The 236771-nt window shown below is 39.6% G+C and overlaps 26 protein-coding genes across 80 annotated transcripts; 15 read left to right on the top strand and 11 right to left on the bottom strand.

Annotated features, from left to right (window-relative positions):
• Window positions 1–11466: 11466 nt before the first annotated feature.
• LOC114876086 (ubiquitin-60S ribosomal protein L40) lies at window positions 11467–12547 on the top strand. Of its 2 annotated transcripts, none has more exons than XM_029187145.1 (3): window positions 11467–11576; window positions 11985–12184; window positions 12263–12547. In XM_029187145.1, the coding sequence occupies exons 2-3, from the start codon at window positions 11995–11997 to the stop codon at window positions 12457–12459; spliced, it is 387 nt and encodes a 128-aa protein (XP_029042978.1). In that variant the 5' UTR covers window positions 11467–11576; window positions 11985–11994; the 3' UTR covers window positions 12460–12547. The 2 variants fall into 2 exon arrangements, with proteins under 2 accessions (XP_029042978.1, XP_029042979.1); XM_029187146.2 differs by lacking the exon at window positions 11467–11576 and adding an exon at window positions 11604–11747.
• Window positions 12545–17477, bottom strand: LOC114876073 (polyphosphoinositide phosphatase). Of its 4 annotated transcripts, XM_029187111.2 has the most exons (14): window positions 17291–17477; window positions 17002–17227; window positions 16496–16660; window positions 15603–15975; window positions 15283–15529; window positions 15010–15205; window positions 14742–14940; window positions 14080–14649; window positions 13905–14017; window positions 13575–13815; window positions 13271–13486; window positions 13016–13198; window positions 12756–12924; window positions 12545–12687 (listed from the first exon to the last, which is right to left on the bottom strand). In XM_029187111.2, the coding sequence occupies exons 1-14, from the start codon at window positions 17372–17374 to the stop codon at window positions 12592–12594; spliced, it is 3078 nt and encodes a 1025-aa protein (XP_029042944.2). In that variant the 5' UTR covers window positions 17375–17477; the 3' UTR covers window positions 12545–12591. The 4 variants fall into 4 exon arrangements, with proteins under 4 accessions (XP_029042944.2, XP_029042945.2, XP_029042946.1 ...); XM_029187112.2 differs by lacking the exon at window positions 16496–16660; XM_029187113.2 differs by lacking the exon at window positions 14080–14649.
• Window positions 17478–17621: 144 nt separating this feature from the next.
• On the top strand, window positions 17622–19262 carry LOC114876081 (5'-AMP-activated protein kinase subunit beta-1). Of its 4 annotated transcripts, none has more exons than XM_029187132.2 (5): window positions 17622–17754; window positions 17948–18163; window positions 18246–18524; window positions 18602–18832; window positions 18897–19262. In XM_029187132.2, the coding sequence occupies exons 2-5, from the start codon at window positions 17969–17971 to the stop codon at window positions 19041–19043; spliced, it is 852 nt and encodes a 283-aa protein (XP_029042965.1). In that variant the 5' UTR covers window positions 17622–17754; window positions 17948–17968; the 3' UTR covers window positions 19044–19262. The 4 variants fall into 4 exon arrangements, with proteins under 4 accessions (XP_029042965.1, XP_029042964.1, XP_029042967.1 ...); XM_029187131.2 differs by having other exon boundaries at window positions 17624–17754; window positions 17938–18163; XM_029187134.2 differs by lacking the exon at window positions 17622–17754 and adding an exon at window positions 17787–17889.
• LOC114876080 (pancreatic triacylglycerol lipase-like) lies at window positions 19213–21331 on the bottom strand. 4 transcript variants are annotated; one of them, XM_046285184.1, is made up of 6 exons: window positions 21243–21331; window positions 20462–20624; window positions 20230–20378; window positions 19973–20149; window positions 19623–19898; window positions 19213–19535 (listed from the first exon to the last, which is right to left on the bottom strand). In XM_046285184.1, the coding sequence occupies exons 2-6, from the start codon at window positions 20566–20568 to the stop codon at window positions 19297–19299; spliced, it is 948 nt and encodes a 315-aa protein (XP_046141140.1). In that variant the 5' UTR covers window positions 20569–20624; window positions 21243–21331; the 3' UTR covers window positions 19213–19296. The 4 variants fall into 4 exon arrangements, with proteins under 4 accessions (XP_046141140.1, XP_046141139.1, XP_046141138.1 ...); XM_046285183.1 differs by having other exon boundaries at window positions 20462–20742; window positions 21243–21321; XM_046285182.1 differs by lacking the exon at window positions 21243–21331 and adding an exon at window positions 20830–20916 and having other exon boundaries at window positions 20462–20742.
• LOC114876079 (F-box only protein 22-like) lies at window positions 20656–26817 on the bottom strand. Of its 3 annotated transcripts, none has more exons than XM_029187125.2 (5): window positions 26566–26817; window positions 22484–22671; window positions 22052–22397; window positions 21559–21944; window positions 20656–21479 (listed from the first exon to the last, which is right to left on the bottom strand). In XM_029187125.2, exons 1-5 carry the CDS (start codon window positions 26592–26594, stop codon window positions 21403–21405), a joined length of 1026 nt encoding a protein of 341 aa, XP_029042958.1. In that variant the 5' UTR covers window positions 26595–26817; the 3' UTR covers window positions 20656–21402. The 3 variants fall into 3 exon arrangements, with proteins under 3 accessions (XP_029042958.1, XP_029042956.1, XP_029042957.1); XM_029187123.2 differs by lacking the exon at window positions 26566–26817 and adding an exon at window positions 22744–23300; XM_029187124.2 differs by lacking the exon at window positions 26566–26817 and adding an exon at window positions 22819–23192.
• LOC114876076 (zinc finger protein 271-like) lies at window positions 23361–26272 on the top strand. Of its 2 annotated transcripts, none has more exons than XM_029187118.2 (3): window positions 23361–23674; window positions 23742–23909; window positions 23988–26272. In XM_029187118.2, the coding sequence occupies exons 1-3, from the start codon at window positions 23498–23500 to the stop codon at window positions 26190–26192; spliced, it is 2550 nt and encodes an 849-aa protein (XP_029042951.1). In that variant the 5' UTR covers window positions 23361–23497; the 3' UTR covers window positions 26193–26272. The 2 variants fall into 2 exon arrangements, with proteins under 2 accessions (XP_029042951.1, XP_029042952.1); XM_029187119.2 differs by having other exon boundaries at window positions 23506–23609.
• Window positions 26818–27058: 241 nt separating the features above from the next.
• On the top strand, window positions 27059–27997 carry LOC114876085 (protein cornichon). 2 transcript variants are annotated; one of them, XM_029187143.1, is made up of 4 exons: window positions 27059–27163; window positions 27309–27377; window positions 27448–27704; window positions 27824–27997. In XM_029187143.1, the coding sequence occupies exons 1-4, from the start codon at window positions 27083–27085 to the stop codon at window positions 27846–27848; spliced, it is 432 nt and encodes a 143-aa protein (XP_029042976.1). In that variant the 5' UTR covers window positions 27059–27082; the 3' UTR covers window positions 27849–27997. The 2 variants fall into 2 exon arrangements, with proteins under 2 accessions (XP_029042976.1, XP_029042977.1); XM_029187144.2 differs by having other exon boundaries at window positions 27140–27231.
• A 334-nt stretch (window positions 27998–28331) lies between these two features.
• Window positions 28332–31526, top strand: LOC114876078 (phenylalanine--tRNA ligase beta subunit). Of its 2 annotated transcripts, XM_029187121.2 has the most exons (11): window positions 28332–28568; window positions 28720–28775; window positions 28878–29032; window positions 29255–29324; window positions 29421–29687; window positions 29761–29940; window positions 30025–30405; window positions 30495–30575; window positions 30655–30747; window positions 30826–31105; window positions 31229–31526. In XM_029187121.2, the coding sequence occupies exons 1-11, from the start codon at window positions 28511–28513 to the stop codon at window positions 31378–31380; spliced, it is 1773 nt and encodes a 590-aa protein (XP_029042954.1). In that variant the 5' UTR covers window positions 28332–28510; the 3' UTR covers window positions 31381–31526. The 2 variants fall into 2 exon arrangements, with proteins under 2 accessions (XP_029042954.1, XP_029042955.1); XM_029187122.2 differs by lacking the exon at window positions 28720–28775.
• Window positions 31527–32009: 483 nt separating this feature from the next.
• On the top strand, window positions 32010–50457 carry LOC114876070 (ankyrin repeat and KH domain-containing protein 1). Of its 5 annotated transcripts, XM_029187101.2 has the most exons (29): window positions 32010–32405; window positions 35217–35367; window positions 35452–35660; window positions 36117–36264; window positions 36428–36708; window positions 36790–37075; window positions 37185–37486; window positions 37594–37809; window positions 37889–38545; window positions 38612–38768; window positions 38870–39501; window positions 39623–39841; window positions 39921–40131; window positions 40208–40654; window positions 40741–41076; window positions 41238–41429; window positions 41523–41888; window positions 41991–42145; window positions 42335–42510; window positions 42623–42755; window positions 42859–43601; window positions 43685–43999; window positions 44258–44452; window positions 44559–44706; window positions 44849–45056; window positions 45151–46100; window positions 46211–47476; window positions 47608–47796; window positions 48067–50457. In XM_029187101.2, the coding sequence occupies exons 1-29, from the start codon at window positions 32202–32204 to the stop codon at window positions 48088–48090; spliced, it is 9516 nt and encodes a 3171-aa protein (XP_029042934.2). In that variant the 5' UTR covers window positions 32010–32201; the 3' UTR covers window positions 48091–50457. The 5 variants fall into 5 exon arrangements, with proteins under 5 accessions (XP_029042934.2, XP_029042933.2, XP_029042936.2 ...); XM_029187100.2 differs by having other exon boundaries at window positions 32011–32405; window positions 35217–35660; XM_029187102.2 differs by lacking the exon at window positions 32010–32405 and adding an exon at window positions 33531–34459 and having other exon boundaries at window positions 35217–35660.
• Window positions 50458–52848: 2391 nt separating this feature from the next.
• LOC114876075 (NAD-dependent protein deacetylase sirtuin-1) lies at window positions 52849–58528 on the bottom strand. The gene is made up of 9 exons (XM_029187116.2): window positions 58379–58528; window positions 57531–57663; window positions 57178–57412; window positions 56861–57076; window positions 56567–56774; window positions 56298–56456; window positions 55906–56182; window positions 54944–55791; window positions 52849–54839 (listed from the first exon to the last, which is right to left on the bottom strand). The coding sequence occupies exons 1-9, from the start codon at window positions 58524–58526 to the stop codon at window positions 54244–54246; spliced, it is 2820 nt and encodes a 939-aa protein (XP_029042949.2). The 5' UTR covers window positions 58527–58528; the 3' UTR covers window positions 52849–54243.
• Window positions 58529–59170: 642 nt separating this feature from the next.
• LOC114876084 (mitochondrial import inner membrane translocase subunit Tim23) lies at window positions 59171–64320 on the top strand. 4 transcript variants are annotated; one of them, XM_029187139.2, is made up of 6 exons: window positions 59171–59258; window positions 59651–59913; window positions 60526–60775; window positions 60868–61037; window positions 61117–61244; window positions 62483–64320. In XM_029187139.2, exons 2-5 carry the CDS (start codon window positions 59850–59852, stop codon window positions 61236–61238), a joined length of 606 nt encoding a protein of 201 aa, XP_029042972.1. In that variant the 5' UTR covers window positions 59171–59258; window positions 59651–59849; the 3' UTR covers window positions 61239–61244; window positions 62483–64320. The 4 variants fall into 4 exon arrangements, with proteins under 4 accessions (XP_029042972.1, XP_029042974.1, XP_029042973.1 ...); XM_029187141.2 differs by lacking the exon at window positions 62483–64320 and adding an exon at window positions 61480–61898; XM_029187140.2 differs by lacking the exon at window positions 62483–64320 and adding an exon at window positions 61509–61898.
• On the top strand, window positions 62954–66306 carry LOC114876082. Of its 3 annotated transcripts, none has more exons than XM_029187136.2 (4): window positions 62954–63040; window positions 64299–64663; window positions 64958–65168; window positions 65268–66306. In XM_029187136.2, the coding sequence occupies exons 2-4, from the start codon at window positions 64332–64334 to the stop codon at window positions 65490–65492; spliced, it is 768 nt and encodes a 255-aa protein (XP_029042969.1). In that variant the 5' UTR covers window positions 62954–63040; window positions 64299–64331; the 3' UTR covers window positions 65493–66306. The 3 variants fall into 3 exon arrangements, with proteins under 3 accessions (XP_029042969.1, XP_029042970.1, XP_029042968.1); XM_029187137.2 differs by having other exon boundaries at window positions 62980–63066; XM_029187135.2 differs by lacking the exon at window positions 62954–63040 and adding an exon at window positions 63355–63441.
• On the bottom strand, window positions 66132–79755 carry LOC114876072 (serine/threonine-protein kinase ppk30). 8 transcript variants are annotated; one of them, XR_003789334.2, is made up of 15 exons: window positions 79243–79754; window positions 78855–78970; window positions 78631–78764; window positions 78390–78501; window positions 78102–78305; window positions 77902–78005; window positions 77681–77813; window positions 76895–77525; window positions 76461–76812; window positions 76243–76381; window positions 75696–75948; window positions 75570–75614; window positions 67507–71011; window positions 67382–67430; window positions 66132–67296 (listed from the first exon to the last, which is right to left on the bottom strand). XR_003789334.2 is itself a non-coding variant. In XM_029187108.2 (13 exons), exons 1-13 carry the CDS (start codon window positions 79355–79357, stop codon window positions 68544–68546), a joined length of 4797 nt encoding a protein of 1598 aa, XP_029042941.2. In that variant the 5' UTR covers window positions 79358–79755; the 3' UTR covers window positions 66132–68543. The 8 variants fall into 8 exon arrangements, 5 of the variants coding, with proteins under 5 accessions (XP_029042941.2, XP_029042939.2, XP_029042942.2 ...); XR_003789332.2 differs by having other exon boundaries at window positions 66132–67430; XR_003789333.2 differs by having other exon boundaries at window positions 67382–71011.
• LOC114876071 (serine-rich adhesin for platelets-like) lies at window positions 68198–98082 on the top strand. Of its 7 annotated transcripts, none has more exons than XM_046285161.1 (9): window positions 68198–68276; window positions 90445–90615; window positions 90707–90840; window positions 90909–91053; window positions 91129–91329; window positions 91432–91646; window positions 91726–97693; window positions 97795–97853; window positions 97939–98082. In XM_046285161.1, the coding sequence occupies exons 1-9, from the start codon at window positions 68198–68200 to the stop codon at window positions 98029–98031; spliced, it is 7065 nt and encodes a 2354-aa protein (XP_046141117.1). In that variant the 3' UTR covers window positions 98032–98082. The 7 variants fall into 7 exon arrangements, with proteins under 7 accessions (XP_046141117.1, XP_046141120.1, XP_046141119.1 ...); XM_046285164.1 differs by lacking the exon at window positions 68198–68276 and adding an exon at window positions 80221–80656; XM_046285160.1 differs by lacking the exon at window positions 68198–68276 and adding an exon at window positions 88769–88813.
• LOC114876074 lies at window positions 80667–83689 on the top strand. The gene has a single exon (XM_029187115.2). The coding sequence runs from the start codon at window positions 80925–80927 to the stop codon at window positions 83682–83684; it is 2760 nt and encodes a 919-aa protein (XP_029042948.2). The 5' UTR covers window positions 80667–80924; the 3' UTR covers window positions 83685–83689.
• LOC114876077 (lipase maturation factor 2-like) lies at window positions 84281–88608 on the bottom strand. The gene is made up of 10 exons (XM_029187120.2): window positions 88255–88608; window positions 87743–87926; window positions 87540–87641; window positions 87200–87393; window positions 86937–87115; window positions 86598–86847; window positions 86323–86528; window positions 85874–86114; window positions 85543–85759; window positions 84281–85436 (listed from the first exon to the last, which is right to left on the bottom strand). Exons 1-10 carry the CDS (start codon window positions 88346–88348, stop codon window positions 85157–85159), a joined length of 1947 nt encoding a protein of 648 aa, XP_029042953.2. The 5' UTR covers window positions 88349–88608; the 3' UTR covers window positions 84281–85156.
• Window positions 98083–98349: 267 nt separating the features above from the next.
• LOC114876087 (activated RNA polymerase II transcriptional coactivator p15) lies at window positions 98350–99607 on the bottom strand. Of its 5 annotated transcripts, none has more exons than XM_029187152.2 (4): window positions 99470–99607; window positions 99021–99116; window positions 98658–98877; window positions 98350–98581 (listed from the first exon to the last, which is right to left on the bottom strand). In XM_029187152.2, exons 2-4 carry the CDS (start codon window positions 99069–99071, stop codon window positions 98499–98501), a joined length of 354 nt encoding a protein of 117 aa, XP_029042985.1. In that variant the 5' UTR covers window positions 99072–99116; window positions 99470–99607; the 3' UTR covers window positions 98350–98498. The 5 variants fall into 5 exon arrangements, with proteins under 5 accessions (XP_029042985.1, XP_029042981.1, XP_029042983.1 ...); XM_029187148.2 differs by having other exon boundaries at window positions 99021–99090; window positions 99470–99606; XM_029187150.2 differs by lacking the exon at window positions 99470–99607 and adding an exon at window positions 99287–99442.
• A 353-nt stretch (window positions 99608–99960) lies between these two features.
• LOC114876056 (transmembrane protein 181) lies at window positions 99961–103802 on the bottom strand. The gene is made up of 13 exons (XM_029187072.2): window positions 103710–103802; window positions 103177–103338; window positions 102973–103076; window positions 102755–102904; window positions 102567–102669; window positions 102275–102428; window positions 102098–102178; window positions 101882–101981; window positions 101642–101769; window positions 101419–101568; window positions 101225–101327; window positions 100920–101150; window positions 99961–100806 (listed from the first exon to the last, which is right to left on the bottom strand). Exons 1-13 carry the CDS (start codon window positions 103715–103717, stop codon window positions 100649–100651), a joined length of 1632 nt encoding a protein of 543 aa, XP_029042905.1. The 5' UTR covers window positions 103718–103802; the 3' UTR covers window positions 99961–100648.
• On the bottom strand, window positions 103373–107028 carry LOC114876054 (pre-mRNA-processing factor 17). Its single transcript, XM_029187070.2, has 8 exons — window positions 106582–107028; window positions 106268–106484; window positions 105867–106193; window positions 105579–105793; window positions 105223–105486; window positions 105016–105149; window positions 104666–104887; window positions 103373–104557 (listed from the first exon to the last, which is right to left on the bottom strand). The coding sequence occupies exons 1-8, from the start codon at window positions 106774–106776 to the stop codon at window positions 104380–104382; spliced, it is 1752 nt and encodes a 583-aa protein (XP_029042903.1). The 5' UTR covers window positions 106777–107028; the 3' UTR covers window positions 103373–104379.
• Window positions 107029–107758: 730 nt separating this feature from the next.
• Window positions 107759–109566, top strand: LOC114876060 (gametocyte surface protein P230-like). Its single transcript, XM_029187083.2, has one exon. It carries the CDS (start codon window positions 108072–108074, stop codon window positions 109113–109115), a length of 1044 nt encoding a protein of 347 aa, XP_029042916.1. The 5' UTR covers window positions 107759–108071; the 3' UTR covers window positions 109116–109566.
• LOC114876051 (mediator of RNA polymerase II transcription subunit 4-like) lies at window positions 109189–119528 on the bottom strand. Of its 10 annotated transcripts, none has more exons than XM_029187061.2 (11): window positions 115235–115688; window positions 112847–112923; window positions 112488–112777; window positions 112152–112362; window positions 111767–112071; window positions 111547–111670; window positions 111226–111449; window positions 110946–111132; window positions 110660–110872; window positions 110356–110574; window positions 109189–110261 (listed from the first exon to the last, which is right to left on the bottom strand). In XM_029187061.2, the coding sequence occupies exons 1-11, from the start codon at window positions 115315–115317 to the stop codon at window positions 109897–109899; spliced, it is 2298 nt and encodes a 765-aa protein (XP_029042894.1). In that variant the 5' UTR covers window positions 115318–115688; the 3' UTR covers window positions 109189–109896. The 10 variants fall into 10 exon arrangements, 8 of the variants coding, with proteins under 8 accessions (XP_029042894.1, XP_029042898.1, XP_029042899.1 ...); XM_029187065.2 differs by lacking the exon at window positions 115235–115688 and adding an exon at window positions 114990–115078; XM_029187066.2 differs by lacking the exon at window positions 115235–115688 and adding an exon at window positions 114306–114979.
• LOC114876058 (SAC3 domain-containing protein 1) lies at window positions 115752–118039 on the top strand. Of its 2 annotated transcripts, XM_029187074.2 has the most exons (7): window positions 115760–116012; window positions 116591–116782; window positions 116865–117029; window positions 117088–117333; window positions 117405–117548; window positions 117672–117861; window positions 117947–118039. In XM_029187074.2, exons 1-7 carry the CDS (start codon window positions 115954–115956, stop codon window positions 118019–118021), a joined length of 1071 nt encoding a protein of 356 aa, XP_029042907.1. In that variant the 5' UTR covers window positions 115760–115953; the 3' UTR covers window positions 118022–118039. The 2 variants fall into 2 exon arrangements, with proteins under 2 accessions (XP_029042910.1, XP_029042907.1); XM_029187077.2 differs by lacking the exon at window positions 116591–116782 and having other exon boundaries at window positions 115752–116012.
• Window positions 119529–119737: 209 nt separating the features above from the next.
• On the top strand, window positions 119738–136402 carry LOC114876061 (protein FAM151B). 3 transcript variants are annotated; one of them, XM_029187086.2, is made up of 5 exons: window positions 119738–119878; window positions 132186–132311; window positions 134047–134285; window positions 134550–134689; window positions 134780–136402. In XM_029187086.2, the coding sequence occupies exons 2-5, from the start codon at window positions 132194–132196 to the stop codon at window positions 135177–135179; spliced, it is 897 nt and encodes a 298-aa protein (XP_029042919.1). In that variant the 5' UTR covers window positions 119738–119878; window positions 132186–132193; the 3' UTR covers window positions 135180–136402. The 3 variants fall into 3 exon arrangements, with proteins under 3 accessions (XP_029042919.1, XP_029042917.1, XP_029042920.1); XM_029187084.2 differs by lacking the exon at window positions 119738–119878 and adding an exon at window positions 124919–125246; XM_029187087.2 differs by lacking the exon at window positions 119738–119878 and adding an exon at window positions 129308–129468.
• Window positions 136403–139134: 2732 nt separating this feature from the next.
• LOC114876050 (myb-like protein X) lies at window positions 139135–189749 on the top strand. 2 transcript variants are annotated; one of them, XR_006829294.1, is made up of 7 exons: window positions 139135–141439; window positions 162455–162758; window positions 164822–165054; window positions 186550–186734; window positions 186805–186936; window positions 187177–188901; window positions 189077–189749. XR_006829294.1 is itself a non-coding variant. In XM_029187060.2 (6 exons), exons 1-6 carry the CDS (start codon window positions 139973–139975, stop codon window positions 187319–187321), a joined length of 2466 nt encoding a protein of 821 aa, XP_029042893.2. In that variant the 5' UTR covers window positions 139135–139972; the 3' UTR covers window positions 187322–189051. The 2 variants fall into 2 exon arrangements, 1 of the variants encoding a protein (XP_029042893.2); XM_029187060.2 differs by lacking the exon at window positions 189077–189749 and having other exon boundaries at window positions 187177–189051.
• Window positions 189532–190686, top strand: LOC114876067 (COMM domain-containing protein 8-like). The gene is made up of 4 exons (XM_029187096.2): window positions 189532–189900; window positions 189972–190133; window positions 190197–190349; window positions 190412–190686. Exons 1-4 carry the CDS (start codon window positions 189835–189837, stop codon window positions 190568–190570), a joined length of 540 nt encoding a protein of 179 aa, XP_029042929.1. The 5' UTR covers window positions 189532–189834; the 3' UTR covers window positions 190571–190686.
• LOC114876069 (A-kinase anchor protein 200-like) lies at window positions 190685–226748 on the bottom strand. Its single transcript, XM_046285188.1, has 8 exons — window positions 226408–226748; window positions 220406–220762; window positions 215076–215228; window positions 214552–214668; window positions 195469–197691; window positions 193459–193635; window positions 193067–193132; window positions 190685–192926 (listed from the first exon to the last, which is right to left on the bottom strand). The coding sequence occupies exons 2-8, from the start codon at window positions 220661–220663 to the stop codon at window positions 192882–192884; spliced, it is 3039 nt and encodes a 1012-aa protein (XP_046141144.1). The 5' UTR covers window positions 220664–220762; window positions 226408–226748; the 3' UTR covers window positions 190685–192881.
• Between the last annotated feature and the right edge of the window lie 10023 nt (window positions 226749–236771).

Here is a 236771-nt window from a genome sequence, read left to right on the forward strand (position 1 = left end):
CCACTCGTTTCATTTACCTATATAAAACTGGATTTTTAACAATTTCATCAGTTTTACGTGCATGGTTTTTAATAAAGAGAAAATACGGGTGCAATCTATACGTATGATCCGGTTGAATGGATCGCGCTGCAAATTCACGAAACCAGGCCGTCATTCGAGCAAAATTAACTGTCCTGTCGAGCTTGGCCACGATTCAAATTGAATTGACTATCGTTATGCATTGAAAGGGCTCTGGACATCGCATCGGTGAGGGACCAGCAGTAGATTTCCGGCTCGATTGGCTTCCACGACCAAAGGCGTGACTTTGAAAAAAAATGTTCTACGACTGATAATAATTACAGCTCCGATTCTACAACTACCGGGCCATATAGGTATTTATGTACCTATAAAAATATCCAAAATATCCAACAATTTACGAATACTCAAATCGAAGCGTTCCGAAAGAAATACGGTAACGAATTGTTATTTTCATCACTTTGTAATCCTCAGTCGAAACATCTGAAGACGTTAAAGGGATTCAAAGAGAAAACATAAGCAGCGGCAAATTGAAAATTGGAAAATTGGAAAATTGGAAAATTGGAAAATGAAATCAGAAACTTAAGTTATATACATTGTGAGCTAGATGACGTTGCATCGTGCTAGTTATGAAAGCAATTTACCAGCTGTAACAAACAACAAAGTTTAGTTATCGCGGCTTCCGCGGCGTGAAACGTTCTCTTTGTTCCTTCTGTCTGTTTCTAATCACTTAACGCGTACCCACGACAAACTTACTTATTTAGCATTCCATTTTGTTCATTCGTTTAATTCGTAGCTGTTCCCAGTAGCGGTTCATCTCCTTAATTAAGTCGACTTAATTAAACGTCGACGGGCTTGAAAGTCGAAAGGTGAGAAACCAAGGGAGAAATCGGAAAACGAAATACGGAATTCTAATCTGTCAGCCTAATACTGCAGGATGTTCGACAGAACAGATGGCATTTAGAAGTTTGCCGCAACTGTAGATACTCACGCGTTCGCAGCCGCGGATCGCCGTTTCGACATCGAAGGTAAACTAGAAACTAGATTACGAATCCCACGGATAGTTGGATAGAGTAATAGCCAGACGCCTCGAATTATCCATCCTCAGAGTGGCTATGCATTGTGCCCAATAATATTGAGGAATATCTAATTAAAAACCACACATCTACAGCTTTCTTCCTGACGTACTGTGACGTACTTTGACGTACTGTGACGTACTGTGACGTACTGTGATGTAGAAGATGATGGTCGGAACGAAGACTTGTGTAATGCGTCAAGCGCATCGTACACGAAACAGATAATTGAAATTTTAAGTTTTTACATATATACACCCATGGAAACGAATCGAAGCGGTTTTCGAAGCGAAAGCATAGCGATCGTAAAGCGAAATGAAAACATTGGGAGTATGTATTCAATCATATCGAGGCGTGCCTTTTATTTGAGATAAGCTATCGAATTGGCCCGGTTTTGCAGATTTAAAAAAAAAGAAGAACAAAACTTTATGGAGGTGACCCGCGAAAAAATGTGTTGCATCGACCGAGCAATAATGACGTACGTGACCCTCCCCCAGCATATCTCTGCAACCAGATGCACAACGTTCGCGGCGTTATTGTTGTTACGCAAACAGTGGAAATCCGGCGGCTACGGATGTGTTTATCATCGGATTAATGATTCCATTGCCGAAAGCTTTCTGCTTGCCAGCACAATGATCGAAAATGCTTACCGTACTAAACCGCTTTTCTTGCGACCCGTTATACACTTGATTCGAAAACCGACATAATCGAGCTCGCAAATGTCTCTTTCAACCGTTATTTTTCTATCAGCAAACAATATGAAACAACTCTGGTGAAACGAACGAGAATATATTGTACAGCTTTACGTAGAACGTAGCAAGTTTGAATAGATTTGCTTAGGCCTAGACGATGCCACAGAGTTAACTATTCTCTTATTGTTAGTAAGAGCTTTCAACTGGCCGCGTATTATTTATAAGGAAGATAGAGAAACAACGCAACGTATACGTAGCACACTTCAAAGAAGCAAAGAAAAGAAACAGCATTCGAGACAAGGTCTGCTTTAACAATCCGGGAACACGTGCTTCTGAACAATCCTACCTCTTCTAATATATTACGAGTCCATAAGATTATGGAAAGTACCTGTGTGTCTGTTTGGAAAAGACATAAACGTTTATCGATCTTTCATAGCTGGCTACAAGCTTCACCTGGAGGTACATACTCGGCAGCTTCTACCGAGATGTCGTCCCAAGTCGTTTTCACTTGCGTAACGTAATAACTCGAGAGAGTCGAGAAACTCCAAGTTCATCCGGACCCTGCATCCTTTGAAGACACAGAACGCGCGCATACCTCGGAGAAATGAGAAGGTGGAACGTAGAAATCCCCTTGAGAGAGACTAGCCAGGAGCGAAGCAACGCTGGCCAGAGATTGCTGGCCGGGGTAATGCAATTTAGTAGTTGTACAGCTGTAACGAGGAGACCATAGCCGTGTTACGCGCGCTTCATACGCTGCTTCTATCTCCACTATAGCGGTCGTTATACGAGTATAGACGGTCGTACGGTCGTACGGTCGTACGGCCGTATGGTCGTTCGGTTGTTCGGTCCACGTGTCGTATTTGTACTACAAATCCCTCGTTTGCAACGCGTACCAAGCCCCTAATCATCCCTATACTGACGTAGCCGCCTCCTCTTTCTTCTTTCCCTTTATGGTACACCTCTTTTGGTGCACAAGTACCTAAACTTCCCATATACATAGATTGCTTTATAGAATTATAAAGACACCTACAGATTTCCAGCAATCGATTTAAACAAGTAAATCATCCTATCATGCAGTTGTAATAGCCGTAATAGTGGTAACCGTAATAGCAGCCGTAAATAGCAGCCCTTCTGATCTTGTATAGAATTGCACCGAATATCCTATCTCGATTGTCACCCTTGAGAGTACAAGACAGTAAAATGATCGATGGGAACAATACGAAAACTGTCCAACTACTTATGTACTTGTTCGCCTGCGGTAAGGGTCATCGATGCTGACGTTTACAATCATAGCGTACGTTGGAAGAATATCTCTAACGATAAAATAAAAATGGCAATGCAACGTGAAAACTATGCGACGGGATAGTGTAGGGCTTCTGTCATCATTCACGTGTCAGGTATTTTCGGTCGTGAATTTGATTTCTCTGTAATCAAGCGATACAATACTGGGCACTGGTATACAATATTGGCATTAACAAGAGAATAAATTATCCTATTCGGCACGAACCCTTCATAACTCACTAGAAAATTAGCATAAGATCAATATTGCTTTTTCACCGCACCACTGACGGACCATCGTCCTTTGATTCCACGTACCCTGCTCTTACCGACACGTTCACCAGCTAAATAGAAAATTTAACGTTCTTTGGAAAATTACAAAGTGTAACAGAAATCGTTATCGTTGGTTCACTCACAATCAGTTTAAGCTAACGGTATCTCATTCCTGGATACCTCATTCCTTAACGCGCTCTCTATCACTTTTCTATAAGCAATTCCCATAAATGGTAGAATATTTTTTGTGAAAATATTTTCCTTATTATTTATCGCTTATTGCCACTTATCAGGCGAAAAATAAAAAAATCGTCCTAACAATATCGTTGCAGAAGAGTGTCAATCCTTTACAGCGGTTCGGGAAGCCAACGATAAAACCTTTATCCGATTTTACGTAACTCGAGGAAATCGACGAAATCGACGAAATCGACGAAATCGACGAAATCGACGAAATAAAAATACACCCTATCGATAGCATGATAGTTTACGAACGGTTTGCTTCACCGATCGCGACGCTAGGCGTGGGCTGATATCCGTTTTGCAAACGGAGGTGGCAGAGTGAAGAAAGGAGAAGAAGATTCACGTAAGTGGCTAGGTAAGCATGGTTTGCTCGCATGGAAGCCGCGTCGTACGTTCTCGTACGTTCGCGTTACTACCATGAAGAGAATGGTCAAGAGAAGAAAAGGGAAGAAGGAAGCGATAGAGTGAAAGAGAGAGAGAGAGAGTACGTATTTTGTAGTAGACTGTGGTACACGTGACCGGTTGTGCTCTCAGAGTGGAACGCCGAGGTCAATGCTTTCCGTCCAAGGCCAAAGGACCGGCAGAGCCAAGACTCGAGTGGGTACTCTCGGATACGAAGAGTACACAGCATCCAACGTTGAAGGAGAAACCACCGCGACCGCGACCGCGACCGCACCGATGCCATCCCAGCCCTCCCCCTTTACCTTTTACAACCTGCTTTTTCTCTCCTGCACGGCACAGCCAGCTTCTCTCGAGGTTAAACCAGGTTCTCGCTCTCCTCACGAGAATCTACGTCCCGCCATTCCAATCGATATCGAATTCGATATCGAACACGGCTAAACATCGGACAACAACCAGTGGAGAAAACGAAAAGTCCGTCCGTCCATTCCACCGAACCTTCCTTCCGTTCTAATTCTAACTAACTAAAACTAATTGTAAGACATATTCTATCGTCCTCCAGCAAAAGACCAAAGTTTGATAATTATTTGGACAGCTGCTGCACGTACAGCCTTCTTCGGACGAAATTCCATAAATTCTGAAACAGGCTGGCTGATTAAATATCCGATCAGCGGGTACAAGTGGCGCAGATAGGAATGTATGTTGGAAACTCGTTTAATGCTAGCCTTCGGGAGTGCACTCGGTTTCGAGTCACGCAAACTCGCGCCAACCGATCCGCCAATCTATCCGCTCGTACCGTTACACTTAACTCAGTTTACAGTTTATAATTGAGTCTGAAGAACGAATCGAGAGTTTGCAATCCTGCCTCATTGCCTAGACCATCGTCTAGACTCTAGACAAATCTTTTGTTAATTCGCTATCAACTACCTTCAACTTTCAGCTGTATCGTTGAGACAATGAAAACTTTGCGAGAGAAGATGTTTACCGTGTTGTCACAACTATAATACGTGCTGATGTAACGGAAATTATGCGCGGCAAATGGCTATGCAGATAATATGTAACTCATCGTCAGGAAAGCAAATAACGATCGAGAATCGTTTAATCGTTTTCAGTAGGTACCTACTTTTTACCCTCTTACCACTTTATTGAACATCTGTAACTTTACCGATATCCTAGTTTAGAAAAGCTTAAAAGCTTAAAAGCTTAAAAGCTTAAAAGCTATCCGGCAACGAATGATACAGAGAATCGTGTTTAATTACTTTCAGAAAAGTAATTTCCGTGAAACAGAGGTTGGATGAAATTATTTGACAAGATGAATCTTGACCTCCGCCTCTCACAAACAATACAACCTTAATCTCTGTTGGACTAAACTTACACAAGGTTGTGAAACAGTCTCTAACGGAATTTTTAAGTATTTTTCATGAAGAACATCTTCAGTTTTGACGCGTTAATTAAGAGAAATGTTAAAGAATAAGAACACTCTTAAACTTTCTAAATGTTTCCATTATTTCGTTCAGCCCCTCTGTGTATTACCGTCGGAGAAGAGAGGTGATCATTTCCCTAGAAAGTTACAAGCTCGTTGCGAGCGTTTTCCAAGCGAAGCCAACGAGATATATTATAGTTTCTGGGTTGGTCGCAAAAACAGGTAGGTACACATGGTAGAGTGAGTTGTATCGATAGTAGAACAATGCGCGTGCAGATCGATTTTTCTGCATCAAAACGCCTATACACGCGTTCCATTACGTCAACTGACCCAATTTGGGGTGAGCCGATTCGAAGGCAAACACAATGTTCGCGTTGACCGGGGCGCGGTCATACCTAATAAGGTATGAAGAGGCGTACATATTTCCAAAGACACGCTCGCAAGTGCAAACATCTCGACTACAGTTGTCCTTTGCCGAGAAAGCACAAGGGCTGCTTACAATCTTCGACGACAAGGAAGAGCTCGACTATTTCGCCGGATCCGTTATCGAGGGAAACCTGCGAAACGGAGATGTCTCAACTCGCGTCGCGTCGCGTCGAAAGAAGCAGAGATAAAGAAAGGGAAGGTAGGAACAGCGCTATGATTTGCAGCCTCGTGACGCAAAGAATTATTGAATTTAAACCAGACAAGTGAGAGTTTCCAAAATTTCTTTCTCAAAAGATGTGAACAAGATATAGGTACATAAGAGATGTAACCCTATTTGAGAAACATAATATATTATTACTACTTTAGCAATGAATGGGGCACCTTGCAACGTAAAACCTATGCAGATATTGGAAGAAATGCAATAATACAGGGACCTGGGTCAATTGCTGTTCAAATACTGCTGCTATTGCGGAACTAGATTGGGGTGAAGGTAACGCGGATACTTCGATAAAGTGAGACATAGAAAAGTGCAATCCTGAATCCTTTTTTTCTTTTAACACCCTCTATTAAAAAATGCAAGCTTGCTCTCCGCGCCGATTCGTTACAATGACTATGTATCAGGATCAATCTGAAAGCAGTCCCACGAATGCAGTACCACTATTCACCGTGTGAAAGATGAAATAACGCAGGAGTCAGGTAGGAGCGCGGTTTTGAAGCGGAAGCGGCTGCGCAACCGCTCACTTCCGGCCCGGTTTTACGAATCAAAGGAAGAAGGGAGCCGTTTTATCCATTCCGGACCGGTTTCGAATGGCACTGCTTCTATTCACTGTCGTCGACCGTCGTAATTAGACGCCAGTGTAACGCTCCTGCACGATGTTTATTAAATTTATTAAAATTACGAGACAGATTAAATGTTTTATCTCGTAAATACGATGGACAGACAAGTTTACGCATCGAAATCGAAATCGAAATCGAAATCGAAATCGAAATCCAGCGAATTTGTAGTCTGTGATACGAAAACAAGCGAGATAAAGATTCATTCCATTCTGTTCACCACCCTCTCCACGTTATTCGCGAAACTTTCTTATTCAACGAGGTAGCTCCTTTAAACTCCGGCGCTAAATAAAGTCGAGGGACGTTTAATTTACATACATTTTCTCTCCCCCCCCCCCCCCCCCCCCCCCCTCTCGTTTTCTTTCTCCCTTCCGTGCATGTAAGAGGCACGATGTCCTTCTCTCGGTGCGGTCTGATACACGATATCTCGCGGCAACCCTCCTCTACACCCACCACCACCACCACGATGACGACAACCTCTAACCCTGGTCTGGACCAGCAACCCTCTGGTTACGCGTTCATTTTTCTCCCCCCTTCTCTCTCCCCTCTCCTTCCTATTCTATCAATTCCTCTTTCTCTTTCTCATTTACTTCTCTTCCCCTTTCAAACCACCCTGCCTGGCTGCTCGACTACCACTTCTTCTCCCTCTTTCTTCCCTTCACCGATAGGACGCGACGCGACTCTCTTCCCTTTCCAATGTCTGTCTCTCCGTCTAACCCGAAAACTCGCTGACCTAATTTCCATGAAACTGCATTGCGTGTCCTACCTGCACGGTTGCACCTACTGCATTCGAAACTCCACATCCCTCTTGCCTCTCGATATCCTCTACGTACACTCATCCATCACGTGTATGTACATACGCGTGTATTCGTATAACGCGTATCATCGCCCCTCTTCCTTCTCCCACATCCTCTTTTCGATGTCTTCTTCCTACATAGGTATGTACAATATTATGTAGGGAATACAAATTCTGCCATTCGGTGACATCGCGTTTCGTTCTCGCAAACGATGATACACGATACTTGTAGCAAGTAATCAATATTTACGAAGATTGCCTTTGAAAACTTCATCCGTATTACAAGCTTTCTTTTCGATCCTAGAAATACATGTAATAAGAGAAATAAAAAATAACTAGCATGGCTGGTTACGTCGAGCAGATCGAGAATAAAATTTAGACCGATTTAGACCGATTTGGACGGGTCATGGAATCGGCTGACCGAACAAAATACGAATAGCGGTATCGAAGAACGAAGCAGAAGGGCGAAGAGGGTGAACAGTAGGGGGTTTTGATGGAAAAGTTTTATCTTGGATCGCAATAGCATTTCATACTCATTTTGTGGTTCTTTTATCGTAGCCCCGTCGATGTACGGGAACGCTTTAGTTATTACCTACATTTTGCTTCTGTAAGTAAGCAAATATAAATTTCGCGGAAGCGTCGATAAAATTCTGAGAGTTCGTCAGTTTCTTATCGGACAAGTTTAGCTTGTAAATTTTACGATACGTGGTGAATTTGCGTTATCTTAGAAGCACCTGTGCAGATACTACGAGATCTGGCTACTAAATAACACCACTAATAAACAAGAATTTCCTCCAAGTGAAAAGTGTGAATGTTGATGCGGTCAAGGGACGAACGCGGAATGATCAATTTTCGAGATAAAAGAAAAAACGGTTTCTTTCGTTCGTTCGTCAATGACGGACTAATTACGGGCTAAGAAGCACAACCACGGTTAAACCTCGTTTCAGGCTAGCTTGGTAACAATTTTTAATTGCACTTCTCCGATTCTCTGTCCCGTAAGAAGAGGCTAACGATAAGTAAAAGAGTTAAAAGGGATGAAATTAGGCTCTGCTGGTCGCTGGTAATCGATAATTCGACTTTCGATCAGAGAAATCAGCTTCGCTTCGATTCGAAGCGTGTACATACATACATACATACCTACAAGTCGAGGTCAAAGTGTGTCATGAAAGGTTAACCGCAGTTAAACGAGTTCGCTTTAGAGTTGGACTTTAATTTCAACCCCTGTACATCGCAGCCCGTGCAGTTTAATGATCTTACTAACTCGCGCCGGCTTTTCCATTATTAGTTTGCCCAGGGGTAAACCCACCTGGCTACGTGGCCGGGATAAAGAGACCGATCAACGGTCTCATTGATCTGATGGATATCCCATGCCAGCCACGATACGCTCAAATTACGAAGGCGAGAGACAGATTACTAACCCCTGATCACGCTATTCGATATTCAATTCAAACGTCTATGAAATTATATACAAGCGTCATACAATTATTATTACTACCATTCGTTTTTCCGTTATTAAACTTGTCCAAGATAATTGGAACAATGATTAAAGAACAAGTTTTGAACAAAGGTACTTATCGTTAGGTATGTATTTAAAATTAATTATAACGGAAATACGATTAACGTCTACGTTAGCGCAGCTCGCTTAAGTACCGCGTTTCATTCACCCTTTCCACAAATCGAAATTTCCACAAATCGAAATTTCCACAAATAGTAGATGATTCTAAGGATAAGAGTATGGCGGGGCGTGCGTAAATGAGGAAATCGTGGCCGAACATGGAACACAGATATCCGCTAATGGACAAGCGGCCAAGTGTCATAGCAGCAATTGCAGTAACAACAATTGCGCTCAGAAGCAAAACTGGACCCGATAGTTCCGGTAAATAAAGGCCATTCGCGAATGTCAGGGACACGATGCGTGCTTGGATTCGAGCTTTCCTGCGAATTTATTAATGTTTCCATGTCTGCTGTGTATCGTTTCGTCTACTTCCCAATATAGTCCAACTACAAAACAATGTAACGATGCACATATTATGTATGTATGTATGTATGTATGTATATACATATATATTTAGATACGTTGATTATTTTGTTCCGCTGTTGTGCATGGCCGAGCGAACGAAATATGAAACCCAATAACGCTGTAACTTCATTTCTCGCCTCTCGTGCGATTAAAATCAATTTTTCGTAAACGATTGCACTGATTCAGTTGCATCAACCTCGATCAGTTGCAACGGTACGGTACGTCAGCAATTCTGCTCTCGTATATTCGTATTATTAACATTTATTCTAATTATCGGCCATAACCAGCCCATCTATAACCAAATCGAGTTAACGTTCAATTTCCACAATAACCCCGCGACTCCGCCTAACTTTATCAGAGCTCAACAACTCGAAACAACTTCTTGCAGCGCGGTTCTTGATCGATTCGACTCAACGAATTCAGATATGTTCGCGAACGTCCAGAAAACGATCAGCTGATTTATAACGAGGCAACTTTTTCTTCGCGATATTATATGAAAATCGACGAAGCTACTCGAGGTAACAAACCTAGGAACGACTTACAAAAGCAGCTTTCTTGTTTCATTGATCGCAGTCAAACAGTTACGCATTCGTAACGAGTATAAAGAACGAGTATAACAAAACAGCTACATCAAATCGTCATTGCCGATTAAAAGATTGATAGCTTTCTATTTCTAAATAAAAGTGTTGCTCGCTGATGCGTTACAAATATACTATAAATACGTAGATCAAGCTGCGTCAGTGGTTTCAAAGCCTGTCCGCTAAAACCGCGAAATTTATGATACGTTTTACGCATTTTCTTCACCCCTCTCTTCCTGTATTTCTTCTTATCTACCGGCTTACAGCGTAACGCGCCGTCTCGCGACGACTTTGGTGATATAAAGGGATTCTCGTTCAACGAATGCAAAGGTATTCAAGGCGGCAGAGTATCATAAAACTTCCTATACCTCTTCAAAGTATGTATCGCGAAACTCATTCGAGTTTATGGAACGCATTCAGGGGGCGTATACCCGCGAGAAATCGCCAAGATGCGGCTATATCTGAGGAAAATTCGACGAATTATTCGTGCTACTGCAGAGATAAGTTAATAAAAACGATTGTTTCCTCAACAATTCTGCAATTTATAGTCAACGTTTCTTTGCAAATCTATAAAAATAGAATAAAGAACTTGTATTCGATTAAAATTTACAAAAATTTTACAATGTATCTTTTTTCTTTTTTATTAACAGAGTCCTTGTTTAAAATGCATAATTTAATTCAGATTAACCGATAAATCCGTGCGTGCATCGAGTGCAAGTCTATTTCAACAGGAAGCTGTAAAACACGTTTAATTGCGAGGCCTTTAGGCAGGTAAGCATCTAGGTCAGAGTGTAAAGTTTAAGGGTTACTGCTGAAATTTGCATACACCCGAGTCCCGAGGCATAATATCACTGTGTGAATCGAGAAAGCTCTATGTGCGCATCGATATAAACAGATACGTGCGGTACAGAATTATCAACCTAGCTCAACTATAACATCAAATGTTTATCAACGTTTAGATAGCAGACAACTGGTACGTTCATAAGAACATAAGATTCTCGTATCTATACTTGTCTACCGCAATCATTCATATCGGATCAAGTATTCAGCAATAACTTTTGAAATTGATCATTTGTCTTAACCATTCTCGTAACATCGATATAACAAAGTGTAAGCATGTGTATTTGTATATCTGGCCTTTGCCATAAGCCGCCCCTTTCCCGGGCTTCCATCCATCCCTGCAGGCAGTCCGGCGGAAATTGACGATACATAGCAAGGGGCCCCTTATATATTATATGTGGCCGCCCACCACTTACGTATAAACGTGTACGCGGGAAAATTTGAATTAACATTTACTTTGTTATTCGTACGTTCCAGTTATATACTAAATTTTCTAATATTTAACAATCTGTAATGTTATATAATAGATTATCATTTTTATACGCGTATGTATTTTTATTTGAAATAGTTTCAACTATTCACCACCAGAGAGCTGGTGTTTCCATTTGCGGATACGAACGGAAGTTATGGTGCTGCCACCATACAACCTCTTTAGGTTGGATTTCTGTGGTGAACACGTTTCATAAACGGTAAGAGTTTAATATTTTTTAGAATTTGCATAATTTAAAACATGTTTCCAGCATTAATGCTATCAGGATATCATTTTTGCTGGCTTAAGCGTAATTATATAATTTTTCTTGCTGGAAATCTTATCTAATTGAAAAATTAAACAAAAGGGTTTCAAAAACAATTGCAGCACGGTACGTTGCTAGAAAACACGTCTCTAAACGAAATGTTTGCTTTGAAATTTTCTAGTTACCTTTACATATTTGATTAAAAATAGTAAAATTCAAGGAAATTATTAACACAAAAAATTATTAAGTGAATCGATATTGTCAAGTAAATATCGTAGTATTAGAACAGATGTTCGAATTATAGATACACACACATATATATATATATATATATATTTTTTTTTTTTTTCTATCATAAATTAGGCACGCCACGATGCAGATATTTGTGAAAACTTTGACGGGTAAGACCATTACCCTCGAGGTAGAAGCGTCCGATACTATTGAAAATGTGAAAGCAAAAATTCAGGACAAAGAAGGAATCCCACCTGATCAACAACGTCTTATTTTCGCTGGAAAACAATTAGAAGACGGACGTACTCTTTCTGATTATAATATTCAAAAAGGTAAGGTATAATTGTATAGAAACGTACTTCGATATGTAATATATTTTGTACAATGACAATGCTTTATTACTTTGACAGAATCTACTTTGCATCTTGTACTTCGACTTCGTGGTGGTGTTATTGAACCCACTCTTCGTATTCTTGCACAAAAATACAATTGTGACAAGATGATCTGCAGAAAGTGTTATGCCCGTCTTCATCCACGCGCAACTAATTGTCGTAAAAAGAAATGTGGTCATACGAATAACATTCGACCCAAAAAGAAGCTAAAGTAAACTATACGTTCCAATTTTCTTTGCTTATTTTGCAAATGTATGTGTATACCTTACAATTGATTTTAATAAAACATACATGAAAAAGTAATTCTGCAAATTTCTTTACCGTTTTATTTTACATTAATTATACAATTAATATGAACATATCGATTTCTTAAGTAATCGATGCTGTTTGGTATAAGTTTCATATAAATTAATATCATTGGCATTTGGTATGGAACCACCGGTCTAAATAACAGAATTACAACATATTAAGAAAAGTTTTTATATTCTTTATATGTATAATATAGACTTACCTTGGCTCTTTCAACATATTCCTCGTATATATTTATACTAGATTTTTTTACTACCGGTAACGTAACTACAGCAGTTGTAGTTTCTGGAAATGATGCTTGTTGAATTAATTTTGATCGAAGTTTCATGTAATCCGAAGGGTATGTTGCATTGCGTCCAATTAATACAAATCTGTAAAAAAATAAAACGAACCCAAGTATTTTACGTAAAAACCGTGTCTCATAAAATTTGTATATAAAAGTAAATATCCAATTATCTTTACTTTTTATACAATATGACATCATTTCTCTTAGGATATTCAGGTTGAGTTCCATACACTTCTTTCATAGATGGAAACAAAGTTTCAAAAGATGTGAATTCCGAGCTTTCTTTGGAAGTTGTCAAGTGGCAATCGTTGATATGCTGATGACTTTCATCGTCATCTGAACTTGAGTCGTCGCTAGAACTATGAATGATGACAATCTATGAAATTAACTTTCAAACGATTGTATCCATTTTAATTGAAATCCAACACTACCTTGCACTCGATGTTGTGCTGCTGGTGCTACTTTGCCCAGTCATAGAAGGATTTTTCATATTTAAATTTTTATTTCCAGTTTCTTCCCTTCTTCTACCTGGTCGTACTCGTACTGCAAATGGACTAAAACTCGTTGTGAAATGTGGCATAAAATCTCTTACCGAATGGCTAATTTGATATGCATAAACTTCAGAAAGTAGAGATAATTCGTATGGTCTACGGAAAACAATTTTCAAATATGAATTAAGTCATTTCTTTTTTTATTAACTATGCGTACAGTTGCTTTTTTTTATACGAGTGGTACCTATGATAATCGTAGTAAACATCGATCATTTCTTCCATCGAATTTTGTACTTGTATCATTTCCAAACAAGATTTTGTTACTTCGTTCAATGCATAAGGAAGACATTTTAATACATTCGTGTCCCACCATTGAGTTAGGAGTTTTGTTCTCCGATAATATTGACAAGCGGGTTTGTGATGAAGATAATAATCTGTTAAAAGTTCCCAAATAGGTGGTTTCCCTTCCTCGGGTATAAATAAACCTGTGAAAAGTAGTTTTAGTTATAGATTTGATTAAAAGCTTACTTTTACTTACTTCGTACTTACTTCGTTTGGTTACTAATTTGCTTACCTAAGAATAAATTAATTGTATGTTGTTTTTCTTGATCGCTAAAGGTGTTACTATAATATCTGCTCAGGGTCTGCATAATGTCATTACCTTGACTAGTCCATGGTGCAGTTTTTCTAAATCATAAATGAAATATCTTTTCACTGTTGTTATAAATATATTGTTATTACAACTTTACCTGTAAGTTTTTATTCTGTGCACTAATTGAGAACCACCGTATTGTAATGCTAATGTATCACCATGATCTTCGTATAACTCCTCTAACATTCTTACACAATCCGAATCAAATTCTAATTTAGGAGATTCCAGTACCCCTAAAGCACATAACTGGAATCCCAAGGCACATTTTCCTATCGCAAATTGAGCTGTATTCGTACGATCTAAACAATCTACACAGTTTGTTCTAATAATTCCAGTCTGTAATGTACCTCTTTTACCAAAGCATTGTCTTACTTTATTTTCAATACAATTTAATTCGTTATACTTATTTTCTGTAGAAAGTTTAGAACCAATATTATATTTGTCAGATAAATTTTCATTTATTACATTTCTCGAACTTTGAATATTACATGCACTATTTGATAATATAGAATTTAGATTTGTTCTGTGAGGTTTTTTAATATAATTAGATTGAGAAAGAAACAGATTTCTCTGACTGTAATATGGATTTTGTGACTGAAAAATACTCGTTTTCAAAACGGCATTATATGCTATATTACCTAATCGTGCCATAACATTGACTTTCTTCCTATATAAATAAAATATAATGTTATACCGTTATACAATTTCTTTCTGTTCCCTCATATTTTCAAGTTAATTACAATATAATTATAGTCGTACCTTTTATTCATTCGAGCCATATCAAAACTTATATACTGAATATGATGTTCCGGTGGTAGAAATTGATTTAAATATTTAACAGCCATGCTTAGTTCTTCGCTTAGCGTGCTCTCATGTTTTTTCTTCTCACGTTTTTTAACAAGATTAAGAATTATAATTGGAGAACCATACCTCTTTAGTAACTGATTAAAATGTGCACCTGAGATTTTTAAATATATATTTTGATAACAAATATGAAGACTATTTGATCATTTTTTAAGCTCTTCACCTGCTGTTTCTACATAGGGATCAGCCAAATCACAAGTAATAGTAGGTTTAGGAACCATTTTACTAACATCTTGACTCCAATGTCCAGGGACTGATCCACGCATTTGAACAAAAGTACTAAACCGACCTTTGCTTAAAGAACTTACTCCAGAATCGTGTACAATTTGCTCCGTTTCTACTTCATTAGCTACATCTCCCTGGATTCATAAAACTTTATCTTAATGTTAAATGATTGTTAAAGTGGAAGTCGAAAATGATTGATGTACTTACTTACATCAAAATTTGCGCCACGTTTCAAAAATCTGGTACCTGCATATTTATTACTTCTTCTGGCAATAATAGTTACATACATCGATCGTCCAAAAATACTAACATTTGATTGACCAATAAAACCATGTATAACGTATAAAACCCAGTCACGATATAAATCTTTCTCTACTGGTTTCAACAGATGAGAATTCCACACAAATCGACGATGCGGATTACTTCGTAAACCATAATCAACATGTTTTTCTGTATTACTAAAAAATCATTAAATGTAATACTGAACTAAATAACAAACTTTATTTTAGTTTAATTATCAAAACGACAAACCTGTTGGTCTGATAATTCTTTTTAAATTCCCACATATTGAAAAAGTCTTCTGCATCTTCGGTCTCATTATTTAAATTCTTGTTATCAGTAGTAAAAATATCAGATTTAATATGTTTCGGCGGAGTCATATTACTTTGTAATGTATGCGTTAAGTCATACGAATAACTAAAGTAAAAGTTACTACTAAGATCTATACTTTGAAACATTTTTACGTATCTTTGTTCGTCCGGATGAAAAACACGAACATTGTCGTTTGGAATATAAATCATTGAAGTATCTTCTATTTTATATATTGTATGATGACCAATTACAGCTACTTTACGGCGTTTCGTGACTAATATTATATAATATCCTTCCAAAAAACGTACAAACCCTAGCAAAAAGGATATTTAACTATTATATTAAGATACTTTCATCAAAATCAGTAAACCCAGTCATAATATATTTTAACATGTACTTAATATGCTTGAAACTTATATAATGAAATATTTTCATTAACATTTAATGAATCGTGAAAATATGTAACATGCTTATCTCTATAATTAGGTAAAATGACATGCAAATATGATGAAAATTACATCATGCTAAAAACATACGCATCCTGTAATGTTTTACGCATGGTATGTTTATATCTGATGTAATATCTAACACTGAATCCTATTCGATATGGTATTTCCAATTTAATAACTTAGCACAGAGATGTCACAGAGAATGACCAATGACATATTCAAGCCATATTACTATTACATTTACTATGTTAATCTTGTTTAATCTTTAATAATATAGTATTATTTAATTATAGTTACTATTACAAGTTGAAAAATCCTTATTAAATTGTTTTAATTGCAAATATAGAATATTTAATTTTGAATATTAAACTCGATGGTCCTTACCAAGAAGACCAAAAGCTGGTACTAGTCGAGGAAAAGTATCTCTCTGCCACATCGTTTTCCAGGTGAATTTAGTTTGAGTTGGTTTGTGCAATGGTTTTTGATATTTTTGGTGTTCAGATGCTTCTGATACACCACTGTCAGATGTAGGTTCTTTGTAAGTGTTGCCTTTGTTAGCAAGCAAATATAAGGATACTAAGTTTTGTATAAGGTTTAGCAATAAAATTTTGTGCTTAGTATTGTAAACATGCAATTAGAAAGTAAAAAAACATGCAGAACTGATAAAATTCAATTATACCTCTAACAGCACTATATGATAATAAAAAAAAAAAAAAAATATATATATATATATAACGTATCATAACAGTATGCGTACAATTATACATATATACGTATTCGTGATTATACAAAAATTTGAATATGTCATATATTATTATAGAGAAACATCTACATGCATTTATAGTTTATAATATTAAAAATTTTAAGAAACGTACATTAACATTACTTACCAACAATACCAAAAGCTGAAACAATTCTTGCAACTCCACCAACATTGTTTCTTTGTCCAGCTCGGGTACGGTTGCCCATGTCTATCATATTTACAAGATCTTTTATCTCATCCTGTGTATATTCTCGTTTATCATCTACAACAACTAATTCTTTCGGTTCCATGCGATCAATTTTTAACACTCGGAACCGTGTTAAAGTATTGTTTGAACCCATCAAATAAAATTTCTGCAACAGAATTGTTTTCAAAACTATGTCTTTTACCGCTTCGTTAATTCATTATGATCTTACAGATTTCGTTTCATAAAGTGCGATTTTTTGAATTGAAGAAATAATTGGATGAAAAACCACAGTTGGAACTATATTTTCATCCATTTTGAAATAATACAATTATATAGAAATACTACTTGTATATTTTATTTGTATGTATATTTTTACAACTGACAATTACGTCGGGAGTTGTCACTTGTCATCACCATCCTATATAGATAGATCCATCCACCTATTTATATATACGTATAGATCGTTGAGCGCGCACGAAAACGCTAGCAAAAAGAAAGTTTCAAGCTACGTCGGTATTTCAGAACATGAAACATGGTCACATCTATTCTAAATACATAATACCTTGTCTGTGGTTTTGTCATACTGTCCTCCGACGTTTTAATTTTTTGTCGTGTACTTTGAATTAAAAAAATATAAATTATACAGAGGTAGTCAACGATAGTATTAGCTTCAACTTTCATCAATTCGATCAGGTGAGAATCAGCATTTTTTTCGAATTTTTTAAATCATCGTAAACAAAATAAGTGATTTAAAATTTAAAGAGTCTGGCATGACGGGGTAGTGGGGGTGGTGTACGATTGCACTTGTCTGCATATTATTACTTATAAGTAAGTTATGCCCAAAGTAGTAAATATAATTTCGATCGTAATCTTTAGTTGTCATTAGGATAAAAATTACGAGCTGATAATGGGTAATGCGGGAAGTAATCAACCGGTTGGACATCATCATAGTAGCAGCACTAGCAGAGAACATCGTCATATCAAAGAACATCCTCCACCTTCACCAGGAAAAGAAGGCCAAGCTTTTGTCTTTGATAAAAAACCAAGCCAAAAATTAGTTTTTCAATCCTCTCATGAGGAAGAAGAACCCTATTTTGCAAAGGTACTTTCTGTGGACTGAATTGAATGAAAATTTTCAAGAAAATATTTCTACTTGAAAAACGTATCGTGTTTGTTATCTACAGACAGCTGCTCAGCATGACGGAGAAGATTTTGGTTCTCAACGTCCACGTTCCAATACTGTATCGGAAGGGACCAAAGTAGCAGATAGCAAAGTATTACCGACAGTTTTCAAATGGGAAGGGGGTGGTAAACAGGTATATATCAGTGGAACATTTACCGGATGGAAAACATTGCCAATGGTTAAAAGCCATGGTGATTTTGTAACAATCATTGACTTACCAGAGGGAGAACATCAATACAAGTTTTTTGTTGATGGTGAATGGAGACACGATCCAGATATAGTAAGTTTTTTCAATTATAACCAGTATAAAAATGTTGTAGGATCGTTATATGTTTTTTCAACATTTCCTTTTTATAGAAAATTGTTGATAACGGTATGGGTTCTAAGAATAATTTAGTATCTGTAAGAAAATCTGACTTTGAAGTTTTCCAAGCACTAGCAAAAGATAGCGAAGGTGTTATTAGTAGTGCTCAAACAGAATATGGTCAAGAAATTCCTCCTCACAAGCCTTGGGAGAAAGTAGCAGGTCCTCCGATATTACCACCACACTTACTACAAGTTATCCTTAATAAGGATACCCCTTTATCCGTAAGTAGACGAATAAAAAATATGAGTAAAGTTCTTGATTCATTAAAAAATTACACAATTACAGTGTGAACCGACGCTTCTACCAGAACCAAATCACGTTATGTTAAATCATTTATATGCCTTAAGTATTAAAGATAGCGTTATGGTTTTGTCTGCGACGCATCGTTATCGTAAAAAGTACGTTACCACTTTACTGTATAAACCAATTTGAAGCTCCTAAGTCATTCCCGATATTATCGGTAATCGTTAGTTACATCGAATTAAAGCATATATACATATATTGTAGGTAAGGTGAAGTATTGACGTTTAAAAAAAAAAAAAAAATAACATTTGGAAATTGGCAGTTGTTGTAAACAATTTGTTGTATTTGAAATGTAAAATACTGTAATTATTATTTATTAAAATGAAATATTTTGCATTAGATATCTGACATATATTGAGTCACTTTTATTATACATATATATTTAAACCATGTTATTTGTTATTTCTGTTAATTTGGCATATGGCGGTTCGGATCGTGTTCTAAGAAAGTATGTTCCAGTAGCCGTTTGTCTAACATGCTCTCCCATTAACACAGTTTTAGTCTGGTCACAACTGCCTTGCATAAATTGATCCCAAGTATCGCATTTATGTGCCGTAAATCCTACTTTAGAGCCAATACTTTCACTGAAATACACATAGGCTCGACCATGACTACACGATTCTGTATAGAAAAAAAAAAAAAAAGAAAAGAAAAGAAAAAAGTCGTGTATCAGTACTTGTTGAAATATCATACCAATTACAATATTACCTATTACTTCCGGTAAACAACAACAACCAGGTTGAACTGCTGTTCCTGCGTTTGGATAGAAATCCACGCTACCTAAAGGTTGCAAAAACCCTAACACTCCACCACAGGAATGAATAATATCGACAAACGCCGCGTCTGTAGAATCTAATCGAGTTTTATCGGATGTAAGTAAATGAAATCCAGGTAAAGCAGGATCCAAACCGGTTATTCTTCCTAACTTACCGGAAGTTATCGAACTTCCGGCATTTCCAGCTACGTGGGCTCCAAGTGAATGACCTTAATAATATACAATAACAGTTACGATATAACGTTTAATCATATCTTCAACTAATTATAGCATTAATCCGTACCAAGAAAATGAATATCTTTGGTTTTGACACCAGTTTCAACGACTAAAAAGTCAATAAATTCAGCGGCCGTTTTTCCTACTCTTTCTGTATTACGCATTGGTCCCAGATAAAACGTGCTCGCAGCCAGAGGTTGCCAGTCAACCAAAATGACATTATAATCATTGTATTTTAAATATTCTATGTCATTGTAACAGGCATTAAAATCTGTTGTTTGTTTAACATAGAATTTCTAAGAAATTATAACAAAGTTTCAATACCTTCTTTCATGTTGAGAAGGCCAGTGCTCATTGCGCTCGACTTCCACCCGTGTGTTATCAATTTTGTTTTTCGAGAGGGATTGAAATCAGATTTCGATAATCCCATAGTATCGTTCGTATGCAATTGAGTACCATTTTCTGGACCAGATCTTCAAGCACATTGATAATTTTAAGAAATTCCACAACATATTCTTTTTTCAAGTATATGTATAATTATAAAATGATTGATTACCGAGTGTAAAGGATATAAGAGATTTGCGATTCGTCAAAAATTCCTCGTATATCTTCTTCGGTTTCTTTTAATACTGCTACTTGTGGTTGATCGTTTCCATCAGGCATAAAAATCCAGTCTTCTCCATATCCATCGTATCTTTCTTGTAAACCGCTATTCCACGCTTGACAGTAATTACATAAAACAATAAATAGTACTGTACAAATTTCCAATGAGTTTATTACAGACATTTTTCCGTTTGTAAAGGCCACAAACAAGCGTTACAGTATTTAAAAAGAATGCTAAAAAATAATTACAAAATTATTTAGACACGTGAATTAAATCGTCAATTTCTCTTAATTGGATGACGAAAACTGCAAGGCCCGAACCTTCTTATAAACCCTGACAATATCGTAACGAACATTGCTGGAGACTCACGCGACGGCCCAGTTTACGCTATTTTATCTTTAACACAGGTATCGTGTTTGCGGAAATACTATCAAGTGGTTACCCGACAGTGCTTTAAATATTATAATTATATTCAAAGAGGTGCAGGTTTTTGCCCAATTAACTGTCGGCGGATATGCTATGTATTTTCGTATCACGTAAAAGTAAATAGTAACACATATACATATAATATATATATATATATATTATAAAACAAGACTATTACTTTTTGCGCTGATAACAAGACAAGAAAACTCTTTGCATAAAGAAGACAACGAAAACAGCAAATCGAATAGACATGATAAAATAATTTGTTATATCAACATAAAATATATTATCACACATTCTTACATACTTTTTCTTTATGTAAATTATAACTGCCGACTTCTTTTTCCATGTTACAACTAACTTAATTTAATATTTACTGTATACATTAAAATTTAGGATTATTTTAATATCACTTGTATATACAGTCGTCATAATTTTATCATAAACTTAAACTAACTTTCTGAAGTTCAATCATCGTACGTGATTATCAAAAATACGGTAGACATTTCATTATACCATCTTGTTCTCTTATTATTAGAAGGTTCTGAAAAAGTCGTGTAACAAGTGATATAATTTTATTACCACAATAACATTGCATTAAGCCCAACGTAAAAGTAACTCACCGTTAGGTATCCTATTTGTTCCGAATTCACCATCGCCGAAACAACCTGCTAATGGTACTTTTGGAAATAATTTTTTAAATATAGATGATTCCACGTTACATTCCTGAAACATGTTTTCACCACGCGCACAACACGCAAACATCAATCCTATGGAATGTTTCTTTAAACAAATACGATTTCTAAATAATTTCAATCGCTGCTCAACTTTCTCTTTAGTATTATGATTTCTATCAACAATTAAAGACCACGTGTCGATTGGCCCAACCAAAGCAACAGCAGTGCAGAATGCAAATTGTGTACACTGATCGTTAGGTGTCTCTTTTGAATTGCATACAAATCCACACCTGACTACTCCTCCCCATACTGAAAGTTCATCTTCTTTATAACTATATGAAAAAAAAAAAAAAAAAAAAAAAGGAAAAATGCATATCTCATTTATTATGTACTTAAGATATGACTACAACATCAAATGCTATTGCATATAAAATTTTACCATTTTTTTAGAGAATTTGCAATTTCTATTGCCGAACTACGTCCTTGCGATCTATCACAAAATAGTAGTAAACATTTAGATGTATTAGTATCCTTTCCAGCTGTGTCAAGAACACTTTTTATTTCTTCAATATATTTTTTCTTAGATTCTGATATACCATTTATTTTAAATAATATATTATCTATAAATGTAACTGTTTTAACCGTTACATTCGGTAAATCGGGTAAAAATACACCTAAAATATTTTCTACATTTTCCTGCATTTCCTTATCATTGATAACAATACCATATGTAGTTGTCAATGTTACAGTGTGACAATTTGATGGAAGGATGTTGCAATGACAATCTTAACAAAAACAAAATGTATACGTTAGAAGCCAGGATATTACATACAATTTTAACATATTTAAGAAATAAAAAAACAAGAGATACCTTTCTTTCTGAAACGAGATAATGGAGGTGTAAAAAACAATCCTAATGCTGGTTTTATTCTCAATTTTTTAAATATTTCGACTTTGACATATTCCTCGTCCACTTCTTCATTGGATGATGTACAACTTTTTATCAAACATATAGGACCCCTAGTTCGTTTTTCACTATTTGCTGCCTCAAGCCAGGATCTGTAATATAAACCCCTACATACTAGCAGATTTTACGAAGCTTCTACGAAAACGGGCCAGAAAATCTCTTACGAGAGGTTAATAAAAACATGAGCTTTACTCTCATTTAATATACCAAAACAATGAAAACAGTTAATGAGTTCGCACCTGCAAACCATCGAAGCACTCGCTAATTCTTCTGCATTTAAATATTCAAATATAATTCTTAAAATGTCATAGGTTAAGTACTGGTGACAACATTTGTTGTTAACTTTTTCATTTTCTTCAACATTCGATTTATTGTCATTATTTCCAGAAATTTTCTTCCGCGGACAATCCTCCATTTTTACGACTGTCCAAATTCAACAAGGATAACAGGTTGTCTTTTATGATATTTTATCGCAAGAAACAATTCCAATTGCTACCTTTTATATTTATCTTGTCCAGTTTGCTTATGTCATGAACCAGGGTAAGAAATAGATTACTACTGCGTGTAATCTTTTTTTTCCCCTCTTTTAACTTTTCTTTAATTTTCTTTTGTATATAATCACTAACAACAACAATTAAAGATCATTGTCTTGAAAAATGAATTATTAGAAAACCGAAATTTCAAAATTCATAGAAACTCTATCAAGAGGTAGCTGCACTGTTAAACTTCGTAGGAAAAAAAAAAATAATGTGCATGCGTGGTAAATGCAGCAGTTGCAGCATATCTAAGCATATCCAAGCGATGACATATAACAATACATATGTATATTACGGATTGTAAAGAATTCGAATGGAAATATATCTACATTATATATATATGTATTTTTATTAATTAAAAGTTCGATTTTATAGAAATCTAATGGAGATTGATAATTGTAAAGGAATACTTGTATCAGAAAACAATAGCAATGTTTGCCGCGTTTGTCTTGCAACAAATCAAAATAACCAACGCATTTTCGACATTAAACAAAGTAATTCAAATAATATAAAGATAATTAATTTGTTAGAGAAACTTCGTTTGTGCAGTGGTGTGGAGGTCAGTCTAACTTTAATCTTTCCCTTATGTATTGTCGTTTGTTTAACTGATATGATTTTGTGATCAGATATTGGAAAACGATGGTTTACCTAATACTGTTTGCATGAAATGTATAATAAAAATTAATGATGCTCATGAATTAAGAAAACAATGTCAGCAATCTGATACTCAATTACGAGAATTATATGGAAAATTTAAAAAAGAATATGATATCGATAGATGTAAGATTACTAAAGTAAGTATTTGTATTTATACATATACAAAAAATGAATACATAAATACAAAGTTATAACAATTTTATTTTATTTACTAGGATAAGTGGTGCCAAACAGATTATTCTATTGCTTTTGATTTTGTTAAAGATGAAAGTTGTACATCTGCGATAGATCATGATTCTTCGTCAACTTTAAATCTGAGTTCAAATGTCAAACCTACCGAAGAAAATAAAATAAATAACGAATCGAACCGTGTAAAACAGGATGAATTTAATAATTGCTTAAATAAACAAAGTACTTGTGTTAAATCAAAAGCAGAATCTGAAAAACATGTCACCGGGAGGGATGCTTACCGAACAAGGAGAATGACAATGTTTAAAAGAGTGACATCTATAGAAAATTTAAAAAATCATAAGGAAAGACAAAGGCAATACATAAAAAAGAACGCAAACTTAAAATGGGATACTTCAGAAAATGATCATCCAACGAATGCTATAGATGCAAGTTCGCTAAAGTTATATGTTTGTACTAAATGCGGTAGACATTATTCTAGTAAAAAATCGTTAGATAGACACTTAATAACTCATCATGAGAAAACATTCACATGTAATAAATGTAACAAACACTTTTTTCATTTAGACAAATTAGTAGAACATAGCAAATTGCATGAGATAAAAGAGAAACCTAAACCAGTATTATGTAGGATATGTAATAAAAACTTTAGAAAAACTGATACTATGGTAAGACATTTAAATGTTCATAAAAGAGCTAATCCAAAAGAAGTTCTTTCTATTCTAAAAGAGATCAGAGACAGAAGAAAATTAGAGAGTATCAGTGAATCCGAGAAAACAGTTATTCAAGTTAAAAATAATGATGATAAAAAGGAAACAGACGAAAAGTCCGTGTTTAGGTATAATAGTATGATTTCAGACAAACGAGAAACTTTCACATCACAGACTGATTGTAAAAGTCCTACTTCTGCCTTATTATTTTTAGATGTAAATGCTAGTGAAAATGATTCTTTTGATAATAATATGGTTTATAAATGTAAGTACTGTACTAAACGTTATACAACCGAGAAATCACTTCAAAGACATTTACTCGTTCATGCCGACAAAAAATTTGTTTGTAACGTATGTAATATGAAATTTTATCGTGAAGATAGATTACAAAGTCATAAAAATCGATATGGTCATGATGAAAATAAAATATCTCCTGAAGTACAAAAACCGTCTGATGAGAAATCGACTATTAAATTAATAAACAGCTGGATACGAGAAGAGCTCGACTCGGACAATGAAGAAAAAGGCTTTCCTTGTAAAATTTGTGGAAAATCGTATGACACAAAAAAGTCATTATCAAAACATCAACTAAGTACACACAATTCAGAAGAAGAAGGTTGTGCATCCTGTGGTGAAATGTGTAATTGCGATGAAAAAGGTAAAGAACAGAAAGCAAATGAGGGATTAAAACCATATAAATGCAGTGAATGTAATAAATCCTTCGACAAGGAAGATAAACTGCAAAAGCATATAATGAATCACGAACGCCCTAAAGAGCAGCAAGACGTGGATTTCAAACGATTTTTATGTCATATATGTAGTAAGACCTTTAGACAAAATACAGGTCTTATGTTTCATATGAGAACGCATACCGGCTATAAACCTCACGTTTGTAAGTACTGCGGAAGAGGTTTTGCATCGAATTCAAATCGGATCAATCACGAAAGAACTCATACAGGTGACAGACCATTTGTCTGTCATTTTTGCAGTGCTGCTTTTGCTAAATCCTGTACTCTTAAAGCACATATTACAACTCATACTGGAGAAGCAAATTATCATTGCAAAACTTGTGGGAAGTCATTTAGGCGATTAAAATACTTGAAGGAGCATAGATTTACTCATACAGGAGAAAAACCATATGCGTGTAAGATCTGCGGAACGGCGTATAGTCATTCTGGAAGTTTATTCGTACATGAGAAAAAATGTAAAGCACAGTTTAATAGCTACCAGTCTAATTCCGCTCAAAATACGGAATCTTATTGTCACTCTGAAACATCTTCGCCAAGTGTAACTCCTATCATTACAATTTTACCTGAAGTTCATTTGAATGTTTCTGATGAGCTGAACACAGAACATAGCAAAACTTACATAGATAATAATCAGATGATAACTTCTCAGAATATCAACAATTTAAATACTGATAATCCATCTGATCTGCATGATCATTCAAATTCGGATAGTCCTGATGTTTCTTTAACTATTAAAAGTTTCGCCTTGATCAGGCAAATGTTTCAATCGTAAATCGGCTTGAACCAATGATTAAATTTCAAATTAAAATGTTTCTGTGATAAATTTTAATAAAAATAAAATGACAAAAAATATGTAGAATATTTTTTTACTTGATTCTACAATTAAATCGCAACTGAAAAGACACAATTCTGACTCCCTTTGATTCTATTTTTTAGAAATCAACGCAAGACCGAAAAATGATCAAAGTAATTGTTTGATGTACTTGTATTTTTAAAAAAACCGCCAAAAATGAAGTATTTTTAAAAATACAAGTTTGTCAAACAACAAATTTTCACTGACTTCTAAAAAATCAAAGAGAGTCAAAATTGTGTTTATTCAGTTGTGAGTGCAAAGTGTTGGAGAAAAGTAGAATATCTGATTTTACCTGGAAATTTCCGAGGCCCCCAAAATCATGATCCCTCGTGAACAAAGGTATGTCCACTCTTTTTAAATCTATACTCACTGTTAATTTATGAACAATTTATGTGACGATTGGTCGATTTTCTATTCATAATGATCTATTCTATACAGAACATTAACATATCATTTATGACATCATTAGTTAATGAAATGTTAATGATTTCAGTGTAAAGGAACCATAACACGTAATCATTAGTTCGTCTTGAATATGGCGAGTTTTCATAAGCAGTGACTGTATAGGTATTTATAATATATATACGTATGTATATATATATACGTATAGGAATCATGGTTGAAAAATTGTATCTCTTCAATGAACCCCTTCCCTGCCTCATGATAATAAAAAAAATAATAAAAATATGAAACAATAATAATTTCTTAGTTAACACGTGTACTGAAAATGATATTCCCAAGTTGTAAATCACTGCAGTTCGAATTCATTAAATCATTCGGTATTGTACCTGCAAACAGTTATATTTACAATGGCGTTCAGTTTGGTGGTTTTTTCATACGTCGTGGCTTTAATTGTAGATGCTTTTTTAATATTCTTTGCAATATTTCATGTACGTGTCATTCACAAATGATGACTATTTTTGACACAAAATATTAACTAAAAACGTCAATATGAATGGTCATTGCAAATTATTTCGAACCATAGCGTTTTTAATTTATATAGTAGTTCGTAATTAACGACGTTAAATTTTTCAGGTTGTTGCGTTCGATGAATTAAAGACTGGCTATAAAAATCCCATCGAACAATGTAACAGTTTAAATCAGGTGAGACTACAAATGTTTCTATAACCTTACTTATTTAAAATTCATAATGACATTTATATTAATATTTCAGCTGGTTATTCCAGAATATGGATTGCATATTTTAAGTAACATATTATTTTTAATAAGCGGACAGTGGTTTTCATTACTTTTAAATGTTCCATTAATAGCGTATCATTTATGGCAATATTTTCATAGACCTGTTATGTCTAAAGCAGGTCTTTATGATCCTACAAGTATAATGAATGCTCAGGTTCTAATGATTCGCCAAAGAGAAGGATGGATAAAACTTGCATTTTACCTTTTATCATTTTTTTATTATTTATACGGGTAAGTTTTAAAAAATTTATGTATCTTGATATATTTTTATATTAAATTTCACATTAAAAGTAATGTTCATAATTACTAATGTTTCAAAACAAATTTTATGAATTTTTGTTTTGTTTCAGTATGATCAGTTCATTAATTCATTGAAAAAGGTATTCCTTATTGTGCTTTCAATAACTTTCTGCATTTTTTTTTTTAATATGTATAAAGTCAGTGTCTATGAATAAGTGGAAGGATAATTTAATATGTTAAAATGTTAAGATTTTTAAAAATAAAGCTTAATGTTTGGATACCAATCTTTTCTATTTTATTGTAAGTTATTACAACATAACTATTTATAATAGTTAATTATACATATGCCTATATGTATATATATATACAGACACACACATGTACTTACATACACCCACAGATATGTACATATATATATTTTTTAATAAAAATTGTATTACTAAGATTTAATTTAAACTCATTCAACAAATAGCGTTTAATTTCTATAATCATTTTTCTTCACATCAAATTATCTGACGTCAAACTTGAAGCAAAAGTGGATTAGACGAGTAGTGGGAAGCTCCTTCCCCTAATTTTCCCCTTACCGAGAAAATTCGTCCCTGTATGCGGTTGTACTTACTATACATATGTATATATACTATAATGTATACGTGTCATGTTGAATCGATTTTAACCTCAATTCTTATTGCCAATAAATACAGTGTTTTTTGAAAACACGTAAAGTACTTTTTTATGAAGCAATTTGCATTTATATAGAATATTGTTGTGTTAAAGGCGATAATATTTATTACGTAAAAATGCCAACTATTAGTATTAAACGTGATTTATTATTCATAGTCTTGAATAAAACGTATTGTAAGTTAAGATTATTCAATGAAAATTTTAATTGCTTTATAATTAAACATGTTTAAATAACATTAATTCAGTTTTTTAATTAATTCCAATTAGTAGATAGTTTTTTCAAGTTCCAGGTTTTTTTTTTTAATCTGTTGTAATATAATTTTAGCGGATGAGGAGTTCCAAGATTTGTGTTTCAAATTTGGTCTAGAATTGGATGAAGTGGTATGATATTATGAGTTAATGTTATGCAACATAAATCATTAATATAAATTATTTTATTATTTAGTTTTATATGTATAAATAATGTTAAATCTTAATGTTTAGACAACAGAGAAGCAAACAATAATAAAGGAACAAGGTTTAGTTGAAAATACAGAGATGTCGGAGGAAGTTATCTATAAAATTGATATCCCAGCAAATAGATATGATTTATTATGTTTAGAGGGTTTAAGTATTGGACTTCTTATATTCTTAAATAAGTATGTATATATTAATTATGTCATATATGCATTTATATAAATCCATGTTTATAAATAATTATTATAAGTTTTTTTTAAAATAGCTGTTAATTATATATTCAGTAAGTTATTAATCTTCAACTGATTCTTGATAATACAATAACAGGGCATAGTACAGTGATTGATTAAATTCAACTTTAATTTGTATAATATATATATATATTTTAATATTTTTTAACATAGGCTAGATATACCAAAATACACAGCAATATCACCAAGTACTGGCCCACAAAAAATCATTATGTCAGAACAGGTATATAATTTAAATAAGTACTAAAATTAAAGTTGATTATGATAGTAAAAGAAGTTAAAATATATAACATTCGGAAACAATATGTTTGTATTTCAGTGTTTAAAAATAAGAGGACATATTGTTGCAGCTGTTTTACGCGATATTACATTTACAAAAGATTCCTATAATAGCTTCATTGATCTGCAAGACAAATTACATCAAAATATAGGTAGAAAGCGAAGTTTAGTATCCATTGGTACTCACGATCTGGATACCGTTAAGGGACCATTTTTATATGATGCAAAATCACCAAGCGATATTTCTTTCAAACCTCTGAATCAAGACAAGGAGTACACAGGAGAAGCAATTATGAATTTGTATGCTGTAGGTGTTTTTCGATTCTAATATACTTTATATTTATTTAAAACGAAATTTTATATTAACAATTATTTTACAGAATCATGCACAGTTAAAACAATATTTACACATCATAAAAAACAGCCCAGTTTATCCCGTAATAGAGGATAGCAATGGGATTATTTTATCTCTCCCACCAATTATTAACGGAGATCATTCAAAAATTACACTCGATACTAAAAATGTATTGATCGAATGTACTGCTACAGATCTTACAAAGGTACGTGTAACAGCAGTTTATTTACTAGATAAGAAAAGAAAAAAAAGAAAAAATAAGTAAAACTGAAATTTAAAAAATTGACAGGCAAAGATAGTACTGGATACTATAGTTTGTGCTTTTAGTCGATATTGTAAAATAAAATACACGGTAGAGACAGTAGAAATTGTATATCCTAACAAGAAAATATACCATTATCCGGATTTTAACTATCGTATCGAGGAAATTGATTGTAAAAAAGCAATAGAATATATCGGTATAAAACAAACACCAGAAGAAATAGCGGAATTACTTTCTCGAATGTCGTTGAAAACATTTGTTAAAAGAAATAATAAATTAGACGTTGAAGTGCCTCCTACTAGACACGATGTGATACATGCATGTGATATTTACGAAGATATTGCTATAGCGTATGGATATAATAACATTAAAAAAACTATTCCATATTTATCTACAATTGCAGAAGAGGTAAGAACAAATATCACCGATTGTTTAAATTTTAAAAATTTTAAATAAAAATTTGTTTATATTATTTTTATCTTGTATTTTAAACTTAGTTTCCACTAAACAAATTATCTGATCAGCTGCGTATAGAATTAGCTTGTGCTGGATTTACGGAAGCCTTAACTTTCTCATTGGTATGTAAAAGTATTGACAATATAATTTTGTTGATTGCGTGAAGTAATCAATAACTAAATCGATTTATTTATTTCGTAGTGTTCGTGCGAAGATATATCGGATAAATTAGGTCATAAACTGGAAAATGTACCCGCAGTGTACATATCAAATCCAAAAACATTAGAATTTCAGGTATACATATATATATACATATATGTATATATTTTATTCGAGGAACAATATCAGTATCTTTTTTGAATGATTTTACAGGTTGCACGTACTACTTTGTTACCAGGTTTATTAAAAACATTAGCTGCAAATAAAAAAATGCCGCTTCCTCTTAAATTGTTTGAAGTATCCGATGTAATATTAAAGGATAATATTGTAGAAGTTGGAGCACGAAATAATCGACGTTTGTGTGCGGTGTACTGCAATAAATCGGATGGTTTTGAAACAATACATGGTTTACTGGATAGGATATTACAAGTACTAGAATTACCATGGAATTCTAACAAAAGTGATAATGGATATTACCTTCGTGATGCCGACGGTAAAGTATCCTGTGATTTTGTGATTTTATTAGAAACATTATACGTCAACACAGAAGAATACGAACTGTTTAGTTACTTAAAATATAATAGTATCCTTTCTTTATTCTGTATCATTTTTTCAGATCCGATTTTCTTTCCTCGTCGTTGTGCGGAAATATTATGTTACAGCAAGGTGATAGGAAAAATGGGTGTTTTGCATCCAGATGTGTTATCAAAATTTGATCTAAATACACCCTGTTCTGTATTAGAAATTGATATTGAACCATTTTTATAAAATATACACGATAAAGTACTTTCTATTTATCTCATTAATTTTATGTAATAGGATTAATAAAAATATAAACAGCTTTTACAATACAATGTATACATATAAAAAGTACAAAGATCATGTTAAACACGATAAAATTATATTTCATTTCATTTTGCTTAATTGAATTATCCTAAACCCTATTTATATATACAAAAATATATTTTAAAAAAAATATAAATTAAGATATTTCCGAAATGTTTTAAAAATGATATTACGTTGTGTTTAAGTAGTTTTCGTTGCCGTCTCTTTGGGACTTTTTTTCCATATTTAATAGCGTTAAATTTTCAAAGGTATACTTTGATAATTTCTTTATTTAAATGTTTTTACGTATGTAATACGTGATAATAATTTTATTTATCAATCAGTAGCATATTTTGTATTGTTGTTTTTAAAAATTAATGTACCTATAAGTATGTGTATGTATGTATGTATGTATATTACCAGATGATTAAAAAAAGGAATGAACGAGTAGAAACGAAAGAAAGATGAATTACATTGTATGTATACCTTAGCTAGGAATGGAAAACGCATAACTGTACAAGAATAAATTGAAAGTACCCGCCACGGAAAACGAAAGATGGCACATCGAATCGTATGAAATCATATAGATGGTTGAAGAGGCATCCGGGAGTCTTACCGTCAGCCATAGTAGAAATGGCGGGTGTTAGCTTACGTGAATGACGGCGATCGTGCTCGAGATTATTATCGAAAAGCAAGTGTTCTGTGTGTGTTTTACGACACGGAAACGATACTTTAGTATCATATGATTCATCTGGAAGGTAAAGATGCAGAATGTAGCACAAGGAACGACCTCGGATAGTCAGAAGCACGAGAAATCAGCAAACATTCACCACGACATTGGAAAGACGTCGTCAACTCCCCAGTCTTCGAACTCCAGTCCAACGAAGTCAGAGACCGAGACCTTCTCTGAACTGCAGCCACGCTTTATGGCAGACTCGTCGGAGAGCGAAGAAGACAGTGTTTCAGAGGTAAACGAAATGAAAAAAAAGAAACATGCCACGTTGTGAATAAGATATTGGTGCGATGAGAAGTTGAGCGCACGCATGTACGCACGCATATGCACCATGCACGCACACGCATGAACTCGTCGCCGCTTCTGTCGTTCGTCCAGTCACCGTCCCCCTTCCAACTTCTTGTTCTTCTTTCTTACATATTGGCTCACTTTTATTTGTCTCCTCTCGTGTATATATTTGTATATATGTATGAATACGTCATGGTGGTGCGTGCGCGTACGCACACGTCACCTTTTCACGAAATCTATTCGAATCGATGTTAATCTTATTTGACATTTTCTAATTTCATTGCATATTTGTTTAATGTAATTTTATTGCAAAATAGATACGGTGACAGTATCTAAATTAAAGTAGTTTTGTTTTCCTGTTAATTTATACAGTTTCTTATAAACGACAGAGAAATTGTTTTTCGATACAAATGATAATGACATTATAATGGAATGTGTGTTCGGTGATGAGTAAACAATAATTATAATACAAAAAAAAAAGAAAGAAAAAAGAAAACTTATTCAATGTAAGCAAAACTGATATACAAGATACAAGCTAAAAAAGATTCGTTTGTCTTTTTAAGAAGTTCAAATTCGACTTCGAACATAAGATGTTGATAACAACCAACCAATCGTCTACATATTTAATCGCTACGAAATGAAACGAATTTTACACGGATACCTTACAAGAAACAAAGGGAATAAGAACGAAAAGGGAATTCGTCAGGAACGTTATATAATTGGAATATATGAGTTTAACAGTTGATAAAATACTAGTATATTGTTTGCTGCGCGTGATCCAGCTATACAAAATAACCTCATACTTTTTATTGAACGTACTTTCCTCGATTCTTCAATCACACTAATCTTATTAGGATTTGATTTGAATCATTTAAAAAAATCATCGATCGATTGATGTTTTGGTTATCAAATAAATTCAAGGTATTCAAGGTAGAAGATACCTTTAAAGAAAGAAAGAAAGGAAAGCAGGGAGGAAGGAAGGAAGGAAGGAAGGAAGAAAACGATTGATGTAGGATTTGTTGTATTTCATAGTTTTACGGTGGTACATACATACATACATCCATACGTACGTACGTCTACGTAGAAAATGTTGGTTAAAGTACTTGGGTTAGCTGCACTGCATAATCAAGCGCGTGCGCACGCACGTGTACGTTTGTGTATATATTTATACAAGTAGGCGTTATATATATATATTATATATATACACACATGCATACACGCCGTATACGTACGTATACTTTTCTCAGTGCACTAGTAAACTGGCATGCAGCACATTCGTCCGCGCGAGCTCTCGCGTGTTGCCTCTTCCTATATAATACATTTGTGTATATGTGTGTGGCTATTTTACGTCCGCTTGCACTACGTTGTGCGCCACCCAGCGGAGTTCTCTTCGGCCGCGTTTCTCGTGTATTCGTGCGAGTTCGTGATCCTGCCTTCTTCTCTGCTCGATCGTCTTTATCTTCTTTTCTATACGTCCATAGGTGTATTTCTACCTTTACTGTAACAGCTAACTCATTCTGTGCTACTGTCAACGAGATTTCTGCTTTATCCTTGCCTCTGTTTCTGCCGGTTGGCTTGGCTCTCCTGTGTCGCTCGTGGTCGTGGCGTGGAAATTGTGGAGAGCAGAGCCACCATATTATTCTATATTCTACTAACAACGGTTACACGGAGTTCTTTTTTTTGTGATTTTTTTTTGGTACAGACAATTACATCGGTTGGTGCGACGTGATCACACGATCGGTGAATACGCGACGAATTTTCTTTCGCGTTGTAGATTCGATAAAACAAACGGAACGCGTAGGTACGCACACAGAGTATACCAAGGAAGTGTCAGTTTCATCCTCCTTGGAATGGCTGCACATTGTTCTTATGTCTGTGTTCACTGGCAGGCGGTTTTAATCGCTTAGGAAAGATAGGATACTTTCACCTCTCTTCTGATTTACGTTTATGTCTCATCGGTTTCCACTCATCGCGCAAGAGGATATGACCTCTACGCGAGATGTACGTACGATGATTTAGATTAAGTAAAAATCTTAACTTGCTTTTACAAACAGTTAAAAGTCTGTAATTGTAAATTTAGAACATACTATAAAGACATCCTTCACCCTATTTTTTTTCACTTTGCTACTCATACAGTTTTAATTTACCTATTTTTAATTCTTTTCACGATTTTAACTAATATTTTATTAACAATAAGTATTTAACACAGTTTTTTCTTTTTATCTTTATTTCCTTTCGCTTGAACATTATACAATAACCTTAATTAGCAAAATCTGTGTCTTTTCTTTTCCTTTGTGAAACTTTTAATGTAAATCTATATTGATCGAGTACAAGGTTATCTTATTCTATTCAAACGTTTATATCATTAAATAAAAACAATTCAACATCTTTTTTTAGATGAAGTTTACGATATTTCTATATATTTTCCACAAAGATAAAAGGAAAAGTTATATTTTATTTCTGTGCGTGTTACTTTCAATGTATAGGATCGACAAAATGTAAAATGTAATATATAAAATATAAAAAGTTTTAAATCCTGTATCTATTGAGATTTATACATGTAAAATTAGAGGCACATACTCGTGTGTTGTATCAACATATGTTGCGTATGGAAACAAATTAGCTGAACCAATTATTTTATTGTATATTATATATACTTTGTCAAATAAAAAAATACGTTTATTAGAGCGTAGAGTATTATATATAAATCATTCATTTAAGATGTAATTTTAGTAGAAGAAATGTTATTCTGTTATAGGTGGAGTGTTTTGCGATTGATCAGGTCGAATTAGACGAAGGTCATCATTTAGAGTCATCTAAGTTTCTATTAACTTCTGAAGATCCTGAAAGATCTGTGGATCCTGAAACTCAGGCACGATTAGAAGCTTTATTGGAAGCAGCTGGTATTGGCAAGTTGTCATCAGGCGATGGGAAGCACTTGGCTGATCACGAAGTGCTCCGTCGCTTAACATCCAGTGTTTCTTGTGCATTAGATGAAGCAGCAGCTGCATTAACTCGTATGCGCAGCGACAATCCACGCACACAAAACGAAAAGCGCTCTCTTGTAGAGGCTTGCAGTGACGGCGACGTTGGTACTGTTAAGAAATTATTAACCGAAGGACGGAGTGTTAACGAAACTACTGAGGAGGGAGAGAGTTTACTCTCTCTCGCTTGCTCTGCTGGTTATTACGAACTTGCTCAGGTGTGAATCTTATTCGACACTTTTGTATGCTCTTAACATTTATAAATAGGGGAAAAAAAGAATAAGAATAAGAAAAAGAAACAGAAAAAGAAAAAGAAAAAGAAAAAAAGTGTGCACACATTATTCTTGTATTCATATTTTTTAAATGTAAAACAAAATGTTATATATTTTCATCGTCATTATTAAAGGGGAAAAAAGATAAGAAAAAAATACAATTAGTATATGCGGAAAGGTATAGGAAATTATTTTATCACCATGGGACAATAAACAATATTCAAAGTAATTAAAATGTAAATAAGACATTGTTTTCTTTATTTATACTTCATTTATTATATTCTTTCGTTTTGTAAAAGTAAAATAAAGTATATAATTGTCCTCTGCTGTCAAATATAATTTTTAACAATTTAACAGAGTAAAAATTGTTTCGCTTTGTAATTATCTTGTTTTATGAATTAGGTACTTTTAGCAATGAATGCTAACGTAGAAGATCGAGGCATCAAAGGGGATTGTACCCCTTTAATGGAAGCTGCCAGCGCGGGACACGTAGATGTTGTGAGCTTGCTTATTGCTCATGGAGCTGATGTTAATGCTCAATCGACTTCAGGTATGAAATGTAATTAAATTCCTTTAAAATGCAAGTAGAATATGTTACATCATCACTGATAATATGTTTGACAATCTCGGTAGCGTGTATGGTATTTAAATGAAATGTGTGAACTGTGAATCGTAGAAGTGTAACGGATAAATCAAGCTTTACGTGTGTTTAGGTAACACGCCCCTTATATATGGTTGTGCGGGTGGTCACGAAGAGGTAGTGCGAGTATTGTTAGAAGCAGGCGCGAACATAGAAGATCACAACGAGAATGGTCATACACCTTTAATGGAAGCAGCTAGTGCTGGTCATGTTCCGGTAGCTAAAATTTTACTAGAACATGGCGCTGGAATTAATACTCATTCCAATGAATTTAAAGAATCTGCGTTAACATTAGCCTGTTACAAAGGACATTTGGAAATGGTTCGATTCTTATTAGAAGCTGGTGCAGATCAGGTAACTTATAGTGCTACGCTTACCTTTATCCTTCAGCTGTTTTATTGAAAGATAAATGTAAGGTAACTTTTGATTTGGTAGGAGCACAAAACCGACGAAATGCACACTGCCCTGATGGAAGCATCGATGGACGGCCATGTGGAAGTAGCTCGTTTGTTGTTAGATTCGGGTGCCCAAGTAAATATGCCAACAGATAGTTTTGAATCTCCATTAACTTTAGCCGCTTGTGGGGGTCATGTTGATCTTGCCATGCTTTTGATCGAGCGAGGCGCTAATATTGAAGAGGTAAATGACGAAGGTTATACACCATTGATGGAAGCGGCACGCGAGGGTCACGAGGAAATGGTTGCTTTACTTTTAAGTCAAGGTACAAACATCGATATTACTTATTTATTTCTGTATGTCGTGTTTATTAAAATGTAATTATTCAAATAGTTGGGATAATAATGTATACATATTTATGCATTTTGATGTAGGAGCGAACATCAATGCCCAAACAGAGGAAACGCAAGAAACAGCACTTACCTTAGCCTGTTGCGGTGGCTTTTTGGAAGTTGCTGATTTTTTGATTAAAGCGGGAGCCGATATTGAATTGGGTGCATCTACTCCTTTGATGGAAGCCGCTCAAGAGGGTCATTTAGATCTCGTCCGTTATTTACTTGAATCTGCGGCAGATGTTCACGCTCAAACGCAAACAGGAGATACTGCGTTAACGTATGCTTGTGAAAATGGTCATACCGATGTTGTGGATCTCCTGCTTCAATTTGGTGCCGATTTGGTACGCCTTTTATCGATAAAAATGATAGTTTAACTACTACCTTGAGTTAGTACACTACTCTTTATACGTGTGTGTTTATGTATTTTTCTTTCTTTTATTCTATATAGGAGCACGAATCGGAAGGAGGAAGAACACCATTAATGAAGGCATGTAGGGCCGGACATCTCTGTACAGTTCAGTTTCTTATATCAAAACGTGCAGATGTTAATAGACAAACAACAAACAACGATCATACACCTCTTTCACTGGCTTGCGCTGGTGGTCATCTCACAGTTGTAGAGCTTTTGCTCGCACAGTCTGCAAATCCATTTCATAAACTGAAGGTGTGTTGCACGAAATTTTCGTTTTAACGATTCTTTCGTTGAATTTTTTCACCTTACTACTGTTCAATTCTTGTTACAGGATAATTCTACTATGCTGATAGAAGCTGCTAAAGGTGGACATACCAGTGTAGTTCAACTTCTGCTAGATTATCCTCACAGTATTATGATGAGTACACCACATAACACAGCCCCTACGCCTATGTTGCTTCCTCAACAACAACAACAACAACAACAACAGCAGCAGCAGCAGCAGCAGCAATCGCATCAACAGCAGCAGCAACAACAACAACAACAGCAGCAGCAGCAGCAACCGCAGCAATCACAACAGCAGCAGCAGCAGCAGCATGTAACTCATCAACAGCATGTGCCGCCCCATCAACAACATACCCCTACACAACCCCAGTCGCATCAACAACAACAACATGCTGCAGAACAACCACAAGTGCAGAATCTGCAACCCAAACATAATACGCAAAAATCATTGTTAAGAAAAAATCGATCCGTAACCGTGATGCCCGATATGAGCCTTACTTCTGCCGAGGCGCAACAAGTTCGTTCTCAACCCGCAGGAGAATCTGTTGTAACAACTAAGGACGATACTAATATTTTGGACAAAGGTAGTGGAGGATTTACCAACCTTTCAGAACCTAATATAAGTCTTAGCCCTGCTCCAGCCCCAACACCAGGGTTAAATATCTCCGAAAGTCGAAAGAAAAGGATTCTTGAGGACATTCAAGTAAGTGCTTATTGGTTAATTCAAATCAAAGAGTTCTGCCAATTTATTGAGTTACAAATGTTGCAGAGGGTAGAAAGAGAGCTTCAAATGAACGGTCCGGAGGATTATTTCTCCGGTCTAAGAAATTCTGTTGTGACTCAACGACAACAACAGCAACAACAACAACAACAACAACAACAACAACAGCCAGAAGATTCTAGCGAAACAGAAACGTTATCACCAGGTATTGCATAATGATTATTTTTTAAATTTTCGGTCTTTTTGACTTTTGGTAATAATGTTGTTGCATTGAATGTTTCTAATGATAATATTTTCAATCGAAAGGTTTAGTTTGCAGTACGAGTGGTATGTCTGGGAATTCATTGACTCATCAAGGCACCAGTCAAGCAATATCACTGTATAATGCATTTCTCAGAGGGAAACGAATTGCACAAGAAGCTCAGTTATCTTTAGTTCCGTCTATATCGGAAACTTTTCCGACAACAAACACTTTTCCTACTTCTCCTTCTCTTTCTGTTGCAACGATACCTGTCACGTCGTCTATTCCGCTTGTCACCTCAAACGTGTCTTCGACAACCACGCCGAGTCCACCAAGCATATCCACACCTCCTGCTGTTATGGCTATTTCTCAGCCTATTACTGCGAGTAGCGATGTTAGCCAAAATACCGCTATAAGTGATCGTCCGAAAGCGAAACCTGTTTCCAAGAAGGAGGGTAAAAATATTCGAAAAGCTTCGTCCGGTGTAATAGGCGGAAAGTTGCAGCAACAACAACAGCAGCAGCAACAGCAGCAACAACAACAACAGCAACAGCAGCAGCAGCAACAGGCAACCTTGATGGCTGGTCTTCAACAGCAGTATCAGCAGAAACAACGACAACATACTTACCAAGTTCAACAGGTACATCAGCTGCAACAACTCAATCAACAATTACAATTACAATTGGATCAAGTACAGGTTTGTTCTTAATAAATAAATACATGTAGAGTTTTATACCTTTTATTGTTATTACTTGTGATAACTAACCCACGCACACACACAACATATATACGTAACACGTTCCTAATAATGTAACTAGGTACAGCAGCAACAGCAACAACAATCGCAAACTCAACAACAACAACAACAGCAGCAGCAGCAGCAGTCGCAACAATTACAACTGCAGCAATCACAGTCACAACAACAACAGCAGCAACAACAACCTGGAGTAGTAACTGCTAATGGAAATAATATACTCATGCCTACTCAATTAATGTCGCATCTCCATCCTACACATGCTCATCACCTTCACGACCAAGTAATTATTGCACTTGAAAAGCATTATATACAAACATCAATTACGTACATATAAATTAAATATATATGTATATGTGCAGCAAGCGACTCAACAAAATCTTACTGAGCAAACAGATCCTGAATTAGCAAGATTACACCGAGATGGAGCTTGTCCTTTTGTTGCTGCTGCTCAAAAAGCAAAGGCGCTTTGTACTAGTGAAAGCGTCATCAAATTGGAAGATGGCACACATATTCCTTTAGACGATGCTTTTGAAATATTTCGATCAATTAGTTTCGACGATACCGTCGATGGTAAATATTTAAATAATATTTTCTCGTTTGTTGATTATTCATTAATTTTATTGTCTAATATTATTTGATTAAATAGCGACAGAAGATCAAGAGAAACTTGAATTGAAAAGATTAGAAGTGTCGGCTGGTAAGGATCCTCAGCAATTGCAACAACAACAACAACAACAGCAGCAGCAGCAGCAGCAGCAGCAACAGCAACAGCAGCAGCAAGTGCAGCAACTACAAAATTTGCAAACCACTCAAATAGTTCAACAGGCAGCCAGTCCTTATACTTCTCAAGAATATTTTACTAATCCGGTGTCATCGGTACCGTCTGTTTCGTTACCAACTTTGCCTTCTCTTCAAGTAACTAGTGCTGGTGTTCAAATACAAGCAGACATATCAGCGGGTTTACAGTTAACCGGTACACAACCCTTACAAAATCAACCGTTTAAAGATGCATTAACAGTCTATCAAGAAGGATATCTTCAGGGTCTTCGATGTCATTTTCAGCCACAATTATTACTCCAATCTTCGGAAATAAGTAAGTTTTACGATTGCAAAGATTCAAATTAATTAACAAGATGGTACACAGTTTTTATTGAAATTAACACCTTCCTTTGCTATCAGCATTTCCCACGCAAGCTTTACCTACTGTAACCGAAGCGACAGGAATAATAGATAATATACCTCATCAACCGAATGGTTACGGTCAATCGACAACATGTAGCACCAATCAAGTTCAAGTTGCTACTCAAACTCAAGCACCAGCAACAACAACCGCGGCAACCATTGTTGCTTCGGATAAGAAGCAAGTTTATACAGCTCCAACTACCGGTAAAGGAAAAAAAGGAAGATATCCTCTTTTACCGCAACAACCATCGTGTCAGCAACAACAAACTGCCAATACACAACAGCAAACTCCTAATTTTCCCACTCAAAATTATCAATTGGATCCAACAACAGGTGAGGGATTTCTGGTGCAATTCGAGTGTGTTTATGCGTCGTTCTTTTCCAGAAATTCGCAGTAGGCGATAGAGAAAAAGATCTAATTTTTGAAAATTAATAATTTCTAGTAATCCAACAATTTTTATTCAACAATTGTACAACTAAGTTTCATTATTTAGTTGCCGGTCAATACACTACAGGTGTCCCAACTGTTGGTGGTTATACAACTAGTCAAGTACCACCTGCACCATTTTCTTGCATGGATGTGGATTCCGAAACGGATAGTAATCACGACACAGCTCTAACATTGGCATGCGCTGGTGGACACGAAGAACTTGTTGAACTTTTATTAAGTCGTGGCGCAGATATAGGTACGATATATAAACTTAACTACATCTAAGCGTACATTTCATTTTCAGACTTTAAATTATTAATATTAACTGGTCGGTTAATTTTCTTTTCAGAGCATAGGGATAAAAAGGGGTTTACTCCACTTATTTTAGCAGCAACGGCGGGTCATCACAAAGTGGTAGAAATTCTTCTGAATCATGGAGCCGATATAGAGGCTCAATCCGAACGTACTAAGGATACACCATTGTCTCTTGCCTGTAGCGGTGGTAGATACGAAGTGGTAGATCTTCTGCTTAATCGGGGTGCTAACAAAGAACATCGCAATGTTTCCGATTACACACCTTTAAGCCTTGCTGCGTCCGGTGGATACGTTAATATAATAAAGCTTCTTCTTAGTCATGGTGCTGAAATTAATTCTCGAACTGGTTCGAAATTAGGTATTTCTCCTCTCATGCTTGCCGCTATGAATGGTCATGTTGGTACGTTTATCATAAATCTCTTATTTTTCAATAAACTGTATTTAAAAATATTATAACATTTTTTAAATGATATTCGAAATTTTAATTAAATTTTAATTATAGCTGCGGTGAAATTATTGTTGGATATGGGTAGTGACATAAACGCTCAAATAGAAACTAATCGTAATACCGCGTTAACGTTGGCGTGTTTTCAAGGCAGACACGAGGTTGTTAGTCTTCTTCTCGATCGTAAAGCTAATGTAGAACATCGAGCAAAGGTACGTGTTTTTTTCCTTTCCATTATAAGTCTATTTTCATGAATTGTTTAATATTTAATATTTAATATTTAATGCTTGATATACGATAAAAAGGTATCGACGAATAGCTGTCCGTTTAAGAATTTTTTCACGTTTCAACTTGTTAATAAAATACGATGAAAATATAAAACGAGTAAATATTATCCACAGACTGGCTTAACACCATTAATGGAAGCAGCTAGTGGAGGATACGTAGAAGTTGGACGTGTCTTACTTACTAAGGGAGCAGATGTTAATGCTACTCCTGTTCCATCGTCTCGCGATACTGCCCTTACCATTGCTGCTGATAAAGGACACTGTCGTTTCGTAGAACTATTGTTGTCAAGGTAAAGATGGTTCATTTCACGTTTCGTTTTTTCTCTCTCCTTGTTTCTTGACCACCCTTCTTCTCTTCGCATCGTCTAGTAACATTCTAAAGCATATTTATAAATTTTATAGGGGAACTCAAGTCGAAGTGAAGAATAAAAAGGGAAATAGTCCATTGTGGTTAGCAGCAAACGGTGGACATTTGAATGTTGTTGATTTGTTGTATCATGCTGGTGCGGACATAGATTCACAGGATAATCGCAAGGTATACATTTATAGAAACATTATAAAGTTAGATTAACGAAAGTCGATCAACTTTATTACATTTTGTTATATTATGGGGTGTTTCCCGGCGCATTACGTTACAGGTTTCCTGTTTAATGGCTGCTTTTCGTAAAGGACATATAAAAGTAGTTAAATGGATGGTAAATCATGTTACTCAGTTTCCAAGTGATCAGGAAATGACAAGGTATATAGCTACCGTAAGCGATAAAGAATTGTTAGAGAAATGTCAGGAGTGTGTAAAAGTGATTCGAGCAGCAAAAGAGACTCAAGCGGCGAAAGCGAATAAAAACGCGACAATATTGCTGGAGGAACTCGATATGGAAAAGACAAGGGAAGAATCGAAAAAAGCGGCGGCCGCTCGTAGGCGGGAGCGAAAAAAGAAAAAGAAACTAGAGAAAAAAGAAGAGAAACGTAAATTGCACGAAGAATACAAAAAGAATGAAACAAATTACGAGGACAAAGAGGAAAGTGGAAAGAAATCCGGAGACGAGGAGTGCGATAGAGTGGATGATAGCGAACATGAAACTGGCGACGGTTGCGAAAGAATGGACAGTATGCCGTCACCGGTTAACAGAAGTCCGGAAGATCCTGACAGAGAGGAAGGTGATAGCGGTATCGATGCGAACAGCCAAGGCAGTTGTAGCAGCAACGATGTTAAAGCTAGAGAGAAAAAGAAAGATAAAAAGAAAAAGAAGACCAACAGTCCTGCTACTAACGAGAAAGATACTTCTCCGCAAAGATCTCCAAAGTCCGTTATCACACAAACTGCTACTTTGTCCCAAAATTCCATCACGCCGACAAAGTCTCAAAATAATACATCCGACAAGTAAGTTTAAATATTGATACGTGTAGCGCGCCCGTGTACTTGAGAACATTGTTTAGTTTCTTCGATGATTATACATTTTTCAGAAGAAGTATGATTAACAGTACGGGCCCAGTGTCTGTGTCCATAGCGTCCACTACGACAACTACCAGATCCTCGACCGTGAACTGTACTGAACGTAAATTAAAAGGTCAGCTGGTATTCGAATCGTCGCGACATCCTGCCGATAGAGAAGATTTTGAGGCGACTGGAAATGAAACGTATATGCCTGGTAAGGGCAAAAAGGCTTATAGTAATCAGTACGACGGAGACGCATTGAATACTTCCACGAAGTCAAACAATACGACTAGTCCTAAGCAAGGAGGCAAGCGTGAGGAAGGTTGGAAAGAAGTTGTACGAAAGTAAGAAACATCATTTTATCTTCTTTCATTTTCATTTCTTTTTCTTCCTTACAAAATTAGTAGCATTTAATCGTGAAAATGAAAATGAAAATGAATATGACATATCGAAATAAGTAAGAAACAGAAAAGAAATCAAATCAAAAAGAAAAAAGCAAACGTAGAGGCACACACAAAAACATACATACATAGATAGATAGATAGATAGATAGATACATACATAGGTACGTACGTACGTACATAATTACATTTATGAAACAGGGGACAGTCTGACGATTCGGGGAGATTCATGAATTCACCATTCCGTTCGAAAAAAGTTTCCGTTCCACCAAATGCTATCAGTCGAGTTATTGGAAGAGGTGGGAGCAATATAAATGCCATTAGAGGTGCAACAGGAGCACACATTGAAGTCGAAAAGCAAAGCAAATGTCAAGGCGAACGAATTATTACAATAAAGTACGTATGCTTGCACCTTAAGTATCGTTGTTATTTTCATTAAACGTTAAAAAGTTAAAAAAAGAAAAAAAAGAACGAAACGAACGAAATATGTGACTATTTTCAGAGGGTCATCGGATGCAACAAAGCAGGCCCATACATTAATAGCCGCACTGATCAAGGATCCGGACGTTGACATATTGCAGATGCTTCCAAAATCAAAGCTTACAGTTGTTACAACTTCCTCTTGGGATAAAACCGTCTCTACCGTAGCTGTAAGATCACACATTATTTCACTTGTTATCCTTATTACGTACGGTGTAATAATACGAGTAGTAATAATTTAATACATTCGCTAATTGACTGACTGACTGACTGACTAACTAACTAACTAACGCTAACGTGTTTCAATTTTAGTCGAGTAAAGCAAAACTGGGTGCTGTAAGTAAACCATCTAGTCTAATGTCCAGTTCCAATAGTACGCAAATCAATAAATCTAGTTATACACCGGGAGTTTCGACGGTGAATCAGTTGATTCCACTCCGGTCATCGTCCGCCATAAAACTCGCTGGAGCATTTCCAACACCCCTGCCACGTGCAACAGCACCAAGGCTCGTAGCCGCAGGTAACGTATTATTATTTTTATTACGCGATCGTGGAATATCGTGTAGAAAAAGTATCTCGACTGAACGAAATTCGATTTTTTTCTACGGATACAGCTGAGAAACGAGCCCAAGCTGTAGCTGCTCAGATGGCTTCTTCATCGTCGAACACGAAAACAACAATGTCGTATACGAGTGCAATTATGACCGCTGGTCGAGCAACGAAAATCGTGACGACAAGTACCACCCAAACATTTGCGGCGAAATTATCCGAAATCACTGCCTCGACGCATACATCTACCACCGTAATGCAGTCCACTCATACAACGGTAAACAAGCAAAAATCATTGCAAGCGAATACTGTCACTGTCATGTCAGCTACGGCTGCAGCAATGGCTCAGACTTCGTCTCAACAGTCTATAGTCAGTACATCGCCGAAACACTGCCGACCACTGCCTACTTTGTCTGCCCCGCCAACTATGGTCTCTCATTATTCTGGAAAGTCTACTTATTCCCCTGGATCTAATAATACCGCTGTATCGTCAACAACGAGCACCGGAGTAGCAGCATATTGCCCGGAAAATTCTATTACCTCGACTTGTTCGAACGCGACAGTTCGTGTCAGCCCGTCACCACCGGTAGTATCGCAGTGTCAACAGTTACAGCAGCAACAGCACCAGCAGCACCAGCATCAACAACAACAGCAGCAGCACCAGCAACAACAATCGCAGCAGCAGCAAGTTCGTAGCACGACACCTATCGCTCCAACAATTCAAGAACATCAGCAACAACAACAGCAACAGCAACAACAACAGCAGCAGCAACAGCAGCAGCAACAACAACAACAACAGCAGCAGCAGCAGCAGCAGCAACAAACAAATAATACACCTCTGGAATATTCATTGTTTAACGATACCTTTACAAAAGTCACCCAGCAATCAATGTGGGGTGGTCGAGAAAATGAGTCTCAAAAGGGTATGAATTTTGCTACTGTAGCTGGTGGCGGAGTATCCGTAAATACATCTGGCTCATCCTCGTCCAAATTCATCGACAGCGTTCCCCCTCAGGCTAGTATCGAATTTACTATTTTATTTATATTGTTTCTACAGACGCGAAAGAATCACGAAGATTAGGTTAATGATTTAAAGTTGTTGTAAATGAGAATTTTATCGTGCAGGTGGATGCTTCGAAAGCTCCTGGATATCGAGGAACAACAATGTGCTCTCCTGTCTCGAGTAAATCAAACAACAATACGACGAACGCAAACGCGTCTAACATAGGAAGTGGCGGCTCCTCGAATACTGGCCACAATCCCATTCAACCGCCACAGTTTCAATCTTCTGGAAATTACAACGAACATCCTTTGTCGAACAAGCCACCCGGTAGTTTGGCGGTCGCTCGACCAGTGATTCCGCAACAAAGTATCGAAATGAGCGCAGCTATGGGAACACAGTACAACAGGCCAGTATTTCAAGGGGAGTTAACATCTCGTAACGCGAGCACCCATCAAGCGCACGTGATTGCAGCGTCGAGCTCGCAAGCAACGTTGGACGTAGGTTTGTTCAAAGGGAATAACGTTGCTTACGAGCACCCGAACGTAAACTCAAGCTTATTGAAGATGGTACCGAACGAAGCGGCACAGGCTCATCCTCTTCTACCTTTCCATCCTCATATGCAGAACTTCACCCAAACAATAGCAGCGCCATCTGCTTCGGTGAATACCACTGTCAGTATGTCTAGATTAAATCCGAGGGCGCCCGATTTCTCTAGTTCTTTACACTTGAACAGTAAACCTCAAGTAACAATGTTCAACGCGGGTTCGGCTGCGGGAATACATCCGAATATGTTTGCCACGGTACCACCACCTCCTCCATCCGCGATCCAGTCCAATAATTTAGCGATGCTCGGAAACTTTCCTCTAGGAAAGTATCAACCACCATCCCGCGCCACTCCCAATACCGGAATCTCGACGAACGGGCAAACTCGTTGGCCATTCGCTCCGCCGCACAATAATTATCCGCCGCCTCATCAAGACCCCATGATCGGTCAAATTGGCTTCTCGAATCATTTGGCGAACATGACCGCACAACCTGGTAGCATCGACTTGATCACCAGTTTAGAGAATGGTGGTTCGCCGGCTATATCGCCCTCTTCGCCGGCACAGGTGGCTCAAGAAATGAATCCATTAAAGATAGAGGATCGAAAAGTACCACGACCGATCGGTACAGAAAGAGCATGGAAAAATTACGCGACAGCAGGAATGGGACCTGGCGGCGACGCCGATTCCATTAATTGGATGTTGAATAACGAAAAACTTGTTGGATCTTGGGCAAATTTGGCTCCGGGAATAGATAGGCATCAGATGTTTCGATCCAACCCAGCTTACAATCGTATATCCAATGTTGATGCCGAACTTCATCAAATGATGGAATCATCCTTTCAGGTATATCAATCTTTAATGACCATTCATTTTTTACTGTTTCTTTTCTTTCTTTTCTTTCTTTTCTTTCTCTTCTTTCGGTACAACAAAGTATTGTCGCTTAATAATAAAGTGTATTATATTTACATACATAGGGTCATGTGGATACTCAACAACCGTTCCCAAATGGTAGCGCTGCAGCCCTCTCACTGATGCCTGGATTAACTTTATTACCTGGTCAATTTGGAACTCCTGCTCTAACAGAAATTCCTCCTAACGAAGCAAACAAAATGGATGCACCAGCATGGGGAATACCAGATGCCGTACAAGATAAACAACACGCGGTATGCAATGTATTGATTAATCGATAAAATAGAAAAAGACGGGAAACGGAAAAAGATAAGAGTATAATAATTTTCAGGATGTTCAATGTGTATTTAAGAGTAGTCAGTCTTCAGAGTGTCGTTCTTTCGCCGTTTTCCTCTCTTTTATCTCTATTGCAATAATTCATTTATATTTTTATATATGTATTTACTCGTAACGTGTACCCCGTTTATTCGTTCTATTTATGTTTTATATTTACGATGTTCTGTATACGAACAATCTGATTGCAGGCATGGAATAAATGGGCTCATTAGAAAGAGAGAAATTTTTGTGAAGACAACTTCGTTTTCTTTCTCGGATGATGCAAAATAGGACCTGGAACTTGAATTAGTAAATAGATGATGGAACGGGAGGACGAAGCATTGTTTTTAGGCACTTAAATTACATTACTATCCTAATTATATCCATTACAAACACAGATTCGATTTGTCATGCTAGATGATAAGACGATAAATCCTTACTACAACTTAATACTATTATCTAGTATAATTATGCAATACAAATAATCACCGGATACGACACGAAACAATTTAAGAAGAAGAAGAAGAAGAGAAGAAGAAGGAAAAGGAGAAGAAGGAAAAAGCAAAATAGGAAGAACGCCGGTGGCGGTAACAGCGAAACGGAACAAAGGATTTTTATCGTTTGTGTTCTCTCATCGTCTTCGATCTATCTTCGGCCATGCTACTTGTATACTCCAGGATCGTTTTCGATCGATTCGATACGCGAAATGCCGACGGCAGTTTTCGAAACTTCTTCCCCTTTTTTTTATTTTCATTTTTGCCGGATCGACTTGCCCAATTTATACGGGACTTGAGTCTTATACGATCGTTGCGATAAATTCACGTACCAATTATTATTACGTCTGCTTTGGCTTTCACATACCCTTTAATAGTACATCTGAAATTAGAATGCTATTGTCATATTTTTTTTTTTTTTTTCGTTCCTTCAATTTCGTGTACCGAATTTAAAAAAAGAGCTTTGTTTCTCAATCGTCTCTATGCGCGTGTCGGAAGTATGCGTTGCGAAGAAAACAAAGGCTTAGATTTGCCACGCGGACAACCGAATGAAATACATCATATTATGTTAACTAAATGATAATAATAACAATAATAATATTATTATTGTCGTATCAAAGAGCGTTATTTCTGTGTTTGGGGATCAAATATTAAAGGAAATTATAAACGTATAAAGGAACAAAATTAGGAAATTGCTTCCAGCTTACCAAAAGAAACAAACCATACAACTATTGTTCCCTTTCTCCCCGTTTTCCTACTTTTACTACAGTTCTTTCGGAGTCGAACTTTTCCTTTTCCTTTTTCATCGCGTTATGTCGTTTTAAAAATAGGTCATGTTTTCGTTAGAGAACCAATTTTGCAAATTGTTCATCTTTTTTGTACATTTTTATTAAGACACAATGGAGAAGAGGAAAAAACGGTACATAGTAGCTATGAATATTGATTACGTGCAACTACTCTACGTACGAGATTTCCTTGTGCTTTTTTTAAGTTTATCATGTGTATATATGTACATATGTTATTCCTCTCTTGGTTCCTGCTTACTAATTCGAAGCACTGAACGCATCAATGATAAAAACATTAACATAAATAACAAGCGTTCAACGAAAAAAAATGTAAGGAACGAAAATGTTTGCGTTAGAATCTGAAGAGGAGCAACGGTAAAAGACGGACGAGAAAAGAACAGAGCAAGGGGAGAGAGGGGAAGAATGCAATGGAGATCATACATCGAATCCTATTCAGATCAATGAATTGTATGTATTCGTCGTTGATAAACACAAGTAATGGATGGCCGTTACTCGAATGAACATAATGCGTCCCTAGGAATATGTAGTCCTATACCATTATCGAAGATGATCGAAGAGGAACAGACAGTGTTCATTCACGTGGTTTAGCTTGCGCTCGGTAAGGTGCTGCTCCAAGTAGCCAACTCATACAAAAAGTAGGAATCTGCCCTGTTTGCTTCTATTTTAGCATGTACAAGAACCCATCAACTTTCAGGTTTCATTTTAGCTGTGCTAAAAGATTAAGTACGCGCGAAATAAGATAGACTCGAATTAATCCGACTGAACCCGATCTAATGAGTATTCTAAAAAATATATATATAAATAAATGAAAAAATGAATAAATATTTAATAAATGTTCAAATTTTCATACAGAAAATGCTGCTATGAAACAGTATGTAAATGTTTTCCATAAAAGAAATAATAAACAATTGTCGTATCATAGAAAAATGTTTAATTTAGGAGATAAGCTTATACATTAATAATACCACGGAAACAAAACTTATAACGTCTGAAATAGAGAACATTTTCATAACATTCATTATATTAAATAACAAATTATAAAAAAAAAAATTCAGAGTTTCTGTATCTTATTTCTTCGTATTGGCTGAACAATGAAAAATTACCAAGGAAACTATGAGATATTTTAACCATTGATACCCCGTAAATAAAGAATAGAAAAAAATGTTTCATTTATTGTTTACTGTTCATTCTTCAGCCGAAACGATCGAAACTCTACGACTCATTATATTGTAAAAATAATAATAAATATTTACACGTGACACATTTATACAAAAAGTCAGTACGTGGAAAAAAAAATGAGTAGCATGATTGTCCAATCTTTGCAAGTTAATGTTTCTCTCTGGAATCGACTATGATGTGTAACATATTGATTTAACATTATACAACAGGAACGCACGTAATGATGCTAACAGTTGAATTATTCTTCCCTCTTTAAGTAGCTGGAAAAATAGTAAATGCTAAAGTAGAATAGAGTACTGGAATCGACAACTAATTGAATGGTACGAATAGTATTCATTTATCCATTTACCAGGCGGGAACAAAACAATTTGTTTTTACACGTTTAGTCGATTAACAGAGAGAAGGATAAAGTTTTGAAAAGGTAGTATGATTAAACCAATATTTTACGTGTATATCAACACTCATATATGCATACAGTTTGTACACGGGAAAATGATTGTTGCATATCCAAAGTACATACACATACATATGCATATACACGTGTAATATACGACACTGATTTCTCTATAGTACGTGCATCTTATTACCTTTTTTTTTACTCGTATGTTTGTCTGTCTGTCTGTTCGTCCATCTATCTATTTACCTACCTACTTACTTATCTACCTATTTACCTATTTAATGTATCTATCTACCTATTTATCTATCTATCTATCTATCTATCTATCTATCTATCTATCTGTCTATCTATTTATGTAGATTTCAAATAAATAGACAAAATAGAGGCTTTAAATGATAGTACGTAATTCATGCCTCTTGCAAAACAATGATAAATAAAGCTATTTGTACATAGCGGAAGATAAATCTTTTAAATGTCATAAAAACTGACTGTACTCCTGAGAAACTAAATTACTGTTTCTTCTCCAAGTCATTAAATAAGTTTATCCTATTCGTTTCTGCCTAATCCCCCAGGACATTTCAACAGAGCTTTATTTCCAAATCGCTTCTCTAAATTTTTTTTATGCGACCTACTAATTCAGAAAATAAAGCTTCGTGCCACGTGTTGGAAGTATATTTAACAAATCTTTAGTTATTTTTGGTGATCTAATAATCTCATTTACTTAGCGAGAATACGTATACAGGGCGTTCAACTAGAAGTAGGCATCCTTTGAGAGGGTAGTAGCTAGGGTGATTCTAAACAATTTTGTCCTTTATCGAAATGTTCGTTAAGGCTTAGTTTTTGAATTATTAACGAAAAAGATGAACCAATGAAAGCACGCATAGCGCGCAGGTTCAGCCGCGGGAGTGTCGGTTATAAACCGACTCGCTGCCGGGTAGTTTGTTCGCGGTCACGCTAGCCAATACTCCCACGGTTGAGGCCGGGCGTTATGCGCGCTTTGATAGGTTGACGTTTTTCATTTTGGTGAAGAAAACAGTTGTTCGGAATCATCCCAGCTACCATCTATTCAAAGGATGTCCTACCGAAGCCCAACATCTTGTATATATACGTACGTATGTATATGTGTGTGTTCTCGCGCGTCTCTATACTATGCATATACGTATGTATAACGTGCGTATTTCATTTACTTTTTCACGCATCGAGTTCAGTAACCCATCATCTGGTTAATAATTATAATAGATGTTTGCACAACCGTTTCGTTCTTTAGAAATATTTGCAATGAATAAATGTTGAGAGCGAATCGCCGTCTCCCGTGACAACAACGATTCACTTTCATTATTCGTTTTTCCAAGATCATCGTGTCATACTGTTACACTGCGCTTTTCTTTCGTCGTTTAATTCTGTACGTTTACTACTCTATCTTCCCTCATTCATATAAAAATAACACGCAATGCCAAGCTATCCAACATTGCTTTGTACATTCGCCCGTGCTCCAATAAAAATAAATTGAAACCTAACGAATCTAAAAACATCCAGTGCGAAATCATTGCGACTAATTTTCCATTTTGCTATTGAAAGCTATTTCTAAAACTTAAAACTACACCTAACACTGTCCTTGGATTTGTCATCGTCGTCGTCATAGTCGTAGTAGCAGTAGTTGTAGTCGTAGTTGTCATTGTTGTTTACCATACCTCACATAAATCTCGCACATGCTCCATCACGCACGCGCACAAAGGTATACGGAGCACCCTTTAAACATTGTCTAAATGCGATTATACAATTAAATAAAATTACAATACCATGCGATATGATACGATACGATACTATACCATAAAATTACGATGCGATACGGTGCGATACGATACGATACGATACGATACGATACGATATACGATACGATACGATATACGATACGATACGATACGATACGATACGATACGATACGATACGATACGATACGACGCGACACGAAAGGATACGATACGATACCGATACGATAAGATACGGATACGATACGATACGATACTATACTATACTATAAGATACTATACGATACGATGCGATGCGATACGATACGATACGATGCGATACATTACGATTACGATACAACATACGTATTGTATGCAAATATTCATTCGTTCAATTTTGCTCTGAAGGCATTAACATATTTTTAACAAGTCTTGTGACAGAATTAATACTTTTTTTCGTGTTTTCTCGCACGATATTAAAAAATGCTGTATTTAAAAAATTCAGCATTTTCTATTTGATACTCTTCCGAACTTTAACTTATAAGTGTATAATAATTTACAAAACGTAAATAATTACTAATGGTAGCTAATTACGTAGCAGTAGATACAACAGCGTGACACAACGATATTCTGTTATAATAATATCAACTATAAAAATGACAGCGGTAAGGTGGCATTAGTATTAAATTGAATACTAATCTATCTTGAAATTCCTTTGCTTATATTGGCTCCCGTTTACGAGAAAAGTTTTTCTATTTACCATTTATCGTGTACTTTCTCTTAGGACGACTTGTTTAATAGCTTTTACAAAAATTAACTTTAAATATGTGTATATGCTACATGTACACGTAAACGTACATATTTAGATTTATAAAAGATTCAAACCGAAGAAAATTCACTTTTTATAATTACATCGATTTCTCTGAAAAGCGTGAAATGTTACCTGCTTTTCCTTCTTCGAATACACTGTAATACATTGTTAGATACTTTATCTTTCTATCATTGCACAATACTCTTAACATTTAACCTATCTGTTTTGGCAGAATATTTACAAGTTACAACCAAATAGAAATCTTTTCCCTAATGTTACTTCTTTGTTACAGAAGATTTACTTTTTTGTAACATTAGCAAGTAATAAAGAAAACGATGATAATAAAAATAACGTGCGCAACAATACGGTAAGAAAAAACAAGAATTTATCGTATTTATTATGAACAAATAGTCGTGGATTTTTTTCTTTTATATTTTAGCTGTTATTCTTTGGAAAAAAGTTTAAAATTTTTAGTCTTATTAAAAAGTCGATTAAATATTTTACGGGAGCGTTAGTTATACGTATCCGTAACATTTGTACATTTGGAAAGATCGCTTTACATAGAGGATTAATAGAGATAAAACAAATTGAATCAGTTATACTGTTTTCTCTACTGCTTCGTTAACAAAATTTTGTCAAAATAGATTTAAATTGCATTTACAAACGCTCATTACCTTTCAGCGGGCATGTATGCATACGTGTAATGTACATTAGTGAAAATTGCACTCTTTTCCAACTGTTTATTCTTTGTCTTGGCGAACGTTAAAGTTCAACGAGAGTAACAAGAATCAAATTGCCACTCTTTAAATGCTACTTATCCTTAATCATGTTCACCATTGAGATTTGTTCATTTCACACAATTCTACACTTTTATAACTGTCATTTACTTCGATGTGTATATTTATTGAATATTTGTCACCCCAGTCCGAGTTGACTTTCATCATTTAGCGATCATGTCGGATGTTTTAATTTTTCTGAAAAGCGTTTTCGCTTTTGAAACTTACTCGTCTTTTGCATTTTATTTTCATTTTTCATTCCTCTTCGTTCTTTTTTCCCCTCTCCTTTCACCTCCTGTTTTTCTTCTTGTTCTTCCATTGCATCTTTCTTCATCTCCCTTTCATTCACCGTTTGTACACCACCACCACCACCATCACCACCATCATCATTATCATTATCATCATCATCATCATCAACATTATCGTCGTCAACGTCGTCATCATCACCACCACCATCACCATCACCACCACCACCATTCGCTTCTCCTTCTTCTCTTCCCTTCACATTATCATTATCGTTATCATCATCTTCTTCCTCCTCCTCCTCCTCCTCCTCCTCCTCCTCCTCCTCCTCCTCCTCCTCTTCCTCTTCCTCTTCCTCTTCTTCCTCGTCGTCGTCATCTTCTTCTTCCATAGATGAGGAATCACTGTCGCTATCTGAACTTTCGGAATTTATGGAAAAAGAACAGTGATCATAATCTTCGGGATCCAAATATACTTCCGCTCCAGGAAATATGTATTTTCCAGGTGCTAACTGATAATACGAATTTTCTGTAAACAAAATAATTATAACGTATTTTGACAAATATTACATAATGCCTTTACACTCTACAAAAATATATATAAAAAAATATTAGTTTCCAGAAATTGTGTACCTGGTAATCTTACAGCAAGGCTTTTCTGAACTTTGGGCTGCCAATAATTTCGACTTAATCCTCCTCCACCGCTTAATTCCTCTTTATCATTTTTTCCATCGCGGCTGTCAACGCTATTGCAGCTATCACCTATTCCAGAGTCCAAAGCAGAATCGATAGATGCCTGTCTGGGTTTAAAATTAATTTTTTCCACTTCAACGGTGCTTGCTGCTATGCGATCGTCGTTTATGTTCAATAACCCCGTATCTTCTATACAATTATCTGATTTTAATTTAGAATCGAACGTCGTATTCTCCGAACAACTCTCTGCTGTTACTCTTGGAAATACTTGACATTCTTCCAAATTATAAACTTTCCCGTTATCTTTTGACAAAGATTCCATTGAGACGACATGAAGTTTATAATCAATCGAACCATTAGGAATTTCTGACCCCGATGTGGACGAGTTGAAATTTAATGTCGTACTACTACCAAAATTCATTCTCTTTGGACTGCTTTCTACACTCGATTCACCCAATCTTCTTTTTGGACTCTCCCCCAGTAGAGTAAACTTGTTTTCTGTACCCTCCGTGCCATTTGCGTGGCTGTTAGAAAAAGGCGAGACGCGCGAGATCTCTACGTGTTCTACGGCACTATCGTGCGTTACATGGTTACTTTCACTTTCGATAGAGCAGGAATCGTTTGCTTTAAAATCAGTCTCCATACTATCCCGCGATAACACGGTATTCGATGTTGTGTCTTGACTTTGCTCCCACGCATCATCCGATAAGTAACACGCCGGTAAAAGTTGTGTCGCTTCCTTAAGAACTGTATCGTTCCAACAAATTTCCTTGTAACAATCCTCCATCCTATAAAATCGATCAACAACAATCGGTGAATGTACGAGACCAACAATTTGAAAGAAACGTAACACAAACTTTACGCTAGATACATGCATCACCTTACAAACAATTATTACTTACAAGTGACACAATTGATTAATAATAACGTCACCGTCTCCTAACAATTCGACGTCGAACTTTAGGTGTGGCAATGATTCACGATTAATCAAAATTTGTGGAACGTGAGACGGAATAGAGGAAGGAATTAACGCTACCGGCCGAACTTTCAACGATGATCCTATTACGATTAAAAGATCACATTCGTCTTTGTCTTTGGCCATTGCATCGTGAAAAGCATCCGGAAGTCCTTCGCCAAAGAAAACAATGTCTGGTTTCATTATGCCTTGTGTCACTAAATCTGCAAATTGTACAAATTTTTCATGAAAATCAATTTCTTGTTTTTTCTTCTTCTCTCTATCAATTATGGCAAGTCATACTTTTTTTATAGTATTGTATTACATATTTATAATTACCTTTATAACTTTCGTTGCAATTAATCTCTGATATCGACGGCAAAGTGTTAACTCTGCATTTCGGACACAAAGGTATTCTCTGGGCAAAAATGTCTTCTCTAATATCGTCTGCTCTTACTTGATATTTACATCTGGTACAGGATGCAGTCGCAAATGATCCTTAAATGCGAAACGTATTACGTGGCAGATATTTAGGTTTATATAGGGTAAAAAGCAATTAATAACATTTCATTAGGAAATCTTTTACACAATATACATATTATGCTTACCGTGACATTCGATTACATTTTCAATACCTGCCACTTGTTCCAGCGTATCAATATTTTGAGAGTAATTTCTCAGAAGTTTCTTTTGCTTGTCAAGCATTTTTATAAACCTATGACAAGGACTTGGCTTGAACTGTCCGGGATAAATTTCCCGCGCAAATTTATAGAATGGTCTCGGATCTTGACCAAAGTAGTTAATATCAAACATAGCCTGTCAAGATGGCGAACAAATCACATCATAAAGGAAGACTTTAACAACAATTAACAATTGTAGTTGACAAATTTTCAGTCATTTACCTGTGGATCAGGCAAATCCGGAAAATCTTGTGCTAATCTGGAATAAATACCGTCTCTACTTCTGAAATCAGGAATACCACAACTAACGCTTACGCCTGCTCCGGTTAAGACAATGATTTTATTACTCTGGCATATTAACCTAACCACATCTGCTAAAGTATTTATATGTCTTAACTTTTGTCGACGCGGTGGTTCGGACATCACGTTTATTATAATCTGAAGAAAAAAAGAAAAGGAAAAGGAAAAGGAAAACATAAAAACAGAATAACAATGATGCTGAAATATTACAAAGAAATTAATATTATCTTGTATGATACCTTCCAAAGAGTCAGATCATCGACCTGCTCTGGAATTTGAGTAGCATCCATCAAAAGATGATGTAGAAGATCCCGGGGATCGGCACCTGTCAACATTTGTTTCTGAACCCAAGAAGATGCATTTTTCCACTGATGATTGGCATCTCCTTCTCCAGAAAAATCAGACAGACCGGATAATTCGGACAAATTTGAAACTGTTGACGATACTTCGTCTTTCTCATCTGCAGTGTCAATTCTGAAACAGAAAATTGTATTTTACACATTCCAAAATATATCTCGATGATACAATATAAACAAATTTAGTAAATATTAATAAAGATCATGAAAAATATTAATGAAAAAGCAGAACTTACTGGCATCCGGTATCATCGCTAGTCGAATCGATTCGGGATGGAGTTGTCATCAAATTTGTAATATCTGGAGAAATAGAAACCGATTTTGATTCGTCGCTCAACTCATTGAATCCACTATCTCCTCCATATGTCTCTGTAATAATGTTTCATCTTTACTCCAACTTCTTGTTACGCAGGCAATAACACGTTAAAATTAAAATTTGAAATAAATGTTTCTCTCTTCATTTATGAACCAATTAAATCATATCGAGATAATATACGTTATATTTATTAAATAGTATTGTAAACGATAATAATATTGTAACTATTTTAAAGCGAACCACCTTATCTCGAGACTTAAGAAATCAATTTAAAAAAGTTCAAAAGTGGCGGGATATCGATGAAGAACAGGAAAAATAAATATACTGCTCGGTCGCTTAGGCAAAATGAAAATCGTGCCATCTGTGAACATTCGTCGGATATACATACGTACTGTATGTATACCGATATACCGATATTATAGTACTAGTTTTTCTAGTTTCACCAGTTTTCGATAATTATTCTTAACAAACGGCAGAAAAAGAGAATAAATAGAAAAAGGAATGTAAAATATATCGATTAAGGTACAACTTTATTACATAAAATCAGTAAAAATTCAATAACAGTGCAATTCTATAATCGGTAAGATTAAAAATAAATTATAATGCGACGTTTGCGACAGGCATAGGAACTGTCATGGCGGCTTTGATCTTCTATCAACTACGAACAAATGATGGTCGTCACGCAAGACGAGTGGACGCCTTTTTAACCGCCATCTTGCAATGTTGCAAATTTCACTAATAAATTGACCATATTTTTTATGAAAATACCTTCGATATCTTCATGTGGAGTGGCTTGCGATGTATCGTAACCTTGGAAATCAAGTTTTGCACCGCTGGCACCGACGTAACCGATGCTGTCGACTTTTCGTCGTTTTTCTGGAGACGAATATTCTGGCAGCTCCGAGCCTGACGCCATTTTCGACAGCAATGCACTACATAGTTCGATGCGCAGCCGTTACCACAATAGAGGTCGCCTTTGTTCTAAATGCACTTCCCCTTCACCACTTTGTCTATTTGCCGACATAGCCGATACGAAACTTTCAGAAATAAGAAAGATCGATGTCCATTTCACGTAGACGTATAGTCAAAATGACCAAACATGGTTCATTACCATCGAGCAAATATTCATACGCATACATACACGTGTCACGAAGACCGTATACCGCATCCAAATATAATATACATATACATATGTTTGTACATATGTATTAGTACATACACAGTTAAGTACATAAGTACCTATTTTATAGTTGTTTTACTAATTCAATTAACGAATCACACGATCAGTCTACATTTTATATATGTATTTAATATACGTTTAAGTTTTGCACACGAGTTTTGAATACTTATTTGTCAATATTATTAACAGCTTTGGTTGAATTTGATACATAATTAAACGTGTATGTACATATGTATGTACATACATACGTATCAGTAGAATTTTCGGAATATATCGTATGAATGGTCGAGAATTGAAATTGGAGACAATAATCATAGTTAGAAATATTAGGTATATTTATAAATGTTTGTACATATGTACAATTGAAGCTTATTTTAAGCCTTCTGTACGAACAATCTAAATACAGAATAAAATAATCACTGAGTAACGATCATGCACACGCGAATCATGTGGGAACGTTAACAAAAGGTATGTATCGTACATTCACAAAGATAATATTAAAATTACTGTAAATCTGACGTTATTACTAAAATATACCTTTAACATGCCATTATTAGTACAATATACTAGAAAGAATAAAAAGAATTGAACAGAATTTTGTTCCTTTACGCTTTTAGGCTTTCACGCTTTTCGTCATTACGCCTTTACGTTTCTGCAACTTTGCGTCTATAGAGTATAGAGTTCTCTCTCTCTGCATTTGTAACTCGCGTTATCGTAACACTGAAATCGATTATCGATTATACCCAGAAATGAACTTTGAATATTTTTGATGATTATATAAAATTAATGCAATACTTTCAATTTGTGGCATCATTAGTCGATTCTATTGAATTATTGTATTTGTGGTTACTGAATTACAGGTGTTCAATTTCATATAGTAAAAATTTCAAGTGAAAAAGAAAAAAAAATTATTCTCGACATATTCAGGGTATTGAACCTAAATCGATTTTTGGAAGCGTGCACTGATGCAAACTTGTGCAAATCCGATATCTGTGTGTCTACGAATGTTTGGTATAAAATAATTAAAGAAAGTAAAATTTGACCAGTTAGATTATAAAAATGATAGACCTTCGCAATGAGAGTGCAACAAATAATGCAAAATATGGTAATTTAAACATACCAGGTAAGTGGACATAGAGTGATTTATTCCATCGCTAAACACGTTATAATTTATAATTTAACAAATAATTTAAGAATCATTATATTGCAATAACGTTACGCTTTGTAAATTAGAATGACTTTATAACATTAAACATTGTAATTGATGTAACATGGCAATTATACATGCAATGAATCCATTGTAAATATATAACCTTATTTCATGTTCATATAGAGTAATGTGAAGATAGTATTTATCTAATAATAATGTTTTAAATACTCTCCTACTAAATGTGCTTTCAATTAGGAAACTTTTAATTTTATTGATAACATTTTGATAATATATTTTCTGTTAATAATAATGATATAAAGACAAACAGTTGCAATACTTTGGGTATATTAAGTTCATTTATTGAGAACAATGCGATGATTTGTATTCTAACCATTGCAAAGTAGTTTAACAAAATGATAGATTGACATTAATGGTATTGTTTATTTATTATTTTCAAAAACAATTAAAATATTTGATAGGAATAATAGTATAACGAGTATACAAAGGTAGTAACAGGAAAAACGAATACATGGGTGTTTTGGTTAAAATTAAAGTTTATGTAACATTGTACATTATATTTTCTAGTTACGTCTCAACAAGGGTTAGCACCGCTTAGTCCTTATTTAAACTTTGATCCGGCGTACCTTCCTCCTAGCCAGCCAGAATACATATTTCCAGAAGGTGCTGCAAAGCAAAGAGGTCGTTTTGAGTTGGCTTTCAGTCAAATTGGTGCAGCATGCATAATAGGAGCTGGTATCGGTGGTGCAACTGGTTTATATAGAGGCATTAAAGCAACAGCTTTAGCTGGTCAAACTGGCAAACTTAGAAGAACTCAGTACGTAGTTGGAATTATTTTTAATGTAATTGTAACAAAAGTTGCAATCATATATCGGATGAATATCAGAATGTGCGATTCTTCTTTGACAGATTAATTAATCATGTTATGAAAAGTGGCTCTTCATTAGCAAATACGTTCGGAATAGTATCCGTAATGTATAGCGGGTTTGGCGTACTTTTATCTTGGGCCAGAGGGACGGATGATTCCGTGAATACTCTAGTAGCAGCAACAGGAACGGGCATGTTATTTAAATCTACAAGTATGTTTCGTTTCAATAATATGGGTGTACGATCACGCGTTTTAAAAAAATACAGAATATAATTGTTTAATGTTTTCAGCTGGTTTAAAAAAGTGTGCATTAGGTGGTTGCATAGGACTAGGAATAGCATCATTGTATTGTTTATGGAATAATCGGGAAGCCTTATTCGAATTGAGACGTCGTAATATTAACCCAGCATAGGAATATGTATGTACATAAAAAAAGTGTTGTATTATTCTAGATATTAGTGTATATTTCTATTTTAATTGTTAAAATTTTAGCGCAACCAAAGATTTTGAGACTAAGAGGTATTAAAGTGTCTAAAAATCGTTTATCCTTTTCTTTTCTATTTTTGTTCCTATTTTTATTTTTATGTTTTTATGTTTTCTACATAACAATAATGGAACGATCTCAACGATATCAATTAATCCTTTCACTGCAGAAGAGTTTAACAGAAAATGCATGTTGTAGAGAGAAAATTTGGAAGGAAACGGGGTACCTATACTACAGGGCGAGTGAATCTCTCGAGTGCCTATACGATGTCAATAGCAGCGAAAGGGTTAAACGAGAACCATTAATTTAGTTATTCATTATTTAATACTTTTGAATTTCAGTAACGATATCTTTCTTGTATTTTGTTTTATTATTTTGCTTGTATGAAAGTGGAAGTAATGTTTTGGCAAACGAGTAGTAACTGATTCCTATGATAGTATACCTAGTAATGACGGATAATTCTACCGTTTCATTGTTTTTTTTTTCTTTTATAATTTTGAATTGTCGTTGTCAGTAGTAATCAGAGCTGGGTAAAATTTTTAAAAGGTATATATAGCAATGAAATAATATTTTAAATTTTATGAAAAGAATATAATTATTTGTATAGTCTGAAGCACAAAATAAAAATATTTTATTTTGTTTCGAAGGGTAGTGAATCATGATGAAAAAAGAAAAGAAAAGAAAAGAAAGATTGTAAAAATTTGGCAAAATAAATTTATCTATAATTTGAACAGTACTGTACGCATTTGTTGTACTGTAGTACAATATAACGTAGTTTTATTGTTGTATTTAAGTATGTTTGTATCTGATAATACTCTGATTTGTTGAATGAATATTATATAAATATTGTGGAAATTATAATAGCGCAGTGTAAAAGTTCTTATAATGTAGTACATATAAGCGTATATCGTTGTATTCGACGAGAGGAATATTTCGGACGCCGCTTGTCAGATATATATTTGTTATAATCACGTTATAGAAACTTGATGCAACTAACGTACTATTCCATTTTCATATTTGTTTGAATTTTTACTCCAGTTTTACACTAAAATACATTGTCTACTATCTGTTACTAATATAATACATAGAGATTTTATCCAGCTCTGGATACATACGTAATATGTGCAAGCATCTTCGTGTATCTTGACATACTTTTCTTTGCTTATTTACAGATGAAAGTGATGAAATCAATAGGAGATTTCAAGGTATTAGAAACTTACAACGAGCTCGATTTGTTTATGTTATATAGAAAATCTCGTTGGAAAATTCTCTAGAATAAAGGAAAAAAGAATGAAATGAAAAATTTATCAAAATGAGGAGAATCAGTCTGCAATATAAATAAAACTAATTGTACAATATTATTGTTACGTGTGTTTCCTCTGGGGATTAAGTTAGGAATTATTTCATGTTGATTGTTAGTTTAACGTTTCAAGGTACAGTGAAGAAGAGTAAAAACAGCATGTACAGTTTGTAACACCTGGATTATTATTGTGCCAGTAACGGGGGCGATAATCTTATCAAAGTTTATCTTTCTGCTGTTGATTACACTTGCCTTTTACGTTGATCGGGCAAGTTTTGATCCGTTATATTGCGGACAAAAGGGCGGACAAACAAAATGAAAGAAAAAGTGGGGAAAAAAGAAAACACAAAAAAAGGGGTTGCGAGTGTTAAAGTACTTTGTGTAACTAGCGAATAAAGTCAAAAGTGGGTGTCATCATAGTGACCACAGCGTAGGTTCAAAATATACATAATATGTGTATGTACATATGTATGTATAATATAATATAACATATAAGTATATGTGCGTGCGTGTTTGTAGTTGTAAAAATGGAAAAGTGTAACGGGATAAAATCGCATCGAGTAAATATTTATTCTTTGCTGTATAGAAGATTTTTGGCGTTCATAGATATTGCATCGACGAGCATCAACAAAAATCCACGGCTTATTTGAACAAGAAACACGCAGTATTCACACAGACGCGCAAACGTTCTTACGTGCCAAGGTTCCAGGAGTTAGTAGGAAAGTAACATTTCGACAAAAAATATATTTAGAAGAGTTTTCGAAACGAGTTGTCGGTTAAAAAAGCTGTTGTGCGTAAACTAAGACATCTTAAAATAATATTATCGAACTGGTAAGGGATATTTATTTATCATTTGACGATTTTCTTCGAGGCAAGTAGATGCGAAGCGATGCGAAGCGATGCGATGCGATGCGATGCGATGCGATGCGAAAATTGATGGCTTGATTTATCCTATAAAAGACGGAACATTACATATCGATCGTTTAGATTGAATAATTTTCTTAAGCAAAAGATTGCACGTACGAAAGCAGAAAATCGAAAAGTATTTTGTTTTTTATAATCGATTAGGCATTCCTTTTCCTCACTTGTTGATTTAATTTATACGGTGCTAAAGTGGATACGTTGGATAACTAATTCTCGTAATAAAAATTGGACAATTTGTCGAGGAATTAATAAACTACAAAAATAGTAGCTTGTGCATACATACATAGAAGGAGATAGATAGATAGATAGATAGATGGAGGTAAAGAGTGTAGGTAGGTACGTACGAAGAATGTTTATCGAAACTGCGCGGCGCGGTGTGGCGCGGCCGTTCGAACTAACGAACATATACATACGCAACGCTTTGTACATCTTATTTTTCGGAATATTGAAATATTCGTGACCGTTGCCTTCTGTTAACGCGAACGTTTGTTTCTTTCTCTTTCTTTCTCTTTCTTTCTCTTTCTTTCTCTGTTGCAATTTGTCTCTGTCTTCGTATACTTGCTTTTCTTAGCCGTTTGCTAAGTAGGCGCGTACGCGGGTTACTCCTCCGTAAAGGGTTGTATCAGATTCCTGTTTGTTCGCTTACGAGTGTAAAAGTTGTAAAAGTGTATGTAGCTTAGATAGGAATAGGATAAATTCGAAAATTGATTTGATCGGGTAGAAGAGCGTAAGCTGGAGTAACTGGTATTTCTTCTTATTGTTAGGTACAATAGTTTTGGTGGAAAAGAAAAAAGACAATGAAAGAAAGACAAGCAGAGTGCGTACTCAGCGTACTGTACACGTCGTCTGCGATCTTTTCTGTAACGGGTTTGATCTGTTTGGCGACCATTTGGCAATACTGGGCATGGATATTGAACGTTTGTATCAGCATCGATTGCGGTTGTATATTGTACGGGATCAATACCTTTCGAACATTCATGGGAGGTGACGCAAAACTTTGCCACTTTGGAGTGTACGGTTTGATTCCTACGCTTTTAATCGGTCTCTGCCTTGGCGGATATCACGGATATCGATGCTGCATTGATAAAAGTATCGAGGAACCCGTACAAATGTACGATGATGCCGCCAGGTAGCTACATACTTACACAAGTGCTTACTTACATACGAATATGGTCTGATTCGAGACTCGATCTATTTCAACTGTTTGCGGCCCAACTCTACCATTTATTCGTGATAGAAGATGAAGTTATGGTTAAAAAAATGGATTTAGTAGAGGTAGAAGTATGTAAACGGACCGTAATCGAGACGAACGCGAACTTGTAATATTGTTATTGTTATTATTACTATTACATTTTGTATAAATCAAGCAGTATACATATGTACATACATAATAATACACCAAATTATGAGTATTTTTGCACAGAAACTTGAACAAAAGCGAAGCAACGGTAGTAGTGAGAGTCAAAAGAAGAACTCCGTACGAACAGTGGATACCAGCTGTGTTTCTTGCAGTTTTGCTCTGCTGTTTATCGTTGGTTCACGCAGTTCTAACGACTGATGGTTACTATAAAACTTGCAACAATTACAGAAGAAGGTTGATACAAATTTTAGATTCGAGAGGCCGCGAAGCCGAGGTAGGCTAGTCTTTTTAACAACAAATTTTACAATTTTTTCCTTTTCTTTTTCTTTTTCTTTTTCTTTTTCTTTTTCTTTTTCTTTTTCTTTTTCTATAGGTGATACATAACAGACTCTCGTGCGGAGCAATTTTTGACTTTATGGATTATTTACAATCGGACGTAGTGGTCGATCAGAATACAAACTGGGAACGAGGCAAAGAAACCGACACTGGTTTTGTTCTACGATTAACCATTATTTCTACCTGGTTGAACTTTATCGCCTGGATGTTCATAGTCTTATTCAATATCGTAATCGCACGTAAAAAGTTTCGTTGCTGTTAAATATCATTTTGACAGATATAAATGTTTATTTCGTTATTTTCTTAAATGAAATTTTTTATTATTTTAACGAGCAGTCGTGCTATTTTATATGCACGTTAAATGTACAATTACAGGAGGTACGTAATGTAAGGCTTTCTTTGGCTACGAGGGGGTCAGACAGACAAACTTTCAACTTTCGAAGAATTTTGGAAAAATATAACGTAGACACTCCTATCGTCGTACATAAAGAAGAAACATAAATAAAGATGTTTAGCTGTTTATTTTTCACTTGACTTTAACCGAGAAAAGCTTAGATTGTACAGAACTGTAAATACGGATACGAACATTCACGAGTACGCTAAGCATCGCTGATTGTTACGATTTTTGTACACGAGGAATTCTCTGCTCTTGTATCATTCGACTAGCTGCTTAGTAATTGACGGAATCAACGTTGCATAGGATACAATAGCGATACGTTATTTTTATTTCCAAGTTATTTATTACCTGTTACTAACAAGTTTCAAGAATTTGTCAAATAATCAAAGTTTTAATCGCCTAACGTTTGTATAAACTTTGTTTCCTTTGTTGTTGATAATCCGAGCGCGGTAGAACACCCATAAGGAAGGTATAATTGTATAATACTTATCGCTATTCGTCACATAAATGACATATATGTATTTTATTTCACTTCCATGAACATGTTACAAACGGAGCAATGTTTTTTTTTTAAGGATACAATATACAAGTGTAAGAACAGTTTTGTTTGCGTTGATAAACAAACTTTAGTGAAATTACAGGAGAAAAGAAACAAATAAAATGGTATGTTTTGTAGTTATTTTTTGAAGAAAACGGTACAATGAACCGCGTACGAGCGTTACATATGTATGTATACATATAAGTACGTGCGCAACAATCTTGTTGGTAGATATTGGCTAAAAGTTGTACATACACAAGTAATAGTCGAGGCAGAAAAACTGTAAGAATTGAAAATTCAGTTGTCTTCTAAATAGGAAATTCAGAACGATGCAAATCGATGCACATTTTACTCATGTACATACTTATACGCTTTTATCTCGAACAGTTTGAAGAAGTCGAAGAGGCAACGTACTCTTTTGTTTCTCTGCATTAATTTTTCAAGCAGACAAGTGTTTTTCTGTCAAGTGTTGAAAGAAGGAAAGAATTTATGCATACTTCCTAAGAAAGGGAACGTGTCTAGTATCGAGGGCAGTGATAACGTTTAAGTAAGATTTAAAAGCAGTTTATGATGACGATGACGATGACGATGACGATGACGACGACTATAATGAGAATACGTATAAAATAAGTAATTAGTACGGAATGTGCACTACCCATGACAAATATCGCTTAATGCATTTTTCATGAAAGGATAAAACGTTATCTTTTCCGTAATTCAGAAATAAAATTTGCTAAAGCAGCGGCTGTTTTTTCTCCTAAAATTACTGGAAACATTTCATCGCAATCGGACATTTTATTTATTGTAATCAGTTAAATGATTTTTTCTACGTAAACTGCCGTGAGAAGATCGCATTACGTTCATTGTTAGTTGCTAAAAAAGAATTGCCCGTTCCGTTGACTGCGTTTTCTTTTTTCTTCGTCTTTTTCATCCTTTTGTTTTCACTTGTTTTATTCGCATTTCCGTTTGTCTCTTTTAATATCCCGTTCAATACAGTTTACAAGATCGTGACTTATTCTTGAGTTTAGCTTTTACAGCTACGTATAGGAACTGAATCAAATAAAATCTTGACCGCTTCTCTTCTAATACCATTGTTTGTACTTACATTGAACGATAAGAAAGAGTATAAGCCTGAAATACATTCTACTTAACAAAAGAAGGCACCTAAATATGTACGTATTGGCTAATATCTACATTTTCCATAAACGTTACCTACATGAACGCGCCCACCGATCTTCGCAATGCGCACTCGTACAAAGAAATACCTGAATTTGTACGTGTATCAGAATATATTAATGCGAATATATTAATTATATAGATATTTATATAATATTGTCTTACTCTTTTCTTTTTTTCTTTATCTGCTCTTTCTATGTTTACAAGAGCGATACAGTGCTGGTGAAGCTTAAAAGTGAAAAGGAGAAGAAAAAGCACAGATCGATAAAAGATCCGTTTCCAGGGAATAATTGTAATTTCTGTTACAAAGTTTGAATTACACGTGGATTAGGAATAAAAGCTACTGAAGAGCAATATCCCTGGCAAACATTTCTACTTCTCAACACTGTTTCTCCGAGAAATTCAGCACGTTATTCGCAACTCGTATACAGCGCAAAGTGTACAATAGACGATACACGCACAACGCTGGACAGAGAAACGGAGCTTTTATTAAGCGGATGTCACTTGACTGCGAACATGTGTGAGTTTTATGTGAGAGATACCTGATATCTGTTTCTTTAGAAAAAAATATCTCATGTACAATAATCGATGAATCATAGTAATACTTGGTAGAAATACGTGGTGAAAATGCTTATAGCTGCAAAAATAGATGCACCAGTTTTTCCTCTTTTCCTTGTATCTCCTCTCTCCGCTCTCTTCGCTTTCCTTAATTTTACGATTCCGATTAATCGTGTTTCATTTCTTTCTCTCATCTGCTTCTCTTCGCTTTTCTTTTTTTTCTTATTTAATACTTGATGTTGTAGGTAAACAGGGTGATCGGTGAAACGACTATCGGCTATCAGCTATCAGCTATCGAATGCTTATCCGACCAACGAGTTTACCCGCATCTTTTACGCAATGGATAGCAGCGACTCGAAGCATCGTGTTTCAGAGACGTAAGTAAAGAAAGAAATGAGAAAATGAAAAAAAGAGACAATTTTTCTTACACTGAATTTAAGAGCTTTAACAGAATGATAAAAGGCAAGAGAATAAACGAGAGTGAAAAATAAAGGCAACTGGAGGGAGGGTTGTCGCGTTATCGCGAAGACAGGAACAAATAAAGTATCAAGTATTAAGTATAAAAGATAAAGAATAAAACATAAGGATATGCGGCGGTGCATAGCTATACCTATACCTATACCTTGTAGCAGGTTGTATTATTCTCAAGTGAACGGATTGCTCCTTCTTTTCAACGATCCGAATCGTTTTTCCGACTCTCTGATCACTTCGAACGGCGCGACTCTGGTATTTCTAACTTGTTTCTCCTCATTTTCGTCGCTCGGGAAATCTTCGAAACTCATATTACTGAAACCTGCCGCGGTAACCGCTGAACACTTTTTTGTTCTCGGGCTTCGTTTGTAACAAGTGGATTTCACTTTGTGAGACGGCTTTGAGGAGAGTAGAGCAGCATCGAGGACAAGCTCGCCACCGGCCGAGCTCTCGTCGATCAAACGATATTTCGATTTGTCCGATTTAAATTTGTCTTTCTTGTATTTTGGCGCATCATCCGTGACCAAAGGCTCCGGCGACATGGGCGAAACAATCTCCGATACAATGTCTATGTTTGATACGCTGTTAACTGTTTCAGCGGCAATTCGCGTGGGATGTCGAATCGGTTCTATCGAATAGGCCGTTTGCGAGCCGAACATTGATTGGACGGTATTCGGTGAATGCGCTTTATCCGAGGAGATTGCGCGTTCGCTATCCTCAAGGAAATTTGCCGAGGATCGGGAATAAAAGGGTACAGAGGTCGGCCTTTTTTGTTCGTTCGATCGAAAAGAGCGAAATTCATCAAACGGAACGGAACCGAACAAATCCTTGGAACTTTGCGCGCTTTCTATACGCTCGACGATACTTCCCTCCGTAGCTGACAAACTTTCGCTACGATCCAGTCTCGTACCAAGAAACTTTGAATTCGACATTGTCACCCCTATCGAGGCGTCAGCATCTTTCGACCGCGTTACCTCCATAAATCGTAAACACGGAACCATGCAATTAACAGAAGCTTCGGAGCAGTCCTTGTCGCGCAATACTTTTCGATTTATAAATACAGTTGTTGACGTCGTCGTCGTCGTCGTCGTCGTCGTCGTCGTCGTCGTCATTGTCGTCGTAGTCGTAGTCGTTGTTGCCGTTGTAATTGCTGTCGTTCCGGTTGTCGTCCATCGATTTGGAACGGTATTAAAAGGATTTACAAAACTGTTTAGACTAAACGGAGAAGAGCCAAACAAATCCTTTTCTTTATTCTCTTTTCCCTTTTCTACTTCTATTTCTCCTCCACCACCTCCTCCTTCGTTTTCTTCCTCTTCCTCTTCCTCTTCTCCTTTTTCTTCCTTTCTCTCATTTTTTTTTTTTATTATTTTTTCTTCCATACTCTGGCTATTTTTCCTACCAATAACTGGATAAACGTTCGAGATCAGTTTAGCAGAAAATCGTTTAGATTCCTTATCCCCGATATTTCCAGTTTTGCCGGTAAACGATTTTCGTGAACCGTCCGTGTTTAACACGGCGACATTGGAGATTGTGGATAAAGTGTAAGCGGGAATAAGCGATGACATCGTATTTCTAAAAGTCGTTCGTTGTCCAACAGCTTTCCTCGAATGGGCTGATTTAGGAAACGGAGCCAGAGCAAACACATCCTCTTCTACTTGCCAACGCGCAGATACGCCAACTTTTGTCCTTCCGTTACCATTTGAAGAGATATTGTCGTTTAACGATAGGGAACTCGAATCATAGCGATGACCGACGAACGGATCGACGCTCGATCGTTCGATTTTCGATTCCAGGTCCAGTTCGTCATCCAGTAACAGAGGTTTCTCCCCATACTGGTGTCCAACGACAGGATCCGTATTAATTCGAGTCATTAATTTGTGTGTTTGATAATGTTTCTTTGACCTTTTTGTTCTATTATGTTCATGCGTGGCAATAAAATCACAGGCTCCTCGTATTTTTACCGGCGCACTTTTATTCAACTGTTTGCGCGTTACATCCTCACGATCATCGTCATCGTCATCGTCATCGTCACCGTCCTCGTTATCATCGTCGTCGTCGTCGTCGTCGTCGTCGTCGCCATGACTATGATAGTCGTTTGTCTGCTCATCCTCGTTAACGGTAATACCGTTCATTCGAATCACGCCATGCTCCTGATCATTATCGGTATCGGTATCGGTATCGGTATCGGTATCGGTATCGGTATCGGTATCAGTATTGGTATCGTGATCGCTATCGATATCGATATCATTGCACTCGGTGTCGTTCAGCGTTCTCAAATCACTGGCAGAACCTATTGAATCGTCCGATTCGTTGTTTTTGATTGTACAATTTGTCGCATCTTGCATTTTCTTCTTCCTACGCAATGCGTTCTTGTTCTTGTTCTTCATCCTTCTCCTCTTCTGTTCGATTAGTTTTTCCGTACGATTAGGTACCTCCTTGTCACTGTCGCTCGAATCAACCTCGCCAACGTCGAACAACAATTTTTCGTATTTCGAGCGATCTTCTACGGGAGCTCGAACAAAGTGCGGAGAAACGGAAGCGTTCCTTGCCGGAAGGATTTCCGCCTCGTCCGCTTCGACATGTTCGATACTCGAATTCCACTGCTTCGAAGTCATTCTCAATCTACCGTTTACAGACTTGCCTGAAAAAATGTAACAACATTATTAGCGAGAAAGCACTTTTCCTTTCATTTTTAGGTACATCGTTAAGGTATATCGTGTATAGAGGTATATAGATATTTCGACAATCCGAATAAACGAATGAATGACAGCAACACGTTGTTATAATTTCTCCTATTCAACGCAGAAAATACGCACCTTTTCACGCCACCATTGTAATTTCGAGGTACCAGCATCGGTGCTCTTAAAATTGCTTAAAATGTCGATTCACATATCTATGTATGAGTATAATACAATGTATACGCGTCTATCCGTTGAATTAAAAGAGATAAAGACGCGATAACAGAATCGTAGAAATATTTCTTGTTCCTCAACCGTCTTTTACCTTCTCGCGTGTATCTACGAGTATTTGGAAATTTTTTGCAAGAAAACTTATCGTTTCATTTTTAATCGTACGCATCGTTTTTTTAATTACGCTTAAACATATTGTACTTACCCAAATAATATACAATACCCGACAGAGAGTGGTATGTATCAATTTCCTAACGATACAGATATCGTGTTTCCTGAACTTCGTGATTGTAAGCGCGATCGTCGAATACTCGACACATATCACGTTTTTTTCCTCTACATCTAACTAATTGTAAGTACTTAGGTAAACCATTTTTTAACCAACTATAGAAAATTGCTAGTTGCTTATTTGTTTATCTACGAAGAAAGCGCTCGCGTATTTCGAATGATTTCTCTGTAGAAGAGAAATTAGGAGAAAAAGGAAACGTCTGATTAGGTCTGTTTCAGCCGATGCACCTTCTACTACACGTTACGAAAGGTTGTGCCATTGCAATTACCCTAATTATTTACGGGTTTTTACACGTTTTCTTTCAAATATTTAGCCAGATAACATTACTTTTCTCTTCTCTCTTCTCTTTTATCCGTTCTTCCTTCCTTTCCTTCCTTTCTTTCCTTTTCTCTTCACCTCACCCCACCCTCCCTTTTTCCACCTATGTTTTTTCACTTTTTGTTTATTCTATGAAATAATATTAGTTAGTACCACCACCGTTATACACCGTCACCACACATGGTCTGGAACAGTCCTAATCAGATTTAGGGAGTTAAGGATGATGTACGGAAAAACGCAGTAATGATCTTTGTGTCGAAGCAACACGATTCAATCGTATTTACGCGATACAATAATGTAACTATTTTTATCTGTGCGCGACTGTGTATGTGTGTTTAAGAAAAAAAAAGAAAAGAAAAAAGATCGCGAAACGTTTCATCAAACAAAGAATTGCTGCGTTTTCGGTTAATTTGATAGAATATAAAAAAACAATACCCCATATATATCATAAAGTAATGTACACGTTTATTGCTGTAACATTATTATTTAAATACAGCGAATACGTCCAAGATTGTCAGCCTCCTATGATGCTCTCTCGATTCGCACGATTAGTTCAGTGTTCGCGAATCAAATGCCATCGTTGTCGCGTTTGCGTTTGCGTTTGCGTTTGCGTTTGCGTTTGCCTTTACCGTCCCGTATTGTATCGTATCGTATCGTATCGTATCGTATCGTATCGTATCGTATCGTATCGTTATAGTTGTACAAGAGTTGATTGTTACACGAAACAGAGGCACAATGGGAGGCGAACGATGCGGGACAACTTTGAGAACTTGTTTCGTTGCGTCGCGTCGGCTCGAACAAATTTAAGAGCTTTTACCGAATAAAGGAAAATTAATCGCCTGCGCCTCCCAAACTCATTAGGGTGTTCCAGACAGTGAAGACGAATAAATACAAAAGTTTTGAAAAATCTTACCAATGATTAGCAGAGAAGAATACGAAAGCGAAGGAAATGTTCGTTGCCTTGTTCGGTTACCGGTACACGAGGATTATAAATTACAGATAGATACACGACGTAAACTCGCGAAAACGTAATTTCTTATGAAATTATAGAATTACGGAAATACCTGTTACAACTCACGTTTAATAATTAATAATCACGGAAAACAATGAAATTTGTTTGCTCTTTCACCCTTGACTCGTTCGTGCGTTAACGCGCCAATATTAGAAACATCAAAGGGGGAGAGGGAATTCGTTCTGCTATAAACATTTAACCTGAGATTCGCTCTCATTCGATGATGCCCAATTCCTTACAAATTGTACGCGTTAAAAATTCAACTTCTGATCCTGATTCGTGGCTTATATTCGCTTCTCGATACGAATTATGCGTTTGCTAATTTTCACCCCCGCCCCCTTCATCATCTTCGTTATACTCCTCGCCCTCCCAACACCACCAACACCACCACCACCACCACCACCACCACCACCACCACCACCAATTTCTCATTCGTCATTAGATTTAACCGAATATTAACTCGCGATAATGAAAATGCATTTTTACGTGTAATCAGTTAACCCGTAACTACCATGGCTTAGAAATATAACATCCGACACAAGACATGTACTTTATATTGCTTTTTAATGTACATAAGTAGCAGTGTCTGATCAAGCATTTCTTATGTTACAGTTACAGTTATAGTTACAGAATAATAAACGGTCGTTCGAATAATGTTTACCTGCTTTTCATTAGGAAAACTATACATTTCACATTGACAGGGTCAAATCTGACCCTACCATGGTACCTAAGGGTTAAGTAAAATTATACCTTACTTATAAAGTATGTATCACTATTGCCAGCGCAACGCATTACATTATTACATTACCCAAACCGTGTATCGTATATACTACTTGTGCGCATCAAAACGCATAATGCAACGACGATACACTTTTTCCTTGTCCCTCGACTTTGATACAATATTTTCATCAAAGAAGGAAGGCAACATTTCTTACTTTCTTTCTTCGATACAACGAAAGAAATACAAGGAAACGGCTCCAAGTACCAGAGGGTACCATACGTATCCGTTCAATTTCGTTCGAAATTACAAGCTAAGCATAATAAAAATTTTACGTATAGTTTGCGTCAACAATGTTACGTACGATGTATCGTTCGTGGAACTTTAACGCGAAAATAACACCCTACTTACTGTATCAACGGGATTTGGAAACAACGATTAATTGAAAAATTCTTTCTAACGCGTGGAAGAATATCTTAATATCGACATACATAGTACCATTACCACGATCTACCAAATTTTCTTCTTTGTTTTTTTTTTCCTTTTTCTTTTTCTTTTTTTGTATAGATTTGTTTTTTCCCCTTTTTTCAACTCATCATTTATCTACAAATGTATGTACAATAGACACAAGAAACTGTTACATACATTTCAACTATACCATTGAATAAGCATACGCACAATGTGTAAAGAATTGATCGGATATTTGTCCTATTGATAACGATCGAATTACTCTCGTAAAACTGCTCAACTTTCTATTTACCGTTGAAAAATTTTTTTCTCCTTAACGTGACTTACTGAAAATATTTGATTGACATAATTTGTCAACCCGGCCGGCTCTACGACCCCGACCTTATGCGATCCGTCCACGAATACTAGTACTTCTTTGCCTCTTAACGCTCGAGTCACTCTTGTCTACGGTACTAAACTTTTCTCGTCCGTCAACTGCGATATCGTTCTTCTGCACTTTTAACCGTGTAAACGTAAATATTCTACATACAAACTACATTAAACGAAACGTATACGTGTGTATATATATATATATATGTTTATCTTTGGTAACTGACATTATTCAAAACACAAATTGAAGAAATAAATAATAATAACAATAATAATAAAAACAAGTTCGTAACATTGTTGAAAATTATTCATCCTTTTATCGGTATGAAGCGAATCAGAATTTTTTAAGTAAAAATTACTACCCCGTCACGCTATTACCATTTTTCCGTGCTCCATATCTTTCTCTTTCTATAAATTAAATAATTTTTACTTCGTGCATGGAATAAACAAACAACTAAAAAAAATAATCGTACGCAACAGCATTAACGTAAACGTTATCTATAACGGCTAACGAGCTTCGAACTACTTCTCGCATCCGCACGCGTTACGATGAACAACTTAGTAACGTGTTATTATTAGTTTACGTTAAACTAACTCGGCAACACGATTCATCGTAACTTCGTGTATACTTAATTAACCCTATATGTATTCTTAACATCCAAGGAACGCAGAGTTCCTTAATCCTTAATATTTCCGACTTCTTATGAAGTTCTCTCATTTTTCTTTCCGTTTTCTTTTTTTCGATGTATCGATACATCATTTTACAAATCACATATTTATATCACATTCGGCAACACTTGAGTAAATATAAACGTAAAACAAAAACAAATATAAACTAACAAGTAGAAAATTATACAGCCCTGAGAATTTCTTAGCTACGAATTGATTATTTGGTAGAAAATTAACAAGATAAAATAATATCAATTATGCGTATGCTTACGTGGTTATTTGTAAAAAACCATGTACATAAACTCGTGAAGGAGATAAAAATAAAAATGAAAATAAGAAGGAAGCGAGCGAGCGAGCAAGCGAGAGAAAGTAAAAGAGAAAGAAAAAGAGAAAGAAAAAGAGAAAGAAAATGGAATAAGACAGTATGCGAAGCAATCTATGCATTACCTCCAGCAAGTGCTGCCGTCTTTGATCCAATTTTGTTCTTCTTCCCTATTAAACATATTAATCGAACGATTAGTCGCGACGAGTTCGCACTCGCATTCAATGAAACCTGATGCTGATGACACTTACTTGGCAAACTGAAAGGTGCAGACTCGAACGGATCTTCTGGTAACTCTGTAGTACATGTCATAACAAGACTTTCGCGGCTCTTTACGCCGCTTGTACTAGCATTGCTTCCCCTTCTAATTTTATCAAATTCCGCACCGAAAATATGATCTTCGGTTAACTGATTAAAAGGTTGAACATCTTCGAACGGATTCCAAGCAGCAACATCCGCGCTTAACGATCTCCCTTCGGTCGCGGTTACACTCGACAGTTCGCCCTATTTCAAAGTGTCGTTATCTTTTTATTATTCAAAGTTGTAATCAGGGTCAGTTCACACATATTTTTAACCATAGATTATTGCGAAGCGAAAACAAAAGCAAGATAATTCTGCGCATAACGATGATGATGATGATGATGATGATGATGATGCGACTTCAAGTGTACAATTAAACAATCTTAATGTAAAAATGTTGCATACACAGATACATTGCAGGATAAAAAAAGGTGTGTGTTGTGTAAAATTAAAATGAAGAAAAATCAAAAGATAAATCTGTGCGCATTATGTACTTACAATACGTACATGTGAAGCGCTAGATCCTAGACAAGGTCTTATATCGGTTACAACTTCGGGAGACGTAACATCTTCCGATCGTGATTTAACCGAAGCTTCGTACGGTGCTAAAAACTGAGTCGTTTCGCTTGCAAACGCTCTGTACAGAGAAATCATTTATACATATAAAGAGAAATATTCGTACAAAACAATTTGTGACAGATACTGATTTAACCTACTTGTTGAAAGCGCTCGTATCGCTCACATTTCTTCGATGTCGTGCAGACATTAATGTTGGGCTATCCGGCGGTGATGTACTCGAACTGATATTCTGACTCAAACTTTCCGTTTTATTCACCGGTTTCGGTAAAGTTGGCGGTGTTATACAACTCGCCCCCTTGCTACCTCCCGTTGTGGCATTTAATTTCAATGTTAACGAAGTAACCGCTGTCAACTTTGGAGCTGGGCAATTAACAGAAATATTCGACGCCTTCGGTACAATTTTACACGGTTTTGGAGCTACAGGAGGTGGTATTTTAGCCGGTGGCGGCATGGCTCGGTTATCCTCTTCTTTAAACGGATCTGGATAACCTGCAACAATGTACCAATATCGATCAACACCATTCATCCATTCAAATGGATTTTCACTAACTATAATCTAGTATCTCTTTACCGGAAGGTGGAAACAATGCTTCCAAATTTTCTTCCTCCACCTTCTTGTTGCCCGACTTTGACTCAAAGTAATAGGAATTCTTTTTATCCTGAACAGTCACGGGAGATTGCTGATTTCCTCCGATCACCGAACTCTGTGACTGCTGTACTGGACTGTACTGCGCTTGCTGAGTTTGAGCTTGTACGAATGAAACGGTTTGACTGTTCGTACAAATTTGGGACGTAACTTGAACGAGAGACGATGGTGTGGCTTGTATGTTCGTTCCTACTGCCGGCTGAACATTTTGTTGCATACTCTGACCTGCGATATACGACTGAGATGGTACGTTCAATGAACCAACTTGTTGACCCATTTGAACGAACGCGATCGTCGAATTTCCTGCTGAACTTTGCGACTGCAAACACTGACTACCCTGACCAGATATTTGACTCACTATCTGGCCGCTTAAACTTATAGGACCGGCGCTTACAGCTTGTCCTTTTGGTCGTTGTCTCGGCGTAACCGATGTACCCTCCACGGTTGTTACCGGAGTCGTACTCGGTTTCGGTGTTTTCACCAATGATGATCTTTTTACATTTTCCGATTCCATAGGTGGACAAGCTAAAGATTCCAATACAGGCGTTGGCGTTTTCTAAAAAAAGAAAAAAAAAAGTGATCAAATCTTATTCGACATACATATGTGTACACATTGTACACGTTTACTCGTCGTATATTACATATCGCCTCCAAATCGGAGGAAACACGAAAGATTAAATATTTCACATTTACACATGCGTGCATACATACGTGTAAATTCTGTACAGGGCATTCTTTGCCCTGTATTTGAAATGCGATCACAGCAACTTGGTAAATGTCGGGACGACTATCAGGATCCGGCTCGAGCATATAACGAATCAAACAATGAAGATTTCTACTATACCTAATTCAAAATTTCATATTACCGAAATGTGTACTTTTCTTCTATTACTTTCATTATATAACCTATCGATCAATGTACAAGTACAAACCTCGAATTATCCGGTATCGTGAAGTTTCCTGACTGAATAGCGAGTGTACTTTCTCCGAATGGCAATGTGAAAAAGCAAAGTTTGTACAATAAACAGCCTAATGCCTAAAAATCACCAAAAATTACAATCGAGCTATTTCATAAATTATTTTTATCCATTAAACATATTTCATGATTGAAATTTTAAATTTCAAATCGTACCCATATATCTGCTTTTGTTGTTATTGCTTTGCCACAGTACATATCCACCATTTCGGGTGCTCTGTAACTAAGGGTCGTATATTTCTTAATTTCTTCTTCAACTATCGCCACACCGTGCACACTAGGGTTCAAAATTTTTGCTGTCGCCGAACCAAAATCGCACAAAACGTAATGACCAGTATCCGAATACAATATATTTTCAACCTGAAAAATATTTCGTACCAACCGATAGTAACCATTAACTACTGCTTTCCTTATAAAATTAACTGACAACGATGCTCAACAAACTTTTAGATCTCTATGTATTATCGGTGTCTGGCAATGATGTAATCTGGATACAGCTTCGCAAACGTCGCAAAATATTTGTAAAATTTCGGATTCGCTAAAACCGGTTTGCAACCTAAAACCATTCAAATTTGTTTGAATTATTTTTTTTTTAATTTCTCATCATTTCAAATACTTTATCATTTCCTGTTTCCATAGTTTCATTAATATTTTCAGTTTCACTTGGAATACAATAACGCTTAACCTGTTATTCATCATCTGAAGAACTTGGGACTTGCAATAAGGCATCAAAAGCAAAAGTTCGTGTACTCCTCCTCCTATGTGAGCGATACTACTGTCCACGTATCCTATTATATTCTTATGACCGTTTAAGTTACTCTAGAAACAGAAACATTGCTGCAAACGAATATGCAAAAGCAACTGTAACGGAACAATTAATTTCTACTTAACAAAAAAAAAAAAACTTACCGCAATTTGTATCTCTCTCTTACATACATTGAGGTCATGTTCGTTATTAACGTACATGCGTTTAAGTGCATACCGTCCGCTCGAAGATTTAACCAGGAATACAATAGCGAATCCTCCTACAAGCGCATTATCAAAACATCATTACAAATATAAATGCCACGCACCGACCAAAAATCATTACGATCCTAGATCGTTTCTACATACGCCGAACGTCTTGCAATCAACGATTGTTCATCGAGTATAGTTAATCTATCGGCTTTGTTCTTGTTATCGTATAATTAGTTTCTTAATTGTGTATGAAAAGCGAAAAAACTGACCGAGCATTCGAGTTAAACATTTATGTAGGTAGGAGGGGTGATGAATATTCAAGGTTGAAGATAACACGCACCTTCGGCTAAAACTTCTTCGACAGTGACAGTGCAACGTCCTACTACAAAAACCTTTCCTATATAACTGTTGAGTTCCTTCGACGTGTTTTCGATTTTTGAAAATAGCTTCTTCATATTGGCACACGTCGTCGGCCCTCCCAATACTGAACTGACTTGACATAAGGCCTCCTTTATTTAATCTTTTAACGTACAATATGGCGAGTTCAGTTTCTTCAGTCAACTACATTCATCTTATCCGTACCTTCAGACTTTTCAATTACAATCTTTTTTACGATAACTTAACGACGATAAACTTAACCAAAAGAAATCGTTTTGCTCATGATAACAGTTAACGTATTTTATCCAGCCGACATATTCAGACTGTACAAACTGCGCATGTACTACTTTGCAGGAGCTACGTCGGAAACATATGTGCACAACTTCCGCTCCAATGTCAAAACTTTCTTTACAATTTCTTTATTTTTTTTTTCTTCATTAAATCAAAACCGCTGTATTTCTGTTACTTCTATCTCTCTCTCTCTCTCTCTCTCTATATATATATATATATATATATATATATATATATGTACATGCATGTATGTTTATTTTACAAGTTCTTCTAAACAAGAAGAAAATGTGTGAACTATGATTAAATGTTATCTCTACTTTTTATGTTGTACCTATGCTTACTCTCGAAAAAATCTTTAAATCGATCGACATTGTTGCGTTTGGATCGCTCTTTGTTGTGTATGCACGTGTGTAAGTACATACGTGCATACATTATAAACATACAGTGAAAAATTAAAAGATAGAAAAGAAAAGAAAAGAAAATGTAACTGGTAAAAATATGGCAGAAATAGGTAAGTATGTATGTACTACATACATATACAGTGAAAAAGCACTAAAGGGGAAGGTGCCCCTACTACCGGGTTACGCGCGAGTGCGCAACCATTATACCACATTCACACGAGAAATACCTTTGTACATATTTCAGGAGAAAAGAAATTTTTTCAAATAAATGCTTAGTCAGAAAAGTAAGGCGGTTCATTCCTCAACGAGTAAAATATATAACCAGAATTAGAAACTCGATTGTCGAAATAATTAATCGCGTCGAGTCTCGAACGCCAAAAGTGGCTCCCTCTGCCCAATAGGATAGTGTATAATGTATAAAACTGCGAACGCATACCGAACCGGAAGCTGCATAAGAGCCTCTCTCTCGCACTGTTGAGGAATGAATCGCCTTACTTCTCCGAATAAGCATTTATTTGAAAAAAGTTCTTTTCTCCTGAAATACATATATTTCTCATGCGAATGAGGCATAATGGCTGCGCGCTCGCGTGTGACCCGGTGGTAGGGGCACCTTCCCCTTTAGTGCTTTTTCACTAGACGAACTGACACTATGATTGATTTACATCACCACTTTTTCAGAATTGGGTATGTACTGACTAGTATATAGGTGTTCATTGATTTCTTCAGTTGTGTATGTAAAACGTATTTTGTTTCATCATATATGTATGTTTTCTAATTGTTACGTTTGGTGATACTCGTCGTGTATGTATGTATATGTATATATCTATCAGTACTTACCTGTATATATACAATAATGTATATGTATATACGTATTTACGCATGTTGATCGACATGAAAAGCATATAATCAACCGAAACTAAAAGCTAAAAGATTTGTTTTTTATTCGTTAATCATGAACACGTTAACGAGTGACAATGATTTATTCAAAACATTGGTGTTAGAAAATATCTCGCCTCAATGTCGTAACGAAAGTAATTTTAAAACTGCTTACGAAATAAATCAATTCGAAAAAAGTAATATCATGGAAGCATCTATCAATGATTGTTCATTGCAAGAAATATATCAAACTAAAAGCGACATTATGGAATGCAATGTCGAAGATTGTAATAGTGTGTTGAACGTTAATGAGCAAATAATTTCCTCTTTGTTAGATTTAAAAAGACACATAACCTCTGCTCTTCAGAAATGTGAAAAAAAATTGATAGTGATAGAAACAAGTTTACAGAAACATTCAGGTGGAGATGCAAAGATTTTAATTTGTAACGCTGGTATACCATACTTCAAAGATAGAAATTACTTTTTTCCACCTAAAAACGAAGATGAAATACTAAAAGAAAATTGGAAAGAACTGCAGCTGAGAAACCTTCCCAAAGTCTGTTCATGGACAATTAAGGAAAGAAATGTACTTCTAAAAGCGATAAAAGAAGAAGCTATAGCTGATGTACTACGTTCTCAAAAGACAGATTGTACGACGGTTGATGGGCTGACAGTTAAATCTATTATTAAGGTTGAAGAGGAGAGGAAAGAGGACAAAACGTTCCCACCTACAGATTTCTCAGAAATTGTTGGCCCGTTAGAAAAAAAAGAATTTGATTGGTTCAAAATATCGTCTATTCATTTTGACGATATACATTCTCCGCTTGATTGTCGTGTTATGTGGAACGTTTTCCTTCATCCTGATATCAACAAAAACGTTTGGCCAAAATCGGAAGACGTTAAATTGAAAGAAATTGTAAAGAAACATAAATTTCAAAACTGGGACAAAATTGCTAAAGATTTGAGTACAAATCGCACTGCGTATCAATGTTTTATTAGATACAACACGACTAAAAAGTTGCCTAAAGTTCAAAATTACACATGGAAATCTGAAGAAGACGAGAGACTTTTAAAACTGGTCGATATATTTAAAATCGGTGATTTTATTCCCTGGGGTGAAGTGGCCAATTGGATAAAAAATAGAACTAAACAACAAGTTTACTTCAGGTGGACGTACAGCTTGTCGCCTTATTTAATCAAAGGTAGATTCACTAAAGCCGAAGATAAACTTTTAAAAGATGCTGTTATTAAGTATGGTACAAATTTTCGTAAAATATCAGCTGCATTAATGCCTAATAGATCGACCGTTCAACTTCATGATCGTTATGAAATATTAATCTCCAATCAAATTGAAAAAAGGAAAGTATGGACGTTTGCAGAAGATTCAAAATTGCTTGATCTGTTTGCACGTTTTGGTCCAAATTGGTCGAGAATAGCTAAAGCATTTTCAAGCAAAACTAGAACTCAGCTGAGACATCGGCACACAGCTCTACAGAAGTACATTAAAAGAGGCATTTCTCTGCCTGAACTACATAGAAATCAGTTCCCTACTATCAACAAAACCAGAAATAAACAGAGGGAAGAGATATCTTACAAGGATACACTTGATCAAATTATGAATCCATCGAACGAACACAATGACAATAATATAGATACAGAATTAATCAAGTATTTTTATACAAAACAAAAAGCAACGCTCGTTCATAAGAATAAGCTTTATACTACCGAACAGTTATCACACGATACAAAAAAGTTGTACAGTATTTTACAACAATTACATGCTAAACTTCGCATACCCGATAACATCGCTAATATAAAATTAACCGATAAAGATCAACAACTTTTATATTCATTGAAAGAATATGCAAAGCTGAAGAGCGATACGGAAAAACGCTTTCAAGTTATAGATGAATGCAGTTTACGCATGTTTGGAACAAATCATGATAAACGAGAAGATTCTCACTTTATACCGCCACCTCCTTCTGATTCGCAAATAAAATTGAAATCAAGTAAATCGGTCGAAAGTAAATGCATTGATTACAATTTAAATACAAACGATAAGTTTTTAGTTGACAAACCGGCAGAAATGAGTACTCCAGATTTTGTCATTTCTCACATTGGTGGTCACGAGCAACAGTTGCAGTTTCAAAAGTTAAATCGGTTATTTCAAGTTACCGATGTCGCCGATAAACAGTCTTACTTACGAAATGCTTCTATACGTCCAACCAAAATATTCTTGTTACAGCAAAATAATAATAACTTGACCGATAGAAGGGATTCAAGTGGCAACGATAAATTAACAGAAATCGGAACAATGGTTCGTTCTGAATGCAATGATACTGCTATATCCTTCGAAAGAAAAAGTGTCGATGCTCGTAGGCACGTAAAGTTACAAAGCGATTATCACAGGAAATCGCGCATGGAAACCGTTAAAAAAAATTACGCGTTATTTACTATGCCCGAAGAGATTCGGTATTCATCGTCTACTTCCGAAACAGAGATAACTACGGAAAAGGATGTATCCGTGATAGAAGCAACCTATGCAACCATGTTGAGTTTCAAAAATTTAATACATTTGAAACGATTTAATGAGAGTTATATCGGATCGAATCAATTTTTGACGCAACAATCGTATAGGTTTCAGGAAGCGATCAAATTATTGGAAACTCGTTTAGAACAACTATTTCGTTATCCGATAGGTTTGTCAAAAACTGCATTGCCAGAAGTTTATGTAATAGATACCACGGAGAACACAAATTCGAATGGAAAATCTTCCAATGTATCGAAAATAAAAAAGTTACAAACATTCGATAAAAGTAATAAAGATGTAAGCTGATAAAATATGGTAAATTGATTTATTAATAGTTTTTCGTTCATCAGTAATCGAACGGAATAATATTATACTCGAAAATCGCAGTATCCCCCTCCTTCATTATGTGTAGTAATAAACGTGTTTTCGATGTCCCAGAATCCTTTATATGAAAAAACTTTCTCTTATAAAACTCTTTTTTTATTTGATAATATCTCCCCCCTTTTTTTTCTGATCCAGGTTTTTTTAAATTTTCATCGGATATCACACACAAACACCCCACCCGCCTACTGCCCAATTTCGAAACATATTTTATATATCCGCCATTTTATTTTAGAAATCCCCGTTTTTTCTCGTCTCATGTAAAAAACCCACCCCCGCGTTCTCCTTCGCGCAAGAACTCGTCCCAGTTGGATTGACGTGGAAGGTCCACGCCCTACACCCTTACGTTCTATGTTCTTAGATCTTCTATATATAGCGACAAGGCCCGTGATAGAGCGCTTGCGAGAAAGGAGGTAGTACTTGCGCGACACCTTCAGGCCATCACGGGAAAGATGGGCCCAGGTGCCGGGGCGTCATGCTCCCACTTATAGCCCCCACAATAATTTCGTTTCTTTAAACGGTTGAATTATTAGTTTCGCTTTTTGTATTTCGTATGTAAACAGTACAGTATTACGGAGTACGAGTCTTTTTATTTAATGAAACGACGATGAACCGTTTAACATTTTCTTGTCGGCCAATTTATGTTACGCCACCATTGATTATTATGTACGGTTACGGCTAGTTGGTTTTTAGAAAAATATTCTATTCATTCCGCTTCTATTGCATTTCTGTGTTATTGGCAGAAAAAAGAAACAATTTTACAAATCATAATAATATAAATGTTGGAACAAGAATATGAAAAATTCCATGACTTTTAGACAAACTGTTAAAACACATTAAACGATGAATGCAAATTATATATAATTCCAAGTATTAAAGTAAATTTAAATACAAATTACATGTAAATTTGACTTAAACACATTTTGTACATACAATGAATAATAAAAATAAACCCTGTGGTTTTTTTTTATTAGATCGAATGCTTATTTAACATTATTCGCTAAGGTGATTGTTACAATGGGTCGCGATTACTTCGTGAATATTTTTCATTTTGTATTGTTCGATTAAACCTCTCGAAAGAGAGATGAAGTACGTACTAATGATTATAAACCTATATAAGAAAAAACTCGATGGAATATCGACGTAATACGATTGTAAAAGTAGTCTGTCGTTAAAATTAACATATTCTGAACATTGAAACAACAGATATATGTATATGTAAAAGAAAAACAGAGAGTCAAACTTTCGAGTTACGAAAGTATCTCAACCCTGATAACCGTATGACCGTATCGTATCGTATATCGTATCGTATCGTATAGTTTCCACTGCGTATACGTAAATTTCATTATAAATTTAATCAACTGTGAATTATTATTTTCACAGACCAATCGGGTCAACTACTTCTTCTTTAAAACTGAATTATTGTAGCTAGTCATAATGATTGCACAACCTGCCGTAAAAACTCCCCACAGGAGAAGACTAGCTTCTACTTTATGAACCAAAGATCTCAGGCTATCAAGGAAAAGTTTCAATGGTTCGTTTGTTACTTTGAAAGCTGGCTTATCCTGAATGATTTTCATCTTTGACAAATACTCGATAAGCGGTGGGTGATCGTGACTAAATATTGGCAAATATTCCTCGATCTTTTCTCTTGTCCACCAGGCTTGCTTACTCCACCTACATAATTATAGACAATAAAATTAACGTGCAACAAGTATATGACGATACCAGTTAATTATCTGTTTAATTACAAGCAACGTTGTTCAATCAAGTAAGTACTTACGATTGACTCCATGGGGTGTAATGGTAACGATAAAGACTAGCTTTAATGTATTTTGGTGGTTTTTCACGGAACGGACTCTCCACGTTGTTCATTAAATTCAATACCTCAGACTGACCACTTAAAAGACGATACGCTAATGACATTAACCATGGATTTTGATGATAAGTACCCAACGCAGCAAACCACATTTGCCAGTCGAGTCGCGGTTGATGAGGAGCTGAAAACGACAAACATCGAAAAAATGTGTTACGATCGAAACGATCAGGCACGTTCAATCTCATCGAAGATTTGCTTCAGCTTCTCTAAATTTTCAAAAACAAAATTCACTTACCAACAAACGGCAACGAATTGTTAACATTTCCTGGCTTATATAAAAATTCGTATTCTTTCCACGGTCCATCGATACTATCGCTTCCTTCGATGATCACTTCCGGTCTACCCTCCACACCAGTCATGCGTCTAAATAATCCATAACTGTTTACCAAACGAAGATGTTCGACTTTTCTTTGTACCTGTCTTAGTTGAGTCGGTATCGTCGAATTATGAGTATGATGTAGCGTGGCGTAGGGTACCTATAGAAGAAGACAGACGGAGAAGAAATCATTTTTGCTTTCGTTACAACAGACCATTCGATGGTTCACTTTATCGTATACGATATACAGGGTGTCCGACAACAGGTGGGAGATTTTTTAACGGGTGATTTTAGGGATCAAAATAAGACGAAAATCTCCCACTTGTTGTCGAACACCCAGTATGTACATAGTCATAGCATTTACTTACAATACTTATAGCAAAGATCAAACAAACCGCTACTGTATACAAAATCGTAACAAAGGTCGTAAAAATTTTGTTTCTCATTCCTTTTACCGTTAATAAAGAAGCAACAATCGCATTTGCAGCTGTAATACCAAGGGATATTACACCAATATAGATAGAAATAGGAATTATTCGTGACAAAACATAATCAAACTGTTCCTGCGTGAATGCTAAAAAACGAATCATCACGGTTATAACAAGGAAAATGATAATTTACAATTTACAAATGGCATACGTACCGATATCGCTTTGAATGGTCCAGTTATCTGACACTCGAAGATTATAATACACGTACGTTCCATAAAATATTCCTGCATAAACTAATATACACAATATCGTAGAAAGATATTTCGTACGACTGTAGGAATTGTTTTTAGATTTTCTTTTATAAAAAAATTGATCATCTAGCAGAGAAATGCACAAACAAATAGTTAAGAAATTAAAAAAGTTATAATTCCCTGTCGCTATAATATGTACTTGTAGAAACACCTATAATCAAAATAAAAAGCAATCACCTTAAATCGTTATATATCAAATTCTATCTAAATATATCGATATATCGATACACTTATATTTACCTGCATATAAAATGCTGTTATTCTCACTTTTCTGTTCGGGAAAAAGAATAAAAATGGGACGACAAGTTCAAAAATATTTACAATCACTGTAGTGAAACGTAAAAACCATATTGGCAAATGATGCGCGTACCACGCCAAGGGGGTAGGTATACACTGTGATTCAAAATGAACATTTAGACCTAAAACAAATGATATATATATATATAATGATATATGTATATATATATATATATAAACACTCTTGTTAAATTCTGATACTATACCATCCAATTTCCACCATACAGGGCAACCAGAAGTAAGTTTTACTACTCCGCTGGAAAACATTAAGCGAAAAAGTAACCAACGTACGGTCCAAAAAGTTACAGCATCGCTCGGCGTACTTATTTTTCCATGCTGAGAATACCAAAATGGTGCTACAAGTATGCATAAAAATCCTGCTTCTAATAAAAGTACATCCCTGTAAAAATATACGCGACATAGAAAATACAACTGATAAACAATTTTTACTTTTTATACAGAAAATCTTAATTATTTCATAGCAGTCCAATTGTATCATTTTACAATTCTTCATTCTGCTTATAATTATAAGCATTGAATACTTACCATTGAAACCACATGAATATCTGACCAATTTGATACAAAGAGTAATATAATGCCCAAAGTAATGCAAATACCAATGCGATGCAAAACTTTTGTGAAACAAATCTATAAAGAAAATTCATTCGTTATTATTACTTGTATATCGTTCAAATGAACAAAGACAAAAAAAAGAAAGAAAAAAAGAGAGATAATACATAAATTTTTACCCTGCAAAGGAAAGAAGAATTCCGATAAGTGATACCACATCCAACATGTATTCCACATTTAATCCCAAGTAAGGAGCAAACCATAATAACGTTGGTTTCTGCTTCAACTTATCAATCAAAGGTGCCCGACCTTTTAAATCCAATTGAGTTCTAGCTGGTAGTATTCCATTATCGCCGTATAATCCTTTTTCATGAGGAAGTTGTTATCAGAAAGATGTAATAAAAAATATATCATAAAAATTCTATTTACATACATTATTACGCATTGTAAAGTAATAACTACAAAAATGGACAATCTTTATTTTCTTACCATCCTAACTTAACAAGTTTATTTAATAATTATAAATAACTTTTAACTCGTATAAAAAAATCATTAATTAAAATATAAAAATACGCATGTGTGCTATGAAGGAAAAGGAAAAGAAAAAGAAAAAGAAAAAGAAAAAGAAAAAGAAAAAGAAAGCTGAAAATATAACAAGGAACATTAGAATATAAATGTATGAAATATTTACCTGGAATTTGTATGTAAAAGCTAAGAAACGCGAAAATGTATATTATACACATTCCCCGTAAGAATAAATTCCGAGTATATCGTACTTGTGCCATTATGTAGCTATGGTGATTGTTCTTACTTTATTTAATTTATCTTAAAAGACTAATATATGTATATTCAAACACAACAAAGAATAAAAATCAAAAATCCGCGACAAAACGGCGTATCTATAGATACTTTGCGTACTACACCCAATTTGTTAAAATTCTATAATCAACAGCTGCAGATATTTTCAGTCACGCCGCTCTTGCCGGGTACCATACGAAAGAGAAACAACAATCCTATAGTCACGAAAGAATATAGAGTGGTATCCACCCTGCAATACGTAGAATACATGCGTGTGCTACATACATACATACATACATACATGATTTTTATTACTCTGCATGTAAAATGACCGCAGTTTCTTGGATGTATGTATGTATTTTTTTCCCAATATACATTTGGTACCATTTTTCTTTATAGTATTGGCACAAATTGTTGCATCGTCTTTTTTATGATTAAAATTTACTATAGAGGTATGTATGTGTTCAAAATTTTCATTCAAGGATAATAGAGTTTAGGATAAATATAATTAACGTAATAACTGGAAAAATAAAATTTTCTATTGTGTCCAAGCAATTTATTTAAATTATACTATATAGCATTACATGTTGCACCCTTAAATGTACTATTTAATTTCCATCACTCGTATCGTTACTTGATTAAATGTATGTTATCGATATACCCTTTCAGAATTGTTCCATAACTAAATGCCATTACAAATGATTACCTGCAAAATAATTATAAACTGCTGAAACGGATTAATCCAACTTTCTATTACTATTAACTAATGAATCGAAGGAACAATTATGCATCAAACTCTTTAAATTACTCTTTTATGTATTTAATTTATAGTATTTAGCTTCCAGTTCTTCAAGCTGTTTCTGTTGCTTTTTCTTATTGTACTCCTCTATAAACTCCAAAAACTGATTATAATCTTTTTTACTCGTAGTACCATACTTTTTCTTTTCATTAATTATCCACTCTTCAATATTTTCTGTTTGATTGAAATAATAATAAACTCCAATTGGAAATAATATATACATCATCATTCGTCCAACTTCTAGTTGCCAACTTCCCATTGTTTATAAATCTGTAAATTGAATATTATTACAAAAGTACAATATTAACATTTTCAATGGCACAATTAAAATAGTACTTTAATATAATATGAAATTAAAGATGATGATTAGTATAGCAGAAAATAATAACAAATGCGTATTGCTTTCGACAGATATTATAAAAGAGATATCGCAGTACTTGTTATCAATTTCAATATCGATCGGTACAAAACACAATATTCATAGCAAAGTGCAGCAAAGACAGACTATATAAACTTACGTTAGATGTGTATTGTGAAAGTCACTGACATAGGATAGAAAATGTAGAACCTATGTAACTTTTAAAGTTGGTAAAATTGTATCGTAGAAAGTACATACATACTTTACTTATGTATGAATGTATGTATGTATGTATGTATGTATGTATGTATGTATGTATGTATGGATGTATGTATGTATGTATATATGATACATTGTATATGTATGTATTCTCTTTTCAATCGTATTCAAGATTTGTTTTCTTATATTGCCATTGTTTGACATTTTTTTAAGAGTTCATAATGAACTTTCATCGGTGCGAGTGAAACTTAAAGATCAATAAACATTATGGAAACATTATTACCATCGGAAATAGCTAGACTGGTACTTGGTAAGAGTAACGCGATGTATACATACATTTCAAGCGTCATGTTTGTAATAATAATAACTTGTTGTGTGGCGGGAATGTAAATATTTTATTCTGATTGTGATACTAAAACATCAAAAAATGAATGCGATTGCTTTTGCTGACATGCATTTTGATAGTTGTTTCACTCTTACGAATTAAAGCGCCAAAACTACAGCTTTGGTTTCATATAAACAAATAAATAAATTAATGTTACATATATATTATATTTACAGTTGTTATAGAGAAGACTAGGTTTTTATTTTTATCTTTTATATTTTATATTTTTAATGGGATACGTAGGAAACATTGAAACAAATCATAATAGGATTTTTACCCTTAATTGTTTTTCTTCAACGTTAATTGTGAACATTAATTTTAGGATACCTAGAAGGTCAAAGGTGTCTAGAAGCTGCCAAAATATTTTTAGAGACTTGCCCCCATTTACAAGAATGTCGTACAGTATTTTCTAGTGGGAAAAGATTTAGTACCAAAGTTAACGGAATGACACTGATAGATGTTATTGAAAAATTTGTTGCTATTAACATAATAAGTAAGTCTTTTTTATAGTTTAATATGTGACTTATACATAATGTTTAGTTTATTTAAAAACTTGTGTAAAGAAGTATATAATTTTTGTACAGTTCAGGAACGCCTGAACAAAATTACAGACTGCGAACAATTGAAACACTGTGGAGATTTACTGGAACAGTTAAAATTTCTCATAGAAGAAACCCGTGGACAACGTTTTGTCGTTAATATCAACGTTCCTTCGCAGGTACTTAGATAAAATGATTAATTACGAGGTGATCAGTTAATAGCGGTGTCATATTTCTATCTATACAGGCTAATTCCCAAGTATCCAATGGCTCTCCCATAATATCTAGCAGTGTACGTAAAAGATGTCACAGTAACAGCGATCGTGAACGATGCAAACGTACAAAAGTGATGGCGAATACATCGCAACAAATCAACTTGGCCGCTGGTCACGGTAGACGCTCATAAGCTCTGAAGAATATTCAATATTTATTCTAAACGTTTTAATGAATTCATTGTTTGTTTGTAGTAAATAGTTACGATAGCATAGAGACAACACCATTAGAAAGTTTGCCTGGTCACACAAATACGAGCGAACAATCTAAATGTGGTAGCATTAACGTGGAAGAGAAGAAACGTAACAGCTCTGAAGAAGAAGTTGAAAGTATTGGCAATAATAGCAACAGTAATAGTTGTAATAATAATAACAACAACAGTAATAGTAATAATAGTAAATATACATATACATATGTAGATGAGTATACATATAGATGGTAAGATTAAATAAACATTAAAGGTAACTATATAACTTGATTGTTAATGATTGAAATAGGTACTAATCAAGATGCGCAAAATCTAGAAGATGCTGTAGTAGATAATACGTGTAAAACGCATAATGGAAAAGATTCGTGCACGTTTGAAAAATGTACTGCAGCTACAAGCACAGAAGAGTTACGGAGTTATACGTGCGTAGAGGTCCAGACTAGCCCGTACGATACACCGGAATCCGAATCAGAAAGCAACGACGAACCAATTGAAAATCTCAGTGTACGTATCAATATTTTTTTTTCTTAACGCTAATTCACGAACTAATTAATAATGAATAATTTTTTATTGTCACGATAAGTTACTGACGAAAGAGTTGTTGAATCGTACCGAATTACAAGAAAGAATTGCCGAGAACATTAACAAAGCAATACTTCCAACGGATGTATCATCGAAAGAGGAAAATTTAAATGATTCGACGAACGGCGAAGCAAATACCTCCGTCATGGCAGACTTAAGTAACGCGATTAAATCGATAGTAGAGGCAACGGAATCTGATCCTGTATTTGAAAGATTTCTCGATGAAATGATCGGCTCGCAGATAGAAGCGGATACGAGTCCCGATGAAGACACCGAAGCCAATAGACCGAAAACGAAGTTGACGAACGGATCGCGAGAGAAAGAAATTGAAATTTCAACAATGGTGAATAGTAGCTCAACAACAGAGTTGGTAATATCAGATATGAAATTATCTGAGGAGGTAGAGGTAACAGATATACCGTTAAAACAGAGACTTCGCAGTTCTTCGAGGCAACAAAATGCTCGAGTCGAAGATGACCAACGAGAGCAAGAGAAGGAAGATAACGTGTTGGAAGATCAAAACGCTGCCGCGATATTAAGTATAATAAATGCGAATATTACGAACAAGTGTCCGACGACGTACGAGGAAAAAAGCTTAGAGAGCCGAAAAGAAGTTGTATCGGTCGACATTGAGAATGAAAAAAAATCGAAGGTTTCGACATTTGAAGTTTCTTCAGAGGATGGTAGTAGGCAAGAGGAACACGGAAAATCATCGAACATTGAAAATCAACAAATCGTTTGTATCAATGAAGAAACAGTTCGAAATATTAACACGGCTGAGACAAAGGTAAAAAAGTCGACGGTAAGGAGAGCGAAGCCGTCAAAAGCTAAAAACGAATCGGAAAATAATCTGAACGGTAACAAAGGCAATACATTCGATGAACAAGATATAATGACGATGCCAACGTTGATAGTGTGTTCGAAAGAAGAAATAAACAACATATTATGTGCAAGTTCTATACCGTCTAGAAGAAAGTCGCGGTTCGTTCCTATCGTTCCAAAGGATCCAACAGGTAAAAATGGGAAAAATTTTATGGAAACGGTCTATTTGAAAACTGTAAATGTTCCTCAAAAGGTAGCACCAACGACGTCGTCAACATCGTCAACATCGTCAACATCGTCAACATCGTCGACATCGTTGACGTCGCTGACTCGTCAAACAATCCATTCAGGCGAGAGGCAGGATAAACAAATAAACAACAAAGGAAAATGTAGATCGATTCGGAGCGTTAATAATTTGGCAGGTAGTTCGATAACAAGTCCCGCCATTTTACCCAATACCACCACGAGCAAACTTATTGTCGGAGAATCGATTACTCTTTACGGGAACGAAAATAGTGCAAGAACATTAGTGGATAGTTCAAATATGCCTACTATAAACATAGAAGATAACGTTAGTTTGTCTGGCTCGGGATTATCTCCGTACTTAAAATTCAATTGCAATAAGAACAATCAAAATCAAAGTTTGTCAGACATCGACTTGACACCTGTTGTACAAGCTAGTGAAAAAGCTGTTGCTCCGGTTAAAAGTAACTTCGACGACGAGCAGCAGCCATCGAATTGCAAGGCTGTTGCCGTCGAACACGACACGATTACTAAACGGACACCGAGATCGTTGTTGAAAAGCAGGACAAAAAATTATAGATTGAGTTTATCTACACCCAGACGGAGAAGCAATCATATAAGAGTTCTCGATTTCAATACACCGACGAAGGTAGTAGCTTCGACGTCAGCGTCGGCAGTGACAATTGCGGGAACCGTAACGGGCAATATTGCATCCAGTGGAACGGTCAGCGATAGCGAAAACGTGTCCTCCTTAAAACACGTTAAATCGGTATGTAGAACTTGTCTTTTCAAGTCCCCACCATTTTCTAATTCTACGATGATCGGGCATCAAACGACATGCCCAGTAAAAGTTATCGAATCGTCAAACAAAGTTGCCGTAGCGACAACGGAATGTTCTCTATCGAAAGTTACGAACGTTTGGGAAAAGTGTCGGAAGGACGAAAACAATGTCAGCATTTTGTCCGAACAGAAATTAAAATCAACGAAAATGGCAAAGGACACATGGGACGCGGACTTGAGGAAATCTTTACAAACGACTAACACGGAAGACGATCGTCGGAAAAGAAGCGTATCGGGTAGCGTTGGTAAAGGCAGCAAGAGCGTTGTTTCAAAAAAAGAAAAGTGCAAATCACGCGCGTCGAAAGGAAAAAGTACTAAAAGTTTAGCGACTAAAGAGTCGTCGGTTGCCGCTGCAAAAGAGAAAAAACGAAAAAGGACAAAAGGAAAGGTGTTGTCGACAGAAGAAGAAAAGGCAGAGAGTAATATCGTGTCGATACCGGATAAAAATTCGTTGCTCGGTATCGATAGTGCCAAGACAAACGACGTTTTGCCAACTCGTACTAACGAGAATAAACATAAAACTGTCTCTGAACGGAACAAACTGGACGAATTATCCATTTTGGAGAAGAATCGTGTCGATGCATCGTTAGTGATAACAACAACGACAACAACCACTACTACCACCACGATGATAGAAACAATAACAACAATGGCAACGATGACGGCGACGTCGATGACGACAACGACGACGACGACGGCAACGATAACAGCAACAAGAACAATCGACGATTCGAAAGTTGAGAAAAATAATATGAAAAAGTATGTCCCATTGAAAACGTTAAAAACCAATTTAAATAGATGCGGTATCGAGAAAATGTGTGAAAAATCGACGAGCGAGAACAATATAATGTCGACGAATGGGAATGATACGCAATTCTCTGAGCTGACGAAAATTTCCACGGATGTCTCGCAGCAATTATTACAAATACCTAATTTGATTGATTTGGAAACGCCAAGAAAGTTGGAGAACTCCGACGTTCCACCGACACCCAGATTACTTAGTCCTAGCAGCAGTATCACGCCGTTTGTTAAAACAAACGAAGACTCGAGTAAAATACGAAATTTTATAAGTACTCCGGAATTTCCGACAACACCTTGTATAGCGTTAACTCCAAAACACTTGGAAGAAACTACGACCGATAATCCGAAGGAAGAAACCTTCCATTCCTGTTCCCCCTATTATAAACCTACTTTTGAGCAGAACGAACATTCGGAGAAATTATCAAGGTCAAAGACGTCAAAGACGTCGAAGACGTCAAACGATTTGCAAAAATCGCCTGTAATATCATCCTCCTCGCAGTGCACGAACCAGTGCGTGCCGCCCAGCAACGTTATCGGTTCGAGCAGCACCTTTCAGACACGCCTATCTGAAAAATTAGAAATAACACAATTTGAAGTGATCAAGGAAAATTTGCCTAAAGAAGAGGCAATAAAAGAGCTTAAAATATCAGCCAGTTCTCGAGATTCGACGTCGCATTGTACAAAAGGAAACAAAGCTAATTGTCGTGTCAAAGACGAGAATGCAGAATTTATTATCGATAAAAACGGCACGGACGATAGCAGTACGGCCAAGGGTAGTTGCGCGAGGGTAGTTGATAACAAAAAAAAATATTTGCGCAACTGCGAAGAATCCTTAGACAGAGACGCATCATCCTCTTCCTCTTCTTCGACCTCTTCATCCTCATCGTCCTCCTCCTCCTCCTCCTCGTCCTCGTCCTCTTCTTCGTCCTCCTCATCCTCATCGCCCTCGTCTTCGTCTTCACCTTCGGCATCTTCCTCGCCGATTTCTACATTTTTACCACCTTCGTCCATTTCACCGGAATTGAAAGTAACAAATTCGTTGGAAACATCATCGTCCAGCAAAAAGAATAAAAAAATTTCGAATCAAATTTATACAGATACTACAAGCAACGACAATTCAATATGCAAACTTGCTACGCGTCGAATACAGGAAGAAACAACGAATACAGAATATTTGGTTACCTCGGCAAGTACTTTGACAAAATTAACGATCAAATCAACGGATGTATTATGTACGAATCGTACCGAAGAAGCAATTATCGCTTTAAGAAAATGCGAGTCATCGCCGTTAAAAGTGTTTTCGGTAATGAAAAATGAAAGGGATCGGCAGAAGGAAGAAGAAGAAGAAGAAGAAGAAGAGGAGGAGGAGGAGGAGGAGGAGCTGCTACAAGAAACTCCGGCCAAAAATGAAATTTTAATAAACGAAGCAGATATTTCCGAGACTCCGAGCAGTTCTAAGACCGGTGTAGAAAACTTGACTAATTTATCTTCAAAAATTTCAGCGTTTATCAATTTAGAAGATGAAAATCGGAATCAGGATTTATACGTAGGAAATTGTACGGCAAAAAGCCTTAAGCAAAAGGCAAAAATAGTGAAAGCGCAACATACTTTTAAACCCACAATGTCCGTAAAACGTTTTTCTTTGTTACAAAAACAAAAACAAAAACAAAAACAACAACAACAACAACAACAACAGCAAAAGTGTTTGACTATAGACGAGAAATTAGTCGTTCAATTAGAAGCAAAACGTCAACGTATGATAACGAAATTTAGAGATATTCCTAAATCTAGTCTTACCCGTAGAACAACCCGACAGAAACGTATTATTTGTAAGGGTAATAAAAATAATGTAACCGTAAAGAAAAAGAACAATCGTAGCGCGTCTCTTGAAATTCAGAAGAACGATGATTCAGTTAGCGAGAAGAAACAAAAGAAAAAAAAGAAAAAGAAGAAAATTGACGAGCTCGATAACGATAACGATAACATCAACAATGACAATCGTAGCAGCAACAACAACAACAACAACAGTAGCAACGATAATAGTATTGGTAATACCGATGATGCAAGCGTGAAACGTTTAAACGTGGATAACGTAGCAGAAATGAAAGATTGCAAGAGACTGAAGGAAAATTCAAATCGAGAAAATGATGGTGATAAAATTGCGTTCAACGACACTTTGACGTTGAAAATTGTAAAGGAAACGGATGTGCAGAACGATTCAAACAAACCTCTTATCTGCACGATTGTCGAGAATAACGTTGCGATTCAAAGCGAAGAAGAATTAAATACAATTGCGGAAGCGGAAAATAAAGAAACAAGGAGATTGGAAACGTCAGAATATTCGGGAAATTCAATAAATTCCAAAAATTGTATTGCGATCAATGCCGAAGAAAGTGATATACCTGTTATCTTGAATAAGACTAGCAATGAAATTATTTCACAAGAAAGCAAGTTTAGTACGATGAAAAATGAAGAAAGTTACAAAGAGAAAAACACGTACAAAGCGATAAAACAAGGTAATTATAGCGGTAAAGCAAACGCTTTAACAAAATCTAAGGTTGATCTAGTAAAACGAGATTTGTTTAGCGACGAAGAGAATGATTACAAAACAAAGTTTTCATCTAATCAGAAAAACGACCTTATCAAAACTGTATCTATAGACAATTCCGACTTACCAAGTGCCAAGAATTTATCGCACGTTCTTCAGAGTTTACAACTCGTTCCCACGTACAAAACTGATCAACCGAACAAACTTGAACCAAAAGTAGAAAAATGCGATGTTAAAACGAATCTGAAAGTAGTTGCACCAAATTCGGTAGAATACCATTTTCTCTACGACGATAGTGCTCCGTTAAAGAAAAGAAGACGAAGATACAGCAGTCACGAGTTGGAATTTCAAATTAATGTAGTCTTGAACGATCAAAGTAACGACGAATGCGTTAAGGTATGGACAGCCACCGATTACGAAGAGATATTCAATCTTCCACCAAAGTCTAAAAAGAAATTAGCAAATAGAAAGTCGCCTCTGAAATATGAAAATCATTGCGAAACGTCTCTCGACACGTTAAGCGCAACAAATACACACGCCAAGCCACTGGCCACTTCCTCTCCTATCGATAGGCCATTTTTCTCGAAAACGAAAAAGCTTGCCACCACCTCCCTTCTTCAAACTTCCACCGTTAATGAAAGAAATAAACATCTACAACAAACGATTGATAACAAAAAACGATTGAAAACAGACAAAAATCAAGAAACAATCACAGGTAATTCATGTTATAAAATCATATGATATCGCATACACACATATCTATGTATTATGAAATTGAAATAAATATACTTTAGTATAAAATATTACAAATTTCAGACACCTCAGTCGTAAAACTTCAAAAGAATATGCTCGCCGAGCCGAAACAAAATAACCAGGTTCGTAACTAATTCTATTCTTCTTTCTGTACGGCCATCAAACAAAAATACGTATAACGTCTCTTTGTTTCTTTTTTTTCCACAGTTCGAAAAACGAGAGCATCTAACGGATCCTCGAACATTACTGAACAATTTAGATTTAGATAAATTTTTAACTTCTGTTCATGGACCAGCCTGAACGTTCTTCAGTTTAATTTTCCATTAAAATTGTACAAAAACTTTTTTTCGACCTGCGTGTATAATACACGTTTCCCTTTCCACCTATTTATTGTTCTTGTTCCATCCGGGGGAAAAAAAAGAACATGAAACACTGTTATCGCGTTTCATTTTAAATAATCTCGAATGTATTAATCGTACAGTATTCAGTTAAACACTCGAATACTTTTCTTGATACAAGGAAATACCATTGGAGCCCATCCCTCTTCCTCCTCATTTATCTCATTTCACGTACATATGTACATATATACAAGTATCTACTTAGAGACAACTCGATACGTCGATCGGATGAAAAGTATTCTTTATTAGAAATATCTGGCAACAGAGGCAGAACGAGTTGACGCGTTACATTTTACAGGTAAAATATACACATATATACGTAAAGTAATAAGTTTCCGGCAAAGAAAAGACGCGTAAAAAAATAAATATTTAAGATTTAGATTTTACAGCTTTGTCTACATCTTCGGTAACCGCTAATAATTTTCGCCACTGTGCCATGTTCAGGCAAATACCTGCGCAGAAAAAATATTTCTTTCAGTTTTTTCTTATTTGTCTACTGTTCATTATTAAAATAGAACTTTCTAATACCTTTTTTTCCTGGCTTCAAATTTCCATCCTTATCAAAATACATTTCTCTAATATCAACGTATAATTTTCCTTTGAAGTCTCTCACTGTAACTTGCCGATTGTTTCCTAAATCCCAAACGGCCTCTTCGTTCTCGGTCGATTCCTTTTTCGTCTTTTTCGCTACGGTCTTCTCTACGGTCTCATCCGCTTCCCTCTTCTTCGGCTTCTTTGATTTCGCTTCCTTGCAAAGTAAAATAACATGTTATGCGCTGCTACCCAATTTTTCATCAAACGAATCAAACAATTGACAATTACACACTTATCTAAAATACGTGAGTGCATTTGTGCGAATATGTACAATATTTAGTAATTAAAGTAAAATACCTCTTCGCTACTATCGTCATCAGTAGACACGTACTCTTTTGACTTTGGCATTTTTTGAAAATGTCTTCACCTGAAACAGTCTCGTTACGCTTGGTACTATTTTCGTATAAAAAAATTAATGAAATTAAACCTAGCAAATAAAGAAATTAGTATGTTTTAGGTTATATACGTTCAATCGTTACAAAAATTAAGATAATTTCTACTTATTCGTTCTAACCTCTTAGCAAACGCAATTTAAAATCGATGCAATGTTTGAAAGCAATTACCTATATTCGGTTTTGTAAAAATATTATGTTGATTAACGAGACAGATATACAACAAAAGACAAAAGTGTGCCTGTACGATAATAAACCACTGTAATTCGAAAATAACGTTCAACGAGATTCTCAACAGTTATGGGTTTATATCAGTTTGTATATAAATACATATATATATACATAAGTACTTGCCTTCAAGTTTACAGTAACCTTCGATTCAAACGATGCCTTGATTTACGCTTTCAACTGGAAGTTTAGCACGTAATAAAAGGCAATCTTCAAACTTTTAAATTCATAGTGAAGATTATTTTTCTGTAATTTTCTGTATTTTTCTATAATTAATCATTTATTTTCCGACCAATCAGAGCGCGCATAACGCGCAGGCTCAGTCGCGGAAGTGTATGTTACGAACCGACGCGACGCGCTATCGAGCAGTTTGTTCGCGACTACGACCAAGATTGGTTCTCTTCTCGGAGCAAATACTCCCGCAGTTGAGCGCGCGCTCTACGTGTGCTCTCATTAGCCATTGTTTTTCGTTAATAATTAGAAAACGAAGCCTTAACCAACATTTTGACGAAGGAAAAAGTTGTTTAGAATCATCCCTCTTCGGATCTCGACCCAGTTCTGGGACACCCTGTATATTAATGTGCAATAATGTAAGGATTACAAATGATTATATTGAATTGTATCGATAAAATTTATTCAGTTTTTGCACTGATATTAATATATATAGACGGTAATACGGATCCATATATGGATGAACATAACAAACTAAAAAATTAGATTTACGCCTGATAAAACGTATTTGGTCAGATAACATAACGAACATTACACGGTACATAATGATCTAATTAAATTTTGTTTTCACATATGTAAGTACGTGAAAGTAATCCACTGCGAAACTACTTTCGTGCATACAAAATACTTCCACTTTCATTCTTATCACAATGCATCGCGACAACGTTTGCTATATTAATACATCGATCAGTAATTAAATAGAATTCATGGAAACGTATAAACATCAAAGTCAACTACTTTACGAATGTTGTTTTTAATACGAAGCGCAAATAATTACGCATTTACCGAGAAGTAAGATCATCGGTATACATATGTATGTATTTATGTACACAAATATGTACAAGAAACCAGTTACATTTTTTTCAGTTTCACTTATCGTTAGAAGCAATCATTTAAGTACCTTACCATTTTTTATTTTACAACACATCGTCATTTACCGTTTCCTTATTTTACATTATTAGTATCATCATTGTCGTCATCATCATTATTATTATTGTTGTTATTATTATAATTATTATATTTGTTTTGTAAATGATTTTCTTTCCTGAAGATGATCAAAGTTAATTTGATCAATTAATTACTATCACTCGCGGTTCGAGAAGTACGGGTTAAAGGCCGTCTACTATCCTCGTCCGATCCGTAAACCGCTTCTTCATCCGATCCATATATAACATCTTCGTCGGAATCGTTAATCATAGAAAATGCAGGGTTGTCCTTTGTTATGGAGGAATCTGTTATCAATTGTAACAAGATTTATCGTTCGTAATATACGCGATTATTATTATTATTATTATTATACGCTATGGATACCGATTTCTCTCATTCGAGTATGTAAAATACTTACGTTGACCGTAAACCTGTTGCTGTGCAGGCGCGTACACATAAGCCATGGTATACAAATAAAAATTAAGAAGACCATAGAGAGCCATAAATTGAGCTGATGAACGGTAATAAGTAGTTAGACGAGAAGCAAAACTATCCTCGAAAATACCAGCTCCAAACTGTCGTGCTGTCACACAGCCGCAAACCAACGAAACAACACTAGCCAGTAACGTTAAAAAACGTAACCGAAGATCTAGAAAAAATAATATACATACTGTAAATAGCCGAAAAATACAAATAACATTTTTATAAACATGTTTATCGTACCGAAGTACGGCATAGATCTTAATTCACTGTACGCCCTCAATATTAAGAGGAGCAAGTACGCGATATAAAAGCCTCCTACTGTGAAGAAGAACACCTTGAAACCCTGCAACCACGCAGAACTTTATTGACAACAAACCACATATCGTATATTAGGTGTAAGTAAGCGATAGTCTCTTCTCTTTGTTGACACTTACGAAATAATTCGATGTGTCAAGAACGTAATTATAAGTAGGATCTTCTAATTCTGTACAACGAAGCCAGGTCGCAAGAACGAGCGCCGAACACCATAGCAATCCAACTACTAAAACTTTTGGTAGATAAAACGTGATCAGGCGTCTTTCATTCTGTCGGAAATATAGGATACATCAGTTTTGCATTAAACTACGTTTAAGTTGACGAAGTAACGAAAAATCATACTTGTCTTAAACCATGGTAAACGCATAACCAAAACATGAGAACTGCACAAAGAAATGTCGTTTGTAAAATTGCATCTACCATACCAGGCACCCAAGAGTTGATCAAAAATGTCATTGGGAACAATGGATCTGAAAGAAGAAGAAGAAGAAGAAGAAGAAGAAGAAGAGAGACAAAGAAATGAACATTTGTTGAGAAATGACAAACACTAAATCTCTAACAAATCATGAAATCAAATCTTACTATTATATAAAATTAATAATGGAAGTAATATAGAGATCCATTTCTGTTCTATCGACCAGTCGTGCAATGGATATTTTCGAAGGGAATGCCCGAACCAACACTGAAAAGTTAATACAAGCAATATAGTAAAATGTTCTGTTTCAATCAACGTATGCATATATGTAAATATGTACGTATATTACATTGTACATATATGAAAAAATATTTCCATTTTACCATAACTCCGAATGCAGTCAATAAGAAGATAAATCGAAACCAAATTTCGAATTCCGTGAATGCCGGGTTGTAATTTTTGTACTGTAAATAAGTAAAAATATTACCAAGTACGATTATTTTGTCGATTCTGCAGAATTATTTAAATTAAACATTTTATTTCGGGTAGTGCTTACTGACGTAGAATGTGAGTTCGTGTATGATGTAGCGTTGATGGAAGCTTTCGAGGCCGTGAAAACGAACAGTAATAATATAATAACTGTAATCGAGAAATCCGAGATGAGCAACTACGAGTTCTTCGCACGTTTGTCTTTCGCACCTCAAATGTCTAGTCCTATAATGAAATAAAAAAAAGAAACGCACACGCACGAACGCACGCACACGTATATCAGTGGTAATTCGATATATTTAATTAGATTCATATATGTAGAAAGAAGAAATTACGTAAAATATGTTAAGTTCAATTTCATACCTATTGTGTCCAGTTTCAGATGACAAAATAGGTACAAGTTTATGATCAGTGGTAATACCATCTATAGAGATGCTTATTTGAAAACTTTTGTCATATCTTTCATCTGTAAGAAATCAATACATCATGATTACAATTTGCATCTTACAAATGGATGTGAATATTCTTTCAGTCATTTATGTTCGTAATACCATCATTATTCGAGGTCAATAATTTGGCAATAACCCATAGTTGTTGACTATACGTGGATAACAAAGGTGTTTTCATAATAAAAGGACCGGTAGCTATTTCACTTCCATTTACATGAGCTCTTTGCTCGGTAGTTGAAGTGATAGGAGGACCTGTAGCGAAAGAATACAAGTATACGTGAATACGATAAAAAGTAACTCAGTTCAAGCAGAAAGCTTACCCGCTAGTCCAATAAACACTGCTAATCCAAAACATGCAAAGAAAGCAACAAATACCATAACAAATTCTCTCTTATGCATGGAATATAATCGCATCTGCACCGATCTACAGAAAAACCGTATTATCATTATTATCATTACTTCGTAGATCATTACGGGTACCATTGTTATATTCCGGTTACCTCTATGAAAGATAAATGAAATACCTTTCGCATCGATCGTGATGATAAGCAGGTGCAATGTATTTATTAAATTCACTGAAGAGATCACTAAACTGCGACAAAACGTTCCTCACTCTAAGATTCCATCCTGCTGAAGGAAGATGATACGAATATCCTAATCCAGGACCATCCATCTTTACGTTGAACCTGTTACGGTATAGGTGAATATAAGATCGTAAGATAGTCGGTTATTACCTTCTTTTATTCTAACACTAAAGACATAAACATGTTGCTCTTATCGCTAACGTGTTAAGTGATACGTACAATTTTTACAACAATACCTCGGTGGTTATGCCAAATTCAATGATATCAAAATTCATATACATATAGAAATAATAATTTTTCAATGTTTCATGTACGTACTTACGTACTTACATACAACATATTAGAACCACGTGTTTATTGTAAACATTCAATGTCTATTAACATTCGAATGATCTCATTCCATTGTATAACCGTAAGTTATAAAACTCCGACAAATGTATATTCATATTTATGTAAGGTGAAAATATTCTTACCTTCCCATTTATCAACACTTTTCGATGAATCTTTGCACAGTTTCAAGGCATTTGCATCAACCGGTTTATCATATTAAATCAAAACAACTTGAAAAGTGAAGGTATCGTTAACCATTTGTCAATCGAACAATTAAATTTAAAATATTCGACGGGACAACACCAATGACCACGGAAAACATTAAGTCTGCAACGACGCACGAAACGAAAACGGTAGACATCATGACGCGTGCTATTATTGATTTTTACCACCGCCATGTAAAAGTAGAGTTAGTAACTTGTCATCTCGATACGAACAAATTAATACGCGAAATGTTTGGTAGTTTCTTTTTTTTTTTTTTATTATATAATATAGCAATGTGACTAATTTTACGCCTCGTTTATTGCTACAAAATGGAAAAAAAAAAAAAAAGATGCTTTCTTCATTCATTATCCGTATTTAGATGTGAATCGTTTCACAATCGCGAAAAATAACTATAAATTATCAATTGCGATTAAAATACTTTTGAACAATTTTACAATCTCTTCATTCATCCATCTATATCTAATACCGTAATTAAAAAGTTTTGCGCGAAATAAATCTCCTTGTACACGTGATATAAAATATAAATATAATTTTTCCCTTTTTTTCTTTCTTTTTTTTTTTTAGTAAAAATATAATCGCCGATGACACTTAGTCCCAATATTTTATTTTTCCATCCCAACCAGCTGTAGCCAGCCTCGAAGGTTCGTGTGGATGCCACAATACATCGATACATACACCATCGTGCGCTTTCCATTTTTTGTACAATTTAGTCGTTTTCCAATCCCAAATGTAACACTTGCCATCCGCATCACCCGATACGAGGTAACTATATATATATATATATATATACACACATATATATAAAAAACAAAGAAAAAACAAAAAATACATATATACTTCCATAGTTTCAAAGTAAATAAAATAATTTTCTCACCTCATATCAGGGGAAAAGTCTAAACCACAAGCGTAACCAGCAACCATGTGACCCGTAAATGTTTTTTTACGATTCATTTTAAACCTATTTAATGCAGAGAATATAACAATCTTATTATCCATACTTTGACAAGCAAGCCACTTTTGATTAGGAGACGGAGTTACTGCGGGCATAGAATGCATAGAAGGATCCGCAATGTATTTCATATCGACCGGTATATCCCTGCAGAAAGAATAATGATAAAATTTTATTCAAATCAAAAGACGGGCTACGTTCAAGTACTTCACAAATTTATTCATCGTTGCGTTGAAAGTTTAAACGCTTTTCACGATGAACAAAGAACTTCGTACCATTCCCAAACTCGCAGACTTTTATCGTCAGAAGTCGTTACAAATCTTCGGTTCTCATCAACGAACGTTATTGTATTAACAGCTCCTAAATGCCTGTCATATTCCTGAGTTATTTCACCAGAACGTACATCCCACTGTAACCAAGTATGCAATTAGCGTAAGAGGTTCGTAAAATTTACCGATTATCGAATAAATCTTACAACTTACGCAAATAATTTTTTTGTCGCTTGTTCCAGCTACGAATAGATGTTGTTTATCTGTGTCGGGATTAAATTTGACGCAGTAAGGGATTTTTCTACTTGTAAATCGACTGATGCACGAACCAGTCTCTGTGTCCCACAGTTTTACGTAACGATCATACCCAGCTGACAAAAATCTCTGTCCATCGTTATCAAAACTAATATCCCTTACAGCTTGACGGTGACCATAATAAGTTCGAATACATCTCCTATCTTTATACACCTCCCATAGCTACACTTGAAACGATAATAATCAGCATCAAATTAAAACCCATCTTCTTTCGTCTAGTATTCTTCTTTTTTAGTATTTCAAGTTACACCCACCTTTACTCTGCAGTCCATACTACAAGAAAGTAACAAATGCGCCGTACGTGGGAACCATCTAATTTGCGAAATACCTTTCGTATGACCTTCCCACGTATGAATTTGTGCTTTTGGTAAGAAACATCTATCGGGCGGTGACTCCGATCTCAAATTTACTCCAACATCTTGAGGCGCGTGCAAAAATGATCTTCCCTGATAGTCGACACTGTCTTTGACTAAAAAATAAATTTTTGTATGAAATAAAAAAGCCAGTTAAGCTTGAAAGTTTAACAATTGTTCCGGCCGTACTATGTAACACCGTCTTCTCTTCGAGAGGTTTCTCCTCCGTTGGTTTTCCTCTTCTATTTCTTTTGGCTAATATTTCTTCCAATTCAGCAGCTTCTTCCTCCGTCGGTTTGACAATTCGTTTTTCATCTATATATCCACCCCATGGGCCCAAGAACCCTTCGATATCTGCAGGATCGTCGTTTCTATGCCTTTTCCTTTTATCGGAAGGTCTTAATGTTGTATTTTCAAATACAGTTTTGCCTCCAGATTCTTCTGCTGCTTCTTTTGCTCCTATTATCGATCTACCTTCCTCCGCGCTACCATCTACGGTCGGATCTAAAGCGTATCCTATAACAGACACAATTACTGGGATAACAAAGAATCTCATTTTGTAAATATCGCGCATCACCAACCGAGCGTACCATAACTGGCAAATGTTCTTCTTTGATTTTCAAATTGAAATTCGCTTATGTGAGCCTTTTCTACATAACCAGAAAGCATATTTTTTACAGCACGCTGTTGTTGCGTTTTAAAAGGATTCTCAGGGCCAATATCTGGAGCGAACAGTTCCTCGTACTTTGGATTATGCGTAACTTCTTCCAAGGTTGAATCTACGTGTCTTACGCATAATTCGGATCCCTATAATACAGTAGAGCAGAATGGCCGAATCAATACAATTAACATCAATTTTTAATTCAATTAAAACTACTTAAAAGACTTATCGTTAAATATTTACCGTTGGTATTACTTCTGGTGCTGAGCAAATCTGTATGTTTATAGACGCGGTTAATTTTTCCACAGCATGAGGTAATTCAACAACAGGTTTGTTATTTGCACCGACATCACAGTTAACCTCACTTTTTGTACTTTCATCGTCATTTTCTGACTCGCTATTATCGTCACTGCTACCATAATCTTTCAGTGCAAGCATATTTTATTGTAGATATTTATACGATAACTGTTCCTATTAACTAACGCGAAGCATTCATTTCAAAATATTCGAACGTAACATCATTGCTTATTTACGTACCTATACACACCTCGCATTGACTACAGATAAATACAGATAGTAGACAATAGTAGAGGACTGGACACTGGACATGCCTGTTCTCAAAGAGTCCTGAATTTGTACATGAAGCTAGCCGGGTGGAATAATAAAATATGATTATTTATCATTTTTCTTAGCGTATTCCGTTTGTAAATCGTTTGTGATTGATTGTGAGTCTATTTTTAACGTTTGTGACAAATTACTTCTTTTGTAATTAGTAATTTTATTTCAGTCATGATGTGAGCCGAAACTTTTTAGTAATTTTTTATTAATAAACAGATTTTGCGATAACTGATAACTGTAATTGATTGGAAATCGTTTGTGATTTACAAATATATCATTTGCATTGTTTGTGAGTGAATAATTTCTTAATTATCTACAAGTTTGTTTTATAATGAATAATTGTAGTACGCAAGCGCAAAATATACTCAGGACTCTTGCCAAATCGCTTAAATTTTCTATGTTTCATATTCTATGGGCAAAAGTTCTTTTAATTTTTTGGAGCAACTGTCATTATGCTGAAGATCTTTTATAATAAAATAACAAAAATAACAAGATAAATGATTTCATATATTTTTATATATTATATATTATTTATAAATATTGTAAACCGAGTTTCTTTTCTTTCTCTTATTCCTTCCGGCTAGCTTCATGTAAGTCTTGCAGATGAAAGCGCGACGGGTAAAACAGACACAATTATCCTACCGGCTGTACTCTCTGCATGCAAAGCAATCTCATCTGGGGTTGTCTGGAACCCTCTAAATACATACATACATAACAACTTTACTTGGCGCAGCCCAAGATGGCGTTCAGAAGGGGGGAATCCCTCTCTATATTACCTTTTTGAAAATAAAATCCCTCTAAATCATGACCCCTTGAAAACAAAGGCATGTCCGGTCTTTTGTATCTGTAATCACTGACGTAAGATGGCACAGGGGATTAGGGTTAAAATTATTGTGGTGGCGCTTCTAACGTCGTACTTCAGAATGTAAAACGCATGATATGCAGTAGCATGGTAGTACTGTAACGTAACATTCATTTGCGTAAAATACATATTAACAAGAAATATATATATATATATAAATAGGAACATTGTGGATAATTTTTCAACAAGATGTGAATAATAGAAGAAAAATTGACAATTTTAATATCACATTGCACGTGAATATAATATACGGATGCAAATAAAAACATTAAAAATGAGTAGTACCACTGATAATAGTGTGTCTTGTTATCCTCCGGATCGCAAGATATCACAATCCGATGAGAATAACGTATTAGTACAAAATTTACCAGAAATAAATTTGCCCGAAAAGATTTTATTTGTAATAGATACAGTAAGAGAAAAGGACTGTACACCGTTTAAACTTTCCAAAGGTACTAATTATATGCCTTTGTTCATGATAAAACGGGTTGTGGAACATTTTATTTGCATCAAATCTACCATTCAGCGTAGTCACGAATATGCACTAATGATTCTAAACTCTCAAAGCGCAGAATGGATTTGTGATTTTACCAATAATATCAATAGTATTATCGATAGTTTGAATCTCATCGATGAAGAGATTATAGAAGAGGAAGATGAAGATGAAGAAGAAGAAGAAGACGAAGAAGGAATTGAGGAGGAGGTGGAAGAGCAGGAGGGAGATGAAAGAGTAGAAGAAAAAGAAAGTAAGAGAGAAGGAAAACAGAAACAAAGACGAGCAGCAAGACGAAAAGGAAGAGGAAGGGGAGAAGGAGTAGAAACTGAGGAAGAGAAAAAGGAAGAAGAAGAAGAAGATGAAAAATCGTATGATCTTGGACAGTTATTTCATAAAATTGAACCGAAGCTACCTTTACCAATGCAGAAAGGTGACATTGCGGGGCCAAAGTTTGTAACTAGAGTAATTTTGTTATATTCACGATCTTCCAGTATACCAAAATTTTATAGCAGTAAAGCATCTTTAGATAATCTTACGAAGAATCCATATTTTTTTGTGGATGTATTGTATGTACACGAACCACCTTGTTCTGAAAACTTGTGCGAAGAAATTTATAGCGAAATAGGAACTTTAGATACAAAAAATGTTTCCTATATATTAGAAGTAGGAAGAAATGCTGCAAAATTGCACGACAACATGGCAAAGTTGCTGGCTCATCCTCTCCAAAGACCAGCGCAAAATGATGTTTGCTATGCTATTTATCCATTTTCAGTTTCTCAAGAAACATACATCAACGTATAACGATTAATATCGCTAATAATCGAAAGAAAGTTGATTGAAGACTCGGCAGGTGATTAATATAGACGCATTAATCTATTGTGCATCGATTTATGAAAAAGTTAATATAAAATTTGACAATTACATGTAGCAAAAGTAATATTCGCAGTTATTTAACAGTGTGGCCATTCGTTCATACATGTCCAATTGGTTCGTACAATCCGTCACATAAAATTGTTGTAATACACGCACAACAAAGTAGTGGTTGTCGTTTTAAATAGCATTTCAATCTTGACGGGCATACCTATATAGCATAATTATATCACAGCATAGTAGATAATTGTTAAAAAATAAGCTAAATTTAATTCGAATTAGAACGCAAAACAGATATGTGTGTTGCGTCCCGTTTAGTCGTATAAAAATGAAACAATAATTCATTCGCTCTGCGGCATGTTTAAATTTTTGTCAATTTAAATTTTATTACGTACGTGTCTTATTTTATCCTATCCTATCATCCTACCCTATCGTATCTAATACTTACAATGAAATATATCATTTCAGTCGATAGCTGAAGATTATTAGAAGTAAGATCGTAGAAAAGTAAAATACATAAGTTTTGTTTTTGGTCTGAAATGGATCCGAAAGATCGGTGATACGTTTCAATATTGGTATATACATGACAATTGTCGACCCTGTGAAAGATGTGCCCAGCAAGAATCGATCTATTAAGTACATAAAACTTGTTCTATTAAGTACATAAAATTTGACGAACGTTTGCAAATGTTGTAAATGTTAGGTTTCGAAGTTAAATGATAGCATGGATAGCACAGAAATAAAAGAAAAAATAGGAAACGATCGAGATGCGTGACGAAGACGAGTTTTGCAACATTCGTAAAATTTGCGGCAATAGTTTGACAAGTTGTCGTACGTCATTTTCAACAGTTTTGTTCGCCAAAGTATTGGCGATATCTTTCGGCGAGTACGTAGTAACATTATTAGAAGTATCTGGTAAATCAATGGCAGTAGCTTGCTCATTTTTTGGTTGCCAGTTACCACAGGAAGGAAAATTTCGTGGAACAGGCAGCATATCTTGATGTTCACCGACTTTGAAGATTAACGACATTCCAACTTCCGCGTGAAATTCAATGTGACAATGAAACAACCAGTAGCCTGAAAAAATGATAAAAAACATATGATAAGAAGAAGTAGGAAAGTTGTGGTAAATAATAAAAAAAAAAAACGGTTGTTCGGTAAATATTCTCACCCGGATTATTGGCATAGAATCGTAGGATGGTGTAACCACCGTCCGGTACCGTTACGGTATCTTTCAGAGGAGCATGGTCGAGGTTTCTGCGTATCGCTCCTTTTTTATCCAATGCTTTTACTTTTTCGACAGTGATGTTTTTTCCTATTCTTTCCATAGCAATTACGCGAAACTGATATCCATGAAGGTGAAACGGATGATTCGCATCGTAAGCAAAACCTAAGAGAGAGAAAAATCTATACGTATAATCGTATAATCGTTGAATCGATAATCAGTAAATAGGTAGGTAGATAGGTAGGCAAACCTTCGTCGACCAAAATCACTTCGACCACACTGTTGAGTTTGACACGGAGCACATGAGTGCAAGCGCAATAATCTCGTTCGCAGTCTGTGACGGTACTCGCGTTACAAAATTGCTTCTGATCGATGGAGTTTCTTTGAGATAAGAGAGGTACGGAGGGTAGTTTCATCGAGATGTGATTCAGTTGGGGCGTGAGTAGCCGCGCATTAGATTTCACTGAAAACATAATTATAATTAAACGAATTAGACGCGTACGAGAGCAAACGTAAATTAGTTCGCATCTGATTACCTTGATCGAACGCATACAACATTTCACGATGAAAATGAGGATTATTTTTCTTGTAAAAATCATAAGAAACGTAAAACTGGTAGTCCGGAAGTTGGATATTAGATTGGTCGTTTCCATCCATAGCTCTCAACAGCGGTATACTCAGGCTTCCGTTTGTTTCCGTACCTTCGTTTAAAGCATTCACTTGCTAAAAGTAGAATGGACAAATTATCGCTTCATCGTGTCTACTGTAACTAACGAAGAAGATTCTGGGTAAGGTAAAAAGATTCTGTAAACGCACCAGCAGACCTAAAGAATCGTTGGATTCGCGTTCGTACGTAACTACATCTTTCGGATCCTGATCATTGGCACCTTCGTATCGTAATATAGCAACTTGGTACGCCTTGGTGAATCTTTCATCGCAATCCATTAGTCCCCGAAATCGAATCCAGTAATTGTCTATACTTTGATTCGTTTCAACGACAAAATCAAACCTTTCGCCGGCGTAACTAACAAGAGATTCCGCTGAGAATTAGAAGAAAAGAAGTAGAAATAGAAACAGAGTCGGAGGATTATAAAATTTCTTCTTATTTACTACGAATTATACATAAGTACTTGTTACCTTCGATAGGTTCAACGTCGCGTCCATCCGAGCTAAGTATGCGCATAGTATGGTTGTCGATCGATAGTTCGATCGGGCAATTGAGAAATTCGGCGTTAATCAGCCTGAACCTGTATCTTGTATTCTGCAACAGATCAAACAGAGCAGGAGGATCGCATTAAATTATTATTTATATCGGTAAATGTTGTTCCGATAGATTTGGATTTTACTTTAACGTTACCCGCTTAACGGTAAACGTTGCGACCGGCATCATGGTAGAAGCGTTCCCGTTGTCTTTGCCGTTGCCAGTTTCGCTTTTATTTCGAAACACTGCGAAACGACCGAGACCATTGATCAACAGATTGGGCGGCTTGTTGTCGCCGGAAGCGTGATGATGGTTCAAAAATTTATCAATTCCCAATTCGTGAGTCCAATCGGAGAGGAGTATGGTATGTTGGTCGATATCGTATAAATCGTAGTGCCAATTTATTTTTGGAGGTACGCGTACAATCAACGCACCGAATACTCCATCGCCACGTTGAAAACCTTGAAACGATAGTTTATCCAGGATTACAACAGCAAGAATTGACCGAGAATTGACGAAAGAGGATCGTTTGAAATATCACCTAAATGCGAATGCCAGAAATGTGTACCAGCCTCTGTTGCGCTATAATCGTATCGAAATGTGGAACCTGGCGAGATCGGGCATTGAGAAACGTAAGGAACGCCATCCATGTACGGCGTTTTCACGTGATGCTGTCCGTGCCAATGCATCGTGGTACTTTCGGAATGCAACATATTTATCACGTCAACGATTACTCTGTCACCTTGGCACACCTATGAAAATGCAAAACATTACGTATAATTCTGTATAATATGTGAACTCCTCGATGACACTAGTGGATAATGAGAAAACTTTTTACCGTTGACCAAACGGTTCTCGTTAGCAATGTATAAAATACCTCGATAGGCGGTCCAGGCATCTGCCGATTAACCACTAAAATTGATCTTTTAACACCATCGGCTGGAATACAATGCTTCCGAAAGCAGTCCGTAAGATTGAACGGACAGTCGTAGCACGCTTTGCTCATAGTACGATAACCTTCCAATCTGAACGTGTAATGACATTCCATCGGTGGTGCATCATCTGAGCAAGTTCGCCGGCAAGGATGCTCCGTCCAGTTCAATTCGTCGGCTATCTCCGGCTCGATGTGCTCAAAATCGAAATCACTGTACGCTGTTATAATCGTTTCTAAAATCGACAAATGATTATGTTGAATAACAAACAAATAAAATGATCGTTTTCTCACTTCTCACTCACCTGACAGGCAACTACGATGCAACAGAGAAACCTTTATGAGAAGCAATAATACCTTCTTCCAGTGTGTCATTCTTGATCTATAAAAATATTTCATGGTTTAAATACTATATGTATATACACACATGTACAAAAACGAAATCGAATGCGATACAACCAAGATTTTTCACTGGACGGGGTAAAAAGGAAACTGTAGAAATATCGTGCAGGTGCAATGTATCGAGGAATAAGTTGGAAATTGACGCGACATCCCGCTTTATCTAATCTAACTAAGTGTCATAAGAAAGTGCACATACAATTAAGAAGAATTTGTATAGGACAGATATGTCGATATAGTTTGTAAAAGTAAGCCAAGGTTGAAACGAACGAACAACTAAATATGTAGTTCCGTAGGGCATTTATTACGTAAAGTAGATGATTCTGCCAAAAATGTTTTGAATCGCCGATTTTGTTGAGGAGATTTTTGCGAAAAACCGTACCCACCCATTAGCTTGCTGAATCAACAGTTTGTTCTCGGGATAATTAACCGAGATAAGTGCTTGAATATTCCTTGTTATTTTCGATTACAAAACTACCAGCATCGATAATCGATAGATCTTAACAATACACGCGCATAATATTACGCCAGCCGATTAGTCCGACAATGAGAAAGCAAAAGAACAAAACTAAACGACGCGACGCGCCGCGTTTTCTTTCTCCTGTTCTCACGACTTACTGACTTAACGCGCGGCTTGTGTGCAAATTCAACGATGCTTTAAGAAAGACTGGACCAATGTAGCGCTGTTCGCTTCTCTATAGAGGAATTCTGTGGAGGTCACAGGTACTCCAACGATCCTCTTACTCTTAATTCTTTTACTTGCTTAACACGTGTAGTAACACATGACGATATAAACCGCAACGTCATCAATTTCATATTATACACGTACAATTTTCTTTCCCCGTAACGTAATCGTTCTTCCCCTGTGAAGGTGTCACGGGAATTTCCAGCGATACACTCGAAACGAACGTTCTGTATCGAACACGATCTGCTCCTTGTGACGCATTTCTCGCATAAAACATCTTTCCTACACGTTCTGGTACGAATATAATAATAATAATAATAATAATAAGTTGTTCGTTCGTATCGTTGTAAAAGAATAAAAATAAGAAACTATCGATTCAATTTTGCAGGTAAACGCGCGCTTTTATCTTATTGAAGCGATAACGAACACGCTTTGTCGATATCTTAACAACGAGTTTTTTCCATTCTTTCGTTTGGACGAACGTGCCAAAAACTTTCAGCGAAAGATAACACATACGTAAGTACAATGTTGCATTATTTAGCACGTAATGTTTTCCGCGCGATATTTCGATCGTGAACCGGCAGGATCGTGAAACGAACTCGATCAGGACGAATATATATGTATATGTATATGTACATACATAGGTAGAACAGATTTCGATCGCAAACAGGAGTACATACACAGTGTGGGCGCGCGTATGCGAGGAACAGGTTTCTGGAAACGACTGAATAACGTTTCAACAAACAACAAATGGAAAAAAAATCGTAAAAGCAAATTTGATCAAATCATGCGAAAGCTTAAACACGCTTTGTTTGATCTCTCGTGTCTTATAAAGTTACGCTTAATACCCTAATAAAACACGGTACATAAGATTTTGTTTCACGGTCAGGATATACATGCATATTCGTACTGGCATAAGTACTTACTTACTCGTTCTTCCTTTGGAATTTCGTAAATTACATATAGTAAATCGACTTGCGTGATACCTTCGAAAAGTTAATAAGAAAACACCTTTTTACGATACGACGGAGAACGCGATAAAACATTGATCATTCAACGATTATTAAATTAACGTTTGCTTCAAAGAAAAAAAGAAAAGAAAAGAAAAGAAAGGAAAAGAAAAAAATCGGGAAAATCGAAGAACACGAATGTTTTCATAGAATCGTACGTGTCACGGTTTTCTCGGTATAGTTACACGTGATGCGATCATTATTCTCTTCTCCAATCTCTATAATGCACGATAATTGGACACCGCGAATAAATTTTTGCAATTCTTTATGGAAATAGTTTCTCATCGCAAACTTAACATCTCGAGCGTAAGTATGTATGTATGTATGTATGTATGTATGTATGTATTTACTTACGTGCTTGCATCCGTAACCGCACTCGCATTCGCATTCGTTTCAATGCATTTTTATCGAAACAAAAAGAACACGTAGCGTTCAATCGTGAGAAAGAAATTAAAATTGCAGTACACTATGATATTCAATAATAATAACCGAGAAATCGAGAAATTAAACAATAAAACGGACAAACGTCAACTTCTGTCAAACGAGAAGCATACAAAATTAAAAGAAAGAGGCGAGAAAGTTTACGTAAGAGCATTAACCTTCGCATAATAACGGTGATTTCGACAGGGATGACTGCGCAGCAGGTATCGTGTGAGTAACCAACAAGGACGCTCAACAACATTCCCCTTCGTTTTCATTCTTGATGTCCACACCAATTTTCTCTTTCACAACAGGGATGCATGCACCTCCTCTTTTCAAACAACGTTTATCGTGTCGTATCTTACCTATCGAAAAAAAAGGAAAGAAAAAAGACAAATGGAAATAAAAAGAAAGACAAAAATAAATTTTGCTTCGCATCCATACGTGTTAACCTTAACATTAGGGCAAACAATTGAAAAGGACACTTTTGTATAATACGCGAATCACTATAAAAACGCACGTTACACATCGCACACGGATTCTGTTTAATCTAGAGTTTTCTTTTAAAATAAATATTGTAAATAAATGTATATAAATAACTAAATAAATATACGAATACATATGTACTTTATTTATCTGTATATGTATACATACATATGTATCTGTTAGATGCAGGCTTGTCTTTTAAATTTATGCGCGAGATGGTTTTACCGCAATACACGTGCCATCCTAACATATCGCATACCTACGGCGCGCATGTGCAACAACCGCGTAACAACTATGAAGTTAGGAAACAGAGAATGACAACCACTTCAGCGCAAAGCGAGAGTCTGATAAACATAAGTATATAAGTACATAACCATTGCATTACGGTTATTAATTAAATGAATCCTCCAAAATGACCGAATTTATACAAGGAACATGCTTGTTAATGTGTCCAGGAAGAGAGCGACGGATGTAAGTCGAAAGCAAAACGAATTCAAATTATAAAAATAAGTTTTCAACAAGCACCGATATGGAATATCGAGAAAAATATTTCTACGACCGTTGTATGTATGTATGTACATATGTAAATATAACGCAGCTATGACTTAAGTGGTTCAAATCTCGACATGCATATTTTTCTGAAATTTGTTTCTTGCATAAATATTTTCCTTTGAACGATTCAAAATATTTGAATTTTCATTTTTCTACTTCTTTTTATGAAATTGTACAAATATTTTCAACTATACCTCATTATTAAATGCATTTAAATCCTTTGAATATCATTCCAAGAACAAATTTTGCATCAAAATTTTCTTATCGATGGTTATATAAAACAAATGTCACCGTCGTTAAGTTATACTTGTTAATTGTTTCAATGAGAATACGTTAATACCGCAATGGTTTAGTAAACATAGTAACTTATTAAAAGGAACAGTTGTCGAAGATCATCTTTTTCCCATATCGGTACATCTTTATCCAAAGAAAACCTCAAAGAAACTGCTTGGATACGAACAGCTGTAAAAGCTAATATAATATCAAAACGTTTGTAGTAGGGAGGAGAAAGGTTTATTACATAGATTCGAAATCGATGAATGCCCAAAAGGAGCAACACGGCCAAAGGCAGATCCCAAAAAAACCATCAAATGCTACATCCGTTCAGCAGCAGGATCAGTTATGACCGATCCGAATCAACTGCGCCCCGCATCCGTCCTATTATCAACCGTCAGATATTTGTTTACCAAGTATAATTAACACCGTAGCAATCATTTTGTCGACTATCGATTTACAAATTCATTCGATCAACGAGTTGTACTTCTATTTCAGGATAGCTACACGTACAGACGTCGATTGGATAGTGGTGTACGATTTTATCTTCGATCGACTAAGAGCCGTAAGACAAGATGCCATCATTCAACGCATAGAAAATTCTTCTACAGGCATTAAATTGTTCGAGTCGATAGTTCGGTTCCTAATTTATGCTGCACAGAGGTACGATTTCATTTTACGATCCGGTATCAATAAGGCTAATCGAAAGAAACAATTGCAGATTATGCGAGAGAAGCAAGTTAGAATTTAGCGAACAAATTAACAATCAACATCTTGCCGAGTGCATGTCACAGTTGCTAACGTTATACGACAAATCGACCAACAAAGATTTTCTCTCAATCGATAAATGTCTACAGAATCTAACACTGAGCAACGATCGTCAACAGATGGAAGCTTTGTATATCCTTCTAAACATGGGTGATGCCGAATCTTTGAAAAGAGCATTGAATCTTCCACTTTACTTAAGGTACGGAACAATAATATAGGCATACTTATTTCGCGGTACACTTTACACTTATATCGTTATCTTTATTGCAGAAAATCTCCGGATGTACAACTATCGATGAAAATATCGCTAGCTTGTCATTTGAAAAACTACGTTCGCGTTTTCTCGTTAATCCAACAGCTTCCAGCTCCGATACTCGTCTGCGCAGCTATGATAAATGCACCGAAATTAAGAGGGTAAACCGAACACCGCTTTACATCTCTCACATTCATTTGGCAAACGTCGCGGACGCTTTTTTTCAAATTTAAATAATTACTACTTCTACTACTATTATTACGGTACATACGTATATGTTTTAGAACGGCACTGCAAGTCATGAGTTGGGGGTATAATAGTAAACTCCATACATTTCCGGGACTTAAATTGCAAGAAATTTTACTGTACAAAGATATCAATAAGGTTCAAGAAGACTGCAAACTGTTCGGCCTCATTTGCATCGATGAAAATGTTTTATTTCAAAAAACGAATTTCAAAGATAACGTTCAATTGGTAAGTTGCAGAGTAAACGTGCGGTAAGAAAATACATTTCTTTTCTAATGTATACTTCCATAAATACAAAAATTAATTATTACAGGCCAATTCCGAAGCGTATTACACACATCGGATTCTGCATCGTTTTTTACCAAATATTTTACTTGGATCCGTTTAGCAATATCAACAAGTAACGAAATATTCTGACAGAATAGTTTATAATAACAAGAAAATACGAGAAATTTCATTTGTCTTTTTTCATTTCTATAATTTCTTAAATCAAAAAAAAAAAAAAAAAAAAAACATTTAATTGATAATAAAATTATGTTTTCGAATCTGGTGTTACTTATTAAAATGAAAATTTATTTCACCTACCATATTTCCACTGGCTGCTTACTAATAAATTTTCTCCATGGTTAGTAAACAAACAACGCTCACTGTGAATCACTAGACGAACTGCTCGAGGAATCGGTGGACATAACTTCAACGTCTTCTGTTTCTTGTTTGTGCGTATTCATCGCAACGCTTCCTTGTCCGCTCACCGACATATGAATTTCACCGGATGGGTGCCACGCAAATTGATTAGCTTGCGATACAGGTGGTTCTAAAATAACAACCACGATTTGTACAGAAATGAAGAAATAACAGCAGTAATGTAATGCTCTTTTGGAATTTTTAGCATACCACCAACGGGATGTCCAGCTCTGTGTAAGTCCGACGATATGCCGGGGTGAGTGCCCAACATTTGTCCGTTCAGAGGAAGATCGCTTAATCTTCCAAGGTATCCCAGTCTCATTTCAATGTCTGAATAACGAACGTCTCCTTACAGGGTCCGTACAAGAAACATGTAAAAGACACGAGGAGAAATAATTTACCTGTAGGGTACGGTCTTCTAGGATCTCCTTGTTGCCATGTAAGCGGGGCACAAATGGCGTTCGACGCGCTAATTCTATGCGCATATTTGATCAACTCTTCCGATGGAACTGGTCTTTTATTAGCACGAGCGATAGATTGTAACTTTTGTTTCGCTTGGTAAATGGCAGTAGCCAGAATTTGTTCAGCTTCTTTCAATTGTCTTTGCAACTGTTGGATGTCTTGATCTTGACGTTCGACTTCAGCTCTTAAAGCTTCCATTTTTAGGTTAATTTTCGCCTGTTCGGCTGCTCGTTTCAAAGTAGCTTTAAGTTCATTGTCCTTGGCAATTAACAATTCAGTCAGTTGAGCATGTTCCTCGCTCGATAACTTGGATGGTTTCTGAGCTATCGTATTTTCTATCATTTCTCTGAAAAGACAAAGAACAGGATTTACTTCTCATCAAAGACTCGAATATTTTGTATTACTAACTTTGCTATCAACTCGATGTCATCGACAAGGGACAATAAAACTTCTCTGGTACTTTTACCAGATGCCATAATGCACAGAATTAGTATTATTTGAAAGGAATAACCCGTCTCACGATTGAATTCACCCACGGACTTAAACCGTGTCCGTGAAATTATCGTAAACACTCTTTTTTTTTTCGGCAAAACTTTACACTATATCTTTAACCGCCCGTAAGCTACAACAACAGATAGGGCGTTGTGGCGAATTCACACGAAGCTACTATGTAATATTCGGAAATAATAATTAAAAAGTTAATTTGTACGTGACCATTACAATGTATTAAATTACATATATATATATTACTGAGAATATACTTTATGCACTTATATAAATATGTTAATTTCTAAATAACAGAAATTGCGGAAACTATTCGATGACTTACCGATTGATTTTCCGAAACGTAGCATTAGCGCCCTCTGTCGAAAAGTGGCGGAAGTTGTGCGGCAACTTATCGACTGCCGAAGGATCAATCGATAAGTCGACATGTATATATATATATATCTTTATTGTACCTTGATAAGGTGATTAGTCTATCTTCCTACACATCATTGGTTGTGCAATTCATCATTTAATTTGTGACCACCCTGGACACCCTCAATCATTGATTAATATTGTTGAAGACACCCGTCCGAAACGATTTGCTCAACAGCAGGTAAACGACACGTTGTCGTGTATCGATCGAAGCTTATATAATATTTTCTGTTAACCTCAACAACACCTAACCTCTGACATTTTAATATATATACATTAATTGTCCCAAGTGGCATAAGCTCGAGCTTACTCGACGACATTTTGTCAGGGTGGTACAGCATTAATTTTCTAATACTAGCTTTAATCCGCGTCGTGACACAAAGAGAAGACTAATATTATGTACCTCTTTAAATAGCGCAGAATCATATCATGCACAACATTCATTTTGATAAAGAGATTGCCATGACATTGCCTTATTAACCCTTACGAGGGCAAGCAGGTATAGAAGCCGCTCGATAATCATTTACGGGGTTTTAAGAGTGATCCTTTCTAAGGAAGAGAAAATTATGGAACAACTATTGTATCTGGCTATTCATTAATACGTTCCACTCAAATATTTGAAATATTTTTATATAAAAAAAGTAAATCGATATTGAAATATCGAAGGAAGAGTAAGATTCTTGTCGCTATGTTGAAAGAGGCAATACTGTATCCGGAAGTTTCGATCGATGTTGATTAAAAATCGTTGTCGAAGAGCTCTCGAACGTATCGAGCTCACCCCAATCTCTTTTTCAGCAAGATCGTGTCTCGAGAAGTGCAATTCCCTTACTGAAGTAAGGCAGAGAGACGCTTCTCGACACGAGATAGAAAGTAACGATAAACGCGATAAAGGGAGTGGCGTGTATCGTTTTACAAGACGCACCGCGTCGTGATCATTTTGCATCTAGAAAATAATTCATGCACCGAGTAAATTATTCAGTAAGAGTGTGCATTGCAAGCGGGTAGCCACGTAAGTGTTAACCCCAGGGCTAAAAGACACGCTAGTAACCGTTCGACATACGAAACTCGATTAATTGAATGGAAATGAAACATCAAGGAAATAATTATCAACTGATATGGCTTCGTGTTCGTACTTGTAAATGAATAAACCGATATAACTAGAACTAACAATTTTTCTTCTATTTCATTCATAATCTACTTCTTGTATGTATTTATTATACGTACATATATGTACTCTTTTAAGACACTTTGTATACTGCTCATTTTTAAATTTCAAGTGTTCCTTACAACGTGGTTCTACACGTAGTAGGTAATAAACTGAGGAAGTGCCCTTGACTAGCTTTGTTGATAAACTAGTCTTGTAACAATTGTATGGCTGTAGAAAATACTAACTTTTTAAATGAAGAATAATTATCATCCACGACAAGTGATTTTTGCCTGCGAGATAAAGGGAAAAAAAAAGATTCGAAAGAAGATAAAGAGTTTGACTGAATCCACGGCCTGTTCGAGACCATACATATATACATACATACATAGATAGTGGGAAATATTGAGGCGAGTACTAGCGAGAATCGTGATATCGCGTGCTCCATCTGGTGGCGCGAAGCAGGAATACCCGAGTCCGTTTCGATTTGATGAAGGGTTTTAAAGGGGATATGTATCTGGGAGCACTCGAGTCAAACGAAGAAAAGAGGCAGAAGGGTAGCGAGTTGAGGGGCGAGATAGAGATAGAGATAGAGAAAGAGAAAGAGAAAGAGAAAGAGAAAGAGAAAAAGGGTGAGGGAGAGACGAGGGGACCTTCGCTTCGTGCGACAAAGGAGTATTCCCCATTGTCTCGGGGAAACTCCCATTTTTCTATTGTATCTGAACAGCGTCGGCCCTGAGTCTGTCTCCAGACTCTAGGTGGATACAAGGCGCACGCGTGTACTTACACAGCGATCCACAAAGATGGTACATACACGGAGACAGCGTCGACCTGGAAAACTCGGAATGCACCGATGCATTTCCATTTGCTCGCTCGCCTGGCCCGGGAACGAACGAGTCAAGGACAAGCTTTCGGAGTTATGGCCGATTTACAAGCGACCTCGTCGCCAGCCTGCTCGATAGAAACATTTTCAAAGCTTGTGCCTACAGACCCGGAAGAATATCGTTTGAAAAGCTTTTCAAGGCTCCCAGGTAGAGATGGGATCAAGTTTAATACTCAGGTATTCGAGTCAATTCTAAAACAAAAATTTCACTTCATGCTGGTGATGACCAGCAGATTCATATCTATGGTATTAGATAAAAATTTCAGCCAACCAAACAAACGAACGAACGAACGAACGAACGAATAAAAAGAAAAATTGCTAGGAATCACGAACGCAGGAACGCTACTGGAACGCTATTAGTATTCTAACGAGCAAACTTCAACATCACTTGAACGAAATATTTGTTGCTGAACGCGACATGTGTTCGGCACACGAGCCCCAAACGAACTCTGAACGCGATGACAGGGGTCGTTTAGCCAAACTGGCCGAGGGTCGAGCCAAAAACATCTGTCAGAGGGTGGGTTCGCGAACGAAGGGTAACACCGAGTACGTAGCGACAATTCTGGCCGTGAACGTTTTTCACTCTAAGAATCTTATTTTTCATTTTTCTTTCCTTGTCTCATCGATTCGAAGGAAATTTACTGAGAGTTTCTTATTATTGCAGAGACCCGCTAATAAATGTATGCGTTGCGTTGCGTCGCGTCGCGTCGCGTCGCGTCGAGATGCTTCGTTATCCACGGAAAAAAACTAATTCTCTTATCTGTCACGCCTCGAGTTGAAGTATCGAACGACGTTCGATGATTTCAACCACATTCATGTTTTTTTTTAGGAGTGCAGTAAGTCAAACAAATATTGAAACACCCAGTTTCATTAAGATAATCTTAATTATTAATAATTGCGTGAAATATCTCACTTTTGAACTTAATACTTTTAGCTCTATAGTATATCTACTACTTGTATATAATACAAGATAATGCAAGATAAGAACATGTTAGCAGGACCGACTATCTCGTTACGTTTCGATGAATCAATTTTTGTTAACATTCAATGACGCGAACGAGTCCTAAAAAATCACAGACACCGTTTTCGCAATAGAATTTGTCAGATGAATGGAATCGATGATTCGCTCTACGATTTATCGCGTGGTTAATTGGTAAAAATCGAGTAAAATTGTAGGAAAGGGTGTCATTACTGTGTACAGAGCGGAGAAGGGTCAATTCCTGTTAATAGGTCAATTTCCCCAATGACCGTCACGCAATTTTTTCTGTATTTGGTAATTGCGGTCTTTTTCATGCTCCCCCAAAGTTTTTTTTACCCTGAATTACGAACGTGGCTTCGCGAAACGACCCGCTAAACTCTTGGGAAATTCTTTCTCCCCGACACCTCTCGTGCGTGTTACGACCACCTTCTTCTGCCCTCTCCACGAGTCAATCCCAGTCCCGTTGGCAAATACATAATACGTTTCACGGTTAAAAAGATAGAATGGGTAAAAGCAACGAAACAGTCACGAATGTTTAACCCTCAAGTATCGTGACCGACCCCGTTAAAGTTAAATTTATAATACAGTGCTCAGTTCTGTACAGTGCTATTATTCTGTATTTTATACATATGTATTTCTAATTCTAAACTGATAGCGAACTCTATTCGAACCGGTAAGATCATGGTACATACATACATACAATGTATTTCGGAGTGGACGAGCTAACCGAGATTGCATGTATGTATCTCGAGGCAAACAGTATCTCAAGAATGTGTTGACTCTGTGAGTCGAATCAAAGCTATAATTAAGCAGATAATTAGCAAGCAAAATATCTCAGGAATGTGCTAATTGCCGAAGCTAAGATTCATCCTAATTACTCCCCACACCTATAGCTCGGTTCTAACAATAAGTTTGAACTTAATTGGTAAAAAAAAGCAGAAGGTTATCGTCCAAAATACTTCCGTATTGCCAATCGAAAGTAGAAGCTCGCCGAAGTACATATACCGTTTACACAGATGTTCTTGGTTACCTGGCGTTTCGATCGGCGGCCATCAATTGCACGTTATATTTGAACAATTTTCTGATAAGGTGGCACCTGGTTCTTTACGCTCGATTATTATTCTATCGGAACAACGTTCTCGTTGACTCCGTTCCGTTCGAGGGTATATGTATTCGAGCGTAGCTGCGAATAATCGAAAACAAAGCTCCAATCAACGCGAGCGTTCTAACTTTAAGTCTAATAAAAAGGGTGGATGTTAATCTAGGGTGAGCTGAGTTGTTGGGGTAGTTCTACGCCTATAAAAGAACAGAGGATTCGACCGTTATTGCGGTTCACCCTCCTTTGAAAGTTTCGCCTTGATTTTTATATCAGCGTGTTATGTATTTTAACGCTGCATCTGAAATACCTACTTAAATTAATCATTTTTTTATTAACCATTGAGCGGAAACGGTAGGGTGGAAAATTGCAAAAATATTTTGGCGAGTAGTCATTGTGCGACGCAACGGGTACCTATTTTCGACGGTGTAGAAATGCGGAAATTGAATTTATAAAAGAACGAGGTGGACCGGAAGGGTGTAATAGGCGCGGTAGGTTCGCGTTGCGAATCCTTTCTTTCCCCGAACCGACTTCTAATTCGATCCACGCATCCTGCCCCTCTTCTCATAGCGATAAAGAGAGGAGAAAAGGGGCGAGAGGCAGCCCTTTCCCTTCGTACCTGCTCCCCCTTCCCACGCTCTCTTATTCACCCCACGTTTCACTGACTGTCTGGGACCGTGAAGTGTTGGACACGTGTGCATGCTATGGGCTCCGTTCAACTCAAATTCAACAATGACTGAAATTTTAATTGATCGTTAGTCATCGACGATGGATTATTAGTTACGAATCGTTGTTGAAAAATTATAAACTCTTATTTGTCGTTGATCAGATACCAGTCGATTCATCTACCAGTGATTTAACCCCGTTTACCTAGTATGTAATTACATTGCACAGACGCAATCGTAAAAAATTTCTAGTAATATTTCTATGAAGAGAAAAATAATTTCAAGCAGTAGATTACTTACAATTAGATAGGTACATATGGTTCAAGGCAAACGCGAACTCGTAAAGGGTTAACGGTATGAAATGTGGGTAGAAGAGCGTTGGTGGCAGGCGGCAAAACGGTTTCAGCTTCGTTTCGCTCCGCTCCGTTCCGTTCCGCGTACATATTGTGTGCACGGCTGGATTTCGACGATCGGTCGACGGCTCGGGACAACAGTCAGTCGTTTGGTGGCTGCCGAGTTGACCGGGTGTCGTTCAGCTAGACCAGAGAGCCGCGCCTGCCGGTTCTGACCCTCTCCCTCTCTTTCTTTTCTTCGAAGTAACCTTCGTTTCTCGTCTGTGTCTACTATACACGTTGTTCACACGCGCCTGTCCGTTTTATCCTCTTCAATTTTTCTTTTTCTCCCTCTGTTTCTCTACGAGAGTATACAGTGTTCGCCCGAAGGGACCATGAAGGGTGCCACGACCACCGTAACCAGTCTTCTTATTTTGCTCGCAGCGATCCGTAAGTTTTCTTCTTACCTTTCTTCCAACAAATCGTATTGTTGTCATCCTATCGATCGTGTTTCAACGAAACGAATGATATCGAATAAATATTTCCAGTGGTGTCATCTTTTGCGCCCGTAACAATTGCAGTCGATCGTTCGAGTCACTCGAAAATGGGGTAGAAGTTTGGAAATTTCTTTTTTTTTTTTTTTTTTTGTAAGATTTTCAGTTCATAGTGTGCTTGAAGCTTATTATTAACAGCAGTATGGATCTTGTCGACGAGTCAGGATGTTCAACAGTGTCTTTCTTGATCGTTGCGATGGCGAATTATACATACATAATACGTTCGGGAAACGTTGCGAAGAGACGCGGATCGAGCCGCTAACAATATTTGCCTTGCAATTTCGCGCCGCTCGACAGCCGCGAAATTAACACTTTTGCTCTCGGATTAGTTTCGAAGCAATTTCGTTAGCGTATATATGTAGATTAAAAATAATTTTATTTGATAGAGAAACACGGTGAAATTTGATTTATTTCGAATAACAGAAGCTTACCGAGTGTACTCTAGTAATGATTTCTTGTTCAAGTAATAGGAGAGTCGGCGTTAATTAAAAATTGTGTATTATAGGCGAGGTACAGTTTGAGACAACTGGTATATCACAATTACAAGTCTTAACATATTGATTCCTCGATTGTTCTCATTTACTTACCATTTCCATCGAAATATGCACGAAGCGTGATTAATCACGAAATGCAAACTCACGTTGGGCGTAACCCGGTTTTGCTCAACTCGTAAAAGCTTGTTCTGCTCTTCTAGGCTACTTTCCTCGCGCTTTCGTTCCGCGTTTCTCTTCTCTACCCGACCCGACCCGACCCGACGCGATGCGACGCGATCCGACTCGACGGTCTGTTGGCATTTTCCAACATTTTTTTTTCTTTTTTTCACTGGTGTCCTTTGTAACACGAGCTGCTCTTAAAAATAGATTACCATTGCTTGGTTATATGCAAACGATGTGCCATGCAAAAATAGTGAGAAAATAAGCCGTTTTTTGCGCACTCTACGCGCCTTCTACACTACCTTCTAGCTGTTGCTTTCGTCTCCTGAAAAATAACGGTTTTTATTATTATTTGACTTTTGTGGATCGTTTCCACATAAGTTTCCTCCCTTTGAAACGGGAGCAATTATCGTTTTTGTGATAAACGGCACAATGATTTTCGAGTATAATTGCGAGGTAAACGTGGTTTTCTAGTGATATAATCGAGCTTTTGCGCGGCAAAACTTTCAAAGTGTATTTACCGAACCGAAAACGAGTGTATGTATATACTATATGTATACCTTACAATCCTGATATTTATTTATTATTTCCTATATATAAACACAATTTATACTTTCGTAGATAATTTTGGGGTGTTAATGACACAAATGAAGAAATTTAACCTGCTACTAAATTTTTCTTTTTATCGAACAAAGATTTCAACATTTGACCTAACGAACTTCTAGAATATTTTTTAACATACTTCCAATAAGTAACGTTAGACACTTATCGAATCATCAATCAAAATTGAATTCCTATGTACCTATATGTACATATTTACATACAAATTGCGAATTTACACGCTTTCGATATTATGTCGATTTACAATACCTTTGACCTTTACCACCGTTTTCAATCTCATTTTATCATGGGCTGAATGAAATTTTTCTCGGGGAAGAATTCCCTGGTTTATATCCCTGGTTTGATATAAAATTTCAGGTCTTATATCTTCCAGTTTGTTTCATAAGTTTGCCAATATCTTTGTACCATGACGGTAGATTTAATTGATAAAAAAAATTCTTAATCCACCGTATGTACAGTTTCGTTATCACAGAACTAACAAAGAATTATTGTTTGGATTTTGAATTGCCCAACTCTCGTTTTGGACGATGATTATACGTGCCTGATAAAAATTTTGATCGATAGTTCTCTTACGTTTTAATCAATTTGAAGAAATGTAAACGCACGCAGTCCGATATAAGGGAAGCTAACGCAAACAATTAGTGAAAAATTAATCATCGCAAAGGGGCGTGTCCCGTTATGAACATATTAATAGTACTAATTAGCCTAATCGACCGTACGAAGGATCGATATACACGAGATATTCTATTTAGCTACGATAAACGAGCAGCACCCGTTAGCAGGCTAATTAACGAGACGCTGTCATTTATAAACAGAGGCAACGAAACGCGTCGCGTTTGCCATATACCTATCGTTTGTCGTAAATATTATTCTCGATTTCTGTGAATACGGGCAGAAATCGTGTGACGGCAATATACATATTCTCGCGGGTATATTTAATCGCAGAAAATGGATATACGCGTAAATTGAAGGTTCAAAACAATATTATAGTTGTTGTTAAATAAATTCGACAAAAGGAGCGTCCAGAGGAAGACAAGACACCCTGTTGAACGCAAAGAGAATAAAAAAAGGCGCTGTTGAAATGGAGCAATCATCGAACTGCCAGAACGGGAGGTAGAAAAATGAAATCGTACGGAAAGGTAGAGAAAATAAACGACGATAAGGTATTTAATGGCTTTTAATTCTGCAGCTGCCAATTGCAATCGCGGAATCGGAGCGATTCTTCGCGTAGAATCTGAATTCGTTTACGTAAGAGGAAAAAACACGGTGTTTACCGTTGTAGGTGGAGGTAGAAGGTGACTTCACTCTTATCTATACCAAGGAAAGTGAGTCATGTGGTGTAATTCCTGTTAGGTATTATCAGTCTCGAGGGCCGCGCGTTCCAATTTCGATGGAATAAGAAAAATATATGTACGGGCTGCTGAGAAAATATTTGTCTATGATAAAGCGTCACACGGTTACAACACCCCTTAACAACCTATTAAAGATCTAAATGTAATTCATTTTCAAACACAATTTCCTCTCACTTTTCCTCCAATATATTCAACCCCAAGGCTTTCATTTTTCAATTTAAACTTTCCACTTGCTACGTTTTCAAATTAATATAATATTAATATTAATGCTACTCAACTTCCGTTTCACTACGGTACCATTAAGGTGAACATTTTTTCTTTAACGTAAGAGAGAAAAAAACGTGGACCGTTGCTATGAAACTACCTTTACCGTAAGTTTCTTGTATATGTACAAGGTTTAGAATTAGACCACGTCAAGATCCAGATTACACCAAGGAAAACGTGTTGCAACGTGACAAAAATTTGCGAAATGTACTCGATAACGGACGGTCGATCGCAATTCTCAGAATAGTATCAATCATAGATATACCGGGGGTACCACGAATCTTGACACAGCTAGACAAAAGATATTTGTTTATGGCGTTAGAAAAACGCGTTCAACCTCGAGTCAATCGCGCGGTGAATTCTGAGTGGATCATTCGATTCTTCCGGTTTTACGAGCAACATTATCTACCTGGACGAATGTAGTTTTGCAAGAGATAGACTCGTTCTTTCAAAACTTTTTTGTCATGGCCACGAAAGCAGGTCTCTACAGTTGAAACCATTTATCAAAGTACAGTAGCTTCTAAATTTAACACGTTGACTGCTATCAATCTTGTCTTTTACACTTGGCATACTTTTTTTAATAGCTTTACCAAGAATTTGAAGGCTCTGGCACTTGACATTTTTTCCTTTCGTTATGCTTGCCTATAGACACCAAAGATCCATTCGGAGAGTCGGCGATACACGATGAAGATGGAAATAAACTCATAATAAACTAATAATAAAAATATTATACATCTATTCTATTTTATAATATTGTATCTTTGTATAAAATACATATTTGTAAGATATGTAGGTATGCTTTCTCGTTTGACCACCTATGATATGTTACTTTTTAATTTCATTTTTTTTTCTTCGGTAAAATAGAGGGCCTATCTGTAGGTATTATGAAACTCTCGCGAGTCGAAAACGTTGTTCAACAGTGCACGTTCTGTGCAAATAATTTGCACTCTGATACCGATATCCGGCGCGACGCGGCGCGACGCGGCGTATCGTTTGAATCACTCGAAAACAGACCTATACATATGCGTATCGATTAAACGAACATACGCAGAATTGTTTAGCGGAATGTCAGAAAAGCTTTCGAAGAACCGAAGAGAATTGGACGGTTACGAAAGTGTACAGAGGACAAATTAAGAATGGCTGAAACCCTGAATTACATCACGAATTCGTGATAGGATCAAGACTAAACTGGACAGAACGTGACATCTCGAATCTTTTCCGTCACGAGGTATGTATGTACCAACAAACAAACGGTAAACTTCTATGGTATCGTATAAAGTAGATCCACCGTGTGTAATTCGTCGCTTTATTATCGTATCAAGACTACTTTGTCATCGTCAGGGCTGCAAACCTGTCTCTATCGACTTGTATATGTATCTTGTCAGGGCGATAGTAAAAGTTTAGCAAACGAGGTCGTAGCTTGATGATCTTCCGGATGATTTTACATTCTACGTTGACCGGCCTTTAAAACTTGATCAGCCGTCAGCCGTGTATGGTACACGTCGTTCTATCCATCATACGTACTTACATATACATTACGAGTCACGATGAAAGCCACAATCGATACTTAAAGTTAGCTTACGAAGAGGAAAGAAATAAGTTTTCTGTATTATGTTTACGAGTTTAACGATCCGCATGGCATAATGTCGTATCCCTGGAGTGGGCGTGTTAACACGTAACGATACTACATAGTTGTCACAAATACTGGGTGATCGGGAACTCAGAAACCTCGTCTAGACAAAATTTATTCCATATTTTCAGCTTTAGGACACCGTATACATTCACGGAACGTATGTATGTAATATGAAAACGCGACAGGGGTGGAAATTCAAAGACATTTTCCTGGAAATTGGAAGTCTCTTAGAAACAAATTTCATTCCAAGTCTTCGATTCATCTCGATTTTCACCCTTTGAGAGGAGTTGAAGAACATTTTTCTTGCCTTGCATATTTATCGAAAGGAGACCTTGATTTTCGTTGAAATCCGATCGGTGCTCGATCGGTGGAAATTGGAATTTCCGATAGTTTGGCTGCAAATGGAAGCCGGATTCGAGGTAGCTCGATTATAGCTCGGCTATAAGTCACAGCCTAGCCGTCCAACCGGCTGAGCGGCCTGAACTCGATAGCAGCGTGATATCCAGGTAATTCCGGCGGAAATCCGTCTTGCAAAAGTGCAGTCTAAGCTTCGTGGAAAGTAGTCGAGAGGGCTGCGAGCTGGTTATCCGGATCACGACTATCATGGTAAAGAGCTGCTTTCACTCTAAGTGTCTTAAGAGAATGGCTGAACGAATGGCGCGGCGCGAGCCGTATCGAACGAAATGGACGTCTTCTCTTACGTTAAAGTAACACTTCTCTATTGTTTCTATAGATACTTCTACATATTGCCAAGTTTCTCAAGAAACAATTGTAAGTAAATATCTTGTATGTAAATAAGAAAATTTCAATGTCACATCTTGATGAAATCCCTTACCCAGATAAGAAAACACCCAAGTATTACGTAAGAAAAACGAGACATTATTAAGAACTGTCAAGCCTCTTGGAGACAGACGATCGATTGTTCAGCCAATTAGAGGTTCGTTGTTGTAACTGGTGCTGGTTCGAGGTCGGTCTCACCTCGCTACGGTAGCCTCACCACGCAGTGGTTCAAAGAACGGGCAACAGGATAGAGAAAAGAAAGAAAGCAAGAAAGAAAGGGTCGAGTGTTGCATTTTTCTTAGTATCAGCGTGGTCGACGACCGATTCTCCAACAGAGCCAACCACTGTACGGAATCGATGTCTCGGAAATAAGCTGACCGGAAATGTCGTCGTTCAGGATACGTTTCTAGAAGGTTACGCGTGTAAAAGTCGAGATAGGAACCCGAAGGTTTACTTGATTCACTTGATTTTAAAAAGCTGTATTTTTTGATCGTGTTAAGGGACACGTGCGACATTACTCTTTGTCGTGGCACGCTCCTGCGATTTCATGCTCTTGGATTATTTATAACTCGTACAGAAGAGCGGTCGATATAACACACTTTTTTTTTTTTTTATAGTGCTTATTTCTTAACAAGGTGTACGATATTGTTATGCTGGTGCTTCCCACGCAGAACGAGAGAGACGCGTCTATAGAGAGTGTAACCACAGCTGTGATAGTACAGCTGAGCTTGTACGAAGATAGTTCTTTGATTCATTTCTGAGTAAAGAAATGCCAAACTTCACCTATTCGAGTTTCCACGAATTAATACATTGACTAATAATAAGTATGCATTAACTTTAGGATAGTCCCAATTTTCTGTGTATACTGTATACTGTATACGATATAAAAAAAAAAGACAATCACCAGTTTCCCTTGTGGATTGGTAACCGATCGACTGATGCATACAGCGAACCCTGCATGTGTCTGTTGAACCGGAAACGGGTCAGTTGAAACTATTGTATCAGGAGTTCGCCCGATATCGATTCGACCGAGTGAAATTTGCAAACTACACCTGCACTGAATTTTCCATTCTTGCTTCAAGTAAATTTCAACTAAATTTTCCATCTACGAAAAAAAGGAGAAACTTTTAACTTAGTTGAATTTTATAGAGTTTAATCAATAAAATTGTAGGCAAAGAAAACGATGCTTCGCGAGAAGAAAGCTATGTAATATGAAATTGTACACTGCTCAACGGCCTTCCGTTGCGAAATAGCAAAGAGCGTAACGACGGTAACGAATGAATTGTGATTATCGATCTCTCTCCGAGTACAATGAGACTGGAGAAGTAGGGCGAGATTCTCCGGCATGCAGCCCCTTCCACGAAAACCTCGACGGATCTATCTAGCCCTGCAGCTTCGCGAGGAATTCGCAGTCCGCTCAATTACGAAGCGACCGAATATTGGGTCAAAGGTCGAGGGAGCGTATTAACGCGGAAGATCGTGTCTCCTTGACGGTGCGCTAATGTCTGATTACGACGTTTCACCTGTTTCAGAAGCTGCCATGTGCGATGTATCCACAGACCCGAAGAGTTTCTTTCCCATCGATAACAACCTGACAAAAATCGTATGGGCCCATGCCGTGAACAGCCAGGCTGAACTCGCGCAGGCACTTGAATCAGGTAAGTTGAAATTATTCCTTCCTTATTGAAATATAGTCTTCAATTATTGGATCATTAATACAGACTCTTTGAGATCCGTTTTATACCCGATTGCTTTACAAGAACGTCTGGAAATTGCTGAAACAGCTTTTCCATTCTGATTAATACCGTCTCGGTCTATCGTCTTTAATACCGTAGCGATGGTGTGTCGTTACCAAGCAACAGAGAAATTTAAATCGTGTCAAAAGTTCGTGGTCGAACTTTGAACGCCCGTTCAAGTAGTATCACGCCGATAATTATTGATTAAACCATCGTTACTTGAGCTGTCACACGAGTAACTCGCAACAACGACGAGATTCGTTTCTAGCAATATCCGCGATTACACCCTTTCCTTTCAATCCCCAACTTTTAACGCATTACCGATTCTTCTTCATTTACGATCGTGATTAAATATTATCCGGGCCAGAAAGTTCGTGCGGTTTTCAAGCGCTATAAAGCTGTAGAATAATTAGCGAGACATTTAGGAAAGTATTTGAGAGATATATTGCAGCCCATTCTGAACATAGCTCGTGTTTCGTAAACACCCAGCACCGCCATCAGAAAGTTAAGTAATTACCCTTGTATGTAAACTCAACCTTCTCCCATTTAATCACAACCTTTTCGTCTACCTTTTTGATTACGCATCCACCGAAATGGCGTGCAAAATAAACGGTTCCCGCCGTTTCCCGCCGTTTCCCGCCAAAAATACCAAGAGGCTTCCTTTTAAAAAACATACAAGTACTTAGCAAATTCGTGCACTCTATTCAAGGTAATTCGATGGAATTACATTTAGGGACACGTTTCGTCATCGTACCGGATGCTCGTCCGCGTAATTAATATTCAGGAAGCCGATACGACAGCCGCATGGCAGCGTGGAAAGATTTTCGAGAAACGAATCGCCGGCATTCGCTGAATCTCAATGAGTACCGAAGAATGGTTCAAGCTGGCTTAGAGGAAGGTCAGTCTTCGGATACAGTCGGCCTTGATCCTCCAATCCCGTGATTGATCGCGTAGTTGGCGACGAAAACAGGACGTACGAATGTCGTATCCATTGCTGTCTGGCCTTTCAAATTTCGTCTACTAATTTCTCAGCGACCGATCAAAGCTTCTCACTGTCGTCGCAATTACGCTTTGATTAATCAAAAAATGAAACCAGGCAACCTGCTTCGTGGCCAAGTTTCCAGATATGTACATATATGGTACTTACGGAGCGTTTCACGAGACCGTTCGGGATCGTTCGGAAACGACGACGAAAAACCAAAATACAAAAGTCACTTTGATTATCTACCCTTAAAGTGAAAATTTAAGTGTGTTATGAAACTTCTTTAACTGTATACACGTTAAGGCGATGGTCCATCGGTACTTGAAGCTTGAAGCTTCAAATTTACGAGACACTTGGTCGAGAAGGCCAACGAGGAAGAGGTGCGAAGGGTCAGAGGGTTTTTAGAGCCTCCTCTAGGCAGCAAGGGTCTAAAAAGTTCTACTTAACACTGCCAGCGAAAGTTGAATCCGTCGTTGGCTTGGTACCTCTTTAAACGTGATCGATATTCGTTGCACGTGTCTGCAACTACTGACGAGAAACCAACAAATTTTCTATCTCCTTCCTTCGCGCGTTTCCTGCCGTTTCCTCGTTTCTTTATTCCGTGTCGTCTCAACTAAGAAAACTAAATTCTTTTCGGTCAAACATTCGCGATACAAAGTTTATTTTTGCTTTCAGCCGATATCATGATGTTGGAGGCTGACGTGGTGATGGGAAAAATGAAAAATAACACAAACAGCAGTCAGTTGATTCCAATAATGGCTCATCCACCAGCCAACGTTAGCGATCTGTCGCTGGATGACTTCCTCAAGACCGTGATTGAAAAGAAGAACGCGACCAAGGGCATCAAGTTAGACTTCAAGACCATCGAGGCCTTCAACGCGAGCAAAGCTATCCTGGATACTGTTCGCAATAACGTATGTAGTAATATTCTTGTTCGCGTGTATTTATAGCGTTTGCTTCTGGATCTTTGCGAAGCCTTTCTCGATCATCGTTCGACCGATTAACTCGATAGGAGGATATTTTAGAAACATTGAGCGTTATATTTTTACTTTTACCCTCGAGAAATCTCATGCTTTATGCAGTTAATTTCAATACGTTCAATATAGGTATCAGCATCCCTTTTGTTCATTTGTCATAATACTTGAAGTTTTAATTTAGATGATTTTGTTCATTTCCAGTTGAAGTTCCCCGTGTTCATTAACGCGGATATAATTGCTGGACCGGTAAACGCAACTACTGTCCCAGTGGATGCCAAGTCGTTCCTTTCTTTAGCAAAAACGATCGGTAACTGTACACTGTCCATTGGTTGGACTACCAGGTAACGTTCATAAGATATGCATCATTTTTTAGGCGGCCTGTATAATTCAATTAGCAGTACTTAACTCGATCGTTGCGCCGTTCTTTCCAGGTACGGAGAGAAGGACACGATCACCGATGGTTGGTACACCGAAGAGCAAGTGCAGAAAATGATCGACGTTCTGAAAGAACAGAATCCAACTCAGCCGATAACTTATCCCGTAAGAGCCGGTCCAGCCGCGAACAACATCACCGTGATCAAATATCTGATGGAGAAGAGTGCCAACATCAGCAACGACGTAACCTTGACCGTTTGGTCGAGCGAGGGCGACGCGGTGAACGCCAAACAGTTATCCACCCTGATCAAGGACATCGGTGTCGATAAAGTGTACGTAGATGTACCTGAGGATTTGATGAAGAACCTCAATTTCTCGGCAGCGTCCAGGATCGGCATCGCCTCGATGACGATCGCGGCATCCTTCGTCACCCTCTTCGTCTCGACGGTCATGTGAAAAGCTTCAATCGTATTTTCGTAAACGTTGACGACGCAAGACAGAGAGAGTGCGAGAGAGTGGAGATCGATGGGATGAGATTAAAATTTAAAAAAAAAAAAAAAAAATAAAAGAATAGAAAAAGCATTCTCAATGTGTAACGATCGTCTCGATCGGATCTTCTCGCTAGTGTCACGATCATGATCGATGTACTTTTTAGCGTGTAAGCTTATTCGCAAAAGTTTTTTCTAAGTATTTTAAGGGAGCTTTCTTAGGATACGATTCCTCGCGCCTGACGGAGGAGCCTGCTTTACACTTGGACCATGTATGTATTATTTTTTTTTTCAATTCTCAAAGACAGCTACCTATGTGTATTTTTTTTGTGTTTTTTTTTTTTTTTTTTTTTTGGAATCGAACGATTCGGTACGATTAACCTCCGTCAGTTCGATTTTGAACTCGAGTATGATAAAATAGAGTAAGATATAACATACTATTAAAACGAAACGAACTCTTCGATAGATCGATGTTAACGCGTTACCGTCACCGCGTTATCAAATTTGATGCAGCTTTGTTGTAAATTTTAAATATCTCAAAAACGTAGAAATACGGAAGAGAACGGTGACGTGTTTAAAATTCATCGATCGTTCGACTTGGAATTTACTAAAACAATTTACTTATATATTTTCATGTATACTTTAATGCTAGAACAACCGCCGTTCGACATATATACATTTCTGAATTGAAAATAAATAAACAGTGAATGTGAAATAAGTTGGTACACGCAATGATCCCTTATCTCGACAAAAGCAGTTTAATTTTGCAGAAGAAATCGGAAATGTATGATTGCGACAGGCTAGGTTGTTCTAGCGTTAAAATATGGATTGTTTGATAGTTGCAACGATATTGCGAGGAGAATGCAAATGTGAAAAATTCCAGTTCTGGCACCCGTATCGTACCCCTCTTGCACCGATTCTATTTTGTACGACACCATGTCTAAAAAAGAAAGCTACTCATAGCGTGTGTTATATCGTACCTTTTTAGTGTTCACCGACGTATCTCCTGTACCTGCCTTTAACATATCTCAGACAACATAGGTGCAGAACAAAGCGGTATTAGATTCTTACGTAAGCCAGTAACGTTGTATGTATATCTGTAAGCCAAAGGATCGCGAATGCGTAATACGGTGCCGCGCCGGTGCACCACGTTTGATAACGAAACAATAAAGCCAAATGTGCAAAAACTAATTAAATTCTTTCTTTTTTTCCTTCTTTCTATTATATTATATATTCGATTTGGACGGTGAACCCGTGGCTGTAGGGTGGATGGAAAAGGGAGTTAAAAATCCGACGAAACGATGATTGCTCGTGCGATACGTGTCGTGGGAAAAGAAGTAGGAAATCTAAATCTGCAGAATGTTATAATTGTTCGAAAGTACATGTACTTATGTAGGTATTTCAGTTGCACTTCTGTCGTCGACGATTCTAAATAGGACAGATCAGAGGATTACGAATAGCCAAGAATATTCGAGCGGGATGAATCATACGTAGCTTCCTAGCGGCAAAGGGTCGACTCAACGAAGTAAATCACATAAATTAACTCGAATGCTACACGCTTAATTACTAAATTGAGAGTATTGCCAATGAAACGTAGCCCCTGTTACCCACCATAGATTCCTTCTTCGTCTACTATTTACACTACTATTTCACACTGAAGAAAGAATGTTAAAACGTAGATTTCTCCAGTGAAACGAAGTTGCAGCATAACATTCCAAATACGATCGATCGTTTCTCAAACGATGCATAAATATTGATGCATATTGACACTGGTGGTGCGTATTACGCAATTGTTAGAGTAAATTGTAACGACAATTGAAGAGTGAAAGAGTGAAAGAGTGAAAGATTGAAAGAACGGAGTAAACTAGTGGCATTCCGGAGAGTAACAAAGTGACCTACAAGCATAATCAGGCTAGATAACCTCGTGAACCCAGGCAAAAGTTTTTCAGATCGATAGCAGTGTGTCCCGCTACATTCTTATACGCCAATCGCTTCTCTACTTTTCTCGTAGGTTAGCGTAATCTTTACTTACACGATTTTCTGTCCTCGATCATCGCGAAAGACGTAATTAAGCGGGCGACAATTGGACCGATTTCTGTTGAGAAATTCCAAAGGAAATTTCACGAGCTCACTGTCGTCACTGTCGAAAACGAGATTACCAGGCCTCGCGTTCTCTGAAGGCGGAACGAATCGATCCATTCACCCTGATCCCGTGGCTAAATCCGCGTGACTAATTTTCCTTCCTGCCCACAAAATATCTCGATGGAATTTCACAGAAGCGAGCCGTTCTTTAAAGCTTAGGCATATGTCTTTTGTCGCGATCGTTTCGAGCTGGCCTGGTTTCAATTTTTCCTGGTTAATGGTATCAACGCGCTATTTGCCAAGGTCCCTAAGGATAATATAATTTGAAGAAATGCGTAGATTTGTTAAATTTTCTCGGTTGGCGCGAAGAAACGATGGTATTCCACGAGGGTGTTTTACACGGTGGAACTTTGAGAGTCATTTATTGTGCCTCTCACCTGGGATCACGGGTCATTTATCTGGAAGGCTGATTGCGCGCGTTCCGTGGACACCGCTCGTATTCCCGTGCAATTTCATCGTCGTTTTGCCGACCATGCGAACCGGCTCGTCTTTGCGTGGCGAATTCTGACGAATGGAAGAGAATTAATATCGTCCAGACGGCGAAAGTGAAACGATCGAGGTCTACGTTTCGTCCACGATATCGTCTGGTTGTAAACGAATCGAACCCATTAATCAGTCGCGAAACTTTCTAATAAAAAGAATTTCTTACTCGCGTCGATCAAGAGTCAACTGTTAACATCTCGCTGCGTTCTTTATACCGTCCTGTTACTGTATGTATGTATGTATGTATGTATGTACACGTTGTCGCCTCACCAGCTGCAAAGATCACAGCGATATCGAGCAAGATCCGATCAACAGTTGACAGCAACAGTGACAAGCAACAGAGGGAGGAATCGCGTTGCTGTGGCCTTTTTTCCTTTCCATCTCCCTTGAATCGGAGGAGAAAAAGGAGGCGATGAGTGGTCGCGATAGGTCGCGAGCCAAACGCGTTTATCGAGGATCGAATCGGAGCGGAAGCCGTCCAGAAGGGCTACCGTGTTTATTTATCGTGTCGAGCACACCGTGGCCGGCTTAAAAGGCTGGTAAAAAGCGACCGACGACCTCCGTACTCGGCGAAAAACCAGTCCCAGTTGTACCGGTTAGTTGTAAGACACCGGTGCGGCGCGGCGCGGTGCGGCGCGGCGTCGCGATCCTATCGACCTCTCGTTCTCGCGCCAACCATCTCGACCAGATTTCGTACACCCGTGGACCCTGCGGACATTTCTGAATGGCGACACGAAAGTGAATGGGACGAGAAAAGGGTGGTCCGACGGATTGTTTTACCTTGATGCCAAGCGAGAGCTTGGTATCAAGTGGTTCGCTGACCGTCTAACGTTTTGAGGTTTGCATTTGTTTTAGAATAATACATCGTGCATTTTAATTATTCATTCGTTCAGATTCGCTAAACGATCGGTCAGAGCTTATATTTTAACAATTTACCGAACACCCCTGGCGATCGTCTTTTTAAAATCCAGCACGCGTATCCTTACCAACGATAAGTTTAAAATTCAATCTATTTACATCGTATGGGTACATTACTGATGATGGGAGTCCATAGAAGAAGACGATGGGCACGGTTGTTACGGTGGCGAGAGACACGGCGAGCACCGGCAGCGGCAGCGGCAGCGGCACCGGCACCGGCACCGGTACCGGCACCGGCACAGGTAAGTAAGGATAGGGACGAAGGGGACGCAGACAAGCCGGCGGCCCAAGGGTGACGGAGGGGGCGGAGAGGGAGACGAATATCGCCCGCACGCATGCGCACTCGGTTCCGCGATCTCTCAGGCCGCCGCGCCGGCCGGAGAGGCTGGCCTCAGTCGGCCGCGACATTCGGTCCGCGATACCATTCCCAGTAATCTCTGTCTACTGGACCTGACCACGATTAGTGTGGGCTGCCGGTTGGTTAGCGGCGAACGCATGTGCCATTTTTATCATCGAATTAATTGAAATCTTTCCCAGTCGAAAATAAAGCCCCCCTCGATAGCAGCCGGTCATTGATCCGTTATCGGTGAACTTGAGCTCGTTGTCAGAATTCGTTGCAAGGCTAAAATTGTTGGTTCGATAGGATAAAAGGACCCGGTTCGTTTTTCGTCGCGATCGCGTTCTCGAGAATCTAAAAGACCAAGTACGAACAAGTTCGGTGCAGGATGGACGTGAAAGCGGACACGGAGAAGATCGACGAAGGGAAAAGAAGTCGCGAGACGTGAGAGGAATCGTTTGCGCGAGTGATCGTCGAAGGATTACCGTTGTCGACCGATTTTTACGGAATCGAGTGAACTGGAACGTAGCCAAAAGCACGTCTATCCGTTGCCGCGTAAAGTTACAAGTAAAGATCCTCTTGCTCGGTGCGGTAGCGATCACCACGTGGATCAACGGTGAACCCTATCACCGTTACGTTCGTTTCTCGAAGAAGTCTAACAGCCGCCTGCCTTCTGGCCATCCATCTTACCAACCGAAGAATTTGGTTCCCCCTTAAACCGATCATTAATGTCCCGATCGTGGTTCTTGATGTGCAGAGCTGCGCGTCGATCGCGATGCATCCTTGAACAGACAGCATTCTGAGGGAAAAGAAGCGATCGAGGAGTGGAGCTGGCTAGGATAATGTAAGGTGTCTGAGAAGTGAGGTTTCTCCAAGACGAAATGACGCTCGATAGGAGGTTGCTGTTGTTGTTGTTGTTGTTGTTGATCTTTCTGATGGCGTTCGGTCTGTTCACGGTGGAGGCTAAGCATCATCCGCGGGAGGAGGTGGCAAGCGAGGCTAGACACAGACACAGGCACAAGCACAGGCACAGGCACGAGTCCTCGAACGGGAAGAGAAATCGTCATGAATCCTCTTTGTCGCGGGTGCCCGACTACGAGGATGACTACGAGCAGGATGATTACGATCCTGGTCCCCCCTATTACTACGAGAGATCCTATCCTCGGACGGCGAGGATAATCGGACCGCACGGACCGAATCGGATGCTCGAAACGCGTTACTCGGCAAAGTATCGCCGAGGTGGTAGTTATCGCGGAACAGGAAGATATTCTCCCCGATATCCGATTAGAAGTTACATGGCAATGCCCGATAGGACCTACCGCAGCAGACTCGGCCATTCGAGAAGTCGCGACCAAGAGTACGAAGAGTACGAAGACCAGTTCGATTACGAAAAACCTTCCCGCGGTTACGAGGACGACAGGCATCGTTCTTGGTGGAAAAACGGAAAGAAACAGAGGATCGCGCCTTCCAGGCACGATTGGCGTTCTGACGTTCGAAAGAGACACCATCCCGACGATCTGCAAGGATCGACGAGGAGATTCGATAACAATTGGAGAAAATTCAATTCCACAGAGTCGAGGTATTTCTTTCGAACAAACAGGAAAAAGATGGACAGGCCAGAAGATTACGATTACCCTGTAGATGGCTACGATGATAGGAACAAGGACGAAGAAGAGGACGAGGATCAGAAAGAAGAAGAGGAGGAGGAGGAGGAGGAGGATCAGAACGAAGACGACGAGGAGGATCAAAACGAAGACGACGACGACGACGACGACGACGAAGACGACGACGACGACGACGACGACGACGACGACGAGGAGTTTGATAATGATTTTTACAAGAGGGATAAGAAATCTCCTTTGAAAACGTACGACGACATCATTAGACGATTGACGTCCGACGAGCCGACCACGGTTAGAACCACTATAAAAAGAGACTACAGGAACATCGTGGAGGCGGAGAGACACGCGAAACGAAATGCTTTTGAAAATTTCAAGTACGAACCAAGGAACCTCAGCAGATCGCTGGTTCACGATCGTGGACTGAAATTTGCGGCATCCTCGTACGTTGGCTTCGATCATCAATCGGTGAAGAAGATCGTGGAAAATCCGTCCAGTAAATTGTTCAGCTCGCCGGTCGATCGTAAATTAGCGAAGAACGCCAGCAACGCGGACGATCGGCAAGAGAAGAAAATCGTTTCGAAGATGGACGATAGTCAGGCAAGGACCAAGAGTCTCGAGCAGGATTACGACGAGTATGTGAATGCGCCGGATAACGAGAAGGAGGAGGATCTCATCAAGGCTGGAGTAGAAGAGGACTCGGCTATGCAGGCGGACGTTACTAATACCGTGAGTTTAACATTACAAATACTAAACCTTCTAATCCTAATAGGTACTAATTGCAATTTTCAAATAAATAAACTTTATCAGTATGTACTACAAGAAGAACTTACGTTTCCTTTCCAACCTATAACGAAGCATAAAATTACAAGAAACGTACTTTCCATGAAACGTTTGACCGCCAAAGCGTGAAAGGGTTAAAAGTAGCGAGAAAGTCGAGAGTATTCGAAGCAAATGCGAAACAGTTGGTAGTAGAGATGAATGATAAACGACAGGGAGAAAAGGAATTCTTGTTTTCCAATTCGCTATCCTCCACTAAATTATGCGAATTAGATGTTTCTCGATCTGCTCGAGATGCGACCTTGACCAATGTTCTTTCTCGTCTCGATTCGATTCGATTCGATTCGATTCGATGTTCTGGTGAAAATTCGAGGATCGATGATACCGTCTGAAACAACCTCGAGAAATTCCTCCTCCTCGAGTTCGCGAGAGAACGTTCGATGGCATCGAGGGGGAACTGGAAGTCGTAAACCTCCTCGAGTTCCTCGCTATCGACCTTGTCGACCAAGATTAAGATCGTGGCGTCTCGATTTTACGGAGCACGCTCGCGTGCGCTCGCTGCTACACGCCAGACAGAGAATCCTTATCGATGCTCCGTCTTGGAGCCGAACCTTTTATTTCACGCCAACCCCACTCGGACAATCCACCTTTCCTACCAAACTCTTATCTTTCTTTCGTCTATAGGAAGGAAATTTAAACGAAAATCAACAGGATTGGTCCATTTACAGAACTCACAGAGGATTATTATTGACTCGTACTACTTTCATTTGTCGTTTTCTCAAAACAGATACTCTATCTATGTAATAACGAATTGACAGAGCTCGATGAGTTTATCTCATAACGAGACATAATAAAAAAAGAAGATTTCCTGCCGTTCCGCGTCAGTTCGTCCTTGGCAATAGAGCTCTCGAACAGACGTCTGGCGTCTATTCGGTCTAATCGATCACGTTCCGTTCGACCCTTGCCACCGCTTCTGAGAACTATTTTGAATTCGTTGCACTTTCGTCTGTGGTTGGCTGACTGGCTGGTTATTATTGCCACCGGGCTGTTTCTCTTACCTATGGGGGCCAAGATTAGATCGACCTTGGCAATGTAACCGCGTCGACCAGCCGCAGACCGCTTTTATCCGCGTGAAAATCCTCCGTCGCGCCGCGCCGCGCCGCGCCGTGCCGTAGCAGGTACGTAGGTTGGAAATACCGCGTCGCTTCTTTATTACCACGAGCTGGGCGAGAAATCGATACCACGAGAGGGTGCTCGTCCATGCACCACGGTTCTTCCTCTTTCGTTCGAGTCGAATCGTTTGAATGATCGATGCCGAGCTCGATGTTTTCTTGACGTTATATGTATACATATGTACATATAGGCAACGAGGAAACTAACAGGACATTCTAAAAACTTAAATTTCAGACTCAACTGTCCGTCGTCGAAGGATAATAATTTGCATAGAAGACGCAAGCAGCGATTACGTCGCGGTAGAAATTTGAAAGTAAGATCCGAGAGAAATTTCCTGTCGCTATTCTGGCGATGCAAACGGTCTGGTCTCTTGAATGGATCGTTTGATCGATTATCTTCGTCGTACCTCGGTTTGCAAAGAACCGAGGTGCAGGAATACGCTCGAGTTCGAGGAAGCTAAGTTGAGACGAGATCGAAGCCGATTCCGCGAAAAGGGAGGCGAGGGGAAAATAGAAATTCCGTACGGTGCGAAAAGGGGCGTTGATAAATGATCGCAAATTTCAGAGATGAGCATATTCGGCTGAATGGAAAAACGGTCGGCTACCGGGCAACGGACTAAAAAGTCCGTGGCCATCGCCAGATGCATTAATCGGAGTCACACAGCTGTTGCCGGTCGTGAAATAACAGTGGCTGTGATTCTAAGCGGTCGCCACGTGTTGCTACAAATCGTTAAATCGTTTTTATTTCTTTACTTGTTCGATTTCTTCGGAGAATGTAACACGTTTTATTAATCCCAATGAAAATATATGATAATAAAGAAGGTAGAGAAAAAAGAAGGTACGGAAATGGACGCTTATCCAACGATAACTTTTTAATCCTAAAATGATGAGAACGATGGAAGGTAAGGTAAAAGATCTTCTGACACAATGCGACGAATAAAAATTTTTTTTCCACGAGTTAAATTCATCTTCTTTCCTCGAATCGTTAAAAGACACATACCACGACGTGTTTTGTCATCGCGTACTAGAAAGATAAACGAACGTCTCGTTTTAAAGTGAATCTGAAATGACGCGCGGTGTTCATGTATCCGAGGGGTAAGCGTGCATTCATCAACGAAAGCAAAAGACGGTGAAAGCGAGTAAAAGAATGCGAAGAGTGGCTTCTGTGGTAGCTGCAATTAAAAGGGTCCTGTTGAAAAGAAAAATCGAAAGCATGCCTCGTGTCCGACCACTGATTCACTAGCAGAGAAACACCTTAATCCTGCGGTACTCGGTTTCTCCCTGTTCGGAGTAAAAGAACGAGAGCCGGCTGTCATGTCGTCGTGATCGTGGTTCAACCTTTTTGCGCCAATTTACAAAGGTAAACCCGCCACGTTCCATCGGCGATTTACCTCTACAACGACGGCTCAAGTGGAATTACTGCATCGGATAATTGAGCAATTCTACGTGTACTCGTTCTTCCTCTTTTCCGCCGCGATTCCTCCATCGATCGATCGTTATTCAAGGGAATTTCGTTGATCGGTTAAGTAATTCGTCAGAGTTTATACTGCTGTCATGCTTCTTACATGTATACCTATGTAGGATTGGGCAACATTTAAAGGGGTTGACTTATAAAAAAATCTAAACGAACATGCTTGGTATGTACTTTCTTTCGTAACCCGTTCAATTCGTTGCGGGCTGATTCTCGAAAGCTGTTTCGCCGAAACAGCCCCCCGTAGCGAGCATTAAGAAATGACTTTGCCACCTGACCACGCAGCCAACACTCATAAATTCACCATAAAAGCTTACCAGAGAAGCTCGTTTGGCCGCGTAAAAAATTCCAACGAGAGAAACCTACCACTGTTTCCCTCATCTTAATTGGCGAAATTCGAAAAGACACGCGACAGAAATTCTGAAAGGAGATTGATGCGGATCAGAAAATTTTGTCTAGACTCTAGAGAGACAAGATAAAGAAGGGCAAGCTTTAAAAAGCGTAATCTTTCGAGTGGATGATTCACCGGCTATCAACCGCAGAATTAATCTTCCTCGTCTTCTTAATGAATCATGAAAAATAGGCCGAATTCTAAATAGGCCATTCTTCCATACGCGTTTCACTGACTCACCCTCTTTTAATTCTTTGTCGACGAAACACTTGAAAGTTCGAATTACAAGCTTATAAAATGTAAATATACATTTTCGTTCATGATTCTCAAAACTGTTTTGCATGCACTGTCCCTGGTAGATAACCTCGTTGATGAGTTCATTAGCACGACCAACGCGAGACCGTCTCTCTTTCTCTATCTTGTCTCCTCGGGATAACCGTGCTAAAAGTATTTAAATTTCGATTAACGCGACAAGGCTATAAAAAATATCCTTGTATGGTGTATACGGCGAACCGTAGAAAGTTTTACCGAGTAAACATCGTCAAAGTTGCAGTGATTCTGATTGCACAACGAAAGATTGCGGTTAATTATGTTTACTCGTAGCGCAGTGTGCGGTAAATAACATATACGGATCCAGTCGGTTTTTTCAGGCATTTCTTTTTTTTTTTCTACAGCCCTATCTTGTAGAAGAAATTTTCGTCAACTGAAAAAGCGATGTTCCGTTCGCGTGTTGCATTAAATTGCGGCTGTCCATTTAATCGGTGAGTCACGAATTTTGCCAGCAAGTTCAATTTAGTTTACGGAACACTTGTGCCTCTACCAATTCGCGCGAGCATAGGCTAATTAATTCCTGGAAGCTCGTCTGCAGAGAGGATTGTCTTGTCTTGCAGACACACGGTACTCGTGCTCGAACGCATCTGGACGTTATGTATTAGGGATATTGGAGCCTTTCCAAGATACGATGCACGTAAACCGCGAGTTATTCAGCAGCCAATCTGTAATGATGCGTAATAGTGACGACAATGCTTGATGATCAAACTTCGGCCGGATTTATCAACGGAAATGTACGATAGTCGCTTTAAATCCGGGGAAATGCTCGACAGAAGACGCGATTCATTTCCAACGATTGACACGATGTTTGGTAAACCTATCCAAACTTCCTGAATCATTAAGGGACGGATAAATCATTGGAAAGTTGGATAGATTCCAGGTCGAACTGCTTTCGATCGAATTATGGCCTGTTGATGCTCGCTAGCTTGGATCACGCGACGATATTTCTTCCTTTTCGTTTTAACAGATTTTCAATTCCGAAGATAAATTAGGGTAGAAATATTAATAATTAACTAAACTGTTGCGTTCACTCTAATCGTAAAGTAGTCGAGTTGCTTTGATAATATCAAACTGAAATCAGATGACGCAGATGGCGCAGATGGCGCAGATGGCGAGATCTTGCCTCGAAATCGGGTCATTCTCGTGTCCACTTGGAGGGACTCCAATTTCGCGTATTCTCGAGCTGATGTACCGATAAAATCCAAAAATATTTCCGTACTGTCCTCGTGAGCCAAACTCTCCGCGTATCTGCACCTAGATCTAACTCAATACCAGTCCTCGAGTGGCCAGTCTATTTGAAAATCAAAAACAGACCGTCAATTGATCGTGAAATGATATTTTATTCAGTTTAATTTTGAACGCGATTAACGATAATGTAACCGGGCAGTGAAATATAAAATGAAATTTCGATAGCTGCTTCGTAAATGCTCTCGTCCCAATAATTAAGGATAGCGATCAAGGCGTTAACTTTGTTTACATTGTCGATCGTTCGATTGGAGTATGGGGCGGTTCTTTGTGGCTGAGATTTCCATTAAACCTTCCTCTCGCATAGGAAACAGCGGGAAGCAATTTCGTTTCACGCGCGAACGATCGCTTAAATAACACGTTACCACCTTCGCGAGGGATCGACGGGGATGAAGTCATTATAAAAAGCCTTTAGCTACGGACACGGAAAAACAAGCAGAACTCGTTTACCTTAGGTTCTATACTTTTAGTAGAATCTTAATATGTAATGGAGTCTGCACGGTGTATCAGCACCATCAAGGTTCCGCAGGAAGATGTCTATTAATTTTTTCAAAAATTTTTAAGTGGCTAGTAAAACATGATTTCGCGTGACATTTCGTTGCCCAAACGGATTAACTTCAGCCGTTGCGCGTCGCGTCGCGTCGCGTCGCGTCGGTAGAATTAGGACTCGGTTCAAAGAAGAAATACCAAACGATGACTGGTTCGTGCCCCATCCGTTGGTGAATTCCCATGGCGATCACGTCCCATTCACGAAACACGTATGCAACCGCGAGCAGCGAATCGACTCCGAAAATGCCTCTTTACGACACAGAATACCCAAGGAATCACAATTCCCTGATCCCTTACCGTTGCTAAATCACGGACGACCTATGGCAAACTTTCCATGGATTTAATTTTACGCCTCAGGTAAAGTCCCATAAATTATGTTCGAACTATCTCTCTTTGATCCCGAACCAGCACGTGCTCCTCGATTACCAGACCAGATTTACGAAATCCAAGGAATTAAGGCAAATGATCTCTGCTGCGGTAGATCTCGGTTCGTAAATGATCTCGCGTAGGTACTCTTGGGTGGCCGAGAAACGGCTACTCGAGTCGAAGAAAAGCTAGCTATTCCCCCCCATTACGTTTTACCATAAAGAAGCTCTATGCTCGAGGCAAAACCGTGAGACTCCTGCTGTTACCATAAAATTAATAGCTCAATTCGCTTTCAAAATTTGTCCGCGCGTGCTAAGCGAGGTTCGTTCTCTTTTTAGTCGTTTTGTCGTTTTGTCGTTTTGTCGTTGAAGTGAAAACCTTCCGAAAGGAACAAAGTAGGTATGTAATTACTGCGCTGCTGAAGTAATCAGACTGACAATCAGTGTTTGAAATATTTTTCCCCGGTGATTCATTTTGATTCGAGGAAGTACATATCCCTCTTTTAGGTTCCTCAGATAAGACGACCTACCGCGTTGGGAGCATTCGGACCGATTTACACGACGTGGGTGCCTGTTGAATTTACGACAGTAGGGCCATTTTCATTGTCCCTCGTTGCCGCGTTACACCCTTCCCTATCGATTCAAGCAACTAAATATGATTTAACGCCCTTAAATCGTGCTCGTATAAACGCCCTCTCGCCCATTAATAATAAGAATAATGTTAAATTGAAAATTTAAACGCTTCAGATATTCCAACTATTCGAGAGTGTGCAAAAACGAAAGGGGAAAGGGAAAGGGAGAGGGGGGAGCCCGGTTGTCGGCATCGTAAAGTGTGATTTATTCGACTGTCTGTCCGTCTCGACCGTAATTATCCCATAGAGCGCGATATATGTATGCGGTAATTTATCTGGTGCGACTGTTAAAGTGGTCGCGACTCGATGTAATTCGCGCAATTTACGCGGCCTGATTAGCCGCGACTGTGGTTAATGGGTGCACTAGCATACGCGATAATTACAATATCGAACGACAGCTAGTTTATCGACAGGTGAATGTTACAATCAAAGGCGAGCAATCGGTGGGCGACAAACATCGTGGAAAATGGCAAATCACAAAGGAGTATGTAGCTGCGGGCAGAAGGTGGGCAGACGGTGTCGGCAAAAATAAATGTTCTACATAACCCCACAGGGTGTCACACCTTTGTACCGTGTAACTTACGTAAAGTATTTTTTGTGCCTTCGATAAGTAAAGTAGCAGCGCGTACACGAGTATTAACGTGGACACCCTGCATAATTGTGCGAGTTGCGTGTTCGCACAATGTTGCATTCCAGAATGCCGGTTGACCTTATAGGAAACGAGACGCGTCGCGTCGTGCCGGTAGGCAATAATCCTTGCGGAAAATGACGGATTCGTGTTTTAATGAGCGATAGGCGCCAACGCGAATTAGCACCTTTACACCCTAATTATTATCGTCGATTGAATATCGAGGTTTGAATTACTGCAGGCGAGCTTATAATTAAATGTTACCACCGGTTTTGCATGGAAACGAATGGTCGCTGGAGGCAGGAGGAAGTGTCGTTCGAAAATAACAAGCAGGATATATTTTTCGAACGATAAAACAATCTACTGAAAGTATCGATCAAACGGGAAGGATTATGCAAATGACGCTAAAGGATACACGTGTAATTGCATCGAACGTAACAATTTTCATAATGGGAACAACTATATAGTCGTACCCTGGTTGCATGTATCGATCGATTCCCATGGAATTTTTCCGTTCGACTCTCTCGATAAATAATACTCGAGACCGATTAACCCTTTCGAGTGTGCTCCGTCGTTCTCCGTTTTCCGTTTTCCGTTTTCCGTTTTCCGTTTTCTCGGGGGTAATAGTACCGATGAATATTTATGAGCGTAACTTCTTACAAAACGACCAGTTTACTTTACGCGGGAACTTGGTACTCAAATATAATGAGATCTGTTTTCTCTGGTAGAGATACGGGCAATTTCATGGCTCGTAGAGCAATTGTGTTATTGCCATGGATAGGTATACCTATGGGGCAAGTTAACATTGAAAGTCTAAGGAAGAAAGTAAGTCTACGAGTCTATGAGCAAGGGGGTTGATTCTTGGCACTTTGATTGGCGCAGTAGAAACATCCATATATAGTCCGACATACGAGTACCGATAGTCGAACGTGTTATTTCGATAATGTTTGCGCGTGGCATCGGTGGTGCAATCGGTGACGCAATCGGTATTCGCCAGCTGGTGCCAAGAGCATCGAGTTTACCCTGTCCACGTTTTCCCGACATCCATCCTGGCTGCTTCCAGAAAACACGTGTTCCTCTCTTTTTACCCGGTGGCACGACGACATGTTTACATAGATGTTCCGGTCTATGTTTGCTCGTATCGTCTCGTCTACCTTCACGCTACTTTACGATACTCGCGCGTACACGCTCGATGTTTATGCAGTATGACTGGAGAGGAGGCCTCCTTCGCGCCTATCCGATACATCTATCCGATAATTTCGAGTGGAGTTTTGCTCGAATAGGCGAGCACGCATACAAACACCACTCGAATTGATTATTCTAATTTTTTCCACTCGTGCCGATTATGGATAAGAGATAACGATCGTGTGTCGCGACTAATGAAACATTGTCGGCATCGTCGCAATTATCTTGTTTCGATCTACATACAAATTACGGTGAACAGTTAATTTCCGGGTTTCTCTCCTCCCTCGATCTATTACAATTAACAGTCGCAGATACGAGGCTCGTCTTGTAAATAATTCATACGTCGGCAATGATTTATACTCGTCGAGCTAGCGCCAGTTGAGGCAGCCTCTCTCGAGTATCTCTCCTTTCGATATTAACAACTTGTTCGTTTAATTGCAACAGTCGATACTCGACGCGACGTCTCTAATTAACCGCACGCTCTGCGACTCGAATGCGGGATGATGATTCGAGTTCCAAGAAAATTATAATTTCATTGAGATATATCCGAGGAACATAACACACGGATAATAAAGGGTTTTTGCAATGAAAACGCATCGATGCATCCATCACGGTGTATCCTGGACAGGGGTAATGAAAGCGGTTTCGCAATGAAAAATTGACTCCTGGTAAGACGAGGAGAAAAATAGGAGCGACAGGACTATTAACTAACGGTGAACGTTGCAAAACTGACGTCGATCGACGCGATATCTTAGCTCTCGTTTATTCGCTAGTCCACTATGTAGTCCGCTAGTCGATAAAAAGCTCTCGAAGCATGTAGATCGAAAAAAAATCCACCTACCTGAGAAATATAAATGTTTGTTCTACGTCTCTAAGAGAATCGTAAAAGTTCCCAACTTTTGTTCATAAATTTTGTTGCAGAGAAAAATTTAATGACAGACTCCTGATCTTTGGCTCTACATATTTACATCGCTTCACACCCTACGGTGATCGTTCCGACACTCGGTGTCCAACATTTGCATGAATCTATTAAGTACCTGCTCTATTAATAACTTGAAAACTGTTATGCATAATATTTCATCTACTTACATTTCTTTGCTTCACCAGCTCTCATAAACTCATAAGGCAAGGTGTTAAATACCTACAGATAAAGCAGTCACCGCGCTATGATCTATTTAGTTATGATTTATACTGCTATAGAGGAGTGTGCAAAAGCTCATTTAAATATTCGCGGTACTCTTTGTGAAGTTAAGTGATCGGGTCGGCAAGGGTCGGCAATTTGTATATCGAACCGCGCCTTCGAGTCAATTGAAGGAGTAACCGCGGAATCGTAGATGAAACGCGATACATACACCTACCACTCGACGAAGATTTAAATTCGCTCGTTATACGACAATCAGACGTTTGCGTCTCGTTCTTCCCACGCGCCATCAGCCTCGTATGTATCGGTAAATACGCAACCGCGTTCATATTAATGCTAAAATTTTATGGCCGATCGCGCGTTCATTAGTAGTCAGCTATCCCAGATGGAATTTTACCTTTGACATTTGACATGGAACCATCGGCTGCCAGCCATTCTATCCGCTCGCGCCGCTCGCTTAGCTTTCCCTTACCAATTAACCAACCTGTCCATTCGCGTTCGTTTCTATTCAACCAACAATAGCTTTTCATATTCAGCTCATTTCCATCTTCTTAATTCGAAAGCAAACAGTTGTTGCTCGTAATTTCCAATGATCGTCGGAAATTAGGAAAGAACACGATTATTGAACCTCGAAACAATTCAACCGGATTTAGTGTTGGATAACTCAACGAAAGGAAGATTTCACGCGTTTTCTTAGCCATCATTTTATGGAAATATTAATTACTACAATAATTTTCCTGATCGTCTAACCTTTCAAGTGGGATGTATTTGCAGTTCTAAACAGATTCTAGTCAATTGAAAGAGAACTATTCGAGGCGAAGGCACGCGCCTAATTGGATATCGCGATTCGATCGGCGTGTTCAATTTGTTCGTATACGAGGGCCAATTAACGAGTTAATTAGCGAACGAATTCTATGGGAAAAAGCGCGCCGCGATTAGATGCCGCGATTACCGAGGGTTCTTCTATACGCGTTGGACGCGTTAATTACGCGAGGCATCTTCGAGATCCTACCTATAGCCACACTGTCAAGAGCGAAAGAGAGAGGAAAGAAGTAGATTTGACACTGGAGTGTATCTTGTCGAGTGTAAATTACACAACGAGCCAACGTCATCGACAAATTAACAGTTATGTTAATTATTATCCTTGAGCCAATAGCTTCCCGTTGCGCTCCCTGTTGCGAGCAAATCGCGATCGATCAACATCGTTGTCCTGTTTGCTTTCACGCTAGCTAAGGAAACGGTCAATTTCAAACAATGCATCCGCTGCCGCGCCGGCTGAACCGTGTCGCCAGCGACAGGCATTCGCGGTGAGATTTTCGCGGAAAAGTCAACGAACCCGAACGAGATTTATGCGAACGTTTAATCCGCACGGATGCTGATCCGAGTGCAGTTTATCGGGCGCGCGTGCGTCCGCGTGGTTAATGCCTTCACGAGCTCCTTCTAACGTTACACCATTCTACGAACCATTCTCTATCGTCGCGTATCGTCGGATAGAAAACATACGATTAGAGGAGAAACAAAATTTCATTCAGGTGTGTAGTAGATACATTGTAACTCTTGCTTCCGCGCCATAAGTCTTCGACTGACACGGTGCGGCGCGGCGGCGTCGCGACGCGACGGTTAGTATTCGCTGGAAGCATTACGATTTCGTAACGTTCACGGGTCTTTTTCTCTGAAGCGCGCAGGTTTGCGTGAATATGTATTAACGACACGAGCGAATTCGACGATTTCCGTTTGATGTCAGCCTGGTCTCGAACGATTCACTCGCAACGCGGACACGCTTTGGAATTTCACCGATGCGTCAGAGGATGCATCGAGAATAAACCGCGAGGGAAACGCGTGGCCTCTCGCAAAAACGGACGGCTAACGTTTCATCAATTTCACCCGGCACACTCTCTAATTCCATCCGACGTCTCCCGATTGCAATGTCACCTTGTTTTGCCTCCATTTGCATACCTTACAAGCTTTGGAAGCTGACAAGCTTGTTACCGAGGCTGACGTTCTATGGCTGAACCACCAATCGAGAAGTTAATTACTTCATTGTGTTACATGCGTAGATTTCAGCCTAGACTTCGTTCCTTCTGTCGTATCTATCAGTGGTCAAACTGACAGAGCTAATATGACAGTAAAAGCAATTGAAAACTAGAATTTGACCCTGTATGTACATACAAAGGTTTAAGTCGACGTCTGCCGCGTTGAGGGGTGAAACTGTTGGCGAAGATCAACGACCCTCTCGCAGCGCAGACATTCGAACTTGGTTTACTAACATTTGCCAGCTAGACACCAGGATAGTCGTCTATCTATCTTCAGCCGCGTGGCTATTTCGGTTACGACACGCGAAAGATCCGGCATACCAGTGTTGGTGGTGCGCACCCCTGCGTGGTGCAATGCGAACGAACGACCTAGTGACGCGCCAACAATTCCAATTCCACTCAGCAGCCGTTCACCTTCGTCCACCATACAAATTTCAACGCTTTTCAATATATTATAATCAACCCTGATCCGATTTTCAATTTCCGATTTCCGATTCAAGGCTCGTACGATACGATGTCTGAAAAGGTTGAAATTGGTAGGGGCTACTGGTGTTTCACGAAATTCTGACTGGTTCAAGAGCCGAATGAAAGAGTAGCGAGGTCATTGGTACGCTGTACGGCACGGCAAGTCCTTGATAAAAGGCTCGTCGTCTCTTGGCCGAAAGAAATTTTTCACGTCCCCTTGCATACGTTTTAAAGACATCTTTTGTTGCGTCACGGCTTCGCGCGTACGATTAGTCACGGGATATTTCCGAACGGCTGAAAACGGACAGCTTGTATCCGTCGGATCGGGTTAAGGCCGGTACTCATTGAGCTGTTAGGCTGGAAGGCGAGTCTCGGTAGCCGTGTCGGGTTCGCACAAAAGAGGCATTAAGCCTTATAGGAGCGTATAGACGTGTGTACACGATAGAGTACTATGTACTTCTCTAAGTGGCAACACTTTTACCTCTCTAAATGATAGATCGCCATTCCAACCATTCCAGCAATTCCACGGAAGCGATGATACTTGTGTTCTAATACCGCTTATCTCGCTTCGCAATTACAACTTTCATGGTTTACAATCGAATTGTAAAAACAAGTTAAAATTGCCTATCGCTTTAACCACTTCAGGGTGGTCTTCTCAAGTGAGTAGAAAGTAATTGTTGTAACGAAAGCACCGACTTCGTATATCATTTAGACACGTAAATACTGCAAATTGTCGATTTCACGACTAACAGATCGCGTATTCAGCCGAGAAATTCAATTGCCTCCACCAGGAACATCTCATCGAAACACCCTTACCGTGACCAATCGTTAATTGGAAATTTCCCCGTGACCATACCGAAGAAACGCACTTTCCCGGATCGAATGATCGAATGATCGAATGATCGAATGATCGGTCGATGGATCGTAAAAGCAAGTTTCTCCGAAGCGTAAAAGTTGAACAAACGATTCGCTTCGGAGCGAAATGCCGCGATTTTCCTGCGTAATTGGACGTAACCTGACACATGTGACATTTCGAGGGAGAGCCATAAGTTCGACAACGTTAATCACGCTGCAATAACGTGGTAAGTGTTGCTGGTAAACGAAGGAAACGACAATTATGGCCGCCATAAAGCACGCGTGAAGAAAGGTGCGTGCGCGGAACGAACGCAGCGTGAAACAGCTTGGAAGAGCTTGGAAGAACAATGCAGGCTCGAGCAATTATCTCAATTTCTTCTGACGATGAGAGTGTTGCGATAGAAATTACAGCCCGGGCAGCATGCTGGTATGGAAAACGTCTCGATCGATCTCCTAATACGTGATACGTTTAAACGTTGCGTATAAAAATTTGTTTAAATCAATTCCACCGTAACGAGTTTCTAAAAATTTATATCGCCACCCTGATGAACCGAGTAATGAGTCGAGTAATCAAGTTGCATTAACAAATGACCGAACCTTATGCCGGAAGTACTCTACGCTTCAATTACCGATGATTAAACTTGCAACATATATGTACATATAAATAAAATATACAGATCTGATCGATCGACTGACAACGTGTTAATCAAACGATGATTATCCATCTAGTAATAACAATTTGCATTTATCATAGATGATAAAGATCTCGTTCTCAAGCCTCTACTTATTCATAGCAGTGTCTAAATTACGTTCGTACCAGCGGTCAATTGGATCGCAATTCCTGTCGCTCAAGAAACGTCATTGTTGCATTGTCCGAAGCAAATCGGTCCAGATTGTCGTACGATCGATTGAATTTTGATGGAAGGAACGATCATGAGGTTGCAGGCGAGGCACGTGTCGCCACATTAGCGTCGTTCGAGTTGTCGAAGCAACATGTTCCGTCGTTTAACGAGTGCATATACATAACGAGGTCTATAGAAACGAGTTAGCAGTTGAAACGAATAACGGGCCCGTATATTAGTTATATTAGTTATGCATCGGACGACATTGTTTTACAATTACACGCACCTGGCGTGGACCTCGTAGCTTTTTTTCGTCAACAATGGAGACGCGTCGCGAAAGTTTCCGTTGCAGTCTGCTCGCAACGAGACGAATGATGTTTCTCTTCTGATGCAAAATTCTTGGTAACCTGTGTCGTATGTATCGAATGATAAATGAAGAGAAATCTACGTGTTCCTGGTGACGCTAAGTTGCATTCGCTGACACGTACTTCCTGGGACAACGTGCTGCATCGGTTATCATTTTTATCTACAGATAATGGGAAGAGTTTAATCGTTGGACGAGTAACGTGAACGGACGGCGTCGCCGCGTCGTTCGGATAAAAATAGTTGACCCGGTTGAAAATGCACGCTGCCGCGTCGAATAACCGCGCTAGACCAGTCCAGCTCATCGCGATCATCAAATCCGTTGTAATCGCCCTTTAACACGAGCTTATTAACGCCTCCCTTCTTATCTTCTCTTTCCTGCGTTTGGAGAACGGACCTCTTAAACGAGAAGAGGCTTAGCAAGAAAGGATTTAGGTTTACACGGTACTTTGGAACGTAACAGGAAAAGAAAAAAATAGCGATTAATAAAGCAAAGAGTTCAACATCTATGGAACATCTATGTTTTCTAGACAATGTCGACGTGTAACGCGATGACTGAGGAGGTTTCGATTTTTCTCTCGCGCTAATGAAAGCTGCGCGGCGACCGGAGACGTCTACTCTGCTTTATTAACGCGACTTGCCGTTACCACCTGTAAATAGGTATTCCGCGTCCGATCCTGTTCAGGATGAATGGAGTGACCCTATTTGGCCTGAGGAACAAGTTCTTTCAATGAGAACCACCTTGTATGAACGAATCATCCACCTCTCCACCGTCGCCTGTCTCTCTCTCTCTCTCTCTCTCTCACCGCCACGAGAAACTCAACCAGCCAGCCAGCAACAAAAATACTACGGCTATTCTGTGCGTTCATTCAGCTTCGTCGTGTCTTGCGATCGCGTCAGACCGGGGAGGGACACTTGTATCCATATCCCTGCAACACGTTTTTCCTCGCCGCGACAGTCGTGGAAGGTCTAATTCTGACAGCCATGTTGAGGCGAGAAACTTGAAACAATAGGGATGAGAATCTCGGCTGCCAACAGGACACAGTTCGTCGAACTATCTGGGCACGTCCATCGCAATGAAAAGATAGACTCGAACCGTTTATAAGAAACGACATGGACAAGATGTTTCTTGGCAAGATAAAGCTTGTCACGGGTATGAGCTATCCTGGTACGCGTCCACGCCCCGGTATGCGAGCGCGTTCGGTTAATTAAACATGGACAAGGCGAATCGTCGATGGTCCTCGGTATCGCCACTTACGTAGTGCCATTGAAATACTGCACGGTTCAGTAGCCGGCATTGCCACGATGCCAATCTAGATCCGATCGATCTGCTACCTCTATCGTTTAGATCGTTAAGTTAGTTCAAGTACTGCCCAGGTGTCGCATTCTGTTTTTCACCTTCACTTTGCTCTTCATCCAGCATTCAGTATTCAGTATTCAGTATCCAGTACCGAGTAATTTGCAGCTGTGAAAAGGGCCATTGCACTTTGAAGATCTATTCGTTGATACACGTTGCAGTCTCGCGGCTAGATTTATCGCGGCGGCTACCAGAGGAGCGTGGATAAATAAATTTCCAAGCATTTATTTATCCCGAAGAAACTTTCTAAGGAGTGTCGACGCGGTCGTGCACCGTTGTGTGTTCTCTAAGGCGTGAATACGAGATGATGTCATGCAGGCGTTGCACCTTCTCTATCCCTTTTAACGATCGGCAACTGCCGAGAACTGCTGTCGGAGAACTTCTCGATGATCTCATTGGTTGGCAGGAATTGAACAATGTGTCAAAGGGCATGAGCTGCTTGATCCGTTCGTTCCACAAATTCCTCGTTACGGACGATCGAGCTCTACGTCCCTGGCGATTTTCCGCTTTTCATTCTTTCCGATCGTAAATGATCGGTAAACCATTGACACGTCCAGATAAATAGAGTCCCACTGCAGCAGCCACTTGGCTTCCAGATGCGAGTATCGATTAAATCGATCAAGAACTTCAGAGGAGACGGTCACGGCGTGAATCATCGGAAGTGGCTGGACCGCGGCTGGTCACGTAAGTACTTGCGAGTTACTTCGCGGTCCGGTCTCGCGGACCACCCGTAAAAGAAAAAAAGAAAAAAAGAAAAAAAGAAAGAAAGGCCGGAGCATCGATCTATGAATCGTTCGCAAGTCTGTGTGACTAATGTTGTAAACCATCGTCGTTTCTGATTCACCTTGCGCAATTAAAATTCCGCGCGCCGAATAAAGCGGAAGAAAGAAAAAATATGACCGACTCCTATTCTAGGAAGAGAGCGATGCGAAAAAGTTGTTTGACAAGCGTATCCGGTAATAGAGCTCGATGTAAAAATCGAGTCTGTCGATGACTCGTACAGACGCGATCATAAATGATTTTCCTCGATTATGGGAAAGTATAGAGAAAGATGAGGAAGGATACCTTCCTCTGCGCTTCTTCTAACCGCAGATAAGTCTTTGGTATCTTGCGTGCCTCGTCAGTTTTGTATGTAAAACGTCAGATAACGACGAACTCGTAAAAAAGAAGTTGACTAGTCAAGCAGCAAATTTAAAAATCGTGTCAATCGCGATAAAGCGGCGAGCTAGGTAGACGATGAAATTCAGCAAGTTTGCAAATACCGTTTTCTCAGATAGCTAAATGGGGTCAGGTCGAATGAGTAACGCGTTTCGAAAAACGTGTTTTACTGTTGTCATTTCAATATCGAATTCTATCTCGAAATAGCCGAACGCGTTACGTCACGCTTTCTTTTTCCTGCTAGTTGATTCAATATATTTTAACTTCATTTTTCTCTTCAAGATCGATCGAAGGAAGAAATTGGGACGTAACCGGAAGTGGCCCGTATATGTAATTGGTTTGCTGTCAACCACGCGTTGTCAAGCAGATCGTTAACTCGATGTTTACTCGCGTCGAAAGAAACTCGAAGAACCATCGTTCGATCGCGGAACATAAAAAAAGAGTAAAACGACTGTCGACATACTTGTTAAACAAAATCGTAAAAGAAACGGAAGCCGGTCTGAATCCAATTTCGCATCGTTTCTGCGAGATACAAACTATCCTCGGTTACTTTTATGCTCCTTGGAGCCTAGCCAATTTCTCTGTTAGAAAGAACTTTATTTTCGACCCTCAAAGTTACCGAACGCCGTAGCCTTTGCAAGCCTTTTTTTTTTTCATCGGCCACTGTTTTTCTAAGTAATGCGCGAGGGAAATGAAGAAGAAAAAAAAAAAAAAGACGGATTTTTCGCGAAGGTACGCGTCCAAATATTTGCACATCAGTTTGAAAAGCATTGGCGAGAGAGCGGCGTAGGATAAAACGATGTTTCGTTACGAGCAAGAAGAATATCGACGATAAATCACTGGCCAAGACGACGATAAGACGGTTTGGCGGAGGCTGTGAATGCCGATCCAACTACGATAACGATACCCGTCGCGAGTCTAACGAAAAACGTCCCTCTAATGGTTCGACTATGACAGACGATTAAGCTGATGACGCATAGGATGGATGAAGAGAACAATCGGTCGTTTCATCTTCTGCTTTGCTTTGCTTGGTACGAATCAATTATAGTTAACAGGTAGCGATAAGATCGACAATTAATAAGAGGCTCGGTAACGTCGCGTCGTCGAGGGAAAACACGAATAGTCGTGGCTTAGCGAAGATCGTCGACAGGCGAGATTCAACGCTGTTGACGCGGGAGAATACTAAACGATTCTTGGATATGTCTGATCGTGAGAATAATGATCGCATAGTAACTGTTTCGAATCGCTTGCAATGCAATGGCAAGTATCTCGATTCTAGTATCGTTCAAAATTAGTATGTTTAAAAGTTTTGGAATGTTGGCAATCCGCTTTCGTTCGGTGAGAAAAGAAACGCGAACGCGAATTAATTTGCAAACGACCAGCTGCAGCTACCTTCGACGATTAAGCATCCCCTTGGTGTCCAGGCTCGATCGTTATTCATATCAATTAGTCCCGTGGGCGCGAATACGTTCGTAGAAGTTACAGCAGCGCATTATCAATGACGATCGTAGCCGGTTGGTTCATGGTATCCCATGCTGAATGCCGTAGCGACTGTGGTGGCAGCAGACAGCCTGGCAGCAACGCGATCCCTTTCTCGGAATGCTGTAGCCGTCATTTGTATGGGGATCGCACGTTCACTTCCCCCGTACCTTCAGCATTTTTCTTCTTTACTTCTATCTTCCCGTCGCGTCGGTATCTCGCGCGTTCTTCAAAAAATACCGACAGAAAATCAACGAATTTCTCGACGAGGAATTAATCTTAAATTAACATTAATTATCAACTCCCCCTCAGTCCGAACTCGGCTGAAGCTTCAGCATCTTCGATAACCCGTTAACGTCGAGAGATACAACATAAATTCGATGAACGGCAAACCGCCAAGAATAATCCAACAGGAGCGAGCCTGCTCGAGAGACAACGTTTTGGCAGAGGCGAGAGTTTCGAATAAAAGTAAAATGGCCGGGCTGGATGGACGCTTCCTCTTCGTTTTGGCATGAAATACGGCCCTCCGTATAAACGACGACGTATAAACGCGTCTAACGCGAAAATACGTGACCCAGATTTCTATAATGCAAATGATAGGCTTGGTGGCAGACCTCTAATCGGACCACCGCTAGAACTTTCGGGTGGTCCGCCACTTCGCTTCGCTTCGCCTCGGTTCGATATTAAATTTAATAACAGGAGCTGCAACGAAAGTGCAGCGAGACTCCTTGCTGCTCGTCGAAGCTACCTTTAAGGCTGCTTTAAACATTTCTTTCTCTTTTTTTTCACCAACAATTTCTACTTGGGTGGTTTACACCTTTAGAGATCGTTTGTTCGGAATAATTTCTAACAGCACCGTTTTTATTCTTTCCCTGAAAATCGTGTCGAGATGTCAACAGATCTTTTTATAGAGGAAAACGCGCGTCTAATATTTTACAGCGGCGAGAAAACAATGCACGATAATGCACTTAACGAGCGTGCTCGTTCTTGCACCCGGACGTCGTGCATATAAAACAGCTTGATCTCTGCTCGTGATCTCTGCACCGTTTCAATCGGCGTAAAAGAATTTTCCATTAAAACAGCCGCTTGCCGGTCGTAAACGTTTCATTGGCGCGAATCGGGTGTCGGAATTTCAGGAACAGATAGATACACTGGCTCCCAGAAGCGTTCGTTCAATTGATACACGCTGACAGTAATTCAATTATACTTTGAACCTTCCGATTAAATAATGAACGGAGGAAAATTTAACTACAGATCTTCTTTTATGTCATTTCCAAGAGAATAACATGTAGAAAAAAAAAAAAAAACAGTTTAACATGGCACGCGTTAGAAAATGAATATTTATAGTCGCGTGACGATAGTATTTCAGGAGAAATCGGAGCATCACGTATGTGTGACTCTGCTAAGAAATGTGATAACGGTGAGTAAATCGTGGAAACGGTGATACGCGTGCAAAATGTCGTTTGCTGGGTCGAAGCGTGACGAAACAAATTAATCATCGCTAGCACAGCTGGAAACGAGTGTCTCGTTGAAAACGCATACGGTCTAATTTAATCATTAGACGCAACACGATTTTTTTTCCGCGAATTTTCACGAGCTGGTCGATTGTTTGCTCGACGCGACGATCAGAATCAATACCGAATACCGACCTCTGACACTGTGCCATCGTAAAAAAAGGCAAACGCTTGATTCTCCGAAATTGATTCATCGCTCGTTCCCGCTGTCGTTTATCGTCGCTTCTTTCTATTGAATTTAATTATTCTGGGACAGCAACCGGTATCTAATCACGTTCAGTACAGACACGTTCACTTCTCGTATTTTCCCCTTGCGCGAACGTAACAAAGTTCGAACCAGACGAAGATTCCCTACGCTGCGTTCTCTGTTAGATCTCCGTAGATTTCGCGTCAATCAATTGATAAGGTGTGTAATAATAAAAAGTAGGCTACGTTGCTCGTATCTAAGAGGAAGATTCAAAGAAATCGTTTTTAATTTCCAAGTCTGACCTATCCCTGACCTGCTTCCTTGGAGAACGTTCGCGATAACGTTCCGAACGTTATTAGTCCATTTGCAACGATCCAAGATCAAAGAGAACCCCCTATACACTATTTCATAAACCATGCACAAGGTTATATGGTTGTCGATTCAAAACGCGTTGCCATTCGACTTCCTTTATCGAGTTAACATACGCGTATAGTTGAACAATGATAAACTCGAGAAAATGATTGCGCAACGAACGATACATCACTTTTCGAGTAATTGGCCGCATTGTAAACGCGTTGTATACCGGACAAGTTAATTCCAACCACCTTTTGTCCGCTCGCTGATAAATTATTTCATGCTTTAGCCCTAAGGGCAATCAGTACCCACTGTATCAGATCAACCATGCTTGCAAACAGATAAGTGAAAACAGACCATTATTTCTACGCCTTTGAATCGTATCTATTCAATTATCCACTTGCTTCTATACCTATATATGCACTAGATAGAAACATAATAAATTTGTGCTAGAAGCTTGTACTTTTTCTGCGATGCCGCCGGCGCAATTGATCGCGCGCTATTTGGCAAATGGCAATGACAAAAGTCGCTTGTCTGAACCGGGGGTCTAAACGGCGGTAGCAGAGAAAAACGAAACGTTTCGCGAACAGAGCCCATAAACTGGCGTGGCGTGCATAAACTTGGTGGGTATTGACCAGAAGGATGTTTTTCTTGCTACGTAATCGTGAAGCAAAGGTTCGAGAAGCGAGCTCGAGGAAAAAGCAAGCTTGAATGGGATTGCGAGATGCAGCGTGAAACTACAGCAGGCATGCGAAAAAGAAACGGTCAGGGGTTTCGAGTGGTTCATCGACGAGAGGCTGCAAATTGCGAAGCAAAGCGTGAATCGAGCTTGCAGAAACTCTTCCCCATCGCGTCGCGGGGATTGTTTCTATTAAGCGGCTCAATATCAAAAGATCCAGATGTTGCACGCTGCGATCAAGTAGGTCTCTGTTCTCTTTGCGCACGGCCAAGGTGGACCGCGGCCAGATGCAAATTCGCTTATTAACTTTATCTCGGGCAGAAAATCACGACCGAGCATGGACGGGGGAGTCTGTCGGCCACCCACGATACGGAATAAAACGAGTCAATTTATGCGGCACTTGCTTCTTTGATCGCTTCTTTTCGTTGCACAGCGAATTTCTTTCCGGTGAAATTTATTGAAAGTAGGAATAAATGAACACCAGGTCAACGGGGAGGCGTTGACCTGGTGTTCATGGGGTATATTCAGAAATTCATCTAAATTCTTTTTTTTTTTTTTTTTTTTTTTAGGATTATACGGAGGATGAAGACGAAGACGAAACTCCTCCAACGACCACCACCTCGACAACAACCACAACTACAACCACCACGACGACCACAACTACACCGAAACCTGTAGTTACGCAGAATTACGACTACAGAGATTCGAGAGGTCACGAGGGCGGAACTGGAGCCCAATATAATGGGTATCAATCAAAAAGCGACTATCCACCGATGTCGGCTCACAGTGCGCACAAGTGGCAGACTCTGGGCACTCGAGAAAGCGTCAAAGAAACCAGAAGCAACATTCAGCAGTACAACAAAAACGGGAAGAGTAAGTTTACTTTCAAGTAGTATGTTCTATGCGCATGTTATCGGTGTAGATAATCAATACGCTTTCCTGTCTGTCGATTTATTCATGGCTTCATATTCATGGGTCGCCTTCGAAACGGCGTGCACCTGTCGACGTTATTAAACGCTATTAAATCGACGATGGTGGTCCAGCATCTCTCGTCAACGCGATCCTTTGCCGCGAAATTAAATCCTACAGATAAATATCGTGCAAAAAAGTCGCTCGTTAATTAAGTACCCCTGAAAATTAATGGGGAAACTATAAATTGAAGGCTGTGTCGTTAATCGTCCGACCATGGGGGCTCGAACGCATCGTTTCTTCCTTTTAACGAACAAAATTAATAATCCGATATCCCATTCAACAAATAGGATAACGGGGAAGAATATTAATGTCAATTGACTTTGAATTTATGATAAATAAACTAGCATCGAGTCGACGATTGAAGATAATCATTATTAATATAATCTCGATTTGATCAGTAAACAGGTAAAGATTAGAATTTCTTCATTCTCTATTCGATACTTGAAACACCGTGATGATTTAACTAATCACAGCTAAATTTGACCGAGAAACTTGTCAGTTCTGCTCGAAAGACTGACGAATAACCACTTGGCGATGGCAATTAATTATTTGTAGAAAGAAGTGTAATAAATCCAAGTTGTTAACCAGTTTGAAACGTTGTTCAGGGAAAAGCAAACAAAAGAGGCGTTGCACCTTCTCGATGAATTGCGTAATCAGCGTTTACATTTCGAACAGTTTACGAGACAGCTCTTCCTTTTCGATCGAGGAGAACGGAATGCTAAACGACCTATTAATATGCAAATTAATGACGACGATTGCGCCGTAGCCACCGCGGTTGCGGCAATTCTAACCGCCTTCTCTATGAACTCTTACTGTCCTACACCAGACACGTAAGTATTATAGCTGCACGCGTCTTATTCCACGTTAATTCGTATCGAGCCGGTTACGATTCAATCGATTTAGACACGCTTTCCATCGAAACTTGCATAATTCTATGATCCTTCAAAGGGCTTGGTAATTCAAAGTGGTGGGCTGGTTTCTTTCGAAAGGGAATCAATCTGTCGGCTGAGAAAAACAACGGAACGATCAAATCTAATCCCTTTCTCTTATAATACATTCCAGAATACGTTTGAATACGGGATGTTCATCGAGTCAGCATACTTCAACTTCCCTGACGGTCGTGCCTCCATTGTGAACGCGCCGATATAATCTCGTGTCAGTGCAGTCGTGGCAAGAGTAACGCCTACGTACCGAATTAGCATAGCCAGATCGTTGCTCGAGATTACCCGAGAAAATAATTCGAACCGCGAGAGAAGATTTCCCGAAACTCGTTCCTTCCATCTTTTTATTCGCGCTCCAACACCACGTGTCCTCGATTTATCGCATCATCGAGAAATTGTTCAATGAATCAACTTCGTTTTTCGTTACGATTCCATCATTTCATCGTTCGATAGCGAACGAGAGGAGCAGAGAGAACTTGGAGATTATGCGATTTCAAAAACTACATATGTAATCCGTGTTTTATCTCCGAGTGGCCGGTAATCCTTTTTCACTTTTGCCAATCACCTGAGATGGATATCGGAGTAATCTTTTCGAATAATGTAGCACATTGTAACCCAGGAAACGAAGATGGCAAACGTTGGAAATAAAAACGTTGGTATCTTAATATCGTAGCAGGATGGAAGGTAGATGGATTCCTGCTGGCATTTCGAGCGATGGCTGCCTGTGCTAAAATTTATTGATTTCCAGGTACACACAATGTGCAGTTTCTCCCGTAGTTGTCCATACAAATTGCATCGAGCGATAGCTGCAGCATAATTATCGACTGTCCGTGAAACGCGTAGAAAGCGATTAGGTATCTGACTGTGCGTTGCGTTGAATCAATAGAAACCTCGAATGATTTATGTCACCGTCTAGTGTTGAAGATTCATCTTCGACGGTCGAGTGGAGATGTTGAATTGATCTCAATTATCAACACGAATGTTAGTTATTGAAGTTGAGAAAAATTTCTGATACTGTTTCAGCGGCTGAAATTCGAGAGGCTCTTCAGCACGCGATCAAGGTTTCCCGAGAGGGTAGCTGTCAATGGCCAAGGCCAAGGGTGATTCCAGTTCGCGATGTCTACCCGAGCCCATCGACCACCTACATTCCACACTGCGCCATTTTGCACAGGTGTTCGGACGACACCGGATGCTGTAGATCGGAAGCGCTCACCTGCGTGCCGAAACACTCGCACCGCGTCGAACTCTCCTTCTACGTGAGTAGAACTGATCTTTAAAAGAGAAAAAAACCAAACCTGTTTCGACAGATTTATAAGGAATCGAATCATCATCGATTACGAATGATAGATTGCGAAATACGATGGCCTTATCACGACAATTTACGAGCGAATGCTGCATTTGCCATACGCGAAGCAAATTAACGTCAGAGTCGAATAAAGTTTGACCATCGCGAAACGGTCCGAGCTCGTTACAAGGTAGATAAATCGTGAAGAGAGAGAGAGAGAGGGAGGTTGCGTGTTGCATCGGATGGATGCCACGAGGAAGACTTTATCGTCGAGGTGAAAGTACCATTAATCGTGTAAACTGTATTGCTAGGAATTTATTAGCGAGAAGTCAAAGAGTCGTGGCATTCCTGCATGATTTATGCGACAAAGTATCGGCGATATCAAACCGCGGATCTTGTGCGATTTGAAACATTGTCCATGTAGAAGGTGGACACGCAATGGTTAACGATCCTTTATCGGATTCGACGAGCACGTTTAAAACACGCCTATCTAATGCGAACCGGGAAGCAAAGCGAAATATATACTTGGGCTAAATTTTCTGGGTTTTCAGAACCGTCTACATATTAGTGTCATGGAAAACGAGTAGTCCACGCGTTCTCTGGAATGTCGATGGAATTAATTTTTCCTTGTCTCTGGTTAACTGACACGACCACGGCTGGTATGATCGAGTGTCAGAATTTATCGAGTATGTATATCTCGCTAGGCACCAAGAAACCGCAGCCGGCAACGATTGCTTTTTTTCTATCTCTTCGTACATTTACATTTCTTCTAATTACCGTACTTCAGTTTAACCAGTCAAACTACTTTGTACATTTGGATAGATGTTCAGGATAGTACTAGCGAGATTGGCGGTAGTGTGACTGATCCCTCTAGCGTGAGGAATATGCGACCATAATTGGACAGAGACGACACGCGCCTTCTTCCATGGTGGTCCAGCCTATCCCTCGCGTCTATATTTATGCACGAAATCAATCCTCAGGAAGATGATTACTTCTCCTACCCATCTATTACGCTTGATTGCCGATTCGTGAGCTTAAGGTCTCCTCGCAAGTTTGCTCTTACATCGTTGCAAATATGAAACCCGTTTCAAACTCGTTTATCAAAAATCCAAAACGTAATAAAGTGGCACGCGTTCATTTCTGTATGAAATAGCCAACCAGCAATTTGTTAATATAAATAATTTTCTTCCTACTTTTTTCAAACAATCTTGTTTACGTTTGATGGATTCACGTAAAACATTTCACTGCTGTCTAACTAGTTTGCAGCCCTATTAGGTATCTCGAGGTAATAGACGCGTAGATATCCATAGAATTGCTCGTTGCATTTACCGTAACTCGAAGGTTGTATTTTCTCGAGGAGGAATAAACGAGCGGACCGGTCGATTACCGGCTAATGGCGTTTCATCGAAAGTGGCTGTCACCGGTGAACGAGGACGTCTCGACGATTTTTGCAACGAATTACGCAAAATTACGTAGGAAAAACCATGACCTGCAAAAAGACACTAAAGGGGGTCGAATCAGCAATACGTGTGAAAAGGTAATTAATTTGCTTTTTGCGGCTAATTGTAATTTTGCGGCTTCGAGAATGCTTGCTCGATTTAATCCTTTAACCAGCAAGCACATTTTCTAACCGTACTATTTTCTAATTCTCTGACCGTTATTCTGTTAATGACAAGTAGTTCAATCCTCAAATGGGACTTATGCTAATGAGAAAATTAATCGCGCTACTGGTTCGAGATGAAATACCGTGGAAAATCGTGAGATAGGAGAAAGATCAGGAGCACGTTTGATCCATTGCTTTCGAACCGGCTCAATTAAGAGATATCCTCGCGAGACCTTTCCGTTTCAACGAATCAGAGTTCGCGAGCTGACCAGCCGCAACGAGATAGCCATAAATTTTCAGTGACCAACGTTCCGTTCGAATCCAGTCGTTAAACTTCTCGAGTGATCTTAATGAATCAATTAATCCTGATGGATCTATCGCATTCCTACTGGATGCGATCCACATATGTAGACCGGATTGGATTGAACTACATTCCTAGACGACGTAACGAGCCATCTACACGAATCGAACCGTTCCCTTTGCCCATTTTCTTTTTCTCTTGCGTCGACCAATCGTCGAACGTTTACAAATCGCTTCCTCGAACTCCGAAAGATCGTGGAATCGTTACGAGGGAAACTTTGACCCGTGAAAAATACGGGCGAAGCTGGTCGCGAAGAGAACACAAAAATCAGTCTGATATAAATCGCAATAAACCGGCTGCGTAATCGTCGATGCAGAGGTGCATTACACCAAACGGGTGTAATTTGCATTTACCCGCAATTACCAGTTTCGGCTTTACCGCGGTGCATTAGCATAAGTTCTTGTTCGGTCTTGTGGGAATCTCTTAGCGGACCGCGAGGTCGTGTTGCCAGATTTCAATCTTACGCGTCCAAGGAAGTACCAAGTTGAGCGATCACCTCGTTCATCAAGTATTTCGTCTTTACGAAATACTTGGAAAATGATAAATACGACGACTTATAGAGAAGTAGAAATCATGTCGCTTCGAGAGACAATGACTTTAAATTTGTATTCGTCGTGGTCGAGTTTCGCGCAGTAGGTAACTTATGTATGTAGGTCCAGCTCGCGTATTTCTGTCCTCGTACAGACGGGCCTCGCGAAGCTTTAACGTTTCGACGTGATAAACGAGCAAAGCGGCTATTTCGTAACTTGCCAGCCACGTAATCTTCCAGTATGTCTCCCGCGAAACACGCGTCAAACGACACTTTCAGCGATGTTTGATTGCCGAGGACATTTTCCTCGGCAGCTTAGAGAAGTCGAAGAGAAGAGCGGGCCAGGAAGGAAACAATAATATGTATCTAATTCTAAGTACGTATAACGGAGGCGATCGCGTGCTCGTTGGAACGCGAGAGGCATTTCGTAAAACGCGAAATCGTTTAATTGCGCGTCGAAGAAACTGGTAGGTTACTTTCTAAAGCGTACTTTATCTTGGCAAAGGATCGCTCGATATATCGTTCGATCGTGTACACCCACGCGAAGCACATGACCAATCAACGGCGAACACCGATTGTGATAAATGGACGGGTCCATTGAGGGTCACTATGGAGAGAAAGCTATAAATTTCATAGGATACATTGAACTTTTTTTTTCTTGCACCATGCAACTCGAGTAATCCTGCTTACACGAATCCTATTAAGCCATTATATCTTATTATATTCTGTACCTAATAAAAAACTCGTTCTTTTTGCCTTCAAGGATGAAAGCCATACCTTATCTAAATCTGATCGCAATTAAACGTTAATTGTGACCTTTCTTTAACGGAAATACCGGAAATTTCACTTTCTAATATAAAACAGTTAATGAGACATTTAGGAAGTCTTGTTAAAGCTCCTGAAAGAACACAAAGACTGCCTCTCTCTCTCGCTTCTCGAACGAAAAAAGGAGCCCTTTCTTTGCTAAGAACTCTTTGAAGCGAGTTTCCGTCGAGACGACGCGCTCCAGTTACCCTCTATAATTATCTCGAGCAACCCTTTGGTGTTACCTGTCGACTGAGATGGACCCACCCGATCTGTTCGTCAAAAACCATCGCCGGATGACTTTTCTACTATGTTTCGCATCGCTTTTCCGGCCGCGAATGAGTCAGCCCCCTGACAAGTCGAGCTCGGAGCCCAAGTTGGACGCGTATCAAATTCGTTTGCTGTACGCGGATATACATACTTACAAGTTCGTTTGTCGCATCAGCAAGTGCAACGCGAAACACAAACTTAGAGTGTATTAATACCAGAGGCTTCCGTGATACAGAAATACATACGGGGCTTCCTTTATGCTTCCTCCATAGATCCCCGTTCCTGGGTTAACGTCTGTCGATCGTTAAGACACCCTGTCTTCCTCGCGAAAACGCGTCGAAACGCATGTATTATAGATGATACCGTTCCAAGAATCCCTAACGAGAGTTAAAAGCGAACAAGTCCTTTCTATTGGGTCACTATTTATGTCCGGGTACCATTAGCTATCGGGCAAGCTCTAAAAGCGACACCATAATCTCCGCTCGTAATTTGGGCGACTGCCGAAGCCTTTGCTATCACATTTTCTTACCGAAGAATGGTTGCTCTATTTCTATATGTATACGACGAGACACAGGATAATTAACAAGTGATCGAGGAAAGCTTGACGGAAGCAACAGCTGCGTATAACGCATTGCCAACTACTGTAACGTGGACCAATGAGAAGACAGGATGAAATCTTCTTGGCTATTAGGAGGGAATACAGGAGGAAATTTATGAAAAATAAAAATATTCTTAATTGATATTTGTTCGGCAAGGCTTGAAAAGGATTCGAGAAGAAGAAGAAGAAGAAGAAGAAGAAGAAGAAGAAGGCTGAAATTGACAATGCTAACCTGTCGCGGAATGTGGTAGATCGCAATCGCGAGGGCAAGTTCCGGTTATCGTTTTTAATGGTTTTCTCGAGTTGCCAGCCGGCTCGCTACCAGAAAATGACCGGGCCACCTCGTTGTTTCTGGGTAGTTGGAAGGACCCCACGCAAGATTAACGATCTTCGTCCAAGCAGACATGCCAGTCAGTTTAATGGGACGCCGCGCGCCGACGTGGCTCTTATTTCAGAATTACACCTGACCGAGCGAGCAGCATTCAGACAGGTGGCGGTGGAAAAATGCCGCCCCATCCTGTCTTCTTATCGCGTAAGCCTCTTACAGGAGAATCTGAAAGCTCGGGTCAAAGGAAAGGCTGTTTCAGCCGAAGGAAATTAACGGCGCCTCGGACACTTGGGTGTCGCACGATTGTCTTACCGATAGAGACTGTTTGCTCCTTGATTAGGCGGGGAAGATTTTGAAGACTACTCCAAGTAGAACGGGAGGAATATAGCAGAGCAAGGCTGCAGGAGGAAGTTGGCAAAGTCACGACTTCCTTTTCCGTCAGGCCTCGCCTACTGGTGGTGCTGACCCCGTGGGGTCAGCTGTCAGCTATCGATAGTCGAGCCTCGTACACGGCAGACATGCCCTCACATGCTAAGCACCGTGTTCTTTCTATTTTCGTTTGAATGGCGGTAGATAGATAGGTAGGCGATGGTGTACACGTTTGCTGTGTCTCGACAGCTTCGTACGTGCGTGTAACTCGCTCCTATACCACTATATGTATGTACTCGTATATAGGAAACGTCTAGCTCGTTTCGTTGTCGTCGCGTTTCACCAACCAGTCCAATGGCTTCGATCCCATCAGATACGCTCCTTTTACGCCAGTCAATGAAAACTGCGGACCGTAGTTACGTGCCTTCGATAACTTACGATCAAGGATACTCGACTGCGTTGACTCGGTAATCGAGTTGGCTGGCACGAGCTTTCAGTGTCAATTTCAACGACCATTCGCTAATAATCTGATGATCCTCGAGCGGGAATTGCGCGAAATGGTCTATCGAAAGATTTATAGCGATACCTTCTTAAGTTAAGTGGCGGAAATACCGAGACCGCTATAGCTACATTATACGTTATTAACGTTGTAATTTAAGTAGGCTTATACCGATGATGTGAGAAAGATAAAAATTTCATTTGTCGCGATTTCATGACTCATTAGCAACTGAATCATCGTTGGTCGTAAATTAGGTTAAAGTATGTCTCGCGTGAGCATTTCCAAGAAACTATAGTCACCAACAAAGAAGATTATTGGACTTTCATGCCAGATATTTTTCTCGATGGATATTCGAAATTAACGAATGAAATGATCGTTTGAAAAAAGGAAGATCAAACAGAATATCGAGTATAAGCAGGTTCGCCTTATCCAAGCGTGTATCTAATCGTGAACGATGCTCTCTGTTTCCGCGAAGTAAGACCAGTTGCAAGGAAAGGAATAGCAAGAGGAGGATGCTGGTTGGTAAGTGACACGGCTGGATACGATTACATACGTATGTACATCGTTTGAACCTTTCGAGGAGACACGTAATTTAACGTGGGTCAGATATTCCAAGATAAATTAGCTGTTCGTAGATTCACGGGATCCCTTCAATCCCGAATTCCGATTCCCGAGTTTCATCTGATCGCGAGGGTCTTTGGCTTGAAATTATATTACACGGTGTTATAACTGTACGGTTAATGAGCGTCCGCTGGCAGTCGCGTGAAATTTCAAGCGACAACCAGTCACCAGGAATTATCGCTCGTTTTCTGTGTCGCATGCAACACCTTTTCCTTTTCCTTTTCCTTTTCCCTTTTTTTCCGCTTCTTCTCGCGCTGCCTTTCGTAATAGAAGCTCGTGCGAAGCGGATTAGCATAAGAGCCCGCCGCGCTGGACGATGCAATTTATTTACAGCTCGTGCTACGTCGTCGACTGATCGTCGTTTAAAGGAGAAATAGGGAAACCATTTCTATCCGTTTACGTTTCTTGTCACGAAATTTTCGCGATAAGTGGATTAAATTTCGTTCCATTTGCGTGTAAATGGATAGGGATAGGCATCTCAAGCAAAAAGGAGACAAGATACGGTAGAACGGTTGCCAGCAGCTTCCGTTATGGGATTTTACGAGTAATATCTCACGAGTAAGCGAACCGTGCTTTGGCTTGACGTTTATCTTTCAAGTAGGTTTTCATGCGAGCCTTCGATGTAAAAAGTAATTACTTTCTGTGTGGAATGTAAGGTGGCTGGTCAAGAGAAATTTCAATATTGCTCCCCCTTCGCAAACGCCAAGTTTACAGCGATAAATTTCGATTAAGATTTACGAATCTTGGTTAGTTTTTACCAGCAGTAAGAAAAATTGGAAAGATCGATCTCTTTGCATAGAAATTCCTATTCTTAGGAGTCGAAGATAGGTTATCGTGAAAATTCAAACAACGGGAACACAGAGATAGCTTGTATACGCTTTGGTCTCACTTACCTGCGGGTGGAACTTCGTTATCGAACCCAGCATAAAAACCGACTACTGATTGTCTCTTGTAATCTCTCCGCGTACATCCCGTCTCGGACATCCGACTGTTGCTCGACCACCTGCACAGATTCAACATCCTATGTAGGTACTGTTGTAGCTCGTAATTTACCGTCAGATTCTTGCCTACCAGTGGTTCTCATCGTATACTCGTATCATTTTTCAGAAAACACATGAAATTTCGTAGGAATATTCGTGAAGGAAAAAGTGAGTTAAGACAAGGAAATCGCAAATAAACGAGGTGGATCGTCGCGTCGCGTCGCGTCGGTAGCCGCATAGAAATTCTTCGAACGCGACACACCGTCTAAATTTGCCAGCAGACGTTCGTCCGCGACGGACGTTTTATGAATAAACCATAATGAACGTGTCCCGGTGACTGGACACAACTATGTATACATATACGAGAATCGTTCGACGCGCGAAATTACCATTCTCTTGTAATCGTTATCCGATTCGATTAATATTTCTATTATTTAACCGTGCGTCAATGGACCGTCGCGTCGCGTCGCGTCGCGTCGCGTCGTCGTAAACCTTGACTTCTTTCACCAACGTTGCAGCACTCGAGAAACGCGATCGCGTCCGTCGCGATTCGACCCAAAAATTAGAGCGCATTCAAAGGCCTGAAACAGTACTACATACATAACATATACCCGCGAATCTGCATACAATGAGCAAGGAAGAAAAAGCAAGAGCCGTTTCTTATTTCTTGTCCCCGTGAGAAGACGCGAAAGCAATAATGTAAGAGCGGTACGAGACGATCAATTTTCGAACGGTTTCAAACTATCCCGACGGTCGTTCGTCATCGTTTCTTCTCCGGGGATCAGTTGAAGCAGCTTCGTTTAGACTATGCGCATAATTCAAATCTTTCCAGGGTTCTATTTTCTAGAGACAATGACTATTCAGCAACCGTTGCAACGGTTGAAAAGAAAATCAAACGCGAGAATGAAGACGATAATTACGCTGCTCGAGCGTCCATTGGTAAAATCTATTTTACGAGCGTAAAGGAAGATGAAGAATGGAAGGTTTTAACGCGTTAACTCATCGCGTGCGACATCTAATAGTGCAATGGTGCATTGGTGGATGTAACCCCGGCTAACCTTCGCTTAAGCCTTAAGGCTTCGCCTCACGGCCTCACGGTGGACGTTCGTTAAGTCTTGATTATTCCTCGAGTTAAGTTAGCTAGGAGCGCGAGCACAATATTCAAGCTGACACAGCGGTGAACGTTCTACGTGCCGGCAGCATTCTGCGGCCTCAACCTACCAGCTCTCTTCCGCTCCTATTCTCCAACTCTAACTGCTGTTTAGAATGATAATTCTCGCCGCTCGTAAATGCTAAAGAATGAGATGAAATTAATTGAAGAAGATCGGTAACGAGCAGCGGGTTTGAAATAGCACGCTAGAGAAGGGAGGTTAACAATGCAAAGAAGCTCGACCACGCGAGAAACCGCAGCCGAAAACCGCAGAAGGTGGAAGTTTCGAGGTAACGACTCACGTAAGATCGCGTGCACGGCAGAAGTCTTCAGCTTCTTCCAACTAGGATTAGTGGGCTTCCGTGCACGACTTCTCGAATAGGGACGCGTTGCTTCGATTTAACGCCTGCTGCACGAGATGAAGCTCCTCGTTCATGATGTAACAGCTTCGTTTCGCATTCATGGGGACCAGCGTTTAAAGCTTTCTCGTTACTCAACACGACCCCATAGAACGTGTTGCATAGTTCGAAGAATTAGATCCGAGATAGGTAATTATTCCATGACCAAGTATCCGACAGGTTGTCATAATTATTCAATTAATGGACCAAGCCGGAAGGGATTTCTAATTCGACCCATACTAATACCGCTTTACATTTCGATAGACTAATTAGACACCTGTCTACCCCCTATCCGTCTGCTGGCTCAATTAGAACTTTGTTTCTAAACTAATTACCTGGCGAAATACCGGCGACCGATTTATCGAACCTAGACAACGTTGTATTAACATCCTTCCTGCGATTTTAAACAGCGTGGATAGTCCTGTAGCTCTCTGATGCTACCCGACTCATCGACAATGCAAACCGATCGGATTAAGGAATGTCGATTTGAAAGTCAATCGACGTGTCCGTCGTGTGACCAGTTTTTGTGAAAAGGAAAGAGAACTTACGAATGGAAGGGGGCGAATGGAATCGATCGTAAACGTTCGACTGTTTCGAGTAGCTGCGATCGATCTCTCGCGTGTCCACCACGATTTGTCAGCGACACGAGAGGCACGGACCATTCGAATTTTAAATTCCATCAAACATTTCTTGATCTCACGCTGCAACGAGTCTTTTGAAAGAGTTAAACACGGCTGGTTCGACCACGGAAAGTTGCGACCATATTACAAACTTACAAACTCTATTATCATCCGTTTATCTCGAATGCAGCACACGCGTTGACGCTCGTAAACCGTCTGCTTACACGGAGGCAATCTTATTAATTCTCGTCGAACGCATCGGTAGCCAACAGCGAACCTCCAAGCCTTCGAGCAACCAAATATGTAGAACAATAAATTTCAGCTAATACCGGCCTGATAATGCACCTTCGATATCCACGGATCCACTTTCGCGATTACTCCGTAAATTGATTACCGTGCCTCCGGTCCGGTCGTATGGCCCAATACTCGAACTATGCTCGAGGATCGATCGACCAACAGACGATAAATCCATTTCGGTGCGAGTAGCCTGTTGGACCGTGGAGTTCTCACAAGCCGTTTCGTGTCTCGATAAAGTCGTTCAACCGTGTTCGCGTCTATTATTTCCGCGAGAGATTGAGAGAGCCCGCGTGACAGGAACATATGTTTACGCGAACCGAACGGCAGAGATAATCAGGAGCGTGATAAGGGTTCGGCGGTACGAGTGCTCTTGCTAATAGAAAAGTAAACTTGTCGCAAAAAATAAAAAGAACGAGTCATCAAGGATTTCTTAGAGGTCGATTCGAGGACGCGAAAGTCGTTCCATCGAGAAGACAGAGCCTGTGCTTCCCTTTTTTCTTCTCTTCCACGACGACGATTCTCAGTGACCGTTGCGTTCTGAATAATCATCGTAGAAACCTCTAGCTGACTCTACGCCCGAGTGCACTTCCTTCAGCTAACCACGAATTTCGATTCATCAGACGCATTTTACGTAACGCATCGCGACAATTAAGATGGACGGTGATTATCCACGGAGATCGATCGCGAAGAGGCGCGAACGCGCCTTGATCCACTTTGTCCGGTGAAAAATCATCGTCAGCCGAGATATCTCTGTTAACTGGACTGATTTATCGGTTCGAAGTCAGGTCGAATTGCGCAAGCAACATGCATAATGCATAGCTACGGGTATTGTAGTGAATCAATTAAAGGGATCGCTACCTGGTGTGTGTACATTGTAGAAAATTCATTTTTCTCGCCTTTCGGCTTTTCAGGCACTCACAATTGTCAGTTTGATGACGATTTTTGAGTTAATAATGAAACTTTAAACGTCCCTATCAAGTATAGGTATGTTATCACGACGGGTGAGCTGGATGTCGTAACAAAGAAACTTATTCAGCCGGTTCGATAGGTAATAGAAATTCATGAGGTCGCGGCCGAAGAAGCAAATTAATATCGCAAAGGGGATAAAAAGATAAATGAGATTTTTAATTGGACAGTGTCGAAAGACACGGTGGAAAAATGAAAAAATAAAAGAAGCACGAAACATGGGTCGAGGCGAGTGAATGAAGAGGAGGAAAAAAGAAAAGAGATGGTGGACGCGTGCAGCTCGAGTCTGGCAGCCGGTTTCAAGAGAATACCCAACTACTGTTTCGGCAAATTTCAATTTTTCCCCGTTAGTTCCATTAGATTGATGAAATTGGGACTTGAAACTTTTTCCCCTATACATACTGTATACCAAGAATTCGTCCGGAAGGTCGGCGTCGCACGGGACTTATCGTTAGTACATACTTTGAAACATCGGAGCTTTGAAAATCTGCCAGATACACGCGTGCACGCGGTCTAACTTTAGTATAACTGTAGCTATTCTCACAAAGGGTTGTCGTCGTTGCGATGCGATACGATGCGACACAGATTTTGCTCGCGATACGACGGAAGAAGCGTTGTACCGGAAACGAGAATGTTGGAGAACGATAAATCTGCGGCGAAACGGCTTTCGTCGAGAATGGAAAGAGCAGGGAAGCCGATCGCTTCGACGATTTGCCACGCGAGGAGAAGCAACGAAACGGAACAAACGTATAAATCGAGCTTCATCGAGATTTCGCCGGTCGTGTAACGACGAATCGGCTCGGTGAACGTAACAGGCCATCGAAGAGGATCTAATTACAGGGCTTCGCTTCCTGCCGTAATTAATCGCTACGACCCGCAAGATTTATACACTCCTCCTCCTCTACGTTCCTCTTCCCGTTTTCCATTCTCCGGCCACTGTTTGTCTTTTAACCGGCCTCCAATCGATTTCTCCCGTGGGATAAGATCGTTTTTTAAGATCGTTCAACACTCGAATTATCCGCAATTACTGGCCGCGTCGTTAATTAACAATAATTTTCCCTGCTCCTAATATGTAGACGGTGGTAAACTTGTGCAAAATCTTTTGTGTTTCCAACGAACGATATACGTAATTGAAAAATTTCCATCGAAGAATGATATAACTTTAGAAATACGAAATTCAACAGTTGAATCAACACGTTGACGGTGTTTGTACGTATGGGTAAACACATTCCTTGCTACCTAAGGAGTGAAATACAGAATAGAAGCGTGAACAGCTACTAAAAAAGTGACAATGAAGCGAAAGCCTTGAGGTACCTTGTAATCGTCAGTCGTTGAACTCGTGTCAACAGGTGTTATCAGGTGTGCTGATAAAAACACACGACAATTCCGCTTAAAAAGAATAAGGCATACAATTGATCTTAATATCTCACTACAGTTTGCTCTCTAAACAAAGGAAGCACATACCATATGTGTGTTCTTATGACATGGTTTAATTAGGAAAGAAAAATATTTAAACCCTTCTATAGTTTGAGATATCCTGCTGATAACGAGAAAGAGAGAGAGAGAGAGTAAGAAGAATATTGTAGGGAGGAAAATGGTGGTGAAACCACTTTCCTTGGTCGTTGTCTTCGAAATGCATTCTCGAGTCCGAAGATATTCCGTGAGTCAGCTCGAGGCGACGCGCGACGCGACGTTAAAGTTGCTCGCGCCGTGGGACGCCGAGTGCAAAGATCCGTCGGTGCCTCTTGGAAAATAGTACAGCAGAACAGACGTTCTAACTACCTCGGAGCCCTACAGTTTCTAAGTATCTAGTACCTTCGAGTGTCCGGAAAGTGAACACCATCTGCCGGAGGGCGTTGCTTCAACGACTTCGTGCAGGCTATCGTGACGCGTGATTAGCTCGTAGAAATGGCAAAGATACTGAACCATCTTGGATAAGATCGATGCATTTAACGCGATCTATCGAGTTCGCGAGTCAAGGAAACGGGTCATGAACGTCGCGAATCGTAGCAGGCTCCTTTTCGACCGGAGACAGGGTCGAAAAGATTAACGAGCCACGCGTCGCGTCGCGAATCAAGATGGAGCGATTTCAAGAAGAACCGATGGCTGGTGGTGCAGGCGCGATAGTTGGCGCGAGTAACAACTGGTCGGTGATGATTGCACGAGGACGATTGTGCAACGTTCGATAGAAGAATAGATACGGGGAACGGAACGTTTCCATTCGCGGCCGATCCGGCTGCTGTCTCAGCTTTTTCTTCATCGAGAACACATAATTCCTCGCGCGATTAATAGCCTCGATTCTAGACTGACGCGTTTCAACTATGAAGCGCGATCACCGATCCGTGAAATTTCTGTCGGTTTTAACCGCAAACCAATCGTTTAAGCGTATAAAGTCGGGAGGATGGTTGGAAAGGAAAGAGTCGCAGGACGCGCATCTTTATGCAGTCCACGCGGGACAATGAGGACATTGTCGCTGCTCGGACGCACAAAGCTGACCGGAAATTCATTGTTCTTCGGGGCAACTTGGAACGATCGTCCTCTTCGGCCGGATTCCAGCGTCGCTAATATTAACGCCTTGTTACCAGCCGTTCTGCGCAAGCTCCGCGAATCTTTACTCTTTCCGACTCTATTTCGATCCTTGGGATTCGTACCGTATGGAGTGTCAACGGTTACCACTCCTCCAACCATACTTCACGGCACGGTACACTTAATTAAGTATACCAGTATACGGTAGATAGGTATAGCTATTTTAATTAAAAAGAGAAAATACAAGATAAATGAACTTTTCCTCGTTCGTTCGGTATTACATGCACCAGGAAACAAGAGTTCTTTTTTCATTGCAAAACCACTCACGGTAAAAAGGTAAACTATTCAAATGATTTGACAGGCACGCGAAAAATTTTCCGTTTGCGTGGGAAATTGCTTGGAGACTAACTCTCGAGTGTACAGAAAGTCGATCTAATGAATTTCGGGTTCTACAAGTCGGCAGATCTGCTCGAAGGCTACGAGAGATACGACGACCGATCTCCCGATATCGCGGTCAGGAATCTGCCAGTTAAGTTAGCTCTGGATTCTATGATTACACCGACGCGACGCGACGCGACGACTCGAGATTATCCAGCATGTCATGTCGTCCCGAATAGTTGAAGCGACGTGTTAATGGACGTGTCAGTGTAAAGAGTTCACGGTCAACGTAGAACGATGAGTGTGGCATAAGGACGCAATCTTGATATGATCCAGCCACAATTGTGACTCTTCGAGAGTTGTAAACGCAGCGAAACAACAATTTCGATGATGAGACGTTGCAAGGGTTGTAAAAAATGGCGAGCAACACAAAGGAATACGACATAATAAACGATGATTACTCGAAGCATCCACCTTTCACGCAGTTGGTTCACGCAAATCGTTTATAAAAGCCTTCATTACGTCCGCGAGGTTAATTGCCTTTTAATTATAACCCATAGTCCGGCTATGGTAATCCCTTTCCCGAGGGGGAAAGAGCTAGGAAGGGACGCGAAGTACATACCTGGTGGGCGAGTCGCGGTTCTGTCGTCGACGCTCAAGAGAAATTCAATTGCGCGTACAGTTAGCACGCGTGGGCGATAATGACGCCGCGAGACACGTGCGTACGCCAAGAAACGCGCGCTCACGCCCCTTTTGGTCCCTTTCCTATAATCTTCCTTCGTGCCGAGCCCACGTACATTTTTCATTTTCCATTTTTCATTTTTCTTCCTCCTTCTTCGTGTTCGTTGCTGTTCAGTTACGCCTGACGAAGGTCAAGGTTCCTTTACGAGCTTTTAATCGGAAAATATTAGGCAAATTGGAAATTTTTCTTTTCTCGATCCCCATCCGGGAAGTCGGCGACGCACGGACTTGCATTCTTCTTCCTTTCCTTACCGAAGGTCCGCGAAGATTGCGATCTTCGAGCAATCCCATTCATCCGGTATCCTCGATCTCTCTGTGACGTGTATCGGAAGGCCGATAGGGAAAACTACTCGGTATTTAAAAGGTCGTGCTATTCTTCTGAGAATCCTCAGCTTTCCAAATACATTCCTCGAGTCTTTCGACCGGTTCCATGCGAATTTCACCGATCGACGCGGACGTTTCCTCCAACTGGAATTCCCGGTAATAAATTCGAAAATCATCCGTGAACTTTACGAGCATCGATGGTTTATTCGATTCGTCGAACTCGTCGAACTCGTCGTCTACAGTGATACCTTTCCTCGGCACATTTGTCTTCTGTCGGAGTGTCGATAGGAAAGAAAGCTGGATGGGTGGAAGGAAAACGCGAATGAGGCCAGACGCGTTTCCATCTGCCTCGGGGAGCATCGGGGAGCATCGTGGAGCATCGTGGAGCATCGTGGAGCATCGTGGGTGTAAAGGGAAGGCGTGGGTGCCGTAGCCATTATGTACCTGACATCGTGACGAGCTTGCGTGAGCCTCGGGGAATCGGTAGTTGCTTGGAAATGAAGGAAGAAGCAACTTGGAATAAAAGCAACGCGCTATTTCTAAGCCTTTAGCAACAGCTAGTTGCTTTTGAAAAGGCGAGACCGTTCGTTGCTTAACTCGTAACCGGTATGGTGGTGGTCGTTTTGTTATGCGCATAATATGACGAGACTCGCAGGACCCCACAGAAATTACAGTGGACTGTATAAAAGGAGCACGAGCGCGAAGGTCGCTGTTTCTATTAGAAACTCGGCTTCGAGATTGATTTCGATGGAAGCGCGGTGTAACCGCGGTCGATCTAGAAATTAGCCCTTGAATGGCCACCTTAATTTCGCGGCCCTTTGTGCCGATCCACGTACGCTGACAGCTCGCTTCTATCCATTGTTGCTGTTCAGCCTAGTCATGGCATCAAATTGCTTTCGTCTTCATGGTCTCTTGCTGCCGATTTCAACCTTCTTCGGCGTCTAGATAAGACGTAGCGAACGCGGCGCGGCGCGGCGCGGCGCGGCGCGGCGTTTCTTCGTGATTACTTAACGCGTCCCGTAAATTAACAAAGTTACGTCGATTACTTTCGCGCGTTAGAGATAATCTTAATTACACAGAGTGAACTTTTCTACTTTCCCTCTTCCTTTCTCGGCAGATCTTCATAGAACTCTCAATTGAAAAGGAATAAACTGGTTGTACGAAAGATGCACGTAAAGTGATCGATGTCAGGTGGATCGATGAGACGACTAGAAGCTCAAGAATCACGGTGACCCGCTAATTTGTAGGTTGCTCGAACGCGTTAGCGTCGTGGCGAACAGTTGCAGGCCGCATTCCGTGGCTGTGATCGCGCAAAAACGTTGAAACGTTCGTCCGTTTAACTTTTTACCGTGTTAAACGCGCGTGTACACGATACTGATGCGATCACGATGCGGATGAACGAGGCATGCGATGTCCATGGAAATCTACAGTCGACTCGTTTCCAGTTGTTTTACAAATTCCACTCGAACTCGAACACGTCGGTAATCGATTCGGACTTATCGTTAGAAAGAATTAGTTTCCCTTCGTTTTGACGAGGTTAATCGTTCAACGCGTCTACCTCGCGAACTGGCAGAAACCATTAGGGAAACCGTAAAGACCAAAGGCCTGGATCCTCAGTTTAAATAAAAGTTGAGAATCTTTTGCGTCGGTGTAACGTTAATTAATGCTTGGCACAGAATTACGAGAACCGGCATGACTCGAGACGATCGTTATCCGTCGCACGACACGGAGCGTAAGAATCGTTAATCAATATCCCGGATACCGTGTACCGCGCGAAAACACTAGCTCTTGTTGTCTCGAGCTCCGATGATATTTTACCCATTATGTACTCTCTCTCTCTCTCTCTTTCTCTGCTTCGATTTAATGTACCGTAGCCAATGTAATATAATTGCAAATTACGTAAACCGTACGTGTTTGGTTTTATCTTAATACCTATTACAAACACGTGGAATGTTTATTACAGGCAGGTGTTTATCGAGGAGGCATAACTCTCTATTTTGTAGTTTCGTGAATTAGGAAAGTAATATGTAATAAGGTGATGGAGGTGGCGCGTGTATCAGGTCGCGATCGCGTTAGCCGATACTGACCGGCTCGTGCAGCTGCGGCATTTGCATACGCTTGTTGACAATTCGCGTCAACGTTGAAAGGCCAAGCGGTCTCGCAACTGCACACGTGCTCGCGGCTCTACTGAAATTCTTTCGGTCAGGTGAAATTCCTTAGCGTACGCGTCAAATTAATCTATTACGATTGCTCGACTCGATCGAATATCAGATTCTCAACATCGATTATTATTGAGAAAGTTCCCGTATTGTACCCGTTGCACCGAATAGATTAAAACGAAGAGACGCAATCGACAATGTCGCGTAATGGTTATCGCGAACTGCAGTTGCCCAGAGCGATTTCAATCTTGCAACTGGTTCGAAACAGGTTGAACGAAGGAAAGCTGAGTCGAGGAAAGGTTGATTTATGCGTCCTTATCGGAGAAGAAGTAAAATTACGCGCGATCTGTCGTTCGGAGGAACAAATTGAGACGCTGCCGACTCTTATCGATAACCGACTGTATTCCACGTTTCCAGATAACCGAATCTCCTCTGTTCTCCGAAGCAGCCAACCATGTTGAGATATAGCAAAAATAGGAAAATGTCCTATTAACTTAGAATAGCATTCTCTAAATTGTCCAGTAATCCTTTTTACACGCTCTGAACGCAACCTTACGACTTACGACTTACGACTTACGATCGATAAAGATCTCGATCAGTTGCTGGAACGCCCACCAATAATATAATCGCATGCAAATCGTTCTTAACGCTTAAGCGCGTGCCCGTGAAAAACTGGTACGCAAGAGATTTACGAGGGAATTTATTTGGATCAACAACGACGTCTCGGAAAGAGCAGGAATCTCGGTGATAGCAGGAATAAAAAACGGGACGTAGAGTGAAAGTAGTAGGTGAATTAGTCGTAAGTTCTGCGAGTCGAGTCGTTTCTAATTCCGATGGAAGAAAGAACGAGGAAGAAAAGAGAGAGGCTCTGGATAAATATCGCTGACAACAGGCACATTTGCAACGCGATATCCGACTGATTAATGTACTCCTATCGACGATCCAAGCGGCTTGAATGACGCCAGATATCGCGTTATTATCTTTCATCTGCCCCAAGAATCTTCAGGCAGGAGAAGTAAATCGAATTTACCTTGATTCTACTGGATCATTTCTACATATTATTTAATGACCAACTACTTTATGACGCCAGAAAGGCGTGTTCCTTTCGAACTTTCCGATCGGGGATCGGTTAGATCGCGGTGCGAACAGGGATTTTTTCAATCTGGGAATAGTACGCTGTAAGTAGATACACGGTGCACGTGCGTTAATTGCATTCCCCGGGAAGAACCTCGGACTTCCGGGACTCCTACGCTGAATTCTTGTAACTTTAAGGGCACCTTACAGCCGATCGAAACAACCGATTCAAGCCACAGAGGTTAAACGAAAGAAACGAGAAATAAATTATTTCTCATGTTTCACGGAGAGTAATATACTCTTGAGAAACCTTGATAAATTTTCTATATTCGAGGAATATGTATACTTATTGCTATAAAACACGTCGGACCTTTCCAAACCTCGTGCTGGCATTCGACCTTTTGCACCGTCGCGTCGTGTCATAGATCTCGTCAAATGTTAGAAACACACCCTCGCGAATATTTCCCATCGTCTCTCATAGAAACACCGCCTACTTAGAATCGCGAGGATTCTACGAATCGAGCGGTCGTTATCAAACGATATGTCCTTCGGTTCATCGTTATCACGGTACGTTAACGAAAGATCATCGACACGTTCCTTGCAGAAAAATCCGATAAATCTCTTTGGCGGGAATCTGTAGCGAAGATCTTGTACACAACGTATCGAGTATCCGAAGCAAGAAGATGCGTGCGTAAACATTTGTAGCAATGGAGAAGGAGGTTTCTTTGAGGCGAGCTGCCAAAACGGCTGTCGACCGACGCTCTGAAATGCAAACAATCTCGATAGACCAAACACTTAGGCTCGTGTTTTCATACTAGTCGAAGATGAATACGGACTTGGAGGAAGAATACCGATACCTATATTATGTAGTAGACGAAAGATTCTGGTTCGTCCAAATATTTTTCTGCCGTGCCAAAGAAAGCAATGTTTGCATGCGAAAATACCAGGTACAGAAAAGCACATGGCGCGTTTATCAAAGCTATCGCGAGATCAATCGACCGCCCACAAGATACTTTCGAACGAGATCCTATCAGTTCGACGTCTCATCGAGAAAGTCCCTAGTGACTCTGGTAGAATCAGAAACGTCGTGCTTTACCTTCTCAAACAGGATAAGTTGTCTGGAAATCTCTTGGGAACCGTTCGTCGAGGATAGTTTGTAATACAATCGTTGCTATCGTTACGAAACGAGACTCACCACACAGTCTGGTTGGATAGCTTACGAATCGGTAAGCGAGTCACGGTGCACGCTTTGAATCCCAAAAATGACAAGAAACAACAGTGGCACGGCAAAGAAGCGAGCTGGAAGACATGGTTCACCGATCTCCAGGCTCGTGGCACACGTGATTTCGTGGTTGCTTCTTGTCTTTCATTCACCAGTGGGTGCCCCGAGCGAGATACGGTGAATGTTAATGAGCCAGTCGGTCAGCTGCTCGATTCTACCCAGGGGAAAATAATCCAGCAAGAAATTCAATTCCAGCATACGTTTCTCAGCCAGATTCCAAGGGCTCTAACCCTTCGGAATTTCTATCAGAGAATTTGCAAATATTCTCTGTTGCAATACTGCAACAATGAGAGAACTGGTCCAGGTTGGAAAAGGTTCGCGATACAAAAGGTCGAAGACGAGCACGAATCGCCATGGGCGTGCACCAATACAAACCAACGCAACGTTCGGCTCCCTTTTACGAACCTGACCAGACCGGAAGTATATTATTCACGCTCGATTTTTTGCCAGCGAACCGTGTAAAAAGTATGCAAAAATTCTAAACGGTCCAAGATAGCAGAACGGGCCACCCATGAGTGCTTGCACGGAGATAAAGCGTTAAGGGACAATGGCGTCGAGACTGACAAATTTTTATCATCATTTTACGAGAAAATAAATAACGATAGAAGAAAGTTTTAAGCAGGCCATTTCAACTAGGAAGAAATTGTTGAATGCAATAGGGTTCGATAGGGTTAAATACAATTTGACCGTTGTCTTGTAACATATTCTGCATAGCAATTTAGAGCATTTAACTCTTTGCACTCGAAAGTTTTTCTCCTACAAGGAAGTAGCTACTGCAATAATCTTAATATATAATCTGAAACGCCACGCGATAAATTTCTATCTTCTCCAAAATTGATAAGGATAAAAAATGAAATAGGAAATTGAAAGTTCTCCGAATTCGTGAAATAGACTAACGTACGCCACTGTGGCATCAAATTTATGACCACGATCTCTCGGCCAGGCTATTCGTCAGGGACGATCGCGAATCTCAATCCTGGTTGTACCGTCTTGACAGAGTACGGCCGAGGAACAGGGAGACAGCCCACGACGAGGGCAGTTCGTATTACAAAGATCCGGGAAGATGTTTGCGCTTTGTGTCGACCGGCAAAAAATCGGCGAGACCCACGTTACTCTTCGATGCAATTTGTCCTGTGCGTTTATTATTCCACCAGCCGTTCGTGTATTCCTTCGAATAACATCGATTCGATTCGATTCGATTCGATTCGATTCGATTCGATCCACTTCCTATTTTTCATTCATTGTCAGATACGAATCGTGGATTGCATTAATGTTAAATCGCGTTGTCTTATATTGTAAGTAAGGAAACCGCAAGCTGCGTAAGTAGAATAGACACGAAGCGAAACGATGAATCACTCGATGTACCTACCGAAGCAAGCTTTGGACACGTCTGATCAGTTGTTAGACGTGCTAGGCATGTCTGTTTCTACTGTGCTAGTGAACGTATCAAACGACAAGCAGCAAGCAGCAAGCAGCAAGCAACGATACGTCACGTACATACCTTTGAACTTCTCTAGGATTAACGGTTGCATAAGCGATCTCCCTCGATCTTTGATCGATGCTGAGTACCGCGCCTACCCGCGGAATCCCATAATAAACCAATTGACGCTACCCTTGCTGGCCCGCGATCATGGCATTTCGTTCCGCTAGCTGCTATCCACTGCTAGCCCATTGTCATCGATCTCGACCGCGATCCTAGCCTACGACCCACTTAACACCATCAATTACGCGTATACGCAGCTGTTCTCCGATCCACCAACGTGCTTATCGCACGAGCAATTATAATTCACCGATTACAAATGATTCGTTTCGTATCGTTTCGTATCGTTTCGTATCGTTTCGTTCCACCTTAGTTCATGCTTTGAAACGCTTGGTTAATTTCTATTCCATTCGCGACCACCAACCTTTCGTTTCCTCCGCGATTTATGAGCTTTCTATTCTATCGACCATTCTCGATTCCTGCTAGATTGAAATGCTAACTATTGCTTATCAGCTTGTTGCTGAATTCCGGTCGCGTCACTCGGTAGCTAGCAATTAGCGCAAACGAAACCAGAAATTTCTCTAGATTCCCGCTTTCCATTTACCTCTGCCCATGTATTATTTATATGTATTATATTTGTATTTACTTGAGGGCAAACAAAATAACGGGGACGCTAGAAAAAGCGAGCGCGATTTCCATTATTTTGTCGAACCGAACGCTGCAATCCGTACGAATGTATTCCGAATCGGCGAATCGGCGAATCGGCGAATCGCTGGGTAAAAATAGTAACCGGGGGTAATTAGTGTCGATTGGAGGAGCTGTTACGTGTGGCCCCGCGATACGGATAACCCCGGTCCATTGAACGAGCGTCGACCAGTAAGCGCGACCACTTTAAAACAGAGCCAGACCAGACTACTGGCTGCTCGACTAAGGTTAATTGAACTCAATTAAAACCGAACCGATACGCGTAGGCGATCGTGTTGCTTTTTCATACGAGTCGCGATTTTCCTGTTAGGTACCTATACAACAAGGGAATCGGAAAGCGTCCCAAGGCTAATTTCTTATACAGTATAAGGAACTTTAAGTGGTTTTCGCGTTTTCATTTGCAGACGACGAACGTAGGCGGCAGCAGCGTGGTGGAAAAGCTATCCTTTTACAACCACACGGAATGCGAGTGCAGAGAGAAGACCGAATACGACACGACCAACGAGAAACCCTCGGAGCAGAGAGTCTACAGACATTTTGCGAGCTCGCTGCAACCTCAGAACATGAGAAGGACGCAACCGAGAAAACCGTGAGTCCCCCGAATCGAAATCTTCATTTTTCAGACGTGTCATTTCTGATTGTAATTTGAAATGGTTAAGGTGCCGATGCCCGTCGGAATTCACGCCAAGGATCACCTCCGATGGCGAGTGCCAGTGCAACTGCTACGAGACTGATCAAAACTGCATCAAGATCAGAAGGGGAAAAGGATTCTTCTCTCTAGCTGATAGATTGTAAGCAGATTATGAAATAGGATAGTTCAGGCTCTATTATTAGACTGCTGCTTTCATAATACGTTTGCTGCCTGTGCAGAGATTCCAAAGAATCGTATAGAGTATAGACTGTTACACAGCTTGAGAATCCAGGCACTAAAGGATTAACGAACAGAACTAAAGCAGTGATCTAATATTAGCGCACGAAACGTTCGAAGCTTCGAAGGCTGTCCCTACTGATTTTCCATGTCCGTTTCTCAGATGCATTCAAAACGACGAATGCGCGTTGCCCAGCTGCGAGTTTGGCGAGTATATGCGGCGACAGGGTAAATGTCCCCGGAAAAAGGACAAGTTCGACAAAATCGCCAATTACCACAGGAACCCGAGCCACTGGTACAGGAGTTAGAACGCAGAGAAGAGAACGGTATGACGATGAAGTGCCGAAAGAGGAACAGTGAAAAGTAGGAAGAAAGAGGTCGAGAGTGGAGGAATAATCGACGCGCGACGCGACGCGACGCGACGCGACGCGACGCGACGGTGCCATTTTATTTCCGAGTGCCTTTTATCAGAGACTCGTTACATACGGCTCGTCCTATGTACCCCTCTCGATACGGTTATGTATAAATCTATCCCGGCGACCTTAACGCTATACTCTAATGTCCCTCTTTGTTTTTTATACTATCGTTATCGTTATCGTTATCGTTATCGTTATCGTAATCGTTATCGACGAGAATCATTCGATCAGACCAGTGATAAATCACAAATAACGGTAGAAATGCTTTAGTTATTAAAGTTTAGCAAAACCTTCTTGTCGAGTGCCTCGAATTTGTTTATGTAAAGGATGGAACACGTAACTAAAACGTATCACTTATAATTTTCATTAGAATCGATGTTTGCCAAGTTACGTAGGTGGTTTTAATTACGTGATTCATCCTGAGTATTTTTCTAGAATGATTGTAAACATCGTCGAGCATTCTGAAGCGAGGATAAACTCGTTACGGACGAGATAGAGCTCTAGATAGTTTAATCGTGTTCGATACTCGCGTCGCTGTGTGGAAGAATCAAAAGAAAAGGGAGCGGAAAGTTACATATCCGGAATTCGAAGATCTGAGAAAGGCGCGATGACAGAGGTCTCGATTATTCGTACGTTAACGGCGAAGAAAAGGTTGGACCATAAGCCTAGTCTAAGATCCTGCCTCTATATTCTGCGCGGAACCGACACGCTCGCGACATCAAGAAGTGTCCTATACCAAAGCGAGAAAGTTGTAAAGACGAGAAACAATCGCGCAGAATTAACGATACAGATCCCTTTAATTGTACTCGTATTTTTTTATCTTCGAGCCAAGGTTCATCGAGAATCAATAATCAATAATCGTTAGTAGGTTTATTAACTTTTCAAATTTAAACTCCAAGGCCCGCGAGCGGATCATGAGTAAGCCGGGAAACAGCAGACTAGTGGCTCCATCTATCAAGCTTTTCTACGAAGCTATCGGTGAATGCAAATTTGTTTCTCAATGAACCAACCGCGTGCATGATCATTGCACACCTGTACAGACTACTAACGATGAACCTTCGAAGAAACAATTCAAGTATACGAGAAGAAGAACAAACAAAGTTCGACCGGCTCAAAGTGACGTTCGAGCCGCGGGTATTTCGTATCGCGCCCTCTAAACGTGTTTTGTACGCTTTTATATACATTATCGTAGTATGTACGTACGTAGTAGCCGATTTGATCGCGAAACCGATAGCTGATCGAGCATTTATGAGTCAATGGACACAATTCCTGTATAGATCGGTCCATTTTACGCTATTCAAAAACTTTAGGTCACACTACTTACGATTAGATGTCGCTTTATCAGATGATTCCCGCGCTATGAAACATGCAATTTTTCCAAATTCGATCTATACGCGAATTTACGATTTTTGGTGCCGAATATTCTACTGTTAATAATACATTGGACGCCACTCGACATTCAGCTTGCTGTTGTAAGTACTCGCTACGAACTCTAATAAGCAATCTATATACATATATATATACATATATATATAGACGTAGACAGCAAATCAAGCAGCAATGTTGTATAAAGAAATTCATGATTATCGTTTCAATAAAATCGCAACTTACGTTTATGTGTACCACGTAGTCTTCTATTCTGTCCAGGCCAATGCTCGGGTAATCCAACACACGTGTTAATTGATAGAAACACCAAAAAATTTGCTTTAAAATATTCAACCGCACTATTCAAACGAACGCGACCGACCACGATCACGATGATTCAAGAACTGCAACATTCTGGCTCTCCTGACGCCATCTGGTGGCACACACTTTTATTCTGTTATTCGCTCTCCGAGAAACCTTTCCTTTATTTTTAATTTCTCGGTCGTATACACTTATAACATGTTTAAGCAACTGCGATCTATAATATTACAGTTTTGTACGATAATAAATTTGATGTCTCATGCTAATTAGTCCTTTTATTAATTTTGATATACTAACCACGATAACAATGTCGAAGGTAGACCAAACATCTCGTGGAATTTTTTGTCAGATGGTTTGCTGTACCAACGTAGCCCAAAACGTAATTTGGATCAATGATGTTAGATGGCAATAATGTAGAATTGTTAACGTGTTTTGGTGAATGCTTTGATAACCTGAAATGTCATAACAGAAACGTCAGTTTTAACAAAATAATGATACAAATATGATATTTTTTAGTTAATAAATCTGTTTGTAATAGTTTTGTAATCAGTGTTTACTTTATCCACTGTATAAGTAAAACAACGATGTAAGATCATGATCATGTACAATAAATACATATGTATTTAACAATGCATTCCAATGGTATTTTATTTAAGGACTATTTTTGAATTTTATTATTTATTATTAAAACTCGAGAAAGTTGCGTAGATACACCAATTATGGAAACAACCCGAACTTTATACCTTAATCTCTTCAGTGAGGACAAAATTCATGTTTTGAAAGAAGTGAGTAACATGTATACTTTGATGTTCTTTTCGAATTATTTACAGCTATAAAATCAATTTCTATGATTTAGTTGCTGCATGCGTGTGTGGATGAAATATGTGGTAAACCAGGACCATCTTATCGCAAGTTTACAACCAGCATGGATTGGAGTAAAGAAGAATACGAAGAAACATACAAATTAATATCCATGCTTTTAAGACATCCAACTTCGTTGTATTTAACAGAAGAAAAGGTATAACTAAATTTCGGTAAAATGTGTCTAAGGTTTTATGCAAAAATATGTATTACTATCTAGATGCCTCAAGAATATCATGAGCTTCCAGAGCATGTTCAACAGAGTATATTGGCATGTTTGAAAGTGAGAAGAGAACAATTAACAGATGCTCTGCTAAAAGAATATTCTAAAGAAAACGGTGAAACGCTAATTGACTTTGATTGGAGATTAAAGGTAAGCTACATAAATAAAACACATAGGTACATATTGTGCATTAATTCGCTTATCATTTGTAGCTTGTAATGGGTTCAAGTAAATTAGCTTCCTTGAGAGAACCCCTTCTGCAGTTAGATCTCATTGTCGAAAATAAAGAATCAAAACGTATCTTAGGTTTGGAATTAAATAAAGATGAATTGGATATGTTCATAAATGCTATGGAAAGCATAGTGCAATAAGTTTGATGTAAATGCAATAATGTAAATAAAATAACAAATAAGACAAATTCTTGTTTACTATCAGAGAGGCAATATTGTAACTGGTTTTTAAGATGGAATAAAAACGCACGACTGTACACGTGTTTCACAGTTTATTATAGGTTATAGATAAATGTAGAATAGTTTTAATTACTATTATAACTGCTCATCGAAGATACTGAAGACTGCTGGTCTGTGTCTGAGGCGTCTTCAACTCAATGTCTTGTTCACAATTTTGTAGTATTCGACGCGCAAAACAGATAAACGAGATGGCTTGCGTCGAAGGCGCCTCAGAAATAAAACGATTGATAGTTCGAGTGCACAGAGATCAGTCGGGTTCAAGGAATTTTTTTTTTCTGTTCTTTTTCTTTTTTTTTTCTTCTTTCAAATAAAAAAGTTCGCTCTCGTCGCCAAAACTTGTCTCGAAAAAACGGTAAATTTCGTTGTAAAGATCATTACGGACAATATATTTAATGAAAAGGTTTTACTATACAACTTTAAATTTTACCTCTTTCTCCTTACTCAATAATATATCGTTTAAAAATCAATGCCGGTCGCGGGCACAGTGAACGCTCGCTCCAATTTTAACACTTACAGTTAATCTTGAGAGATTTGGAGCATTTTACATGTATATATGCGCGCTTTTTTTTTTTTTTTGTTTCGTTTAAACTTTACGAACTATGCTACGGTCTTAATAAAAAAAGCTTTCGTACGGAATTAATTTACTTCTGAAAAATCTGTATAAACGAATATCCCCGTTTTTGTTACGTGGTAATTGTGCATGTTTCTCGTAATTGTAGTTAGGCGATATTTTTTTGTTTAATGATTATTATAAAATTACGAATAGGCTTTCCTCGTAAGTAATTCTCATATGGAGAAAGTAGTAAGAGCATTTCGATCAAAACGCCGAATTTACACAAACGCTTTTCCTCTATGTCTAGATTATATATCACTTACACTGTCTCGACATACTGTGTGTTTCTCGTGTGTTGCATGATACTTGCTTGCATGTGTGATTGTGTGTCGTGTGCTCGCGCGTACCAAAGTCATACGTAGAAGTGTGCATTTCCTCGTTACAACGTAAAACCATCTATCTCTCTCTTTCTCTCTCTCTCTCGATTGTGTACACAATTGTATAAAAAAAAAGATAACGCAAGGACCGTATAAGAAATACGAGCAAAATTGATCGACTCTGTTGTCCTTTTAAAAAGAAGTCGCGACCCGAGTGTTTCATCACTCGAGACGATTTTTTGACGTAATATCCTGTAATAATTTCGTCCTCGCTCTGCTTTCTCCCGTCTTATCTCACTCATCTTTCTCTCTCTCATATCCTGTTTACATTCTGGCAAAGAGACACATTTCAAAATGTTCTTCTTTTCTATTTTCCTTTCTTTTCTCGTCGCTCGATTTTCATTTCCTCGCACTCTCACTCTCTCTCTCTCTTCTCAGACATTCAAAACGCACACGTACAGCTTTTCCTCTCGCTCTATCTCTTAGTTTCTGATCTTTTCCTCCGTTACAGTTTTCTCTTTCTTTTACATTCTTTCGACATAGCAATATTCGGTACGGTTACGGGAGGGCGCACGCGATTCGATGAGTACTTTTGTATTTATTTATTTATTTATTTTTTTCTCTGGAATTACTCGACAAACGATGTTTTCCTTTCTATCCTTTATTCAAATTTTCGCTGTTACCTTCGCTCATCCGCCGCGCGATGATCACACAATCCGGCTTGGCGTTTTAGTTAACAATGACGGTTTACCAAATTTTTACACAGCAGGGCCAATATAATTACGACCCGCGCGAATGGGCACGGCCCCCCAACACGTTGGAAATTTATTATTTAATCAATCGAGTGGAAAAAGAATAGTAGCAAAAAATCTTCCGCTACGAGAATATCGTTCGCGGAACGGCAGTAGGTGATTTGTTTTCCTGAATCAATCTTACTTTTTATTTGGCTCGTCCATTCCGCATACCCATTTCTTGAACATATTTCTACTTCGCCCTGCCGTCAAATGCCGTGTCTAAGAATTATTAATAGGCCTATTATATAAAGTCTATATGTTCTCGCGATGTCGCGGTGTAACATCGTCGTCGTTCCATGTATTTATTTATTTTTTTTTTCCTTATATTTTTCCAGTTGTTATTGTTGTTGCTCGTAACGAAAGAACGTTATTTTCTGTTTAGATGCAGGAATGGTCCAAATATACATATCTATATAATATACTTTTTTGGTTTTAACGAGAGAAAAGAACTTTCTTCTTCCCAAAATACACAATTCGGTTAGCGGCGTTTATTCGTTCATGTTGTTTTGGTAACGTGCATCCGCGATGATTTCCTGTGAACAGCCCGAAACAAAATGGTGTGCGTTCAATGAAACAGCTCAAAGGAGAAATGTTGAACGCAATAGTAGTAGGCGAAGATGAGGATTCGAATTGAAATCTAAGGAAAAAATACAATACTGTCGATGCAACTTACGTTCGTGTTACATTCGATGGTTGCCGCCGCAACCGCCTTGTCGCTTATGTCGATCTCTTCGATAGCCTTTAACAAAAAAAGAAGAAAAAAAAAATATATCCATAAAATTAATAGCGAACACTAGAATTATCCAAGCATTAGAATTGCTTGAATTAAAGCTAATAACTGTAGTTAATCAGATGGCCCCTCACACTATGTTCTTCTTTGCGCATTAAACTAAGTTAATGGCCTCAGGATCGATCGCGCCAACAGGCGCGAACGATTTTTGGCGATCATCACGTATCATGGTACGGCCGTGTGCTACTTCGAACACGTTGTAGCAGGTTTATTTATAAAGTAACGAGGACTGTGGAAAAGCTAGAAAAAGGGGTCAAACGCGATATAAGTACTACCTTGGCTACGGATGCAACATCCTCGGTGATGGCTGGTGCAGAAGGTGGAGAGGCAGGTACCACCGGTTCACTTGGGACGGCTGGAGATGTAATTTTCGAAGTTTCGTCGGAACTTGGTGTCGTGCTGCTATCGTGAGCCACGTTATTTTCTACTGGTGCTTCAGTTTCCTTGGTGCTCTGTAAAGCATATGTCTATTGGTTAGAGGATTCGCGCGATCGCGGAAACCAAACAAGTCCGCCAGCAAGTCCAAATCCCAGCATGCTACGAGGACAAAAGACGTGAAAAAGACAGATTTCCATCGAGCCAATTTTGACGCCATAGTTAAGCTTGCAGGTATATTACAAAGTGTCCTGTGATGATATTATTACATATAGTATGTACAGCGGCGAGCATCGATGACTTCCCTTGATAAGGGGACTTTTGGACTTACCCCTACCTCCTTATCACCTTATCAACAAATGACGCTGTATAGCGTCGAATTGAAGATACCACCACCTCCTCCTACGGACCATCGCATCGTTTCCATTCACATTTTTACCTTGTACGTTGTAAAAAGAAAATTGCAACTCGACTTCGCCCCGTCAATAAGGTGTTAAGTATAACAGAAGATAAGGCTAAAAAAGTCTCTTACTACCTCCCCTTACCGCAAAAAGCCATTTATTCTCGTCGGTATACCAGATAGGATCGTCGAATGGCTGGACAGAAAATCGTGTCTCATGCTTTGTGGACAGCGCAAAGAATTGAAAAACCCTGATCTGGTGAACCCTCGGATATAAGAGAACTCTTGCATGCGCATTACAAGATGCTTACGACACAACAGATGCAATTACGGAAAGAGAGCATAAGATAGTATCGATGTCTAATAATAAAGTACAAATTTCTAATGGCATTAAGTTCTAAACGTGTATAGCTCTAATTTTGTACGTGTAACGATTAGTCTCAAAGTTTACGTCTATCAATGAGATTTCACGCTAATGAAATTCGTCTAAGTCGAGCGGCTAAATTGTTATTAATTAGTAACAGCGTTCCGACAAAGAAAAAAAAGGTAACCAAGGTATGAATCTTCTACACGGAAACTTGGAAGAAAGAACTCGACTAATATAGCATTGGGCACCACAGCAACGAACTTTTTTTTTCTTTCTTTTATCTTTCTTTCTTTCTTTCTTTCTTTCTTACTTCGCGTCTTTTTCATGTTCATCTATGCGTCGAGCTACGATGCTCTACGTTTTCTTTTTTTTTAGCGCCTCGATTCGAATAACAAGTCGTGTTAATATTGTCAAGAAAACCAAGAGGCAAACAACACAGGTGATGAATGGCAGTAACGGTTGTTCTTGGTAGATGGTTTTGGTGGTGGAAGCGTCAAGGAGGTGTATAATATAACGTATGTCAGTAACAGATAATAGACAACGTAGTGTTAATCACGGTTTATTCGATAGAACGAAGGATGCATTTAACGAGACCCTCTCTTTCTCTCTCTCTCCTCTTAGGATACCGAGGAAAGTGTCGAGGACGAATTACGGGAGAACCTGTTGCGATGAATCGATTGGATTTCTATACCAGGTCGTGCACAGGAAACGCCTAGGAAGAGTAATATATTTGGATCAGGTTCGTGCAAAAACCCAGAAACGTCAACGTCATAGTGTCGTGCAGTCCGGTTCGATGTTATTCTTCGTCGAGAGATGGTGATCGTATAAGACAGTTATCGTTTTTCTTTTGGATGCGACGTGGGAGAATAACGATGGGGAGAAATTTCAGTTGCTCTGGTGACAAAGCACTAGGATAGGACAAAGAGGAGGATAGGAGAAGAGAGAAGGAAAATGAGGATGATTCGATGAATCGATGAATCGATGAATCGATGAATCGAAGGAAGGAAATAGATATATCACAGAGAGACGCGGTTTTGGTTTTGTGCTCGGACCGTACGACGAGATACTTGGAACGAGGCGCCACCAAAAAGGTATTTTGGCTGCCTGAATTCATGCCAGGAGGTTGTGTTACATGTTAGTCACCTGATGGGTCTCCTGGACAGTTGTTGACGACGTGGCGTTGTTTGACAACTGACATGAAATCGAGCTCTCTTCCTGGTTCACCGTATCCGCCAGAGACTCGGCTAACCTCTCCTTTAATTCAATGTCGGACTCATTGTACGAATTGAGGCTTATCGACACCGATTCCATCTTGAACTCTCGATTGCTCTGGTCGTCGTGTAACTGTGTTTGCGAGGAGTCTTTGGTGGATGTTGTCAGGCCAGACGCGATACTGACATTGGACTGGGGACTGGGACTTCTAGGCGGTGTCAGAAGTGTCTCTGTCGGGTGTCTCGGGCTGGGCGAGTCGTTCGCGTCGTTCGCGTCGTTCGCGTCGTTCGCGTCGTTCTCGTCGGGAACTGGAAGCTCACTCTTCATTTCAGACACATTAAGAAGAACGGGGCAAGAGAGCTGTTCCGGTGGTAAAGGATAGTTGGAGGATTCCTCGGTGGCTGGGGGTGGTGGCGGTGGTGGTAATAGATCATCGGAAGGACTGGGTACGCGTTCGAGGCTGGACAGTGAAAAATGTGATGTCTGGGATTCGTTCGCGGGGTATGCGTCGTTTTCGTTGACAGGACAGGACAAGGGAGAGCTGGTATTATCGTTTGGCAGTGAAAGAGGCGACCCGTCGACCTGTTCGCTATTTTCTACATCTAAAAGTTGGGCTTTCGTGTCGTCTACTACACAGGAAGGCACTGTATTTGCGTTCTCGGAATCAACGTTTTCTCGAGGACTACTAATAGTAGGCACGGGTGAATCTGGCAGAGGTGGAGGCATCGATTCTTCTTCCTCAGTTACCTCCTCGCTTATTTCGATTACTTCTATCTCTTCCTCTTTCTCTATAACGACGATCTTTGGACGAGATTCCTCGGAAACGACCGAGTCTTCTGGCTCTTCGAGGACCACGATCTCTTCGGCGGTAACAACGATATCGGGCTCTGCTTCCGGTTCCAATTTCTCCTCCACTATAATCTCGACCGATTCCGTGGCCTTCGTCGAGTCTTCGGCATCGGTGTCCCCCGCCTGCTCGTCGTCGATCCTTTCCATCGTTACATCCTCATCTTCTGGAATAACAACAGCAGGTTTAGCCTCTACTACGACTTCCTCGGAAAGTGGTACCGGACCTTCTTCACTTTCCAGAACGGTGTCCATCTCTTCAGCCGGTGGTTTAACATCTTTCACCTCTTCTTCTCGTACAATTTCAGGCTGCTCGATCACCTGTTTAACCAATTCCTCCGCTTGTTCGGTCACATTTAGATTTTCCAGTGCTTTTTCTTTCTCCGACATTGCGGGTTCCAGTTTTTTCGGCTCACCGACCACCACCTCCGACGCTTCGTTCTCTACCAACGGTGCGTCATTCGCGCCGCCAACTATCTCCGATTTCTTTCGAGAACACGCGTCATCGTCGGAGGGATCGTCAGATTTTTTCATATTTTCTTCAACTGTGGATTCAGGCTTGCTAGAATAGGAATTTACCACCGGCAGAGTTTCGAGTTTCGAAGGGAGAATATTAAACGATTCTGTTGTAGGGTTTACGTCCGCGGAAGAAGCGGGTGGTCTCTGCGGGGGATTAGTCGCATCGAGAGATTCCGCGGCGGTCGGCGGTGTTGACGGGTCGTTACGCTCTGGACAGGAGGAAGCGGAGGAGGAGCAGGAGGTTGGTTCAGTTAGAGAATGCTCGACAGCAACCTCCGCAGGCAAGTTGAAAGCCTCTGCGATAGCTGTCGCGGTCGCGGCAGCCTGCTGAGCTTGCTGCAAAGGCGACGCGTCTATGGGGGTCGGCGGTGGACTGGACGGGGGCTGGGAAGGAATATCCTCACTGGTTTTCCTCTCAATGATAGACGGCGTAGCGACTGTCTGGACTTGGAAAACGGAGACTTCTACCGGGCCCGGTACGAACTGACCACCGGCTGGACTGACCTCGACTACTTTTTTCTCGGCCTCCACTTTTTCCACCTCCTCTTTCTTTTCCTCGACAGGGACGGGAGTTGGGGCAGAGGGAGTGGGTTCCTCTTGCTTTTCGTCCGCGGGGCTACTAGCTGGAGACGCTGAACTTTCTTCCTTCGTCTCGGCCGACGGCGATGAGGCTGTCGTTGCTGCTGCTGTCGGGCTGGCTTCGTTTTCTGCTGTTGGACTACTTACTGCTGATTTCTCCTCGACTGGGCTACCTGCGGTGGCTGATCCGTTTTCCGCTTCTTCTCCGCCCTGAAACATTCAACGATTTTCTTTGGGTTATTAAAAATGAAGGCTAATCGTAGCACGACATTATTATTATTATTATTATTATTATTTTTGTTTTTTCTTTTTTTACAAGTTGTCGAGGGCACGGACATTTTTACAAGCGATTCGAATAGAAAGGAGGGTGAATAACCTAGCAACTCGTAGACAAGAGGGTGGATGCCCCCCTATGAAGGAGTACAAAAGGAGAGCCGCCATAGGGTGCCGAGGTACGAACGTCGTCACCCTTTCAGGGGTGGCCAATCGTGTCACTGTGTCAGCGATTACTTTCGAAGCGAGGCGTGATTGATTGTGATTTTATAAATACGTCCGGTTCGTTAGTCGCAAAATACACGCGTGTGAAATCGAGCTTTGTCTAAATTGCACGAACGATCGTGTGAACCGAAGAAGAAAATAGCAAAGAATGCTACGCTTCGAGTCGTTCGGTCTAACAAAAAGTTCCTAGAAGAAATCGATGATCCGTTATTCGATCTGTTTTGTCTTTTCAGGTAAATCAGGTTCTAGGGTATTGGCATTTTGACGCGGACATACGAGAGAAATCAATTGTTGAAACCGAAGAGGGAAATAGAAACCGGACGTGCGGAAGGCGGCGCGTGCTTTATCGTCCCCAGACCTGGTATCGATCGGTTGGTTAAGCGAAACCCCTTCTCGTCGTTCCTCCTATGCATTTTCGTAAGGGGTAAGCTTCTCGCTTAAAGAATTACAGCCCCTGAAGGGTCGTGGTGGACAAGGGCTTTCTAAACCGGAGTGTTGTTTTTTTTTTTCCTTCTTCCTCAGACGTTTCTGATTCCCGTGTTTCGCCAGCAAAGGCTAGAAGCCGGCCTACACCTCAGAAAGAAGCATGTTTCAAAATTCACTGGCGCATATGTTTCCTCTGAAGGTTTTCGACCTCTGCCGGTGAACGACTGACGCGAATCGAAGAGTCAAAGTACTGGCGAATTCGCGTTGCAAATTTGGCTAAACTTCAGATAGAAGTCTAAAAGGACAACGGTAAAAAGAAGAGGACTGGCCGAAGGCCAGAATCGTCGTTCAGGCCATTGTCCGCGCCCCGTGGCTCGACGGAAGAAAGAAGCATCGCCGGTAATAAACTTCCGATTACCCTTGGTTTCCTCTTACAACGAGAAATCGATCGAGCAAACACGAGAAGATTCATCGTTGGCCGCCGACCAATCCTGACTGGATTATAAAACAGAGTGTCTCTAATAAGTTTGCAACGAAAGACCAACTGCTGAATGCACAAACGATGACTGTTGCACACCAATGTACAGAGGATAGAGAAAACCTACGCACGTTGGCTGCCCACGGCTGTTCCGAATATATATTTAAACGAGGATCATGAATCTCGCCGAGTTTCGCTCGTTCGAAACTCCAAGCTAAATATCTCTACTAGCTGAATATCGTACGAAAAAATTTTACTAGTCCTTGGTTCCATTTTACAGGCAACGAAATTAGAAATACTGGCTGTTATTTGAAGCATCACCAAAATACCATTGAAATCATTCGTTAACGACGCGAATAACTTAGTCCTTTAATAGCTCGCTGACGCGTTTAAACCACGACGTTGTAGTCGTTGAACCGTGCGAATTATCCTATCCTGGCATCGGCCACAACAGCTGGTATGTATGCTGTATTAGGACTGATCCTAGAATCAATTTCCCGTTCCAAAAAAAGATAAAAGAATGAAAGCTTAGGGGTGACGCGTGCCACGTGCTCGTGCAACAACTGTTGCCTGTTCCTCCCTGGCGGATGCTATATCTGCAAGTTACATAAGTTTACGCTAGCAAACAGCTAATTACATTTTTCTCGCCCTGATTATTATCCATTGTCTTAACTCAAATCCATGCTCGTAAATTTTCTTTTGAATTTATAAAATAGAATCTATTCTTCTGACCCGCTTTTTCTTCCTTTTTTCTCTTTCTTTTGTTTACCGACCTTACCCAGAATTGAATTACGACAGCAACACTTATTCGGTCCACCGGAGCGTGTCCCACAGTAAATTATACATAACTAAACTAGACCAGAGGAAAGAATTCTTTTCACCGAGGACGATCATTTTATTGCAATTGAATAAACATACCGAGAATTCCCATGTTTGCCAATCCAAAAAAGAAAACTACAGTCTTGACGATGATACGCGTTAATCGAACACGAAGTTAATGTAGCGTATGAAGTAATTAATAGTCTTCCTAATGAGCTCGTTTACCTACGCTTTTCACGGGACTTGACTTTGTGTTCGAGGAGTCATTAATAATCAAGATACTTATCTAACACTAGGACCAGGTATCCAATCATTTCAAAATGAATATTTTAAAGAAAATACAGAAACAGATAACGGGTACACCCTTTCTATGAAACGATACGATTCAATTTTCAGAGGGGTGGTTAAGGAAAGGTTTCGTGTTAACCGAAAATGCAATAACGTTTCGGAGCAGCCTTTGATCGTTGATCGTTGATCGTTGATCGAGCATAAATTCAATTTCCATTGTTTGTCACAGTAGGTAGACGCGATTAAATTTCTCGTCTATACAGGACTAATATATTCCTGGTCAGGTATTAATTTTCCTCGATTCCCGAAACAGTTGTGCGCGGCGGATTAACGCGACACGAGGATATATCGCGGTCATTCCGGTTGAGCGCGGTTATAATTCGATACGCGAAACCTTAAAACGGATTCACCCGGCTGCAACTTGAAGCACCCCCGTCGAACACGAAAGTATGATAGGAAGTATGTATGTATATACTTTCGTAGCTGGACATTCTTCATCGTGCTGCTGGAGGAGAAAAGATTTTCCGAAACTTTCACCGTGTTCAACTTTATACGGCTCGCAACTATTTTTACACAACGAGTGTCGGTTTACCTTTGTTCTCTGTTCAAGCGCATCGAACAATGAACAATTGCGTAAAATAAAAAACAGTATCGAATGATCGGTAGATACTCGTTGTGAATGCGTGTATCGATCGGATATTTGTTAGCTAATTGTATACAAAACAAAAAGAACATCAATTTGCGATTATACAGTCTGGTCTCTATTTAATCCAGTTTAGTATCAAGTATTTAAATGAAACCAGTCCGCTCGAACCGATAACGCGAATAATACGTCCACGAGCGGATACCAAAGCCATTAAGTCCTGCAAGCCACCTGGGAACAGTTAATCAGCGCCGGAAATAGGTCTGGATCAGGGGAATCGTTCGGTATGTTGTCCTAGGTAATAACCGTATCGTGCACGTTGCTCCTAGTAGAGAAACTGGAGGAAGGGTTAATTCGCTCTAATTGGAATTTTTCTGATCACTCGGTATCAAGCAATTGGAGAAAAAATTCACAAGTATGTATCATTAGTGTATAGCCTACCCCGGTGGACTTTGCCTGGTCAGTTTCCGGTGGAACCGCAACGACGCCCAAAAACGGTACGTAAGACAAAACCTTTCTGGTGCCACGAGCGAAGGCACCTGCCACACGGAACACACCATTCCCCACACTTCGTCCTGCCTTCGTGATCGTATCCATCTCGCGAATATTTCACGACACTTTATCGATAATGATCCTTTAATTAAAAATATATCCCGAAAATATACCCCACTTGTAACGAACGAAACAAGACACGTGATACGAAATTTCCAAACGATGTACTTTTACGCGACTGCTGCCGCGAAACGTATTAATTTAAGACGCAATAGATATCCTCCCCCGTCATTCCAGCCTATACATATATGTATAATGCACTATATTAAACGAAAAATGCTTTTTGTAGTCTGATTACTTTACTGCCTTCTATTAATAAGAACCAATCGTTAAACGTGCGATTGATACTAAGTACAAGATACGAATGTCTTGTGCAAGAAAACGTGGCCGAAGATAAAAGCATCTGCGCGTCTTGCGACCATCCAACACGCAGAATGACTCACGAGTCGCTCGCACTTTCTCGATCAAACTAATCCTTCTTCACGCTCCGTACAGTTTTCGATTAACAAACGTTACGTAAACTTTCCAAGTATTGTCAGCGAAACAATTAAAATTTCATTCAAGTAAAATTGCACGATATCAATTTCGATCGGCCAGAACAGATTTGGGGTATTTTTCCGAATGGTCCTTCCAAAATATACGCTAATCCCAGTCTCGTCAGTGTAGCCACAAGAGTTTAGTAGGGTTTAGAATATCTAAATTGTGTAGCCAAACCGACGAGACGGAGACTAGAGGCAATACGTTGAGAATGTGCTATCAAAGCTGAGATTCGCCCTAATTTACTCTTTTCAGACCAACGTAATGATTTTGTTGACCAATTGATCGATGAGGTGCGTGATTCGAAAGAAGAGCGAAAATTTTGTATAGTAGATATCGCGTTTACTTTGTCACTAAGCACACTTATACACGAATGCACACGCGTGCACGACCACTAGAGAACGGAACGGAACGGAACGGAACGGAACGAAAGATCTGTAGGAACTGTTCGCCGTTGGCGAACTACTCGGCCCAGACTGTGAGTTCACGCTGGTTTATATAGAGTCGAACAGAGAGGATCGTCCCACGTCTGGCTGAGAGGAGCGGAGCGTGTTACTATGTACACGCGTAGATCCTCGAGGAGGTAACGTCTAATTGGGATAGGGAAAAGTACGCCAGGAACGGAAGCGCCCTTTTTTTTTCGAGGCTTTTTAGCTGGCAATCTTGTGAATGTCACAGAAATCGTTGTCAACAATCTTTTATCCTGAATTTTTCCACCCTTTACCAATAAGGGGATTTTTAGTTTATAATTAAATTTATAACAAAATCCAATCGAAATGCGATCGGATTTCCTTCTACCAGTTGCAACGAGATGATTCGAAGAAACACAGAGAGAACGAAGAGGAGCCTAATATATAGTACACCTCAGCAAGATTCCTCGAAAGTGAAATCAGAAATTGAGCCACGCTTTGTAAGAGAATAGCCCGTTGATAGCGAACAAGAATCGGTAGAAACGGACGAGTTACAATGAAAGAGGAGAAAGGGAAAGCCGTCGTGCACCACCCACGCGTGTACGGTGAAACCAGGAAGAGAAAGATGGAAAAATCGTGCGCCAAAGATACAGAAATGCATGTACGGTAAAACGAAGGAATCGTTTATTATAGATTTCAGGAAAAATCTGAGACTGTCAAAGTGTTGAGTTCGATTCGATCTGCCTGGTAACGCATGCGGCGTCTGCGAACGGCGAAAAAATTTGCACCGCAAAACCACCGCGCATTTCTATTCTTAGACGATCGAAAGAGAAAGGAGTGATGGACGAGAAAGGAGAGACGGAAAAAGGTTAACGTTAACGAGAGAAGGAGACCAGACAAGGGATCAAGGGGTTTTATTCGGCGTGAAATAGCGCCGGAAAATTGTTGGCTACCTTCCAAATTTCTAATGTTGCATGCTTGACCTTTAGACTGCATTCGTCATGAACGTGAGTCAATTGGAAATCCTAGCTGGAATTAGCAACCGAATTGATATCCGATGGATTAAGTATAATGGATCTTTCTCTCAATGGTACTACATAGAACGATTACTAGAACGATAAACTTGTTGAGGATAAAGATGACCATGGTTGCTTTTATTAAACTATAAATATGGCAACTTCACCCTAAGATATTTCATACATACTTTGTGAACGACCCTCGAGTTCTGTGAACATTCGTTGGTGGCAGCATCAACCGTGAAGTCGTTTCAGAATTATTCTTGGACCGAGCAAGAAACGAGGTAAGATTACCAATCGAGTGCTCCAAATTAAACCCATCCACCGCATGTACACCTACAGATGGAGACGTTCTTTCGTTTCATTCGACGGTGGAAAGAAAGTTCTCGTTATGACCGATGCATTAATTGATGTTAATCATAGGAAATAGTCAGACGCTAATGAAGCAAACTCTTCCTTGACTACTCTTCTTCTTTTACATAACGAGTTAAAGTACACTTCTTGTTTTTCTCTGCTGTTTGTTTAAGTTTAGTAGTAATTACCTCGCAAATACATAAAAAAGAATATAAAATTAGAGGAGAATTCATTAGCAATTATCTTACGTCCTCCATATGTTCAAATAAATGGAGTTCTAGTGTAATAGATTTTACGATCTCTACTTTACCGTTGCTTTCACCAGCTATCCGAGTTTCGCGTTACATACTACTTAACGCGCTCTTTACGACTCGTGCGGTCTTCTTTACGAGATATGGATATTTTTCATCCCGTTTAACGTTTAAACAGCGGTTTCGAGAGCCGTTCTTTGCTTCGTTTCAGGACTCGTTCGATGGAGGATAACAATTTTAACGCCCCCGTTGGACGAACAAGAATAAATGAATGGGAGACGTTAAAAGCGTCGATTCGAAAAACCGATAATATGGAATTACAGCTGATAACCTACCCTGCATTTTCCCTTAAACGAGATTTACGTGTCCTGTTGCTGTTATTACCTTCGAATTCAGCAAATTGAATAATATTTTTAAAAAATTGTATTGCCTTTTTTGAGTATTCGAGTATCATGCATTGATCGATTATTCGGTCAAATTGTCAAAACGTACACCAGTAAAATCTCTTTGAAGGTAACCATGATGGTTTCGTGCAACAGGAAAGAAACGAAACGAAACGAAACGACGCCGACGCCGTTGCCGAGGAAGGCGGTGACGGCGTCTCCGACAAACGCTGCGAGGAACACGCACGCACTCTCGACTATTCACCCTCTCAACGATTCTCTCTTCACCCTTTGAAGAGGATCGCGAAACGCAACAAAACGAGGGTGTGCGTACTATACGAAGCAGAGGTGGGTATCGATTTTATCATTCGTACACGCGGATTCAACCGCACGAAAGCCAGAATGAATAAAAACGACCAAAGGGAGTGGCCAACGATAATCATCGATCCCTCAAAGATAAATTTTTTATGCCACAATTTCCATTTCGTCTAGCTTACGGATTCGTGACTCGCTACGGCAATTTCTAGCCTAGCGAAATAAAGGATGGATATCTTTGAAAAATTAAGGCATTGATTTACCCAACTAGGCAATGGAAAAATTGGGAATGTTATTGATTTATCGCAAGAAGGGGTGGATACATATTTGAAAGTCCGTCTATCGACGAGTCGATGAAACTCACAGGGAATCTCAGTCACGAACAGCTTCCGGGAAATGTTGTGGGTGCTGCATAATTGAGAATCGTTGCTGCACGGATGGCTGGCGAATCTCTCGATAATATCCCTCAACTACGGTAAACTACTCGGCCCCCGATAAATATTGAAACATCCACTCGTGGCTCGAACCCCAGAGCGTTGCCTGAATCCTTCGAAAGGAGTATGTACACCCATGTGTGACCCTTAACCCAATTGCCCCGGGAGTAAACTTAATGGAACGAGCAAGAAATAGAGAAAAAGTGTCATTGAACCGGCCATACCACGCGTTTACGCGTAAGAATTTTAAGAAATGATTTGAAATTAAATTAAAATTAAAATTAAAATTATAACCCGTCTCGGGGAAGAACCACTCTCAGAATCTCGAAAAGTAAGGAATTCCTTGATTGCACGCGAACGATTTACGACCGCGAATTCACAGAAATCCCCTCGGTATCCGACGTTCCGGTATGCGAACACGTTTCGAATATTTCGCGTATCAGTAAGAGGATTTCCTGTTACACATTGGATACGACGATGCGTTGGACGTACATGTGTACACAACAATTGTTCGAGAAATACGAGTCGAATGATTGATCGATGCAAGCCGGGAATATAAAAAAAAAAAAAAGAGAGAAGAATACAGATATACTGGGAAATGACAAAGACGAGCTCGTTTTCCGTGACTTAACGATGCAAGAAAATTTCGTGGAAAGAGATTTTTGTTCGTCTCGTCGAGCAGAAAATAGTGACGACGTTGCTTTCCTCATCTATTTGTTAGCAGTTTAATTTCCTCTGGTTTCAATGATAAATTCGAAGAAAAAGAGAAACGATTGCAATTACGTTCGTGAAGACGATGCTGACTGGGTTACGGGTAACTTGAAGCGACTCGTACATCCTGTAGGGCACAATACAAATCACCAATGTTCTTTTTGCTGAACCACCGTCTTGACAGTTCGGACATGACTGAACTGTTTTGTTTCGGGAAAATTAACAAATGAAAAAAGCATAGCCAACTCGCGACATTCGTGCAAATGAAAAATCACTGTATCATCTTACAAAGGTATAACGCGGGTGGAAGCTGTGTTCCATTCACAGGCCGGAAGCAAAAAATGCTAGCTAGCTAGCCAGCCAGCCAGCCAGCCAGCCACGATGGAAATAAAAAGGGTACGGAAGATAATGGACGGGAAAACTCGTTATCGAGTGTCTTCTCGGTTGGAAAGCATGGCCTGTCGCGTTCTGCGGTTTCGAGGCTCGGCAACCAACGACCACGGACAGGAAATTCCACCTGGGAAATCACGTGATGCCTACCGTTTCGCACGTCCGATCTTAATTAAGAAGCGGACTATTTTCAAACGAAATAAAGCGCGACCGCTCCTTCGTCCTGGTTTCCTTTCTCTCGTGATCAACGACAATAGAAAAATCAAGCTGAATTATACAATACATACATACGAGTAAAATACACGCCTACTAAAATGGACCATTAAATGCTTAAATAATTTTTATAATCGAATCGAACATTGTTGCACTTGGAAAGGAAATCTAGGCAACCCCTTCTTCTACTTTTACCTTGCGCCTGCTTACTCGACTTTTGACTTCAAGGGATCAGCCGGAATTCTACTACATATCGATAAAATACACGCTTTGCTTGGACTTTCTGTTATCGTTTCGCCTTAGCCGTTTAGACCCAGCTTTTGGAAAATCCACTATCCAGTTCCTTTGATCCGACTTGATTTTCCCAAGAGATCCAAGTTGAAACTTTGAAAATATTTTTTGTTCGATGCTAATGGATATTTTATCAGGTAAAAAGATTAATATTCAGAAGGAATCCGATTCCATAGTACAAATTTAAATCACTGACATTTCCTTCGTACAAGAATACCGCGGATCGAATAAAATCCAATTAACCTACATCAATCAATTAAAAATGAATCGAGAAGACGCGAAGAGAGCTAATAAAATCAATTCGAATATGATATAAAATTAGGTGACATTTTGACATAGTCGCTTCACCTATATACCTGAATGACCCTCTATCTTTTCCAGGAGTGTCACTCATTTTGTCGAATTGATAGAAGTTTCAGCTGATTTTGAATGTTCACGTGCGAGAGCGGCACGAGTCTTTCGCTAGAAAGCCTGGTGAATACGAAAAGCCCTGGTAGCCCCGTCGGTTGGCATGGCAACAGCTCTGCGCGTCCCGGCGTCGGGACGCTCGATACTAGACGACGACGACGTTGTCGTCGTCGACGACGCCCAAATCCGAAGGGGAGAGAGGAGTACCGGGCCCGCCACAGTCACAACCACACACACCACCGAGGAGCTGTGCTGTGTGGATATTCGATGCCGACTTTGGATCACGATTTAACCCCGATCGATTTACGGATTTGCACGGGAAACACGCGCGAATCCTGCAAATCCGACGCGAAAGGGAATTACGGTTTGAAACTTTTCGGGAATCGTGGGATCGTGGGATCGGCAACAAGTCGTACCATCGATTTCCCTTTTTAAATTCAAAGGGTGGAAGGATCAAAAGATAGAAATAAAGAGGACGATGAATCTTAAAAACAACTCGAAATTTTTATCGAAACTTTTTTTTAAGTATGTCATGTAAGATGTAGCAACGTTTATAAATAAAGAAGAGGGAAGCCAAGAACGTATTTGTCGATCATATTTTTTAATACAATGGCATCTTGATGACGTCAAGCGATAAAACGAGGTTGAGATCTGTTCGTTTGGTCGAGGTCTTTCAACCGACACACTTTGCCGAACGCGCTGCTGCTCGTTCGAATGGTGTGCGCTCGGCTTTTTAATTCGTGCATCGAAAACACGCGTTTCAATCGTGGTAATTCAACGCATTTAGGAAATTAATTTCCTAGCATCTCTCGTTTCGAGTAAATTCAACCGGACCAGATGGAGAAAATAACCGAGCTCTTTCATAAAAAATATAAGCTTTCCACGATAGCCTTTCAACATTTCGTTAAGAAGCGAAAATGGAAGTAATTGATTACCTTGGGTATCTGGACCACTTGTGTTCGATCGTTTCTTTTTGCATTTATCATTTTCAGAACAGCCCCCCATTTAGTGGCGAGAGAAAAAAATGAGAGGGGATTAATCTCTCTGTAAGAAGAACACGAGATTTCTGAAGATGTTACGATGAAACATTTGGCTCTTGCGTAATTCTCCTTTATTATCATTGAATCCCTCGAGCAATAAAGTTGTTTGATTATCGAAGAACATTCAATTGAGAGAGGAATCGTTCGCAATATTAACTTCTTCGCAAGTTCATATTTATCTATCCACCCCAGTTCATGCAACTTCTGATCAAACTGCAACTATCCTATAACGTCTGAGATAGAAATTTGCTTGACAAACACTAGCTATTTGCTATTTGCTTTACTTGATGAGTTTATCAGCAGAGGTCGTGAACGAAACGTTACGTCTTCCTATTTGTCTGGTAGTCGTTGAAAAACATCGAAACACAATCCATTAATCCACGGTGGGAAAGCCTGTAAATCGATAGCGCTAAACTAAAAGGAAAAATAGAGAAACGGACGCTTCGTCGACAGGAGCAAGCTCTTTGGGTAATCCGTTTAAGCCAAACAGTCTCCCGATGGCTTCTATAGCAGACACGACAACCGAGAGGAAAACGTTCAACAGTTTTGGCAGCCAGCCAACGTTTCCTCCTGGAGGTTGATTAGTTTGTAATTGCGTATTCTTTTCCATGCCGGCGAAAGACGTCGCTCGAAGAAAAAACAGACAAGAACGAGCCCTATACAGTACACTCCTGGCTCGATAAGACACCCTTTTGTTTCGAGTGAATATGGAAAATAGTAACGCATCGGAAATAAAATGTAACGACAGGTATTTATACGCAACGGTCATCGAACTTCAAAGGTAAACTGACAATGTTCACTGTTCTATGACCGGGGTCACAAGTTTCGTGCTTTTTATTCGCGTTCCACCTGTCGCATTGTACTCGAGGAAGCGCGTGGCGAGAGACAAAACACGATTGGTATTACCAGCGAACACCATCCTCTATCTGTCGACGAGCACCTAGAAGATGAGACAAGACAGACGAGGCAGAAAAAAAAGGAAGCTTTCATCGTGGGGAATGAAAGTGGCTTTTCGAGAGAAGCCCCGCCGACAACCGAGCAAGACGGATATTCGATTTTCACCAAGAGGAGACACCTGCCGAATTCCCACGTCGTTTCAAGCACCCACTATGAACCGTACATCTTTCCTTCTTTTCCTTTTTTTCCTTTTTTTCCTTTTTCGCAAAATAAATTTTCACAAAGTGTTTCGAGATCATTTTGAATTCTCGTTAATACGCAGTTTCTCGTTCTCTCTCTCTCTTCCCGGATAAATTCATAGCGGTCTCATCAACGAGCTGCAAGTTTAATTGGCGATTTGCTTGGCTGTCGGGATTTCGAGGGTTCGCGAAGCCGCGTCGAGAGAAGGAAATTTGTTTTTCTCCCTGCGAGAAGAAGTTACGCTAGCCTTTCCTGGAGGAATCGAGCGGAACGCAATGGTTGGAACGAAGCGTTCTTGCCGATCTTTTTACATAGCCTTTATACGCGCAATTAACTTCGGTGTGCTTATTACGAAGCGCGAAATCGTTCGATCAACGTCCGATTTTCTGTCTGTTAATCGACCAAGTTGATCAATTGGTATCGACCAAAAAATAGTATGAATATTTTGATTGAATTTCGCCGAAATTCTGATAGAAAGACACCGACCGAGAAAGAAACCGATTTGTCAGCGGAAATTTATAACGAACAGAGAGGGGATAGAGGAAAAATCGTGTAGAGAGAAGGTGCAGGCAATCGCGCAGAAAAGATATGCAAGCGGGCAGCGAACGATCGTGGGATGAATTTCATCGGGGCCATTAGGAATGAAATCGAAGCCAGTAGAAACTACCGAGACGCCTTCCGCGGTGAACGAAACCGGTTTTTAACCGTCTACCCGATCTTTTGCCACCGTTGTGCCCGCCGCGCCGCGCCGCGCCGCGCCGTATTCCTGGCACATCGACGTGCAACTGCACGCGCGCATGTACCGTTGCATCGCCGACTGCAACTGCAAACTCTGACATATTTTAAGACCGCGACGTCTGTCGTATCTCGTCACTCGTCGCATAAATTTCTACCCCATCCCGAGACCGTGTCTTTGCTTCCAACAAATCGTTTCCTTTCTTATCCACTATCCGACGATCCTCTTTAAATAAGTGCGCGGTCATCGAGATACCGTTCCGATCCTTTCTACGATATAAGGTACAAGGGGTCGTAACTACTAGGTAACTTTAATAGATATAGCAATTAAAAGTAGTATTTAATCGTTGATCTCTTTCTTATCCTTAGTACTGTTCACCTATTCTTACAATCGATACACTCTACTGAGCGACGACAAAACGGTACCGTAATACTAGCTATCGGGCATTCGTGACCATGAAACGATCAGAACAAAGGAGAACTAGTGAAAGTTATTCTTACCCCTAACCCTCGGCACCGCGAGTCTGGCTCGCCAAACTCTGCTACGCTGCCCTTAACCCTTGCATACAGGTGTTTTCTTTTTCCCGAGGGTTCAGTCACGCGAGCTGAACGTCGAGCAACAACCTTCCGTCTTCGAAGTCGTTACACTCAACCCTGCCCACCCTCTCTCTTGCTAATTAATACTACTCTGCTCGTGCCAACTTCTCACCCCCTCTTTCCCTTTTCAACCGTTTCAACCGTTTCAACCGTTTCAACTCTTTCAGAATAAAAGCCACGCTCTGTACACTCCCCTACGTTACTGGGTAGGCGACGTGAAAAAAAAAAAAGAAGCAGCCACGGGACCAGCGCACCGGCACGCAACGCTTTCGCGCGAGGGTGGCTGCTTGGAAACAATGTGGCATTCGCGTAGGTGCGAAACCGGGGACACGAGCAGCAGACGCAAAGACTCTCGAGCGATCCTTAAGCTCAGCTCCCTCGATCTTTGCTTCATCGAAGAGAAGCACTTGCCACTTCAGGATACTTGTTCCATCTATCGAGGGGATAGTTTCTCTCGATCGTGAAAAAAAAGTTAGTAGCAAACGCGGGACTACCCTAAGATTCGCGAAGAAGCCAGAAGCTTTTTCTTCCTACGTGGATCGTTGCTGTTACCAACTTGTTTACGATCGCATAAAACTTTCGCGGAATACATACATATAGAGGTAGGCACGATAGGAAAGAGAAAGAGAGCCGATTACGTGAATTTATGTCGTCGCGTAAATTACGCCTCTGAACGAAGAATAAATAAACGGTTGCGTTATTTTTAACGCACAACCATGCCTTTATCACGGTGACATTACGAGAGGAACGGGGAGATATCGCCGCGCCACGAGGCACGATGAGTAACGAGCAGTTTCTTCGGTAAATAAAAGCGTATATGTACCTAGCGATAGTCCTTGAATCAAATCAAGGTACAATTGCCGCGTTAACGCGACTATACCCGAGGAAAAAAAGATGAACACGCATCGATGGTGGATGAACTTTGAGTAGGAGGACGAGGCGAGTCGAAGCCTTGATCGCCGACGCGATCATTAGCTTATCTAACGGGTGTGTCGAGTCGACCAGATCGCGCAGTGTGAACGAACTGCACGCAACGTCGAAGCGGAGCTTTTTTTTCGCGACAGGTAAGCGTATCCGGGAAGTTTGGGCCATTGAACCGTGTTACCAGCGAGCACAATGAGTAACACAAGCGTGTAGACTGGTCCCTGTCGAGCCCCGTTACCGATTTCTCTGACAGATACGTCTCATTTCCCGTAGGAAATCGACTCGATATTCGCGCCCTTTAATTCTTCTTTTCCTACGGCATCAATAGTCAAATCGTTATAATTCCACGTCCCGTAGGATGATGATGTTTCGAAGAATACAAGCGCACCACTCCCATTCCCATTCCCATTCCATGATGTGGAACCATATGCCAGACCACACCGCGCGTAGTCGTTTGCGTCTGTAAAAAAGATCCGCACACGCAAACCCGAGTGATGCCGATGTACCTGGAGGAACATCGAGTAACCTTTTAACGGTTACAATGCTGTACCTCCTCCTCGTCTACCTTTTAACTTCGACTATCCCCAGATTTAAGACACCAGTTTTCTCTAGTACCTATGTATCTTTAGAATTCACTAACAGGTTCAATAACCGCCCCGCAGACTACCGTGGGCGGATATAAGCGTTGAGCAAAAGTCACGGACCATTGACTGGAATCTATGCGTTCACCAGAAACCCTAAATTTCACTAATCGAATCAGATTTTCCTGCTTATTATTTAATCTTCCGAGATGATAAAATTAGCGGAAAGCCAGCTAAAATCGGGTTGGCTGTAACAAACGAGTCAAGGATAACGCGTTCAACGCTCCATCGAGGCATTTTAACGGAATTCGAAGCAACGAGGGCGGGCAGAGGGCAAACGATGCCCTCTATGAAATACGGGATAACAAGCCAGAGAGCAATAAGTCATTCTTCATGGTGGTGTCACAACAAGCTGCACAATGACATCCCGCTATTACGAGTCAGCACCACTTGTAGCTTCCTTAATGACTCGGAATGCCAAGCGAGTGAAAGTCGCGCTCGAACGCACCCGCTCGCGATATCCATGGCTAGTACCCGTTTCTTCTTCGTTGCTGGTCTTTCAGCGTCTAACGAAGCTGATACCAGCTCATCGATCATATCCCCTCGATAGACTTTTACGAACTGGTCCGGTAAATCGATTTATAACGTCATACGACTCGTTAGCCACGTACGAGAGGACAGTGATAGAAAAGTGTCAATCTGAACACCTAATTCTGAGGAATTAAGGTGTCACGATCGTTGGACAGCTACGAATGACTTATTTCCCTTCAGGATCACGGCCGCGAAGGCGAGGAGAACGAGATGCAAAGATGCAAAGATGCAGAGATGCAACAAGGCGCTCGCACTCACACAAGGTGAGGAGGGAACAGCCCTGAAGCGGATGAAAGAGAAGCAAGGGGGATAATTCAGTGACTTCGAAGCCGGTTTTCCATGGCGGCCTATCACGAAACTCGCGAGCTACGACGAACAAGAAGGATGATGAGTCACGGCTGTACGCCCTTCCCACTTTGTACAGACGAGGTTGAAGAGAAGGAAAGGGAGTGTTGTAGGACGAGAAAGAGGGAAAAGGAGCGAGACCGGTGAGAAGATGAAGAAGGTGGTAAAGAAACGAGGAGATTAGCCCTGATGATCTTGAGAGGCTAGGAGGTTCGCCTACGCGGGGCTAGTTCCACGACAGCCAACACAACCTGAGGAGACTGGCAAACTTATTACTATACCCTGATCATCGTATGAGTAATGTTGCGTTCCTTATCGCGGATACTGTAAACGATTACATTGTTGCGACCGTAAATATCGATTAATTGTTCAAGTGGCATACAGTACGGTCGCCTTGCTTTTCTTCCTGCATAACTTATCGTTAGACGTATAATTTTCTTCTAATTATCATTTTCTTCGTGATTCTTCGTGATTCTTCGTGATTCTTCGACACACGATTTTTCAATAACCCGTCTCGGCACTATCCTTGGCACAAGAAGAAATATCAATGACAGAGCAAAGATTCCAACCGACGATAAAACACCGAGGTACATAAGTACTTTGCCAAGTCACGCGCGTAGAAATCAAACTTTAGACAAACTTTTTTACAAGGTACATAGTTACAGAATTGATGGCACTGCAATCGACTCTGTAAATGTTTATTGAAAAAATGAGGCTGGAGGATGGCGAGGCAAATATTATCTTTTCGCAAGAGAACTTTGTTAACGTCGATCGTTATAATATTCATTCGTTGATGATTTTTTGCAAATATAAATTTCAGATAATCACGAAAGGCTGGAGGATTTATTAGACGTCTCGAGGCCAATTAAACACCGGTCGAGCTTTCGATCCGTGACGGTTATCGCGTGGTCGTTCTCGATTATACCGATCGGCTGGAATCGAACAGAGAGCACAAATCATGTTCCAGTGAACGGTGGCCTGCGTTACGCTCGTTTCACCATCGTTTTTCAACTTCTATTAAAACTCGCGTAAGTATATTGTCAGACAATGATAAAAATATTTCGTCTTCTACCGTTATAGATGGCAAATTAACTGTAGCTTATTTATTAATTATACCCTGGATCGTTCTGACGCTAATTGCTTTAGACTTGAAACGACTCGAAACGTAAGCGATGGCTTCCTCCTATTACTAAAATTACTTTTGCGATAATTCTCTCCTAGAAAATTAACTCTAGCACGCGCAACCATCTCGACGATTAAAAAATAATAATACTCAATACTGGCAATCTGTTCGCTTGTTGAATATTACTGAATAATCTTTAAGACATACTAACGTTTTCTAGTTATACGATCTGTGAACAAAGCCAAGTTTTTATAAGGTTACGCGTAGATCCTTCGCATGAAACATGTGAAGAATCGAGAAAACGTTGTTCGAAGTAACAGTTGTACATATTGCATATCCGTCTTTTTATTTTGTATTCCAAACCATGTATGCATCGTGTACACGTTACACATACGAGTACAGTGCCAAAATAATATCATAATAAATCACGAGAACGTTTCCTTTAGAAGACGAGAAGATGACACAATTAACGGAATCAATGACCATAGGGATTCATGGTTTTCTTGTATCATCGTGTCGATACTACAGGGGGACAAGAAACGCGTACTGGAATCCGATAAGGTATATAGACAGTACTCACCTCCGCGAGAGGCTCCTCCTTGGTGACGTCTCCATTCTTGGGTGCTTCTTCGCGGGCAGGCTTACTCTTGTCCTTCTTGCTGAAGCTGATCGACCTGAAGGACCACTTTTTCTTCATCTATGAACGAGGAAACGGCACTCGATAATGATCGAAGGACTCATTACACGCAACTATGTGACTTAGTTTTCTAAACAACGCGTAAACACGAGTCTTTTGGTCTGGCGATAACTTTGGTCGGTCATGACCAACATTCGCATGGAAGATAGCGAATAATGATGGAATTCATAGAAATTAATTTCTACAGCAAAATTAATATGTTTTCTGCTACGAATTATTGTTCCATTAATTTTCCATCATACCCTGATGAATAATAATTATATGCTTACTATACCCTGGGGCTCATAGAATCGTCGTCAATTAAAATGTTTCCTCTTGGCACAAGCATAAATTTACCAGTTTCTACCGTGTAATCAATGACGTTTCGTGTTCCGTGCATCCTGATTATTCGACGCAATCGATCTCACCTTGTCCTTCTTTTTGGTTTCCTTGTTTTCTGGAGAAGTGACAGCATTGGGACTAGCGGGATTAGCTTCTGTAGGTGTTGTGGCCTCTGCCGTTTCCGCGGCAGATTCTCCAGCCGACTCCTGTTTCGTTTCTTCGGGCTTTGCTTCTTCTGACTGTAAAAAACAGCGCAGAAATGCACAATTAAGTAATTTCGTTGGATAATTACGCAACGAGTCGTTAAACGAGCAGATTCGAAAGTAAACGAGCAGAGGCTGTGTCTTTGTTCGATTCAGTGAATGGTTAACACGTTGTCGCGTAAAATATTATCTTCAGCTGCGCGTGAAACTGGTGAAATCTGGATGAAAATTTGGAGCACGTGGCAGCAGGTGGTTCACGAATTACAAAATCATGTAAAAGATTCCCTGAATTGCGTCTGCTGTCATTCGAAGTACATTCAAATAAATGGGTAAGAAATTTTCCAATCCAGGCAGCAGGTAAATTCGTCTTCCGATAAAAACAAGTTGGTTTGGTTGATTTCAATGCGGAATTTCATCAGCTGCCGATCGGTAGTGGAATTGCGTAATAGTGGCGCGGCGAATTTTCCATGATCACGTTCCACCATCGAAACTTGTTGGTCGTTTCTGGTTAGGTAGAAGAGCCGCAAGAAAATCGCTGAAGAGAACCGATCGAGAGGAACGAAAGCAAAGAGAAGGGAAAAAAAAAAGCGGAGAGTGTGCTCGCAATAACAGTTGCAAGACTTATCAGAATGGGACAGCTGCGGCTCGAACGACGTACGAGATGAAACCGCGAAAATCTCGGATTACACGGGACTTTCAGTGGTTCTCCGGCCAGAGGATCGTCTGAAACACCTTGTGTAATCAGAAATCTCAAGTATAAGAGAATTTCTTCTAATAAATAAGGGCCCGAGAGGTGATGAGGGAAAGTGAGCAAGTGTGCGTCATTTATTTAATCGAATCATTAGTTTGAACGTTTCGCTGACGTTGTTTTTCTTTAATGGAGTAGTAATAGAGTATCGGAGCAATGGAGCATTGTTTGAAGACCGTCTTGAATCGTGCAGAGTCTTCGATCGAGTAAACATTGATTCCAGCTTTATTATCAATGCAAATCCCCCAGAACAATTCCATATCATCGTTGTATGCTACGAAGCCAACCTGCCTCGCTACGTATATTTCCGCTATTAATCGAGCTAACAATCGAGCCATTATCCGCCAAGAACGACGCAAGTCGAGCGTTTATTTCATCGAAAGGAAGCTCGTTCTCAGATGCATATGTATTTCTATTATTAATCGAGAGGTCGACTAGAGGCATTCTAACCCGTTTGTTCGACAAATTTTTCATTTTTTCCACGCGACACGTCAATATTCGTTCGAGGAGCAAGGTGCAACACTCCCTGTCTCCTTGAAACGAGACAAAAGAGAATCTTCCATCGGGTCGCAGGCGCATTATATTATGTAAATATCCGGTTATTTTTGTTCCAAGCAGCCGGTCAGATGGAGAACGATAGAGTGTTGGATATGGTGACGAGTATCGCGACTGATAGAGAGGAGAAAAGAAAGAAGACAGTTATACTTGTCTGGTGGCAGAAGAAAGAGAAGCATATTGGAGAGTCGCGTGTGGCGTAGGCGCAGAGTACAATGGCACTGTACGCATACAGTACATACGAGTATGTATATGTAGCCGGCGAGGATGCAACCGATGCGCCTTCTCTTCCAGCCGTTTCATTAACGTATACGTCAAGATAAATTACGAAAGATTTCAACTCGCGCAAACTCTCTCTTTCGATTTCCCTTATCTCAGCATCCTCGATTAACCCTTTCGCTCAACTCGTTCTGTGCTAATCGCGAATTGATCGGTAAAACTTGATAAATAATCATTTCCTCGGGGAGAAAATAAAGAAAAATAAAAATAAAAACAAAAGTTTTCAGACTTTTCATCATTCTTCTAGCCGTGACTGTAACGTCAGTTAAATATTCATGGGATCAAGCGCCAGGTGTCTGACACGTGTTATAAATAAAAGAATCTATGCAGTGTTAACTCGGAATTTGATATTCAAAGGTGTTCGTTCACGCGTTGGAACGATGGAAAATCTGTTGCGTTTGTCGATCGAACGGTAGCAAGATACAAAGAGAAATGTCCACGATTCGAGGACAACCACGCGAAGGACGAGCATCGAATGCAGGTGCACACACAGTTTCTACGACGAATTCCTCACCGTTGAATCACGCTTGTTGCCACTAAAAATCTTACTCGGTCGAGCGAATGTCCGGTAATAATCGCGAAGCATTGCAAAACAATGGTGTTTTGTTACGGTGACGCGATTTTCACGCGAGGAATTCGTCGGAGAAACACGAACGAGATATATATACGGGTGACGGACGAGACAAGGGCACACAGGATCTGCGAATTTCGTGCGGATAATCGCCCTCTCTCTTGGAAGAAAACCTTGATCCTTTGCTTTTATTGCGTACATGTACACTCTGACGCAACGTAGACTTCTCTTGGTTAACAGCGATTGTAAGTTCTGAAAAATTATAGGAGAACTCGTTTCGCATTGGCAACGAGAAATTTTTCAAGCAGGCAGGCAGGCAGCATTATCGTCGGTACTCGTGAAGATAATACCCGATGGAATTCAAAGAGCAGGCAGTTTTAATTAGTGGAAGCAAACAGACGAGTCGCGTCTCGTATTAATTAATAAACCGAGCTGGTGTCGAGCGCGATGATTCACGCAAAAAGCGTTCATCAAGTACCTACGGTGTAAGTTAACGCGAGTCCGCGTCTAAAACAACATCGCGTGTTCCCTTCGAGCAGCGTTCGTTCTAGCCATCTCCTGCGCGAAATAAAACATTAGGTACATACGCGTGGAATTCAGGTCACTCGGTAACGTGGATATATACCGCGATTAATCGCGAGAGAACTTTCATCGACGAACAGAGAGAAACCTCGTAAACGTGATTTTACTTGCATCGACCCGCATGCCGGCAACTCCGAAATTGTATTTTAATTGAACCACCGGAACACGCGAGACCAGCCACGCCATAGCTCATGCTGCTGTATCGTGTGGTTAAACTGCACGGTCAAGGTTACGAAAGTAAGGTCCGATGGTTCTATTGGAATGGCTCGAATGGTCAGGCCGAAGAGATACTACAGGGTGTTGAAAGAAAAAGACTCCAAGTTACGGCTCTTCAGATACAAAAGTATTTGTAAATTGTAAATTTGTTCATTGGAACTGGTTTTTTTTTTTTCTTTTTCAACTGACCCGATTTCTTGACCGCCCTATACATCTGAAATTATTCGCGAAACACTGGCCCTGGCGCGCCTAAGATCCTCGGTTCGCGAAAAATAAAGGATCGCTGACCACGTTGGTTGGCTGGCATGGTCGAGGCAAACTATCAAGGGCAGGTGTTCGATGCGAGAAGCGCGAGGAACCTCGCGCACCTGCCTCGAGATTTTGCAATGTACCTGAGAGATGCTGTCGGCAAACTTGTGCCTCCGCGCACCTGACCAATATTTAGCAATTTCTCGATAACACAGATTATCTCATTTCTTAATATACCTACTGCAAGAAAATATATTGAAACGGGGAGTTGTACTGGAGAGAGAGGACAAAAGATTTATTTGTCCAGGACAGTTAGGTATGCATCGGTAAAGAACAGGCTCGCACGGACGTACGCGAATACAGTTAGTCTGAAGAAGGCGTACACCTGTACCAAGTGTACCGAACCCAGGTAAAACGGTATATCGCGATTCTTTTTCCCTCGTGAAAATTCAGCGAAGAGAAAAACTCGTGTATTTCTCGCGAATCTATGTAGGACAAACGTCGCGTAATCTCGGTTAGTCGTGCGTTACGCGTCGTACACTCGGTTATCTCCGCGCATCCGCAACCACTGATCGCGAATCATTGTGCGACTGATATACATAACGCGTTTACGAAGAATTACAACAGGTTCGCGTGACTCGTGTTTCGTGTTTCGTGTTTCGTGAAAGTTAGACCGAGAAATCGATCTACCTTGGCGAGAAAAATTTCGAGACGAGATCACGTATTCTCGCTTAATACTTTCCTTCTCAAATCCTACGGATGATATTTTACAATATTAATGTTTAATAAGATAACGTTGAAATTTATTCCGTTCCCAATTCTAAAGCAAGACCGTTACTCCCGTTTTCGGAAAGTGGCACAATAGGCGTTTCCCGCATGTAAGAATAGACTTTTCTAGGAAATTAAGTGCACCGCTTTCTCGCGAGCTTTACACGCGATCTAGAAAGGCAACGCAATCGATAAACACATCGCGAAGAAATGATGACAGTAAAACGTAAAGCCTAACGTGTACATACGCTGATAAGAATCGTGTAGGTACATATACTAAAATTCGAGCCGTATATATACGATAAGCCATTAAGATGATACTAACAATAAGCGACGCGTACATCGAACATTGAACGAGAAGGAAATAGGAAAAGAACCGCTATTAAACGGAAATGAAAGGAAGTACTATTATAGTTTCCCTCCTCTTTTCCGCACGCGTTACACGCGTTACCGTATCTAGTGCATGACAGCTGCCGGGGTTGCTCAATCGAGGAAATATCAAGTTTCGACTAGTCGAGAGAGCATTTCACGATATGTATACACACCGACGCGGCGACGGTGTTTATGCGGATTTGACGAGAGTGACAGTTGGAACTTTCGATGCGACTGAACGTCGAGGCGCCGACGCCGGCGCCGGCGTCTGTAACTGACAGCCTCGGCTTTCGTCCTTTTTCAATTTTCTTCCGCGAGTCGTTTCTCAAACTATTCGAGTTTGCTACTTTACACCAAGTCTAGACGAAATCTAAAAATAAACGTTCGTTCCATTTTTGCACCGTGCACAAAGATCAGATATATTGTATTCAGGTAATTACGAGCGCAAAAGGTTAAAGGTTGATTCGCACGCTCACGACTTCCGTCCACCGTCTTATCCATTTGTTTTTCATGAAAAAACACTAAACCATGACTCAATACGGTTTAATTCGCTTTGAACTAATGAGAACTCATCGTGCTGTATCAGTGAATCATCGCTCGACAAGCGAGGAAAGTAATCGCATATGCATTTCGTTCGAGATTTTCTTTGCAACAATCTTCTATGACTCGGTTATTAAATTCAATCGATTCATCGACGATGACTCGACTTCTCGACGCAGACACGTCGCATTACATACGTCGCGTCTATTGACGTTGAATAAAAAATACACTGTTACTATTCTGACGATCGACGCGTTTCAATTCGTTCCACGCGCTTCCGTAGTAAATTGAGAACTTTGAGAACCCTGGACCAGAGTATCGAAGCTTTCTTACCTTCTCCTTATCCTTATCCTTATCCTTATCCTTCTCCTTTTCCGTTGCATCATCCTTATCCTTGTCTTTATCCTCGGCCACGTCCGTGTGAGGCGCTATACCATTGGTGGTAGGTTTCGTGTCGGTCTCCTCGATCCTTTCCAACTTGCCATCGCCAGGTGCAGCAGCATCGCCGACGACACCTCCTTCCGCGGGTATCCCCTCCTTCTTAGGCGTCGTCGTTATGTCCACGGACCTTCTGCTCTGTCTCGCTCCCATCTTACTCGCTTTGCCTCTCTATCCCCTTTTCTATCACCTGTCTCTCGTTTGCGCTTTCCGGATGCTGTGATCAGGTGTCGCGCGTCCAACAAAACTGACCTGCAATCAACACCAGCGAAAGTGAGCGGCCAAACAACTTCGATAACAGATGATTGACCGAACGGATGAAACAGCTTTATCGTTCTGCATTAGTCAGACCGATAAGAACATAAGTTTCAAACCATATCTACGCGTTTCTTTTCAATTTCTTCTTTTCATTAGCCTTTCGTTTCAACTTTACCGTCTCGAGGGTAAAAGCGACACAATTTACACTCGTTAGCTTCTAACAACGATAACTTTGAGACAAGCATGATCGTTCAGTTGAAAGGGACAAAGAGAGTTGAAGAGAAACGTAAAAAAATAATTTAAAAAAAAAAAGAAGTTCTTTCAAACGCTCGAGTGTAATTATCGTTGGTAGAAAAGAGAGTTGGACGATGGCTAACGGTTCGAAGCTTCTCTCACGAAGAGGAAACGATCCGTTGTTCGAGCGAGCATCGCGAAAAACTAGCACGACGAGGAAGCAAAGTCGAACGCGTAGTAGAGGAGCGTTTAAAGAGCACGTGGCTAGGCGAGGATACGCGCCGCTGACCGAGCAACCAGAGAACTCGCACTTTGTCTCGACCGAGAAAAATGACCGAGAACTCGATCCACCAACAAACCATCTGGACTATATAACTATGCACTTCCTTCTTCTCTGGGAATGAGAGAAAACCTGGAACGCGACTCGAATAATCGATCGCTAGTTGCTGATAGAAACGCTACGAGACGTACATACTCGTGATACGGCATTTTCATGAATAAGGATTTTCAATAAGCGGAAAGTGGGTAGATTGAATTAACTTTCTGCTTTCTAACGGTAATCGTGTAACTGTCGACCGAGCTAAAGCAATCTCCGTTACATTTTCTAACCCTCTGCTGCACTACGCAACAATTGTGTGCCTTTCAGGCATATTTAAATTTCGAAAAAATACACCCGTACCTTCGACGCCACAATAGTGTCATCGATCGTCATAGTACATATTTTGCTTCTGAGACCGGTTTTATATCGTTCGAGCCCCTGCTATATTTCTATCGATTAAACACGTCGCTAATGATAAATGATACGAACAGCTTTTCTAAGACAGAAGTATGTAACGCGGCCTGAATGCGAGTATCACTGTCACTGAATAATAGCATTTGTCTCTGGCGCAGGCTATTCACGGTGCATTGCACTTTCGAGGTCCCTCTATATGTACTCTATAAGCTACAACAGACTTGTGTTAATGGCTGCTTCTTCCACATTCTATTACTTTCAATTTAAAAACAAAACATACCTGATTGGTATCTAAATTCACATAAGGAAAATAGGCTATGGCTCGCGTATGTGATCACTATGTGATCACTGTGAATGTTAAGTGCTGATGTACCAGATATGAAAAGCCCCACATACTATTATTCTTACGTAACAGGATGAGCCCACCCCTGCTAGTTCGTGGCTACCGAATTTTCCGAACAAATTCAAGTACTCGTGGCACAAAGGAGCCACGGTTCGCTGGAGAGAAGGGAAAAGCTATTAAAAGTTCCGCTTCGTTTCCCGCTCGATGATAAGTCCATCGAATTACGACAAACGTTATCGAACTGCTCACTTCCAAGGAAAATAACCGCACCGGATAGAGGAAAACGTTGAACGATTTTTTTTTTCTTCAAGATGCTCCAAAAAAAAAATGTGACACGATGAAATATCAGCAGGCAAAGAAACCATAGCGAGAAGGAAGCGTATAATTAGGCTGGATCATATATTAGACAGCAGGAAGAGCTCGACAAATATTTACGTTGTTTCTTCTCTCTTTCTCTGGAGTGCAACGAAACATATGCAACTTGAAAGGGTACTCCCTTTCGAACGATGTGACGGTAAAAAATAGATTTAAAGCATGGCTGGAAGTTATGTACATACATAGATGGAAACTGCAGTGAGTGGCGAGAGTGAAACACGTGTCGAACTATCGTAACTCGTGGGAAGCGTAGAATCGGTATCTCGCGAGAAAAATAGCTTTTCCTCTCGTAACTCACGTGTATCTACCATTTATCTCGCGCTGATTGTTCTATACTTACGCTATTTACGTCATTGCTAACCTACCGATTGCAATTATTTTTCACCGAGCCAATTGCGTTATCTTAAAAATGATTGTTCTCCTAACGAAAAGCGACTAAAATAATACGCGTTCTATCGTTTCGGTGTTGCACAATTCATAATAGGTATATAGTACGTGTCAACGTGTAAAACACGGCGTAACTAAAGAGCACAAAAGGAAGTCGGTCGCGCCATTGAAACCACTCGTTTCTTCGATTCACGCTCGAGACACCGGTTCAACGACTCAACGACTCAACGACTCAACGACTCAACGACAACGGTAACAATAATTGGTTTCCTAAAAACAAGACAAATAGTTAACGTAACCGTGTCGTTTCTATGAATCACGCAATGATCTGGTATCTGAACTTATCAAAAGTCCTCGAGCCTTTTACAATCGATTCCTCGCAAGTCATTTCCCAATGACTGATCGAGATATTACAAAATATTAAATATAAAATTGCAAGAGTCATCGATTCCACGAAACGTACGACCATCAAACTGTCGAGGAAAACTTGATGAATCACAATAAGAAGAACAGAAAGATAAAGAGAAATTCTGTAAATGAGTCACGAGTACTTACCAAAGAGAGAGATTACGATTTTAGTTTAGAGACACGATCAATCTCAACTAATTATCTATTCACTCGGACAACGAGTACACAAAATGAAACGAACACAGGCAAGATTTCTTTCTGTAGATCCGCTCAATAGATTAATAAGCGCATTCAGAGGTCACTGCCGTCGAAGACTATTAAGGAGGTTTAACGACGATGTCACGGCAAGATGGTTCGTGACAATGTATGGCAACTAAATTCCATAACGGATACTCTCCTCCAGGCGATGCTAATGAGAAAATGTCGACGTTTATGCGATTCTAACGATACTAAAGTCGATTGACACGAGCGTACGAATCGAGTGCAAGCGATTAAAGAAGAATGTTGATTTCTTGGTAAAGAAACGATAACGATGATACGGAGTTCTTAACGCGTTTGTCCTGTGACTCAGAAGTTATTTTCTCGTATAACGATCATATAATCAACGATCGAACGCACTTTCGCGTTTCGCTAGTCGTTGACGCGTTCAACGCCGCAGTGAAAATAGACGCGTATAGTCAGACGCGGTATGATTCTAATTATCGAGAATACGATCATTCCACTTTCCAGTTTATTTCTTCGATCAAATTTTCTATGTTGGTCATCGGTGATCCCTATTCAAGGAAGAAGTGCGTGTTATTCCCACGGAGCCATACCCAATCAATCGTCGATTATTTTCAGCAGCCTAACGCGTCTAATTCCACGCACACATCCGTAGACGGAAAAAGAAGAATGAGCCTAGGAGAGCGAATAATTCGTCCTCGAAAAAGGACATCTGCTCGGCCCACTGTTCTCGAAATTGAGAATTATGAGCGTGCCGAGAGAACGACATCGTCGGCCCGTATTCAGGCGCGTGTCCCGCATGCGTCAACAGTTGCGCACGTGCGTGAATGCGTGAATGCGTGAATGCGTGCATAGTGCGTACGGGAGCGATGAAAATCGTGAGTCTCGCGTGGCAGGCGAAAGGGTGCTACGAAAGGTGGTGCAGCAGCAGGCAAGAATCGGTAGAAAACAGTCGGTTCAAGTGAGCTTAAAAATACATATAACGCGTATCCGGAGTAATGCGTGGATATCTATTTTCGGTCGAGTCCAACAGGCGCGTGCTGCACCCTTCGACTCGTGTAAACACCGCGAGCGAACCTTTGCCCGGTAAAGGGTGAAAGTCCCTGTAAAGACACGGTAAGATAGGGATAAGAATGGTAGAAGAAGGCTTGGATAACGCGAACAAACCTCCCTCACAATGGATAAGAAAGTAACGAGAAGACGTCAACGACCGTTCTCGATATACCGTAAACAAAATGTAGATAGCGGGAACTTGTGCAATCTCTGTTAAAATATGGTAGAAATACATAGTCTTATGGTGCAGTGGAAATATACCAAATATATAATATTTAATATATTAAACTTTCGAGAAAAGTGAAGAAAATGAAGATGCAACGGAGAAACGGAGAAACGAAGAGAAGAAGGAGGAGGAGGAGGAGCAGTTTTCTCGCGAAAAACCGGTCGAGCCGTGAGGCGTGCACGTCTGCCCGAGCAGTCGGACACGGCTCTTTCCATCGTTCTGGTAAACGAGAGAAAGGCAGATGTGGGCAAGTTAACGACCCGTTATCGCGTCGACTCGGCGCGGCGCGGCGTTGCTTGAAACTGGTTGCCGTCGATCGCGGCAGCCGCGGTCAGTGGAAAAAAGCAGCCGATTCGCGTGCTAGCAAATTCATTCTATTGCACTTGACAGCGCCTCGTACGATTCTCAAAGTAGGTACTTACTTGCGAAGGGTTCGAGCGTACACTTGGATCGTATCTAAATCGGTGACCGATACCACCGAACGCAGGTGCGCTCGAGTGCAAAACAAACAGTGGAACTCTAAATCGGGAAGCAAAAGCGAGCAAGAAAATTCGCAGAATCAACTTGGCCCCGATGACGATTAAGAAGTAAAAGGGAGAAGAATAGCAAAGCCGCGTCAAGCTAAGAAACAGAGAAACGGAGAGCAAAGGCTGGCTAGGCTAGCCAGCCAACATTTTCTCGGCCTTTCTCCACCAACTGCCATTCCCCGAGCGACAACAATCGCTTCCGTGGAAGCCTTGACTGCGTTTTAAATGCACGGCAGGTAGAGGCCTGCTATGCAAAATCGGCACAAAGGAGAAAGAGAAGAGGGAGAGAAACTGTAGGCAGGCAGACACGTCGCCTGCCTCTGTTTAAGGCACCCAGCCTGGCAAGAACGTATCTCCTTTCTATCCCTCTCCTTCTTCTCCTTTCCTTTGCCATGGTAACAGCCGAACGCTAAATCTGCGAAGCGGACAAAGCATTTGGCGAGTTTTCTCGCTGCATCCATGTCAAATCCATCATGTTCGCGTAGCTCCTCCATCCATGTGGCACCAAAGCAGATTGCGAGATTCTAATGGATCGAAGCCGGAGGGAAAGGTCACTGGTAGTCTTGAAATCGTGCGTACGGTCGATCGTTCGGGGGTTAATACCGGCCAACTGGTGGGAGAAGGAATCAAGATGGCGTAACCGGCCGCTGCTCCCAACGATCCTACGATCGCAATAAGGGACCAGATCCCTTCCTTATTTTTATCCTTCTTTCAAAAACACATGAACAAGAAGAAGTAGGAGAAAACGTATCGTGAAAAAGCCCGTTCGAAATGATGAAACGGAAAGCCGACTCCGTACGGCGACCGCTATATCGATTGATGGTGCCCATGTTCAAAATGGCGCGGGGGTACACGCATGAAATCCCGCTCGAAACATGCTGAAAGGTGTCTCGCTCGACTTCCTGACCGAAAGCAAGCCAACGTAGATGAAATGTTTAGGGTACTTTTCCGAGGAATCGATAAGCTTCGTAAATGGTAAAAGAAAAAGCGAAAAAGCGAAAAAGCGAAAATGCGAAGAAGCGGTGGCACGCACCGCACACGCGGGGACGAGGTGTGCACACGCGCGCGACGGAGCCGGCATAACGAACGAAAACGAGCAAATGCCTGGCACTCGCGACGCTTGTTACTCACCTCGAGGGCGTCGCAAGTGTCGCGACGACGGGGTGAAATTTTTCCCGTCAAGAGCGTCCTCCTTCGTCGCTGTTCCACACAAGAAACAACACTGGATATATTATTCTGAGAGAAGGAGAGACGCGACACGATGCGCGTGGCGTCTAGACTGACACGAGGGGCGAAAACGGCCAGAACACAGAAGAGGATACTCGCGAGCTAAAGAATCAAGGGGATAACGAAACACCGAAATCACCCACGATCAAGACAAGACAAGAGAAGAGGAGGTTTTAGCGGGAGCGCGTTCGCGAACTCATCCACTTGGCTCGGTAACGCGCGACCGACTGGCGAGAGAGAAACAGAGGGGAAGCGGCGTCCGTCTGTCCGTCCGACCGTCTTTCTGTCACCAGCGTACAGCTCGCGCGCGCGCGCACTCACTCTTCTCTCTCTCTCTCTCTCTTATTCTTTCATTCTCTCCCCTCGGCTTTTCCTTTTCCCTCTCGCGCTTACAATCTCTTTCCCTCCCTCCCTCCCTCTTTTTCCCGGTCGCGACACTCTGTACACTCTTCTACTCCAAAAGTCTCGATTTTCCCTCGTACCTCGTGCAAGTACACTTCAACTTTCAAATCGCACCAACGACAACGACAACGACAACGACAACGACAAACAGGTATACGCGGTTATCTCTGGGATAAGATCGCGTCGATTCCAGAAGAGAACGTCGGGAACGCGTATAATCGCGATGCGAAACTCACCCCCGTGAGAGAGATGCGTGAGGAGTAGCAACAACCAGTTCGGCAGAGACAGGAGGATAAATTGCGACGGGATGCCCGGCGTACGTTGGTCGGGGCCGATGATCGATCGGTTCGCGGTTCCTTCTCCGCTTCGATTTCTCGACGACGCCGATTCTCTCTTGGGTCTCGATGCACCAACCGTTCCTCTTCTTCTTCCTTTGTTCCCGCCGAACAGAACAGAGTTTCTGTCTGACTCGCGTACGCGTACCACCTCCTCTCTCGGTCTTTGTCCCGAGGTTAGTCGAGCGTGGGGAGGCCGAAAAGCAACGCGCGCGCACAAAAACTTGCCGATAATCGAATCGTTCGATAAATCGAACGGGTGAACAATCGTCGTCCGTCTGTTTGGCTTGTCGCGCGTACGCGCGAATCACGACTCCGTTTCCTACGCGTTCTTGGTAGGTGCTGGTGGCGTTTCCGTTCACTGAACAACCGAGCGAGTTCCGTTTCTCCGTGTATTTCGCTGCGATCCGCACTCCTCGACGGTCAGAGAAAGAATGAGCTCCGGGAGAGACGGGCAGGGAGGCAGGAACGTACCGGCTGAGCCCGGCACCCCGGGACTTGGTTCGGATGGTGGCAGCCCTGTCTCGAGCTCTCTCGGTGAACATCGGGGTATGGGGGTTCGACAACAGGGCGGGGTCCTGTCACGAAGGGCTCTCTCTTTCCCTACCTCTGGACACGAGCAACGTGGCTCGAACGCAAAGTATACTATACGCACGCACGCACGTACGTACGTTTTCAGGGTCAATCGTTTTTTTTTTTTTTTTTTTTTCTGAGTAGCACCCAACCCAGCTACGACGCCTAATCGAATCCTCTGGATCGACCGATCGATCGATCGAACCGATTCCCGATCCGATCTAGGGGTGTCGATAAAGTTCGACGAATTTACGCTTCAAGATATAGGAGCGAGCGTAAATATTAGGTATGTACACTGGTCGTCGGTTAACGACCTACCGTAACGCGACGGCCGAATTTAACGCGAGTGGGAGGAAATCGATTCGCGAAAGTCAAGCAACTCGGCAGAGGGATCGCGGAGAAGAGATTTACGGGTAAATGAGTAACTCTCGCAGCAGGGTACCATAACGTCGTCGTTGGTCGGTATCGCGTTTTTTAAGGCAATTAGAGTCACCAGGATTATCTCTGCAGGCTGTACCGTTCTCTACCTGGAAATCGTTCGTTGTTTAGACAACTACGGTGGTCGTTGGAGCGAAACAAAATACGCGTATACCTGGCTGCTGCTGTTGCTCGCTTACTCGCCTACAACTGGACTACGACGAGGAGAACCGCCTTTCGCCTTTCGTACCCGATGACTAATGCGAAAAGCGGCGGCACCGGTGGAACGCTCGACGCCAACAGACGCCGCGCCGTTCAGTTAGATAACACTTTGGCGCGTCCGGAATTTCGGAATTTCGGAATTTTGGAATTTCGACCACTACCACACCAAACTGTCCGATCGTTCGACTCTCTTTCTCTCTCGAGTCCCTCCAGAGACTTCGATGCGTCGCGTCGCGTCGCTTCGTATCCGTACCAGTTTTTCAAAAGAATTCATCAAATCTTATCGTTGCATCTATTACCGTACCGAAACGACCATCCGTATTGCGAATCCTTAGTAAAATTGAAAATACTTGGAAGAAAAGACATACTGGCGAGGACAATCGATGCCTGAATCGATTACGTTCACCGGAAATTGGTTATCGATAGACGGTGTCGAGACGAGGAGGAACGACGAAGGAAGATCGAGTTCTAGGTATCGAATTGTCGTGTATCGTATCGACTATGCGCAATGCTCGGCATTCCGTGCCGAGGACGCTTTTGTGCGCGCGAAACAATACCCGGATAAAGATTTTCCGCGAAGGCAAACCCGATTATGCTTTCCGCACCTGTTCCACGACTCGACCACACTTTTACTATATTTTCGTCAGATTAGTTTCCGAGCAATTCAATCGACACGTTGAATACCGCGAGTATCATTGGCAACCGGTGATCGGCGTAGAAATGACGATCGGCGAAGAAAGAAAGGGAAAGGTGATAACCGATACTCTCGCTCTTTTCTCAATTTTATCAGTCTCGCCTTTCGAGAGAACAGTTGAACCGTCTTGGGGATGCATCGAGGGACAAAGAAATCCTGTTACCGTTCGATCGGCATAATGGGTATTATTCGTTGATAAAAGATATCGCTTTGAAAACAACACGATTCGTCATTGTCCGCGTCTTTAATTAGGTTAACGCGTTTTCGCAATAAGGTCTCTCTTCGTCTCGATCTATCCTCGAGTCGCCACAGCTGTTTCTACTCTTTTAATACACGTTTGTATTCGTTGGACCAGTAGAGAAAAAAGAAACTTTAACGAAATTTATTATTCGCCTATATCGGTGCTTGAACTTGCTCCTCGACTGATGGAAGAAAAGAAAAGAAGAAAACTTGTATTCGAGTTCTAATAGGAGGCTGCATCCGGAGAACCGTGTACATACTTTCCTATATAATCGATATCCATTAATTCGACGAAAAACCATTATTATCCTGCTCTTTGTAGAGTTACAGGGTGTGCAATTCGAAAACGATTGATTAAATAAAATAATGTAAAAATTGCTATCCAGCGACTACGTATAGTAGCTAAAGGGTTAAGTTAAAGAGTTTCTGTCGACACGCGTAGATCGCCGGATGCGTAAGAATGCGCGCGCGTTAAGCGCGAAGAATGCGTGAAAAGAGAGGGGAAAATAAAAAATAGACAGCCAGCATCGAGAGTATGCAAAAAGAAGCGGGTAGAGAGAGAGTTGGTCTATCAGCAAGGCTAGCCATTCTTTCGTGTCCGGCAGGAAACGAAAACCGGCTCTATAAGCAGTCTCGACAACGGTACCAGCAGCAACGAGCATATGGCGAACGGTGGAGAAGCGATTTCCATGATACGCGACGATCTACGTACGTGTAGGTGCACCAGATTGCGCGTGCACTCAACCGATTATCCCTGCACCGTCGTTTTAAGACGGGTTTTCAAATGGTAGATATTAGCAAATTCTAGCAAATTCTAGCATTCGTACAAGTTGGAACGTTTGTATCGAAGAACGTCAAGTTTGAGAAGCGAGTATACACGAATAAAGCATATAATGGATGGTGTCGATTCTCGTATACGGCACGTTCATTACCGGAAACGGAAGCTCCACCTTAGTCGCCGACTACGACAACGTTTATGTGAACGTACTCGAAGAATGTCGCGTACTGACGTATGTAGGTACTTGAAAATTCGATACATCGTGCAACCTAACCGCTTGAAAACGATATATCGATCGCTATTCCGTTGCAATAAACACTTTGACAAACTATATTTTTTTTCCATAGGAAAATATTTAATCTTTAACAGAACTAACTTCCCTTGATCGCGTTACCACTCCAATTAGTCTATAGAATTTTAGAAGGGAACTGCATAAAAATGTTGATCGAAGAAGCGATCGATTTATCGACCAAGTGTCGAGGTTTATCGGAAACGAAGCAATTAAAACGCGTGTCGAGTGCAGACGAGGAGGAGTTGGCCCCCAGTTGCGTATACGCGTGCTATTCGAGGCGCCAATTAATGAAGATGTACGACGTGTATCTATGACACTCTGCCAAATGGCACAAGTACATACTTCAGACACGTCCATGCTTTCTTGGCCAATGAATGAACCGCCCACGCATTTCGATGCCGCCAACAGAAGGTAAACGACCCAGAATGCTGGAATATCGCGCGAATCGTAATTCGACGAAAATGCAATTGAGCACAAGGCCGTGCATTCAGACTCTCTGATTCGATGCCAGCAGGCTATATAAAACGCGTACCTATGTATTCTTCGAGTTATTACATTTAGAAAGCTTTTACAGCAAGTTTGTCTGACACGCGTCGATTTGTCATCGTCAACCGTAGGTAGACGAACCGACGCGACGACGTGCATCTTCAACTTCCTTTTATCCACGAGCATTTATGTACATATGTATGTATATCGATGAAAAATTCTCGATTTTATATTTTCATATTTTCATATGCGACGATGAAAAATTCTCCAATAATGATAAGAGGAGAGGAGAGGGATTGTTAGAGCATAGAACACGATCCGTATCGTTACAGGTGGCTTCCGAACTAGTGCACACACACCGTCGGAATATACATACACAAGAAGACAGCAGAGCAGACTGGCACAGATAGATCGTGTATACACGGTGGTAACGAGCTGTTAGAAATTCACCGGGCATTTTCTGCAACCTCTCCATCGACCATTCCAGGCACAAATATTTACTCGTGTCACGGTAAACCGAACACGATACTATTTGTACGGACTACTTTATCGCGAGTTGAACGCGATGCCCTGAAGAACGCTCGGGCATAGTGGTGTTACACAACGGGAGTAAACGACAATATGGTGAAAAAAAAGCATTAAAATGCTTGTAGAAACTGCATCCTTTGCTATTATTGCGTATTATAAGTAGACCAGACGGTACACATCCGCGCAAAGTGAGACGTGCCGGCCAGAAAATAAATCAACGACGTAATTACTCATATCCCAATCACGGACGATCCAGAATCGTTCCACACAAATTGAGGATCGGTCCCAAGCCAGAGGACCTTTCGTCGCTTCAAAGCCACCACCAACGACCGCTAATATATTATATTATTCGACGCCGGTTCCGGCCTGCGACCTTTAAACGCACTCATTCACGAATCATACAGGCACCGAGTCGTCAGAGGACCCGACTGACATGCCATTTTAATACGGTTAAACCTCCACTTCCGAATAAAACTTCATCAGTCGTACGAATCCCTCGCATCCGTCGGAACTGTGGACGGCTGGCGCCCGAAATTATTTTCACGATCGTCCACGAAAAGCTCATACATTGAAGATACAAAGGTACGAATAATTTCGCAAACGACTGTACCTATGGAGTATACATACCTACTATTAAGCGGAACCTTCGTAAATACATGTGCACACCCATCTACCGTGAAACTTTTGTCTGATCTGAAACCGACCATCGATATCTCCTTCCTTGCACGTGCAAAATATCCTCACCGTGCCAGCTCGTTTTCGCTATCGACCTATAGGGAGAACTTGCTACCATGAGCTCACCCTCGCACGAAATCCAGTTCGACCTTGCCACAATGCAGAGAATCGAACAGGGCAATTCGACTTGCTCGTTGGACACGCGTTCCATAAGCCGTTCCAAGGGAAAGTAAATTTTTAAACGTATTTCGTCGATGCATTCGTGTCACGAACCAGATCGAGTCGAGCATGAATTTTTCACTGAATATTCGCAATGATTTTTTTCACTTGGAAATTCTTCCTACAAATATCAAGAATCAGTCCGAATATAAACGAACAAGAAATTCCAAGGTAGTTCCGTTGTCATTTCCGATCTTCCTTCCAGAAGAAAAGAGGACAGGATTTGACCAAGGCAAGGCAAGGCAAGGCAAGGCGAGGCGAGGCGAGGCGACGCGACGCTGCAAATTCTTGACGCAGCTCTCTCCGTCTCGGATGCTAGACACGTGCGATCGTATACGATGGAATGCACGCACGCATAATTAACGCCCGAAATTCCTGCTCCCTCACCAACGAATTCGAGCAGCAAAAAATCTATTATACGTACACATCGAGAAGCTAATGTCGTAACCTCCACCTGAACGTCGTAATTTGTAGGTGCCATTGTGCCGTCAACAGCGTTGTTTCGCTAAGACGGTAAATCACCAACGTCGGAGCAATTAAGTTCCAATTAAGCGTCACGAGACGCTCTACTCGATGCTGATTTCATTCATACGGGTACACACACCGGGAACGTGACCACCGTCTTATATAGGGTGTACCAGTTAGCTGAAAAGCAAGTCTACTCACGTACTCCCGTTTCACCAGGAGATTCGCCAAGGATACGTGAGAACTAAAGGGACTAGATATCACCCTGAGAGTACCGTTTCAACCCTTTGTGCTCGGGGCCATTCTACTCTGATGTATTCGACAACCTGATATCACCGACAAACGTGGAAATATTAAATTTAAATTCTTAACAAATTTAACGCGTTCTATGACTTCAAAAATAAAATGAAAACGGTTTTCAGCGCACCGTGATTTTAACCAACGGCAAACGTCTGCCGTCATTGATTTAAATGGTCGTTGAAAACGGTGGTGCGCGAGGGACAGATGCAAACGCGTCCATTTAAATCAACGACGAACCGCCATGCCATGGCGTCGAAAAAGCCATGGAAGATCGCGAGCGACAGATGCACGGCCGTTTTTAAATAACCAAAAGTGCCTATTGTTTTCGTTGGTTGCTAAGGGTGAAATAGAAATACTTAAAGAATCGAAGGTTCTATGATTAAAACGTGAATCGTCACTTTTGTTCGATGACCAATTGTTTATCGATTTCAAAGTTCAATGTAACATCATGTTTACAATGAGTCGATATGTTTTCGACCAGATTTTCTGTCCCTGAGTCACTCGAAAGACGACATTGACACGATGCAGCAAGAAATATGCAACGCTTCGTACCTTAGCCTAAGTGAAACTGAATGGCCATAGAAAGCTACGTTTTGTTAGATCGTTTGATTAATTCCTCTGATTCTACAGGACAATTGGTAGTGTTAAGCCCGATTTCAGCTGAGGGTATTAACGTCTCTTGGAAGAAAATTTCCAAACGCACACATTTAAAATATTAGTTAAATTCTCGAGGTTAGGGGTACATATGTACTACTTTTACCATTCTGGAACGCTCTGATAACGTTTGCTATCTAATCTGCTAACAGAAAAATAAGGCGTTATTATAATCTCGTTTTCTTGCTAATTTTCCAAATTCTAAATTTCAAAATTTGTCTCGTCGTTTAAAAATGACAACAATCCGAATCATGCTCGAGGGAGAGAAACTCGAGTAACCCCAAGTTTCGCGATTCGTCTATCAAGAGAGAAAAGTTGAAAATTCGCGAGGATGAAAAGGTAATTTGACGTAGGTTCGCTGCGAATATGGAGAACCGACCGTCCCGTCCACCCTCTTTCGACGTTGCGTTGGTTCGCGACGGTGCACCACGAAACGAGGGTCGGTTGCTTTCGTATTGATTGTGCCTCGGATGATTCATGGGGTTCCTCTCCACCGCTGGCCACCCCCGCAATATTCTAAGCCGACACGACCAACCCCCATGGCTCGAAGCTTATCCCTATGCAGAGAAACGGAGGGACACGGACAGGAGACTCCATATTTAGGGGAGATACCGACTGGTTGTGGCAGACAAGTCGAAGGACAGACTGGGTTGGGCCAATGTGGTTTGGCTTCGTGAAACAGTCTCATGAGTCTGGCTGACTCATTAAAGAAAGAAAATTCTACGAAATACACACTTTTTTTCTCTTATCGATCAACTTCATGTCTGTTAGACTAAAACCTATGTAGTACAGAATACTATTGTACATATATTAAATGGATAATCTTCAGGTTGCAAAGAAATATGTATTTTTGAAAATTGAAAATTTTTCCTATTCAAATATGTATCGTTGATGAAAATTGAATCTAAAGGCGAACACACGTTCGTGGTGCACGCGTGTACGAGCGGACAGGCTGTGTTGGCACATCTGGTCGCAGATTCAAGGCCGGACAATCAACTTTGTGTGCAGAAGAGGGACCGCTCCTTCTCTCGACGTGTACACTAGTACCTGTACACGATCTTTGTATGATATCCAAGGACTAACGCTTCCACCAATCACCTTATTTATAATCCTTATATGTATCACGTCGAAGCCTAAAGACGCATGGTGCATCGAGAGAAAGTACACGAGGGTGGAGTCGATTAAGAAAATCCCAATTATGACCGAATTATTCTACACGACTATATTCTACATTTTCGTGCCGTAGACAAAAAAGACTACAATCATTCGTGCTACCACTGCTGCTTAAAAAAATTGAAATATGGACTCGAGTGTTTGTATATTTGTAGATGATGATAATGTAAGCTAAAGCAAAGACCCTAAACCATTCAAGGGTTCTGATAAGCGGCTGTAAATACACTGTACAAACTCGGTAAACTTTCTGGTTGCTTTTCAAGCGTCGAACGGAAATGAAGAATCGATGCTGATCGATCGTGAATCTTCGTGAGCAGAACTTTCGACTCGGTATCCCTGGTTCCGGTATCCTCTGGCTTCGGTATAACGTTACCGCAAAGGTGGTCAGCGTGCCAATGTGCGATCGCTTCTCTTATTTTACGGGTTTACCTACTACCCCCCTCCCTCTAGAATCTAGAAGTTTCGAATAATTTCAAACGCCTTCTGAAAATGTTGCAATTGCAATTTTCAATCCACCTTATACGGAGGTTTCCTTCGCTTGATCGCTGGTAACGAGCCAGAGCGAGTATTCGAGCACGCATAGAGCTGCTCTAGAAGAAAAATCCAAGAGACTTTTACGACCGCGATACTCGACACTCTCGATCCTCTTTTGGCTTAATCTGCGAAGATGATCTAGGCTTTTAAAAGGGAAGACGTTGGATTGAATTATACAATGAGCCAGGATGTCTGAAACCGATCGATGATACCGGTGCGGTGTTGCATTTTCTATTACACGATTCGTGTCGTTCTAACTAACAGCAATCAATCTACAAGCTAAAAACTGTAATTTCAACGGACTCCTCCTTTTCAGCTGAGAAATATCTTAGACCTGTCAAGGTGGACAAAGCCGAAAACGAGATTACGTTTTGAATTACATGGCTAGCTCGAACATTAATTCTCATCCACGGTTACCTAATCGCGTTGGAAAGTTCTTATAGGACGAAGAACAAAACGAGAGAATCGCCTAGTCATGGTACGCTGGGCTCAATCTTGGTACAGCTTCAAGAAAGCTGAATCAAACACGCGACTGATCCGTTCGTTTATTAAAACTCTTTATCAAACTTTCATAATTAACTTTGAACGCTATAAGCGAGCTCCACGATCGGGTTCAAACGATGGTAAAATTTCTATAATTAAGGCTCGTCAGCTACTTTAATTACACGGGACGTGACCGTCCCCGTAAACGAAACTCGACCAACTCGAAGATGAAAAGTATTATAAATTCTTCTTACATTAAACTTTAAATTCCGTTAAATTAAACGCAAAGTGGAATATAAAATGACATCTGATTTCATAAGAGGTAACTGAGCAATGCCAAGTACTTGAAACTAGCGTAAGCGTAATCGAAAATCGGAACAGCTCTTGAAGAAGCTACTGGTTTAGAGATTAAACCTCTTGTACAGTCTTCCAACGACGAGATGATACGTTAATTTGATACTTCCTGCTTGTAGCTGGACGAGCCGTGATTTTTCCCGAGGATTTCTTTTACCCCTTTAACAACCACGTGTTCCTCTATATTAAAGAGAAGCTTTTCTGAAAGATCAAGAGGAACGACGAGGAATTTCTGCTAGGATCCAGGGACCAGGAAGCGTGAATTTTCGAGAGGAGGAGGAGGATTCGCTGTTCCTACCTGTACGCTGGATTACGCATATTTGTGGCTCAAAGGACCGTCAGGGCCAGCGGAATCGAGCAACCTTGCGAGCAACCTTCCAACAGGTATACACGAGCGAAAAGCAGCGATGCTGGGATAACCGGTTTCCGCGATGTACGTTTGTC

Source organism: Osmia bicornis, chromosome 3, assembly GCF_907164935.1.
Source record: "Osmia bicornis bicornis chromosome 3, iOsmBic2.1, whole genome shotgun sequence".
NCBI classification, from domain to species: domain Eukaryota; kingdom Metazoa; phylum Arthropoda; class Insecta; order Hymenoptera; family Megachilidae; genus Osmia; species Osmia bicornis.

Bases quoted from the DNA above. Each gene is read 5' to 3' on its own strand.
- LOC114876081 (XM_029187132.2), top strand. From the start codon at position 17,969: ATGGGTAATGCGGGAAGTAATCAACCGGTTGGACATCATCATAGTAGC. The intron at 18,525-18,601 runs GTAAGTTTTTTC...TCCTTTTTATAG, and splicing joins GGAGACACGATCCAGATATA to AAAATTGTTGATAACGGTAT. The intron at 18,833-18,896 runs GTAAGTAGACGA...ACACAATTACAG, and splicing joins ATAAGGATACCCCTTTATCC to TGTGAACCGACGCTTCTACC.
- LOC114876087 (XM_029187152.2), bottom strand. From the start codon at position 99,071: ATGCCAAAGTCAAAAGAGTACGTGTCTACTGATGACGATAGTAGCGAA. The intron at 98,878-99,020 runs GTATTTTACTTT...TTACTTTGCAAG, and splicing joins ATGACGATAGTAGCGAAGAG to GAAGCGAAATCAAAGAAGCC. The intron at 98,582-98,657 runs GTATTAGAAAGT...TTTTCTGCGCAG, and splicing joins TTTGAAGCCAGGAAAAAAAG to GTATTTGCCTGAACATGGCA.
- LOC114876061 (XM_029187084.2), top strand. From the start codon at position 125,192: ATGAAGGGTGCCACGACCACCGTAACCAGTCTTCTTATTTTGCTCGCA. The intron at 125,247-132,185 runs GTAAGTTTTCTT...CACCTGTTTCAG, and splicing joins TATTTTGCTCGCAGCGATCC to AAGCTGCCATGTGCGATGTA. The intron at 134,286-134,549 runs GTATGTAGTAAT...GTTCATTTCCAG, and splicing joins TGGATACTGTTCGCAATAAC to TTGAAGTTCCCCGTGTTCAT.
- LOC114876070 (XM_029187100.2), top strand. From the start codon at position 32,202: ATGCAGAATGTAGCACAAGGAACGACCTCGGATAGTCAGAAGCACGAG. The intron at 37,487-37,593 runs GTACGCCTTTTA...TATTCTATATAG, and splicing joins TTCAATTTGGTGCCGATTTG to GAGCACGAATCGGAAGGAGG. The intron at 42,756-42,858 runs GTATACATTTAT...ATTACGTTACAG, and splicing joins ATTCACAGGATAATCGCAAG to GTTTCCTGTTTAATGGCTGC.
- LOC114876072 (XM_029187106.2), bottom strand. From the start codon at position 79,357: ATGAAGAAGCTATTTTCAAAAATCGAAAACACGTCGAAGGAACTCAAC. The intron at 77,814-77,901 runs GTTTGTACTTGT...ATTTTGAATTAG, and splicing joins ACGATACCGGATAATTCGAG to GTATAGTAGAAATCTTCATT. The intron at 75,949-76,242 runs GTAAGTACATAA...ACTTTGAAATAG, and splicing joins GCGCTTCACATGTACGTATT to GGCGAACTGTCGAGTGTAAC.
- LOC114876060 (XM_029187083.2), top strand. From the start codon at position 108,072: ATGCAAATAAAAACATTAAAAATGAGTAGTACCACTGATAATAGTGTG.
- LOC114876078 (XM_029187121.2), top strand. From the start codon at position 28,511: ATGCCAACTATTAGTATTAAACGTGATTTATTATTCATAGTCTTGAAT. The intron at 28,776-28,877 runs GTATGATATTAT...CTTAATGTTTAG, and splicing joins GTCTAGAATTGGATGAAGTG to ACAACAGAGAAGCAAACAAT. The intron at 29,325-29,420 runs GTATATAATTTA...TTTGTATTTCAG, and splicing joins AAATCATTATGTCAGAACAG to TGTTTAAAAATAAGAGGACA.
- LOC114876086 (XM_029187145.1), top strand. From the start codon at position 11,995: ATGCAGATATTTGTGAAAACTTTGACGGGTAAGACCATTACCCTCGAG. The intron at 12,185-12,262 runs GTAAGGTATAAT...TTACTTTGACAG, and splicing joins TGATTATAATATTCAAAAAG to AATCTACTTTGCATCTTGTA.
- LOC114876069 (XM_046285188.1), bottom strand. From the start codon at position 220,663: ATGGGAGCGAGACAGAGCAGAAGGTCCGTGGACATAACGACGACGCCT. The intron at 197,692-214,551 runs GTGAGTACTGTC...TGAATGTTTCAG, and splicing joins AGGAGGAGCCTCTCGCGGAG to GGCGGAGAAGAAGCGGAAAA. The intron at 193,133-193,458 runs GTAGTACTTATA...TTTTTGTTAAAG, and splicing joins ATGTTGCATCCGTAGCCAAG to GCTATCGAAGAGATCGACAT.
- LOC114876051 (XM_029187061.2), bottom strand. From the start codon at position 115,317: ATGTTGTTGAGCGTCCTTGTTGGTTACTCACACGATACCTGCTGCGCA. The intron at 111,450-111,546 runs GTAACAAGTACT...TCTAATTCTCAG, and splicing joins CGACGTTGAACCTATCGAAG to CGGAATCTCTTGTTAGTTAC. The intron at 111,133-111,225 runs GTGCGTTTACAG...TTCTACTTTTAG, and splicing joins ACGATTCTTTAGGTCTGCTG to CAAGTGAATGCTTTAAACGA.
- LOC114876073 (XM_029187111.2), bottom strand. From the start codon at position 17,374: ATGGATGAAAATATAGTTCCAACTGTGGTTTTTCATCCAATTATTTCT. The intron at 15,530-15,602 runs GTTTGTCGTTTT...ATGATTTTTTAG, and splicing joins AAGAATTATCAGACCAACAG to TAATACAGAAAAACATGTTG. The intron at 15,206-15,282 runs GTAAGTAAGTAC...TTATGAATCCAG, and splicing joins AACGTGGCGCAAATTTTGAT to GGAGATGTAGCTAATGAAGT.
- LOC114876071 (XM_046285161.1), top strand. From the start codon at position 68,198: ATGCTTATCCGACCAACGAGTTTACCCGCATCTTTTACGCAATGGATA. The intron at 68,277-90,444 runs GTAAGTAAAGAA...CATTAATTTTAG, and splicing joins AAGCATCGTGTTTCAGAGAC to GATACCTAGAAGGTCAAAGG. The intron at 97,854-97,938 runs GTTCGTAACTAA...TTTTTTCCACAG, and splicing joins AGCCGAAACAAAATAACCAG to TTCGAAAAACGAGAGCATCT.
- LOC114876085 (XM_029187143.1), top strand. From the start codon at position 27,083: ATGGCGTTCAGTTTGGTGGTTTTTTCATACGTCGTGGCTTTAATTGTA. The intron at 27,378-27,447 runs GTGAGACTACAA...TTAATATTTCAG, and splicing joins AATGTAACAGTTTAAATCAG to CTGGTTATTCCAGAATATGG. The intron at 27,705-27,823 runs GTAAGTTTTAAA...GTTTTGTTTCAG, and splicing joins TTTTTTTATTATTTATACGG to TATGATCAGTTCATTAATTC.
- LOC114876084 (XM_029187139.2), top strand. From the start codon at position 59,850: ATGATAGACCTTCGCAATGAGAGTGCAACAAATAATGCAAAATATGGT. The intron at 59,914-60,525 runs GTAAGTGGACAT...TATATTTTCTAG, and splicing joins TGGTAATTTAAACATACCAG to TTACGTCTCAACAAGGGTTA. The intron at 61,038-61,116 runs GTATGTTTCGTT...TAATGTTTTCAG, and splicing joins CATGTTATTTAAATCTACAA to CTGGTTTAAAAAAGTGTGCA.
- LOC114876079 (XM_029187123.2), bottom strand. From the start codon at position 22,994: ATGGAGGATTGTCCGCGGAAGAAAATTTCTGGAAATAATGACAATAAA. The intron at 22,672-22,743 runs GTAAGAGATTTT...TTTATATTACAG, and splicing joins CATGTTTTTATTAACCTCTC to ATCCTGGCTTGAGGCAGCAA. The intron at 22,398-22,483 runs GTATCTCTTGTT...GTTTTTGTTAAG, and splicing joins ATCTCGTTTCAGAAAGAAAG to ATTGTCATTGCAACATCCTT.
- LOC114876077 (XM_029187120.2), bottom strand. From the start codon at position 88,348: ATGGCACAAGTACGATATACTCGGAATTTATTCTTACGGGGAATGTGT. The intron at 87,394-87,539 runs GTAAGTATTCAA...ATATTTTTACAG, and splicing joins ATATTCATGTGGTTTCAATG to GGATGTACTTTTATTAGAAG. The intron at 86,115-86,322 runs GTAAGTAAATGC...CTTCTTCTATAG, and splicing joins TGATCTTTGCTATAAGTATT to GTACCCTACGCCACGCTACA.
- LOC114876054 (XM_029187070.2), bottom strand. From the start codon at position 106,776: ATGCTTGCACTGAAAGATTATGGTAGCAGTGACGATAATAGCGAGTCA. The intron at 105,487-105,578 runs GTGGGTGTAACT...TTTCAAGTGTAG, and splicing joins GTATGGACTGCAGAGTAAAG to CTATGGGAGGTGTATAAAGA. The intron at 105,150-105,222 runs GTAAGTTGTAAG...ACTTGGTTACAG, and splicing joins GCGACAAAAAAATTATTTGC to TGGGATGTACGTTCTGGTGA.
- LOC114876058 (XM_029187074.2), top strand. From the start codon at position 115,954: ATGACCGAATTTATACAAGGAACATGCTTGTTAATGTGTCCAGGAAGA. The intron at 116,013-116,590 runs GTAAGTCGAAAG...AAACGTTTGTAG, and splicing joins CCAGGAAGAGAGCGACGGAT to TAGGGAGGAGAAAGGTTTAT. The intron at 117,862-117,946 runs GTAAGTTGCAGA...TAATTATTACAG, and splicing joins TCAAAGATAACGTTCAATTG to GCCAATTCCGAAGCGTATTA.
- LOC114876076 (XM_029187118.2), top strand. From the start codon at position 23,498: ATGGAGATTGATAATTGTAAAGGAATACTTGTATCAGAAAACAATAGC. The intron at 23,675-23,741 runs GTCAGTCTAACT...TTTTGTGATCAG, and splicing joins GTTTGTGCAGTGGTGTGGAG to ATATTGGAAAACGATGGTTT. The intron at 23,910-23,987 runs GTAAGTATTTGT...TTTATTTACTAG, and splicing joins ATAGATGTAAGATTACTAAA to GATAAGTGGTGCCAAACAGA.
- LOC114876056 (XM_029187072.2), bottom strand. The intron at 101,770-101,881 runs GTAAGATTTGAT...TTCTTCTTTCAG, and splicing joins ATTATTAATTTTATATAATA to ATCCATTGTTCCCAATGACA. The intron at 100,807-100,919 runs GTAAGTATTTTA...AATTGATAACAG, and splicing joins GCAACAGGTTTACGGTCAAC to ATTCCTCCATAACAAAGGAC.
- LOC114876075 (XM_029187116.2), bottom strand. From the start codon at position 58,526: ATGGCGTCAGGCTCGGAGCTGCCAGAATATTCGTCTCCAGAAAAACGA. The intron at 56,775-56,860 runs GTAAATGACTGA...CCATCTTGACAG, and splicing joins CGGATTTGCCTGATCCACAG to GCTATGTTTGATATTAACTA. The intron at 56,457-56,566 runs GTAAGCATAATA...TTCGCATTTAAG, and splicing joins AAATGTAATCGAATGTCACG to GATCATTTGCGACTGCATCC.
- LOC114876082 (XM_029187136.2), top strand. From the start codon at position 64,332: ATGAAAGAAAGACAAGCAGAGTGCGTACTCAGCGTACTGTACACGTCG. The intron at 64,664-64,957 runs GTAGCTACATAC...ATTTTTGCACAG, and splicing joins ATGTACGATGATGCCGCCAG to AAACTTGAACAAAAGCGAAG. The intron at 65,169-65,267 runs GTAGGCTAGTCT...CTTTTTCTATAG, and splicing joins CGAGAGGCCGCGAAGCCGAG to GTGATACATAACAGACTCTC.
- LOC114876067 (XM_029187096.2), top strand. From the start codon at position 189,835: ATGGAAACAACCCGAACTTTATACCTTAATCTCTTCAGTGAGGACAAA. The intron at 190,134-190,196 runs GTATAACTAAAT...ATTACTATCTAG, and splicing joins TGTATTTAACAGAAGAAAAG to ATGCCTCAAGAATATCATGA. The intron at 190,350-190,411 runs GTAAGCTACATA...TATCATTTGTAG, and splicing joins ACTTTGATTGGAGATTAAAG to CTTGTAATGGGTTCAAGTAA.
- LOC114876050 (XM_029187060.2), top strand. From the start codon at position 139,973: ATGACGCTCGATAGGAGGTTGCTGTTGTTGTTGTTGTTGTTGTTGATC. The intron at 165,055-186,549 runs GTGAGTAGAACT...TTTCATTTGCAG, and splicing joins GCGTCGAACTCTCCTTCTAC to ACGACGAACGTAGGCGGCAG. The intron at 186,937-187,176 runs GTAAGCAGATTA...TCCGTTTCTCAG, and splicing joins TTCTCTCTAGCTGATAGATT to ATGCATTCAAAACGACGAAT.
- LOC114876074 (XM_029187115.2), top strand. From the start codon at position 80,925: ATGAACACGTTAACGAGTGACAATGATTTATTCAAAACATTGGTGTTA.
- LOC114876080 (XM_046285183.1), bottom strand. From the start codon at position 20,691: ATGTCTGTAATAAACTCATTGGAAATTTGTACAGTACTATTTATTGTT. The intron at 20,379-20,461 runs GTAATCAATCAT...ATGTGCTTGAAG, and splicing joins TCTTATATCCTTTACACTCG to ATCTGGTCCAGAAAATGGTA. The intron at 19,899-19,972 runs GTACGGATTAAT...TATATTATTAAG, and splicing joins CAAAGATATTCATTTTCTTG to GTCATTCACTTGGAGCCCAC.